The 258,375-nt window shown below is 47.6% G+C and overlaps 1 protein-coding gene, 1 long non-coding RNA gene and 1 other non-coding gene across 8 annotated transcripts; 1 reads left to right on the plus strand and 2 right to left on the minus strand.

Moving 5' to 3' along the window:
• Nucleotides 1-3,631: 3,631 nt before the first annotated feature.
• LOC116154747 (uncharacterized) lies at nucleotides 3,632-10,512 on the minus strand. The gene is made up of 3 exons (XR_004138679.2): nucleotides 10,493-10,512; nucleotides 10,143-10,234; nucleotides 3,632-4,695 (listed from the first exon to the last, which is right to left on the minus strand). It is a non-coding gene; the product is annotated as an uncharacterized LOC116154747 (long non-coding RNA).
• An 18,994-nt stretch (nucleotides 10,513-29,506) lies between these two features.
• Nucleotides 29,507-211,899, minus strand: TGFBR3 (transforming growth factor beta receptor 3). 6 transcript variants are annotated; one of them, XM_064488706.1, is made up of 17 exons: nucleotides 211,612-211,898; nucleotides 188,615-188,790; nucleotides 138,114-138,298; nucleotides 100,255-100,392; nucleotides 78,018-78,201; nucleotides 73,535-73,703; nucleotides 71,389-71,536; nucleotides 66,304-66,493; nucleotides 64,172-64,506; nucleotides 63,618-63,770; nucleotides 60,915-61,055; nucleotides 60,584-60,742; nucleotides 55,653-55,952; nucleotides 52,947-53,067; nucleotides 45,601-45,636; nucleotides 42,636-42,743; nucleotides 29,507-32,874 (listed from the first exon to the last, which is right to left on the minus strand). In XM_064488706.1, the coding sequence occupies exons 2-17, from the start codon at nucleotides 188,700-188,702 to the stop codon at nucleotides 32,756-32,758; spliced, it is 2,574 nt and encodes an 857-aa protein (XP_064344776.1). In that variant the 5' UTR covers nucleotides 188,703-188,790; nucleotides 211,612-211,898; the 3' UTR covers nucleotides 29,507-32,755. The 6 variants fall into 6 exon arrangements, with proteins under 6 accessions (XP_064344776.1, XP_064344775.1, XP_064344773.1 ...); XM_064488705.1 differs by having other exon boundaries at nucleotides 45,601-45,642; nucleotides 211,612-211,897; XM_064488703.1 differs by lacking the exon at nucleotides 29,507-32,874 and adding an exon at nucleotides 37,622-38,477 and having other exon boundaries at nucleotides 211,612-211,899.
• LOC116155064 (U6 spliceosomal RNA) lies at nucleotides 107,384-107,489 on the plus strand. The gene has a single exon (XR_004139093.1). It is a non-coding gene; the product is annotated as a U6 spliceosomal RNA (small nuclear RNA).
• Nucleotides 211,900-258,375: the final 46,476 nt, after the last annotated feature.

Raw genomic sequence — 258,375 nt, forward strand, 5'->3', positions numbered from 1 at the left:
TCACAAGTCCTCCAAGGAGGTGCCGGAAGGCAGTGCTCTCCCAACATACAGAGAGTCACCCCAGGGCTTCCAGGCCACGAACTTCACAAAACCCTGAGCAGACTATCTGGGATATGGGAAGAAGCTCCCTGACCAAAACTCAGGACTCTCCAGGAAATCTCGGGGCCCTTGGTCAATACATTTGGGAAACCTCCACCCCAAGGCACACGGTTTTCATAGCACCCCAAAGGGAGCCACAGTTACTTTTGTCTGCAGAGGTCACAGAGGCACCCCGCTGCATGAGGTCACCTAGCCTCAGGGGCAGGGCGGGATGGCTCCCCGGACTGTCCAGCACCATCCTTCCCTGGGGATGCCCGCTGCCCTCCCTCTGGGGGTCTCCCCTGGACCACATTCTGGGATGGTGGCCCTGCATGTGACCCGAGGTCCCGTGGAGGCCACAGCAGCTACAGGGACCCATGGGGCTGCAGGCACATGTGTCATCATGAGCTCAGAGCCCCACCCTCAGGCGGCTGGCCGGATGTCACAAAAGTTAAATACATTAAACTGACTGTTGGGGTGTTAACCAAGAACAGGCACTGACATCCATCCCTTGGGCTTCACGAGGCAATGAGAGCTGATCTGAGTCACTGCACAACGGGTCCCCATGGAATCCAAGCGTAAACAGGGAGGCGAGGTCTGGCCCACTCCCCTCTGAGTCAGAGCAGGCCTCCCGCTGGGGGTCCCCCAGGCCCGGCTGCCCCTCCGCCCTTGTGTGGGGCTCACTGCCCGCAGCAGCTCACCCTCTGGCGGGAGAGGGCAGAGCGATGGCTGCTCGGAGCCCCGGGGCTGGAGGGAGGGGAGAGCGGGCCTTCAGCCCTGGGTGGGTTCCTCCCACACCTCCATCTCCAAGTGGATGAATGTTTCTTCCTCTTCTTTCCTCCTCCTTTCTTTCTCTTCGTTTGCTTTCTCTTTTCCCACATCCAACTTGGGAACAGGAGTTGGCAATACTCAATTACCCTACAGGCAGACGAGGACAGAAAGTCTAGAAAGATGGAAACATCCCAAGAGTCGTTTGGAAAATACTTGCTATTCTATGATGTACATATACATTGCTACATGCACTGACGGACACAGAAAGATCGTGCCTTTGTTTAGCTTGTTGGCACTTTCTTTGTGGCTTAGTTATCTTGTGAATAATGAAGGGGGGTCTGTGGGAACAAATACCATCATCTTTTCATCTTTTCGGGTTTACAGGTGCTAAACTCCTGTGGGCGAGGTGAGTTTGGAGGAGCCGTGGCCGGGGTTGTGTGGATGAGGCAAGCCGAGCCTTCAGCCCTAAAGCCGCACCCACGTGCTGCAACAACGTTCGTGATGGCTGGTGGACGTGCGTGGTCTCAGCACTGGGAGGCAGCAGGCGAATGCAGGCTTAAAAGCACAAGCTTCGTGATCACACAGGCTGAGTTCAAAGCTCAGCTCTGACAGTTTCATCCCTGTGATCTCAGGGTTATTCAGCCTCCCCCAGGATCAGTTTTGCATTCACAGGATAGGCGGTCCCGAGGCCGAGGCCGCAGTGAGCTAGCATGAGCAATCGAGTAAGCGTCCAGGGAATGGTAGCTGTTATTTTGCAACATGAATTTTTAAAGCAAACCCGCTGTTCATACTGTTAAGACTTGCAACATGATTTGTATTATGTTTCCTTTAAAATGTTTGCTTGTAAGTAAACTACTGGGTTTAAAAAAAAAACCTAAAAAATTGCTCCTCAGCATAGACAGACCCTACGCTGAGTGCTGTTCAATAAGTCAAACGAGCTCTTAGATTAAGAAGGTAAACCTCAGCACAGGTATAATTTATCACTTTTTTCAGTTGATGGAATTATTACTATCATCATGGAAGACAATTAAGTTAATACAGCAATTTCATCTATAATTTGAAAAAGCAAAACGGATCTAGAAAGAGTAGGAAACATTTTCCTTACCTAGGCTCTGGTCATTCCCAACCTAAGTTGACTTCAGCCCAAAGGAGGACCCAAAGGATGGGAAGGGAGAGGTAGCCGACCCAGAGCTGCAGAGGGTGGGAAGCCGGGGGAGGGGCTTCCCTCTTGGAAAAGGCCCAAACAAGAGCTTCCACGGAAGTAAAGATTCACACAGGAAGGGCCTGGAAACCCCACCGCTAAGTGGAGGGCTCCTACTGTGGTCCTGATCCCCCGATGGTGACTGATAAATCCCATTGTGTCCAGGCCTGTGCTTCCGGGCAGGAAATCCCAGCCCCCACGGCAGGATAAGGCCAGCCTGGGAGCGGGTCCTGGGGGGGCATCTCACTGCCACTCCCCGCTCCTGCCGGGGTCAGGTCCGGCTCCCTTTCCCAGGACCTCGGCGGGCCGAGAGGTCAGGGCCGGCGCGGGCTGCCGTGGAGTTCAGCCTCCCCCGTGTGGGGCTCAGTCACTAAAGCCAGGCCTGGGAGCAGAGTGGGGCTCTGGCCGAGGGGAGGGTGTGAGGAGAATGAAGGATGAGGCGTGAAGTTCACAAGGCGGCTTACGTTTGGGGGTCAGGGTAGACGCTGATTTGAGGGTTAAAATAGGAAGAATTTTTTCAACTCTATTTTCACTTTTTTCCTGGTTGTAACTATATTTTGGCTAATTTGGCTAGTAAGTGAGGACACAATAAATCAGAGTGTTTGCAAAATCCGCTTATTTTCATGGTGACACTGAGCCCTGGGAGGCCCAGCGGGACCTCCTCCTGGGGTCCTCCTGGCACATCCTCCTCACGCGTTTGAACCAGAGGCTCAGATGAGCAGCTCTGCCTGCCGGCCCCAGGCGTGCCCTTGCCTGTGCATTTTAGGGATGGGATGAGGGAATTTGAGAGATTTTTTAATGATAAAATAATAATAAATTCATACGGGCTGTTGTAACTGCTTTAGATAGAGTAATCCATTTAATCCTCATAACAACTCTTTGAGGGAGGAAGTGATTATTCCTCCGTTTTGCATACGTACAACTGAATCACAGGTAAGGCATTTAGCCAAGGTCACGCTTGTAAACGGTGGGGCTGGGACTTGGACACTGGTGGTCTGGCTCCACTGTCCACGTTCTCACCAGCTACACTATGCTGTCTTTCACTAGATTACAAGTTCATATCTTATTTTTAAAACAAGGATCCAAATTTTACTATAACTGCTTTTTTAAAAATCACATTATTGCTTTTTTCAGAATGTAAAGTTAATAGTTATTGTAGAAAATTTGAAAGCAAAATTTTAATCATAAAGAAGAAAATTAAAACTGCCCACCCTCTTGCTGCACAGAAATAACTGCTATTAACACGTTAGGATATTTTTCTCCAGACTTTTCTCTCTGCACGAATACATGTGCATTACTGAGCTAATGCTCTATGTAGCATTTTGCAACCTGTTTTCCCCCTGAATGATGTATTAAGAATGTGCTTTATGCCATGGGGTAGTCCATAACTTGATTTTTAACAGCTGTTAAGTATTCCGTCATTGCGTTCCATGATTTATTTAACCAGTTCCCTGCCATCGGACATTCAGTAATTACCTTTTTTTTCACTTTTAAAAATAACTCTGTGATAACCATGATAATCACCACTTTTAAATATGTATTTTCATTCTGCTACAATAAAGAGGGTGCATTAATGTGACAATTATCCAGGAAGTTCTAAGTTTGAACAGAAAGTTTGGAGAAGTTTGAAAGGCCATCTAAATGCAGCTTCCAGGTCTCCCTGACTGGTGGAGCACACTGACCTTGACCCAGGCCAAGGCAGCATGGAGAATGTACACATTCAGCTGACTAATATGTTGGGGGCACCTCCTATTTGCTAAGCACTCTTTCAGGAGCAGGGAATACAAACTCCAGAGCAATCGTGGAGCTTTTAAAGAGACAGACTAAGAGTGCAAGGTCCTGGAGTCAGAGTGATTGCTCTGCCCCCAAGAAGTCTAGCTGTGTGTCTTCGGGCAATTAACTTGACTACTCTGAACCTCAGTCTCTTCATCTGTGATGTGCCCTCCTCATGGATTCTTATGAGCATGAAATGAGTTAGTACTTGAAAGGTTCCCCACAATGTCTGGTACGTACTAAGTGCTCTGCCTGTTGGTATAGCTCCAACCCTGCCCTCCTGCTTTTACCCCGAAGACCTGCCCACCTGGAGCTCTAATCTCATCACTCAACAATTCTAAACCTCTCTATTATCTACTTAACAGAATCCTACTCTCCTCCTGCCTCACTGAGGCGACTATCTAACCTACTATCACCTAAATGGTGCCCACTGCCAAGGAAGACGGAAACACGAAATTAACAGATAAAAATAGAGTTCAGCAGGGAGCCTTCCAAACTACAGTAGATACTTGATTAGTCTTGAAACTTAGAGTCAACAAAACACAATTGCTTAAAGTTTACTCTGGACCAAGAGACTTCCTCGGCGAGAGAAAACCCTGCCCATTGCCTCATGTTCCTTAGGGTTCAGTTTACATACTGAAACTCTAAACCCTCCAGTTATCCTTCTGCAAATTACATCTGCTGTGACCCACACAACCACTGTATCACTAATGCTAAGTGAGAACTGTGGGAGGAGCCCTGAATGCTCCATTCCAACCAGGGTGTTTTCGATCTCTTTTGTGGTTAAGCTTCATGAGAATCCAGGACTGCGAAGCAGAAGGGCACTGGGGCCAACAGCGCAGTGGTTGCTCTGCCCTTTTCATTCCTTCCGCCTGCAAAAAAAAAAAAAAAAAAAAAAAAAATCAGCATTTCTTTCTCATTCTTTGACAGGGCTACAAGACTAATCTTTTCTATTTATGTATTTATTTTTTTAAATTGTAACTTGCATGATTTAAATGGCAAAACACGGTCCAATACTGGGCTAGCCAGCACGGAGACCTGGAGGTACTGACTGAGGGGAAGGCCTGATCACAGCACGAAATCACAAGAGGCCTCAGGTCAGCTGAGACATCTCCTCATTTATCCCTCGTCTTTTGAAAATGCTGCAGCTGTGGGAAGATAAAGGTGGCTGCCTGCAATCTCTGAATGTGGTGATTGGGCAGGAAACGTGACTTTGGGGGGAACTAGATTTCAGGGTAACTGAGGAGGCTGCACAATCTGACAGGTGGAGGGTGGCCCGGGGTTCTGCTCCTTCGTCCCTCACCCGCAGGGCGCCAGGGCCAGCTGCACTCCCCTTCGCCACGCCTTACTTTTCTTTTTGCGCAGTGAGAGTCACACCTCTAGGCGATTTCCAAAGCCTTGTACAAGGTTCTATGAAATGTTTTTTAAACATGCTTTTGCACCTGTGTTAGAATTGGGAAGCCTGACAAATGTATTTATTAATAAACATGGATGAGCAAAGAGCATGAACAGACAATTCATAAGAAAAGATACAAACAACTAATGAACATTTCCAAAGAAGGTTAAAGTTCCTAATAATCACAATTTTCTACTTATCCAAACAGTAACCCTTAAAAAGAAAGTTTATACCGAAGAGGTTTAGAAGAGTCGCAAGTGCAGTGCAGAGCTGAGACAATCTCGCCGGCCAGGACGAGCATGGAGGTAGCAGTCAGCCCTACGTCAGGCGGGGTCTGAGCAGGGTGGCACCTGCTCTCGCAGGCCTGGCCCTCCCACTGCTCCCTGTGCTGGACTCAGTTTGTTGGCCTGGAGTCCCGGCCCCTTCTGTCCTCGCTCCTCGGGCAACCACTCCGCCCTGACTCTCAGGCATTTGTTTTGGGGATACCGGCCAATTCCTGGTCACTCCAGTGGAACAGTCCTGGGACTTTTGTCAGAATTATCAGGAAAGTGAGCTTTCTTTCTGCTTTCACTAAGAGCTATAAGAAAACAGCAGAAAGTAGAAGGGTGGTTGCCAGGAGGCGGGGGAGGGGGAAGGAAGAGTTGTTTACTGGACATAAAGATTTCATCTTGCAAGATGTACACATTCTGGAGACGTGCTGCCCAACGATGCGGAAATACCCGCCACCGCTGCGCTGTGCTCTTAAACGTGGTTAGGACGGCAAACCTCATGTGTTCTGCAACCACAATTTATATTTTTTTAGACAGAAAGGAAGAAAGAAAGAAAGAAATTAAGAAAAACATGGGCCAGGAGGTCCTGTGCCCCAGGGCCCAACTAAAAATGAAGCCAATACAGAGTGAACAAAGCCAAGAAATCAAGTCCCGATAACTTTGTATGAGTTTCCGAGCTCAGTCGTGCCTGAAGCTTGGCCTGTCTATGGACTTTTTATGTCATTATTATTTATGAAGTTACATATATATGTATATATATGTACGGTTTTAAAAGTCAAAAATATTGCAAGGCTTATAAACAACCACCACGAAGGCCCACTAACCCTTCCCCCTCTCCTTTATCTTCCTCTGAAGTGTTTCCTGCTCCTTTGCATGGTCTCCACTTCTGCCTGACGTTTCTGTGTTGTCTGCGGACTTTCTACACAGAAGACGGCAGTTCAGCACTGTTGCTTCTCATCACCCCTCGCCCTCCTTCATTCTTCCAAAAGACCTGCTTTGCAGTCTTTTTACTACTTAGTGATTGAACCAAAAATGCGATTCCACTTCTTTCTTTCACTGTTTGTTTTTTCTGTAGGGAACCACTTCCTCCGTTTTATCATCTGCTCATTTTTCACCATCATAATTTCTTCCTACCCTCACAAGAACATTATAACGCCCCCATGAAGTCAGCTTTCTTTTTCAGTTAAACATCTGATATTCTTTCAGTTCCATGTTCTCCTGGAGACGTTCGCTCCTGGAGCCTCCCGCTGCCGGCCTCCGTCCGGACTAGCTGACTCCCAGGCCTGCCGTGAGAACTCCCTGACTTTACCTTCCACCCCTCCTTGTGCAGACACCATAGGGTTTTCCCCCAAGCAGATCCTTCTTCCTGAGCACAAAGCTAAGCTGTGTCGGTCTTAGCTGATGGCAGAGGGGGGACGTCACGCTTGCCACCTACAGACCTGATTCACAAAACCCTCAGCGAGATCCTCGTTCCCCTCCCTGGGGTGACAGGTGGTAAAGACGGCACAGTGTCTGGCAGCTGAGCCCTGAATGACACTGTGGAGCAGAGTCCCCCCTCACTCTGCCCTCTTTTTACCGCTGACTGGGCTCACGTGGATGAGCAGTAAGCTTTCTTATGCTGCCGTTGTTCCTTTTTATAGCATCCAGTTCTTGTTTCAGTAACACGACATTGTCTGTTATCTCTTTGAGGACGTTAAAGGGTTTTATTGTTTTGTTTTCAGTTTTATTTAGCTTCCTGCATCGTCTCTGCCTCCTGTGAGTTCTTTTTGCCATCTGTCTGTTTGTGCAACTGTCTTTCATGGTGAGCTCTTCCCTCAGTACATGAGTAGCGTCCCGGACTCCAACCACGTCTGAAACCTGACTAGAAGCCACATGCCTGTGGGTAAGGTTTGCCCCTGATCGTCTTCATCAGGGCGGTGAGGTGACTGGCTGGCTTGTTCATTCAAGAACCCCCAAACCTCAGGATGGCAGGTCTTTTCTCCAGGCTGGCCCGTCTCCCTAGAGGCGAATCTCCTGTCTAGACCCCTGCCTGGCCCCTGCCAGCCTGCCTCCTCACGTTCCCACAATTCAGAAAGCAGAATTCCCCGTTTTCCAAAGACTCCTTTTAAATCTTTCATTTTCAGGTGCTTCCCCTGCGCAGCCCTGCCATGTCCCGTGTCTCGGGGTCTGGGACCCCCCTGGTTAAAGCCCCCCCACAGTAAATATTCAGTCCCCTGCCGGGCGGGCGGGGTCCTCACATAGCCCTTCAGAGGCGTGCCCCCTCGCCCTCGGAGGCGCCCGCACTGCCGGTGCTGGGCCTTTCCAGGGCTTCGCGGCCTGAAGGGCCTGCCTCGCCTTTGAATGTCTTTGTAGTGAGTGTTGGGGTGCACCACCTCGATGCTCCCATTTTGATGGAGACTCTCCTTTCCTAGAGCCTGGACATATTTTCTTCCAGCTTCCAGCTGAGTTTCTTCCCAGGAATCAGCCCTGGATGGAGGAAGCTGCCTCACTCAAAGTTATCTCCTTCTGGGAGAGTCCAGCGACCGGCCCGCGGTGGGGACAAAGGCCCGAGCCCCTCGCACTAGTTCAGGACCACTCCAAACGGCCTCCCGCGAGGCCAGTCGAGGCGGCCGTGACTGCACCCCGGCCCACCCCCTCTGCCGGCCTGCGCCCTTCACTGCCCCGCCGGGGGCCCCCCAAGCTCTGCCCCGCCGGCCTCCTGCAGCGGGTCTCCGCCTCAGGGTCTGCTTCACAGGGAGCTCCGCCCAGCACACCCGTGGCTCCCTGGCTCGTTTATCTGATTGTCACATTCCAAACATCTGCTGGCATTTCTCATTTACTGTTGTCTCCTCTCTCTGGCTTTGTGAGTTTACACCTATTTTTCTCTCCTCTCCTCTCCTTTCAGTGATATTTTAACAAGGTATCTGGGATAAACACCTGTGTTCAATCTATTGTATTTAACAGAAGTGTGAAGACATAGTCATAACACTGTGGACCATATGATGAATCTCCCAGCCTCATACAGGTCAAGGGAAAATTACGAAAATTGACTCTGTTTTTTGAGCACCATTTGAGATAGAATATTAAGAAGTAGGGGAGGGTAGAGCTCAGTGGTGGAGTGCATGCCCAGTGTGCACGAGGTCCTGGATTCAATTCCCAGTGCCTTCATTAAAAATAAATAAATAAACCTAATCATCTCCCCCCCCCAAAAAACAAAAACAAAAAAGCAAGCAAACAAAAACCCCCCAAACAAACAATCAGGAAAGCACGGGGTAAATGGGACAGATCTCAAGCATCAGAGGTGAGGCTGGAGGGGAGCCCCCACCAGTGAATCCACACGCAGCCCCGAGTCCACTCTCCTTCTCCTCCAGGCATTTGCACCTGCTGCTCCCTTGGCCAGGAACATCCTCCCCTTCATTTCACTTGGCCAGATTCTCCTAGTGTCCCAGAACCCGGCACAGAACGCCATCAACCCCCACGCCTGGCGTCAGGTCAGCTACCTCCCTGGTGCACCCAAGGCTCCCCGCACCTCCTTCCTCACAGCACCTCATAGCCCAGGGCTGCAGCTGCACGTGACTTTGAGCTCCTTGAGCACAGGGACTCTTCTTTCATCTTTTTGGACCTAGTATCTCTCACACTGTCTAACAGTTAGTAGGTGCCCAAGAATGTGTGTGAAATAAGAGTAAATAAATGGATTGATGTATGGATGATTCATATGGGCTCTCCCTGGGGTTCAGCCATGGAGAAGGCGAGTGCTCAGGCCTGGGGATGAAAGACTTGCTCAGTCATGAATGGGTTTCTCTCGTCCACCCCTCACCCAAAGCTTGGTGAAGCAGAGCCCAGAGATACTAGAGCGAAGGAAGCCATCCAGCCACGTGCGGCTGACCTGGGCCGACAGAAATGGAAGAAGCAATGCTAGATAGCCATCCTGGGTACTAACCAGGAAAGGCAGGAAGGGGAGGCCACACACAAGATCATCGTTACCAGCCCCTGCAGGTGCAAACAACTGCAGAAAGGAAGCTCCCTAAGGGTCTGTAATGTCAGCAAGAAGTCCACTCCTGATACACACTTCTGGGATTTAAAAAGATCTGCACACATTTTAACTCATTTTGTCTTCATAATAAGCTTATGAGTTGGGGGCTTTTTATATTTTATAGATGAGGAAACTGAAGCACAGAAAGTTTTTCAAAGCCACTCAGCTCAGCAGTGACACTGCCAGGATTGGAAGCCCGGCGGTCTCTTAACCACAAGACAAAGGCTCTCTCCCATCCCATGTCCCCATCTCACCGACTCACCTCCTCCCCCAAGTTGCTAAAAAGGGAATCTGCCCTTTGGGATGAGACAGCAGCATTCCTGCTTTGGCAGAATAACCAGCTGTGTTCAGTCCCGCGGCCCAGATGTAACAGGAGTTAGGTGGGGGGGGGGGGCTGGGGGAGGGAAGACCCCGCGGGATGCTGCTTTCATCCCCAGCCTTGGAGAAATGAAATCTGAGAAAGAATCCATGTGGAGGGGAAAGGGGAAGAAAAGACTCCTTGGAGGGCAGGGTCGACCAGCCGCTCCTCACAGCAGGGCTGTCCCTGCCTGGCCTTGCTGCGGGAACACGGGGGCTCTGGTTATGGACCCGGGAAGAAAGGGCCCGTATGCAGCAGGGGTCAAGTCAGAGCCGGTGACTCACCGCGCACAGGGCCCAGAGGCCCAGGAACACATCACAGGATGCTGAGAAACGTCTCAAACACTTGCCAGCTGAGTCCATCTGGAACATGAGTTCTGAGCAAGAAAGAGCAGGGAGACGAGGGGAGGAGGCCTGAGTGCGCGGGTCAGTGAGAGCTGACTCAGAGCTGGCTTCCAAGGCCGGCAGGGATGATCCCGCCGCGTCTCGGACCAGTCCCAAAGTGCCCTGAGTGGTCCTGAGCGCTGCGAGGCTGGGCCTCCAGACGAGTTTCCCAAGTGGCGGGGGGGGGGGGGGAGCAGCGGCGGTGTCGCCCAGCTTCTGCCCGCGCCCTCCCGTGAGGTCTCCTCACTCACGTCAGCACCGTCTGTGTTCTCAGGGCGGCCCATCCCTGAACAAGGGAGGCAGAAAAGGCCTGCAGTCAAAAATCCCTGGGGCAGTGTCCTCGCTGTCCGCCTGAATCCTTTCAAAGGGCTCAGAAAGGAGCTTGTAAACTGGGCCAGGAAACTGTCCCTGCTTGACTAAGCAGAGTTTTCACACTTGTAATGACTGAGTTTGGGATGTGGAATGATTTATTCCATGTCTGTCTTTCCTCCTGGGCAGTAAATTTCACCACAGTCCATTTAGCCTTGTTCACCAGAGCCTAGGACAGGGCCTGCTACACGGCTGATGCTCGATGCACGTTTGATGATTGACAGAAATATATCATATTAGTAAAAGCAAATGATGATGACGCCGAGTGGAGTGAGTGCACGGACTTCTTCCAGTCCTTAGGGGTTCGTGTGAACGGGGCTCTCCCCACAGCCCCGTGCCGGGGGCCAGCCTTCGGACTTGTCAGATGCCCCCGTTCCCCCCACCCCCCACCCCCGCTGACCACAGCCTCCTTTTGCGTTTGCAGAGTCGGCAGTTAACCGCCCTCCCCCCGCCCCCACCAGGGAGAGACTGGAGCCCAGGCCATGGCCCAGTTACAGCTCAGGTATCAGGCTGGGATGGCCAGGATCTCTGGGAATCGTTTGGGGTCTGAATGACTGGGATGAAGAGTCTGAGAAGTCGGGGGATCAGCTTTCGAAAGGAAATGTCAGTCACTCCGGGGGAGAAGCAAGGAGAAGGGCGGGCTCCTGGCGACGGGGAAGTGTGCTGGCTCCGAGTCAGACGGGCTCCCGTCCAGACTTGTATTGCTGGTGTTTGGTGGTTAAATAAAAAAAAGCTTATAAACTTAACTCCAGTTAGAAAAAAATACAAGTATTTCAAATATTGATCCCAGATAATCCCTGCAAACCTGGCAGGGAGACCGCCCGGGGTGAAGGGAGGGGGTGGGGAGGCCGCGGGGGTGGGAGCCGGCCGGCGGGGGCTGCTCCATGGCAATAGCACATGCCTCATCCTGGCCCTCATTTTGTTGGTCACCTCCCTCCCCCCCACTGGAGTTTAAGGACCAAGGGAACAAAAAGTCAGTTTGCAGGCACGTCGCCTCCAGCAGTGATTCTCAGCCTTTCCAGGCTGCTCACACCCTAACACTGACATATGACATTTGCTGACTCTTTCTTTCTTGGCAGAAGTAATGCAAAAATATTTATTTCTGAAATGGAAATGAATTTAAAATATTTTTTAACGGATCAATAAAAACATGACAAATCCCAAATAGAAAAACTGGCAGGGCATATGAGCTGGCAGTCCACGAAAGGAAAACAAACGCTCAGTAGACACCTGGAAAGATGTTTGCCCCCTGTGTTGCCAAAGAAATGCAGTCAGAACAATGAGGGGCCATGCTGTGTCCTTCAGGTTGGAAAGGATTGGAAGAAGTAATGTTATTTGCAAATTTTAACTGTTGGGAAACCAGAGAAGGTCAACAGGAACTGAGCCTTCAGTCAAGTGACTGGGCACAATATTCTCATTAAAAAGTATAAATACACAGGCGTGCCTCTGAGATACTGTGGGTTCAGTTCCAGACAGGGCAATAGAGCAAACATCACAACAGTGTGAGCCAGGTGAATTTTTTGGTTTCCTACTGCATATAAAAGTTACGTCTATACTATACTATTAGCCTATTAAGTGCACAACAGCATTATGCCTAAAAAACCATGTACACGCCTTAATTAAAAAATACTTTGTTGTTAAAAAATGCTAACCATCATCTGAGCCCTCAGGGAGTCCTGACATTTTGCTGGTGGAGGTCTTGCCTTGATGTCACTGTCTGCTGACTGATCAGGGGATGGTTGCTGAAGGCTGGGGCGACTGCGGAAATTTCCTAAAATGAAACAGTGAAGTTTGCCACGTAGATTGACTCTTCCTTTCATAAACAATGTCTCTGTAGCATGCAATGCAGTTTGACAGCATTTTACTCACAATAAAACTTCCAAAATTGGAATCAATCCTCTCAAACCCTGCCACCGCTTTATCAGCTCAGTTCTGTCACATTCTAAATCTTCTGCTTTCATTCCAACAGTCTTCACAGGGTCTTCCCAGGAGAAGTTTCTATCTCAAGAAGCCACTTTCTTCACTCGTCTGTAAGAGGCAGCTCCTCGTCCACTCGAGTTTGACCGTGAGGTGACAGCTTTTCTGTCGTATATTCAGGCTCCACGTTTAATTCCTGTTTTCTTGCTGTTTCCACCACATCTGCAATTATTTCCTCCACTGGCGTCTTGAACCGCTCCAAGTCATCCATGAGCGTTGGAATCAACTTCTTTCAAACTCCTGTGAATGTTGGTATTTTGACCCCTTCCTATGAATCATGAATGTTCTTAACGTCATCTGCAATGGTGGTTACTTTCTAGGTGGTTTTCAGTTGACTCTGCCCAGATCCATCAGCGGAGCGACTATCTATGGCAGCTGCAGACTTACAAAATGTATTTCTTAAAGAACAAGACTTGAGGGTGGAAGGTACTCCTTGGCCCACAGGCTGCAGTGGGGGTGTTGTGCGGGCAGGCGCGAAGACAACAGATGTGTCGCGGTCCACCTCCAGCAGAGCTCTTGCGTGACCAGGTGCACTGTCACTGAGGGGTCGTGTTTGGAAAGGAGTCTTTGCTGAGCAGTAGGTCTCAGAGGTGGTCTTAAAATAGCCAGTCAGCCACGCTGTGAGGGAGTGTGCTGCCGTCCGGGCTGAGCTGTTCCCCCTCCAGGGCACAGGCAGAGCGGGCTGGGCCCGGTTCTCACGGGCCTAGGCTTTCCGAGCGCTAAGCGAACGGCGGCTCCCGCGTCAAGGCGCCGGTGGCGCGAGCCCCTGACGGGGGTCCGCCCGTCCTGCGAGCTTCGCGGCCAGGCGCTGGCTCCTCCTCTAGCTGTGAAAGTCCTGGTGGCACCTTTCCCAATAGAAGGCTGTTTCGTCCACATTGGAAACCTGTTGTTCAGTGCAGCACCTTCCTTGCCATCTGGGCTGGATCTCCTGGAGAACTGGCTGCAGCTTCTGCGTCGGCACCTGCTGCTTCAGCTGCGCTTCCGTGTTTTGGAAACGGCTGCTTTCCTTAAACCTCATAAGTCGGCCTCTGTCAGCTTCAGACTTTTCTTTGCAGCTTCCTCCCCCTCAGCCTTCACAGAGCTGAGGAGAGTCAGGGCCCTGCTCTGGGTTAGGCTTTGGTTTAAGTGAACCTTGTGGCTGGTGTGATTTTCCATCCAGACCCCTCAAACTTTCCCCCATTATCAGCGGCAAGGCTGTTTCACTTTGTTGCCATCCGTGTGTTCACTGGAGTAGCACTTTAATTTCCTTCAGGAACTTTCCCTTTGCGCTCACAGCCTGGCTAACTGGGGCAGGAGGCCTAGCTTTGGCCGGTCTTCCCGGGACACGCCTTCCTCTCTAAGCTTAACCTTCTCCAACTTTTGGTTTAAAGTGAGAGACGGGCAACTTTCCCCTTGAACACTTAGAGGTCACCGTACAGTTATTAATGGCCTAATCTCAATATTGTATCTCGGCCCCCTTTCTCAGCGCCTCATAGTTCTCTTCAGCTCGGTAAATGTTCCTCTGTTCTTCTGTTGCCTGGCCCCCAAACCCTTTCTCATCTGATTTTCCCACCCCACATTCAACCTGTCCGCAGATCTGGTCCAGACTCCTCCTGCCTCTCCCCGCCTCTGCCGCTCTGCCCCTCGTCCAGCCGCAGCCTCTGGAGCGGACACTCAGTGTCGCTCTCCTTCGTGCATGACATCACGTTAGCAAACACAGTGTCCTCTGGGCCCTCCTGACGGAAAGAGCTGTTGGGTTTCCCAGTCTTATATAGAGTAACCCCTCCTGCCCGCCCTCTGCTCTGAACTTTCTGGTCCCTTCTTGCGCCATCTGCCACAGCAGTGTGACATTTCTACTTCACTTAGTGTGGGCCGTTGCTGTCCCCTAGCAGCACATTAGCACTATTTCGCAGGGCCCTTGCCAGGATGCCTGGCTCTGTATCGCAGGAGAGCGCTCCCACATCAATAAACCCTGTGCCAAGAGACTCCCGGTGACCCCCACGATCTGGCCTCTTCTGTTCAAACACTTGTGCAACCCTTCCCCTCAGGTGTGACCCAGACGTGTGCTGAGATGTGTGTGATTATGTTACACACCTGCCTTGCTGGGAGACTCTCCGCACCACTGGTTTTGAAGAAGCAAGCTGCCGTGTAACGAGCTGTACTAAGGAGAGGGCCCCGGCTGGGAACCAAGGCAGACAGCCAGCCAGAGCCTGAGGCCCTCATGAAGACAGTCTGGAAGGAGCCGAAGCCTGCTAACAACCACATGACCTTGGATGTAGCTCCTTGCAGGTGAAACCTCAGCCCTGGCTGATACCTCGATTGCAGCCTTGCAGGGGAGCCCGCTAAGCTGTACTGGAATTCCTCATCTGTGTCTGTAGACTGTGAGGAAAATACATGTGTGTTGTTCTAAGCCACTACATCTGCGGTGGATTCCCATGCAACAACAGATAACTAATACACTTTCTCTCATCTAGCCTCACATCCTGCCCGGGCCCTCCCCTTGTCCCAGGGCCCGCAGGACCGTCTCGCCCCCCGTCCCCAAGGTGTGCACACGTCCCTCTCCTCTCTCAGCAGCCCAGCAGTCCCCCAGCTGGGGCACGTTACCACCTGACTCTCGGTCCTGGTTTTAACAGTTGGCTGCTCCACGCTGCCAGGGGCTGGGAGGCTCCGCCCACCACGAGGGACGGGGTCCTCACAGCCAGCCTGCCTGGGAACGGCTCAGCTCCAAACCCCACTGTACAGCCGGCTTCCCAAGGCTCCTGCCTGGCCCATCCGTCAAGGCTCAGGTGTGCTGAGGGACAGATGACACACTCTGAGGTTTGCAGGCAGGGGGTTGACTAAGGGCCAGACACCTGCGAGGAGGGGGGGAGGCCAGGGGGAGCAGCGGGAGGAGCTGAGCTGCCATGTGGTTGTGACAAACACTGCAGCTGTCCCGTAGGGAGCCACACCCATGCGCCCATCAAAGGTGTCCTGTCTGGAAGCCAGGGGCCAGGACTCTACACTCCACCTCCTCCAACCTTTGAATGCAGGCTGCAACCAGTGCAGGGCACGGTGTCGGGCAGGTGGCTTTTGGCTGGGGGAGACACCCTCAGGGGGCGTCAGCTGAGAGCACAGTGGCCCGGCAACCGGGGGATGGGCATCTGGCTCTGAAGGCAATGCCAGGACCCCCCTCGTTCTCCCCAGGGGTCCTCCTTAACCTGTTTCCGCCCTGCCTCACGCCTCTTCAGCCATCCTGCACGGGTACCAGCCTCTCAGACCTTTAGGGCAAATCTGCTGTCGGCCGTGTGACCTCGGGCTCTGGGTGGCCCTACGAGCTGGCAACACAGCAGGCTCCCAGGGCCACGACGCATCCTCACCATCTCAGAGCAGCTTGAGCAGTGATTCCGTCCAGATCCGTGATGTTCCGTGCAGCAGACATGGGGAAGAAGCCACTGGGAAAAGGAGAAAAGCCGTCTCCTGTCCCTCTGTGGGCTCGTGCGGCCAGGCCAGGACTTGACCTCACTTAACCGTCACAGTGACCAGAGCTGAGAGGGGTGATCTCTGCTCTGCAGAGGAAGCGCCTGGGGCCCAGAGCCGATCGGTAACACCAGTGTTGGCGCCCCTGCAGTAACGGCTCCACCCCAGTCCGCTCTGTGGCACCCCCGTCCTGGCCCTAACCACCAACAGCTCACCGTGCTGCGGCTTTAAGCACCGTCTTCTGTGCTGACGATTAGATTTGTATCTCCAGGTCAAAATGCTCCCCACAGCTCCAAGCCTGAGTATTTCATTGCCTTTTCAGCACCTTCACCTGGATACCTAGCAGTGAACCTTCAGAACAGAGAATTCTGGACCTTCTTTCCCAATCTCACCCCCCCCCCCTCCACTCAGTCCCACCGAGAAATGGCCCTGCTGCTCCTTCAGCTGCTCGGGTGTCACCCCTGGCTTTGCGTCCTCTCACACCCCACATCCAGCCCCTTAGCACACACTGTCAGCTTTTCCTTTGAAATGTATGCAGAAGATGACCCTTTCTTGCCGGCTTCGCTGCTGCCGTCCTGGCCTGGCCCAGTCCGCCCTCCTCCGGACTACTGCAAGAGCAGCTTCACTGGTCCGCTCCCCGTCTCGCCTCCACAGCCAGACTGATCCTCTAAAAATGTGAGAGAAAAAACAAAAAGTGAGATCGCAGCCTCTCGCAGTTCACTGTCCAGTGGTTTGCTGTCTCATCCAGAATAAAACCCGGAGTCCTTGCCACGGCCTCCAAGACTACCTGACGGGTGAGCTCCGACCTGTCTCCTCGTCCCTCGCCTCCCCTGGCAGCCTCAGCCCTCAGCCCTGCGTCATTCCACTCCGCCCCCCGCGCCGCGGCGCTGCTCCCACCCGGACCTTCGCCTGCTTCGTTCCCTCCTAGGTATTTAATGGCCTCTCCCCTTCTTTCTTTTGGTCTCCGCTCAGGTGTGCTGTTTTTGGTGTCCCCTCCCAATATCAAAAGGGCATTCCTCACCATCTAGCCTATCCCCAACCCTCTTACATTGCTCTGTCTTTCTGTATATTTAACAGCCTCCCCCCTAAAATGTGAGCTCTCCGAAAGCAGGTCTGCTGTTCACTGCTGAGTCTCCCGCACACGGACCAGAACCCGACAGCCGGGAGCGCTCAGGAGGCACCAGCCACACAAGTGTCTAGAGGGGTGGGCGGGCCGCGGTGGGTGGTGGGCGGGCCGCGGTGGGTGGTGGGCGGGGCCGCCGTGGCTGGTGGGCGGGCTGCCGTGGACGAGACAGGACCTGGCAAGCCTCCCGCCGGGTTCTTGGAAAGCGTTCCATGAGAACCCAAGGGGCAGCAGGTAGCTGCAGAAACGGGCCATCGCTGCCTCTTTTGCGCAGGGATTTCCACCCTGGATCTGTTGTGGTCTAATCATCTCACGCAAAATTCAGTTCTAAAACCTCATGGCTTCTACCCAGACCAGCAGGGTTTACGACACGGCACAGACCTCTTCTTTCTTACCCGTTTCCCAAACACACGTCCACATCCGCACCCACACTTGGCCTTAGCAAACAAATGCCTCGCAGCACACATTAGGCCAACCAGATACATAAAATCTGTATTTACAAAAAGATTAGGAGGAGTTTATGCATTTCACAAAAGGATCCTTTCCTTTGGAGAAGGACTCACCACAGGAATCCTTTAAATAACTAGTTCACCAAATGACTTTAAAATAGGACTTGACTTCAAACATCTCCCCTAGAAAAAAAGGAAAAAGACTACATTTATCAAATACTTACTTATGTGTCAATCACTGGGCCTGTACCGTTGGTCATTAATTTATTTAATCCTGATTCCCTGCAATCCAGCGATTTGCACCAGGGGTGTATCTAGTTACTGCGTCAGTTTGTATCTTTTGAGTTTCTTTGAACTTTATAAACCACCATATTTGTGCCCAGGAAAAATACAAGAATACGTAGCACCCTGGGGTCATTTTCTCTGAGGGCAAATGGCTTTTACGCACCTTAAAAGCCCTGGAGAAGGTGCATTCCACCTCTAGCCCTTGTGATACCAGACTAGTCTCCCACTGGAAACAATTCTCAAACTAGCAAAAGCATACAAGATAATTGTTCGCAGACACTAGACAGGACCCTCAAGAGCAGGGGAGCAAAAGCGACAAATCCCTCCGCGGCCCTCGCTTTCTGCCCGCAAGCCCTTTACCCTGGGGGTGCGGGGAGCGGCACCCACGCAGAGCGGCCTCTCGCTGCGCTGGCACGACGGGGTCAGAGCCCAGGGCTGCAGAGGCAGATGGACTTCGTGGGGCAAGGACCGGGGAGGAGGGAGCTCACGGAGGAAGGACTCTGGACATCCGCTTAGGGGGCCGCAGGAATCTGTGGCTGAATGTTAAGCTGCGTTTACGCGGGGAGAGACTCCACGAGGCTGGGCCAAGTACAACCACCAGAGGACGGACTGGGCGCTGTGGACTAAACCGCCTCAGGAACTCAGACAGGACCGGGAGGCGTTAGAGTCCGTGGAGGCCCGGGAAGGTCAGGTCACAGTGAGTCAGACTTCAGAGAAGGCGTGCTCTAGACCCAGCCTGACAAGGCTTCAGCACGAGTCTTGAAAAGACCAAGTTGATCCACGAGTAAATTACTTTCCGGCCAGAACGAAACTCAACCGCCGATTAAAGAAGACAGTGAAATCCGGAGTTCAGCAACACGGCCTTCATCATGTCCAGCGTCCAGCCAACGGTGGCCAGACGTCTGAAGTCGCAGGAGAATGCGAACCGCGATGAGAAGTACCAGCTGACAGGAGCTGACCCTCCCGGCGTTTTCCTTGCGACATGGTACAGTGCTTGCTTTTAGGAGTGAGAACTTTGATTCAATAAGAAGGTAAATGATGTTCTGGTTATTTTGTTTAAAAGCTGAAAAGTATGATACTTTTTAGGATTTGTATCCCAAATGGAAAAAAAATTAGGAAAAAACGTTTATGCTGAAACTTCATCTCCTTGCACATCACGCTTGATTCACATGAATAATTTAAAACGTCACAGATTCATTATACTGCAAGGGGCCACAGGACACCCATTTCCTCACTTGAGAGACGAGAAAACCAAAGCACGGTGACGCGCTGATACAGCAGCTGGGTCATCGCTGAGCCGGCTTAGCTTCCTAGGCCTGTGCTCTTTCCATGCTGTTTCTAGAACCATCCTGTTAGTTTTTAAATTTCATAGAATTTGTTACAGATCTGCTCTTCTAGACACTGGCCATACAGCCATGAACAAACTGCACAAGGCCCGCTTCTCAAGGAGATCCGTTGCGTGAAAGACAGGCAATAAGCAAGAAAACAGCTAATTACGGATTCCAGCTTGAGAGGCGTGCTCAGAAGAAAGTAAAAGCAGTACAGGATAGAGAGTAACAGGGGTGAGAGAGGTGCCTGGTTTGGCATGTGTGGTCAGAGAAGGCTCCTGTGCCCTGAGTCCTGAATGATGACAAAGAGTTGGCCATGTGAGTGTCTGGAAGGAAATAATTGCAGGCAGAGGGCAGAGGAAGTGCTAAGGCCCTGTGGTGGGAAGGAGCTTGGCGGGAGAACAGGGGGCGAGGAGGAGGCGAGTGGTGAAGACTCAGCGGCTGCAGAGCTGCGTCCTGGGCCAGCTGCAAACTATGGCAGCTCTTGGTTATGTCTAGGTGACCATTAAGGCCCTGTCGGGCTCTGCCCTATTAGGACTCTCTGGTTTATTGAGCATGTAAATGTGCCAGTAACAAGTAGGTGCTGTACAGAAATTCAAGAATTATAATCGTATCCTAGATATGTTACAGCAAGAAGAGAGCGGCTTTGAAAGCAGCGGGCTGCGTCTGGGTTCACACGCATAGACCACATGTTCTCCGGCACCTTCTCCTGGGGCTTATTAGAGTCACAGCTTTATTGATAAAAGTGAACATAATGCTGACCGGCCCAGAGTGACCAGAGGAAGGCATGAACTGCGTAGCACAGCCTGGCCGTGTGTGGCACATACTGGTGGCTCAGAAAAAAAAAGTTCCTTTCAGTCTTCTTTCTAGGGAATGCGGCACACTGCCAGGGCACGTGAAGACACCTGGAGAGAGGACGAAAGGCTTCATGAGTCACAGCACCTGTGCGATGTGCCTGCTATGTGCCAGGCCCTGTTTTAAGCTCTGGGGATAGTGTGATGAGCAAGACAGACCTGTTTCCCATTCCGGACAGGAAGAGACCGACAATAACCTAAAGCAAGAAAAAATGTTAGTTAGAAATTAAGTGCTTTACAAAGAATTTAACCCGAATGGTGTAATGGGGCAGAGCAGGGCTCTAGGGTACACAGGGTGAGCCAGAGAGGAGTTTCCCAGGCATGCTTAAGCTGGGGTCTGAATAAGAAGGAGGAGCCAGCTGAGTGACGATCTGGGGAACAACAATCCAGGCAGAGGGATGCAAATTTAAAGGCCCACAGGCAAGAAACAGATCACAGATCATCTTGGTCAGAGCCTAACAGGTGGGCAGGAGGTTTCCATTAGCTAAGGTCAGAAATAAGGAAGGGTCAGATCTTTAAATGCCAAGATAATCGCAGCTACAGGACTAATCTCCCTAACGTAGAAAGAATTCTTAGAAATCGAGAAGGTAAAGGACATCCCAATAGAAAAACAGGAAAACGACAGAACAGATAGTTCACAGAAAGACAGCAATAAATGATCCACATACATGGAAAAAGATGCACAATTTCCTTCATCATAAGAAAAATGCAAATTAAAATTCCATTGAGATACCATTTTTTTATCCATCAGATTGGCAGTTGGATAATGTACTCGACTGGTGCAGCTAGACGAAAACAGGCATTGTTGACAGATGTGTTAAATGGTGCAACTTCAATAGAACACAGTTTGGAAATATTTATTAGAAATATAAACGCATTTAATCTTTGGCCTGGTAATCCTACGTCTGAGACTTTATCCTTGAGATTTGTCTGCACACAAGCCAAAAAAACTTACTTACAAGGCTACTTATTGCAGCTTGTTTGTAACAGTGAGAGAGAGAAAGAACCCAAGCATGCATTGAGAGAGGCACGTTGAATAGATTATGGCATATTCCCATGGTAGAACCCTACACAGCTATTAAAAAAAAGAGGACGAGGAACCGTCTTATATTCTGATACGGAAACAAAACATATCAGGTGAGAAAAGCAACGTTCAGAGCGTGTACAGCGTGCCATCAGCGAGCAAAAACGGAGAAAACAAGAAGTGATTCTTGTCTGCTTGCATTTACTCTAAGGAATAGGGCGCGGCTGTAAAGGTGGTCACCCACGAGGGGAGCAGGGCGGGCAAAGCCAGGAGTGGGGGCAGGACTTGCGAACACGCACTTTCTCCTCTCATTCACATTTTCAAACGGGGTAAATTATATTTTTATTCAAAACTTTTAAAAAAAGTTAAAGACAAAAATGAATAAACAAGAAAACCTACCAGTTGAGTTAAGAAAAGATATAGGAATTTGGAGCTTTTCCTAAGTGTGATAGGAAAACTTTGGAATTTGTTCTAAATGTGATGGGGAGAGCTTTAAACGGGGGATTGACCAGATCTAGCATGTTTGGAAGAGAGCGCTCTGGCTAGCAGCCAAGTGGGGAGCAAAGCGCAGTGAGACAGGAGGGACACAGAAGTCTGATCTGCGCTGGTTGCTGTTAGAGACCAGGACGACTTAGACGAGGCTGAGGTGGTGTGGCCGGGAGCAGCAGAACGTGTTTTGGAAATAAAGTCAGTAGGACTTGCTGCAGACAGATCTGCTGTGAGGGTGGGAGAAGACAAGCTCGCTGCCTTGAGCAAGGGGTAGTGTGACGGGGCCGCCATAGCTCAGAGAGAAAACGACTCGCAGACGGGGCAGGTCCCACAGGGCCATGGAGAAGGCTGTGCACCAGCAGGCCCACGAGGGATGTTAGGATCTGAGGGATGGTGAGAGGCAGTGCGGATGGACAGGCGGGACTGGAGCAGGCACGGGGCACAGGACGGGAGGTGGGGGTCCTCTCTCCTAATACTTGCTTCTGGTTTTTCTCCACTGCAACTCAGCTCAGAGCCACAGGCATGAAGTGACTTGAAACCAAATCCTCCATTTCCACTACATGCTTCTCTTAACTGCTTCCTACACTTCCTGTGACTGTTTCTGTCAGTAACTAAAGAGTTTCTATCATACACGTTGGGATTCTGAGAAATATACCAAAGGGGAAAAATCAGCCAGTCAAAATGGAGGCTGTCTGGCTGGGTTAAAGATTTGTCGCTTTTTCCTTTGCTGGCACAATAACTGAATTACCTTCTGTTGGAATGTACTTGTAAACTGCAAACTGTGCAGACATGGTGAAGAATGGTGGATTTCCCCGGAACCCAGGCCGGACACTCCGACAGGTGCTTCTCATTCTAAGGCTGACTGACAGGCTAGGAAGCTGCTGGTTTTGGCCTCTCCACTGCGCTTCAGGACAGAATTTGATAGCTGGACTCCTCACTGGAGGAGCTCCTCTGCAGACTCAGGACCTGCCTTGAAAGCCTAGGGGCCCCAGAAGCTTGTGTTTCTGATAGAGAAGAGATCTGAAGCTCTGATTTCCACTTTGGGGGTCGATTGTTACTATCTGGGTTGAGGTTTAACACCAACAGTCCTGTTTTTTTCTCTTCCTACCCTTTCCCTCCATCAAACAAAATCCATGTGTTTTTTCCCCTTTTAAAATTCAGTATTATTTCAACACTCTTGTTAAGTGCACTGTGTTCTTTGCAGGAACTATGTCATACGCAGTTTGTGAACTGGGACGAGTAACAGAGCGGCAGGAGCAGCTCCACCCAAGTTACTTGTGAGGACTTTCAGCTCTGAATCTTGGGTTGGTCAAGTGGAGGGAGCCCAGTTGGGTTTTAAAGCTGAGAAATTCTTGTTCTCCTTGTCCATCCTTCTTGTACAGATGATGCTGTGGTCTGTAAAAGGACCCTCACTTCTGGGGCTTCTGAGCTGAAAAAAACTATTGAGAACATGTTTGTTAGGAAAAAAAGAGGAAAATGGTTGGGAGGTAGTGTGTGTGTGTGTGTGTGTGTGTGTGCACTTGCAACCCTCATTTCTCTTTAAGTCAAGGTAGAGTTCACTTCAGTCATGTAGTTCTACTTTGAAAGTTTATTTTATTTTATTTTTTAATGAAATTTCAGAAGCAATAAATGGAGAAGGTCATTAAGAATCAATTCCAGCTGTGACCTTCAAAAGAAGAGGAGGTGATGTCATATGACCTTTATTTTTAGTGGGAAACAAAATCTACATAAAGTGCAGTGTTCATTTCCTCTGAAAAAGTTAAGATTGAAATTTAGACACAGAGACAGAAAATATGCAAAAACTCAACCTGTAGATTATCAGTGACATCTATAAAGCAGCCACGCACCCATTTCCAAACACACTGTGCTAGGGAGCAGCGATGCTGTAGGCTGGCAGCTTTGACACAAAAAAGATCTGTACATTTTCCTTGAAAATGGCATCTGGTAATTTTTCTTCCCTTGGCAGAACTGTAACGCTCACAAGTGGCAGGAGGAAACCAACACTTCATAAATGATGTTTGGCTAGCTATTATTAATTTTTCTAGAAACATGCACGTGGGAGAAGGAAGAGCAGGAGCAGCAGTAAGTCATCATGCAAATCACCGATTCCGATCTTAGTCAGCCGGGCTGCGGCGACAGCCACCGCAGCCGCGGGGCTTAAACACAGGCGTTGATCTCTCACGGCTCTGGAGGCTGGACGTCCGAGATCTAGGCACTGGCAGAGCTGTGTCTGGTGGGAGCTGCTTCCTGGCTGGCAGATGGCTGTCTTCACCCTGTATCCTCACATGGCAGCGAGAGGACGCGAGCTAGCTCCTGTCTCTTCCCACGTGGGCACCAATGCCATCGTGGGGGCTCCATCCTCGTGACCGAAGTATCCCCCAAAGGCCTCTTTTCCAAACGGCGTCACCTGGGGATTAGGGCTTCAACATACACACTGTGAGGGGACCCGAACATTCAGTTCGCAGCATTTCACTCGGCCCTCGCCCCACGGCATGTCCTTCTCACGTGCCAAATATGTTCTGCTCATTCCAGCAGCCCCCAGAGTCTGAACTCATTCCAGGGTCACCTTTAAAGTCCAAAGTCTCATCTAAACATCATCTGATATCAGTGAGAATCGAGGTGGGTACAATTCGTTCTGAGGCAACGTCCTCTCCAGCCCTGAAACCACAAAGCCAAGCAGGACACATGCTTCCAAGTCACAGCAGTGAGGCAGGCGTGGGACAGCCATCCTGAAGGTTAGCAGAGCACGCCGCCCCAAGGGGTGATGGGAGGACCGCAGGAGTCACGCCGCCCCACCCCGTGCAGGCTTGGTGTATTGATTATTTTGAGCTGCACTCCCCCTTAGCTGCCTGAAGGCACATCCTCCAAAAGGAACTCAACTGTCAGGAAGCTTCTCCCAGGAGAAGACTGACTTTGTCACCCAGAGGAGACTGACTCACCACAGGAGACGGGAACAGACATCAGTACCAAACCCGAACATGTCACAACCTCTCACACCTTCTCTCCTTTCACCCTTCCTAAAAATCACTTACGCTCCCCTGAAAGGCCTACATCCCCTCCTCCTCTTTCCCGGAAACGGCATCCAGCCCTGAGCGCCACGCCGCCTCCTGCTGCCCTCATCGGTCCCTGGGTCTCCCTCGTGTGTATGAGGCATACATGCTAATAAGCTGCTGTTTATTTTTCTCTTGTTAATATGTCTTTTATTACAGACGTCTCAGCTAAGAACTCAGAAGGGGAGAGGGAAGAATTTTTTTCCTCCCCCACAATTCTCATTCCAAAAAGGAAAAATAGGAAAGAAGGAAGGCGTGAGAGGACCCAAGCAAGTCCAAAACCTAACAAAACAAACTCCATGACACCTCAAGGATCTGGAACAACCCTCTTTGGCTTGATGCTCTGCCCTCCAGATCTGCTGGGGTGGCAGCACCGGCCCCAAAGAAAGTTGGGGGTGGACCTAACATTAATTGAGTTTTTGTTTTTCAGACACTTTCTCTAAATGTTTTTAAATAACAGGGGGGAAAATCAGATCTGTTTCTTTTTTTTTCCAGTGAAAATGGGACAACCTATCTCCCATATTTTGGGTCATGGATTTATAACCATTCTGGGGTCATGGAATCCTTTAAGAATCAAAAGGAAACTGTGACTAGTTGTTATATGTTAAGGTCTCAATGAATTAGGCTTATTTCTGAATGCTTTTATCTCTTTGAGAAATCTGCTTAACTATTCCTATGTGAATATCACCCTGTTTTTATTATAAGATTTTATGCTAAATCTTAGTATCTGCTGAGGCCAGACCCCCCTCACCATTCTTTTTCAGAACCTTAATTCCGTGGGAAATGGTTGCATTTTAAAATAAGTGCTTCAGGTAAAACCGAATAATCACCTGAAGGAAACAAGCATTGACGCCCGCCTGCAAACCACCCGCAAACCGTCAGGAAATGGGAGCTGAAGATCTAAATTTGAAAGATAAATTAATAAAACTATTAGTGTATTCTAGAGAGACCCCAAGAAAGACAGGAAACCCAGAACCCAAGAGGAAAAGGTAGACATGTTCAACAACATAAAAATTAAACATCTTATCTTGGCGATATCCATTATAACCAAAATGAATGAAATGGATTAGAAAAAAATATTTGTTGTACAGGACATATGACATATAATGTCATAACTATGGAAATTATTAAGAAAAATACAACCCAATAGAAAAGTGGACAAAGGAAATGGAAATGTACAGAAGAACCTGGAAAAGGCCAATGATTTATAGCAACTTAAACCTGCTTGGTTATGAGATAATAAAATTCAAATAAGAAGATACAATTTTTCAACCATCAGATCTGCAACATTTAAAACATGTAATGCTGGTAACAATACTAGCAGATGGTATTTATTAAGTGGACCAGTATATGCTAAACACTTTATGTGGATGATCTCATTCAATATTCGTGATAATGCTAAGAAGTAGATTTGTTTAAATTAAGGAAATGACTCAGCTAGCAAATGGCAGAGCCGAGACTCGAACCTGTGCGGTCTGGGAGCCCAGGCTCTGTTTCAGCATGCCCAGTGCTGGTGGGAAGGCTTGTGGCCATGTGGTTTGTGACAACCTTTAGAAAAAGTAACGTGGTAAATAGGTATTGGTAGTAAAAACACATCCCCTTTGACCTGCCATCCCCAGAATAAAAGACACACCATGACCGTGGCATCATCCATTATCACTTCTTTAGCTACTTGGTAGAACTTACCTATAAAACCATCTGGGTTTAGCAGCTTTTTTTTTTTTTAATTTTATGTTCTGTTTTGTTGTGAGTACATTTTAAACCCCTGATGGTTGAAGATATAGTTTTAATTTTCTGTTGCTTCTTAAATTGGTTTTGGAAAATTCTATTTTTTCCAGGAAATCATCTGTGCCATTTACTAGTAAGCTCTCGTCTCCCAGACCTTAACCTGTCTTCCTCCATCCGCCTGACACCGTGGGTGCTGGGACTCTGCAAACCATGCCTAGTTTTGCCTTCTAACAGTCCTCAGCCCCAGGGATGCAATTTTTCCTTTATTTATTAGCTCTGAGGTACCTCAGTGTCCTCTCTTCACCTTTTTAGCCAACCAACATCTGCTTAATCAATTTCTGATTTAAATTTCTTTCTGTTTAAATACCCAGTGTGGATTCTGTTTACCCAACAGGACCCTAACTTCTACATTTCCCACATTGTCTAAGTTTTCAAATTTATTAGAAGAAAATTATTTATGGTGATCCCTTATTTATTAAAATCTGTCTTATCTATTGATTTGTCCTTTTTTATTCCTAATGCATGCATTTATTTTCACTTAATTTTTGTCTATTTCTAGTAGTCTTTTAAAATAATAATTTAGTTTTTGGCATGTTTCCCAATTTGCTATATTGGATACTCTTCACTTTCAACCTTCCATTGTTTCCCAGTGTAAGCATTTTACTTAAAAATTTCTCATAAATTACTACTTTAGCTGCATATATGAACTTAGTATTTTTATTCTTCAAGTTTATATATTTTCTAATTTCTATTATGAGTACTCCTTTGAATCATGAGTGTTTTTAAAATTCCAAATATATTGATTATTGTTTTCTTATTGATTTGTAAATTACTTGGATTTGGTTAAAGAACTTGCCCAGTATGATTAAGTTTTGTGATATTTGCTGCGAATTCCATTATGGGCTAGTAGTGGTCAATTTGTATAAATATTCAATATAAGACAAAGTTCTCAAATTTGGGGTTACAGATTCTACGTCTACCCAGTAGATCAAGCATAACTGCATTGTTCAAATCTTCCATATGCAGATCTTTTTGATTTACCCACTCCTGAGAGTGATACGTTACAGTCTCCTATTATGATGGTGAATCTGTCAATTTCTCTTTGTGATTCTATCACTTTTTTTTTTTTTTTTTGGCTTTAAAGTACTTGAATGCCAGGACACACCCAAGGATGTAAACTGCAGCAGGAGTATCTTGACAAAACCCTGAAAAGAACACACTTCTAAATGTTCATCAGCAGTGAACTGGCTGAATTCATCGTACGAAATATTCCATAGCCATTAAAAAGCATGAATTTGTTTCATATTTACTAACTAAAGGGAGGTCCATGTTAAGAAAAAAGGCAAGTTTTGGAGTATGTATACAGCATAAAACAAAAGAAACCCTCTTTGTGAGCATGCATCAACATGCGTGAGTTAGAGAACAGGCTGTCAACATCGTCCTCCAGGGAAGTGACTGGAGGAGAGCGGGCAGTAACAAGTACCTCTTTTATTTCACCTCCTACAGTGGCCATGTCTTACTCTGGCAATTTGAAGAAAGTCTAGTGCAAAAATGATGATCAGCACTCATCTTCTGAAGCCTGATGGAGAGATATGCCATGTGGAAAAAGCAAGTCACAAATGTGATAATGCAATCTCATTTATTGTAGTGATGTGTACGTGTCGACGTGAACATAAGGGAACATCTGGGAACACATTCACTAAGTCAATATTATTTTCTTTACTTCAACGGTTACAGGGGCTTTTTCACTGCTACGCTTGTCTGTTGTTTGCATTCATGTTATATGTCTGTATTAACTGCGTGTGCAAACGTATAATGAGGTTCGTACCTACAAAAGGGCTATGGACTCTTCGAATGAAGAAACTCAAAACAACAAAAAAAGTCCAATCACTTCAATGCAGAAATTAAATGCAATTTCAGGCAGTTCACGGACTTTTTGAAGTCTACTTGCAGGTGACCTGGATTTCTACTCCAGTAGACACAAAGGGAATTTAACAGCAGAAAAACTGGTTGGCCTGTCAAATCTCCCTCTGTCCCCTGGGAGAGGAGCTGGCTCCAAGGCACAGTCTTTGGGACTAAAAGCTAGCTGGACTCTCATCTGCAACGAGGACTCCGACGTCACTGGAGCGAGATGCTGCTTGAACGCCTCACGCCGCTCCTGCTGTGCGGACACCTGCCTGTGCGAGGTGCGAGGTGCGGGCCCCCGGCCTTGGTACCTTTTTGTGTCTGTTTCTCATCATCTAAGCCACTAATTTTCCAAAGGGAAAGAGAAGGCTATGAGAGTGCGGTTTGTAAACATATTCAATGTTATAATTTCATCTTTGATAGTAAAAGGAAACTATTGTTTTCATAATATAAACGTGCCTGGGTGGGGGATATGCCCCGTAGAACACGAGCTCCAGAGAGTCTGGAGAAGCCGCTGGGAAGGTGGGCAGATTGCTCTCTTTGAATCATGCTTAGGAGGTTGAACTTTATTCTGAAGGCAAATAGAGGAACTACCTACAGGCCTGAAGTTGGGAAGTGACAGGACTTGCGTCTTTTTCGGACTCCGCCAGCTGCGTGGCGGAGAGGGACTGGGAGGGCAGCAAGCTGGGAAGTCACATTAGTCTCGTGCAGTGATTCAGTTTAAGGGATCACGGGCTTGGATTCTGGGTAACAGCACAAAGAGTAAACGTCAGTCCGTTGTTTGGAGAAAGATATTCCAAAGGTAGAATAGACTTGGATTTATGAGTTTGGGGGTGTGGGAGCCAAAAAGGAGTCCAGAGAGATTTCCAGGTTTCTGGCTTGGGCAGCTGGATGCTGGTGACGCCGCACTGACAGAGGAGGCTGGGGCAGCGCTGAGGCGGTTGGGGAGGATGGAAACAGTAGTTCCGAAAAGCATGCTATGTCCTCTTTCCTCGCCTCTAGGAGACTGACAGACGGCCCCAGATGGATGCCAGGTCTCCTGCCACATTTTCCAAGAGTGGCAGCCGCTGCCCTGTCCCTCCGGGCTGCCCAGCCCTTCTCTCTGCCCTGCAGGCCTAGGGTATTCGCTTAGCCCCCCTTCCCTGTCAACACCGCTGTAGTGGACGGTAAATTCAGGAGAAAGGCACAAACATAGGTTCTATCAGCCTGAGGGTAGAGCTTAATAATGACCAAACAAGACACATAGTAATACTTGATATATATCTTTTTATTATGCACAGATAAAGGACTTAAAACTGTGGTTATCAAAAGTATACATCTAAGCATGTTCACAAAATTGCCGACACACTGAACAGAGAAAAGAGTACAACAGGGGTGTTCAGACTGGCCACAGCGATTCTAAGGGCACTCCTTTTACCCTCGTAGACGATGCAAACAGCAACGCAATCAGGCTCATTCAGGAAAAACCAGAAGAGAGAAGTATTGCATTTGGAAACTGATAATAATCCTTTTTAGAAAAACATCTGTCAGTTTCATGAACAGCCCCCAGCTAGAACAAACAGGGAGAAACCACACACGCGATTCACCCAACAAATGTGCTCTGTTCACACAACAGCAGTGCAGCCACCACTCAAACCATGAGGTAGTTACAGTGCACAAAGGCCGGCGCGCGTGCGCGCGCCCCCACACACGCTCGCAGTCACGCCCACTGCGGAACACACACAGGGAACGGGTTCACCATCTCACTACAGACAAAGAAAAGGCCTTTTTTTTGTGTTTGTTTTGTTTAGAAAATGCTATAGAAACAGCTTAGACAGAAGGAATCTGACTTTTAACACATAAGAGTAACAGCTGGTAAACACCACACGGCAAAGAGCTACAGGAGAACCACACACGATCTGCCTTGGCGTTTAGAGCATCTCAACAGTATCTTTAGCATCAAACAAACAAACAACATGGCCTCTGCAAATTAAGGGTGCAGCCTGCAGAAGTGACAAAGGGCTCTGCAGAGAGAGGATTTAACTGGAATAGAACAATTTTAAAGCAACTTGCAGGATGTGTGATAAAGTAGAGCGTATACTGTGTATTCAAACCGTGAAGTATGAAGCCACTGGAAATGCTATAACAGAAAGCGAGGGGGAAAACACCCTTTTTTTAATGTTCATTTTTTAGAGACATTTCAGGACTATTTAATGACATTCACTCTCCAATTAACATGGAATCAGGTTTCATCAACATGGATTTCTTGATCTGAGTAAATACTTCTGGATAATAAAACCCAAACAAACAAAAATTGATTATCTTCTTCTCTCTCTTTTAAAATCTTTTGGTTTGCATCTATAAATTTGTAAGTTAATTTTAAATTATTTATAAAATCATTGGCAATGTAGCATCTCTCTCAAAAACATATATTTAAATATATTACCAAAGGTCTTAACCCTGTCCATCTAAGAGTTGGATCTTTTAATACCTCTTAATAGCTAATTTTCTTTTTAATAGGATGGAAAGGGTTTTTTATTTTTAACACAAAGAACTGATCAAAAGAGTTCACAGTAACTGTAATTAAACATTTCATATGGAGTAACTTAAATTTATCTAAAACACTTAAATATATCTTTATACACAGATTTTTGTAGTAAAATATAGCTATAAGTGACTTAAAGACTCTAGTCTTCTTTGAAGACATCTTTAAACTTTCTTATACATAGAATATGCTAAAACAATACATTCTGCTGAAGGTTAGGCAAAGCGCATTATTTTCAAACACAGGTAGCGTAATCTAGGTCCTCCACTCTGATACCTTTATGTTGAAAAAAAGTTAACTGAAGGGAAGTTTTTTCCTAATCTTGTATCTTCACTTGTATGTGGAAATCTGCAAAATTATCAATGTAGATAGCCTGGAAATCCTAGCCCTTGATTTGTTCTGGTTAAAATTATCCTGATTGAATATCTGTAACTGTCAAATCAACTACAGCATGACTCTGTGATGAGGCACCAATGATCGTCCACCTCCACCTGCTTGTTGTCTTTAAGTCTTGGGCATCACCAACATTTCCTACTTAAGGCTCCATTCACAGAGAACTAAGTACAGCTTCCTTAGTTTAAGGGCAGTGAGATTTGCTTAGGAATTTTGCCTGTTCTATTTGTAGAGTTGTTTGGAGGGAATTCTGGGAAAAGAATAATATTTATTTGCAATGAAGCTCTCCTCAGTAGTAAATAATCCGACATGGAACTTCCCTCTGTGTTCTTTTTTAACATACAGGTATCAGTTGAGCTTATTTTAGCTGCAAAGTGGCATCATATTATTCGATTTTAATAAAATTCACCTCAAATCCCTCTTTGAGTTTCTGGGATACATTCAAGGCAAGAGACATAAAGCAACCTAAGTGAGCGCCCCTCCCGTCACCGCAGCGCCTTCTTGGCAGAACCGGTGATGCTGTTCAGATAACCAGCCGGAACCCGAAAGGGTCTGCCATACATCCTCATCTTACAGGAGCTTGGTTCTTAGAAAAGGGTCTATTAAAAAGGTTGTCAGGTTTGGCATGGAAACGCTAATTCTCCCAAATAGATTTAAGAGTAAGTTCCAACCTTGAAGGCACAGGACGTTTTTAAAACGGAAACAAATTGTCTCTTCTTCAGAGAATGTGCCAAATGACATTTCATATACTTGTACTGGCACGTACATTGCTGTGCAAATTCCTCCTCAACTTTACAACTGGATTTTGCCCCAACTTATACATTAATTTATCAGAATACAATGTCATAAATGGGCACAAATCTGCAGTCCCAGGTTTTGGTCATTTTCAATTTCTATATGCCTATAGAGAAATACAAAACTTGCATTAAGACATTTTTGCTGTTGGTGGGGAGGAGGAGGAGGCTGATGAGGAAGCCAGCACTGGTTTTGGCCCCAGGGAATAAGAAAGGAATGTTGCCTTGACGTGTGTCAGGATGCAGCCGCTGAGGGCAGGACCTGTCCAGCCCACACGTCACTCCTCACAAGGCGTGGCAGCAAGGCCAGAAGTGTGCATCCAGAAGGTGCAAGGCAGACATGGGGGAGCACACTGAGGAAGTCCTGAAGCATCTCTTTTGTTTTACGTCTTGGTCCAATTGTAAAAGGATCTCTGGCCGCAAGGCCTCATGGGTTCTCCTATCTGGCTACTTGCCTTCACCAGCTCCTAGAGTCCGGGTAACATGCAGGGCCCCAAACAATGGACATTCTTACCTGGACAAAGCAGCATCTTAAAAACTGGCATGTGTTTCACATTGAAAACCCCCAAGCCTGTGAGGGGCGGGTGGAGAAGGCCACCACCTTAGCTTTCTCAGATGAATTCTAGTGTGTTGCAGAAGCCCAGGGCCCACATTTATATTGGCCCTGGGTGGGGGGTGGTGAACACAACAGGTGATCTGTATGTTGAAATTCACTCTCTTTCCAAGGGAACCACAATTAAGCCTTTGGAGCCTGCGGGCTGGACCCAGGGCACAGGCCAGGGCCAGGCTAGGCGGTGCTGCTGCTGGAGCAGGGCGTGCTCTGCGTGCTGCCGATGCTGTGGGCCGCGCTGCTGTTTTCCGAGGCTGGCGGGGAGGTGGGGACCTGCTGCCTGCCTGCCGTCTCTCCTGCAGTGAATGAAGACAGGGGCGAAGAAAGACGCACGTTACCCGCGTGCACTCCTGAAAAGACCATCTCATCTGGTGTTCTCAACCGTGGGCAGAAGCAACTAGACCAGAAGGCCTTCCACCCTAAAACTCCTCTGTTTGTCGGTGTTTTGCTTTTAAAGCTGCTTGCGTGGGGAAAAGAGAACCGTTTTTAAGCTGAGAGGCAGTTACAGGGGACAAGACCCCAGAGAGCTGAGGACAAAGCCCCAGGATCTCAGCGCCTACGGCCTTTGAAGAAGCTGCCGTCGTCTGTGCTGTGCGATTCAGCCGACAAGCACCTGTATTCAGGGAATATCTCCCCCATAAAGGTGTCGTTGGGTTTGGAGGGCGGGACTTCCATGTTGTAGTAAGAGAATCGCAGCAGTCTGGAGGCCTTTTCCTGAATGCATTTTGTCAAAATGGAGGTGGTGGCGCCTGGATTTCCCCGAACCACAGCGGAGTGTCACGTGCGCCAACCACACAGCCCACCTGAGAGACAGGGCTGGGAGGAGGCTGCTCTCAGAGGACCTTTGGGGTCTAGCTGTTAGCACATGGGGGCCTTTAGGTGCCAGGGAACAGCCCCCCCCCATCCTGAGGTTCACTGCAGGCTGCAGCCTGAGTATCTCCCACCACATGAAGCACCCCACTTTCCATGGCACACCCCACTGCACTGCACTCCTCGGGCCAAACGCACAGTGCTGCGGACGGGAGGGAACCTTGGGCCGCACACATGGTCTGCATTTAGCGCTGCAGAAGGCTCTAGCGCTGTCTTGTCTTCAACGAAACTGGCCTCAGAGCAGCCCTCAAAAAATGGCTCCCGGTAGGGAAAAACGATCAAGGCTCTCTGATGACAAACACTGCATTTTCTTTGAAAAGTCAAAGGATAAACTTCATGAACTTCTGGCCAGCAGTCTCCCCGCCCCGGTGTGGGAAGCCCCAGAGGGCCAGGTCTGTTTGTGAATGAGCCTCCTCCTTCCTGTCAGGCTGAGATACACAGCTATCAGCCGGAGATAAGCAGCACTCTGGCCTCTTCGTGAAAACAAAACACACCAGCAGAGGCCCTGCCCTCCCAGGACAGGAACTCAGCCCAGGCCTCCCCCTCCCCTTTGGGGCCCCTCTAAAGCCTCTGCCAGCGCAGCAGGTCTGCACAACATCGGAGCGGCCCAGGCCTCTGGGCCTGGCCACCGCCTTCCCGTCACCCCTCTCCTCCAGCACTGGCTACAGCACACGCTCCTGCCTCAGCCTCGGGGCCTTCCTGCTGCATATCTGGCCCCTGCTGCATTTCGTCTGGTTATCTGTTCATCTGGGGTCAGCGGGAGGAGAGGGGAGAGCAGGTCAACATTCCCCAGAGGCCGAGAAACTGCACTTCGCTCTTCTTTTCTCAGCAACTCATCTTTCGGACCCTTCCCAGCACTGCCCTCCACCCTCCGTGTGTGCAGTAACGAAAGGTGGGGAAGTCTGCCTCAGTGACAGCGACTTTCTGCCAGAAACCCACTTTCCCCAGAGTGAGAACTTGAAGCCCAAAGCAGAAAACCCCCCAAGTCTCCAGACACTAGAACAACTCGTGATACACTTGAAAAACGCAGTCCCCTGGCAGCCCCGTGCTGCTCCACACCCAGCTGGATTCTCATGGTATCAATTAGCAGGGCTAATGCGGCTGCGTGCTGTGTAAAGCACATTTTAAAAATATCATTTCCCCATTTAAATAGAGGCTACGTCAGAAAAGCACGAGGCCAGGCAGCACCCACCCCCCAGCCCGGCTCACCTGGGCGCCGTCTGTTCGGCCTGGGAGCAGCCGGGCAGGATGGCTGTGGCTCACGAATTGACGGTGAGCCAGTCTGTCTCCTCCACAATTTGACATGTGCCGATTATTCACATTCAGGAAGAGTGCCAGCGCTCCTCCCTGCCCAGGAAGTCTGAATATTTGCTTTCCGATGTCTATTTGCCAAATATAATTTGTTGCCATGTCAGTTTATTTTAGTCGCTGCCCATTAAAAAGGTCTTTCAACTTCCAGAGTTTTGAAAACTCTTCTACAGCTAATGCCAAACACTGTCCAAAATGAAACCCCAAGCAAAACAAAACAAAGTTCCCTGTGCTCACGACTGCAGGACACCCTTCAGCACAGTGGACAAGCCAGCTTAGCCTAATGATCTAGCGACTTTGAGCCGACGGATTCTCAAAGATCCTCCTTAGAAGTGCTGAAAATACCTCCCGTAGACAACGCTCTCTCCCGCCCGAGGCTGTTCTCACGCGAGAGACGTGAGCTCCCCCAGGACGAGCAAACGTCAAGAAGTCCCACCTTCTGAGAAGCTGAGGGGAGCTTTCTCCCTGTCAGGTGCAGGTGGCGCTACAGGAGAATTCGCCGTGAGAAAGCAGGCTTCGTGTGCAGGTGCTTCTGCTTGAAGAGCAGTGCTGTCTCTTGGGTTTTCTGAGATGGGCTCCTTGGCTCCTGTTCTCTGTCACAGTGGCCTCCGATTTCTTGGAGCACTGACTTTCTCTAAAATACCCGTGGGGTGACAAACACAACCAGCCTACCTCTGGAGAAGGTGGTCAGGGAGGACCTCACTTAGCGAGTGTGAGGGGTTCAGCGAAGCCTCGCTGCCCATAAACATCAAACTTGGCCGCGAGAAGAAACGTGTTCAGTCCTCGTGCTTCGCTCCTACCATCTCAAACCACTGAGGGGGAGACATCTGGGGAGGAGGGGGTGGATAGTGGAAACGGGCATCTGGTACATGGGGTACCTGGGAGGAGGGGTGCTAGGACAAGGACGCATCCCTCAGCTCACCCGGGAGCCTGTGGCAGGGCCTCGGTGCTGCCAGACACGCTTTCAGGAACAGAAACGTGTGTGTCGTAAGGGACAACCTGCCTCCTTTGCTTAGCTTGGCCTGGAGTGCTCCAGGTCCGGCTCCCTGCCACCTCTGGGGAAGTCTGCCTTACAACCTGACTCGTACCTCTGAGTCCTTCAGCGCCGCAGGGCCTGGGGAAGAAACTTTATCTAAGAAAGATGTGGATAACACGAAGAGGCTCTATGGGGAAAAAACAAGAATTTTAAAGACGGTGAGAGGAATCTCGATCATTGAGCCCAAAGCAGACTGTTTGCAAACAGTGCCCACAGAGGATTATTACACAGAGCAGCAGACAGGTGTTCTTTATCTCCCTTGAGGGCAGAACAAGAGGAAATAAGTTTAGATGGAGATTTCGGTCACAGAGAAAAGAACTTGCTGATTATGGGGACTGGTTAGTTAGAGCGGGAACTTATGGAATTTCTTTCTTGGGAGACATTTAAGCATTGGACTGAAAACCACATGCCTGGGGGTGATTTAGACTTAATATTACTTGATGCTAGAAAGAAAACAGAGGTCTTTTCCTCTAGGCCTATGTGTTGGTTGCAATTTTGTACCAATTATTGTCTCAATTTCTTGATCCCCTAATTGTGACTATTTCACAAGCTCACTCCCATAAGGAGAGTGAACCACACCACCTTTCTTTAGAGAAGCTTTCAATCACTGTTCATCATTTTCAAAAATTGCCCCTCCTCACGTTTCAAGAAAGAAGACTTTCCTTTTGTAGGCAATACTCTGCAGGAGGGGGTGAATCAGATGTTACACGTTTGGCAAAAGGCAGGAATGTCCCAAGGCAGGAATCAAAATCTTTCAAAATATCCTGCCTGCCATGTTCTTTCTATACTGCTGCAATATAGCCAGCCTGTGGACACCTGCACTTTGGCTTTCTGTGGGCATCTTATTTTGACTTAACCCGAGCACCTGGGTGAGAGGAGCAGCTCCCACCTTCTCTGCAGCCGTCCCAGGGTTCCCATCCGCTGTGGCTGCACCTGTCTGATCCCCGGGACGTAGCCGCCTGCCTCCTGCTTTGGTTCTACCTTAGCCTGCTTTCTTGCTGTTTCTGTCTTCGCCTGGACTAGACTTGAGGGCTTGGAGAAACTTCAGATTTCTAAAAACGTTGGAAGCCTCTAGAGATGCTTCTAATTACAAGCTCTTGCCCGACTCAGGTGGACCTGGGAACGGGCCTGACTCCTGCTGTAAGAACATGTGGCGGGATCAGCCGAGGACGGCGGCTGGGACAGGCACCGCTGACGCAGCACTGCGGCGGTTTCTGTCGCTCTGGGAAACATGTTCCTTCTGCTCTTGGATTTTTTTTTTTTTTTCTGTCTACACATCTGAGAAACCTTACATTTTTGTAGGATTCTGGAGTTCAGAAAGCTTTTCATATGCATTTCCTGTTTAAGTACTCACCCCCAATAACCCTGTGAAGTAGAGACCATCTCTTTGTCTACCTAAGGGAAATGTGGTAAATATACCTGGCCCGGGTAACACGATTAGCAGTTGTAGAAACTGGACCTTCGAATGCAATTTCTGATGACAGCCGGTGCCAGAGGGTTGTACAGATGACATGCAGAAGGTGGCCTCCCTCCCACGCTTTCCCTCTTTCTCCTCCTCCTATCGTCAGATTTTGCATCCTGCTGAGGGACCACAAAGGCAAATTAAAGTAAAGTAAAGTAAAGATCAATTATAATGACTTCTAACCCACCCATTCTGCACAGTTTTGCCTGCAAGTAGAAGGTCTTTTGGCTTGGAGAATGGGGAGGAAAGTTTTTGAAATTGATCAAAAGTGATTAAAACCTTCTCAAAAGGTAGTTTAGTTCACTCTTCTCACAGGAGTGAGCTTGTGAAATAATTACAATTAGGATATCAAGATTTGAGACATTAACTGGTACAAAATTACAACCAATTCATAGGCCTAGAAGAAAATCTTACCAAAATGACAATTTACAGATCTGTAAAAGAAGGAGGAAGCAGACTGGAGGCAAGATGACAGCACTACGGTACTGGAAGCTGGTGACGAAATGGGCAGGCAGAAACTGACTCAGCAGATTCAAGAGAACAGGTACCTAAGCCAACTGTAGGAAAAGCTGAGAAAAAGCCAGGTAGTAACACGGAAGCCCTAAGAACTCAGGAAACGGTGGCATCAGGTCCCCCAGGAGAGAGGGTGAATGTGGGGCTGTTGGCCGTGGGATTGGCTGAACTTCCATATAAGCGCTAACATTTTTCAAAATCCCTTCCTTTACCTCACGGTGCAGGGACGAAGACTCTCCAAAGAGGATGAAACTAGGGTTCCAGGAATAACCAACACCTGGCAGGACTGAAGGTGGGGAACCATGGTGGCAGGGAAGGGTCACACTAACGTCTACCTGCTGAAGGATATGACCCCCAGAGTGCGGACAGCCAGACCTACAGCCTCCAGGAAGGACAGAGGAAAACCTGCTTCACAGGAAACTTCATGAGCTCAAGAGGAAAGATCCAAAGACGTGGGATCAGGAGTCCCCCAGTAAAGGCCCAGCCAGGTTGCTGGGGGAGAGCTCACAACCAGCCTGTCCCACCACGAGCTCAGACCTTCTCTGTTCTTAAATAATTCTGTATTAACATTCTCAGAGAGATACTGCACCCATGAGACAAGAGTAGGATGTATGTTTTTAATTCATAGGAAAAACTTCTTGGAATTAAAAAATTTGAAGGCAGTATTAAAAACGCAGTAAGAAACTGAAAGATAAAGACGAATACATCTCCTGGAAAATAAAGAAAGGAAAAAGGTGGAAAACAGAAAAGGAAAATTAGAGGACCATTCAAAATGTCCAGCTTTCAAATAAAATCAGGGGTGAGAAAAAAATAAATAATTCTAAGAAAATTTCAACAATGATGGACACGAGTTTCTAGACTGAGAGGGCTCAATGAACGCCCAGCATGATGCATGGAAACACACCTGACTCAAGCACCATCATTTAAAATTTCTTCCAGAAAGGGGGAAAAAGAACAGGTCAGGAATCTGAATAGCTCTGAACTTCCCAAAAGCAATCTTCTGAGCTAAAAGGCAATGAGAGGTGGTTTCAAAATTCTGAAGAAAAATTATTTATAACCTAAAATTCTATACCTTGCCAAACTATCTACCAAGTGTTTGTATAAAATGAGGACAGTTTCAGACATGCAAGGTGTGGAGAACATGCACCTCTTATGTTCCCTTTAAATCAGGAAGGAGAAAGACAGGGGACACATCTAAAGTCCTGAAGGAAACAGTCAGGAGAACACCTGATGTCTGAACATGTGCAGAGGAGACCGGGACAATGGCAGAGCCAGCAGGTGGGTCAGTGGTAAGTACACAGGAAACCAAGGTAACGCGGGGGCGGGGGGAGAGACAGTTACGGATTCTAGCAAAAACTAAAAGTCACGCGGAGAAATACTACTATTACACCACATGGCTAAAGTGTGGTTGGTATTTAAGGAGTCATAATAGTGTAAACAGTAAATGCTGATCTAACCAAAATTTCAGTATAATTCTGTGCAGAGGATGGTGGGGATAGGGGAGACAAGAGGGCATGAATGTGTAATTGGGGAACAGGGTGAAAGAGAATTAAATTTTCATTGTCCACAGTGAGAGGCTGACAGAAGAGGCTTAAAACTGGTAAGTCAAGAGGTAGCAATATATTCAGGTTATTCAGAGGTTAATGTCCCAGAGAATCAGCCAAGAGTCAAAAATGATGCTCTCGGGGGTAAGAAAAGGGAGTGGGCGGGAGGGCACTCGCGTTTCTCAGAACAAGTACTGCAGAACCACTTCAGCCTTCCAACTATGTGCATGTTGTGATAAAGCTACAAAGTTTTACTGAAAAATAAAAATAAATGCTTTTGCTCCTCTCCTCAAATGAAAACGTACATATGCTACTCACGGCCTATGACTTTCAGGACCTTCACGACCGACCGGAGGTCGGGGGCCCTGAACCAGGCCCCGGGATCGTGGCGCTTCCACGGCTCCACCCGGGCCCACCCCCACCTGGCTGCCCCTCCTCTCTGCACCACCTTCGTGGACAACGTAAGTTTCAGGAGTGGAGTTTTTCCAACGAGGAGAATATGGCCTAAAGGAAGCACCCCTTACTGTGCGCAAAGCTGTCACGCGACAAGGTGGGGCCCCAGCTTTTCTGGACTAACCGACAGTCTAGGTGTGTGAGCAGACACCTGCAATTCAACCTCGTGGCTCGGCTCTGCCCTCGGTGCTGCAGATGGAATGGGAAGCACAAAGGGAAGGCGCCCAAGTTAAGGGCTGTTTTTGACATAGAGGCAGGTGCTGCCTGAACCCCCAGACAGGTCGTACAGGGTCTGCTTCCCACAGCGTCGATCACGTGGAAGCTGGATGGACCGGGTCAGTGTCTGCACAGACGCTCTCCACAGCGCCGCTGCACTGTGCTCTCTTTTTATGGAGACTTGCCAGCTGGCCCAGGTAAGCCACTGAGGGGTTTCTGGATAGGACACTGTCGTTTGGTCCCAATGTGAGCCTTTTTCTTGCTTGCATGACACTGGTATTCCTTATGAGCAATCTTTAAAATGAACCAGAATCTACAGCTTTTAATAAGCCATCTAAAGCTGTATCATATGTGATGCTAACAGGTTTGGAGCCCAAATGACAGTGGTTTTTAGCTTTTAGCTTCTGAATCAGCAAAATTTACCTTGTTGGAACCCATCACAGGAAAGGGTGTGTGTGTTTTTTTTTTTCAATCTACTTAGAAATCTATTTCCGTATTAACAAAACTTTAAAAACTCCTTAAGTCTCTGATTTGGGGGAGAAGGGAGCAGTAACAACACTCCTCGGAATTTAATGAGCAGCAGCAGGTGCCATAAAACCAGGCTTTGCTTTCCCCCAGGCTGTGATCCTGGCTGCGGACAAGAGTCTGGGGTTACCGGAGGGAGTTCCATGGGGCGTGTTCCAGGAGCAAGTGCTGTTTGATTGCCCTCTTCTGCCTCCACCTGGCTTCCGGGCCCTGCTGGCCTGAGGGTAGCCTTCAGGGTTGGAGGGTGCAGCTCTGTGACCAAGGCCGGTCACGGCTCAGCAGGGGCGTGGTAAGTCTGCGGTGACCACCCTGGAGAAATTCCTCAGGGCTACAGAGTCTTCTTGGAGTACTTTCAAGTTCATTCCTATTATTCGGCATAAGCCGTCAACAGCCCTAGAACCTCATGGCCACGCAGGAGGTTGGGAAAAATTGCAAAGAACTGTGAGTCTGAGATTTGAATGTGTCAGAGTTCCTGTGACAAAGTTACTTCCTCTAAGGTGCTCCTCTGCTAAACACTGTCCCTTCTGGTGCTGGTAGAGCTGTCCATGAAAAAGGACAGTCCTAAGCTGATTTGCAGGCGTGCGTATGTCCCCAGAGTCATTACACCTAAGAGACTTAGTTCCTCTTGCACATGAAATATACAGTTAACCCTGAACGATGCGGGGTTAACCTGCATGTAACTGACAGCCAGCCCTCTGCACCCACGGCTCCTCTGCGTCGTGGATTCAGCCGACCACGGACCGTGTGGTGCTGTAGCATTTACTACTGCAAAACATCCATGTGTAAGTGGCCCCACACAGCTCAAACCTGTGCTGTTTAGGGGTCACCGGGCCTCTACTCAAAGGTTGCTGACTGGGAACAACAGCTGAGGACTCAAAGCCTCACTCCTGAGCTCTCCTCAGCTTCTGCTTTGGGTTGAGTGACCTCCTTGTGCTCGGCACCACAGGGTTCATTCCTCTCTCCTGCCATAATCTAAAATAACTCAGTATTTTACTCAGAATGCAGTATTTGGAGTGAAGAGTCTGACAAGGATTAAGATGTGACTTCTCAAAATGCCCTTCAGTGCTTCTCTTCCCTTTAAAGCAGTCAGTGTTTCAGCCTGGCTCCCTGGACAGGCCGAGGCCAGGCCAAACATCGTGGCAGGCGTTGGTTCAATGGAGAACAACACAATTCCAAAATTGCAGACAGTCTGGGCCTGCTCCTAGCCTCTGACTGATCACACCAGCAGTTTACTGAGGGTCACAAGCGTCCAAGAACAGACAATACCAACTAGCTTGCTAGACAGGCCTCAGAATGCATGGATTTCCGTCCAGTAATTGCAAGGAATCTAAGAAAGCAGCAGCAGAAGGCAGACCGCGCGTTTCTTCCCCTGCACCACAGACGCCCCAGCCTGGCCTGCGTTCCGTGCTGGGGTCAGAACAGGCTCTCTGTTCAGGCCAGAATGTTTCAACCTTGGTACCGAGGGGAAGGGGTTAGGGAGAAAGGCAGATGAGAATTTTTAGGTGTAGAAGAGCGTAACTTGAAAACAAAGTGCTTTGTTTCATCATTTTTTAATCTGTTTACAATTCAGGAAGATATATTTTCAAATTTAAATAACTTTCTGGAAAGACATGAGAATTTTATGTTTATAAGAGAGGACATGGTATGGGTTTAAGTAAGGTTGAGAAATTCCGGTTTAAGCCATTGGCTGGGGCCTCTGGTGGACAGTGCTCGGCACCTTGGCAGATGTGGTAATAAAATCTTGGCTTCCTTTTTTACTTCCTGCCCATTTATACGTCTGCTCTGAAGTCTTCAGCTTTGGGGAAACGGTTTATGTTTCCGGTTTGTTTACATTAACTTTCTTCAATCAAACCCTAACCACAAAATAGCTTTATTTGAAGCTAAACTTCAGCAACATCTCAGTTGCAATTAACATAAATAGTTTAAACATCCCTTTTCTAAATCTGCTTAAAGCAAACTGTATTTTTGCAAAACCCATTTATGCCAAATACGTAAACGTGAAAGCAGTGGGAATGAACGTTCCTCTTCTCGCTCGTTAACACGCCCAGCCACCCACGAGCGAAACCCCGGGCGCCCACAGCGTGGCAGGCACGTGGGCTGTGCCAGCCGGCACTCAGCAGTCCCACTGACCTGTGTGAGAATAGATGCACCACAAGGCCCCCGTCAGCAGCGCTCCGATCACAAAGGCCGCGAACGCAATGCCCATCACGGTTAGGGTGTCCAGGCCGTGGAAAATCGCTAAAATGAAGAGAAACCAGTGCATGCTCTGAATTAGTCTGCGTCGTATGCTGCAGTTTTATAACGTTTCACAAGTGTCGTCAGACAGGCTGAGCAATGACGAATGAAACCCGAGGCTAAGATGAGGGGGGCTCCACCCACACACGCTGTGCTTGTAACTTGCAAATATTTTCTCAAAAGAAAAGTGAAATTCTCGGATTTCCAAGATATCCTCTGCTTGCAACTTATTTGAGCAAAAAACTTACTAAAATATCAGATTTGTCAACTCTGTGAGACCCTAAGTCTGTGGCTCATTGTCTCCATCTGAGGACCTACTATGTGAATGATAAAGTGGCTTGAAAATTCAAAGACGAAGGCGCTTGGGAAAACAGGGTGTACTTCCATGATCAAAATCTGACTTATTGCTTCTCATTCACTGGATGCTTCCAACAATGAGACACCACATACAAAACATACTTCAAACACAAACGTGCTTTCATGAACATGTACAAGCAAGAAAGGTAATGAGGAGAAAGGTGGCGAGAAAGAGAAAACAGAGCAAGGATAAAGTGCCCCGTGGGCGCCGTGTCCCTGCCCCCCTCACATCAAGCCCTCCTTCTCAACAATCTGCTGTGCCATTTAACACAACATACTTTTCCACACTTTTCCAACCATGATCTTTCCTACGAGGGGAACAGAAATGCTTCTTAGTGGAGAGTGATGTCAGTTTTATGGTCAGCAAAACATAAATAGAACCAATTGTTCCTCCGTTTGGCAAAGATTTTTATATTTGAAATTAATTCCAGGCCACAGAAATAGAATATTTCCTTTCATTTAAGAGAACTACCCTCTTCCTTTAAGAGAATCATTTATAAAAAGTAAAAATCAGTGTCCAAGGGAGAGACGTTTTCGGTGGAGTAAAATTTCTAAGGCCTCCCTTTGTGGTATAAACTGCAGCTGTGGGGTCTCCCGACTCTGTCCGTGCTGTTCCTGCGCTCCCCTCCTGCCGACAGCGACTCCGGCCAAGCTCGGTGTAAGTTCAGACACTGTCTTTCAACTCGCGTCACTGCAACAGATACACCTGCAGACAAATGTGACCCTTGACAGCCCCACCCCTCGCCAGGGCTCAGGAGAGGTACGGCATGGTGGAGAGGGTTCTGAAGGACCCAAGTTCCCAAGTTCTGGTCCCCACTCCTCCAGTCATGGGCCCTTTGGTGTTCATTTAACTTCTAAAAAATGGGACAGCGCTATGTCACTGGCTGAAGGTGGGGGGCAGTAAACAAAAGGAGCTTGTAAAAGGGGTGGGGACCGCCTAGAAGGAGCAGGCGCCGGGAGGGACTCCACGGGGTTAAGACCGCGCAAGCCACCAGCCTTATTTAATCTGTAGGACACAGATGAGAAGATGGCTCATCCTGTCGCGCCTCCAGATGCAAACGTGGGGCATGATTCAAAGTCTGTAGTGGAAATATTCTAAAATTCTAAAGACGGAGGTGTCACTCGTGAGAATCAGACCAGGTGGGTACGGGAGAGCGTGTCTGTATGGGCCCCTCTCTGGGTTCATGACACTGCTCCAGGACACCGTTAAAGCAACACCCCTACTAGGGCAGTTCACACAGCCCTTGGCACGAAGGACCCTCCGGACCGACTGCTGTGTGTATGCCATGGGCCCAGCCGTGGAGGCTAGTCTGGAAAGTCGAGGAAAGGAAAAAGCACAGACTCCTCACACGGCAACAGTACTGGAAGTGCTCTGGGTGCAGCCTCGGTGCCCGTCGTGGCCCTGGGGAGCCACCTCAGTACTTCTGGGGTGAGCTTTCTTCTGTACCAAGCAATGAAGTGGGCCCAGAGGATTCCCAACGCGTTGCTTTGTAGCAGCCGGTCTCCTTCTCTTTTTCTTACAAACCGTCTCCCAACATCCTGGGCCCAGAGCTTGTCTTAAAGGTACAGCAACTAGCTCCTTCAGCACTAACTCCTCTGAGCAGGCAGATACTGCTGACACATAAGGCAAGCCGCTCTCACAGCTGCATGCTAATGCCTTCAGATCACAAGCAATGTAAGTATGCAACATCTCTCTCTAAAACTAAGAAAGTTACTCCCTTCCCATTAAGATCATATACACACCAATGGGTCACTAAATTCATATTTTAAAATGGCAAAGTTAGGGAAAAAGAAGGGAGAATGGGAAAAAGAAGATGTGGTATATATACAGTGGAATATTACTCAGCCACAAAAACAATGAAATACTGTCATCTGCAACAACATGGATGGACCTAGAGATGATCATATGAAGTGAAGTAAGTCATAGAGAAAGACAAACATCATATGATAAAACTTACATATGGAATCTAAAAAAAATGATACAAATGAACTTATTACAAACCAGAAACAGACTCATAGACATAGAAAGCAAACTTACCAAAGGGGAAATGGGTGGTGGGGAGGGATAAATTGGGAGTTTGGGATTAACATATATACACTGTAAACTACTACATATACAACAGATAAACAACAAGGACCTACTTTATAGCTCAGGGAACTACATTTAATATCTTGTAACAACCTGTAACAGAAAAGATTCTGAAAAAGAATATATGCATATGTGTATAATTGAATCACTTTGCTGTACACCTAAAACTAACACAATGTAAATCAACTATACTTCAATAAAAGAAAGAAAGAACAGAAAAGCAAAGAAAAAAAAAAGGAGAATGAAGGCAGGACAGAGGAAAGGAAAAAGAAAGTATGAGAAAAAAGGGGTGAGGGAGAATGAGAGCAGAAGTCTCCTTATCAAAACTCAAAGTCTGGCAAATGTTCCATAACCAACTCATTCTTATAAAAGCCCAGGAGGCTTTATTTCGAAACAGTTGCAATAAAGACTTACGTGGAGAAATTGGATTCGGTTCCTTAACGCTTGGACCTGTTTCTGAAACAAAAACATAAATCACGATGCATTCTACAGACCGAATTCTAAGCAAAAGGTCGTCAGACCCTCCGCAGAGGCTGACCGTCTCCTGTCTGCTGACACTTACTTTGCGAGAGCTCCGTCAGTTACCCGCTTTAGAGACGCAGATTACTCAGAAACGTTAAGCGCTGTACTCATGTTTATGACCAACTGTCCAGTTTCTTCAATTTGAAGGAAAATTGAAGGCAAACTCCTAAACTTAAGGAATTTGAGTCTGATAATTCATGTGTGTGAGCACCTTTACGTCTATTTACAGAAGGATCCAATAGCTGTGAATACCGTATTTCTCCATTGTATTCAGTATTACTCCACTTTCAAAAAAGTCTTTTAACTTAATGTACGAAAGTGTAAAAGCATCTTCATCCTTCCATCCATCCCACAGTGCAGCTCCTCCCCATCGCGCACCTGCACGAACTGTTCTAACGGGTCTCCTTGTCTCCACTACTGCCCTCCCCAAATATTTCTCTCCCTGTACGGGTCACGGGGGTGAGCGACACTTCCAGAGCCCAGAGCCGATGATGCTTCTGCCCTGATTAAACCACTCAGTGACTTCTCTTCATTTACAGGGAAAAAGTCCAAACTCTCCAGCATGGCACACCGAGTTCTGCCTCCCTGGTCCGCCCAGCTCCGCAGCCTCCTCCTAACGGGCCGCTTCACCCGCGCTGGGCTCCCCGTAGTTCATGAGGGCAGAGACTAGTTCTTACTCATCTGTGTGTCCTCAGGGCTCAGCCGGGCTTGGAACAGCCCTACCAGACTTGCTGGCTGAGGGATGGCTAGAAACGCTGGTGGACATTTTGAAAATGGAGGCAAGAGAGGAAAGTTGGAGTAAGACTGTGTGAAGGCGCGTGTGTGCTTTGACATCTCTGTATAGTTAGTGCTTTCCTGCTCAGAAAGCGCTGCGCAGTCTGATCTCAGCTGAGGTTTCAATCAGCCCCATGAGGGAGCAGGAAAAGAGTTCTTGTCACTCTGTCACAAACGAGCAGCCTGGGACTGGAGTCGTGTGACCAGCCCAAGGCCACGGCTGGAAGGCGTCAGGGCAGGGGCTGAGCCAGGATTCCAGACTCCGCCCAGCAGGCTGAACGGCTAGCTAGCCAGTGTCCTCAGCCGGGGAAGACCTGACCAGGAAGCCACCTGCACGCAGACAGACGTGTCACAGAGCGGGGGGGGGGGGGGGGGCCGTCACGGCCCCCGCTTAATCTTACACAAGTGAACTAAGGATTCGTTTTATATCTTTAAGTCATTACAAAAATCAAAATAATATTTTATGAGATGTGAAAATTATATAAAATTCAAATCTATTCCCTAAATAAGGTTCCACTTGGACATAACCAGGCTCACTCAGGCGCATACTGTCCACGGCTGCTCCCCTGCTGCCGCAGCCAACGCAGGGGCTCCACGAGCCGCGAACTGAGAGCATCCACCACCTGGCCCTTGAGAAGAAGTGCGCTGGGTCCCAGCATGGGCTCTGCCCTGCTCTTCAAAGCTCAACGGTGCGTTTAGTGCCCCTTTCACCTCCACTTCCTTCAGTAAAGAAGGCGCACACGCCTTGTGCCGGGACACGTAACGAAGCAAAGAACCTGTGAAAAGTTGACCAAAACAGGCAGCATTGATAAAAATAAAGATGCTAGCTAGGACTGTAAATTCTCAGGATTGACCATCTCAGCAGGTTGCAGCATGAGGCGTCATGGTCTAGCTCCAGGGGAAGGAATGCTACTGGAGAAATCAAAGCCACCACAGCTGCATGGCGCCCCCTGGAGTTGTGCGACACCATGGCCCTGGGGGTAGGATATATGTGAAAGGCATATGTAAATAATAGTAGTAAGAAAATTAAAACAATTGCGTGTCTTTAAGAAAGCCTATTTCAGTACGCAGAACACACACCAGCTACACAACACACGTAAGAGACCGCTGCCTGGGAGTCTGGCCCCCTCGGCCTTCCTGGCAGCAATACGGCAACAACAGCGATGCCTGACATTTGTACATTTGTGTAGTGTTTTACAGTCGACAACCAGCTTTCACTTACACATTTGCTCATTTTAAACTCCCAGAAGTCCTATCAAGCAGGGGTATCTAACCACAAAATTCTCCTGTTTTCAAGAAGTCATGGTCTGATACGCTGAGCTGAGCCCAAAGGCATGTAAAGGTCTCTGCAGCGTCCGTCACGCGAGAAACACACACACTCCTGGGAAGAGTTGCATCCAGTCAACCACCCGTGGTCACACTCTGTCCCTCAGGACCCCCAGGAGGTCTTAAATAGACTCTCCCCCAAGGAGACCTCACCTGGGAGAATGCAGGTTTCACAGCGAGGCCTGTGTGATGGACGGCATTGTTTTAAAATCCTTACTGGATTTACGTTGTGACCTCACCCTCTTGCCCCGCCCCACACAGGGCCTCCTCACAAAGAGAGCTGAGCAGACACAGCTGCCGCTCACGTCCCCAGAGCGAGGCTCCTCCGGGGCTGCTGTGCATGGATGACGACAAACACAAGCTCAGAACCGAGGTACAGGACTTTCTCCTCTAACGTGCTCCTTCCAGAACCCCCAGCAGCCCGCGTGTAACTGAGACAGTCGGAGCACGCCAGAGCCCCGTCACCGAGCTGGCATGGCGAAGGACGAGGGTGGACCTCACAGTATTTACTTTTGGTTTAAGGGTAAGTTTGCAAGAGAGGGATCCCAGCTACTGCTGCAAAGAGAATTTTAACCGCAAAGACCCCTTTACAGAAAGAACAAGCTACAACCAACGTTGTGCGTCAGGTATTTTCCGCACTCCGAGCAGACCTCGGCCTGCCACGAGAGCCAGGGCTGCCCTCCTCGGGATTGCTAGGCATGGCTTTCATGAGAGGGGCATTTCCGGGGTCGCGCCTGAGCGGCTGCCCGCAGCTTCTGGCCTCCGGCTTTCCGTTCAGCTCTCCTGAACACGACAAAGACCGGGCAGGCCCACAGGGAAACGAGGGGTCTAACTGGCACCCACACCTCTTGGTATCTGGCAAAGAGGGAAGGGTGGGGAGATGAAAAAGCTCAGGCAGGGGATTTAAGATACCGTTTTCAATAACTTTACTGCACTGAACATGAATCTCTTCCCTGGGTTCCTTCAGTCTTGATGGCATTCATTGCAATTGTCTGTTCACTTACCTACATCCTTCTGCTAGACCAGGGGTTCTCACCTTGGGGCAATTTTTGCCCACCCTCCTCCCTCAGAGGATGTTTGGAAATGGCTGGAGACATTTTTGATTGTGACAGCTGGTGGTGGAAGGGTCTGCTACGGGCGTCTAGCGGGTAGAGGAGGGAGTGCTGCTCAACACCCTACCATTCACGGGACAGACCTCCGCGGCAGAGCTACCCGCCCAAGACACTCGTGGTGCCGAGGCTGTGAAGCCGCATTAGATTGTTAATGCCTCAGAGACAGGAAGATTTGTTTCCTGTATGCCAAGCACATAGTAGGCATTCAATGAACACTTTTTTGGAATAAATAACCATAAATATCATGTATATCTTATGACTGCATGCATACCTACAACTCAGCCTCCAGCAGCTTGCAGAGCAGTCTTCCTGAATGACTTGGCTCGGGGTTCCCTACGTGAGATCTTTTGACAGATCTCAATTTTTGGAGGTGCATATGGGAAATAGCCATTGATAAAATGAAATGTCTGGGTTTCCTTCAAAACAGTCCAGGGGCAAGAAGTGATAAAACAAGACTGGCTGTGGGCTGGTGACTGTTGCCACCAGGTGAAGGGTTTGTGGGAGTTGATTCGACTATTCCATCTGGGTTTATATTTGAAATTTTCAAAAGTGAAAACTTTTCAAAACATGAAGCACATCGAATAAAACAATTTCCTATGATACCTCCCCCTCCCCGGGTAGAGGCTGAATGTCTTGGTCAGTTAATTAAGCATTTCCACCATCTTTCTACTCAGCTTCCCCTCATCTCTGCCTCATCCTGAGGACAAAACCTGGCCAGTGCCTTAGAGTATTTTTGTTCTGGAAAAATCAAATGTGTTCCAAAAAGTAACGCCTATCTTGGATTAATTTCCAACTGACGTTCACAACTTTCCCTTCCACTCCCCTCTAATCCTCACAAAAAAACGCAGCTTGGCTGAGACGTTAAGAGGAAGGAAAGGAAATTAACATTTACTGAGTGCCCATGATATGCCAGGTGCTGTCCTGAGCGCACTTACACTTTTAAAAAAGTTATGTGGTGGAAATATGAAGAAAATTCGGTATTTTAAACATGTAACTTGCTAAGAATTACATATTGTGTATAAATCATGGCAAATTTGAAGATGTTCTTTTGTGCCCATTTTTTAAATATATGCCCTAAATTTCAGAGAAATGATTACTTTTCCCTTTTACTATTAAAAAAAAAATCGCTGACGTGGTGTAATGATTTTTATTATGTAAGCCCAAGTATTCTCAAATGCTATAAAAAGTGGTCATGGCATCCAAAGCAAACAGCACTAACACGCCTATACTTCAAAATATTTCACAAAATGTGGCAGGATGGCACCGCCTCAACTATTTTAATCGTTTTGCCATAAACCGTAATGTGTACGAACTATTCCTGTTTCCTGGGCTTTTTCTGTGAGCTACAATTCAACATCTCAGAGCTTCTCCTATACTTTAATGCTCTCTCTAATAGTTTACATGTTTCCCAACATCTTAATCCTTTGGGGAAACAGACACTTTTCCTACAGTTCTTCATCTTCTTTTCAGTTCATAATCATTAGAGTATCTGGGTGCTACCGTGCAAACTAACGTGACAGGGCGTGGACGGGGATGGGGGCAGAAACGGCGTGTGAAGAGGCAGATGCTCACGTTGCTTGCAGTTGTATTATAAGCCAGAAGCACCCTCTGCCAGGATAAGGCACGGGGTCTGGATCGCAGAGCCTGGATTTGAACCCTAGACCCATCACGCATTCACACGTGGTGTGACCTTGGCCAGGTTACTTGCCCTTGCTCCATACTGTACCTGCCTCATAGGAGGCGCTGTGGATTACAAACCATCGTCCACGTAAAGCCTTCAGCACAGTGCCTGGAGCTGGGTACCTCAGTGAACACTGGACCAGCAACGCATCAGCGTTGTCACCTTTCATCAAAAGTCTCAGCAGCAAAACGACCCTAATGCTGCCGGTCCCCAGGGACTGAGGGACCACAGGTGCAAAGGGGGGCTGCAAGGCTCATCAAAGCTCCGTTAAGAACAGTGGCGTGGAGGACGGACTCGGAGCTGTTTACCTGCTCTTGGTGGCCGACTCCCTGTCCACAGAGGGAAGAGACCCCACCTGCGATGTCCCCGCGCTCTCAGCAGTGGCAGCCGCAGAGCAGCGCTCGGGCTGGTGTGAAGCTGAAGCCAGAGCTCTACCTGCTGCCCCAGAAAACCCAAGTGCTGGGAAGTTAGGTGGAGCAAATGGGCTGGGAGAGCCGAACCGCGGCGGGGTCTCCCGGGGCTCCGGGGTGGTAAGAGCGCCGTAAACCATCCCACTGGCCGGGAGATTTCTACCCAAGAAGTTATTCCCAGGGAGAGACCCATCTGCCCTCTGCCAGAGACGGGACGGTGTCTGCGTCTTGCCGCAGTGACATGCAGGGCTGTCCGGCAGGAGGAACATTCACGGCCCCGTTGTTTGCCAAATAAACCAATGCTATCAAACAGCCACATTCCCTTTATACGTGATTATTTCAGTTCACTGTGAGGCAGAGGGAAAGGCAGACTCCAGGGGCCCGCGCTGAGGAGAAAGCTCTTAGAGTCAAAGGAAAACAAGCATCAGAGGTGAGAGGAGACGCTCATGAAGCCAAAACCTGCCGGAAAGCCCAGCCCATTCAGCCTGAAGTTAGGAAGCACATCTGCATACGGCCCCAGGGAAGCCGGCCCACAGCCTAACCTTCTCAATCTGTTCACCAACCCTGAGCAATAAACTTTCCTCACCACGTGCTTCTCCCCTCAAATCTAGTCTCAATTAGCAAATCTCATGCAACTACTTTGATATTTGGTAAAACTTTCCTCTTGCACTTTTATGTGAAGAAAACATTGAACTTTCAGGTTAATTACACACTAAGTTTAAATAAAAGTAATGACCTAATTTACAAGAGGAATTACTTAGAAAAATACCACCAGACTTAAAAGAAGAACGAATGAATTACCGGAAGTCACACTGCCGCAGTATTAGTGCCTACTCATCGTCTGGCGTAGGGAGAAGCAAGCCGCTGCCTCCGACGGCCCGCAGAAGGACTCCTCTCAGAGCAGGCGAGAGGGGCAGATGGAGCCTGGGGTGGCTGCCGCCACTGCTACGCCGCTTTCACAGCACAGAGCAGGCCAGCTGTTGCCCAGTTGTGATACACTTTGCAACATAATTAATTTATTCTTATTTATTTCCCCTGGACCCAATAAACAAGAAACTATTCGGGCAATGCACTTCCAGAAAGACTGCGACTGTTATAACTGTTTCAAATGGTTGAAACCAACTAATAAAGTAAAACAAACAACAACAACAACAACAAGAACTTTGCTGAGGAACCAATAAACATCTACTACGTACATTTCACACCTACTTCAGGGTGGCTGGGAAATGAATGAAAAATTGTTTTGCTTCACGCAGTGTAACTGAGTGTTACAGCTGAAAGGGCCTCTGGGAGTCATCTGGTCCAAGCCTTCTTTTCCAGGTAAAGGAATGAAACCCAAGGTCGTGGGGGGAGAGCCCCAGAGTCCCACAGCGGCCAGCCTGGGAAGCTCAGGGCCATGCGCAGAACCCTGAGCGCTGAATTATGAAAGTACGTTTGGACAGTGGTTCTCACCTTCTCTCTGCTGTGACACCTAAGACAGATGACGTTCACGTGCCAACACCCTCCCCAAAGGCATCTGCGATCTTGACAAGGTATTGTGACAGCCTGCAGCCCGCACAACTGTTAGCGGCAGATCACGGAAAGATGGGCTGTGGACTGTGTGCCACCCCAGAGGCCGGGAGGAACGCTAACCCTCTCTTACCTGCTGGAGGAAGCAGGTCTGCATGCAAGGGAGAGCAACACTGTGACAGGGACACCTTAGATTCTGATCTAACATTTAAAGAGGAAATCATTCGCAAATGTGTCATTGACCGCAGGGTATCGGGAGAACCAACTAAATAAAAGATTCCTTGGGCAAAGAATCCTTTTCTAAAGTGACTAATTGGCCATTAATTTATCTTTTGAATAAAACCAGACTTTGATTTACAGAATCAGAGCTTCTTCACGAGCAGCCCTCACACCCCTCTTCTCTGGCCAAGCCTCCCCCAAACGCACCTTTAAATTGTACTTCATGGTGGATCACAGCCAGGGGCTTGGTGAACGTCTTCTTATTCTGCATCATGGCCCAGATCATCGAGGCGTCCAGCGAGGTGCAGGCTTCATCGGGGAGCACACACTGCAGAGGCAGAGCAAAGCAGTCGGGGTCACTCGGAGGGCCGGCAGCAGCCCGACCCGCACAGCTGTGCTGTGGCCCCAAATCACACAGCTCACAGCTGCTCACCCCGGGAAACAGGAGAGTTGGGCGGTTTTCAGAGAACCACAAATACTCTGGGAGATATGAGAGCAGGCCCAGTGTATTCTCAGCTGCACTGGGAGATGCAAATATCGCTGGATGGCTTCCCACAAAACAACTGGAGGTTTTAGTGTTATTTAGTCTGAAGAATGAAGAAACTATATGACGACTGTTGGCCCTTCACCAAGCTGGCTTCGCATAAATGGTCACGTTTGTGATTTGTGACTGTGGGAAACTCCATGCATTGCATTATGAAGGTGACAGAGTTTTACATTTGTTGTCCAAAAATATAATCGTGTTGTTGACTGTGTTTGATTTTTTAAATCCTGGTGGAGGTGCATGCAGAATGAAGCCTTCCAGGGTCATCTGCTTTTAATGTCCCAAAATGAAGTCCTGAGGGGTCGTGCCCGGGTGCGGAGGTCAGGAGGTCAGCTGTTTAGCTATTTTAAGGCTCCAAATTTAGAACTAGGGTGCCCAAGCCCAGCGTATCTGTTTTTTCAAATATGAATGCCGAGTAACATGAACGCCAGGTACATTTTAAGATGACAACTTTACCTCCGACCTCCCGCCCCCGCCAAAAACCCCCAAACAAACAAACAAGAGAAGTCTTTACAGTAGGCCTTTTGTAAAGGGGACAATGGACTTTCTGTGGAGATGAATCATTATTGAAAAGATCTGCATTTTAGGAAAAGCCTCCCTGCCTTCCTATTAGTTCTTTAGTCAAGTAAGAGTCTATGATCCTACCACAAAATCCCTGCAAGACCCTGGGCAAAACACTGAGCTCTCCGGCCCCAGTTTCAACAGCAGCGTTGTCACAGAAAGCACATAGAAGTCACTAGAAACGTGGAAATGTTAGCCACAAGCAGTAAACAGAGGGGCAGCGGTGACAGCTCTGTGACGGCCGACCGTCATCGCGTCCAGCATCTCACGCGCTCCTCTGCCCAGAGGGGAAGCAGCGCTGTCCCGCCAGCCATGCAGACGAGGCCACGCGGCTTCGGCGAGGCCGGGGCTTGCCACAGGTCCCGTCAGTAAGCTGCAGGCCCTCCTTCTTGGCCCCATGCTCTTTCCACGCTGCCTTGCCTTGGGTATAAATAGTGACTGAGGTTTAGGGTCACATCGCATGTCATCCTCTGGGACTCAGAGCTCTCCTTTGAACGGTCAAAGGGAAGCATGAGGGCTAATTTTCACAGGTGAACACCATCAAGCTGGACTGCCACGGGCCAGGCTCACGGGGCGGGGGGTGACGGCCGCAGCCAGCAGTAAGAGCCCTGGTAACTGCCGGGCCTCCTCCTTTACATCCCGCACTGCTGAACATCACCCTCCGGCCCCACTGCCCAGCGGGACATCCCCCATGGCGCGCTGCCCCTGTGGGCTCCACCCCAAGCTCGGCGGCCCAGAAGGCGGAGGCCCACGCGGCCCAGGCACCGACGTTTCCAAAGGCTAATTCAGAACCCACTCTGCGTCCCTCACACACACGTGCTCCCTAAGGGCTGATCCACTCACTGTGTGTCCGTGTGCACTATAAAAGTTCCTGTGGCCCGACTGAAAAGCGGATGCCCAGAGGAATGTGATGGTGCAAAGGATTCAGATCAACAGTCATCCATTCGATAATACAATTTTTCCTTCCACCTCCACACTCATCCCTTACAACCCATGTATCAGGGAGAGAGTCGCAGCCATACAGTCTTATTAACGACGTGGCTCAATGACCAGACTCTCAGACATGGACTGGCGTGTGCCTACAGGGCGAGCAGTCAGCTCGCACTGCGTGAGATACCTGAACACAAACGCACACACGAAGTTACACATGATCATGGCAGATGCCAGAAACAACTCTGGCAGAAGATGCCCTTTGTGGACGAGGCCAGACTAATGAGGTCATCAGCCCTGCAGGTCCCCCTACCGGAGCCGCGCCAGCAAGGTCAAAGGACTCTGATTTCTGTTGTGGCAACAGAATGTACTGGTTCAACGTGGGGAGTGACATGAGACAAACACGACGAACTGATGTGAAACCAAGAAAAATTAGAATACGTGTTAGTTTCCCTTAGAAGTCCTCATGAGACAAGTCAACCTTACAATTCACCCAGAGAAGGTCAGAAAACAACTGCAAAACAACTCTCAGCGGGACCTGGAGAAATTAATCCTCACCCGCAGCTCACCCCGCAGCTCTCTGCACACTTGGCACTGCTCACCATCGAACAGCAAAGATAAAGCCAGACTCTCCTTCAGTGGAAAACAGTCCTGATTTATCCCTCGTAAGATACTACTGAGTAGCGTGCATGGAAAAAAATTATACTGTCAGGATTTATTCTCTACAACTCCATAAAACTCACAGTCCCTGCTAACACGAACTTTATTACTTCAGTTGAGGCAGTTCCCAAACCAGAAACCTCAACCTGCAACAACTTGTGATTCGCGTTCTCCAGGAGGTCGCTGCCTCGCCTACAAACGGAGGAAGGCCCGCTCACCTTAGGTAACCTCTGCGGGTCCTTTTCCTTCTTGGTGCACAGCGTCAGCTCACACTGCAGGAAGAGCAGCGAGGTGTTGAAGACGGACTTAAACACAAAGCTGAAGCGCTTCTTGTCTATCTCGGCATGCGGGATAGGAAAGTGCACTCTCTTGGGATTGTAGAATTTCACGGATTCATCTTTAGGACAGATGTTCTCAATGATAGTGTAATCAGACATCCTATCGGGGTTCGAATATGGAGAGATAAAGCACGTCTGGATGGCGAATCCCAGTTCTTGGTCAGCCTTAGTCACAGACACCTACAGCAGAACAGAGAGGTCAATTCAGACACAAGTTAGCGTCTCACTGTCACTCCAGGCACTGGGTCACATACCAACACGGCCCTGCTGATGAGAGACATCACTGTATTTTGGTGACACACATATACAGTCTTCTTTCTAATTACAAAAGTAACAACACTCATTGGAGAAAGAGTTGTTTTCCATTTAAACTTGATATGGATGATAACAGTGAGTTATTTAGTTACAGTGCCAGCCTGGAAGATTCTAGCACAAGATGAACAAGTCTCTTCAACGTCCCATAAGTCCTCTGGGAAATTAAACAAAAGTACATCATGTACCTGAAGTAGATTCTCCAAAATAAACAACACACCAGCCGCCAAAGCGCCTAATGTCATATCAGTGTATCACTTATAAGGCAAGTGCTTTTAAAAAATTACTCAAAAAACAAAGAACAGAGGTAGAATCTATTTAAACCAGGCAGGGAAGACCAAACGTCTAAACTGCAGCAAATCAGGGTGAGCCTAAAACATTGCAGTGAAACTGCAGATTCATCTGAAGTCCTGCTTCGCGATGAGCAGGCAGAGCTGGCCTCTGGGGCTGGATGTCAGGGACAATCTGGTGGCGATCACCGGCCTGGCAAAGTGTCCCAGCTTCTCAAAGGTCCAAACCAGACCTTGCCAAGAACTCTCCCTTCACTCTTCAAGCCCAAGGGTATTTTAAGGGAAATCTAATCTGGAAACGTTTCCGACTCATTTACACTTCCCTCTTACAAAACATTTATATGGGCCATGTCCAAACCTTGTTAAGGCTCTTTTCTTTAGAAACAGGAAGTAGTGTTTGGCCCAGTGTAAACAGAATTCAAATCTCAACTGTCCTAACTCAGCTAGAATCCCCGAACAGACTAGACTCTCCATTTGGCGACACATGGATCCCTGTGTGTACTGCCTCTCCCCTCTACCGCCTCGTTCCTTGACTAAACCAAGGATCCAAATAAACACTTTAGAAGTAAGGTTGGTCCTTAACCACAGGCCAATAGCCCAAGAATCCCTTCAAGAGGCATGAAGATACAAACACACTTTCCATTCTGAGATACCCGGGGGAAATCCCCGACATTGCCTGGGGCTTTTAGTCCCCGGCACTGTTTTGAAAGATTTCTATGTGGTTACCTACAAGACACTCAACAGTGAAGATGATTATGATAATGTCATTCTGTTGTGCCTTAAAGCTTAATCTCTCAGAACAATCTTGTAAGATAAATATTTTCATCTTCATTTTATAAAGGGAGGGAAAACGGAACATACAGGATAGATGACTTGTTCAAAATCACATCTAGCAAACGTTGGGTGAAACCAAGGCTTGAGCCAGGTCTTCTGATCCCAAGTCCGTTTCCCCTTCACTGGTTCACTGTGGCCACAGGGTCAGTTCAGCCAGCTCAGGGTGCGGCTGAGAACTCGTAAGAAGTCTTTCCAGGAAGCAGTATTAGGTAGTCTGTAAATAGTCACGCTTCATCATTTTTATAGTGTTTCTGAAAAATTCGACATTTTATCTTGAAAAAATGGCAAATATCTTATTTATTAGACAGCGTCCTTTATAAACAACGAGTTTATGCTGTACGGCACATGGAGCTGTATTCAATACTTTGTAGTAACTTATGATGAAAAAGAGTCTGAAAATGAACATATGTGCTCATGTACGACTGAACTATTATGCTGCGCACCAGAAACTGACCCAACGCTGTAAAGTGACTGCTTCAATTTAAAAAAAGCACCCTTTAATGTGAACTCAGAACCCACAATGCAAAAATGTGTGACAGAAGAAATGAAAACCTTCTCTCTAATGTCAAAGAAAGCACGCAATGACAGAATGCGTAAGGGTCCCAAAAAGGTGTTCAGGAGGAAGAAATACTGCCAGCAAATCTCTCACTGTGCCCTGGACTGGAAGCAAGCAGCGGCTGGACTGCAGGCTGTGGGGGGAGTCCAGCGGGGGGAACTAGGGAGTGGGGGGAACTAGGGACCAGGGGGAACTAGGGATGGGGGGACGGGGGGGGGACTAGGGACGGGGGGTGGGGTAACTAGGGAGTGGGGGGAACTAGTGGGGGAAACTAGGGACTGGGGGGAACTAGGGACCAGGGGGAACTAGGGAAGTGGGGGGAACTAGGGACCGGGGGGAACTAGGGAGTGGGGGGAACTAGGGACCAGGGGGGAACTGGGGAAGGGGGGGAACTAGGGACCGGGGGGGGGGACTAGGGATGGGGGAACCAGGGACGGAGTAGGGGGGGGAACTAGGGACTGCTGCCCACACGCGGTGAACACTGAGCCTCAGTTTCTTCACCCGCAGAATGAGGGCACCAACACTTCCCAGATGCAGTGACTGTGACCATCTGTAAAGTCAGAATCACACGCAGACAACACAGTTCCCTGCTGGTTAATCAGCGCCAGCTAGTAGCAGTACTATTCTAGATTTAAACTGGGGGTGGTTTTTTTTTTAATTCCCCAAGACAAATGAACTAAAAGGAAAGCAGCCCAGTGTGTGACCAGCCGTCCCCCAGAGACGACCAAAGACCAGGGGGCAAAACGGACAGTGTCTTGGATGAAAGGAGGAGCCCGCGCTCTAGAAGGAAGAGAAGATTCTGGGAGGGGAAGCGATGAGAACGGCCAGCAGAAGAAATCTGGAAACAGTTCTTTAGACGAAGCCAATGATTCAGTAAGTTTTACTTACTTTCCCCAAATAAAAAAAATCTCTTAACTGTAGTGGAGGCCAACATGGCTGCTCTCCTATTTAGCAAAATATTTACAGATTCTATCTCATATTTTAGGTGGTTTAAACAAGTTTAAAATAAAACAGTTAAGAACATTTCCCCCCTCCCCAAATTCTCCTCAATGTACTTGATACTCAAAATGGCAGCAAAAAGATTTGGTTCATTTTGTGTGTGTGCATCACTTGACAATGTCTTTGATTAAACTGAATTATGAACAACATAGATGATACATAAATGGGAAAATAAGAGTGAAAAAGAAAATGTATTTCAAGTAAGCCAGCACTGGGGGAATGGGGGAAGAAAGCTAAGCACTCAGGGCAGGATGCATGAGGAAGATTGCCACCGGTCAGCATAAGTCAGCAGAGCCATAAATTGGCAAAGCCAGGCACACATCTGGGAAAGAACAAACTGCAATTAAGCAGCGCCCCTAAAACCCACAGCACAACAGGGAGTCACTGACCAACCGCACACGTGGATTGTGCAGCCAGAAAAGCAAGAAGAAAGAGATGGTCTTGGGTGAGGAGAGGGCCCTGATCAGGGACATCACGTAGAGAACAGTACATCTTCCCCAGCAGAGAAGGACGGTAGGCCCAAAGAAAGAGAAGAGCTCTCAGAATGGGGAGGCAGAAACAGGAGACAATCCAGGAAGACGTCCCGAGCCAGCAGGCTCCGTCCCAGAATCAGTACAAATGTGAGTTATTTGTCTTTCTGAAATAGAATTATGTGCGCTGAAGTCACTTTTAATATATGGAAGTTTCCCATTTTGGCCCCGTAAGCTTCTCCCTCTTCCCACCGTGAAGGAGGACACCAGCGTGCAGCTCAGCACCGAAACCAGCTCAACAGAGGACCATCTCCCTGTCAGGCCAGCAGACACCCTGGGACCTTCTCTGGAGTCCAATCTGTGAACTGGATCTCTGCGCTGCTAAGAGGTTACGTTTTCTCCCCTTTCAAATGGCACTTGGGGGATAGACGGCAGCACGCAGTGGATAACTGCGTGGGCCCAAGTGTGAACTCCCACTCAATTCCACTAGGTCCTAACTGCGTGACCTTAGACAAGTTTGTGCCTCAATTTCCTCATCCATAAAATGGGGATATTAACAGTCCTGTCTCACAGAATTGCTTTGAAAGGTAACTTTCTCTTTTACAATTCTTTTTTGGTGGGGAGGGGCTGAGGTAATTAGGTTTTTAATGGAGGCACCGGGAATTGAACCTGGGACCTCAGGCATGCTAAGCACACGCTCTGCGACTGAGCTGTGCCCTCCCCCACTAGAATTCTTCTCACTCCATAATGAATGTTAGCTGTCCTTATTTCAGTATTACCACCGTGACCTAATATTGTTGTAATCACTCCACAGATTTGTGCTACGTGTGATTACTACTGTCATATGTAGGAGACAGTTTTAGTAAATTTATAGATGACTTTACATAATGATTTAGAAAGAAAATTTTCATGAGATATGGTGGCACACAGTGCTTCACTCAAAAGTGTGCGCAATTTAAAAATAACGTGAGGTGGTCTGAAATGTTCCTTGGTTAACTCTCATGTTGCAACTACTGAACAGCTGTTTGAAAAATGCCGAGGACAAAGCAAGGACAGGGCTTCATCAGCATTCACACTGCTGATTTTTCTTTTTTAAACATTCATCCATTCATCTATAAAATACTCTCTCCATTTAGCATAATGTAGAGAATCCTGAAATTTCCTTCTTTAATCAGAAATCAACCCAGAAGCATCTTCAGAGTCAAGCTCTGGCGCCGAGCTGGTCAAGGCCTCGAGGAAGAGCAGGAAGGGTCTGCTCCAGGGAGCTCCTGCCCACAAGCGACCACACACCAGCGCTAACCTGCCAGCCCAGCGCCGACCTGCCAGCCCATGCCGACGTGTGGCTCTCACCTCAACATAAATGTGCCCATTCTCGGCCACCGAGAAGACCCCCTGGGAGGGCACCAGAAAGAGGTCAGTGTTGTACAGCTCCATGTTGAAGGTGACATTTCTGGTGGGCGGGTCCTGGAAGCTATTGGGATTCCTCACTTGCCGCAGGCTGCAATTAAACTAAGAAAAAAAGAAAAGAAAAAAACAGATGGAGATAAATCACAGTCAAAAGAAGCTTTAGCCTGTAGCTTTATGAGCTTTAGCCTTTAACATCTGATTTTAGTTTCCAACAGTCCCCAGCTAAAGCCAGCTAGAAAGGAAACACTCCCTGCGGACTACGAACAGCACCCACCACCACGACTTCAGGTCGGCTGGAGAAGGAAGTTTCTCCTTCATCCACATCTCCCGGAAACCCATTATCGCCAGACTCCAGATCTTCATAGCCCTCCGGCCAGCCACTGCTGTCCCCAGGGGTTGGGGCCTGCATCACAATCTGAAAGGCAAGGGAAGCACGGACAGTGTTAGCAAAACCCGAGTCCCATGCATTTGTCTCTGCCCCACACAAACAACCAGGTGACTATAGTGCAAAGGCAAACTGGAGACCTGATGCCAAGTTTTTTTTAGGTTTTCATCCTCAAAGAAATGAAAAATAAGAAGCCCAATGCACATTAAAATTAAGATTTAAACTAAAGGGGGAGCACAGCTCAGTGGTCGAGCACGTGCTCAGCATGCACAAGGTCCTGGGTTCAAGCCCCAGCACCTCCACTAAACAAAATAAAATTCTAAAATAACCCTAATTACCTCCCTATCAAAAAAACACAACAAAACAAAGATTTAAACTAAAATATACATTTTTCCCTTGTGAAAAAAGCATAAATTACTTCAAACAGTGGGGAAGCACCAGGCACTGAGGGGAGGTCGGATGTAGTTGTCCACAGGCCCCCCTGTACTGTGGGGGAGGGGGGATTCTCCTTAGGAACCTGAAAACTCTAAGAAATACAGTTTGGCTAATCCAAGGAGCGTTTGTTACTTGTGTCCATCAAGATCTGACAAAGTGTGGTTTGAGTTAGAAGCAAAGGACCTCACGTTTACTACTGAGCCACTCCCTCCTCCTCTCTTCTCCCGCGCTCCTCCACCCGCCACGGCATCTTCCGAGTGGTGCACAGATGCAGGCAAGGACAACCCGTTCTGTGCCCCGACAATCCAGCTTCACACTGCTTGAAATGATTACTCTTAGGCTACTTCCAGAAAAGATGAAGCCCCCCCAGGACCAGTGCTCCATAAATAAAATCCTGATTTCTTTGCATATGTGGGATAGCTGTGGCTTTTGTTTGTTTGTTTGATTTTTCACTCCGTGTCCTTAGGTCGTGAGTATGTTACTAAACAAAATATACTGTAAGTCTGAGAATTATTATAAACAATTGTAAGTGGAAGGAACACTCAAAATAGTCACTGAAGACAGCAGACTGGGAGTGAAAAACAGAAAACGGCCTCTCTGTTCTGCGCCGGGTTCTCAGGACAGAGTATTGATGCAGCTGAAGCGTTAGGTTATTACCGTCGCTACCGTAATTACAAACAAACAAGCAAACAAAAAACAAGGGGAAGGGATAGGCCTTTCTCTCCTGAGGCAGATGCCCCTTTGTTTAATTAACAGACAGATTACCGTGGCCTCTTATTGGCATTAATTTAGATACAAGTTTAAAATTCCAAAATCAAGTATACCAATAATATACAACAGTCATTCCATCTGGAGAAACTGGGTAACTGCAAGAAAATCAGTGCTGGAATTCACAGGAGAGTGTTGCTCATAGAAGTCAAAGGTTAATAAATGATTCCAGTAACAAAGGGGAATTAGCTCCTCCAGCCTAGTGTCGGGGACGGTGAGGGGTGAGGGGTCAGGAAGCCGGGCTCAGTCCTGGCTCTGCTCTTAACTAGCCCCTTAGATCCAAGCAAGTCTCTCAGCTCCCTGGAGTTCAGTCTCCTCACCTGTGAAATGAGGAAGTTGAGTGAGGTCATCTTAGGGTTCTTTCCAGCTCAAACATTCTAAGATCATCTGAGGAACAGCAAACTTGGCTCACAGGAGTCAGCCCCCACACAAGCCACCCTGACCAGAGTGCCAGGCTCGTCTCTGGATGGGGCGAGTGTATCAGTTGACTGGTGGTGGAATGAACGCGCTGTCGCAGCCCCCCTACCCCACGCCAAAGCTGGGGCAGGCGCCGAGCGCAGACACACGGCATGTCAAAGCTGGTCACAGGGATTTTGAGCCCTCTTGCTACCGTCAAAAGTACCACTCAAATTGCAAAATTAGCACTTTAAAGTCCTTTTGAGATTCCATGTTCAGATCCCTTTAACACCCCCTGCTTAGTGTCCATCTCCACAAGAACAGGGTTAATCTTTAGAGGAAAGATTTAGACGAGCTGCCAAGACTGATGCCTGCAAAGTGAAGGGTAGCTCTCGCAATGGCTCACCATGCGGGGCGTCTGTGGGCTCCCCTGCTGGGTAACTTCAAAGTAGAAGTTTTCTTCAATTTAGGGTCCTCCTTGGAGATGGAGGGAGATCGAACAACTCCCGAAAGGCCCTTTTCAGATTTCTCTCCTCTGGCTCTTTTGTTCATGAGGGAGAAGTCTTCCCACTTCTAGCCAAGACCCATGTGAGGCCAGATTAGCTCGGCGTACAGAGGTGCTCCCCACAGCCCACAGGCTCGGATTGTATCCTCACGCGGACCAGGCTGCTGGATCCCGCAGCTCAGCCAGAGACGGTCATCATCACCCCCCAGTGAGCCCTTGGTCACGCGGAGACGGAAGGATGGCGGGAGGGATCTGCACAAATGCTCCAGCCAAGAAAACAGGGCCTCCCTCCTTCCACAGACTCCCCAGTAAAACAAGAGAACTCAGGGTCAAAGTGCATCCCATTTAGTTGAGAACTCACACTTGGCTTTGTCCGGGCCTGGGGTACACGCCCCTCCTCACTTTCATAGAAATTTGAAGACTAATTTTAAGGGAACACCCGGCACGGCTCTGGAAAAGGGCAAAGCGCTGCCCCGGAGGACACTCACAGAGTTAGAGTAAACCACGCCGTCAGGGGCTGACCGCCGGTGCCACGTCCCGCAGCCGTTCAGGGGAGACTCCAAAATGAAGTGGGTGCCATTCACCTTGGCCTTGCAGGTAGGATCCAACAAGGTGAGCTCCATCCCAGAGTGGCCGCTGGCCTGAAACAACACCACCAAAAGATATGCAGGGGCCCGGGCAGCTCTATGGCACACAGCTGACACGCTTCGCCTGCTCTTCCGAGCAAAGGCTGCTGGAGGCTGGGCTCCCCCCCCCCCACCTTCCAGCCTACCACCTCTCAACAGCCCGAGAATTGTGCTTGTTGGCCTTAGAAATTCAATAGCAAAATATTGACACACAAGGATCTGGAACCCCCCTCCCTGAGAACAACAGGAACCGGCTGAGAATTCCAGCCAAGGGGAAGTGAGCCCATCCAACCGAGAAAACAGCGTCGAGGCTCAGGAGCTCGAAAGTGGGAGAGCTAGAGGGAACCAGCACACGCGGACAAGCGCAAGCTGGGGGCGGGGGGGGGGGCTTCTCTCCTTTAAGAAACGTCACTGACCTGAAAAGAGTCTTTTTCTACAGCCACAGTCATCTTTTCATTGTCACATTGGACAGACAGGGCAACATCCATGCTCCCCTGCACTTCCTCGGGCTCTCTGGGACCAGGAAACAGCTGTAAGCTGGGCATGACAGGGTCCTTTGGCTGAGGGACCCTGTCCTCTCCCCCGTCCTGCCGGCCTCTCCTGGCGATATCGGGGAAAGGAAAGGGGAAGCCTCCGTTCCGGCCTCCCCCTCCCCGGAGGGGCGGGCTGTCCGGGGCCGGCAGGGCGCCAGGGTCCAGCAGGATCCGTAGCTCAGGAGGGATGGTGTGGACTTCTTCATCGCTCATCTCCTCTGGCGGTAACAGAAGAAGGCAGAGCACCATCAGCGTTTGCTGCCAGGCCACAGCCATCAGCGTCAGAGGCAGGAGCAGGAGGGACCAGCACAGAACGTCACGTGCAAAGCCACTCCTGACAAACAGTGCGTAAGGGAGACGAGGGGTCTGGAAGCTGGCCTTTGAGACCTCACGTTCTTTCTAACTGGCTGTGCGGCTCTGGGCAGGTGGCTTACTCCTCTGTGCTAAAGGCTCCCAATTTTAAAAATTAAGAGGTTGGATCAGATCAGAGGCTCTCAACTTTGGCTGCACATTCAAATCACTTTGGGAGTTTAAAAAAAAGTCCTTCTGCTCAGGCTACACCCAGGCCAATGAAAAATTGGACTCTCTGGGGTGGTACCAAACAAATCGTTATGTTTTAAAGCTCCCCATGTGATCCCAATGTGCAGCCAAGACTAAGAACCATTGGGTTAGTTGATTTCTAAGGCACTTCAAGCTATAAAAATCTGATTTGAACAAGTTACATGGACGATATCATTCCATTCAAATGCCACTGAAATACTTACCTTGAATCTAGAGATTCTTTAGAATAGTTTCTCTAAAGATTTTTGAAACAACATGTGTTTTAAAATTATTCTGCGACCTCCTTTTTGAACGCTAAATTCTAACAGGTATCTCGGCACCCTGGTCTTTCAGATCCTAGACCCCAAGGAGGAAGGGAAGAGCCGCGTAGGCACCGTCATTCCTTCAACGGGAGAGACACATTTCCATACAATCCATACTCAGTATAACAATTTAAAGGAAAAAAAAAATAACTTTTCCCAGTATCCTCTACACCCACTATCTAAAGCCAAGTGATGTATGCCTGTGGCCAGTCCAACTCGGTGGGAGCTGGGGGTGGAGATGACCGGTAGACACAGCACTGAATACTATCTTTGTGAAAAGGATGGCACGGTTGTATGGGTCCAAAAGAAGTCAGAGCTTTGGAGGCTTGCTTTTTTCAACAGAGGTGCGAAGATTGAACCCAGGACTTCATGCACGCTAAGCACGCACTCTACCACTGAGCTACACCCTTCCCCCTGGAGGTTTTTAATTTGTACTTTGATAGAAACCTTCAAAACAATCCTGCAAAGTGGGTCCTATCGTTGCCCCCATGTTACTGAGGAGAAACGTGAGGCTCAGAGGTTAAGGAACTTCCCAACAGCAGACAAGCGGCAGGGCTGGGGCTTGAGCGGGCACTCCTAACCTTCGCTCTGCGGGCACCGCACTCAGTGGCAGTACCACACGGTGAGGAAGAGGTCTGGGGATCAGAAAACCTGGGGTTTAACTCCCACATCTGTCAGACTCTGGAAAGCCTCAGGACGTGTTAAGTGTCTGCTTTCTCCTCCATCGTGGTGGGGTAATAGCTCCCACATTCCTTCTGGGCAAGAATGAGTCCTCGTGACTGTTCTTCTTGTAGGACTGACTTCTCCCCCGCAGTCCCGGCCCCTCTGTATCTCAGCCACAAGTGGGCTCCAGGGCCCCTGAGAGCAGAGCCCAGGCTAGCCCGCCCTTAAGCTAGTCACAGTGAAAGCGATCCGCCACAAAGCTCTCCAGCACGCGATCAGCTCCACGTTACTGAAAAAGCCTGTCTGGATGGTTTCTCCAAAATCATCTAGTGTAGTTCTAGGCAACTTTAAGCTTCATAGTAAAAAGCAGTCAAATGAATCGTTAAAGTTTGCAACAGACAAGCGGCACCACTTAAGCTGAAATGAGAGCTCCTCGTTGGAAAGCTTCATTTGGAGGATATTTTCATTAAAAAAAAAAAACCTACTTACCGTTGTTTTCCAGACGCAGATGAAACCTGTTAGCCACAGGAGCCACTGTGTATGACGTCACGGGGCTGTAGCCGTTGTCCGAAGCCCACTTGACCAGACTCTGCTGGGTTGAAGGGATGTCGGCTCTCACCGACTTGGTCATTATCATGGATCTTTCGCTTTCTTTCCCAAAGCCAATACTGTTAGGAGCCTGAAGACAGTAATAGTAAAATTTCACCCACGAGTTTACAAAATTAAGCAGTGCCTTAAGTAAGAGCAACTAAGTGTCTGAAACAGGTGAGTTCTATCCTGGGTGTGAGAGAACCGTTCGTCCTTCTGACCCCTACTTTCCTTGGGCTACGAACACTGACGTGAAAATCTTTAACAGCAGACTGAGAACCATCTGTTCACGCCGTTTGATCACACCATTTGGGTCGCTGGTGTTGTTACAGATGACATAATCGGTCTTTGTCCTGGTTGATAATCTAATTACCATAAGCATGCCAGCATGTCACTGCAGAGTTAATGTTTAAATTATTAACACACACATACCAAATATGTGTCCCAAACCCTCCCTTATTTTATTTAAAATTACATATAAAGCATGAAGACGTGCATGTTACGTTGTCCCCAAGCGCCTATGCTTCACTTCCCGTCCCTGAGAATCAAATGAAAAAAGGCACCACCTCATTACTCCACTGTGTAGACATCCCATCTTTGTAACCTGTTGAATTCCATGTGCTGAAACAACAGAAGTCTACACTTCATTTATAATTTATGATCGATTTAGCAATCACTGTGAGCAAAGTGTCATTGTAGACACTTTGCCAATTCTATTAATAGAATATGCTGATTTTATGTTCTAAAATATTAATTAAGTTACTGTCCCTCTAAGTACCAATATCTCTATCCAGCAATACAAGTAAGTCTTAAAGTTAACTTTCACTTGGCAATCAGTTACAAAATTGAAACTGAATGACAGAAATCTTTCCAGAAAAGGACATAAAAGGACTCTGAGTAACAAGGACATGGAATGTAAATTTCCGTGTCACCTTCTGACTCCGACGGCAGTGATCTTCCCAGATGCGAGGGAGCGGAGTGCTGCAGAGGACCCCAAAGGGAGGTCACCACGTTTTCAACAACTGCTCCAACAAGGCTGGAAGCCCCTTCCAGCAAGCAGATTATGCCATTTCATGCCGTATAAAAATCACTTTAATTTCCATGCCCAATTATTTTCTTCTGCATACACGCAGCATTTTCCCTAAATTCCCCATTTGTTTCCCATTCTGTTTGCTCGTAACATGACTAAATATTAATCCTTTCCCACTGTAGAGCCACAGAAGATTCACAGCCTCGAAGTCCTCCTGGCCTCTTTGGTTGTGGGATATTGGCTGAGGACACACATTTTCCAATTCAAAGCTTAAAGGGTCTCACCCAGTATATTCTTCTACTACCCAAAGTGCATGTCTGAGATAAAACTGCCAGACTGGCCAGTCATAAAAATGCACACAAAGGGACCATTGAGAGCTTTAACCGAATTCTGTAGCCATTTGCGAAAACTCAGTTTCACAAGTTTGGGTTCTGCTCTTCTTCCTCGGGTTCAGAGAAAACTCCTTAGGGACAGGAAGATAAGGAAGGGAGAAGGGGGGGAGGGTGGGAGGAAGGAAGGAAGGAAGCTAGAATGAAGGAAAGAAGGACCCGGTTTGTTCTTAGAACTCTGTATTCACTGAGCCCACAGCAGTTTCTCCGGCACAGCTCCTCCAGCTTTTTGGGGCAGCATGTCATTTCGATTGGCTGGAGAGGCAACCCTGGCCTAAACAACACTGCTTGGCCTCGTCTGCCCCAGCCTCTCATGTCGTTGGCCAGCTGAGAAAACACTGCATTTCCAGGACACTATCATCGTGACTGCCACCTGTCCTTCCTGTGCCAAAATGCAAGGCCTTGGTTACACCTTCCCACAGTAACTCTAGGAGCTGTCGGTACAGCCCTCACTGATTATACTTTGGGACCTACAAGGCTAAAAATCCATCAATACATTTGTAAAGCTGTAAGGTTTGGGACAGCGGCAGGCAAGCTGGTTTCCAGCAATCCTCATCCTGTATTTCTGGGAGTCCCGAGGCTTTTCCAAGGCCTCGGTACAGCTACTCCACGTGGTTGTGTTCAAGAGGGTCTCAAATACCACCCATCTTTCCCAGCTAAGTAGAGTCTGGGTGCCCTCCCCGCCGCCCCTCCTCCACCAAACACACCTGCGTCAGAACTGCTGGCGTCTGGGCCGGGGGCTGGGGGAGGAGTTGGGCAGACAGTGCAGTGCAGAGTCCCACTGGGATTAAAAAATGTCTCTTCTAAGAATAAGCTGTTTTTTCCAAACTTGAAGCCCTGAAGCCGTATGAAACAGTCCAGTGGGACATTTCCAACAAGTTTCCTCCATCTAGTCTTTCATGATTTGGAGGTTCCTCCAAAATGCACTTATGCACGGTCCACAGGGCCCTGAAGGCAAAGCTGGACCTGGGCGTGGCGACGTGCACACTTCTGGCTGTCCCATTCCTGCCACAGCGCAGCCCTCTGTGTCCCTCTGGATCATTCTGCCACTGGGAGGGTGCATTCTGCCCACGTCGCACCCCCAACACACGCACGCGCACCCACGCTCAGTGGGTCTCCTCTTTACCTCACCCAGCAAGTCCCTTCCGGTCCCTTTAGTGGACGTTTGTCTCTGTTTTCACTTTGTTTAGAGAAGCTAGTTGTGCCTACAGACAAACATGTACAGAATTGCTTGCAGAAGGAAAATGAACCCCCCTTTTACGGTGCCGCGCTAAGAGCTTTCCACGTGTTCCCTTGTGTAGTTCTCCTCCAGAATATAAGGAGGTAGGCATTGCCAGCCCTTTTCGGAGGAGGGGAGCCCGAGGCTCACGTGAGCTCACCGTGTGCCGGCCGCTTGCTTGAGATAAAATACTCAGGACGCACTTAACAAATGCTGAACGAATAAATGCCCTCTGCTAACCCTCACGAGAACTCTCAGGTGAGCGCCATCAAGGGCACGCACTCAGAGTTCAGTGTTTACTGGGAGTAATGGCAATTGGAAACAGGATCTGAACCCACTTTGTCCGGCCCCACAGCCAGGACTCTTTCCACTCTACCTTTTCATTAGCAGGTAACCTTCCCTCCCAGCACAGTCAGAATTCACATCTGAGGCGGGAGTTAAGGACTCACCAAGCATGAAACTGACTGGGAGAGTGAAAAAGAACACCATGAAACATTACCCAATTGTTTAGTAATGTTGTCGTGCATTGTCCAAAACCGGCCTGGAGCAGGAGTGCAGCCAAGAAGAGTAACACAAACAGACCTTGCACAGGGACGAGCGATCTCATTTCGAGCCTTTCTGATTCCTATGAGAAGTGGGGACGTTCAGAGTGCACTCCAGGGCTGCCAGGGGCCGGGCGCACACGCTCGGGGGGAGGAAGAACCACTGAGGGTCAGGGCCAGAAGAACATTTACACAAGAACCCCAGCAGGGAATTAAAAGGTACCGTATGTTTTTGCCTTTCAAAGCATGATTCCCTTTCCTGTTTTTGTTATTCTGAAATTAAAAACATTTGGTTAGTGTGCCAGGCGGCCAAGGTTGCAGACACCCCAGGTCACCAGCGCCCCTCAGGCCACGCCAGGCAAGGCAGTCAGCACAGCTCCGGCTTCGGCGAGTCACTGCTGGGCCTTGTGCTCGACACCAAAGTGACGGGCCGCCGTCACACACGGCGGCTTGCTGGGATCCTCGCAAAGTTAGGGAAAAAAAGAAAGAGACCCACAGGAGCCAGAAACAATTCCTTCAAGATTAAGGAGTGTGAGCTCGCGGCTTTGCTGCCTCTGGCAAGTGCTCGCTCCCGACGCTGCCTAGGCTCTTTTACTGCTTCATCACGCGAAGGTGCCGTGAATGAGTAACACCCAGGCCGAAGGCGTCCCTCTCCCCACATACTGGAAACATAAAACCCACTCCCGCTGACTCGATGCAGGTCCTGACAGAGGAGCTGGCCACAAGTTTTTAAAAAGACAATGCACAAAAATTTGAGCCCACCAAAGAGATGCACTGAGAAAAAAAAGTGACAATGAATATACGAATGTTCATGCATAACTGAAAAATTGTGCTCTACACTGGAAAATGATACATTGTAAAATGACTATAAATCAATAAAAAAGTTAAAAAATAAAATAAAATAAAAATAAAACCTAAGTATATGTTGCTTATAAGAAACATGTTTTAAATGTAAAAATACAGAAAGTTTGAAGTAAACAAAAACATTTGAGCCCACCGAAGAGATGCTAAAGAGATAATTATCTTCTTAAAAATGGGGGGGGGGGATTTCTTCCTTTACTTCCAATACTCTGTCAAACAGTCATCTCCCTAAACGTGTCTGAAAATGATTTATTTTACCAAATTTCAACATTCAACTTTTCAGGAAAGCAGCTGCTGTTTGCCTCTCACGCCACCCGGAGAAGCCTCTTAAGTGTATTTCCTTCATGAAATACAATGCTTCGGGCACAGGCGGGGGGTACTTTGCCAGCATCACCTCACAACCCTTAGAAGTTAGAAGCAAGCAAAAAGGCAAGGCAATACCAAGTATTTATCTCAAAAAAGAAAAATGAGCTGGAGCCAGCGGAGTTCCCAGGCCTCCGCTAAACACCTAAGCCCCGGGGGAGAGCTGACGCGCAGGACCGCGTCACCCAGGCCCCTGCACAGGGCTCCCGGCCGGGAAGGGCTTCATCGGGCTCGCGGTCTTCTACTTACTGAGATGGGAAGGCACGCCAGTACATTTCAGGAATTTCACAGATGAGGCAAGTGGGGTCTAGACAGGCGAAGGGACTTGCCCAAGGTCTCAGTTTGTAAATGGCAGAGTCTAAGCTTAAATCTGGGTCTGACTGACCTCAGGCCATGTTTTTAACCACCACCCTGACCGCTCTTATAGGGAGAAGCCAAGGAGGAGCTCGTTTTACAAACTGAAAAATAACGGAGAGCGTTAAGAGAGATGCCAGAGAGGCAGAAACTTTACAAAAATAACACACTCACACTCAGGTTAAATTACTGCCCTTCATCAAACAAGGAAATGCTCGACCAACTTACGACAGCTTTCAGGGTTCCCTTAATGTCGAAAGATTTGATCACCCAGTTGACAGACTTTTTGCACTTCAAGATCAGGATGAGATTTTTGACCACCTCAGGTTCCTTTCGGGAAGGTCTTATGTCAATTATTATATCCACCTGGAAAGCACTGTGGATGGAAAACAAAGGCAGAGTGAGCACCCAAATGCCAGAAAGTTGCAACTATGTCCCCTCTTCCAAGTCTTCATGTTTCCAATGTCTGGCCAGTTGATTAAAAAGCTGGCCTGAATCCCAGGCAAATGACATGTGCAAAACAGATTGTTAGTGCACACATAACAAAATGGTTTTACATAACAATACAAAAACGCGCCTGCTGATAATTAGCCACCAACATTTTTCTCTTCCTTGGAAAAAAAAAAAAAAAGGTGGCTTCTCAGTATAGCCACTGTTTGAAATGGACTTGAACAAACCAGAAGAGTTTACTTTTGAAGCAGAATTGTTGCTTTTTCAACCTCTGACACCTTCAATGTGTAACATTCTAGTTTACTATGTGCTCAAAATCCTTCAAAACCAGAAGTGGGTGGCAGTTTGGTGAGTGGAGGGTGGCAGGGTGGCAGGGTGGACGTAAGAGGGAGGCAAGGCAGAAAAAAATTAGTAAACTTCAGAATAAAATAAGAGGCCAAAGGCTCGAGAATTTCCTGACTTATAAAAGGTTTGCTTAAGCCATTAACATTTGCTACAAACTCGTATCTGCATTTACTTTCCCAAACTTCTGGATATACAGTTATTAAAACAAAAAAACAGATGGTCAACCAACTGATTACTGGAAAATTAATAAACACAAACCAAACTTCTAAGAATTCAGTACAAAAGAGAAAATTTTACTAACAACAACATCTCTGTCATTCTGGATTTAGGGCAAAGTCTTCACTTCCATCTTGGTTTGACACACTTGTAAAGCATAGAATGAATGATACGCTCAAATGAAGCCTCAGGCTGAACATCTAAGCACATTTGCCAAATTGTTTCAATTCCCACTGCATTTTAATTTTCCACAAAATTCTTCACATGGGACAGAATGGAATCTGGTAATTTGGTAAAAACTGATCTGTAGTTTATTCACTTTTGAAATCAAAGTTTGATTAGAATTTTAACTGGGAAGTCTCTCTACGATGCAAATTTACAATTTAACTCACTAGTGCACATGAAATGCAGGTCAGAGTAGAAGGGCCTCCTCTCCCCCCTTTCTCTCTGTTTTAAATTCCCCAATCATTCCTGATGGAGAGGGTTAAATCTCCAGTCCTGGGGAAGGACGCTGAGGGCGGGACAGGCACAGGCAGGTGGTGTCTAATGGCTCTCTGGTGTGTCACCGCGAAGGGCCGGTCCTCTGACACACACACTCACACTCACGTGCACTCTCTCTCACACACACACTCACATATAAGTTTAAAGTAAACAGTTATGAGTGCAAAAATGTTCTGAGGACATTATACACAGGATTTTGTTAAAAAACATAATGTTGTTTAAATGATGCTCATGTCAATAAGGCACATTTTGTAATTTCCTTAGCAGGGCTGGACAAGAGAGTAAGACTGCTTGTCCTGTGACGGGCGCGGTCCGCCCTCCGTCCCTGCAGGTCCCACATCTGCAGATTCAACCACGAGTGGAAAATACTGGGCCAGAAAGGTTCCAGGAAGTCCCAAATTGAATTTGCCACTTGCAGGCAACCGTTTACAGAGCATCCACACTGTATTCGGTATTGTAAGTGATCCAGAGGTGATTTAAAGTGTACGGCAGGATGTGTGCAGGTTATATGCAAACACCATGCCATTTCACACAAGGGACTTGAGCCTCTCTGGATTTTGGTAACGGAGGGGGATCTGGAACCAACCTCCCGCAGACACCGATGGACAACTACCAGGTGGTTCAGATGAGGCGTCAGGAACTCACCTGCAGTACGTGGGGTCTAGAGGCAGACGCAGGAGATAAAATACACCCCCGGTGCCTGTACGCTCTTCTTCGCAGTTTCTCACCCAAAGCGCCGGCGCCCTCCCCCTCACACGGGGAGGGCGGCACCCCTTCCCACCTCGTGAGAATCGCATCAAGTCACACCAGGTCTTTGTTTTCCTCGCTTCTCAGTGAGGAAAACACACACACACACACTCACCTGTAGGGGTTAGAGTTGGGGGTGATTAACTCAATGATGTGCACCTCTTTATCCTGGGGCTGGCTGGATATCACACAGCCTTCTGCAGCTTTGGGCTGAAGGTACTCGGCAAGGTAATTGAGGGAGAGAAAATTCTTCCCTATGTTGCACGTGGGAGGGAACACTTGATCTGAAAGTAAAGAAACACATTGAACTACGCGGTAACCAGACTCAAAGGAGAGAAGGTGACAGTGACACAGGGCAAGTGCAGCACACAGGGAACCACAAGCCCACAGTCAGGGCCTCCGAACCCCTCAGCCTCCGTCCTGAAGTGCCTCCCTGCTGGCTGCCAGCGGCCTCCTACTGACGAACCCCAGTGGCCTCTTTTCGTCTAAATCCTCTCCTTTCCTGTTCTGTGTGCTTCTGCTTTGCCCTCGTCCTCACCTGTCTTTCCATCTCTCACTGGTTCCTCCTCTGCTCACCCTCAAGTACCCGCGGTCCTCAGTCTTTGGTGCATACCAGAATCCACCTGCTTGGACCCCAGAGTCAGATTCAGAAGATCTAGATGGGGCCTAGGGAGCTTTCTTTTTGAAAAGCTCCACAGTTAATCTTGATATAAACCAAAGCTAAGGACCTCGGTTCCTTCATCAACCCTCTTTATATTCTGTCTTCTTCCCGGATGATCTCAATCACCCCCATGGCTTCAACTTATACCCAGATCATAACTCCTTTTCTGAGCTGCAAACGTGCACCGCCATCTGTCTACCAAGCACTTCACCTGAAAGCCAATAGATACTTCGGTCAGCACACTCAACGCCGAATCCAGTGACCCGTTCTATCCCCCAGTACACTCCTCTTTGGATATTTGCTATTTCAATTAAAAGAAGAACCAGCAGCCTAACTGGTCCTCTGGCTCACCGTGCAGAATTAATCATCCCTTCATGTTTACTCCTCACAGCAGCTCATACTCTAAAGACTGAATGCAGCAGTTCGGGAGAAACATTCAGACAGACTTCCGCTCTTTCTCACAGTCTTGACATAGACACGAATGTTCACATGGCACTTTACAGTTTACAAGGTGCTTCCACAAACGTTATCTCGCGGGCTGAGGGCTGCTCACCACCCCCGCCAGGGAAAGCGACGCAAGCGCCGAGGGTCTGAAGATACTCCCCCGACGGCCCAGGCCGCTGACACAGCCCCGTGGCTAATGGGGTTTCCATCCAGCGGTTTAAATGTTTAAACAGAACTTGAAACTGCTGGCAGTGTGACAGCCGGGACCAGTGTCAAGGAAGTTCTAGGTGTAGCAGACTTTCTTCAGGAGGGGTAATTCATCAGAGCCCTGGCACTTTAATGGAGCGGACTTCTGCCTTTTGCATTTAATGGACAGGATGCCAGGGTTCAAATTCATATGCAAGTCTCACCGAGGAGCGAAGACTCATGCAGGAGTTCCGAGACTGAGACCGGGCTGGCGCTGCCCTCCCCGCCCTGCACTGACGTCCACCACACACACTGCGGCGACATGGCCCCATGCACGTGCCCCCCCAGTGCTGCCCCTCGAACACAGGGGACCAGAGGAGGTCATGAGGCCCCTGCTTGGAGGCTCACTTCAAGAAAGTGCTGGCTCTGCACTCTGGATTCCTCCCGAAAGACCCCTTCAGAGACAAGAGGCCAGCGCCCCGCTGACCCAGCTGCCGAGCAGCCTCCCCTCCACATCTGCTGCATCTGCTGAGGGTTTGGCCAGTTGGGCAGATGAGAAACGCACACCCTGCAGCTGCGGCCTGCGGGTGCCTCCCCCAGGTCACAGGACGGAAAATGATACTGGGGTGGCAAGGCTGAAAATCAAGAATCAGAGGGTGCAGATATAGGCCAGGGACAGGCGGGCCTGGAATTCAGGAGACTAGGGCCCTCCTGGGCTCTGGCCTGGACATCCAGTCCACAGGTGTGCTGGGTTTGCAGCTGGCATCTATATAGTGGGCACGTGGCGAAGGTTTCCTGAATTAAACAACAGCGGTGTGAGATTTCAGACAAAAAACTCACCCACACTGTGACCCTCTGAAGGCACTAGGAAAGGTTTAATTGTTTAAAAGGTGCTGTTATTAAGGGCTTAATTCCCAGATGCCACTGTCACTAACTTGAGTAAGCCGATCACTTTTTGCTGTGTGTGCATGTGTGTGGTTTTCTTCCCCCTGAAGCGGCCTTCCCCACGTCTGGCATCAAAACTTACACCAACTGCCAAGCAGAAAGGAAACCACGAAGGGGAATCCCCGGGTAGAAGCCTGGCAAGTGTGGGGGAGGAGGGGAGTCACATGCTTATTTGTATTTTAGGAAAAGATTGACAAATGACTTTGAGAACTAGAATAATACTCTAGGAACCTGGGAGGCAACACAAACACCTCCTTTTCCAGCCGTGGAAACTGAGGCTCCAGTTTCCAGGTAAATCAGAGCGTTGCCTGAAGCCTCACAGTGAATGAGACCAGCTGGGGTGAGCACTGAAAGCCCTCAGTCCTTCCACGCCGGTTGGAGTAGTGGTTCTTGGATGTTAGCGAGCGTTAGAATCACGTGGAGTGCTTGCTAGCACACAGATGGCTGGACCCCCGCCCCCAGAGTTTTCAGTTCAGTTGGTCTGGGGTGGGCCTGAGAACCAGCATTTGTAAACCGTTCCCCAGGGATGAGGATGCTGCTGGGCAGGGACCACACTCTGAGAACCATTGGGGATAGACCAGGGGGAGGCTCATGGCCTAGGATCCCCGGCTCGGCTGGGTGGAGACAGGTCAGGTTGTGGGAAAGCAGTGGACGAGGCAGGCTCAGCAGAGTCCAGTCCACGGTGACAGACATCGCCTTGGGGTCCGCCAGCCTAACCACGGACCCTCACTCCCCCAGCTGCTCCTCTCCACGACGTGGGCCAGTGATTTATAACCTACTGGTGACTGGAATCTCCAAAGCTGTTGCCAAGAAGTTAACTGGTTTTCACTGGGCAAAACACCAGGTTCTTAAACTTCTTTCCGACCCAGTGTGCAGCCTTGGGGGAGTCACTCCTGCACACAGAAGCGCATGCACTGCCGAGAAAATGGAGCCCCACATTCTACATGGGGCCATGACACATGTTCTTATCCTAACAGATTCCAAGGGGGTAATCAGAAGTCCTTCAAGTGCTCGAGTTCTGCTTCAGAAACAGAGGCCATAGTCAGAGCTCAGAACCTTTATGAAAAGAGACTTTCTGTTTTGTCCCAACGGGACGACGTCTGTCACTAGCTTCCTGACGACCACGAGAGTTGAGCAAAAAACTTCAATGCTTTGGACCTGACTTGCGTCTGAAGCTCCTCCTCCCTCCCCTTGACTGAACAAGCCTCCCCGCGGGGAGCCTACTTCATGCTTAGGTTGTGCTTATGGGCTAAGACTCAAAACACAGCATCAGACAGTAAGCATTAGACTCAAGGGTCAAGAAGCCCGAGTTCGAGCTCTGGCTTTGCCACTTGCTAGTGATGTGGATTTGAGCAAGTTAGCTTAGCCCTCCACCAGCCCCTCTGCAACACGGTGGAGACAGCGGTTTCCTCCCAGGGTCACCGGCAGGGTTAAGTCGGGTGGACGCAAAGGCGCCTGATAGGGCCTCTGTGCACGGCGCACACTCAGTGTCAGCGTCCACCTTTCTCCGCACCTGTCACACATCCCAGATTCAAAAAAGCGCTGGGAGTGAGCACCCAGTAACTCACCCTTCACGCTACCCGTGAGGGAGGTGACAACCCCTGCAGAAATCTAAAGCAGGCAGACAGACCCTGACGCTCTGAAATGCCATCTTCACACAATCTAACAAGGACCCACTTACCAGAGCTGTTATTTCTAGTAACTTATTTGGGAGCTCCAAATACACTCAACTAAAAATAATGATAAAGAAGTTATTTTAAAAGTAATATGCTTTCAAAATTGAATCACCAGCTATTTATATCCCTCTGCAAGGCAAAGAAATTAAAACGGGCCATTTCTTATCAAGGCCAAACAGTTCCTTTCTCCAATAATTTGTCCTTGTAACAGGCATTAGTATTAAAAATATATTCAAACACTTTTCCTCTATTATTGTCCAAAATTTAACTGATGTCTCGAGACCACAAACTGACCTGGCTTCAGATGTCTGCAGAGTAACGGGCAGGAGGAAGCACTGACTGCTGACCCCCCCTGCCGACTCCTCCTGCACTCCCTCAGCCATCCAGCCCCGCCCGCGCCCTCAGCTTCTGGCCTCTGCTCACTTCTCTGGGCTTCTGCGTCCTAGCCAAAGGCTCCTCCTCTCTCAGCCAGGCTCCCCCCGCTGCTCCCCACGACCAGGCCTGCGTCCTCAGAAGGAGAAAGGGAAGGAGGGGACGTGGTGGGGAGCAGAGCCCAGGGACCCCTCAGGTCCTTCCCTGCCGCTCCAGCCATGGGTAGCACTGTGATTCCTGCCCAGCCACCTGGGCTCAGGGAAGAGAACCGACTGCTGTAAATCAGTCACTGAGTGAAACCGCACAAAATTTACCTTCCCCCACTTTAATGTAAATGTTCCTCGCTATCTTGAGTTCGGTGAACGAAGTGACTGCTCCGTACTCCTTTTGGGCCCAGTTTAGCAGATGCTCATTTCCATGGGGGAAGGGCCTTTCTTCTGTTTCTGCTGACAAGGAGAAGTTTCCTGGTGAAAAGTGGACCACAGAACCCGCAGACACCTAGAAAAACCAGAATTGCATGTTTAATGTGGTACGGTCACCTAGAACTGAACTGTGATTAGAGAAAAGCATTTATCAGGCAGTTAAATGGACATTTGTCAGCCCAACCTCTTCCCTCTGTGGCACAGGCAAATTATCTTTTTTCAGCAACTGATTCAAGAACTAGACCCAAGCCTGCTTCCCCCAGGTAACGGGACCCAAGCCTGCTTCCCCCAGGTAACGGGACCCAAGCCTGCTTCCCCCAGGTAACGGGACCCAAGCCTGCTTCCCCCAGGTAACGGGACCCAAGTCAGCTTCCCCAGGTAACGGGACCCAAGTCAGCTTCCCCAGGTAACAGGACCCAAGTCAGCTTCCCCAGGTAACAGGACCCAAGTCAGCTTCCCCCAGGTAACGGGGCCCAAGCCTGCTTCCCCCAGGTAATGGCAAACTGCAGTCAATGCAGGGTGGCCCTGTTCTTTTTTTTCTAATTGTAGTGCGGTCAGTTCACAATGTTGTGTCAATTCCTGGTGCACAGCACACTGCTTCAGTCATACGTAGACACATTATTCCTTTTCATATTCTTTTTCATCGTAGCCTGCTGCGAGGCATTGAATACAGTCCCTGTGCTGTGCGGTATAAACTCGTTGCCAGACCAACCCGAGCGCACCCAGTCTCTTGCCTGTGCTTTTTTAAAGCACTCTGTGATGAGGGACCGGAGACTGCTTTGTGAGTCACCCGACTTGGCATGGATAGTTCCCAGATACCTAAACTGAAGGCCAACCTCTCAAGTAATGTTTTCAAGTCAAGTGGGAAGCTTCGGTGAGTGTTTTCACGGGCGTGTAATGGGCTTCTGGGACAGTGCAAGGGATCCCACAGTCCTGCCAGCACCTGAACAAGACATCCAGGCCTCCCACAGCCGCAGCCTCTGCCAGCAGAGTCACCACTCGGGACACAGTGAGAGTCCCTCGGGTTTACGGTCTCCCGAGCACTGAGGCAAAAAGAACAGCCAGAGCTCGCCCGTCTCCTGCCTTGCCACGCTCCTTCCTTACAGTGAGACGTGTGTTGCAAGACCCCAAATTCCCAGAGATAATGAAGGCGAAAGGCTGTTACACTGATGCTCATAAAACCTTCGGGATGATTTCTGCAAGCCCCCACTGCTGCTGGATGCACTTAGACCATTGCCGACCCCGCGTATCACGGTGAATATAATCAACACACACAAAGGAGGAAGGCCGTCACCTGGCTGCTGCGCTGTCATTAAACTCACCTGCTGGTGAATGCACGACGTCATCTCTACCGGCTAGCATTTGTAACTGGTTTTATCAATGTCAGGGCGAAGCCTCAAAATGTGAACGATGAAAAGAGGCTAACAAAATTCCCAAGCCATAGAATTACAAATGCCTTGTATTAAATTTCACATTAACCACAGAACTAACACCAGATCCAGCAACTCCACTTCTGAGCACTTATCTGAAGAAAACGAAGACACTAATTTGAAAAGACAGGCGCCCCCCCTCCCCAAGCTCACTGCAGCCAAGATGCCGCAACGAGCGTCCATTGATGAAGGGATGGATAAAGATGTGGTCCATATACCAGGGAGCGTTTTCAGCCATAGAAAAGGAAAGTAAAATCTTGCCATTTGCAGCAACATGAGTGGGCCTTGGGGTATTACGCTAAGTGAAGCAAGTCAGAGGGCGAGAGACAAATGCCACATGGCCTCATATGCGAATCCAAAGAAACAAAACAAAACACCAAACCGGTAGGTCCTGAGAACAGACTGGTGGTTGCCAGAGGCAGGAGGTGGGGGGCGAGTGAAATGGTTGAAAGGGGTCAAAAGGCACCAACTTCAAGTTAAAAAATAAAGTCAGTCATGCGGATGTAATACACAGCATGGGGACTGCAGTTAGTAACACTGCATTGTGTGTTTGAACGTTGCTAGAGACGGCAGATCTTAACAGCTCTAATCAACAGGGGAAAAGGTCTAAATACGGTGACAGGTACTAACTAGGCTTACCGTGGTGATCATTTTACAGTTCCTTCAAATACTGAATCATCGTGCGGAATGCCTGAAGCTGGTATGTCAATTATAAGGCAATAAAGAATTTTTCACAGTCACTGTCATTAACAAAAGCAAGCAGTGCCTGAAGCGGCTACGCCCAGACTAAACGCGGGCCGGTGGCAGGAGTGCTGCCGACCGGTCTACCCCGTACAGCGGCGTGTTCAACTCCACACACGTACCAAGCAGCACCTGCCCTAACTGCTGCACTTGGCATTGCTATTTCCCCGCAACTATGCATACACAGATGTTTTAAATGCTGGCAAAGACGCACTTCACCAGGCTGGTTCCATCACCTACTAATGTGGTGCTACCCCTCTCACCTGAAAACTGGAAGCATCTGAAGAGTTTCTAAACATCCTGAGGCCCAGGCCACACCCCCGACCAGCCAGAATCTCGGGGGAGGGACCCGGGCGTTAGGGTTTTGCAAAGCTCCCTGGTGACTCCAGTGCTCAACCACAGTTGAGCAGCTCTGCCTCAGTGAGAACTGAGTGGTCCACAGTTTGCAGAGCCCAGTGACGGCACCTCACAGCTTTCTCTAGACAGGGGGTTCTTAACCAGGGGTGATTCTGTCCCCAGGGGACATTTGGCAATGCCTGGAGACATTTCTGATTGTCACAACCGGCAGGCAGGAGCTACCGGCATCTGGTGAATAGAGGCCAGGGACGCTGCTGAACATCCTACCGTGCACAGGGCAGCCCCCCTGCAACAAGGAATTATCCTAGATGTCAACCGTGCCAGCGCCACGCCCGAGAAGTTCTGGTCGACGTTTTGGACTGACCAGACATCCACTGGGTCCCCAGACTGACAGCGCTTTCTGTCCTAGAAACTGGGCTGCTGAGTACGTAATAAACAGCACTGGGAACTTTCTGGTGTGTGCTGGCTTGGGAAATTCAGAGCTAACCATTAACAAGCTGGGCGTAAACTGTCGCCACCACCACCAGCTACCATTTACCGCACACCTGCCGCGCATCAGGCACCCTCGAGCGCTACCCAGTGTGGCAGTGACGTGTGCTACATGTCCCAAAGCCAGTTATAAGCGACCCCAGTGGGGACCATTTAGCTTTGACCTTGCTTTGACATTGCCGGCATAAGAAAAAGCTCCTGCACCTTCACCTGCCAAACAATAGCCATGCCAACCTATGTGTAAATCCTCTGAAGCTTAGCTACTCACCAACACTGAACGTCAAACAATGTTTATCTGATTTTCTGACCGAAACATGGTAGTAAAACCTTCTTTTCACTGAAAAGCACTTATGCTAAAAAGTTATTTTTATCAAGCCTGTCACCGAAAAACCCCACAACAGTCCAAAGGTCCCTGTCCCACTGCCAGGCCAGCTCTGAATGTTGAGGCCAGGACGCTCTGCTCCTCTTTCTCATTCACGTTACAGCCATGAAATAAGACACTCGGGCTTTAAACACGTTGCGCACAGAGTACACTGCTTCAGAGTGGAAGGCGGGCTGTGTCGCCCTGGCGCGTTCCAGAGGCAAGAATGTGAACAGTGTAAATAAGAGGAGGAAGGGGGAGCAACGTGGGAACGGACCCTGGAGTGATTAAGAGCGCTGCCCTGAAGCAGCCGGTCCCTGGAGGAGGGCAGCCCCCGGCCGGTCCCTCCACGCACCATCAACCCCGCGCAAGCCCGCCCCTGCAGGGCCAGCAGCCGGGACCGCACACTCGGGCCTGAGGAATCCAGAAAAGGAGGCAACCGCCACGCCTCAGGCGCATTCCAGGGAGAAGAGAGCAAAGCTGCCAGGGCAGGCAGCGTCCCTGCCTGCAGGTCAGTGGAAATTTCCTGCCGAGGCAAGGGGCTAGTCACGCTCCTCCAGAGCCCCCGCCCGCGGCTCTGACAACGCGGGGCACCGACCGAGGCCCGCCCAACCCCCACTGAGTGCTCCAGGTGTCGTTTCCACCTGATCCTCAGCACTACCTGTGAGGGAGGCTACTCCGATTTCCACGGCAGAGAGGGGAAATCTCAGAGAAGCTAAGGGCCTACCCACGGTCAGAGAACCAGCACCAGGGCAGGGCCAGGACAGGGGACTTCTGACTCTTGGGCGCAGCTGGCCTCTGCCTGAACCCCTCCACAAAGCAGAGCTCTCCAGCTCCCAAGACAGAAGATTTCTGTTCTTACTTTCTACCTGTACCTTCCAGCCACCTGTCTGAGCTGTGCCTTCCAGACCAAAGAATCCCTTCCTCTTTCTTCTAGAAGACAAGCCTTCAAGTGTTTGATGATGTCACTCAACCCTGATCAGGGCAACGTTCCAGCCTCCCGAGTCCTCCCCAGACACCACGGTTGTCAGGTCTTCATCAGCACAGACTCTGGAATGTGGTGCCCAGAACAAGACTTGGGGTTTGAGTGTGGTCTGATGAGTGTACCATGAAAGTTAACTTCAGGTGTCAACTTGACCTGGGCTACAGGGTACCACATACTTGGCCAAACAATATTCTGCGTATTTCTGTGAGAGTGTTTTTCGACGAGATTACTATTTAGATCAGCAGCCTAAGTAAAACAGATTGCCCTTCCTCATGTGTGTGGGCCTCACCCAATCAGTTGAAGGTCTAAAGAGAGCAAAAGGCTGACCCTTCCCCGGAGTAACAGAGAGTTCCCCTGCCTGACTGCCTTTAACCTGGATGCTGGCTCTGCAGTTTGGGCTTGCTGGTCTCCATAATCCTGTGAGCCAATTCCTTACAACAAATATCTTTCCATATCTATGTGGCCACTGCAAGAGGCCCGTGATCACATTTGCTTTTAAATCAGCTGATGCCCACTATTATCTCATAGTCATTAATTTATGCTTTAAAACTACATTCAACAAATATTTATTGAGTGTCAGGCACTGTTCCAGGTGCCGGGGATATAGGAGAGAAGGCAACAAAGTTCCCTGTTCTTGTGGGGCTTACAGCCTAGTAACTGTAAGTCAGAGGAATAAGATGAACAAACCATATGTTAATAAGAGCTATGGAACAGTATAAACTGAGAGAAGAGGATAGGGGCACCACACTTTAAAGTCCTGTGACGGGGGATAACTGAGAAAGTCCCTGAGCAGTTACAGACTGGAGGAGATGAAGAGCCGGCCTTGAGGATGGCTGGGGCGGGGCGCTCATGGTGGGGCAGCAGCGAGTGGACAGGTCTGGCTGGGGGTGGCCGGTGTGGCTGGAGCACAGGGGTGAGGGGGAGGCGGGTAGGAGAAAAGGTCCAAGGGATCACAGAGGAGACCAGGAGTCCAACAGGACCTTACAGACCATTGGTAAGGACTGTGGTGTTTAGTTTGGGTGAGATGGGCTACCACTGAGAGTTCATGAAAACTTCCAACAAATGTTTTCACAGGGCCAGTCCAGACTGCAGGGAGACAAGGTGCAGGAGACCAAGCATAGACTTCTGGGACAGTCCAGGGAGGTGGCGGTGGGGAGGATGGCCCCTAAGGCCCCAGGTCCTCACCAGGCGGGAGCTCTTTGCTCCCTTCTCTTACCCAGTGACTCTTTCTATGGATACAAAGTCTCCAGACTCCTGCTTCAAGTCTGTGGAGACCACGTGAGAACCCATCTTCTGTTAGCTGCCAAAATCCCTCAGTTTCACGTGTGTGTGTCCCCTACACAGTCATCTGAATCCTTGGGAAGCTGGAGCAGACGAGGCTGAGGTCTGTGGCTTCCAGGTACACTCCCACGCTGACCAAGCACGTCACACACCACTTGCTGGGGTCGCAGGCCGTTCGGCACCTGCAAGGGACCCCGCGGAGCTGTCCTCATCCAGTCTGCAAGGGCGTCATGCTAGAACCTTCCAGAGCCCTCCTGAAACAGACATGCTCGTCAGTGCCGCCCCCTACCCTAGGGGTCAGCGCTCAGTCCCCACCTGATCATCAGAGTCTGGCTTGGATAAAGTCTGTGGAAGAACAAAGATGTAACGAGAACAACAAAAAACAAGAAACAGAGGGAAAACAACGTTTTCCCGATCTAGGGACGGGCTACAGTCGGTGCCGCAAGGACACTGACTACATAACTGGATACAGAGTTGCTTTTAAAAGCGGTAAGAGTGGCACGTTACCTTCGGATAAAGTGGCAGAAACTTTCCAGGGCTACTCAGTCCACCCCGATCTTCACCTCGCTTGCAGGCTCTTGCCGCCTACCACCCCGTGTCCCGACCATTACAGGGACCCCCTGGCTTCCAAGCTGCCAGTCCCTTCTCCCTCCACCCTTCCTCCACACTGTCACCTGGGAGATCTTTCTAAGAAGCAAACACATGATGACACAGGACAGCAGCTAAGCATCCTGACTGGCACAAGAGCAGAGAGGGCCTCTGCCCGCCCCACTTCCTGCCACTGCCCCCAAGCACCAGCCAGACGGAGTCACTCACAGGGGCAGAGCAGCTCATGCGGCTTCAGGCTCCTGGTCTTTTCACATCCTGTGCCCTGCCTGGACCGCTCGTCTCGCCTTGCTCACCTGGTCACCGCTCCTTGTCCTCCACAAGTGTCACCTGCTCTGGAAGACCTCCCAGGCTCCCTCCCTCTCCTCAGGATGGAGCTGCCCACGTGCCTTGCACACACCTCCAGTCCAGCCCCCTCTCCCAGGAATGGCTACTATTCACCAGCAAACCTGCCACCCCACCCCCCGACAGAGACCACCACCTCGAGAACCAAGACGGGGGCTGGTTCCCGTGGAGTCTCCAGGGCCTGGCACAGAGCTCGGCACAACGCGGGCGCCCACTCACTGCCTGCTGAATGGAAGCTCCAGGCTGCTACTCACAGGGAAGGCTAAGCTGTCACTTCTCCATTCCCGTAACCCTTGCTTCCCTCACTGCCCAGGAAATGGCTCTTCGGCCAGGCCTCAGAGCTCCTGATTGGATTCTCTACCTAAAAACCAGTTATGGGATCATTCAGTAGCCCCACGTCTACCCCCAGAACCCACTGGACTCGCCCCCTGCTTGCTAACGACAGCCCGGTCCGCTGACATCCCTGACATGACAGACGCCTTCCTGTGGGAGCGGCTCGGAGCACCCCACGTCCCAGCAGGCAGCCCCCGAAGGCGCAAACGTGAGGCACCTGGCTGCCCGACAAGCCCCGGGTGTCGGGCTGCACACTGAGCCCTCCTCCCCGGCCGCCCTTCCCCACGGAAACCGCGCACAACACGTGTATTTTAAATTCTGGTTATGCTACCAGACTTTTTTAAAGAGCAGAACATTACTCTCTCTGCCAGCGCTGGGAGTTTTATTGCAAGAACTTACGGCGAGGCAATGAGGGCCAAGTTTATTATTTTTTCTGGATCAGATTCAACAACCTTGTCCAAAAGAGCAAGAAAAAAGCAAAAGAGGCAACCAGCCCTTTTGTTTCCACACCTGCGTTTAAGCTTTAACTCTTAACGTCCTAAGCAGATCCACGGAAGCCTACAGGCTGAGCTCCCAGCCTCAGCGGAGGGCGCGCATCCCGGCTAGTGGGCGCAGACATCATCTTCCTGGAACTGAGGCTCTTCGTCTTAGCACTTACCTCAGCACGTCAGCTGACTCGCAGCCTCCCTCGGGCCTCCCCCACGTCGGTGTGGTTGCCAGTGAGGAGGGGGAGAGAATCTTTGCTGAGGACAGCGCCATATCGCGAGGCCTCGCCTAGTCCTCCCCCTCCTCCCGCCTCACCCATGCCCCGGATGCGCGGTCCTGATGCAAACGCAGGCCGCACTGAAGGGCAGGGGCGGCAGTCAGGTTCCCTCTGAAGACGCCCCTCACCTCCGTCACGTCTGCTCACATGTCACCCTCTCAGCAGGGCCCACTTAAGATTACAGTCCAAATGCCCTGTGGCCCCCACACTGCACTCTGATTCCCTCCCACCGGCTTCACACGTCCCCACTTCTAGGGCAGAGCCGAGTCACCTGCTAAACCCACAGACACTTTGCTCACTCCCTGTGCTTCCAGCCCACCTCCTCCCACTCAACGGCTCCTTCAGAGGCTGGGGTCCTGGCCTGCTTTGTTCATGGGCTTATCTCGAACAGTGCTGGGCATAGAAAAGACATTCAATAAACATTTGTTTAATGAATGAATGAGTCCTGAGGGCCAATTAACTGGCAGTGCCTCCCTAAGGTTCTGTGCTGGGAAGAACTCACTGGCCATATCCAGGAGCGGTGGCGAAAGGGCAGTGGTGTCATGGTCAGTCATGTGCCAGCTGGGGGCTGGGGGCAGGCTCCGCTCACTCCACGGCTGCCCAGCGCAGCCGCCACTGGCCTCTGAGCGCCCGACATGAAGCCTGTTGCGCTGATCCGCGCCGTAACGTAAAACACACACCAGGCCATGGAGACGTAGGAGAACCACTGCTTCCCAGAGTGTGGTCCTCGGAGCAGCGCATCACGGACCAAAGCAGGTTAGAGTGCACATTCCAGGGGGGTGGGAGGGCACTATAATCTTCCTCCTACCACCCCGCGATCCCAACATGCACTTGAGGGTCGCTGCTCGAGGCCATTGATAGAAACATTACGTCAGCTGCCATCTTGCAGAAATCTTTGCGAAGCGTGAATAGGACTGCCTGGAGAACACGCAAGAGTTTTCTCCCCTGCACTGACTACAAAAAGGCCAAGAGGGTGCGAGTAAAGCCAAGTCACGTTTGGAGTCACCCTCTCGCACATCTAAAAAGACAGAGACGGGCCTTGTGAAGTGAGAGGAGTCACAGCTCCCCAGCGATAAAGGAGAGAAAATCCTGCTGAGACCTCGGAGGAAAACCTGTTCCAGGAATCTCTCCCTCTCCCCGTCCCTCTCTCCCTCCCACACACACACGCACACGCACGCACACACGCACGTGCCAAATAGCTGGGCCGCGGTCCATTTGGAGCTCGAGTTATCGCTTGGGTGAGTGCCTGCTATTCAGGCCACAGCTCCGTGCGGCACTCTAGCTCGCACACCCACCCCACACACTGACGTGGCCAGCCCTGGGGAAAGCTCAGCACCTGCACAGTCAGGGCCAGCTCCTCTCCCTCCCTGTGCTGCCCAGCACCCAGCCTGTGTCCTTCCGTTCCCCTTTCCTGACTCCTGCACCAACGTATCTCTTTCTGGAGATGCCTTCTTAGGAGAACAGAAAGAGCAAAACAAGGAAAGCAAACAGAGCAAAGAAGAACACACGGGCATTTCAGAAGCACCTACCATGCCAAAAGCCTGCTAGTTCAGTTCTAGGGGGAGGGAAGGCTTGTGGTGAGCAGAACACACATTTCTCCAGGGTTTCGGTTTATGAGTAGGATCTGTGCAGATTGACACGGTGCCCACACAGAAAGGTATTAAGAAGATGATGCTTTGATGTACTTTGTGTACCGAATCCAGCAAAAACAAACTTACATCAAGTGCTGGAACAGTATTGAAATGTTTACCTCCCAAACGTGGATGGAGCCCCACATTCTGAAAGAGGAAGGTTACACGCCTCCCTACCAGCTCCTGGGAGGGCTCTGCTCGCCTGCTTCCTCTAAAGTCACGTGCCGTGATCTCAAACATGCTTTCTATTAGCCATATGTCATGACTCAATGTTCTTTTTTTAAAGTTCATTTTGAAGAAATAATAACGTCCATGCCCATGAACCTACAGCCATAATTTGCAAAGCTGCATATTCATGAGCCATGTGATTATGGTCTCTGCCAACAGTGCACTCAAGAAACACAAATCCACGCAACCATTTAGCAATTCTGGGATGCTTTAATTTTGTATCCACCACCAGATTACTTTCTTCCAACAAAATGACTTAAAACATATTCAACAGTTTTTCTCAAAACATTTATGATGTCATCCTCTGCTTTTAATTTTTATTTCTGTTGAAGTATAAAGAACCGAAGGATTCAAAGTGCCCGACATGTCTGCACACGTCCTGGAGGAAGTCCTGGGACGCCACCCTCCAGACAGAAGCGCACACAGACCTGAATGTGCGCCAGTGCAAAGCAAGTCTCTCGTCTCCCGTGGAAGCACTAACAAAACCACAGTGTCCATGGATGTGCGCACACGCAGAGAGAAGCAAAACAACTCAGCGCATCTGAAGGACAGACTCAGCCCCCCAGGTGACCACATGAATGACACGTAAGCTGCTTCATAACACAGAGCTTTCCAGAGTGGAGCCCCAGGCCACTCAGGGATCCTCAGTGACCTTACAAAACTGTCTCTGGAGACTCTTAAATTTACCCTCTCTCATCTTTCAATGCAGCATGATGTTAGGAAGCGCCTGACCCCAAAGTTAAACTGTATTTATCATCTAAAGGATGTTTTTGAGGAAAAAACAAAACATTGGCATCATTACCAGTGCTTGCCACGACCCTCAGTCTGCTCTGGCCTTCCAGACGCGCTTCTGCAAGATCCTTCCCTAGGAAGGGTTCTTTCTTCTACTTTTCTTTTAAGTTACATCCAATCTGCCAACCCAGGTTCAAGGGCACAAACTGAATTGTACAAACACTTGCCTCCAAATAGGTACCTTGAATTCTCTTCACAGAGCTCCTCTTTGTCAAGACTGACAGTCTAAGTTCCATTTTACGGACAAGGAAAGTGAGGCTCAAAGAAGTTAAGGAATCTGCCGGAGGCACAGAGTTGGTAGAAAGCAGGGTTGACAGCAGAAACCAAATACTTCGTTTCTCACTTTTAGCTCTTTCTACTCCACCTCCACGGAGCAGTGGCCACTAAACTCAAGACATAAGCAGAGTGGGGTAGACAGGAGCCCGGGGCCCTGGCCTGATGACAGCACACGGGGAGAGAAAGTCACAAAGGCGCTCACTGATCGCCCAGGACACGTTTCAGAGATTCAGACTCCTCATGTCTGACACTGAAGAAACGGGGGCTCTGACAGGTTAGGTAAGACCCCAGATTACGTAATTTTAGCAAGGGAGGAGTGCGCATGCACGCTGCGTCTGCCGGACTCTAAAGACGATGCAGAACAAACCCAGGCCTTCACAAGCGTGACACGGGGAAGCAGGAGGCGGAGCAGGGGGCCTCCTGCACAGTCTCCCCTTCCCCAGCTGGGGGAAGGCAGGAGGGAGGGGATGGAAGGGGCAGACAGGAAACGGGAATGACTTACGGAAGCAAACTGACTGCCTGGCTGGAGGAAGAGAGATCAGTTACTGTAAACAACAACAGCACAACAACAAAACGGCCTCGGGATCTGAAGATGCCTGAACAGAGACCACAGCACGACAAGACATCAGACAAGAACATCAAGACGTAAGTGCTTCTGTGATGTTCAGTTTTACACGCCAGTGGCTTGGCTGTCGCCGCCAGTTATTCAATCACTAACCGAGATGATGCTGGGAAGGTATTTTGCAGATGTAATTACAGTCCATAATCAGGTGGCTCCAAGTAAGGGAGATTATCTCAGGTAGTCTGTGTGGGCCCGACTCAGTCAGCTGAAAGGCCTTCAGAGCAGCGCTGAGGCCTCCAGGAGGAAGGAATCCCCTGTGGACAGAAGCTTCACTCATGCTGGGGGTCCCTGCTGCCCTTCCTGACTGCCCCCCAGATTTCTGACCTGCCTTGCCTCTCCCCACAGTGGTGGAGGCCAAGTTCTTGCAGGAAGTCTCTCCATGTATACCCCTCCTGATTCCCTTTCTCTGGGTGACCCCTGACTGATACAGTGTCTGCAAATGGCTGATGCAAGCCCCGAGGGAAATGGAACCACATATTCTGGCCCAGAAACCACGGACCTAAGAACACTGGGGGAAGAAGGTTCTAAAGGACATTGCCTTGAGGGGGAGGATGGGGGTGGGGCCTCTAACCCAAAACAACTGGTTGGAGCCCTCTTGAACTTCCTAAGCTTAGCTTTTAATCAAAGGCAGGCCATGCACCTGTGCCCACGCCCGTTCTCCAGTCCACATTTCACAGTCTCTGAAGAAGACACAGGGGGTCTCCTAAGCCAAAGCCAAGGAGGTTGAACTGAACACATTTACCGTCAATGAAGAAATGAGTCCCAGAGGGCTAAGGGCAGATGCAGACACTAAGCAGGGCATCCTGGGGACGCTGATCCAGAGACAGGCCAAGCAGAGGAGCCCAGGGGGACAACGTTGCTGGGAAAGGGGTCAAGAAGCACCTTTTAGGTCCTTATCCAAATGACACTGTCCCTCAGGAGGACCACCCAGGCACCTTCCTTGCACTACCTGTGACTGAGGGATACTGGCTGGGGTTCCAAGCAAAGGGGGGAAGTCAGGGGAGAGGAGGCTCAAAACGCCTTGGCGGGTGGTTCATCGCTTTGAGGATGCTTTGCTACTTTTGAGGCGGCAGCCGTGGTGGCTGCCTTCCTGGAAAAGCACCTGCCGGCACTATTTCAGAAGCTTCACAGTGTGTCCAGGAACACTGTTGTTCCATAGAGTCAGGTGCAGTCAGGACCACCTCCTGCATCTACATCTTGGGGGAAATCATTCAGCCTGAGAATTTTCCTCTGCACAAGCAGAACCCTGGGCCAGATGACAGCAGACAATTCAAATCTAACATCCCAGCTACACCTACTGCTCCCGTTCAAGGTGTAAGTGCGTTCACTCTCAGGATCAAAGTCTGTGACACAAAGGGGGAAGCAGGGGGAATCTAGCCCAAACTACTAATCCTCATCATTTAAAAAAGATGTATTCTTCTTATTACTACCAACATTTATTATTATTAAATTGAGCATTTACTTTGTGCCAGGCACCATTCTATGCAATCTGCACAGGCTACAGCAACCGCTTACTGTGTGACCACTCACAGGTTAACCTAATCTCTCACTGTGTCAGTTTCCTCATCTTAAAATGAGGGTGAGAGTGCCTACTTCATAGGCTTGCTATAAAGATTAAATAAGATAATACATGTAAAGTGCTTTTAGGAGAGTGCCCAGCACACGGCACATGCTGTAAGCACACAAACACAGGTCTTCACAAAAGGCCACGAGCCCTTCCTCACTGTGGCAGGACCACAGCCCTCTGTGCAAACTGCTAGCAAAGGGTATGTGATTTTCAGGGCTGGAGCAGCGTTGGCTCCAAACAGCAGCTCTGCACATCACCAAGCAGCCTGGATCCCCCAGAAACTACAGGTTCTCTGTAACAAAGACGGAAGGGCTGGTGATGAAACGGGCAGTGACTACTGCGGGCGTTTGCCAGAGACAGCAGACAAGTAAGGCCCTGACATCCAGGGACGCCCTGCATCTGAGCCTCACCGCCGTGCTGCTCAGTACCCAAACAGGCCCAGGAGGAGGGAAGCAGACCAGTGATTCTGTGGCCCAGGAGTATTAAAAACCTAAGTTTACAACGAAGACTCCACTCCACCTGGGGCTAGGAAGTTAGGATCAAGGGCAGAGCATATTTTTTTAATTTATTTATTTTCCAGGGGGAGGTAATTAGGTTTACTTATTTATTTTTTTGATGGAGGTACTGGGAACTGAACCCAGGACCTCGTGCATGCTGGGCATGCGCTCTGCCGCCGAGCTATATCCTCCCCTGCCAAAAACACACCTTTTTTTTTTTTTAAGTTGAAGTACAGTCAATTACAACGTGTGAATCTCTGGTGTACAGCACAATGACCCAGTCATGCATATACATACACATACTCGTTTTCATTTTTTTTTCCATTAAAGGCAAAAACACATCTTGAGATACAAATTCTACCCTGGACAAAAAAATAAGAAAGATAAAGGGGCTCCTTCCTCCCCTGTAGAAATCCACTCCCAAGCTGGGGAGTTAGGTGATGGAGATGTGAAACACCAGAACTGGGTTGCCTCAAATAAACCCAGCGACTCTGCCTAGAAGGAGGCAGGCCATCCTCCGGTCCCTTTCAGAGACAGGGAGCGTCAGCCACCTGAGGGAGCGCTCACCAAGGACCCGACTGCCTGTGGTTTACAAGAAGACCATAAACTTCCAATGAGCTTTCAGTCAGCCTCACTAGAATTTCCTGGGAGGCAGATTTCCCCCAACCCATGACGTGAAAAAAAAAAAAAGTTCTGCAATCTCCCTTAACAAAACACTTGCTTTGTCTACCAAACAGCTCTCTGGAGGCTGCCCACCACATGAACCAAGGGCACCAGAGATGTAACATTTGATATAACTGCCCAACACTTAGGAAGGGCAGATTTATCAGATTACCAGATCAGCCTTAAACAGTAAAGCCTTAAAGGATGGCATGGGATTCCACACAAAGAAACACCCGCCCGCCCCATCAGCGGAATTGAGTTTACTTAACCTCGGTCTGCTGAGTGAAAGCAAAGCCTTCGTAGAGCTGGGGCCCAGGCCTGCGCACAGACATGACGTGGCAAGCCCAGCAGAGGCAGGGAAGTCTGTGCTTGCATGAAGCTCCAGGACAGGATGTCTTGATCAGGAAGCACACACCCAGGCAAAGCTTGGAAGGCCGAGGGGCCGCCCGCCGGTACCGTCCACCAGCCCTACTGCAGCGAGCTAGGGCAGATCCAAGGGAGTCTTTCAAAACCTCTCTCTGGACCAGGATTGCCAGCTGAAACTGGACTCTTCCCAAAGCTCTAATCACCACGGTGACATTTGGGAAGGGCCCTCTCACCATAGAAGGGCCAGAGCTCTTTCCTAGGAAATACGGTAGTTGACTGACCCTAGTTCATGAGAGGATCAAGCCCCTTATAATTAAGGCTTTTATGGACAAGCCGCAAAACCAAGAGATAAGCAGCCTCTGGAACAAAAATGCCTGGTACACAACCACTTGGAATATCCCACAGGACCCAGTGATTCATTCCACAAGAGACATTTTAAAAAAAGAAAAAGGAAGAACCAATCTTGAAACATTTAGTTGTTTAATCTGCCTTGAAGAGAGAATTTATTTGGGGAGAGACCTCCCTGGAAACTCCAAAATGGCACATCCAGACTCCTGGTATATAGGGGTGATGCTGTGGTTGAGCAGGAAGCTGGGCCGGGGTCCACAGCCTCGCCCCCTCGCTCAGCCTCACGGGGGAGCCGCCTTCGTGGCACTCGGGGTAAGAGGCTTCTCATTTTCTCTTATTTTCAGGATCAAACAATGGTACGAGTCCCACCGAATGGCAATTCCCCACCTCAGCCATCTCTCTCGCATCATGGGAAGCTCCCTGAGGGCAGGCAGTCCCCTCCATTTCTACTGAGCATAGCTCCAACATCCTGCAGGCACTGCAAACCGGGTGTTGGGTGAACGAACTCCTAGAGACGTAACTCATCATACCACATATGCTAATGTCCTGTTTTTCCAAATGTGGTGAGGACTGCCAAACGAGGGAAAGGAGGAAATTCAAAAAGAAAAAAAAAAATCGTCTCCAGGTTTTAAATGCAGCACAGTAGAGAATACAGAACGTTTTAAAAGCAGACCTGAACGTCTGAGTCCCTCAGAGGGCGTTCCGGACGCCCAGCACTCAGGTACACGTCACTTGCACTCAGGGAAGGAACTTCTGGACATGTGCTGTGGGACAGTCTGCGCATGTCCCTTCCTGGAGCAGCGCTGAGCGTACATCTGGGGCCGTTTAACCACTGATTGGAAATTTCGCCTTCTGATTTCCAGTTAAATACTGGGCACAGGAAAACAAACAGCACTTGTTTTTCACTGAGCCTTGTCAGTCATCCAAACTGCAGTGCAGACCAGAGAACTGCCTGTGGTTTGGTGGCAGAGGCCCAAAATATTTGGGCTTTTTTCCCCCCAAGTTTAGGTAAAAGGAATAAACCGATTTTGGCGACCTCAGCCACTTCACCCACCCACCCCCCTCAGAAACACAAAACTAGCTTTTAAATATTAAGCGTGTTCCTGGTATTAATTTACATTTTTCATTAGGATTAAATTTTTATTTGTTTTTAATCCAAAGCCAATAGCATAGTTTGGTTTCTCTCATATATTTCAACTACCCTGCCCTGATCCTTACTTGGACTTGCTGAAGAGGCAATGTTCAGATCACTGTTTTCTGTTTCCAATTAGACTGGGACATAACATGCAGCCGTTGTGCTCTCGGAGAGCCAAAGCTTGAGAGCTGGAGGAGCTCAGAGACCGACTGGTACCACCTCCCTGCTTTAGAGATGGGGACACTGAGGCCCGAGTGGTTAAGTGATTTTGTCCAGCGACTGATGAGCAGCTAGTGAGTGGCAGAACCAAGACTAGAACTTAGGCCTCCTGGCACCCAGGCCAGAGAGTGAACTAGGAACAAAAATCTGAGTTACTTCTGGGGAGAACCACCAGATAAAATACAGGGCACCTAGTTCAGTCTGAATTTCAGATGAGCAATGAATAACTCTTCAGTATGAATATGCCCCAAACACTGGAAACGCCACCTCGGAGACCAGTACTCCCTAGGCTCCCCTCCTCCACTCAAACGCACACACACATGCCTGCATTTCTTTTCCTGATTTTACCGACAAATGGCGGGGAAAAATAAATCACAGCACAATAACCCCAAGAGTAAATGAGGCTGGAGGAAGCTGCCGCTCATTTCTTGAGACTTCCTACTCCTAAGGCATCGTCCTCCCTCACGAGCGCGCAAAGCAACAAGCTGACATGAAAAGGCTTGAGGCTTCTCGTTATGCGAAGCCCGTCGTCAGGGTTTCATCTTGAGACTTTCTGCCTGTCCCATGCCCCTAAGTCTGCAGACCCTGCAGGAGAGAGTGCTTAGGTTTGTGACATAAATAAAGCAAGATTTTTTTAAAAATCATAGAATAAAGTAAAAATGATTTCAAAGTTTAGTTCATTGAATTTATATTATCATTTCTGAAAAGAATGCTGCAGCAACTTTTTTCCTAACAGCTTTATTGAGATTAACTCACCCTTATGCAAGTTATATTATATAAATTACACAATTATAACTATGACATTACAATTCCCCCTTACAATCTACTTTTCTGAGATATCATAACACTCGCCCTTTTGAACTGTACCATTCAGTGTTTCCAGTATGTTCACAATTGTGGTAACCTCACTACTGTCTAACTCCAGAGCATTGTTCTTATCCCCCAAGGACACCCCGCCCTCATCCTCCCAACTACTGATCTACTTTCTGTCTCTCTGGATTTGCCTTTTTCGGAAATTCCAAACGAATGGAATCACACACTACGTGGTCTTTTGTGTCTGGCTTCTTTTATTTACATGTTTTCAAGGTTCATTCACATTGTGGTATGAATCAGTCCTTCATTCCTTTTAATGGCCAAGTAATACTCCATTATGTGGACATACCACTCTTTTTTAGTCCATTCATCAGTTAATGGACATTTGTGCTGTTTGCATTTTTTAATTATTATGAATAATGCTATTATGAACATTTGTGGACAAGTATTTCTGTGGACATATGTTTTGCCCAATTGTCTTCCAAAGCACCATCTTGCCTTCCCACCAGTGATGTACAGGGTTCTAATTCACCTACACCCTCAACACCATTTGTTATTATCTGCCTTTTTCACTATAGCCACTCAAGTGCATGTGAAGTGGCATCTCATTGCAGTTTTAAACTCGCATTTTCCCAATGACTAATGACATTGAGCATCTTTTCATGTGTTTATTGGCCATTTTACTTTTTTCCCTTTGGAGAAATGTCTATTCAAATTGTAGCATGTTTTTAAAGACAATCTAGTGTTGTGGCCCTTCCTAATCTTTTTAAGCAAACCCAGGTTAAAAGTTCAGATATCTATTGCACAGTTTAGCTACCCTACTTTCTCTCTGATGTGAAAATAATTGCATAAATAAAAATAACCTTAGATGGTCCTTCTGAGAGAGTTTTACTTGTAGTTTCAACATGACAGACTGAGAGAGTAGGGTTATTTTTATTCCTTTTGATGGCACTGAAGGACAGCTCGAACATATTCAATACTCTCTAGGCTGTCCCCACTCCCTGCCAAAGAAAACCTATAAGGCTGTGACAACTCCATCGTGTGTGTGTGTTTGAGGGAGAGAGAGACACCTACTCAAAGGCCCACCACTTGGCACTCAGCCTGAAATAATCACTCTTCATCCACTCCCATTTCCTAGGTAGCCGGAACAACCACACACGGGAACCACACTTTTAGAAGAAACTCAATCCCACTTTCTCCCTGCCTGACACGATCCCTCTCATCAGCACTTGTGGGATCATGAGAAAGACTGAAAAGACTTAACAGAAAAAAACCAGATACCTTTTTAAAGTATTGAAATACATGTTTTTAGTCACCCTCGTGGGTGGTTGAGACATTTTGAGTAACATGAGGCCCTGCTAACCAATTATGAAAAGTTTCCTTTTTCAAACTGGGTAGCTATAATAATGCAGACATGACAACTTAGACTTAAAAGTCATTCACTCTGATAGAATAGATGCCATTACCTGAACTTTTCTTACCACCCTTCTAAAAAAAAACCAAAAAACAAAAATCTGTTAGTGTTGTAACTCTACCTAGAAAGTAAAGTCAGCTCTAAGGCAAGAATGCAAATCCTTCAGCAATGTGTGAAGGAGGAAGCAAGCACATACACATCTTAGGCTAAGTCAAGAGACCCAGGCTCTCTCCTTGGCTCCCGTAAGCCTTTGGGGTAAGTTTGGAGGAGACAGTCACGGAAATGGCTAAGCCTCAGTTTGCAAAGGCTCCATCGGCCTTTTGAAGTGTGTGGCTGAAACGCTATGTAAGATAATTTAGTTATGTTATCTCTAACCTCTAATTCTTAACTACAAAAAATGGATAAACAGAGCACTCCACTGGTCTTCCACCCAGATCCCTCTGTGGCCGTGGCGTCAAGGGCACGAGGAGACCCTGAACTCATTTCAGTTAGAGAGAGCAGGGGAAGAGCCCGCCCCTCCGCCCTCACTTCAGCACCGTCTCTGCGCCGGACAGCTGCCCAGCCCGTGAGAGAGCTTACGTCACTCGCTGTTGCCTGAGGGTCTGAGAACCTGGATGAGCACCAGATGTCCCCCCACCTCCTCAGGCCATGAAGAAATTCACAGAAGGCCACGTTCCCTAAAGCAAGCCTGCTGGACAGGTGTCCCAGAGTTTAAATCCTTGACTTCTCCCAGGGCCGCCTCCTTGTGTTGGTAATTTTATGTCCATCACTTGGTCTACAATCTCCTTACACGGGATAAACTCCAAATAGGGTTGATGTTAAATTGTTTACTAAAACTGTCTCCGGTTGTTCGTTGTCAGTACGTCTTAAACTGATGGCCAAGAAGCAGTTCTTACAGACCTTAACTAGAGAAAATAAATAATAACCAGGAGTAAGACACTTTCCCTTAAAAGTCACAGAGTGGCAATTTGAAGAAGGAATCCAGAAAGCGATCAGTACAATGACGATGTAAGTGACCCCCACTTCTCATCTGGACCTATAGCCCAGAGGAACAGGCACTCCTTTCAGTCTGGGGCCGGCCACACTAGACATTTCATAACCAGAAATGTAAATTCAACACCCTCCCCAGGTGTTCTCTGCTGTGACTAATAACAAATGGACACATAAATGGCAGGTAGCGTCTACGAAGGTCCCAGCGCCAGGACCCATACTGGACATTTTACACGTGATCTCATGTAATTAAGAAAACAAGCCCTTGTTGCTGGGACTATTATCATTCCCATATTACAACTGAGGAGAGTCAGGCTTAGAGAAGTTAAATGCTTCGCCCAGGTTACTGCTTGGATTCAACTCAGAGCAGGCAAAGCCTTTGCTCAACGTGGTGGCCTCTGGCCTCGAAGGTACTGAGCCCCTGAAACAGCTAGCTGCTCCAGGAACTGCATCTCTGATTTTAGTGAAGGTGAATTTAAACAGCCACGCACGGCCAGTACCTACGGTATCGGACAGCACCGCTCTGCACCGCGAGGGCTGAGCGAGGACATGCCCTTATGATCACGGCCATTAGTCTTCCATCATGGACGCCATTAATTACAGCAGATGGACAACGCTTATGAGTATGAAGGGAACCAATTTAGCACAAGAGCTTGCAGAGTAAGTCCCCTCTGGGTTTGAATTTCAACTCCACCGGGAATCAGCCATGTGATCTGGGTCACTACTTAACCTCTCTAAATCTTAGGTCCTCATCTGTAAAAGCATCTGTAAAATGGGTAAACACCCGCATCGTCACAAGGTTACTGTGAGAACCAAATAAGACCAAGTACTGGAACACGTACACAACAACAATCGGAGTGTACGAGGTGCTAAATAAAGTGCTGATAACAGTGATAACAAGTAATTCTGACTTCTGGCCTTCTAAGTTTATAATAAGAGTTTCAATTCTCAGAAAAGGTTATAGTTTATTAGTAACTCCTATCTTGTAAATGTACTTTTTGAAAATTTTTCCTTTTAATCAAATACAGTCAGTTTACAATGTTGTGTCAATTTCCGGTGTACAGCACAGTGTCTCAGTCACACACACACATGCACGTGTTCCTTTTCAGATTCTTCTTCATTGCAGGTTACTACAAGATATGGAATACAGTTCCCTGTGCTACGCAAGATAAACTCGTTTAGTAAATGCACTTCTGTGTTTAAAATTTTTTTATTTTGAAATTAAATCACATTCACAAAGTTGCAAGTACGGTGCAAAGAAGCCATGTGTACTCTTTAACTAGATTCCCCCGCTTTCAGCATCTTGCCATATTTGCTTCATTATTCTGTGTGCACATTGTGCCTTTTTTCTGAACTGTTTGGCTCTTTATCTCTTAATGCTTACGCGTATCATGCTCCCTAAGAAGGCTTTTCTCTCATACAAGAAAAGCACAATGATTAAACTCAAGAAATACAACACTGACGCAATCCTTTAATCTACAGGCTCGACTTCAGTTTCGTCTGTGTCCCCATAACAGCCTGTATGGCAACGCCCCGCTCCCTGACCGGGGTCACATGAGACTTTTGGTCTCCTTCAATCTGGGGTGGCTCCCTCCAGCCTCTGTCTTTCACAACTAACGTTCTTGAAGAGCACAGGCCAGTTATACTATAGAAGGTCACTCAGTTTGGTCTTCACCAGTGTTTCCTTGTGATTAGACTCAGGCTGTATGCACTTTTGGCTAGAATAATACGTGATTTAAGGCCATGCAAACTGCTCCTCAGACTTCCTCCACCACCGCTGGATGGCTCCTGCCTCATCACCTTTTACCACGATGGTTACAAACTGCTGATTTTCTAACTGCGTCCCTCCTTCTGCACTTAGCGATCGGCATTCTTCTATGGAGAGGAGCTCCCCCGTCTCCCCTTTCTACTCATTTATTTATCTGCTTATTGGCTGCATTGACTATGGAGTCCTGTTTTATTCGGTGGGTACCTTTGAGTTTTTAAAGGGAATCTTCAAATATAACTGACAAAAAACTACAGATCCGGATTAAGAGTCATGAATTAAGCAAAATGTATTCATTATGTAAGAAGAGGGCAATTAACTGAGGCCTCGTCTTGTTCTGCTGCTTGTGGGCAAGAGCGGCCGCAGCGCCTGGGGCGTGTGGCCACCGCGGAGCGCACTGCAGGGCAGGACACGGACGTGCGGCTGCCGCAGCGGACAGCGTGAGCTGTCACCACGGAGCACGCTGCTGCTCATCTTCAGACATGACATCATCCCCCAAAATTCCATCCAAACAACCATCAGCTTCTCCACAACTAGCAAACTTGAATGTTCTGGCAAACTCAGAGGGACATGATTTACAAATAGTAGGTAATATTTGGATCTTTCCACAAGAGCTGGGTTCCAGCTTTTTTATAAAACACAAATGTTTTCATTTTGGAGCTCAGTGTGTCACTTTCTCAACAAACAGATCCTCTTATCAGAAATCAGGCCTGTGTTATACACAAACAGAAAGGGTTTGCGTGTATTTATTTTGTGCTCAGAGACCACACACCTAGTGGCTGTGTACAATATTTACATTGCTCCTGATGCCACAGCGGGGCCGGTCTCAGAACCGAGACCAAAGCTCAGGCCACACAGAGCACGACTGCAGACCCTGCTCACACGTGCCGACGAGACCTGACTCTCCAACCACAGAAGACGGCGTGAGGCTTTTGTCTTCTGTGAACGCTGGTCCATGCCAACCAAATATCACAAGGAGAAAATCCAGACTTAACACACTGCGGACTCTGCTATTATTTCAGTGAAATAGGCCTTTTAAAAAGCCTCGCAAAGTTTTAGGGTCATTATATCCTTATGCTAAGGATCACTTTGGGAGGGTTTCAAACACTTACCAAGAAAAGTCTGGAGACCCCAGTCGCAAGCCTCTCTGTCTTCAGATGCCACTCCAGGGGCTGTGGGGAGTTGAGCAGGAACACGACAGGCTTGTGGTGGATGTGGACGGAGGAGATGGGATTCAGGTGCAGGGTGACCTAGGGAGAAGCCGAAAGAGGAGAGAAGTCTTGGCACTGGCTTTCCATTAAATCACTTCGCGTAGCAACCGGGGTACTTTTTCACAGCCCACCATCAACAGCAGCAAGCTACAAGCTAGTTCAGATTCTGCGGACAAGACATATTAGTTTGGACTGGGTGATACTGCCAATATCCGACCATTTTTTTACTATGAAAATGGCTATACTGTGTGATTCAACTCACACTGATCTCCACCAAAGCATGAACCAGCTCCCAGGAACAGCAGAACACAAACAAGCGGAACACACTTCTCTCAAAGCTGGAAAAGGCAAGATAAAGTCACCTTCCCTCAGGACCGCCTTCTCTTTCAAGTCAAATGACTAAGCTCAGAACCGAAGCACAGACCCTCCCGGGGGCAGGTCACCCCTCTGGGTCGCCAAAGATAGGACTTTGTTCTCTGCCAGGTAAGCTCCAAACCTCCACAAGGCTAAGAGAGCTCTGCCAAAGAAAAGCGCCCAAGCCAAGGCACAGGGGCTGCCAAGGGAGCTGCCAGGACTTTCGTCACCCCGGCTGTTAGCCTGCAGGGGTTTTCCAAAGAAATGAAGCGCAGAGAACACACGGAATAAAAGCTGATTGTATACAGTCCCAAAAAAGGAAAAAACAGGGAAGAAAACCATGAGCTTGGATAGGAAAAGTGCAGCCAGTTCTGACAGTGGGTCAACGACTACTGCAGGCTTCCACTGTCATCATGAGCGTCATCAGAGAGCACCTGTGAGGGGACCTGGACACAGCGGGTCCAGCACGCCCTCCCGGGGCACCTCCGCCCAGGTCAGCCAACCCCCCGGGGCACCTCCGCCCAGGTCAGCCAACCCCCCGGGGCACCTCCACCCAGGTCAGCCAACCCGACACAGAGGAGCAAAGGGTGCTTTCCTGTAAGCACGTCTCACGCTGGCTTTCTGGACAGACGGGCGAGGCAAGACCCAAGAACCAACATTTGAATGAGATGAACTCAACCGAGAGCCTCACAAAGTGAAAAGGGAGGGAAAGGACAAAAAAGGAGTTAGCCAGAAAGGCACACACGGAGCGACATGCTGGGAATGACAGTACATCTCAGCCGTGATCCTCACGAGGATGTCATGGTCTCGATCCACAGATCTGAATCCACACTGTCATCGCGGGCAGAGCACTCCAAGCTGGATTACATCTTCACAGTGGCTGCTGGCCTGCCCTGATCTCACTGTAACTGTACCTTCGTGGGGATGGCCTGTGACACCAGTGTCACTTACTACAGTGCACTCTCAGGTCACTGATGATGAGGTACAAACTTGGTTTCAGTGCCCACGCCTCAGCACACAGTAGGCACACAGTAAGTGCCACCTGGGCGTTTAACTCTCTACTTTTCAAGACCACGAAAGTATTCTATGAATAATTTACACAATAGTATATAATACCACCTTGTTCATTTACTGTTGAATGTGTGTGTCAATTTTCAAAATAGGCTGCATGTACAGTCTGTGACTCAGTAGGCAAAGACGTGTGTTACATTTAACACTGTGCTTAATGCACAGCAGATTATTTAAATGACTGATTTATCACAGCAAATTCACAAGCTTATGTTACTTAAAAGGTAAAAGGAAGAAAAAAGGCTGAATATAATCATAGGCTCAAAAGGATTTAGTTTGCTAATTTACAGAAAAGTGAAAAAAAAACACATGAGCAAGACTCCAGCCGTCATGACTGTTTCTTCAAGGCTGTGGGGATCGTTTCTCGGCCAGCACAAGCAGCGTCCTAATGCACCTGACAGTGACGCCACGCACAGCTACTGCGACAACACGCTCCTGGGTCGCACAGAATCTGCCTCGGAGCCTCCCGGAGACACTGCCACACCTAGAAATAAACAGGCTGATCGCTACTATAGACAGGGAGGCGGCAGAACCGGAGCAGGGGACAAGGCTCCCACGGGAGCATTACGTGAACAGACAGACGCACGTTGCAGAACGCACACGCTATGGAGAGGGAAGAAAGGAGAGGCGAAACCATTACTTGTCCAGGAACACCCGAAGGCTGCAAAGAAACACTGTCACTAACAGTATGTGAAAAATTTCCAGATTTACTCATTCCAAGCCTGTTTATTGAGCACCAAGCTTAGCAGTGCACATCCACAGAGGGTGCATCAACTCTGCTGATGATTTTCTTTGCAGCCCTCAGGCATATGATTCTTCTTGGAGCTCTCAGATAAAATAGTAATAAATATATATCTCAAATGAACAAGAATTTTAAAAAAACTTAGGAAATGAAAAGAAAAATATGTATGAGACACATACTGGTGCTCAGATCCAAAGTTTTCCAGATGGTCAGAAGTGTCAAGGCCTGGCTCCTACCATCAAGGAAAGATTTCTAGGAGCCATGGCTCTCTGAGCTTTCCTGGAAACTGCTCCCTCTTCAATATGTGGCAGTGTCTGGCCAAGATGAATCCCCGACTCTGGCACATGGGGCCCAGGCAAAGCCCCAAAAACCATTTGGCAAAGAAGAATTGATACTAAGATTGGGAAATTAAAAGAAAAATATTCAATACTTGTTTAAAAAGATCATTTGGCAGGAACAGAGAGCCCCCCAAACGCCCGCGCACCTGATCCCACAGCGACCTTCCCCCACTTGAACAAGCCCTGCGGAGGGGAGGACAGACACAGCCGAAAGCAACCGACAAAAGGACGAAGGCAGGAAAGCTCCTGCAGACGTGGGGAGAAGACGCTCAGAAGGGCTCTTAAAGAATTCCTGGCTAAGGCGCCTGCTTTCTCTCAGGCTGGGGGAAAAAAAAGAAGAAGAAGAAGTCAAGGAGGGAAAAAGAAGAAAATCCTCTCTAGAATTAATTAGAGATGGACAGACCACAGTCACAAAGATAAGAACATTCTGCAGGGTTTTTTCTTGGGCAGACTGAAGACCAGAACTGGGACAGACTGCAGACCACAGAGAAATCCAGTAATTTTCAATTTGGAAACCCAAGCAATAGTTTAAAGAGTGGACTCTCAATCCTATGTCAAATTCACACATAAAAATAAGGGTCATAAGGGGCACCCCTTAGTCCATGGGCTTCACAGGCAATAACAGCCTGAACCTGGGGGCCGCGAGGCTGAAGGTGCCTGGCCAGACGGGTGCATCCCAAACAAGGGAATGACGGTCAGTCTCCAAGTGAGGGGCTTCTTGCTTCCCCTCCGGGGTCACGAAGCACAGGAAAACTCAATGCGGGGTTATGAACCTTCTCTCCACCCACCCCCACCCCCACCAAAAAGCCCACATGCACATAAAACTCTCTGACAATGTCAAGGAAGTACGTCCACTGCAGGCCCATGAGCCCCAGGTTAAGGACTCATTAGCCCAGTGAAGGAATCCACCACAGAGAAGCAAGAAAACGCCAATGACAGAAACGGGTTCGCCCCTCTAATTACACTGGAAATGACACCTTTGGTCTCCAGACATCGTTCCCTCAGGGAGAGAACTTAACAGGTGACAACTCAGAAGTGAAAAATCTCCACACGCAGCTCCGGGGGTCCCCGTGACTTCCTGAAGCCACACTTTAACCACGGTGGTCCATGAAGCCCAGCCCAAGAGGTCGGCTCTAGTCACGTTTGTCTCCGGCAGTGCTGACCGTTCAGCCTTCCGAATGGCGTGAGAAAATGCGAGGAAATGTGCCCTGCCGCGTCCCCGCTGTGGACACGGCTCCTCACACGCTGCTGACCCCTCCCCCAGCGGGGGGCGCTGACTGGCCCGGCCTGTGCCGGGGCATCTACCACGCCAGGCCTTCCGAGGCTGTCGGGGCACTTCAACAAACTGCTGGCTGTGACGAACGGATTTCTCCCGCTTCACAAATAAATTCGAAGTGAATCTTTTCTGAGTACTTTTCTGGGGAATCTGAACACAGTTTTGACCAAAGTGAAGGCCAACTCCAAGGAGCATAAAGCCTCTGAGTAGAAAGACAACCTTCCTGTCTCCCCTTTGGGAAGCATTATTATCAGAAAACACAGGGACAGTCTTCTCTGGACCTTGTCAGGGTGAAGACTCCAGTCCTCCAAAGATCATCTTTGGAGAACAAAACGACACGTTGCAGCAAGCCCCGTGAGCCGCGTAATCTAAACGAGTTACACGCCTGCTCACAGCGAGAAAAACCCTCCCCTCCGGAAGGAGAGACGCCATATGAAAACTGCTTTGAATTTCCCAAGATTCACGGTAGAGACGCAAGGTATTTCTACCACAGTGACTGCAAACTTTTCTCGTTAGTTGGGCCCCTGCTCCGGGGGTTTATTAAAACCAACGAAAGCAGAGCAAGCGAAACAGCTGGCATTACAGTCCAACAGTCGTCCAATTCTGCCAACGTGTCAGCGAGGCTCCATTTCAGCATTTCTGATTCTTGCAAAGTCCCTTTGCACCCGTGGAACAATGAAGTCATCCAAAACGCTACCAGAGGGACTCCTAGTCTCCAAAACCAGACCAAATAATGCTCTGAAATGGATGATCCAAAAATCAGTTTACACGAAGGCAGATAAGAAACGTGCTCCAGCACCAAGACCTGTAAACTCACACCCTGGTCTGCGTACAGCCAGATCCGTGCCCTCCGCAGAGGCACGCGGACATCCGCTTAGCAACAGCGTTGGCAGTAACTGAAAGCATCCCACATCTGCGTCTTGGAGCACTCATAACTCATACACACGCACACTGAGCATGAGCCTACCCAGGGCACTAGGGTCACCACAGCTGAACTCGAACTTCACTTACATCTGGGCAACAGGGCTTTTAGGAGCTCAAGTCTGACCCCAGATGCACCTGAAATGCGCAGCCAGTTGCTGGGGGTGGGGAACAGTGGCTGCTCTGCAGGATTTTACAGGGTCCCCCAGTCTGAGGAAACCCTATGGCCGATGTTCTATTTATCATTGCTTGTCTCTTGCCATTTGGGAATTGGTATAAAAAGATTTCCTTAAAATATTCTTGGAGGGGTGAATCTGGAGCTTTAAAACATTTCCTTATGATTTTATTTTTACATTTCTCTGAATCTCTGGAGGAACATTTCTCTGAATTTTTAGAGGAACATCAATCGGTGATGAATTCAAGGAATCTTGACCCTCCTAACTGACTCTGCCCTACCTAGGGAGTCAACTGACCATTCACCTTGGTCTTAGCAGCGTTAAGGTCAAAGACTTCACTGCTATAGTAAATGACACCAAGTTCCTTCCCACTGGTTTTGTCTTGAAACACCTACCACGATGAGAGGGACACACAGTCGGTCAATCCCAAAGCTAATTCCTCCTTCCCCCAACAAGGACAGGATTCAGGATTCCCTGAGAGCCTCTGAAAATAATCTAATAAAACAACAGGGAAAAAATGGAAGTCTGAAATATAATGCAGAAATAAGTCTGCCCTCCCTGCTCTATATTTTGAATGCTCTGGAAAAATACTCAGGACTAAATTTGGGTTGGGGGTTGAGGGACAAGAGCTCATATAAACAGAAAAATATTTCTGAAACTACAGGCCATGACCTTCTAAAGGAGTCCTGGGAGAGATGCAAGGGGATTCCAGGGACCCTAGCCCTTCCTTCCCAGCGTCGTCCACAGCTCAGTGGCTAAGAAAGGGGAGACCCCAGGTGTGGGTATGTCCTGAGGTAAGGATGCTGCAGATGGCAAGTCTGAGAACACCGACAGGCATGTTTCCACTGTCCTTGAGCATTAAGCATCTGCTATCTGAATATGGGACTGTCCATGTCACTAACACACCACAGCCTCTCAGGATTCTTGCCTGCGTCACTTTCCCGCCAGCCCCTGCAGGGACATGTGTGTCCAGCTCCAAGTGCAACCTCCAGTGGGATCTTCCCTGTCCTGCAGGCAGAGCTGGACCTTGGAGAGGCTCCCTTCCGCAGGGCACCAAAGTGAGCTGTTCAGATATCTGTCCTAGACCCCGTCCTCCCAGTACATTGTGAAATCCTCAGGGCAGTCTTCAAGGGCAGAAACTAAGTCATGCTCATTTCTGCATCCTTGGACCTAGCACAGGGCTCGACATCTAGTAAGCAGTCAACAAGTTTTCTGAAAGATGAATAAAAGTTCTTCACAAAATGTGACTTAAGTAATGGTTACAGGGCCGTGTTGTTGTGCATTTCTGGCCAACAAGTGGCGGTGGTGGTCTAGTAAAGAGAACATGAACTTCACTATCAAGTTCTATTTGAACTTTAAAACACAGTCAAGAAAAACAAACAGATTCCAACTCACACTACCAAAACACATGGCAGGGGCTGCCCGGAGCGCGTGCTGGAGACAATTCCGAGGCCACGGCCGGGCTCTGCGAGAATCAAGGCCGCATCGCCACCCTCTGCTGTGTGTGCGCTGGGCGGAGCAGCCCCTGCGCCCTGTGGGGGAACCACACCAGGCAAACAGAAAGTAGGATGTTTTTATTAGCTTTTACACTTGCGCAAATGCAAATATGTAAAATGTAGGAAAAAAAAAAAAGAAAACTTCGGAGCATGCTCTCCCTCTCAGGGACAGATGATAGAGAGAAAAATCTTGACCAAATATTCTACTATCTTTTAGAGGCACAGAATTTTAAATGATTTTCATTCAGGCAATGAAGTGTGTTAGAACAGTCAGAAATTAAACTAGACAAACTGAAGGAACTCAGTATTTGCACACCGATTAATGTAGAAAAAAGTTTGCTTTTATTTTTTACATTCCTTGCCATATCTAATAAACAGATGGATTCCAAACGCTTTATTATTGTTTCTAACACTAATATATAACCAAAGCCTCACATAAATGTACTGTGTAAATTTATTTTCTCTCAACTTCTGCTTTTTATAATGGGCCTGAAATTGTTTTTGCTACTTAACAGTTCAGTAAGCCAGGACTTGGACACGTGTATGCCTATGGCAGTAGGATGCCAGAGTGCCTGCATGTCAGCACTTCATTAAACAGAACTAAATAATAAAGAAAATCACGGGAAGCCCAGCAGGTGCTGGTTTACAAAGTAGGCACCGTGCTTGCTTCGGCAGCACATACACTAAAACTGGAGCAAGACAGAGGAGAGAGGCGTGGCCCTGTGCAAGGATGGCGTACAAATCCGTGAAGTGTCCCATATAAAAAATAGGCGTAGCAAGAACCCAATTCCCGCGTGATCTGAGCACTGAATTAATCATCGCCATCTGCCAACTGCAGTTAGGCATCGCAATAGAAATGGCTGCTCACGTACCATCCTAAAGTTAGCAAACGTACTGATGTTCAGGTAGTGATTAAATTTAATTTGATGCTCTAAGCATCAAAGGATGGCATGTGGATTCTCCTGAGCTAGTACATTAACCTGAAGCTGGTCAGGAATTCTGAATGGGCGTACAGTGTCACTTTTCTAGCATGAACGAGAAGTCTGGTAAGGAGTAATTGCTAAGACATGGACGCCCAAAAATGCCACGCTTGGGTTACCAGGAACAGTGCTGTCAGCAGTAGTGACTGCCACTGGTGCCGCGTCCCAAGGAAAGACGGTAAGCATGTCCACGCATCCCCGGGTTAAGACTTGCTGCTCTCATCAAGAGATGCTGTGCGTAATTAATCATTCCCATTTTAAAGATGAAGAAATTGGTGCTCAGAGATAAGTAATTTATCCAAAGGCACATGGCTAGAAAGTGGCAGTGCGAAGCACAGGGTGAATGCCTATCTGTCCTTTTCTTTCTCCGCACCTTCCCACCCCGCCCCACCCTTAATCTTAATGTTGGCCCCAGGGCACGGGGCTGGGGCTGGGGAGCTGTTCTACGGGAGTTAAGAGGCAGGAACTATTTTGTTTCCGGAAAAGAGGGAAAGATAAAGAAGAAAGGAAGGGGCTGAGCTGTGAGCAGGATGACGGGAAGCCAGCACAAGCCGAGAGGTTGGTGAGACTCCACAGGACGGTCGGCACATATTTTTATGAACAGTGATGTCTACAGCGCCAGCTACAGTTGTTTGAACTGCTTTGATGTAAAGCCTCCGCTATCTCCTCTGCAAAACCTTTAATAATGCTCACTGTTCTCAGGAACACTACGGAACGCAGATGGTGTTGGTTGCTTTTCAAATCCAAGCGAATCCAGTGTATCTCAGACATGTCACATGCAGGACTGTAAACCCAGGCAGTGGAGAGTCCATGAGGACCCTGAGGCTCTGGCAGTCTGCAGAAACATGCCCTTCTCTGGGTCTCTACAAACTACGGAATTAACGGACGTGTGAGCTAATCATTCCTTGAGCTCCAGGGGCTCCAGCTGAGATGTGGATAAGACCAAATTACTCTCTAAGGAAACTAAATTCTGGTCACGGTAGGAAAACCTGGGGAATTCTGTGACGTCTGGCTTCCTCTGAAAGCGCTCACGGAAACAACCCCTGAAAGTCACCCCACCAGCCCCCTCTGCGTATTCTGGCCCCATCCAGCCAGGTTAGAACCTTAGGCAGGACGTTCTTGGAGGAACTTCAGCCTCGGCATTACACGGCCTGTCTTGAGGGAGCGAGAAGAAACAACGCACAGGTCCCAGGTGGGAGAACATGTCAGTCTGTGTCTGGGGAGCATTTTTCCTGAAAAAGCATTATCGTCTTTGATTAAATGCTCCACTATCTTTTAGAGGCACAGACTTTTAAATGCTTTTAATTCAAGCAACAAACTATGTCAGAACAGCCTAATGCGCAAGAGAGCAAATACAGTCTGCAGGGTTTGCACTCAAGTTCAGTATTTCGTTCATTCTCCTCCTCAAATCAGTGTCCCCTAAACCCTCTAACGAGTTTTCAGGATAAGACCTATGACCACAGAAGGCAGAAGGAACGTTGCTAAATCGCGCATACAGAATTCGCCCTGCTGTAGCTGTAAGTGTCCAAGATGGATAATATTTTCCTGAGGTCAATACTGAAGGGTTTAATTTCCTATTTTCTTCAGGCAGCATTAAAAGTACTTCAGTACAGTTGTCCTAACTGGAAAGGGACAAAGTTGCACTGCAGAGCAGAACACCTGGTAACAAATGTCTTATAGTTACACTCTACCCCTAAAATCCTTTAAGCACTTAACTAATAACCTGAAGAAAAAAGGAAAATAAAAAGTAAAAGAAAGAAAGAAGCAAAGACTAAGTTGTAAGAAGTCTGAACGAGGTTCCTTATTTAGATCAAGAATGATCCTGCTGCGGGGAGGGTACAGCTCAGTGGTAGAGCGTATGCTTAGCATGCACGAGGTTCTGGGTTCAAGCTCCAGTGTCTCCTCTAAAAGTAAACAAATACACCTAATTACCACCCCCCCAAAAAAAAACTAAAAAAAAAAAAAGTCCTGTTGACATTTCTTTACAAGTAAAGCAGAGTTGTGTGCCATGGAGGGATCAGGAATAGACTTGACCTCAGAATGAACCAAGTGCAAATTCTAACACGAAACATTTGATTTTGAAGTCACATAACCGATACTATCCCAGCCGCCTACGTCCCAGTAAGGAAGACACTGTAATGAGGCAACACCACACAAGCCGTCAGCAACTTCAAACCCTGAGACACCGAGCCACGGTGCTGGGAATCGGGGAGCACAAAGAAACAGAAAGGGAAGGAGGCAACAGCCACGCACTTCCAGGGCAGCAATCAACATCGCGTCCCGTTTGCCGCGGGGAATGTGAAGTCCACCCTCAACACGGGGAAATACTAACTGCCTTAGCTTTTTATACAGTCTCACTTTGTAGATGTAAAATGACTTCTTAAGAAAGCTCCTCATCTCTGAATGTCACACGGAAGGCACATCTGAAGCAGCTGTATTTAAAGAGAGTCCGACAGAATCACAGAGGCTTGGCTCCCCCGCCAGTGGGGAGGCACAAGCTGCCTGCCACGTAGCACGTCTCTAAAGGGCTTCCTACTTCTGACCAAAGTCTGGAAGGTCCTGAGCGACATCAAGGTCAGGGGCTTGGGCTCTGTTTCATGGTTCCGTCAAGCCCCAAACACCTGTGAAGTCAACAGCCACTGGTCATCTACTTCTCATTCTCAGTGAAACGGCTGTCGCCCACCATTCTGTCTCTGACTCATCCTTTGAAAATATTATCAGCAGTAAGTAGAGCCAAATGGGGAAAGTTGGGGGGGGGCTGCATTATAAAATATTCAGGTTTTGATTATAAATTTAAATATTCCAAAATTACCAGGAACTTGTAGACATAATTAAGATTCTCTGGCATTCGGGATGTTTGACCAGAAATAAGAAATCTGACTTATAATGACAAATTTCTCTATGAAAATGTGATCTGAAATAAGCAAAATGTGTGGTATATCCATACAATGGAGTATTATTTGACAATAAAAAGAATAAAGTATTGATACATACAACATAGATGAACCTTGAAAATATGTGAAATGAAAAAAGCCAGATACAGAAGCCCACATGTTTCATGATTACCTTTATATGAAATGCCCAAATGTCCCCAAAGCAGGCAGATGCAAAGAGATGGAAAGCAGCTGTCAGGGGCTGGGGGAGGGGGAAAGTGGGACAGATTGCTAATTGGTGTGGAGCTTCTTTCTGGAACAAGACGGTGGTGACGGTGGCACTACACTGTGAATGTACAGACATCACTGAAATGTACACTTCAAAATGGCTAAATGGTAAATGTTGTAGGTTTACTACACACCAAAAAAAAAAAAAGTGACTTGAACTTTCATACAGGATGAACCTGACCAAGTCTTGAGTTTCCAATCTCATCTGGAAAGACCTTCACGTGATTCTACAAGGAACTGGGTGCATTTAAGAAGGCTGAATGGTCGCATGGGTCCTCAGGACTCCAGATCTGAGACAGTCACACCAAAGGCACACACTAGCCAGCCAGCCAGCTTCAGACAGTGGCCTGTGTTTCCTGTGCATGCTTTTCATTTATTCAAACAGCATTAATTAAGTACCTATAAGGTGCCAGGCACCATGCCAAGTACTGGCAACAGAAACATGAGTAAGATACAGCCTGTTTTTCCCCAGTTTGCTCATCACAGTCCAGAGGGAAGACGGACACCCGAAGAGATGATTCTAACACAGCGCCAAGACTGCGCCACCTCCGGAACGAGCGGGGAGAGAAGACGCCCGGGGTCTGGGGGGTGGCAGCGGCTGGGCCGGGCCGGGCTGGGCCGGGCCCTCCACAGGGCAAAGTGGACCTAACTCCTCCACAGAAGCAGGCAACAGCTGTCAGTGGGATTAATTCTCTTGTTTCTCCCACTCCTCAATTTTCTGAACTGCTTAGATTGGCTGGATGACCACTAAGAGATACGTTAGAAGCAAAATTCATAAACAAGTATAAACTGGACTGGATGACCACCAAGATCCCTGCTGACCAGTCTCGGGATTCTGGCTTCATCACTGAACACTTTTCTTAAGACTTTCAGAATCTCCGCACCCACTTCCTATTTCATCTACTTTCTAAAGAAGTTTGCTAAATTCGTTTTTAAAGATCCATGTATTTCTTTAGTAAGCAATCCAGTAAAACACTTGAGAGTGCCTCTCAACAATAATCATTTCAAAAGAAAATGATGCTGAATAAAGCAAATCTATCAGGGAAGTCACGGCAGCCCCTCAGAATTTCATGAAGAGTCCAGAACTCTGTTGTGGAAGGTCCAGGCACGTACGTCCACGTCTTGGTGTATGTAGGTCTTTGGGAGTTTGTTGTCTTGCTCATAAGCCCAGATTCCAAAATCAGAACTAGCTTTGAACAAGCCATTATTCTTCATTACATATTAAATCTCCTCAAACCTTAGAAGAGATCAGAGCAATCCCATAGGATACTTGAAAAGGTTAAATAATTTGTACTTATGCTAAATATAACTCTTTGTAAACTCTAATGTGTGAGGAAATTTTTACTATTCTCTCAAAGAAAGATGACAAAAAGTTAAACTTTTCAGGCCATTATTTGGGGATAATATTCTATAATAACTTTGTTTCTTTCTTAACTAGAGAAACCTGATACAGTCAGAGTCACTATCAGATTCCACATCCTTAAGCAAACACACTTTTCAATCAGAGTTAACAAGTAGCAAAACTATATGGTTTTTGTTTCTTTTTCTATTAATTATCCACTTACCATGGAAGGTCCCCAGTTAGCAGTGAAAAATAAAGCATGATGTACAAAATGGATATGGTCCCTTTTAGGACAGTGAATGACCAGATGTTTCATGGAGATGAGGGGGTCTTAAATTAGCCTCAAGCTAAACTTCTTTATATCTATATACACACACACACAATTTTTAAATGTTACTTTCAATTTACAGTTATTACAAAATATTGGCTATTTTCCCCGTGTTGTATAATACATCCTTGAACCTTCTTACACCCAAAAGTTTGTGCCTCCTGCACCCCAACCCCTACTTTGCCCCTCCCCCCGCCCACTGGTCACCACTAGCTTGTTCTCTATAACTGTGAGTCTGTTTCTTTTTTATTGTATTCACTAGTTTGTTGTATTTTTTAGATTCCACATATAAGTGATATCATACAGTATTTACCTTTCTCTGACTTATTTCACTTAGCATAGTGCCCTCTAAGTCCATTCATGTTGTTGTTGCAAATGGCACAGTTTCATTCTTTTTTATGGCTGAGTAGTATTCCTCTGTGTGTGTGTGTGTGTGTGTGTGTGTGTGTGTGTATACACACCACATTTTCTTTATCCATTCAACTGCTAATGGACACGTAGGGTGCTTCCATATCTTGGCTGTTGTAAATAATGCTGTATGTAAATACAGCTGTCGTAAATAATGCTGCTATGAACATAGCCTCAAGCTAATCTTAAGAATGTCTTAACACCTAAGAGACTGCCTTTTAATTAATACTTTATGGTTTAAAATGGGACCCATAAAGTGAAATATGACTAATTACCATTGCATAATGATTGAGACCATGAACACTTGCACCAAACTCTCTGTGTTCAATTCCAGCTCCATTAATTCCTTAGCTGTGTCACCTTGGACTAACTGCTTGACCTCTCTGTGCTGCTGTTTCTTCATCTAAAAAACAGAATCACCGTGTCTACTTTTTAGCATTATTATGAGTAGTCAATAAGTTAACACTTGTAGAGCATTCGTAACATGCTTGCCCCAGAGTTACAGAAAACCGTGTACTAGTTACAGACAGGTCCTCAGCATGTTTCAGGAACTTTGCACACTCACAACCCGAGGCACAGGGGAATTTTTTCCTACAAAGATGGATCTCCCAGGCCTTCTCAACCCCTTTCCTTCTTCTAAAGTGCTCTCCATTCGTTACCGTGGAACCGACTCCTAGCAGTGCTATTTACAAACTGGACATACTGCTCTACGGCAATCTGGAAAATCTCAAGGGCAAACTGTATGCGACCACATGCAAACTCATCAAATTACACTTCTCAGTTCTGTTTAGAAAGAGGCAGAACTATGGGCTAACACACTTCATTTAACTATAGTTTCATATTTTCACCTGGGGTAAATTTTGTTCACCTCAGAAAAAATACCACACTCTTTTGGAAGACTTGATGTTATCAGTGCCCCGATGAGGAAGAAGGCAGCTCTTCCCAGCGGCGCTCCTGGCCGACGTCCAGCTGACCCTCCTCTCGCAGCATCTAGCACCTGCTGCCTAGTCCTAGGTTAAGTCTGTACACAGAGTATCTGAGAGGAGGGGGGCGGGGTTTGTCACTGCCTTAGCTCCTAGGCTAATACCTGGCACTTAGACAGAACCACGTGATATTTAATGATGAATAAATGAACGAACAAATGAATGAATCAATAAGCAAATTTTAAAACATAATTTAATTTCTTCCAAGATCTATGTTTTCTTCCAGGTTGGCCAGTGTCTCCTGTAACCCAGTCCTTTGGGTCATTCTGCCTTCTTTCCTAGATTACAGGCCGTCTGACCTGGTGGATAAGATCGGTGACTCAGAGCCAGCTGGGATCTCAGCTCCCCGTCTGCTGGCCGTAGGGCCTCGAGCACGCTCAGGCTCTCGGGGCATCAGTGTCACTGACTGTAACGCGGGGGCAATGCCTCCGCCTACTCCACCAGACGTCAAAGGATTAAGCATGTCATAGGCGCAGAACATGGAGGGCGGCGACTGGCACACAGTGAGTGCTCTGTAAGTGTTTTGCTATTATCACTTCCGCCATCTAAAACCATGGTGATTTTTCTCCACTCCCTTGGTCCCTACGGAAGGAAGATTTTATCTATATCGTCCTCCACTGAAGTTTAAAGTCAAAACAGTTCTTCTCACAGTCCCCTAAACATCAAACTGCTGGCCCCTTAGACCCAGCCCACTCCTTCTCCTAAACCGGCTTCTCCTGCCTGGCACACACACACGCCCCACTACGCTTCTCCTTTGCCACCACTCTCTTTCTTCCCTACCTGGCAACTCCACAAACTTCATCAGTTACTCTCCCAAAGCTCTTACTTGCATCGTTATCATGACCAGCAACCCTCCATGGCTCACTAAACTGGCTTCACCCAGACTTGGAGATACTTCAAAGTTCTCATATGATTTGGGAGAAGGGTAGAGAGCTGTTTGTTTTGAAATACGACATGTCCTGAATGAGACGTCCTGTTTCCACGTATTTGTTTACCCTGACACAAATCAGCTACTCTTGGGTTTGCTGCAGGCTTGTGAAGACCTCCACCAGATACAATACCAAAAAGGCGGAGACAGCTGCAAAGGTTGCCGTTTCCCTGGAGACGGGGTTTCATGGAAGGCTGAGAATCGCCACAGCAACCAGACTGCAAAAACAGTCCGTGGGCTTCAGCCATGGCTCTGGTGAAGCGATTTGCGCTCCGTGAAAAGGCTGGGGCACAGAGGTTGAAAAATGATCAAAGTAAACACTGCTCTTTGAGCACCATTTTGTTGTGCTGATCTCAAGGCATCAAGTCACAGCATCGAAGTCCTGTTATGAAAGGCGCACATCGGGGCCAAGGACTCGCGAGGCTGCACTGACTGCTCTGGTGCGAAGGTCTAGAGATAAACTCACCACATATTTTCCAAAACAACCATTTCCAATCTGCTCTAAGAGCAGACCAGGGTAAAGACGTATGCCATTATATCAAGTTACCCTGCCCAGGCTACAGCAGCTGTTGGTCCCAACCCTGGATTTGAAGGAGAGAGAGAGAAAAAAGAGAGAGAGAGAGAAGAGAAAAGGTGATTTTTTAAAATTAAATCTCAGACTTTATTCCATACTGATCTTACCTGCACCAATTCCTAAAAATTTAAGGAAAAAAAATTATCTAAAGCTTAATTAACTCTAAGTGAGAAATAACCTATTTTAGGGTGTCTGATCCACTACCATCAATCTAGGCTGTAATTTAAACAGCTAATGAGAAATTATAGTACATTATAACTGTACTACATAGAAGCAGCAACTGTGAAGGACAGCAACTTAGAAACACATTTAGTCACTTCACACTTAGGTCCACAAGTCCTGGGGCTGAGGAAGACGCTCAGATGTAAATGTGTCTTTGGGAACAGAAAGGGGGCGCTTCTGCTGGGCCCTGGGGGTGAACAGGGCAGAACAGGGGCAGGGAGGTGGGCAGCGAGAGCCTCAAGAGCAATGTCCAGGCAGGGGAGGCCATGTGGGTAGGTCTGGGGAACACTTAATTCAGCTGAGGAAATATGCAAAAGAACACAGAGGAATTAAGCTGGAAAGGTAGACTGGGGCCAGATCTCAATGGGCCGTGAAAGCCAAGCTTAGCTAATCAGTGAAGGCAACTGAAAGAACAGCGTGTAATGTAATTCACTGAGATGTGACCATGGCTTGCCTCCTGATAAACAACGCACATCGACTCCTGGCGTATCAAGTGTGACTTAATCACATTAGTAAGTTAATTTATCAAACCCACTTCAACCACCTCACTTACTTGCCCAACAGAATAGGTAGCAGTAATAAAGATTTTTTTAAAAGCCCCCTTCTGTATGGGATCCCATTCCGAGTCTCACACAGTGTCGTTATGAAGGGATTGCCAAGGAGTATCTCACAAGGGGAGAAAATTCAATCTTAATCCTCAACCCGAGACCTGCAGTTTGTTCCCTGGCTTTGTCCCCAGCTCACAGGCCCTCAATAAACACTTGCTCAGTTTGGGATATATCTTAACCATAAACAATGAATAAATCAGGAAACTATTGTGAGTTACCAGCCTTGAGCATTTTTAAAAGGAATAACTCATGGGGCCCGGTAATTCAGTCCTGGTTATAGTATTCTACACAAAAATCTTCAAATCTCACCCTTAGTTCTCGTGTGTGTAACACACGAACCAGATCCAGCCTTTTCTCTCTCCGTCTACTTTACTCCCCTACAGCGAAGACAGCGCTCCATTCTCCACCCTCGGGATGTCTCCTCCAGCCTAGAGACGCTCTCCTAAATCCTGGCAAGACCTGACAGCAAGTTCCCGCTGTTTCCAGCACTCACCTGGAACAAGCTTTGGTCATGATCTCTCCTACAGTATTCCTTTCAAAAGAGAAAGCAAGCTCACTGTTGGTAAGCACTTTCAGAATGAAAGCAGGATCTTCTCACTTACAGAAAGCAATTTACTGTTTGCCCTCGGGGAGAAGGAGTTAATCACCCTCGCCTGAGAAACAGAGAAATGTCACCTTCACTATAAACCACAGACATGGGTGCCTCCCAAGCTTGTCTTCCCCCTTGTGTTAAGATTCAGGACGTATCATTCATTTAAGAAAAAAAAAGAAAATTCTGTTTAAGTATCTTACACTGGGACTCAATTTCCCCGTAAATAAAGGGGCTAACCACAGCCTGCAGCTCTTTGAGCAACTGATGGAGTCAGTAACAGCCTTCAAGACAGAGCCTAGGAGAAGACATGGTTGATGGAAAAGAATGGGCTGACGTGCCTGAACGCAGGTCACACTGAATGATCTGTGCACTCGATTCAAAGGCAAGATTGACGAAAGTTTAGTTGAACCTGCCACAGTGAATACAAGAGAATAAAACAGAAGAGCTTTCTTGTTTCAAAAACTGGAAATATTCCAAAATGAATTTATCAAACTTCTCAGACCAATGGGAGCAGTTTTAGAGAATGTCATTCTTTTCTTCCCTTTTTCTTCCCACTTTAACTCTGGGTCAGTGTGTGCCCCATAGTCTTTCATGCTTGGCAGAAGCAAAACAAATCATGAAATACTCAAGGCTAATCCTAAAGGTAAATCAAGATTTACAGTGTCTTTTAAAATAGAAGTGTTGACAAGATAATAGTCCTGAGGCAAGTTAACTTATCTGGTTTTGCTAATTTCTTTCAGACATACTTTACAACGACAGAGCGGCATGATTTATACTGAATTACAGGAAGATTGGCTTATTTATTTTTTTCTTTTCTATCAAAATGTAGAGAGTCCAATAAATCAAACTATGATTTAAAAACAAAAGAGTCAATGCAAACATTATAACACTGTAAGGTTCTAAAAACACTATTTTGATAGGATAATCCCCTTTAATGAAGACACTGGTTGCTGCTCTTGGTTGAACCATATATCGTTAGGCTGAGAACAAGTCTCAGTCATTACAACTGGCTCATCTGGTGACTGGGAACCCTCCCAGGCCAATGGGCCACGTGCTAAGTGGGCCCCGTGAAGGCACAAGGCCAGCTTTGGGCCCGAGGTGTGAAGTTACAAAGCTCTCGCATTTACCCCACCTCCACTGTTTACTTCTTCATGCCACCTTTTTTTTTCTCTCAAGTACTCCGCGGGCTGTTCAAAAACAAAGGAGTGGGAGAGGGGCGAAATTAGAGCCAGTGGACTTGGTTACTGCAGGCAGTGCTGATAAAAATCTGAAAGAAGAGGATGAAACACAAAACGAAATTTGTGTACAATGAAATCACTGACCTTTCGTGATACACACGAAAGACTTTACACACAGACTACACCAAGTATTTACTGTAGAGATTGAAACTGAAGTCCAAGGAAGCAACGGCCTGTCCAAGTTCTACACCCGGTTATGCATCCCTGGGGCCAGAACCCAAATACCCGTCCTAGTGGCCAGCCACCTGTCCTGCCGGTGGAGCTACGTCTCTCCTGTTCTCCGTGACTGGAACAGAAGGGCTCCCTGGATCTTCAGCGTCCAGAGCCAGCCTTTTTCACCCCTGGAAAAGGACAAACATGAGGACTGCCTGGAAACGACGGCCCCCCCCGCACAGCACCGCGTGATCCGGCTCCTGACCAGCTAGCCCCGTCTCCCGTGGCGCTCTCCTCACCGCTCCGCTCCAGCCACACCGGCCTCCTCGCGCACCTCCAGCAAGCGCGTCTGAGCTTTCGGCCTTGGCACGAGCAGATCCTCCACCTGGCCTGCTCTTCCCCTGGGTCCGGGCACGATTCACCCCTTTTCATCGTTAATGTCCTGTTCAAGCACACCTCCTCCGCAGGCAAGCCTTCCCTGGCTGCCTGACGGCCTCCCTGACGGCCTTCCCTGCTGTCACCCGAACACCTGGGCGCCTTGTACCCAAAGCCAAGTCCGTGTTGCCCAGGCTGAAACTGCCTTCTTTACCGCCGTATCTCCAGTCCTAGAACAATGCCTGGACATGCCAAACACACATTTTTGGAATGAATAGATGAATGAAAGTATGAAAGACCAAGGAAGGATGAACCAGCCTATTGGGTGACTCCACAGCATGGCGCTGGGGCCTCCTTCCATTCACGTGTTTTTATAAAATTGAAGGGAAGGAAAAGGGCAGCTATAGACACAGAAAGTCACCAGAAAGCCTGCTGGCTCCTGTCTAAAGCACATCTCTGAGGCATTTCTGATAAAAGGTCATGGCCAGGGAAAAAAAAAAAATAGCCAACTTTTAGCCTAGTCGAGAGACACAAGAACTCAAGATCAAGCCATAATATATCTCAAAGTTCACCTGATCCTGCCAGCAGGAGCCCTGCAGTGCTGAATTTTGGGGCATCTGAATGATACATTGTTTTACTGAAATATTTTCCAAGATTCCTTTCCGAATTCAACTCCATGGTCTTTTTTTTTCCCCCTAAAGGGCAAAACACCAACCTGTTTCCAAGCTATTTGGTAATATTTTGGCACAGATAATCCAGAAAAGAAAGTTGTTTGTAGAGAGCAGAGCTATGGATAGTAACAGGACGCCCCGACCTGCCCCTCTTTCTACGAGCTTAACCTATAGATGGCAACCCACCTATTCACACGTAATTCTTACCCGATGGCCACTTTATTGCAGCTCAAAGACTTACTGCCAATATGATCACAGCTAACAAACTATATCAGGAGCAATGCTCAAGCCCACGGTCAAGGGGAGCAAGGAGGCTGAGACCACGTGAACAGGAGCAGGAGAAGGGGGACAAGTCACGATCCACTCTACCTTCGCTGCCTTTGGCGAATCCTCAAGGGGCGTCAGGCCTGCCAGACAGCAGGTGCTTAACAAACACTGACTTAATGACTAAACCAATGTTTAAACCTTGGGAGAGCCCACCTGCCCTCCAGCCCAGCTACAGGAGACGTGTGCTGCCAGGTCAGTCCTCAGCTCCACCAAGCTACTTCCCAGCTCATGACCTTGAGAACGTCTAACTTCTCTTGGCCTCAATGTCTACGTCTGCAAGCCAGCACCAACAGCTCCCTTGCAGGGGTGTTGATAAGACTGACTAGAAGCGGGTTTTCTCAATCCTCTGAGAAGGCGGTTTACCTGTGTTTGACTGGGGCTCCAGTCAGTGTGGTACTGTTACCTCCTGCCTGCAGGTTCTTGGGTTATTTTTCTTTTAAGGATAAAACTATATGCCTTTATTCAACACAAAATGAGTCATTAAGATAAAACAGTTTGTCCGTGTGCAGAAACATTATTATACATTCAGTTCTGAAGGTAGTTTTACACAGCCAATGACAGGGGCACTCTAAACGTGGGAGGAAGGGAGACAAGAGGGAAAGGAGCCGAAAGGCAGAGCTTCATCTGTCAAAGTGCTGAGGACTATGTGCACAACGACTTTAGTGAATAAGACCGACGTAAGGTCATTTCTTCCATTCTGACTTCTCCGGTGCTGGTGAAAGTCTCAAGGTATGATGCAGTGAGTCACAGAATTAAGATGAGTTTAAAAATAAAAAACAGGTCACAGTAGATAGGGCTAAAAGGTTTTACTTTCTACAGTTTCAGCTGTCATGTCCTCTGGATCTTTCACGGGTTCTAGAAATTTTGTGAATTCTCTAAGAACAAACCTGCTCTTCAACCAGTAGTTTATTCTCAGAGAACCAATTATCAGGTCCTTCCCAGCCCAGAACCTATCTCGTTATGCAACAGACAGACAGGTCCCTGGATTCTGAAGCAGGATGACAAACTGATCAAAGCTGCCTGTATGACCCCTAGCTTCCTAGTAAAGAACTGGTGGCTTTTCTGCCATCCCCAGCTTTCTCCTCAGCCTTTGGGATTCGGGTCTCGTCAAAGCCCAGGTCGGGAAGACAGCACAAGCAGCCCAAACGAGCTCGTCTCCCTCCTGTTCCAGCAAGGCCAAGCGGGCAGGCTCAAGCCCTGCTCTCCAGGCGTCATCGTAATTTGTGGGAATTTTGTTCAGAATCCAACAAACAGCCTTGAGAATACCACATTCACTTCACGCCTGACCCCAACACCACATCTGCTTAGGGGACCCCTAATTCCTGAACAGGAACACAGCCACCTGCCCTCCCATCCCGGAGTGCGCCTTCCAGAGAAACAGGAACACCCGAGGTGCTCAGGCCACACACTCCTTCCAGGGCAGCAAAGTCACTGGATGAGGTGAAGGGAGAGCTGGGGAGTCTGGGGACGGACATCTGTCTTTAGAGGTCTACCTAAACTGCCCCTTCCAGCCTCCGGTGTTAAGATTGTGCCAACTCATCCAGCCCTGAGGACCTACGTCCGTGCAGCTGGGCGCCCTTCTGCCACCACAAACACCAAGGCAAGGCCATCAGACACAGGCTTTCGCAGCTGCCAAGGTACTTGCTGTCCTAACACACTTCATACTCCGCCACTCGGCTCTATTTTATTTACCAGCCTCCTCCCCTAGTCTTGGAAAATTTTGCCCCAGCCTTCAGCCAAACCACATCCCTGTTTCAAACCTCTCCAAACTCTCACCTCGGAAAAGCCCTGCCAGCGAGCACACCTGGCTCCAATTACCCCGCGGCGCTCCCCCCACCCCGGCCCCGGGCCCTTCCAGCGAGCGGTGCCTTCGCACTTCCGTGGCCACCTCGGCCCAGCTGCAGCTGATTAAGGCTATTTGGTTAACTTTCCATCATGTGTGTTCAGGGAATAGTATGTGTCCACGTCTCGGTCCTTTCTGTTTACAGGTGTTGCTCCTTGCCGGGGTCCGCACAGCGCCTCGGGCTGCACCTTCCTCGCTGCCAACGACGCTCAGCGAGGGGGGAACGTTCGCGAAGGCTGCTGCCCGGGGCTGTCCAGCGGCCTGCTTCCAATTACGGGGGGGAGGGCTTTGCTCGAGCAAACTGAAATGATTAGTTCCTCTAATCTTCTGTGTTTCAATAAATAAAAGAGAAAGGGAGAAAGATTCTTTCTGTGTGCTCTGTTCTGATAAAACAGTAGAGGTCTTTGGAAAATCGTGAAGCTTCTACCGTGTGAGGCAAGTGAAGATCTAAGCAGTGAAACTCGAAAGCATTTTCCCAAGTGCTTGGAGGCCAGATTTGCCCCCAGATCTGCAAATCCCACTTAATCCAGGTTTAAAAACAACACGTAAGAAGACATCAGACCCCCGTGGCTCACACTGCGGCTGTGGGTGCGTCCTCGCCCACCGCCGCAGAGGGCTTCTTCAGCGGTGTTTCTAGTTTAACGATTCCAGAAACATTCTCAATTCTGCTTTTCAACTGGTATTTTTTTTTACTAAATGCAAGTTATGCTGTTTTTCATTTTGGGGGCCTGGACTAACTATTTAAAAAATATGCCCTTAATTATCAATGTAGACTCAAAAAAACCTTGAAAGAAATACTAAATCTCAATCTTCCCAACCTCTTCATACTGACAAAAGAAAAAACTGAGACTCACGTGGGTCTAGAGATTTGCTCAAGTTCAAATAAAAGGATCTGGTAAATGAAGGACCAATCGTTTATTGACTCACGATCCAACGGCTGTATTTTCTACAGTGTGAAGCCTGGATTAAGAAACATTACTTTATGACTGACCATATATACCAATATCAATAATCAGATTTTCCAGAAAATGTGAGAAATTTTCAAATAAGAAATTTCCAAATCAGTTCATTTAATAAAGCTAAGTAAGCTGTTGCAAATCAACATATTCCTTTGTTCACTCCAGCATTTATTTCACATCTTTTTATTGAATGCTTACGGTGTGCTGGGTCTGTTCTAATTACTGGGGACAGTGCACAAAATAAAACACCTCATGGATAGTGTACCGGAGGGGACGGACAATAAACACATTTAAATATAAATATCGGGTGGTTTACGAATTAATTTTTTAAAAAGCAAAACAGGGTTGGGGGCAAGTCAAGGGGGCTTGGTTATCATAAATGGGGTGGTCAGTGAAGGCCTCTCTGCAGAGGTGATGGCTGGGCAGGGACTGGAAGGAAGGAGGAAACAAGCCCTGTGAATGACCAGGAGAAGTGCTCCGAGCAAAGGCGGGAGGCGGGAACGCGCTTGGCACGTTGGAAGGACATCTGGGCCAACCGTTCAGCATCCAGAAGATGGGGAGGTGGTGGGAGAGGGAGTGAGAGGTCTGCGAGGGGTTGGGGGACTTTATTCTCAATGTAACGGGAAGCCACTGCAGGAAGCTGAGCTGGTGAATTCTGTGACTGGACTTAAGGTTTTTGAGGGATCATTCAGGCTGCTACGCGGAGAACAGATCTTATTAGCTAATAATGAAGCGAACGCTCACTGAGGCTTATTATATTCCCAGCACTGTTCTGAGCACCTGTTGCGTTTTAATTACTTAACTGTCACAGCAACCTACGAAGCAGATGCCATATTGTCCCCATGTGAAGAAAATGAGGCACAGAGGAGTTAAATAACTTGACCAGAGTCGGTTCCTAAACAGGGGAACTAAGCTTCCAACACAGGAACTCTAGTTGCAGATTCTGTCCTCAAACAACAGGGGCTAGGGGTCCACGGTGCCTCAGGTAAAGAGGTGACGGTGGCTCAGACCAAAGACGGTGGTGGGGATGCGGTGCAGGGGGAGGTGCAGGGGTTGGCGGGGGTGGGGGATTGTGCAGTCAAAGGTGGGCGGGTTCAGAATATATTTTTATAGTAGAATAAACAGGATAGGCTGTGACATCTGAGAAAACAGAAAGTCATGGATAATGCCAGGGTTTGGGGCCTTAGCAACTGGGTAGTGTCCTTTACAGAGAGGGAGAACGTGGCACTGAACAAAATGGGGACAGGAAGGCTGCACGGAACTCAAGACACCCTCCCAAGCTAAGGGAGAAGGAAGTCTCAGCTTCCTGGGGCTGCTGTAACTACTAAAAACTTGGTGCCTTAAAACAGCATGTATTCTCCTACAGTTCTGAAGTCCAGATGTCCAAAATCAGTATTGCTGAGCCAAAATCAAGATGTCAGCAGAGACAACAGAGTCTCGAGGAGAGAATCCTCTCCTTGCCTCTTCCAGCTGCCCAGAGCTGTTGGCATTCCGTGACCTGTGGCCCTGTCACTCCGATCTCTGTCTCTATGGTCACATTGCCTTCTCATCTTCGGTCTATCTTAAATCTCTATTTTATGAGAACTCATGTGATTGCATTCAGAGGACACCCAGACACTCCAGGAGGACCTTCTCACCTCAAGTTCTTCCATTAACCACACCTGCAAAGACTTTGTCTACAGAACATTCACATAGTAACAGTCACAGGTTTGGGGATTAGGATGGGGGCATATCTTCGGGAGCCATTATTCAGCCTACCATTGTCAGGAATACATATAATAAAAAAAGTAATAAAATCCACGGCTGTGGGCAAAGAGTTGGCAAAATTTACTCCTCTTTCACATGAGACTTTGATCTTCTGTTAACTCTCTTAACTCTATAACCTGGTAATTAAAACAATATGTCAACCATAACAAAAGGTGATTTCTCTTACCTATAGGAGGAGACATCTGGAGGCTTCCTGAGAGCAAGGACTCCTGTAAACCAGGCACGCCCTTCACGGCACCATGGAAACTATTGCTATAGAGGAAACTATTGCTATAGAGCATAGTTGCCTATTAGCTCCTGGAAGGAATGAGGCTTCTAAACCACGGAGACCTCCTGGCATTGGAGCCACCAGCTGGAAAGCTCTGGATGGCTGCGTGAACTGATGTGCAGACGGTCACAGGCACCCAGAGGACGGTCACAGGCACCCAGAAGGCGGCCACGCCACCCTGCTCCCAGCTCTGGTCCCACACTACACCCTGTGGTGGACTGAAGCCACCGGGGGCCTGTCTTAGTCTCTTGGGTCCGAGTGTTTATCTGAACCCAAGAAGACCCCCTGGGTGTTTGCTGCACATGCAATACAAATATCATTTCAGTTTAATTGTTTCCATTTCTTCCTCCACCAAACCCTTTCACACAATTACCAGCAGGAAAAGGAGGAGAGCAGATGTTCCATCTGGCCACCCTCTGGTGGTCTCACTCATAAGCAGTAAAATGGCTAAAAGGGGCAAAGGGAAAGGAAAACTTGGAAAACACAAATTAATAAATTCACGAAAACGGAGCCGTTTCCTCAGGGGGGAGGAGTGAGCAGCACCTTAGCTGACTACGTCATGCTTCCTGCGCTCTGCCTCCAAGAGGCCTGTCCTGCAGCCGTCCCAACCCACACCTCTGCTGGAAGTGTGCAAGTGGGCTCATTACTCAGAGCCAAGATAAAGGATAAATCTTCATGAGCACCATAAGCATGAGTCATAACAAATAGGAAACACATGTAGGACGTACACACAGTAACAGCACCAAGCCAGGGGGGTGCTTAGGAAACGCGTGTGAGGACACGCGACAGAAAGGACCAGCAACACCCCTTGCACACTGCTCCAAAAACGCCCCCAAAGGGGGAGAAACCTCACCGCAAGCCAGGGTCCCTGTCACCCTGGTCTCTAGCAAGCAGAGGCCGTTCCCTGTTGGCAGTAGGCCTTCAAAAACCTTTCAAAAGGGAGGAGAACCGAATCAAGAAAAGTAAGTCGGAGCAGGCTTCAGAGGATTTTATGATTTGGGAAATTTGAACAGCTTCCAGCTAAAACACTGGGAATTAGATATTAACGGCATTAAAACTGAGCAAAAAAGATCTTTTCAGAGAAATACTTGTGCACAGTGGTAGCATTACCATTTCACTTAGAGTCTCACTATCATAGCAACCAGCGGTTAAAAGGGAAAAAAAGAGTGGACTCCTCAACCCACCCGCACTAAAGCAGGAAGCAAAACTAAACGGCAGCCGTGCCCCGCACACACACAGCACGACCCCAGCCGGCGGCGCGCCCTCCCCCCAAGGCCTCCCGGCTCAGTGCAGGCAGAGCCTTCAGGCAGCTGCGCCAGGCGGCGACCTGGGGGCGTTCAGAGCAGGACGGAGGGAAACTGGCCCCCGCCGTCCTCTGGGGCAGATGACGGGGGCAAAATGCCCAGGCCTCACTGGGAATTGAGCTGTTTGGCTGCCTTTGATTTTGGAAGGCGGCACAGTGACCCTAAATGCCCACGTGTCTCACACCAAAGCGCGTATGTCCGCGTTCTGATGCACCTCGGGCTCCCTTCAACTTCAGCCTTCTCCTTTACCTTCAGAAACCACTGATTCCCAAGGAAAGCCTGGCCTGCGTGTCGACCTCCCTGAGGCTGAGAGGAGCAGGAGAGAAATTGTGAAGCGTTGTGTCCAACTTCACTAAACTTTCCAGTTACCTGAGACTTCCAGAAAAGCCAGGGCGCGTTAGGAGCTCTTCTGAGCTAGAGCTCGCACACGACTGCCGCCTCACAGGAAGTCCAGCTGTGGACCAGCAAACACAGGGCTGGGGACGAGAGCTGTGACCCCCCACTTCCCTCTGTCTTTCACTTCTCAGTCCCCTCAGCAGCTGCCATCTGTCCTTTCTCCTCTGCCCCTCGCTGCGGGCACGTGCGCTCACATCCCTGGCAGGGAGGCCTTGTGGCAGGCTCACCTCTTGAGATACGAACGCAGCTTCCATGTGAATCAGTGCATAGGTCTGAGTGCCTGCCCTGTGGCAAGCCCAGCGCCAGGCACAGGAAACCCACAGCCCCATCAGCCACTTGCTGTAGCCAGTTCAAAAATAATCAGATGAGTGTGCACCTGTATCAACAAACAGAAATTAAACTTTAATGTGCACAATGTCCTATTTGGGCTCCAGGCATGAATTAGGCTGTGACAGTGATCCTGGGTCCTGTAACTGGCTCTCCTTGGCTCACAGACACAGCCACATCTAATCTAGCCTCTCTTCAAGAGAAGCCAGGTCATACCTGCAATCTGCCTCTCTCCCACCAAGGGACGTAAAAATTCTAGAGTCAAGTCTACGGGCGCTGTAGTGCCAGTGGAAAATGCCAAAAATAGAAGGCACTGTTGTGGGGTGTTTGGGACGAGAATCCAGATAACGCCAGATGGTTGCGGGCAAAGCACTGCACACAGGAGCCAGAAGCACAGCCATGCTGCCTCGTGTTGGCATTCCAAGTCAGGAGTGCACTCGGAGTGAAATCCCGGCAGAATGCTAGAAAACAGTGACAAACGTGTAAAAAGAAATTCACTTCTTAAAAATTAATCTCATTCTTTTAGTTTAAAAGGGCCATGGAGTATCTGGGCGCTGACATTTTGGCATTTCAGACGAGGCCAAGGAGCTTCAGGGCAAGGGCTGTTTCGGTGAACCAGCCAGCTCAGAGGTGCCCTGGCCGCCCAGAAAGGAAGGCACGGAGCACACAGCCGCGAGGGAGCCAGAGCAGCAGGTCCTCCAAATGCAGACTCAGACTCCTGTAACTTTAAGACCAGACCCTCATAAATGGATTGCTTCTGCTGGACATCATGCTCTAAGTAAACAGACTCTTCTGGCCGACACACAACTTCCTGTAGGGTTCTGGTGGGTAAAGCTTGAAAAGGCTGCCAGATCCAATGACCAGCAGCTTTTGAGCTGACTTAGAAAACAAGCTACAAAGACTTGAGTCCAGAGTAAACAAAGGAAAAGCCACATTAAACAGGGAACAAATTACTATACAGGCAGGGATATTTTAAGCACTCACTGTGCAAAAAAATAAAAATAAAATAATCAAGTTATTAAGCATTTAATGATACAGGGTAGAGTAAAATGTCCTCCTTCAATTGGAGGAATCAAGGCTAATTAATTCCAGCAGTATTAAGAACTGGCTGAGAATCACCGCCCTACATCATGAGGACAGATCGTGCTCGATGGCACAACTTCAAACCTGGCTCAGATCAAATGAGCTGCCCGAGGGAGTAGCACAGAGTCAGAAAGCATTTCCAGCTTTCACCCAGCGGAGGGAAAGGACTAACCGGTTTACTAGCACAGGCTGAAAATCCGTAAGAGTGAAGAAAACCGTAGCAAAAACTCAGAAAGGGGCTGAGGAAAGACTGAAACAGAGATCTGGAGAAGATACAGTAAACTGCAGAACCATGAGGCTAATTAGGAAAGTAAGGCAAAGCAGGAATAGAGAACGGAGGTGGCCGTGAAGAGGGGCCTGGGGACAAACACCAAGTCCACTGATGTAAGGAATCAAGGAAAGGGGAGTCGCCTGAGGAGCCCCACAGCGCTGCTGTAAGTCACACCCTCAGCACCACGCAAACACTCAGTGTCAGTGCACGAGCGTCCAGCTCGGTCCCTACCCCCAAGAAGTCCACTCACCAGCCAAGTGTGCAAGAGTAACACGCACGATTCAGCAGCAAAAATTACAAGAAATCACACAGCCCCATACTCGGTGGGGGGGAGCGCAGACTGTGGTGGGGGAGAGGGCGTTCAGAGCAACACTTAGAGAAGGAGATGGTGGGTGAAGGAGTCAGGAAAGGGCTTGCAGGAGAGTGAAGACCTACACGGGGGCTTCAGACATGGCCGGGATCGAGAGAGTTAAGAAGGAAGTTCAGGTGGAATCGAGAAAAAGCTGTGGGGCGACGGATCCAGCTGAAGGGTCCGGCTGAGGCTCAGGAACCTGCACTTCAGCGCCTCCAAGGCTTTCGGATGCAGGAGCTTCTCATGCCACACACGCTGGTCCTGAGCACTAGGTCCAGATCCCTGCTGGCGCGGCCCTTCCCGCCTCATCCTCTGCCTCCGGGCCCCAGCCCACCCCGCCGCTGTCCCCGTCACTGCCCCCATCCTCCGTTCCGGGGCTCGGCAAGCTTTATCTGTCTGCAAATGGCCAGACTAAATATTTGGGTCTTTGTTAGTCTCAGTTACCCTTCTCAATCTTCCACTGTAGGGAGGGAGCGGCCACACACAACATGTAAACAAATGGGCAAGGCTAGGTGCCAATAAAACTTACTTACCCCCTCCAGAAAAACCCTTTATTTACAAAAACAGCCATCAGATTGATGAATGGAATGTGGTGCAGCCATGCACTGGAATACTATTCAGGAATGAAAAGGAATGAAGTAACAAGTACGCGCCACTGCACGGAGGAACCTCACCTGCATTACGCTAAGTGAAACAAGCCCGTCATAGAGGCACACAGGCTGTATGAGGCCATTGATTAAAGATGTCCGGAATATTCAACTCTATAGAGAAAAGTAGAGTAGTGGTTGCCTGGGGCAGGGGTGGGAGCCTGGGGAATGCGGAGTGCCTGCAAGTGGACACAAAGTCTCCTTCTGAGGCGCTAAAGATGCTCTAAAATTACAATACAATTTAAAATCAAACGTTCTAAAATTACATTGTGGTGACAGCTGCACATCTCTATAAACGTACTGAAAACCATCGACTTGTATGCTTTAAACAGGTGAACTCTACGGTATGTAAATCATACGCAAACAAAGAAACAGGCAACAGCAGGATTTGGCCCGAAGGCCACCGTCTGCCGCTCCCTGACCGCACACCGGCCACGCCAGCACCGGGACGGACCTTCCTGCACACGCGGTGCCCCCCCGACCCCGGGTGTGCTGAGGCCTCCCTCCTCTCCTGCTCAGCAGCTTCTGCTTGACTTCCAAGCCCTTCATCCAGTGCTCCCTTCTGGGAATCCTTCCCTCGCCTACAGAGGGAATCACCACTCCCTCTGCTGGGCTCCTGCAAACTTCTGTGAATTTTATAACAAATAATGGTCATATTATGTGTCAACACTGCATTAAATTTATTGTCCCTCAACCGCCAATAAATGCTGAAGACATAAGGCTGAGAAGGAATCCAGCAGAGTGTCCACCTCATACGCGGTGGGGTCTCAATGAGTAACTCACTGAATAAGTCTGACATGAATGGACAAATGAACCAATTAGAGGAGCATTATTTAGGGAAAATAAGTTTTATGAAGCGGTGCACAAGCTGGACTCAAAGAGCCGGGGTCCATGCTGCAGGCGCCAGTCCCAGGAGACTGGCTAAGGGGCTGCAGGCTGAGTGGAGAGGCGCATGGAAACTCGGCAAGTTCCAGAGAACGTCAGTGAAACTCAGTGACTGACCCAGCGCAGTCTGAGGGAACGGGTAAATCCATGACGGCTCAGGAGTCCCAAGACAGATGGCAGTGATGCCACCGATGGGACGGGGAAGCTGGCCTGATAAACCGGCATGGGGGAGGGGAAGACGCTTAGGAAGGCTCTCACAGTTGGCTTTAGAGATCATGCAACGAGCGCACAGCTGGTTGTTTTCTGGGTGCCAGGCACACATGCCAGCCCTAAGGGCCACAGAGCCCTCTCTCGATCCTCAGGGGACCCGCTAAAGAACTGCTATCTCCCCCCACTGTCCCGACGAGTAAACTGGGGCTCAGAGAACCGGGCAGCTCACCCAGAGGCACATGCTTGGGAAGTGACGCGGCTGAGAACAGCGGGGAGACCCCAGCCGGCAGCCGCTCCCCTACCGCACCGCTCAGGTGCCTGGGAGCCCAAGGCAGGGCTCAGGGGCCCTTGGGAGACCCTGCCAGAGCTTCCCCCGAGAAGCCTGGACAGAGCTTTGGGAGTTGTTGGCATCGACACAACCATCCAAATCCTAAGATCAGATGAGCCACCTCGGGAAGAGCAGCGGGGAAAGCGAGGCCCAAGGACTACGCTTCACGCGAGGCTCCCCGAGGGGGAGGAGAGGGCCGCGGGGAAAGGAGCAAGAGGACCCGGCCAAGCCACGTCTTGACACCCACAGAGACAGGCCAGAAAGGCAGGCACGGGGGAAAAGCTGCGGACAGGTAAGGGTGCGGAAAGGCGCGGTGCCAGGAAGGCTCTGCGGCAGGGGGGCTCCCTGGGCACCAGGCCAGCGCTGCACCAACGTCCTGCTGATGGTGTTAAGCCGCTGCCTCACTCCCCGGCCCTGCCAGGTGGTCAGGACCAGGTTGTCTCAGGGAACCTTTCGGGTCCCAGCGTCCCATAAGTTGGTCAACAGGGCAACACCAGGGGCTCCTCAGAGACAAGTTCAGGAGAGCAGAAGTCAGGCTGCCGAGAGGAAAGAGGGAGGCAGGACGCACAGACTCGCTCGTTCGAGGAGTGGACAGGCAAGGAGAAGAGAAGCAAGCTGGTGCGGCGAGGCGATCAGCAGGGCCGAGTTCATAAGTGGCCTCCTCACTGTGCGAGAAAGTAAAATAATTAAACATGTGTCCAATTTCCACAGAAATATTTAGAGAACATGGGGTGGGGGTAATGCTTGAGTAATACAATAAACACTTCTGCAGAATTGGAGTATTTAAATCAGAGGTATTAGCAAGTAAATTGACATTCTCACACAAAATGTCAAGACAAACCGTGGAAACAAGAAAATGCAAGACGGGTGTCTGGACGCTCTGCAGCACACACAGACGGGCGCTGGCCCTCGGCACACCTGGGTCTCAGGTCTGCGGACCTGCCCCTTGCTGTGGCCTCCTGCTTTTCTAAACACTCTCCCACAAGTTCAGAGAGCAAGAAAGTCGCACTTTCAAACGTGCAGGGCAGGCGCTCCCACAGAAACGTTTTATGCTAACAAGATTTTTGCAAAATCATGCACTTTTTTAAAAAGTCAAGAGAAGTCACCATGGCAACAATAGCATGCTGTTGGTTGTAACCCTAACCTCCATAAAGACAAACAGGTTGGAAAACGCTGCTTTTGGACAAACTTTAGGAGTCAAGGCAGCCTTCCTCTCCACACTGAAGACGCAGTGACAAAGCGGCTTGCTCAAGCTGTCAGCTCTCGGCCAGCAGAGGACGTCACCCAGCATGACCTCGTGCTAAAATGCAGAGTCCGACCGGGCTAAGCCCTCTGTGGGGCAGCGGCCGTGCTCCCCTCGGGCAGCGTCACAGCGCCCGGACGTTACTGTGGCAGACGGCAGGGCTTAAGCCACGCGCCCTGGCAGTGTGTCGGTAGGAACGTTGTAACTTCTTTGCCGCTTCTCATGTCCTAATTTGTATGCTAAACCCTGGTGTTTACTACTGTCACTGATTTCCGCTTTCACTTTTTCTAAAATTCCAAGGCTGGGTGTTTGGAGGGCTCTTCCTTGAGCGTCAGCTGTAGTTTCAGACCGAACATGTCACCCCAGGGAGCTAGCAACCACCGGCGACCAGTGTGGCCAGCTCCGCCCGGCCTGCACTGTGCTGCTGGCCCCACCCCGGCTCTCTGTCCAGTCCGGGCCTGGCGCCTTCACGCGGCCCAGCGGACTGTCATCATTTAAATACACTGAGTATCTTCAAGCCAAGGGGTAACTTGCTTTAATGATGTGACTGTCGACTTCATTTAGGGCCTCCAGCCCTCCTCGAGGGTCAGATTCAGTTGCCTTTCACGCTAATGAAATGATTTCCACAGCAACACTCAAATGAATGGGTGAAGCGGGGAGGTGGGGAGAGAGGGAAACGGAGAGAGAAGAGGAGGAAGGGAGACGGGGCACAAGGAGAGGGCGAGAGAGGCAGAAGGAGGAAGGATAAAGACGGGAGATGAATGCCTTTTGAGTAAAGTGACCCTTGTCATCACTGATTATCTGCTGTAAGTCTGTGACAAAATGGCCCGTTCAGAGGCAGCCTCACCTGCCAGGCTGGGGTGATTTCCAAAACAACTCCCATTTAAACAAACACCAGGCAGTGTTTCCACGTGGAAGGTGCTTGTTCAGGGAAGGCACGTCACCCGCACAGGGCGTCTGTGTGTGAGGGGTTTCCCCTGACGCTCGCCTAGCCCTCACTACATACAAGATCTCTGGGGCGTAAACAGCCTGGAGTTGGTTTGGGTTTTTTTCCACCACGTACACAGGCCCAGCACTGGGGAATCGTTCAGGAGCAGCAGCAGAGGGGCGAATGCCCCAGACTAGAGAAGGAAGTGTGCCAGTATTCTTCCGATAATTTTGCTCTTGGGTGTGCACTCTCCAAAATGCCAGTCTTGAAATTCTGTATCAGCTCTTCCAGCGGTGATGGGTGAAGGGAAGAGACACACCCCCCGCCCCCCACCCTCGCACTCTTCCTTCTAGACGTAGTAACTGAGGGGGAAAAAGCAAGCAGCTGCCCACCTACTCATACAGTGGAAACAGAGGAAAGACTACACACAGACAGGTGAGGCGGCAGGTAGTGGGGAATCTCCAGAAGGTTTAATCCCTGAACTGCCAGATTCCTCAAAGGAAGCAAAACAGACGGCAATCAGACGGCAAAGTCCACACACTGAAGCGCCTGCGTTTCATTCAGAGCAGGAAGCGTCCCCTTCATGTTCCTGTTCTCCCTCATCACACGGTTCAAGCACGTCTGGTTACAAGTCGTGGATTCCGGGCAGAAGACAGGTGAGTCACTTTTGTGAAGGCAGATGAGAGCTTGGTCGGGGGGCCGGGGGGGAGGGGAAAGGGTGGGGGTGGGAGGGAAGGGAAATGATCAACTGTGAAAAATAGATGGGTGGTGGCATTCAGCATAGGATTAACAGCCACACAGAGTACAAGGGTTCCTGAGCTCAGCCCTGCATTTTATAATTACTGACACATGATGCCAGAAAGGGAAAAAAAAAGAGACAGTGCCACACCCAAAACCATCCTTAATACTGCCCCGAAGCCACAAGGAAGGGAATGAAAAGGAACTCTGCATCGGAAAGAACCATCACAAGCCTATGCGGGGAACCCAGACCTTGGGTGGGAGATCCGCTGGCTCACCGAACAGGTGAGTGAGGCAGGTTGGCAGGTGTCATGGCCAGAAGCAAGGTCAGAGCTAAAGGTGCAAGGCAAGAGGACTGAAGTGTGGGAAAAGCTTGGACGGTAGAGACCAGCAGACGGGGTTCAGAGGTGGGCTCCACGCCCCAGGTCTGCTGCATAACCTCTCTGAGCCTCCCTCCCTTTCAGGATGATAGCGAGGATGGCCAGAGACCACACACGTGCCGGGCAGGTGGCTGGCCCACAGCAGACACTTCACCACCATCACTGTTGTCACTGTTACCTGGGGCACAAGGGAGCTGTTGAGAGGCAAGGGGAACAGTTAGCATTTCTTATGTGTTTACTTCCCTTGTCCTCCCAACTGTGGTCTTTCCTGCCCTCAGAAAGAACCAGGAAAGGGACAGCTTCACACCACAGTCCTCAGAGAAGGTACAAGGTAGAAGTGAGTCAGAGCCACATGTGTGATTAACCACACATCCCATTGAGCTCTGCCTGCCAAGACGCTTGGAGGCGAACTTCAAACTCATACCAACCACATTAGCCCATGTGGCCAACTAAACTACACTTCTCTGACAAACTACACTTCCCTTCTGTCCTCATTTCACATTTCTGCTTACACTGTTGGTCTGTCTATTGTTGTAAGCCCATCCCAAATCCTTTTTTGGAATGAAGCAGAGAATAAGTAAAAACATAAAAGAATGGAGTGTTCTGAGCTCTCGGATGGGTGAGGATGAAGTTGTTAAACCTGGCCCCTCTCCCGTGACGACGGGTCCTCCCAGAGCCTCGCTCCACCCCTAGGGCCAGTCACTGGCACGCCCATTAACTGTCAAAACAAACACATAATTTTAAACACCTGTATCTTCTATACACATATGTACAGCTAGCTAAGGGCTCTTCATGATAAGCAAGCAGTTAGACAGACCAGAAATAGAAAAGCACTGCCACAAAACAGAGCAGGTCCCAGTAAAAATCAGCCGAGAGGAAACGGAATTGCTGCCATTCCAGCAACTAATGAAAACATGTTGCTGCGAGCTCGGCTCTGGTGGTGCTACAGCCCCTCTCAGGAGCCAGGAAACACCCAGAGGGACTCGGGGGGGGGGGTATGGGGGGGTGCGGGACAGCTCACTCCAAGGTAAAGGGCTCAGGGAGCTGGGTTCTACAGGATGAAGACGACGACACCGCCTCACTTACTCTAAAAGACAAAGCGGATCTCTCAGGGCCTCTGCCCTCTTCTGACCTCCCCTGTTGCCGGAGTCTTTTCCCAGTTTCCTGTTCACTTCCAGGACTGTTATTTCCAAAACCATTGATTACAAATGAGAGGTATGGTCTCAGATGAAAAACACAACCAGAGGTCTGTGATGAGAACACAGCGGGGACGCGGAGGGCCAACCACGCCCTGCGGCAGAGGCTCCACACACGCTGTTGCGCCAAGTGTGTTCTTGATGTACGCTCCCTGCTGGCCTACAGGGCCGTTTATCCAACACAAGTGCACCTGTCGACCCGCTGCGGTGACCACTTCCAGGGGTCGTCTGCCACCTCCTCCACACAGGAGAAGCCGCTGGGGAACCTGAAGGCACCTGGGAGGTGGCAGTTTGGTCAAACGTCACAGAAGGGATGACTCACAATAGATCTGAGTGCTGATCCTGCACCAGTAACAAGCGGGGAGGGGGGACAACTGACTTAGTAACTCCCTCACCTTTAAGGAGAACAAGGTGAAAACCACTGCTGGGTCACCGGGGTCAGAGGAATCAGGGCTTGGAGCCAGCAGGGCATTCCTTTCTAATTTATAAGCAACAACATTTATCATTTCATCTTGAAAAATATTTGCCCTTAATGATTGGTAGAGACATGCCCAAAGGCTGCCTCTCGTCCTCCCACAATTACCCTCAGAACAGACTGGCTGTGGTTTTTATATAATAGCATATTCCTAAAAATCAAGGTATCCATTTGGAATAGCAGAAAGAGTTGGGAGAGTCTGAGTTGGAGGAGGAAATAATCTTAGTTAAAAAAAACGTGGATGCTGTTAAGGTAAATTTTACGGGTAATTTGAATATTGGCAGGTTGAATTGTTGTTCTTCAACAACTTCGCTGAGATCGAACTCACACACCATAAAATTCATCCCTTTGAAGTAGAATTCAATGATTTTTAATATATTCACATTTATTGACACATATTAACGGTACTTAGTATATTCATACTTGATCATGGAACCGTCACCACAATTTAACTTTAGAACATTTCTGTTCCCCCAGAAGAAACCACTCAGGAGCAGTCGGCCCCCATTTCTCCCTTCTGCTCCTCAGCCCCAGACAACCAGCAGGTAACTTTCTGTCTCTGTACATGTATCTACTCCGGACAGTTCATATAAATGGAGTCGCACAGTACGTGTGCTTTGTGTCTGTCTTCGTCCGCTCAGCAGAACGTTCTCAAGGTCCATCCACGTCGGGCGCGTATCACTGTTTCATTCCTTTTTAGTGCTGAGTCACAGCCCGCCGTATGGACACACGTACCACATTTCACTCACCCGTTCATCAGGGGGTGGCCCTGAAGCCGTTCCCACGTATTAGCTGTTATGAATAATGCTGCCATTTGTGTGGACCTGTTTCCCTTTCTCTCGGGTATCCACTTAGGAGTGGAATTGCTGGGTCATGTGGTCCGAGTGACTTCTCAAAGCTGTCTGCATGGCTACATTAATGTGTGTCCACAGTCGTCCGTGAAGAAGGTGAGAGGTGCTGGCCATTTCTCCACCCATCTTACCATCCATAAAACAAGCTCTCCTCCACTCTCTCTGACGGGGCCCCCTCCTCCGACAGCATCCCCGACACTCACTGAGCGCATGAGACACCCCGAGCCTGCGGAGCGGCAGGAGCTCGGCGCCCGAGGGGACTCCCGAAGAACACAGGCCCCGGAACCCCGTCCTCCTGCAGGACTGGGCCAGAGCCGTCTGATCCCTCGAAGTCCCCCAAAGAAGGCAAGAGGGCAGTTCCCTCCGCTGCCCAGTCTCAGAAATACCTTCAAATCTCTAACCCCAGCTCATACATACATGCTATGCAAATACTGAAGGAAGGTAAACAACGTTCAGGTTTTAGAGACAGCCCCACCCCAGGCCCGCCTTCTTCACTCCCTCACCGAGCACGCTGCGCTCCACGCCAGCGGACTCCACGCGTCCTGGGCAGCGCCCGTCCCGCCCGCCTGACCGGCGAATGCGGGGGTGGGAGGGCGTCTTCCTTGTGCCTCAACAGTCTGGTGGGAATCTGCTTTCAGAACCAGCAGCGGCACCGCACGACGTAACATGCAGCTCCTGCCGTCTCTGTAACAGCTCGGCGCGCTTTCCTTCTCGGCGCCTCCGAGCGAGCGCGCACGCGGACCGGATGCGCGATCACTGTGCTGTCAGCATGGCTCCCCAGGACCGCACCCCTCCCCTCCTCCCCTCCCACCACAAGTCCTTCCCCGTAAGTTAGGAATTAAAGACGCATCGCTGGGACAGAGAACTCTGACCTGAAACAGGGGCTGCAGCACAATGGCGAGCAACCAAGAGCGTTAGCAACAATTTCCAGTGGGGCTGGAGCGGTTAGATGATTTGTCTCTGAAATGAGCCAACTCTGCACAGTTTCACAAGATGAAAATCGGTTTGTTTTTCCTTCTGGACACCTTGCCTCTCCTACTGCTGCTCCCCCAGAATGAAGAGGGTTGGGGCACAGAAACACATGGCTCTGGAAATTAACTTTATTGACCAGAGGAGAGGCCACAGGTAAACCCCGTTCTGCACCAGAGCTTCTGCACTTCGCGGTGACCAGGGTTTACTGCGGGTCCTCGCTCCCTGGAGAGAGAATACCTGAGGGGTAACACTTCTGACACAGAAGCTTAGAAACAGAAAGAAAACCAACTGAGTTATCTTAAAAGCAGCAGGATGGCCACACCCCTCAACCCAGGTCATTGCTGAGCCACAAGAAAGAGGAAGCCGTTTCTCTCTTAAGGCAATGACCTTGGGCAAGTGAGTTATCTTTTAACCTGTCACCTGTAAAACGAGGATAATAATAGGACCTCATGGAGAAAGAGTGTGAGCACTTCACAGTCTGAGGACAGAGTAGACGCTGAGTCACTGTGCGCTGCGGTCACCACCACCACCACCACCACCAAGACCACCGTCTCTGAGAAGCTGCCTGGGTGGCGTAAGGAGCTGCGCACCCACAGGGCTTTCCTGCAGGCACAAGGTGCTGCCACCCTGACTGCAGAGTGTTTCCATCTCCCCGGACTCATCCTGCAGGAGCAATACATTCACAAGACAAAGCGAAGAAAGAAGAAAGACAGGGACAGGAGGAGACGGGAAAGGCATTTTACAGTAACAGAGAAAAGACACTTTATTTTGTTTTTTCACAGCCATGGTAAAAGATGAAATTCTTAAGAACATTCTTTCCGCTATGGAGGCCCAGGAAAATTGGAGAGCTGAGAAGCCTCTCTGGACAGGGGTCCGAGAGTTGCCGAGTCCAAACCGCAATCCCTCTGGCTTATCTGGAATCCGTCTCTCTCGAGTGTACAGTCATGCCCTCCTCCCCACTTATGTTCATACGTGAGCATCCTCGTTAAACCCAGAAAGAAAAGGACTCCTTATCCAGAAAAGCGTCTTCACAAATTCAGAGGGGCAGTGGGCAGGAAGCTGGCAGCTGTGCTTACCTCTCTCTGCGGCGGGCCGGGCCCCGGGTCGGCGGCCCGGAGGTTCAGGACGTGCACCTCCTGCGGCAGCCCGACCGTGCCCCTGCTGGCGCACCCCGACAAGGCCGTGAAGCTCTCCATCAAGGCCTGGACCGGGTGGGAGGCGTTGACGGGCGACAGCTCACAGTGGGCCCTGGGCTCTGGACCTGCAGAGGGAATCACAAACACACCCCTCAGGAGCAGCAGTTAACGGGGCTACCACTAAACTAATTGTTCCGCATGATGCAGCCACTGCCGGCCCGCCAGAGCTGCCTTTCCAGGTAAGTTGCTTCCGAAACTAAACAGCAAAAACGCTAGTCTATTCTTCTAAAACCCCAACCTCTTAAATTCCTTTTGGATGATTTTGATGTGTATCTGATCATTTAAATTCCCTTTTAGATACACAGTCACAAATGCATTCCTCTGGATGGAGGAAGCCTCCCATTTCACATCTGTGTTCAATTCTTCCTTCCCTTCTTAGAAGAAAACCAGAGATAAATGGAATAAACTGTGTAAAGCCCCAATAATATTATGCATAAATAATATTAAACCCCTAAAGTTGCACCAAAAAAAGTATAAGATGCAGATCCTACTTTTTAAGTGCTTCCCCTTCTTAGGGAAAGCAAAACAAACTTAAGAACATACAAAAGCAAGATGGGATGAGCAGAGGCAACTGGGGCCAGAGTTGTACAGCAAAGTTTGGGAGAGGTCAGAAAGATCCTCCCAAGAGAGGCAGGATGTGTGCAGAGCCTCAGATGGAAGAAGTAGACCCCTGGTCTCACGTGGCTCCTGCTTCCTCGTTCTCCCTCTGATCAATCAGAACTTCAAGCCAAAATCCATCCACTCCTCCCCACCTCTACTTCCTGTAGCCTTCACTGGCTTTGTCCCTAGACAACTGCTGATCTTCCTAAAAGGAGCCTCTGGTCTCTAGAGGTCAAAGCCAGCTTCCATACAAGCACGGTCCACCTAGGCCAGGGTGGTCCTCCACTGAATGGGCGATCCAAAGGCAAAGATCTCTCCTCCCATCTCTGCAGGCTTGTCCTGTCCCTTGAGAGCTACTGGCCTGTGAATAAAGCCTGAGCTCCTTCCTTCCCCTGCACACAAGGCCTCTCGTGATCTGGCCCCTTCCTATCTCTCCAGCCTTACCCTTCCCCTCTCTGGCAACCCCAAGTGGCGTAAAGGTCTCCAGACACACTAGGATGCTTCTCAGCTCCATGTCTATATTCAAGCTTTTTCCTTTATCCACATTCCTCTTCCATTCTATCTCCAACCCCACAACTCACATCCCAAGTTAAGGAAGGTACGCTTCCTCTGTGCTCCCATAATCTCTCTGCCCATGTCCGCTGTTTCATTCTCTGCACTATAACCAGAGTGTGTACGTCTGTCTTTGCCAACCCAGGGTGACCTCCTGACATCTGTGGGTTACTATATTTGTATCCTCAGCACCCATCACAGTGCCTCGCATGTAGGAAGTGCTCAAAAAACATTTATTAAATGAATCATTGTGCTTAAAAAAGATTGCGCCCCTTCTGGGGACTTGGATTTGGCTGTGAGGAACTAAATGGGAAACAAATTGCTACAGTGGTGTGGGGGACGTTAGCTGAGCTGGCAGAGAGGAACACCAAGGAGCAAGAAGGAACCAGTGACACTTGAAGCTCATACCCTCTGTCAGCTCGATGTGGTCCCCATATCATAGCTGTGGAGACAGGGACTCGAACACACAGCATCCTCGACCACAGCCTTTCAAAGGGAACTTGATAAAAGGCCTGAAAGTACTCCAATGAGTTCTTTCTGACTTCAACATAATAAAAATACTCTCCAGGATAACAGCCCAGTCTAAAATGCAAACACAGTTCAAAAATGAGCAATCCTGCATCTCCACGGCTATACTGTAAGCAGACACCCTGCCTGGCGTGCCAAGTCTATTTCAGAACTCACAGAAATTATCTAGGCTGATAAGAGTTATCAGGTCTGAAATGAAGTATGTACCTTCTCAAATAATCACTGCCTCCCTCTGGACTGCTCTCCTGTACCCAGCTGCTTTCTGAGAAAGAGAGGTGGTGAAGGAAGATGTCATGGCAGCGAAGTCAGGAGGTACTGGACGTCAATTCCTTGAAGTCCCCGAGCAGGGCAAACAGTATGAGCAGGTGCCCCAGGCCCTCACCAGCCGCGGTGGGATGTCTGGTATGTTTCACGCCTCAGCGCTCCAGAAAAAGTCTCCTGCTCAACCCTGGGGACTCATGGCGGCTACTGCTACCCACACTGGAAAACCCTTCTGGATTGGTTTCACAGCCTCCTGCCATGAATTTTCCATTGTCACAAATTCAGCACAAATGAAAATACTTTTCAGTTCCATTTTTGTATATGTGTGCAAAGCTCCAACTAGAGTTCCACCCAAAACACACTGCAAAAGGCTTGCAATCTGCTCGACTTGCCCTGCTCATTCCATGCACCATCACCCATCACCCACGTGCCACCATCACCCATCAGGGTCTCCCTCAAGTCAGTACACTGCTCATCTCTACACTGGGCAAGAGCAAAAACCCACAGACAACAAATCAGAGGACAAACTCTTACCCAAAGAGAAGGGAATAAGAGGGGATGCCCCCGGCTCTGAGGACAAGTAATCCTTGCCTTAAGAAAGTCTCTGTTCTCTGTCCTACCAGCGTCCAAGATAGGCAGACCTCCTCTTCATGGGCTGCAGCTCCAGCCATGAGTCATATAAGCCAGTCCAAGGCCAAAGAAAGGAAGCAGTGCACAGAGACCCCCCGGGGTCAGTGTCTAAACACGCTCAGTGTCCCTGACCTTCAGAAACACTAGAGTGTGTTGGCTTTTGAGGTTTCTTAATGAATTATTTTTCCTCCAAGTTTAAAAAAGAAAAAAGTTACAACACATGATTAACATATCCTTAAGCCAAAAAGACCAAAAAGGAAAGAGGGAACGAAAGAAGCAAGGAAGGAAGGGAGGGAGGGAGGGGAAGAAAGAGAGAGAGAGAGAGAGAAAGAAGGAAAAAAGAAGAGAAAAGAAAAGAAGGAAATCAGGAATTATTCACCCCATCCCTCAAGGGTATATAAGAAACGGTGCCTTCAACAGGTCAACACACAATCTGGTCTAGTAAGTAAGCAAATAGCTTCCATTAAGTGCTCAGTGCAGTGCATCCTTCCAACACTACCATACGGAGGTGGTACTATCCCCATTTTAAAGAACAGGAAAGTAAGTTCAGTGGTCTTAAGTAACTCGTCTAAGGTCGCCCCAGTCACCCAAGGCCTCAGACTCAGACCTACCTCCAGGACTACCATCTCTATATGGTGAAATTTTTCACTAAAAAATACTGGGCCCAGGTGGGTTCACTGGTGAATTCTAACAAACATATAAGGAAGAAACTATACCAACTCTCTATAATCTCTTTTAGAAGACAGAAGCCAAGGGAATACTTCCTAACTCATCCTAACTTATTACCCTTAATACCAAAGCCAGACAAAGGCACTGTAAGAAAAGAGAACTACAGACCAGTATCTCTCATGACCATAGATGCAAAAACCCTCGACAGAATAGTAGCAAATTGAATCCAACAAAGAACTCTACACCACAACCAAGTGGGATTTATCCCAGGTATGCAACAGTCAAAAATCAATTAATATCATCCACCTCACCCGCTGATTAAAAAAAAATAAGAAAAATCATATGATCATATCAATAGAAGCAGAAAAAGCACTTTACAAAATCTAACAGCCATTAATGATAAATAAAAACTCTCAGCAAGTTAGGAATAGATGGTAACTTCCTTAACTGGATGAAGAACGTGTACAAAAAACCTGCAGCTTATGTCATACTTAATGGTGAAAAACTAAAGGCTTCCTCACTAAGATCAAGAGCAAAGCAAGGATGTCCCCTCTCACCACTCCTTTTCAACACTGTACTGGAAGTCCTAGGTAATGCTTACAGTTAGGTATGGTCATGTGACCAAATTCTGGTTAGTAAGATATAACCAGAGGTGATATACACAATTTCTAAGAAGTTTTTTAAGAAGAGAAAGAGTTGTGTTCTGCCCTTTCCTCCTTCCTGCTGGCTGGAATACAGATGTGATGGACAGAGCTAAAGCAGCCATCTTGGGCCAAGAGGGAAGCGACATGCTGAGTCAGGCACAGCAGTAAGACAGAAGTTGCCTGGGTCGTCGATGAACATGGAGCTGTCGGATCAGCTCTGGACTGCTTTTTTTTTTTTTTTTAATATGAAACACATATCACTTTTCTCTTATTATCAAGCCAATATTATATGGGGTTTTCTGACATTTACAGCTTAACTTACCTTAATTAATACACTGGCTTTATTTTGCTTCATCAGAGGTGCCAGCCTTCTTCCCACCAGGGCCTGCACACACAAGGGTTCTTGCAGCAGCACTTTCCCCACCATCCCTCTTCCTTTCCTCTGCCTTGGTGTGATGAACTCCTACTCATTCTTCAGATTGCTCAGGGAAGCTTTCTTCCTTTACCACATTAGATACACATTTTTTAGATACTCTCATGGTACTCTGTCTCTTCCTTGCACTTCATGTGGTTACACTTGGATAATTATTTGTGCATTATTTGTTTAATGTCTGCATTCACCCAGAGACTGCAAACACCACCTAAGAATGGAACACAGTCACTCTGTTTACTGCTGCATCTCTTATCCCAGCATAACGTCTGGCACACAGTACGCACGCAAATACTGATGAGGGAAGTGGGTAGGAGAGGAAAAGGGAGAGAACCATGAGGTGATCCACGCTCAAAGGATTTCATACCAGCAGGAGACTCTTAGAGTTCTTCCTTTGACTCTTTACCTAGTAGCCAAAGCCTCGATCTTATACTAAGGGGAAAAAATCAATCATGAGCTGAAGGAAGTGGCATTCTGGTTGCTAATAAGCCCTGCCAGGGCTTCCCCACCCTCAAATGTCACAGAGGCAGGAAACCAAACCTGTTTTTGCCTCTTGTCCCAGATGCTCCCCCCCATAAGCACATAAGCACAGCACACGCCTGCCTCACCCCGCCACCTCCTGGGCCAGCCCCGGGCCTTCCTGCCCCTCCTGCAGACAGCCTGCCCCCCTGAGCTGCCTCCCATCCTTCCCCGCTGGCCTCACAGTGCTTTCTGCAGCAGTCTGCTCACCCAGTGCTGGACCCATCTCCAGGCAGAAGAGCCTCCACCTGGGAAGAGGGTGACCCTCCCAGGCCCTCCCTCCCGCACAAGCTGAGGCAGTAAGGTGGCCACGATTCTCACTCGACCACCACGGGGCCCCAGTGCAGCACTCACAGTCACAAAGGCCTGAAACCAGGAAAACACGTTCCGAACCCCTGTCTGACTCCTGGGCTGACTTCTGTGCGGCGCGGGCTCTCGCCGACAGCCTCGGGAGGCTGGGAGATCCTCCCGTGGCCGCTGCGGAGAATGCACAGCCCTCCCTCCCGGAGCAGTCTCTTCCCCACAGTCAGGAGGCCAGTGAGCCACCTGCTCGGGTGCTGACGCTGACAGCACAGCGACGGCTACGTTGCCACAGTGAGAATCGACAGGGCACAGGTGACACCAGAAAGAGATGCTGGCTGCAGGCAACAGCACTCACACACGACACCCTCCTAACCGTGTGCCATACTTTATAACTAAAGGGCATTTCACAACTGCTCATCTGAAGCTCACAGAAGCCGCGTACCGTGGGTGGAGCAGGTGCTGTTCCCACCGTGAGCAGCCGGCTGCAGCCAGCGAGCCGGGCGCGCGGGGCGGCAGGGCGGCCCTGGCCGTAGCGCACCCGCGGAGACGCTCCTGGCTGCTGCCACCCCGCCTGGACGGCTTTGTGGTTCTGCACATCTAGTGCATGACCTGGCCACAACTCCCCAGAACGTCTAACTGAAGTCAGAAGGCTTTTCCTCCCCAGGACACCCTCCTCGGCCGCCAGGACAGACACAGCCCCTCTTCACCCATGAGAGGCGACTTCGACGGACTAGAAACACTTCCTGGCCTGCAGACAGCACAGATTCAGTAAACCCTGCGGTGAGAAACTCGCCAGGCCGCCCCGGCCAGGCGCCTCCTTCACGAAGCAGGGCCCTCTGCTGAGCAGCCGGGCCACCTGGGCCACAGCGGGAAGCAGGTGGTGGGAACCCCCACCCCAGGACACGCAGGGTTTACGTCTTCACGGCACAGTTACCACGCACCTTCTCTGAGCCGCCTGCTGTTCACATATTGTTTCTAATCCTCATAACACCACTGTAAAGACTGTGTTAAAAGCCCCATTTTAGAGTGGTGGAGACTGCGACTCAGAGAGGTTAAGGAACGTGTCAAAGGTCACACACCACCAGTAAGTGGCAGGGTGGGATTCGAACCTGGGTCTCCCAGACTCCGGACCCAAGTTCTTCCCATGACAAGGCACTGCCTGCTTCTACCCTGCACTTCCCGTCCTTCACCTCAGGACCTGACGAACAGGCTAAGGTATCCGCCAAACACAAACATTAATTCACGCCTGATAAAATCAAGTATGAAATAAACTGCTTGTTTCACACTTGCACTTTTTTTGGTTGACTTGAAAGACCTCATGAACTTAACAAGAAAGCACAAGCTCACTTCTCATTTTACCAAATGTCTTCCTCTTTCTCACCAATGCTCGCTTATCTGCTCGCGTGGGAAATGTTCCGAAGGTCTGGCTATAACATCAATGTCTGAATTTCCAGCTCCACTTGAAGAAAAAAATGCAAATGGACTCACCCTTTCATTATGTCCTCGAGCTGCAACACAGCATTCCAATCTCAGTTACAGAACCCCCACATCCACACTGGCTGCAGGCCAGCCCCAAGACTTGACAAAATGCAGACAAAGCATTTGGGAACAGACGCATTTGCTGCACACACTTTAAATTTAATCTGTCCCCAAAGAAATTAATATCACACCTCATGCACCACAGAGTAAAACATCGGGGTGGGGAGAGGGAGCCTTATTGTTTGGGGGAAGGTATAGTAAGTAATTTTCACATTTAATTAAATGTGATCCTTAAGCATTCTGAATACCAACGCATACCAAGTTGACACAAACATCTGGTACCTATTTCACACAATTTCCAGCACGCTGATTCCCCATATCACCCAGAGCACTAATGAGGAGCGTGTGTTCCGCTGTAATAAAAGTGGTAAAGATGCAGAGGGAATCAACGGGTAACATTATAGCCTGGGACCAAGACACTGCAGCGGGGAGATTTTATTCCAACAACATCATTGGCTAACAAGGGTTTCTGTTACTATCCCACAGAGAATTCCGCAATGCGGTCAGCTGCAAAGAGGGACAAACTCCCACAGACTGTGGGACTGGGCACTGCAGGGTCCACTCTGCCCTGGGCTGAAAATCCGCTCAACCCCCACAGGACGCCAGAGTCTGTAAGGAAGGGTGCCCAGGGTGACCTCTCAGCCAAGAGCACAGCCGGGCTCTAATGGGCTTTGTGAGAGGGGATGCAACGAGCACCAGGATACGACGCAAAAACAAAGCTCCCAGGAAAAGCACCTGGAAGGCCCTGAGCGCACGCAGGGTGCACAACACATGTTCATGTTTACACCGTCTCAAATTACAACTCCTCGGACCCGCAGCCCCCAGGGATGGAGCTGCGGAATGTACTGCCATTAAAATCCAAAGGGGGCCCTTCTGCCGCAGCCCCCACCTGGGGTTTTCAACAACAAAACTTGGCTTATCCTTGGTAAGAGAAAGGCAGAAGCATACTATACAGTGTGCTAAAACCCCCAGTGCAGATTTCTCAGGAAAAGCAGCCAGGTTTTTTTTTTTCACAGAACAACTCCGGAAGCATATCTTACCAGAGTTTCTCTCTTTCTCCAGGTGAACATCTGAATCCAAACCTTTCCCCTGACAAACCAACTCTCTTCCCAGGAGCCAACTGCCAACCTGTCGGGCCAAAAGCCAGTGCATGCTTGTGTTGCTATTTGTGTACTGTTGTGCTGAAATCATGGCGCAGCCACGTCGAAGACCCTCCTGTGTGCCAGCTGTGTTTTCACACATTTGAAGGGAAGCAGCGGGCAGAGCTTCTTAAAGAATCTAAACCCTCACAGTGCTGGGAAGCGCCAAGCCATAAGGTGCACTCACTCCTCCATCGGAGCAGGACACCACCCTGCAAACAAGAAGCATCAGGGGTGTGTGTGCAGCTCTGTGGGGAGGCGGGGTTGTTCCCTTGGCAGTTTCTATAACCTGAAGAGAAAAGGCAGGAGAATGAGCATGTCCCAGAGGGCACCACTGGGCGCAGCAGGAGGCGAGTCCCTGCATCAGAGACCAGGGGCACAGGAGCAGCATCCAAGTCAGGGTCTGCCCCTCCCCACTGTGTGACCTTGTCCGTAAGGCCCATCACCTTCCTCTTACTTCATGACAGGCTCGACTCACAGATCAAATGAGGCATCATGCATGCAAACACTTCACGAATTTCAGTGACTCTTAGAGACATCAAGTCCCCAGGGGGAGGAGAACTAGATGAATGAAAACATTTTCTCCAATTGAAAAAATGTTTTCTTTATGAGCTTTTAGAATGATTAATAAAATAGCTAAGGTAAGATGTTCTAATATCACTCCCTAGTCATTACTCCCAAAAATTATTTTGAAGAATTGCACTGGGAAGATTTAAAATAAAGCTGTGTACAGAGTGAGAGTAAAAAATTCCTGCTCTCTGAGCACAGTCTGGAAGCACAACTCCCCAAGGTGAGAAGGGCCAGGTTTCTGCCTCCAGGGAATTCCCACAATCCAGAATCATCTGGCACCCCCTGGGTGACTCCCTTATTGTTTACTTTCAGTGGATAAGATGGTGCACCTGCTCTTGTTCTTTCAACAAGACCTAAAGGAAACTGGGAACGAAGTGTTCGTTTATGGGGAGATTAGAACTGACGGAACGTTGTTGCAGAGACCAAGAGCAGATCTGATGATTTGGAGGATGGAAGAAAATGTTATGTTTTCTCCAACTGCGTGTTTGTGATCCACAAAATATATTTTTTTAAATAGACTCCTTTATTAAAAGGAAAATAATTGATCTGGATTCAAAATACTAAATTCACTTTAGGCATATAACCAATAAAAATTACAACTTAATTCCTACTAATGCGGTATTGTATGGCAGAGTGAAACTCGCAGGGCTGGAAAGCGGCCCCTCGTTAACCCTGAGGGATGACATCACCGAACAAGTTCATCTCAGACCTTGACGTGCACTTAAGACACTTGCTCAACTAATTTGCTCTTTTTCACCTCTAGCAAACTGGTGCCTGATGAGAAAGAAAAAATTGGGGGGGCGGGGAGAGATAGAGACGTGCACAGAAACACAGGTGCATCGGGCATTCTCTGGGACTGGGAACCCTCGCTTAGGGCTGGGGTGCAGAGTCTGGGTAAGAGGCAAGACAAGAAGCTATAAGTCGGGGGGACGGTTGGGAAGGACGGAAGGGGAGCCACAATGGCTGGGGAGCTGAATCACAGCCTGTAACCATTGGTCCTGGTTATAAATAGAAGGCGAGAGATTAAAAAAGGAAATCCCAACTTTTGTTTTGGCCATGCAAAATATTACTAATTACAGTCATGTGTACAACCTGGGCCATGAACTGAAATACGTTTCCTTTAAGGGTTTTATATATAGTCAGGGCACTCAACAATTGGTTGTTAAAGGAACACAGGAAACGCTTAACATGAATGCCAAATTACCGAGTATCGGTCTACACGTCAAATCCAGTTACAACACTAAGCCATAATGCTTCCTCTTCCAGCTTGTTAGCTTGCTGCTCAGGTGCTCCTGTTAGGAAAGAAACAGCTGATGGTTTGCAGAGAAATCTATGAACAACGAGGGTGCTCTCGCTCCTTTCACCAGAAGCTAAAAGGCTCGGGAGAATCTGTGGAGCTGGAATTTCCACGGTTCGCAGCAGTTATGGGCCAAACAGCACTTTTGCCGGGACTTCTCAGTGTAGACGGAGGAACAACAAGCCTTAGAAAGACAGATGGATTGTGCCCAGCTGAGCAGCCCTGGCCCAGAACCACATTTCTGTACCCGATTACATTCAGAGACTCCATAAGCCTGTCATATCTGCTACCCTTTCCCTGTCTAGCCAATATCAGCTCTCAGTTATGGATCCGTTGCTTCTTTAATTCTGACAGGTGTCTGTGTGTCTCCCATTTAGCTGGGAACCCATGAAGGCAGCGACCGTGTTTCTCCTGCTCATCCTCTACCTACCCAGGTGCTTGGCACAGTGCCTGGCATGTGGCACATGTTCACAAAGACTTGTTGAATGATGAATTCTTTGGCCAAGGAGCCAAAAGAAACCTGTTCTTGGGATTAACTCATTTTTATTATCATACAACTTATTATAATATATTTATTATATTATTATCATTACCATCTCTCCAACTATGAGATGTGTTCTGAAAAATACTTTTCAACCTATCTCACCCTCCTTTTGCATTAGAAATCATAGAATATTAGAGCTTAAAGGAAATTGGATGCCATGTGGTTCAACGTCCTCACTGTCACCCAGAGAGTTTAAAACATCCCTGTAAAGGAGTTGGTATGAAGATCTTCACTTCCAATTCTTCCTAATTTTCAGATGAGTTTTGCCATAGCTTCTGGTCCTAGAGAAGCAAAATTAATGTATCAAGTTAGGTCTGACCAGAGCCCCAGCTTTAGTGGGCTCTGTTCCTAGAAAATTCCTGATCCAACCAAAATGTCATGCCATATATTCCTTTATTATGTATATATTCAACTCCTTCTAGATAGGAAATTGAGGGCTGGTAATAAAAAATAAACCAAAAAAAAAAAACAGGCCCATAAAACCACTTCAGCTGCCAATCAATTAAAAGTGGCTATGGCAAAAAAAAAAAAAAAAAAAAAAAAAAAGAAAGAAAGAAGGAAAAGAAATGTTATTGAAGAACTTAGCTAAAGAAAACAATTTCATCTGAGCATCAAATCAGCTCTGAGCTTCCTAGTAGCCGAGGTAAAAGTAAAAATGTGACATTTACAAGATCTCATAAAAAGGAAACAAATCTGTTCTCTGGATAAGAAATTATTCTTACCAAGTCTGAATTTAAGAGGCCTATTATAATGCAAGGATCAATGATTTTAAGTCATTTTACAAAAAAAAAGCATAGGTGCATAATTTTTATTCTATAGCCTTATTAAAAATAGAGGGAATACATTGGTGAATTTCATTCAGGGTTTCAGGCAATTCTCCCTAGTATGCACAAAAACTCCTTTTTTAGAATTGGACTTTTTTTTCTACTTTTTAAACCAATAATTTACATTAATGTAGGTTTGAAGGCAAAAAAACAAAGTGGCATTGGTTTGCTAAAGGTTTTAAGGGATTCTGTCATCTCGATTTTTAAAAACACACCATTCAATGAATCAAAGGGTTTGGATTTTGCCGTGCTGGGTCAATAAATAACTTCTACAAGGATAAAACCTAAACAAAGTTACCAGTTTAATAAAAGGCTAAAAGAGAGGGGTTTGAGTCAATCAAGTTGTATTTAACCTAAAGATAAGTATAAAATAAATTAATGTACTATTTTTTAATAAACTTGCCCCCAAAATTTAAGACTAGGATAAATGAGATACCTGTTCAGAGAAACATCTAAGCGTGCTCATGTCAAAACCGCACAGTGAGGGCCTGTGGAGCGCACAGCTGTACCTGACAGAGCAACCTTTCAAAACAGATGTGTCAGATGACGTGTCAAAGCTCAAGCTTTTTCCCCTAGTTTGTCACATTCAATCAAAGCCATTTCTGTTTTTCTGAAATCAGTGTGTTCTCTTGGGGAAAGCTTTTCTTCGGTGTTTTTCCACCCTGGATCAGCTAGCTCCTCTCTGCCCCTCTCAAGTGAGCCTTCGGAAACCGCTCTGCCAGAGGGAATTCGCCTTTTCTCACGTGGAGACAAGTTCTAACACTTTCAGATGGTCAATGTGAAAATAAAATCCTTTAGGTGCCAATTCCTAAAACAAAAAGGGCTTTGTTTCAAGATTTGCACAGGAAAAAATGTACCAAACCTACAATAATCCGTTATTTACAGTCATAATTAATCCCTTCTCTCGGGATTTCATATCCTCCTCCCTCCCTTCTTCCCACCGTCCAGCCACCTCGCGGCCGCACAGTCAACGCCTCACTCCCTCAGCACTGGCCAGCAGTGGGACAGGCCACCCAAGCAAACCTCCAAAACACGAAGGCTTTACTCCTTTCAGAAAAGAAAGTGACTGTAGTTACTCCTAAGGGATATCTGCCTAAAACATACTACATGCATAGTCACTTCCTAGCCATGTTAAGTGTCCCAAATATCCCAAATACCACTTATTAATTCTTTTTTTTTTTTTTTGAGGGCAGAGGGTATTCATTATGAACACTAATTACAGTTTATAACACTTGGTATCGTATTTTCGTTTTCATCTCTACACCAGATGGCCCCATATTGCTCTGCTTGACGTTCAGCCCGTCCCGTCTGCGTTCCTGTTCCGCAGCCCCAGCGCGGTCCCGCGGCTCGCCCTGTGCGCTCAGCGCCGAGTCAGGAAGCTCCGGCTGCGGGCCGTCGCGCCGCCCGAGTAACTGATACAGGCTTTTGACAGCTGTCTTCCAAGTAACTCACCAAACCTTTTTGGCTTCCTTCATGTGCCCCAAACACACAAACCTGCTATAAAAATGACACTGCATAATAACATGAGTGACAATATTAGCAACAACATTAGCGCCGCTGTCCACACTGGTCTAACTCGAATGGCAAGCAGCACAGGCCGGGAAGCTCGGCACTAAGGGTGAGCTGCTGGGGATTTCATTCGCACAAAAACTGTGCCCACAGCCCTGCTCTCCCATTGCGCCAGGGCTTCGAGTACTTCTGAAATTTTCACCCTTCAAGAAGGGGAGAGAGCAAATATATGACTAGGTCTCGTGTATATATATGAAGGTCTCGTGGTGTCTCCCCCGCTTTTTTAGTTTCTAGGATGAAGAGCTGTTGAACCAGCACATCCCGGATCAATGGCCATTTCAGCATCATCTGCACATTCCTCCTCTGCAGTTCCTCAGTGGAGCTTGTAATTGCGGTACCCTCTGTCTGCACTCTCCCAGCAATGCTTAGCAGGAGCGTCAGGGCGATCAGACACCCCACCAGTGGCCCCTGCTCCCAGTCAGGACAAATGACCTGCGGTGTAAATACAGAGCAGGGCAGGCTATGTGCTGGACATGCCATTTCACAAAGAAAGCCCCTCTCCAGCACAGTGACGTCACCCTGCAGCTCTCCAGAATCAAGTCATGACATGACTCTTCCCCGCCCAACTGCCTGACTTCCACGTTAGTCTGACTTACAAATCAGACTGAACTCTTCACAAACCACGGCTGTGAAAGGAAGGGCACACACTGAGGACCACTGCGGCTTCACACACTCAGGAAGCTCACTTTTTTAAGCTCTTTTTCTGAAATGAAATAGAGTTTCTTTGCCCCCAGAGATAACTCATAATTTATCCTCATTCTCAACCTTTTTCTACTGTAAAAAGTATAGGAAGTTGCATGGAAACAATGAATGGAAGTGGCCTTTTTATCAAACAAGAACAGGAAGCTTTCAGTAGTTTATGGTAAAACCATGTATTTGAGCCAAAAAGAAAAATTAAACTCTGCTTTTTTAACTCATAACTTTTCACCGCCTCCCACTCAAAAAATACAAGAACATGCAGAGCTGAAACCCATGACATAAATCTCAAGACTAAGCAAAGTTTAATGTTTACAGCCTTCAAAAACATATTTCCCCCAAATTCCTTAATAAGCCTCTTCAAACAGGCCTACACCTACTTCTTCTATTATTGGATGGCCAAAATGAGTCATAATAAAACTTTGGAATATTAAAGACAATAAGTGAGGAAATTCCAGAAAATATAAAACTATTTCCGGGAGCCAAAGCAGAACGATCTTTATTTTTCTGTCCTAATGCATAGGAGTGGATAAACCCCAGGCAAAACAGGCACTCACAACAGCAAACACATACCTGGCGGTGCTTTACAACACGACGTCTTCCGAATTTACCTCCTCCTCCCTGCTGGAGAAATGACTTCCTAGACAGAGTTAGCCTCCAGCACCACCCCACAGCCCTGAAAACCTCTACTAGATCACAATACACTTAGAAACAGGTATTTCTGAATCCACAACATCTAACACGGCAACTGACACCCGACAGAGGGTCTGTGTATGTTACAGAAAGAAAAGCCCACAGGGAATTCTCACTCACTTCAGTCTTAATCCAGCCCTGTCTGGGCTACGGCTCCAATTCAATTCATAACGTATCACTTCCCTGAGACAGTTTCCTCATCTTGAAAATAAATGAAATAATACTTGTCTTAGCTAATCCCCAGGGTGGTGAGGAAAGCAAGTGAAGCCGTGCATTAGAAAGGTTGTTTTTTTTTTTAAATTAAATCAGGAAGCTCTATACAAATATATAGGAATTATCAATAAACATGAGAAACATCAATAGAAATGAACCTCCTTTCTCCTTACCGTCCTACCTTCTTCCTCCAAAAAAAGAAGCTCATACAACATGAACCTTAGAAACATAGAAGAAAGAAGGTTGAACTTGGAGCTAGAAGACCACAGTTCTGGACTCAGCCCTGTCACTAACGAGATGCTTGAGCCGGGCCACATCCCTGAGTTTCCTGTCTTGCCAAAATGAACTACCTAATGGATAGCAAAGAATTCTATAAGCTTATAATTCTGTAAGAGTTCCATAATCATCATTAAGGGAGGCACCTGTATAAGAGGCGAATGAATAGGGTTTGTCTAAAAGAGTTTGGACTTCAACAGCTCTGTTACAAAGTCGAATGAAAAGCAGAGAAGCTGGCGGTGATCAGACCCTTCCTAAACACCTGAGGGCCAAGAGCTCAGCAAAGACAGGAGTGGAGAAGCCTTCAGAGTGGCAACTCGCGTATTATTACATAAAGAAATGGGGATTTAGAAACTAGAGCTTAGAGCAAATAACTGCATTAGAACCCCTTTAAGTCCACTTAAACTTGTGAACTGAAATACTGGATCAGACTTTCTCCATTCCTGGTTAAGACAGAGGCAGGCAGACCCTAATGCTACGTGCAGAAGCCCCGTATTCCCGAACAAACAGCAGCTTCTGCAGAAAACAACAGAAAGAGGGTACGAGGAGGAACAGATCAACAAACGACAGCAGACTGGTAGCTTAGTAATTGAAAAGGAAAAAGAAAACAGCCTATCTCAAAGTTCAACTCAAGGCTGAATCCCGATCAAAAGAACCTACTGGAGGCCAAAGCCCACATGTGCATATAACGCTTTAAACCCGAGCCTGGGCTCTGAGAAAACATTTGACAAAGATTATCAAAACATCCATTTTTCTTCCTCTCTGCTCATTTTTCTCAGCTATTTTTCATACCTAACCACTGAGCTTTGCTTACCACTCCTGCATTCTCAACTGCAGTAAGCAGACGCAAAGGGTAGACTGAGCAGACAGCGTGTAACATGTTCTTTCATATATATAAATTTTTTTTTGATTTTTTCACTTTTGTCATTGAGTGAACAGCAAACATCCATACAATTAACAGCCAGCAACATGGGCTGGTGCACAGCAGTCGGCTAGGAGTCACTTCGGACCGCGGCTAGACAGAGCTGGATTCTTTCTGGACTCCCAAATGTTCACTTGAACTGAGCACAGCACCTGTTTCAGCTGTGGGGTCTCTGCATCTTCACACGATTGTATCTTGAAACCCACTTGAGACTGTGGTTCCCATCTGCTGGCCACAACGGAACCTTTAGACTCCCGCTGTCAGCGGTACCATGCAAGTATAACTCTACCCAGTGGGAGCACATCGAGAGCAAAATGAAGCGTTAAGAAATTTAATTACATGCCTTCTTTTATACCCCTTTGCATAAGCATTAAAAAAGTACTTATCTTACTTTTTTCCCCTAAATTAATACAGGGTTGCAACTATATTAGGATATGATTTTCACTTACTCCCATATAATGGATATTCTTATTAAAGGAAATATCTTCATGTCACCATGTATGAATTCATCTAATCCCTGAGCCTTATCATTTATCATCTTTGCAACCGCACATTAGACAGAATCAAACTGGCCCCAAGGTAGTGAGAATTACTGATCTCACGAAGTACTCAAAATCCTAGCATACAACAGTAACTCTAGTGATGTATTTGCTTTAAAGTAAGAATAACAAGGGAGGGTAGGTGGGAGGAGGGGAAGCTGGATGAAGGCCAAAGGTACAAACTTCCAGTTACAAGATAAATAAGTTCTAGGGATGTGATGCACAACATGATTAATGTAACGAACACTGCTGTATGTTGCACAGGAAAGTGGTTAAGAGAGTAAATCCTAAGAGTTCTCATCACAAGAAAAAATATTTTTTCTTTTCTTTTATTTTGTATGTTTATGAGATGATGGGTGTTCACTAAACTCACTGTGCTAGTCATTTCGTGATGCATGTAAGTCAAACCATTATGCTGTGCTCCTGAAACACACAGGGCTGCATGTCAACTGTATCTCAGGAAGATCGGAAGGGGAAAAAAGCATCATCTGTTAAAGTAAAACAATAAAAAATAAAAATAAAAGGAAGAGTAACTTTTAACTCTACCCTAGGCTTTGGATTTAACTCTGGCCTGATCAAAAAAAGATACCCTGAGGCCTAACGGCAGTCAGCATTACTATGTAATACAAATCCTAACCCTCTGACAGTATTTTTAACAAACAAAGCCTCATAAAGAACATATTGTTCACAGAGCGGGGAAACTGCTCTTCTCAAGGTCCATATTTGACAGTCTTTAGAGGCCTGCAGATATTAGCCCAGCATAATAAATGAAATGCAATCCCCTCTTCATGACAAGGTCATTTGCAAAAGAACACCCTGACCTTGGCAGAGTTCTCAGAAGTTTAGACAAACAGGACCTGCAAGAAGGTTTTTGTTTGTTTGTTTTCCAGTACTGCCTGTTTTAAATCCCGCCCTTGATTTGTGAGCCGGAGAGGATGCAAATATCTGGTTACTATAGTTACCTTCCTCCCACTGCTGTTAACCACCGACAGAGCAGTCCCCGTGGACACCAGCCTTAAACTGCCCTGGCCTTGCCAGGACAAATGTTGGCCCATATATCCAGCAAGGCCGTGAATATTCTGAAGGTCAAACAAAACAGGGATTGGTTCCAAGCAGAAAGGAAGTCGGCGCCTTCTGGAAGGCGGCCCCAGCTCAGCCCTGGCTTGGTACGCTCTGAGGCAGGTCGACCGAGGTCTGGAAATGGCTTTCATTTTTAATCAGTACTTTCTGAAGGATGCTACTGATAACGGGAAAAAATGTGAATATGGACGTTCACATCTTCCTCGATCTTGGCTCTTCTCCTTTTGCAGATGCATATACGGATGTTTGAAATAATACTTCACTAACAAATCTTTCAACTTAAACTACTGTATGTAAATTTGGATTTCTGCACCATTCGTGAAAAAGGCTTGACACATCACTTGGCTTTTTTCCCCTCTTTACCAAATAGGTTTCCACGAGCCCACCCTACAGTAAATAGGATGGCAGCGCTAAAATGAGAAAATACGAAAGGTCTGGGGCTGGGGACAAAGCCTTTTTTGGTGTCTACTTTTTATGAAGGGCTGGAATCCTGAGTGTTTTCGGTCACTAAGGCCCAAGACCTTAAAAGCGGCCATTAGCGCGCCTGCCCACAAGCCTGCCGCCCTCCCGTTAGCGCGCTGAAGCGAGAGGGAATTTCAGCGGTTTTGCTTGCAGGGGTCACCGAGGCCCAGAGGAACGGAGGGGCAGTTCAGCCTGGCGTTGAGCACTTGGCACAACAGAGCCCCCTTTCCTCCGGCCCGATCATCCCGAAGGCCCCGCGCTCCCCGGCTCCGGCACCGGCCGGCGCTCCCCGTGAGGATTCCCGGAGGTGCTGAAACCGCAGCCAGCCCTAAGGCCCCCCTCGGAGGTCCTCCCAGGGCCCCTTCAGCTGCGCGGGGCGGCGCCCCTTCCCGGACCCCTGCTGCGGGCTGCGGCTCCGCGGGGGCGCGCGCCCCCTCCCACCTACCCCCCCCCCCCCCCGCCTCCTCCCGCTGCCCCAGCACCGCGCACTTGGCGGTCCGGAAAGCCTTCCCTGGCTGCCCAGCCCCCCAGCCCCGCACAGCACCTGGACGGGGCCTGGGCCGTAACAAGCACGCAGTACGCATTTATTACATGGCACTATCTGATTAATGAGTAAAAGTGACATTTCCAAGATTCCACAGCAAGTGGGCAGCGGAAGCAAAAATAAAACCAGTGCTTCCCGATGACCAAACCCAGCTTGCCGCTCACCGCCACGGAAATGCACGGCTGCGTCCATCCCGACGTGCGCGGTGCGTGTGTGCGGCGTGCAGTGCGGTGTGCGCGGTGCAGTGCGCGGTGGGGTGTGTGCGGTGCGGTGCGGTGTGTGCGGTGCGGTGCGGTGTGGTGTGTGCCCGCCCTCGAGCCCTCACAGGCAAGCAAAGAACAGCAAGGTATCTCACCATAAATTCACTTTTCTTTTTCTAAGTGTCCCTTATTTGATATTTTCACTCTTCACTATTAAGATTTTTTTTAAACTGGATCATTTCCTCCCCCCCCCCTTTTTTTTAAGGCAAGTGTAGGCCGCAGGAAAACTGCTGAGTTGAGACACAAAGTAGAGCTGACTCTGCACATGCCTCATTGTTTTCTGTTTTCATTCCAACACAGTTGTGGCTGGAAACCAGCGTTTAGGATTCCCCGTGGACCCGCGTCCCTGGGGTTTCAAAACATTACGCTTTACACACTACGTAGACAAGTGTGAGTCAACGACTACATTCCCTCGCGTACATCATGTATCTTGAGGGAAGGAACCAAAATATACGTTTGAGGAAAGGAGGAGAAAGGGGGGACCGGAGAGTATTCAGAGATGTAATTCCACGTTCGCAAGTGGACCCTTTGTGTGCTTGTGTTCTGGAGGTGGGAGGCTGAATGTAAACACTGACTGCCTTTGTCTTTTGACTTTTGTGTACACTCACTGCACCACTGCACGCTCGAGTACACGCGTCTGTTACAAGTGCTGACACACTCATTGTAAGAAGGCCACTTACTCTATCATGGGTTTATGTTGTATTGTGTTATGTTGTTTCCAGGTTTTCTTCGTTTTCTTCCTCAAATACATTTGATGACTTATTTTTAGATTTTTTTATTTTTTCACTAACAGCAGGTTCCATGGACACAGTCATTTGGCCAGAGAGCAGAACGGACTCCCCGAACCCAAACGGCTCATCTTCTGTCCCCAGGAGAAAAAGCTGCCCACGCCTACTTCAGGGGACCCCCAAGCACAGGGTCCAGGAAGAGCTTGGACCAACCCTTAAGTCCTGACCATCAGCCCACTCCGCTGTCCCCGTGAAGGGGCCACTTCTCAAAGAGCCAGGCTGTCCCACAGGCTGAAAAGAACCCTTTGATCTGCACAGAAAGTAACACTCAAAGGAAGCTGAGACAATTCCACTGAGGGCCATTCTGCTGTTGGGAGAGGGCCTCCAGGAGTCGGCTGCATCTAAGCAGACAGCCTTTCCTGGTGGCGATTTATTTTTCTTAGCATGATATCAAATCCAGGGCTTACAATAGCAGGACATGCTGTCAGGGCACCAAGGCCTCCCGGTGTGGCCACAACCACAGCCTCCCAAGGTCATGAATCTCACCTCTGACAATGGGGACAGAGGCTTCAGCACCACCCCCAGTCCCCAGGCTAGGGGATGCCCGCTCTCCCTGTTTCCTCAGGCTGCAAGTCATTATCTCAAAGACATTTCATCTTCTATAATCTGTCTCCCTAGAGCCGTTTAGAAGGGAATGGACCAGCATCAGAGCAATGGGGAAAGAGACACTGAGTTAGTACTCAGAAGACGAGGGTTCAAATTTTGAACTGGCTTCTTAGAAGCCACGTCACTTTATGCAAGTCACAGTCTTTCTGAGTCTCAGTTTCTGATAAATGGTGAGTAGTAGCACTTTTTCACAGGGTCATTACAAGACGTAAATGAGACAATACATTGAGAGTACCTAATACGTATTAAATTTTTACTAACCTCTTACCTACAAAGCAACAATAATGCTCAATCAATACTTTTCGGAGGGTGTGACCACACAATAACCAAGGCCGACAGGAGCACTCTGAGCCTGTTACAACCGTCTCAGACAGGTCTGGGCAGCGACTGAAGTGCCCAGCGTCCCTGCAAAGGAGTTCACCGTAACCGCAATTACACCGTTACCACAGTGTAATTGGTATCACTGTAAATACACCAACTGTGTTACACCTTAACTTTACAGCGTAACTGCAAAGTTATTACAGTGTTACACACAATGGTGTTAACTGCCATAGTATGTACAATAGAGAAATACCAGAAATAACATAAATGTTCATGAGGGCACATCTCTACACCATGAAATACACAAGCTGCTGCTAAAATAGTCTATCAGTACTGACAAAAATATCTTAATCACATATTGCACAAAACTACGTAAAGAATGATACAATTTATTAACTCCCTGAAATAATGTGTGTATGTACGTAAGTGTATGGGAAAAGGACTGAATACATAATTCTAACTGCAAATAGTTCTCACCTGGGGGATGGGGGTGTGGTGCTAGAGTGAGGTCAGCTAAATGAGGGGGAATGGTGACTTTACTCTGGGTCTTGCCACATTATTTGACCTTTTACCACACAAAGGTATCTTAAAGATTTCACGTATAATGAAGACAAACAGTTTTGTCTGTATAATTAAAAACTAAGAACATATAGCATACTTTATCATACAAATAATTCTGATTAAAAACCAATGCTGGTGGAGTACATCTCTGCTCTGGATGTCTCTATTTTGTGACAGCATCATAAGTGGTTCAAAAAGACCTCCACGCAGTGTCCAAGCAGCAGAGAGCCCTGGTGACAGCAGCCTCTCCTCTGCTCGAGGGCTTTGGCCCAGCTTCCTCCTCCTCTGTGGTCGTGACCCCGCCGACCTGCAGTCTCGCCTGTGCTCGGGGGGGAACTGTACTGAAATGACCTGTCTCTGACTGCTGGCTCTACTGCGCGCCACCCGAGACCGGCCTCCATTTTCTCACTCGTACAATGGGGACATACCTGCACTTCACAGGGCGGCCAGAGCGATCACATGGCACATCCTGAGTGCTCGACCAATGGCTTACTGTTGTTAACCACGCACCTCTCTGGGTCTCGAGATGAGTTCTTGTCTATTAAACGAGGGCCTGGTATTTGATTATTTCAAAAACGCTAATATTCTGCGAACATGTGTTAATTAAGAAAAGTGGACAAGCACATGCTGGAAAGTGCAGCCAGGTGGCCGGGACCCGAGAGATCAGACAACCCCCTGGGCAGGACAGCGGTGGGACTCACATGACCGTCAGCACGGGGGTAAGAGGAAAAGAGGGTAAAAGCAGCCCCTTCTTCTCCAGTCTAGAAGGCTTAGAATTCGGAGAGGTGATAGACAGACAGACAGACAGACAGACTCTTATTCTTCTCCTGCCAAATGAAAAACACCCCCCAGTGCCCAGTAGGCTAGGGCTGCAAATCCCTGCAAAACGGAGGCTCTTCGTGTGGCCTTCATCTTCCAGCCTCCTCGGCCTTTCAGGACAGACGGTCAGGCAGATCCCTTTAGACCCAGTGCGTAACAGCACCCCTGGTGGGGAGGGCACAGCTCCAGCACCAGAGCGTGTGCTCGGCATGCGTGAGGCCCTGGGTTCAGTCCCCAGGACCTCCTCTAAAAGTAAATAAGTAAGTAAATAAACCTAGCTCCCCCACCCACCAAACCTTTTTTGATTTAATTAAAATAATAAAACCTCTGTACATCTAAGTCTATCTTTAGAGGCTAGCAGAAACTCCACCCCCCTTATTAAACCCTCCTAAATTCTCCCCATTAAAAGCCATCTCTCCCCCTTTGAATTCCCACAGACTTTGTTCAGCTAGATCAGTTTCTACCGTACATGTGTTCCTTGCTTCTACCTTCCTTTACAGGACCATAAACTCCCTTATCAGCTGAACAATGTGTAATTCAGTCACCCACTCACAAACATTTCTTGAGCACCTCACTGGCCAAGGCCCATGCAAGGTCCCAGAGATACGGAAACAGTAACACATCCTCCGTTTTCATGGAGCTCACGGCCTAACAGCAAAGGTGGACAAGTGAATGGTGTCAGTGACCAAGGTGCCGCAGGCGTGCGGGGAAGGAGCCCCCCCACCTCGAGGAAGGGGACGGCGAAAGGGTCGAGAAAGGCTGCCGGGCAGGTGATGCCTTGGGTGGTCCTCAGGAATGAGGTGAAGTCACCCAAACAAAAAGGCTAGCAGAGGACAAATCGGTATGAACATCAACATGCTACATCTACTTTGAAGAACTGGGCAGCAGTTTCTAGAAAGCTAAGCATATAGTCACCACACGACTGAGCAATTGCACTCAAAGATATTTACCCAAGAAAAATGAGGACATGCGTCCACTAAAAAGAAATGTTCATAACCACTTTTTTCAAAATATTCAAAAGCAACAACCCAAACGTCCATCAACAGATAAGTGAATTAACAAACTGGGGCACATCCATTCAACGGATACACTCAGCATCAAAAAGGAGCAAATTCCTGCTATACACACGGCCTGGGTGTTACCTCGCAGAAACACCTTGCTGAGCAAAAGGAGCCAGGCTTCTGGAGCAGGCAAAAGGAATCCATCGTGACAGAAAGCAGATCAGGAAGAGCCTGGGACTGGAAACAGCGACTCTAAGGGGGCACATGAGGACTGGGGCTGGGGGGGAGTGAGGACAGAAAAATACCTGCATCTCCTGTAACTTGATGGCAGAGGTGGTCATAGAGGTGTGTACATCATCAAAGCTCAGCAAACTGTCCCCTTAGAATGTATACATTTTAATTGATGTAAATTATATTCCAATAATGCTGATTTAAAATATGTATATATAGCACAGTTTAAGAATACAGACTCTGAAAAACTTAGATTAAATTAAAAAAAGAACACAGACATGGCGCCAGGCTGCCAGCTCTACAACTTACTGGCTGTGTGAGAGTTACCAGTGTTAGCGGGAGTGCTTCTGGGCAGACAAAAACGCACAAGCAAAGCTCTGGAGGCAAGATGGAAGAGATAAGACAACACAACTTAGTGTCTTTGGAACGTGAATTAAAAGAAAAGACGAGAAAGTGATGAGGTCAGAAAGGCAGAGAGGGTCAAAGGTCACTCATCTCAATGTCTGTAAGCCTAACAGAGAGCTTCTGACACATCCAATTAAATGGCTTTTTTTAACTGATGGACACACAACAAGATTCAACTTGACATCCACTGGGATGGCTAGAATCAAAAAACAGATAATAACAAGGGTCGGCAAGGATGTGGAGAAACTGGAACCTGAAACGCTGCTGCTGGGGACGTCAAATAGCACAACCACTGTGGAAAACAGTTTGGCAGCCCCTCAAAAGGTAAGCATGGAGTCACCACACGAGCCAGCTCTTCCCAAGTGTGTGTGTGTGTGTGTGTGTGTCCCCCAAAAGAAGTAAAAACATCATGTCCACACAAAAACTCGTACACCGCTGTTCACCACAGCATCCATCATAGTAGCTAAAATCTAGGAACAACGTAAATGTCGTCATCTGTTAGTGGATTGCTAACACGTGGTACGTACAAAGAACGGAATATTATTTCACCGTAAAAAGGAACGGAGCACTGAGACATGCTACAACACAGATAAGCCTTAAAAATATGAGTAAAAGAAGCCAAACACAAGAAGTCATATATTGTATGGCTGCATTTACATGGGGGTGTCCAAAGGAGGCAAATCCACAGACACAGAAAGTAGACGGGTGGCTGCCAGGCCTAGGGGAGGTGAGAGCGGGAGTGACTGTTAACGGCTGTGGAGTTTCTTGGGGGTGTGTGGATTACATCTCAATAAAGCTGTTGTAAGATACATTAATGAACAACAGGATGTCGCTGGTCCACTTATTTCAAGGAATGTTTGATAAAAAGTAAACACAAAGGAATCTGAAGCAACCCTTTCCATTCAACTTGTTCAAACCCCATATTCTGTCCCTACTATGCGCCAGGTATGGCGGCAACAAACACTAAGACAGAGCGCCTCAGCCTTAAAAAGCTACAGTCTGACAGGCAGCAGACGGCACCACCGCATCAGAGAGGACGCCCGGGGGACTGGGGCACACCCGTCAGGGCCAGGACCTCCGCTCTATGCCTGTGCCCTTGAGCTCTAGTCCCGCTGTCACGGTCCCACTGGGTGCTCGCTTCTTCCGTTTGAAGGCACACTCACATGTATTTTGGTAGGAGGCCCTCGTGGCCAGCAGTGTGATGGATTCTCCAGGCGCTCCACCTAAGCCAAGGACAGCAAGTCCGTTCCTCTTCGCCAGTGGCTGGTCCCGGATGGGGGGCTAAGACAATTCAGCCAATGGATGCAAAGAGGCATGCTGGCAGTTTGGGGGTAAAGAAAGCTGAAGGCAGCCTCAGTCTCCCTTGAACAATGAACAGGCCCACAGCCTGGACACCTACTGCCAGTCACTCCACCAGCAGATCCATCTTCAGTTACGGTAACAATTATGGCCACGAAAGTGGAGACAAAACCACCTGAGAACTGGAGGAAATTAGTCAAGTTTCCATTTTCTCCCGTCCACCTGAAGTGCAAAACCCTCCGACAAGGCCACCTGGCGCCCCTCCCTTCCCTCACCGGCCAGGAAGCTCCTCCAGAGCAGAGCGAGAGGTCGCACCTCTGTTCTGTTTCCTCCCTCAGAGTCTAGCACACAGCCAACCCCTGCAAGTCACATGTTCTGAAAGAACAGAAAACACCAAACAGAGTTGTTATTCTGCTCCTGTAATGCTCAACCTAGACATTTTAAACAGCAGAATTTAACAGGGGGAAAAGTTACCTAAATAAAGGCCTTCCCTGTTAAAACAAACACAGCTCCCTTTGTTGATTCGAGCAAGGACGGCGCTTCTCAGAGGGAAGGTTCCTGTCCCCTCCCCTCCACCCGCTCCGGCGGTGCCAACGTGGGAAAGGTCCTGGGCTTCCAGGGAAGGTGGGCTGCTTGGAACAGGGGCCCTGCAGGTGTGACGCAAAGTGGGGGCGAGTGGCTGGCGCCTGACGTGACGCATCATAGCAACGATCACAACAGGAGAAGCAGCGGGGCATGCGCGCACTGGCGATGACGACATGGAACGGTGCTGGTTTCTATTCTCAGCATGTGTCACTGACTTACTGACAAGACAGTTAAACAGAAAAGAGGTCCATTATCAGTGGTAACTGGGACAGAGCTCCTGGGCTGGAAGGAACAGGAAACCTCTAGCAGTGATCCAACCTACTTCTCAGTAGTTTCCATTTTCTCCTCCAAACCTTTTCTAAAACTGTTATTACCTAAGTAAACTAATTTAAGTTGACTTCTGCTTCCTTTTCCTGGTGTGAAGGCACCGAAGGATGGGCAGGAAGAGACACAAAAGACCCCAATTATCCTCCTCTTTGGAAGGCGTCTTTGTATGCCTGCTGCACGAGATCACTCATTAACTAAGAGTGACCACTGGCTGTGAGAACACAGCCCCTGGCCCCCAGCAGGCGCCTGATAAATGTTTACTGAATAACTGCAGGAAACTAGGAGAAAGCATCTGAGCGCTGGACCCAGAGGAACAAAACCTTGACTCTCCCAGCTTCACTTCTTAGCCAACCTGCTCACAACAATAATGGTGCATGTCATCTTTTTGATGAAAAAGCTGAAAAGAGCTGGTTTGAAGCTACGGCTGCTGTTACTCACAGCTCATTGAATGAATACACTCATTCAGTTTCTCTGACCCCTGGCCAGAACACACGTGAGTTACGGCCAGTGCAGCTAGCTTGTTATTAACCTCAGGGGCTAACTGTGAACACACACTGAAGAAACCTGCTCAGCTTCAGATTGTCAAGAACATCACTCTGGTTTATGGCTTCGTCAAGTCCAGGGTACTGGCTTTCAGATCAGCCTGAGGTCTTCTTTTCAAAGCCAGCACCAGCACAGGATGAGCTCTCACAACTCGCTTCCTTACCCCTTCCCCAAGGAACCCAAGTGTCAGGAGAGTTACTAAGCAAACCTGGGAAAGTTTCCTTCCTCCCCCGATCACAGTCACCCAACTGAAGGACGAGATTCACCTGTGCCAATTAATATCCACGCCCGTGACGGAACTCTCAGACATAACCAACCAACCCATCGATATTTTAGCTTCACTGACCAGGCAGAGGAAAAAGCGTTGCCAAGTGGCAAACTCACCTTTCACACAGGTACCTCAGCCAAGACAGCACAGAAACACCAAATTCACAGCCCAGTGTACAAACGTTCAGCCCTGACACGAGTGAACACCAACAGGATCCGTGTGGTTGTACTTTAACGTAAATCCTCAGTTGGAGGAAAGCCACCGCTGACTTCGTTTGGTCTGATCAACAGGAGAGTTCAGAAGGAATCACCATCTGCAAACAGCGGCAGCCACCCGGTAACGAAATCAGGGACTGAAGCAATGAAGCGATGGACTTGGCTTTACTCCCTTCTCCGCGGTCAAGGGTCTCTCCGGACGGGTCACCTTCATGAGGGGCAGCAGCTGTTCAAACCACAGGACGTGCAGCTGAAGTTCGGGGTCAAGGGCTGCTGGGGCACAGGCGGACCTGGATTCTTCTAGGAAGGCGCTCTGGTTCAAGCCCACGTTCTTCTCAGTGAGCCACAACCTGAAGCACCCGACCCCTTCATCCCCAACTCCTTGACATCTGATCGGATCAGGAAGAGCAGGTGGGGGACCTCAAGGCCTCCTCAGTACAGCAAATGGGTGTGTTAAAGTTTAAAGCTGAAGAGACCTCCATGGCTGTGAAGGAGTCCCTCTTTCTCTGAACATATGCCATGTTCCTGCATTTCTGTTCTGTCGGTGAATCAGCAGTGCCGGCCCTCTCAGCCTCCCCGGCTCTCCCTCCTCCCCCAGAGCACAGTGGCCATGGCCCAAGCAGGCTCTCACAGTGACGAGGCATGGCGTGGGGACGGGGCTCTGGAATGGCATCAGAAGACCCACACGCTGGCTCTGGCTCCACCAAGCTAGCCTTGGCTTACCCACCGTTAAAATAAGGGAGTGTGCTTTTATGGTTTCTGTGGGCCCTTCCAGCTCCTAACTTCTGACTCTAGTTTCATCTACCTGTACTTCAGTGAAGTACCCCAGTGAGCATCGAGGTGAAGCCAAAGGACACGTGCCCTGGAAAGGTCCAGCCTTGGAATCAAAAAACCTAAGAACTCTAGAAGCACCCAGAACACAGCAGTCCCCTCAAAAGAAGCTCCGGGTTTCAGAGTGTTCTCAAAGACACCCAGGGTTCACCACTTCCCGTGGAGAGTTATAACTACCGAGGGCACTTTGGATACAAAGGACCATCACTGTGAAAGCAAGGACTCAAAGAGGACAAACTCCAACCTCAGTTGTTCTAGACAAGGGTCCATTCCAAAGGTGCAGACCCAAAAATAGCTTTCCAGTTCACAGGAAGGCAGGACCTAAAATAAGATTTCAAAAAAGTCAAATCCTTGGTACTAAACACTGCTTCTTTCTAGACCCACAGCTGGAGGCCAGGCCTGTGCGATGCAGCAGTGAGCCCAGAAAACTGCCCAGGCCAGGACCAGGGTCTTTGCCGCAGGGCTTCTCCGGCATAACCCTGGCAAGGTTCTGCTTGCTAAGGGAAGATAACTAGGCAATTAAGTTGTGGTGCGTGTCCCTCCAGGGCAGAACCCTTCCCTGGCTACTTTTGTTTGGTTCGTCTTTGTTTTGGTTTAGCCCTGGCAATCTGGCAGGCGATGTGTTTCCAGGGGGAGCTCTGTCCATGGTGTGGATGCCCCGGGCTTGAGGTCCTCATTCATTTCCATAAACAGAGCCCAGTTGCCACAGTGACTGGTGCTAGGAGCAGCTGCTACATGGCAGAGGTCATCCAGAGCTTGCTTTGAGTCCCACAGCCTAGGGCTGTCCGTTCCTAGGCTTCTGTGAACAGCAGGTCAATGGGAGCTACGGTCACACCAGCCAGGACTTCATACAAGAGTCCAGGCCCGACAGCAAACTGCCTGGCCAGCGGCTGAATACCAATGTAAAGTCGGGTGGGGCCCAGACCCACCTGACAGATCTCACTCGGCCTGGGGCACAGGAAGAGCAAAGAGCACAACCAGAGTGGTAGCTTCCTCCCTGTGGCCTCCACAGCCCCCAGAGCCGTGAGGGGGGCAGCAGCACCAGCACCCAGGTCACAGGGGAGGATCTCGGGGAAGTGAATGTGGGGCCGGAGAAGTGATGCTTCTGAATCACATGCGCCAAACAGGTGCCGTCACCCTTCCCCATGGGGGCGGGACACCGCTCTGCCTGTCCCCGCAGCAGGACACACGTCCCACTTCCCACCTGGCACACAGGTGGGAAACCTCCTAAACTGGAGCCCCAGAGGTCTTTTAAGTCAGAAACAGTCAGTATTGTGCTTCCACCTTCCCAGGGCAACCCTGACCGAAGGCCAGAAGATCTGCTCGACCTGGGACACAGCAGAGCAGGTGGGGGCACAACCCATGTCTGGAGACACGTGGACCCCTGCCCACCCCCGGTGCTGCTCCGTTTGCTGAGACCAGTAACAGCTGTCTTCTCCACACAGTAAAGCTCTGCCCTCAAGGCAGATCTTCTCAGACAAAAGCTGCTATAAAAAGAGTTGACTCTTTAAGGAAGGCCTTCCTGGCTCTTATGAAACCAAGTCACCTTGGCTAGGGCCCAAGGAGGCTACAGAATGGAACTGGAAGCCTCACCCAACATCGTTCAGACCCATCCCCACGCTAACACCGTGGGCTAATAAACATCCTTCCGTCCCAGGGCCAGCTCCAGAGCCAAGTGATCGTTTAAAACTTAAACAAACGAAGGCTTCCCTTTCCCAGAAACACACACTTCGGTCTTCATCAACCCTGAGCCAATTAGACTGCTACCAGGAGAGGAAAATGGGATCGAAGTTCCCTAATTCATCAGCGAAACTCATAGGTAAACCTGACGATTTGGATCAAATGTGCTTTATAAACGGGACCCAAATGTTTGACATGCAGGACGTTTCTGTGTGACTCCCCCCACCGCGGTCTGTCCCAGGCCGGAGGAAACCTAAACAGCAAAGAAGTGTGTCCTTAGGCAAACAGGTCAGTAATTTAGGCTTCAAAGGCTCCGCATGAGCCTCTGCTGACACAGAGATGTGTTTCCTTTGACTGCTGAGCATCGAAATACTTCATAATTAATTACCTTCATTTTTTAAAAAATCTAAATCCTGTTAAGTATAATGACCAATATACTCTAAAGGGGGAAAAACAGTATGTTCAAAATCTGCTCCATCCCCTGCTTAGACAAAGTGACAACTAGGACAACAGGAATCTGACTAATGCAGACACTTGTTTTTTAAAACTCTTCCCTTCAAAGCTGTAATTTTTCTCCTTGTATTATCACTTTTTCTCCACTTTGCCTATAAACACTGTGACATGAAGAATGGAATAGAGTTGTTTTTTTCTCCCCTTACTTAGAAATTCTACAAAGTTAAAATCCAAGTAAAAGTAAATCCAAGTTCAAAGTCACTTCACTGCCTAACCAGTCAGCACCTCGCCGTCTTCTCCCCAGCAGCACCCGCTCACGGCTGAGGGGGCGCCCGGGGAACCAGCCCCACCCGCCGCGGGGCAAGGTCAACGGAAGCACGGCACCCTAAGTGCGAAGTACCTTTGCAAACACTAAGGCCACCCTGGAGACAAATAATCGATACCCCTCTGAACTGGCATAATTTTAAATTTCCAAAGTTCTTTTATCTCTTTTCCACACTACTGCGTTCAGAATACCCACACTTGACAACAGCATTGCTACCTGTGGAGCACTGAGGACATCCCAGGCGCTTTTCTAAGCTCTTTACATGTATTTATGAATTTCTTCCTTACAACAACTTTGAGATATACTATTATTGTCTTCATTTTACATTTTCATTTTACGGATGAAAAATCTGAGGTAGAATGTCGTTAAGTAACTCACTCAAAGTCACAGAGCTGTTGACTTCCTAAGTTACTGATTGCATTAAATGACTAAGCCAAGACCGGGGACAGCGTGGAACCTGGGCTAGAACGCAGGGGCCAGCCTTCTGCTTCCACAATCAAAGGGTATTTCTTCCCAGAGAAGATGCTCCCAAGGAATGTATCGCTCAAGATACCCCAAGGAATATGCCAGTGAGCTCTGACCTAAATATATATGTCCCTCCCACTACGGAAAGCTCAGCCACTGGCACATTAAAGAGATACAAACACCAAAGGGAAAAGGAGGCTGAGATTTCCTTAAATTATCTGTTCAAAGCTCTCAGGTAATGTCATTTTAATTTTACATATATTTTCTACAACCTCAGAGTCTTTGCAAATTACCTAAGGAAAAATTTCAAAGCCTTCAGGAAAAAGGAACTATTTGAAGTTACTGGAACATTATATGTTGGAATTTTCACTACATTTTTCTTCTACATTGTAATGTTTTGATGGCTTTTTACAATTCGTGTGTCTGGCAAACTTGTTTCGTTAGCACTCAGAGTAAAGCTAAGTCCATATCACATTGCCCAGGCTACAGCTTGAAGCTGCCATCCAGCTGCGCTGATTTTAAACCCCAATTCTGATAGCATGGCATACTTCTGGCTTTGATAAATTAGAAAGCTCTGGGAGGAGGGTACAGCTCAGTGGTAGAGCACGTGATTAGCACACATGAGGTCCTGGGATCAATCCCCAGTCCCTCTGCTAAAAAAACAAACAATAAATAAACCTAATTACCTCCCCCCAAAAGAAAAAAAAAAAGAAAAGAAAAGGGAAAAAAATTAGAAAGCTCTACTTCCTTTCTAAAAAATCCTCGCATATCAAAACAGAAAAGAGGCTTCTGAACATGTTCGAAAGTGGCAAATAATAATAACAGATACTTATCCTGCGATCTCAAACCCTGTCCTCTGACGGGTTCTCCTTCAGCTCAGGCCCAAGGAATGGGCCACGACGTGAACGTGGCATTTATTTTACTGAGCTAAGTTGAAAATACATTCACATTTGAGTGTTCAGTCTTCCCTTCCATCATCTGAATGCTGAACACCTACTGTACCCCAAGTTCTTGCAGCTGCTGGAGACATAGAAGTGAACAAGACAAGCAGTTCCTCCTCGGCTTTCCTGGAGCTTCCATTCTAAGTAGGAGGAGAAATAGACAAAATTTTAAAAATATGGAACATCACGTTTTTCAAGCAGAAAAAGCTCTGCCTCCAGGAAAGGACATGCACGAGATGCCCCGGGGATGTTTGTACAAGGGGGGCCCAGAGACCCAGGCACTGCCTTCCCCCTCTGGTTCCCAGCCCCACCACGGGCTCAGTGGGACAAACTTCTATGCCAAATGTGTTCCCGACTAGCTCCGGGCAACTCCACCTAGAAATGCAAGCCTTACTTCTTTTACCAACGAGGAGCCAAGTCCTTTGAGACCCTCAGCTCTGACTTACGCCACCTGCTCACTTTTAGACCACCCTGAACTGTCCAGAATCCATTTGCGTCACTGTCACTATTCAGATGGGTTAGCTGTCAGCCAAATTCCACGGAGCTCCACCAGGCAGAACTCGGGGCTGCGAGTGGAGGTTACCGCTAGGTGGATTGCACAACACGAGGAAGAATTTCCCAAGAGTCAGAGATATTTTAAATTCAAGCAAAGGCTGAGGGCTCAGTCAACAGGATATTAAAAAGGTGATTTATGTATCAAGCTGAGTTGGACCAGATAATCTCAAAGGATTCTTAAAATACGAGCAACATACCGCAAGTCTAGAACTCCAGTCTGCCCTCTGAACACAAAATCTTTCCAGATATGACTGATCCTAAAACATTACTTAAGGATAATGTTGCTAATGAGATAAAGATTCAGATGTCATGAAGAAATAAGCAGCCTAAAATACACCGCGTATTAACTAAGCAGTAATTTTAGAAGCACACAAGCACTAACAGCTACGGCTGAGCGGTGCTCAGTCAGCAGGGGTGGCGTTTCCAGCATCTGCAGCATAGTATCTCATTGAATCCCCAAACCCCAGCGAGACAGAGGCTGCTGTCGGCCGCACTTCGCAGAGGAGCCCTGAGACAGACGGGCTGCCCCGCTGCTCGATGGCAGATCTGAAACTTGCACCCCGGCAGGCAGCCGGCCCTCGAGTCTGTGCCGTGAAGCTCCGCGCTCCGCTCCGGGAAACCGCCTCGCTGGGGCTGGGGGCGTCTGCCTCTCAGCCTGCATTACGGGACTACCCTGCATACTTAGCTCCTCAAAGGGGCCTTTGAAATTTGGTGCATGAAACTGTTTTGATGGACGATAATGATAAATTTCTATTCTAGATATAATGCATTCCAAATTTACCTTATTATAATTTACTAAGTTGTAGAGGTGCTCAGAAAGTTAGTTCAGGTTCCAGATCTTATTTCCAGGTAGTAGCTTAAACACTAGAATAATCTGGCTCAAAATCAGTTACAGAATCTTCCAATGACACTGTCACAAAGACCCTGCATTAGATATCTGCATTTCTGCGAAACGCCAGAGATGCCCAAATTGGTGACTACAACAGAGCCAGCCCTCAACTGTGGCACTTTCCATTACAAAATCCACTTTATGGAATGCAAGATCCTGTTTAAAAACGGATTTATACCGATTCTTAATATGACAATTTACGATTGGCTTCTACTTCCCTTTTGTTCCCTCATCCTTAAAAACTAAGCCATCAATCTCCTTCCATTTAAGCTAAAAAAGGAAAGTGTTACTTCCAAAGTTTGGGATTCTTAAAACATTCTCCCTGGCATTTTTCTAAGTCTATATTTGTAAATATTAATGATGTCTAAGGAGTCTTACTAACCATTTTTTTAAAAATCCAAAGTACCAAAGTAACTAACTTCATGAAGACTGTAAGCACACAATGGATTTACAACTTGAGCCTGCTTCAATATAGGCATTAAGAACCCATAGCAAATAAAGATGATTTACGTGAACGTTTATAGTCACACAAAGTAAGTTCACACATACACACACAGAAAAAAAACATGACAGAAAAATTCTAGAAAACCATGCATTTTTTAATTTATGATATACGTAAACTGACAAAAATATTCAGCAATAACTTAAAACCTTTCCTTTACTCATTACATGTAGTAAAATTCAATAATAATTAAATCTATAATCTTTTGAAGGGGACAGTGAAAGAAATAATTCTGTCAGCCCAAAAAGTCAGAACAGAGTCCTCACAAATGTTACTACGCCAAGTCCTCTGGATGAGAGCTTCACTGTTAGCCCTGTAAATATCTGTGTGGTTCCATAATGCTGCCAGCGTGGCTGCTTCTGACAAACAGTGACTGGAGTTATAATTTGGGAGTTGAAAGAAAGTTGGAGATTCTGAGGCCAATCTCCCTCACCTGCCAGGTGAGGAAACAGATTCCACAGATGCTAGGTAACTTCCCTCAAGGCCGTGTCTCCTAGGTGAAGCCCTTCTTTTAAGTCTTCATTTGGGCCAGGAGACAAGATCCACCAGGCACTCCCCTGTCCCCAGTCCAACCAAGACGCCTCCTCTTTAGTGTTCAGTAAATAGCAATTCTGAAACTTTCTGGTCGTAGGACTTCTTTATGCTTCACAATCACTGACTTCAAAGAGATTTTGTTGATATGAGTTCTATCTATCAACAGAAATTAAAACTGAGAAATTTTAAAAATATTTATTAATTCATTTAAGACCAATAATAATAAACCCATTGCATATTAGCATAAATAGTATTTTTCATCATTCATGAAAAATAACAATTTTCTGAAATAAAACATAATATAGCGAGAATAGCAGCATTGTTTTACATTCTGCAAATCACTTTAATGTCTGGCTTAATAAAACACAGCTGGGTTTTCAGAGCTCCTTCTGCATCCAATTTGTTGTGATACATTGTTCTGGCTGAAGGATATGACGAAATCTGGCCTCACACAGATATGTAGTTGGAAGGGAGAGGCAAATCTTATTAGTCTTTTCATATACTTGTGGATACTTCTTCTATACTATACTGAAGTCAATAAATAAATAGTGATTCCTTACAGGTTAGCTGCAAAGGGTAATCTGAATCACACATGAACTGCTCACACCTTGTTACGTTAAAATCCTTGTTACATTGTTTTCCTCAAAATACTGAGTAATTACAAAGGGAAAAACAGTAACTTTACAGGAGAGAATTCTGGCAGACAACGCGTCAGCCAAGTGATCAGCATCTCCAGTAACAACACACATCAGCCTAGCGTGACCCTCATCTCACGCGCTGAGACCGTTACCTCCGTGGCCCCCTCCCCAAGAACACACAACCTCAGCACAACCACAAGAGAACATCAGATAAGCCCAAACTGAAGGACATTTTCCAAAACTGACTAGTACTTTTGAAAAAGTGTCAAGGTCACAGAAAGACAAAAGAACTGTCACACAATGAATATATATACATTCATGTATAACTGAAAAATTGTGCTCTACACTGGAATTTGACACAACATTGTAAAATGATTATAAATCAATAAAAAATGTTAAAAAAAAAAAAAAACCTGTCACATATGTGAGGAGACTAAGGAGACACGACAATTAAATGAAATGTGAGGTTGTGAGTTGGGTTCTGGAACAGGAAAAGAACACTGGTGGGACAATTGGCGAAATCCAAATAAATTCTATACTTCAGTTAATAATATTGTACCAAGATAAATTTCTTAGTTTCAGTAAATGTTCTGTGGGTATATAAGCTGTTGTAAGGGGTAGCTGGGTGAAGGTTTTATGGGCACTCTCTGTAGTATTCACATGACTTTCTGGTAAGTCCAAGATTATCTCAAAATGTACAGTTTTTTTAAAAATCTATTGCTCCAACTTGTACTATCAGGATGTGGGATCTTTTACCCACACATGATTTTATTGGTCATCTGGAAAACAAAAGCTCACTGAGTTAGGCAAGTATGCCAAATGCTGAGCTATTCCTTACACGATATCAGAAGATCACATTTGTTAGTATCTCCATCGATCTCATCAGAAAAGCACTTAGCTGTTGAGAAACCGGCCATGGTGATAAACACAAACTTTCCAACATTTTAATTTTTGCTTGACGAATGAAATTTTATCATTGGCAACAAATACTGCCAGTTGTTTTCCTTAAAATAACGTACTCCCTCTGTTTATTTTTGAACAATGTCTGCCAAATACCAAAGTCCGGATAACCATCATCTGTGTGTCAGTCATTCCTTCACGTAAAATGGTACCCAGTGAGGAGCAGGCTAGTTCAGCCTACAATCCGGGCAACTGCACAAGGGCTTTTCCTCAAGACGGCCACTGCCCCGTGGAGAGTCGGGGCACTACACGCGCACCCCCCATTTCACCACACAGAGCACGACAAAGGCATGTGTCTGAGGGGTCTACTGCTTCCTCCAGGACAGTCTGGGGGGCACAGCTCAGTGGCAGAGCACGTGCTTAGCACTCACAGGTCCTGGGTTCAATCCCCAGCACTGCCTCTAAAAGTACAAATAACTCTAATTACTTGCCCCCTTAAAAATGTAAAAAAACCCAATAGTCTTAGTGCAGCTGCTGTGAGGCAGCGAGGCGCCGCCTCGGTCTCTGAGAAGACTCCAGCCACTCCACCCTCTGCGGCTTGTGCACCGTCGTTGCCACGCCACCCGAGGAAAGATACCGTCTTACAATTATGAGGAAAATAATCCAGACTTCACAGGCACCCTACAAAGGTCCCAGAGCCACAGCTCACACTTCGAGGACCACTGTCTAAAGATAAAGAGGTAACCTTCAGCTCCTGAATGAAACACCACCCCCACTCCGTCAGCCACCACACAGATGACTGAAAAGAGCCCTCTGCTAAGGTTCACAGGAGGTTTACCAGCGACAACAGCTCCTTGTGTCACAGACTCAGGACAGTCCAGGGGCAGGTCCAGCGTCCGCCTCTGAACCAACCACCACACGTCACCCTGACGTCGTTTCACCTGAAAAGACGGTGACCCTCGTGCAGCCTCCACGGAGCAGCCCCCATCACCCCACCCCTCTCCCCAGAACGGCCTATGGACATTAAGACTCGGATTTATTATTGTAGCCAAGTTGTTTCTCTTGACTGTACTCTATGGACGAGAGTCACAGTTACTGACTTATTCAATAAATACCCCGCGCCCACTATGTGCTGGGGCCTGGGGACCTGTCGGTGAACGGACGCCGCTCTCCCCTCAACAGTCACACTCAAGCAGAGTCAGGCAAGGACGCTGGAACTCTTCTACCTGAGACTTTTCATACAGATGGAAAAGCCGCACCAGAGCGAAAGCAAACCAAGCTGCCTCCCACGGAGCTTACATTTTCGTGGAGGAACACAAGTAATAAACGTAAGTAAACGACAAGCACGTTTCAATGTGGTAAGTGCGATGAGGGGGAAACAGAGTGAGACGAGAAGGACTGGGCACACCAGGGGCTGAGAGGGAGGACAGCTTCACGCTAGGTGGCTAGGGTGGGACTGAGCCCGGAAGCTCCACACAGACGAGGGAAGTTACTGACGGGTGGCCCCACTCCACTGCTTCTGAGTTCCCCTGTCCCCAGCCAGCCCCAGTCCTCAGGGCCACCACCAGCTTTCTTGAGGACTCACGCTTACCCTCCACTTCCAGTGAAAGGCCACATCACTTCCTCAGTCATTCCAGAGCCTCCCGCGCCCTGGTCGGCCAACAGCAAACCAGCCATTTCCCAAGAAACACCCCGACCTGCCTTTTCTCTGCTGGGAGCTCACAGCTACACAGCAAACTCATTCTGCCCATCGTCAGTAAGTTTGTTCTAGCTCTCTTTCTACACACACAGAGTCTCTAAACAAGGAATAACTTTTTGAAAGACTTACTTTGTGCCATAAACTGCTGGCTGTTTTCCATGTTATTTCATCCTCCTAACAAGCAACAGAATAAGTGTAATTAGCAGTAGTCTACACGGAAGGCAACGGAAGCTCCAAAAGTCATAAATTTGGGACTCAAAATTCAAATTTTCCAAACAAGAGAAAAAAAAAAGAAGAAAGCTTTTTATTCAAAACTTCCTCCCAACTGCATCAGTCCCACTGTGCTGCTCTGAGCAAGACACATGGGAAATAAAGAAACGGGCGCTGACGGAGTCTGTCTTCTCTGCAACATTGTGTTTCGGGATCAGATTTGACTTTTGCACTAAAAATACACCTAAATAATAGACTTCAACTTAAAGGACTGGGTAAATTTACTCACCATGCTCGTAGTTTTCAAAGAACACTTTTTAACAGTTTCATTTAAAATAAACATGACCCTCTGATTTACACACATTGTCTCATTTATAATCCTCATACGAACACGGTGCAGTGAGTATCATCAGTATCTCTGTTTTACGTACGAGGACACTGAGGCCGTGGTCGTGCAGCCTGCAAACAGCAAAGCCTGGGTCTGAACCTGCGTCTGAATCCAAAACCCAAGTCACAACTACCATAAGATCCAGACTCTCTGACTTTAATCCATCTCTGTCAAGACTGGACACTACATGAAAGTGTAACAGTGTAACAAGAATTCTCAGGCATTCCTCACGTTTGAACGGTAAAATCTCTACAAAATCCTTTAGTTGCAAATCCCAAATAAAGCTTCACTGGTAACTGTGCTCCAGCAAAAATCTTCTGGGAAAACCCAAGGGCCTGAGAAAAGGGCACAACTTTCAATCGTGGGGTTCTGAGACCACCCCTAACTCTGACCCGTAGTCCAAAGGAACAAGGATGCTCACTTCATCCCAGTGAGGGGATGCAATGGCCTCCCCTGCTCAGGAACACCAGTGTGAGCCACAGCTGAAGAACATATTTCTTGAGGTACACACTGAGCTCTGAGTTCCTACAACACAGAGCATAGCCGGCCAGGCTGTAGCAGACGGTCTTAGTTACCCGTGACTGAGCTCACTCTCCAGATGGCCAGGGGGAGCATTCGTTTTTATCACTACTAGTCAAGACTAGTCTAAAGAAGATGGAATTATAGCTCTGAAACAGAGGTTCTCAAATCTAATTCTAATGAAACAGACATGTATAATGAACACAGTTCACATCTGGACACACTACAGTTTTCAAAATAAATTCCTGAAAACTCCAAAGGAGTACTGAAAAAAATTAAAGAAAACTTAACAGGTGGAGGAGCATACCATGTTCATGGATGGCACGGCAGACACGACAGGACACGGACTCTGGATTTTTCACTCTGTCAACGGCAATCCTAATTCCTCTCCCCACACTCAAGTACGTGTAAATACAAATAACCATGGTCAGGGTGAACTTGAATTTTGTCTTTTTAAAGAAAATCACTCTTCAAAGTCACCAATTTAACTATTAGTTGTAACATTATTTGGGATATTTTACAACTTGACTGAGTTAAACCATAAGTCATGACATCATGGAACAAAACTACTTTCTTTATATGTATATATAGAGAGAGAGAAGTGCAGTTTACAATGTTGTGTCAATTTCTAGGTGTACAGCATAATGTTTCAGTCATGCATGAATGTACATATATTTGTTTTCATATTCTTTTTCACCATAAGGTACTGAATATAGTTCCCCAAAATTACTTTCTAAAATAAAAGGGCAATGAGACTGAAGCAAATAAAGCAGCAAAGAAAAATCATAGTCATTTTTTGGTTCAAAGGTTTTATTCCCAACTTTCAAGTTATCTTTCACGACTCCTCTCAGCTCTGAAACCTGCACTCCCATCACCTCCGTCAGGTCGCCTGGGGACCACCTGTGGAAAGGGTTAAAAGCCCACAGCTGCTGCTCGAGGCCTGCTGGCTGAGGAGGAGGCAGGCTGCCCAGAACCTCAGGAGGGCCAACCTCACACAGAGTAAACAGAGGCTGCTGCGCACTCAGGAATAAATTCCTCCACCAGCACATACTCTCCTGAGGTTTTCGTGTGAGCTTTTTTCAATAGATTCCAAGTTGAGTAATAAACAGACATAATAGATTTCCTTGGGTCTTCCCTGAGTTCAGGAAGATCTGACAATATCACGAAATAGCTCAGAACAGTTCCCTGAAATTTTTCATTAGAATTCTTTTCTCCTGAATCATGTTAATAAAGTACAACTTGGCCTTGGATTCGTACGTAACTACTTGCTCACAGGCAGCTCGAGCCCAGAAGACGGGACAGGCCGCTGAGGCCCGTCCGTGGGAGGCAGGGCCAGGGGTGGGAAGATCTCTGGAAGAATGCTTTCCAGCAACGCTATGTGCCGCTTGGAAGAGAGCTCCCTCGCGGAGCTTGCCTGGCTCTGAGGTGAGTCTGAAGCAGTCTTCTCTGTTGCAGCCTCCGCGGCCCATGCTGCTCTCAGGCATTTGGCTCAGTAAGCCTGGACTCGCTCTCATCTTTAAGGGGCAAGGACTTGCACTGTTCCTCTATAATTCAACAGGCCGAGCTAATCCTAGGTGTTACTGCTGTAGGAGGTACGTCAAATGGAGCAAAGTCATGCAAGTCTGTCCCCCCGCATACCTACGGTGTGTCTGAGCTCGCTCTGTGTGCACTAGATTTCAAACTGAGGCTGCTGAACACTATTTTCCAAATGCAGGAGGCGTTTGCTGCCCTGGGCCAGCCGAACACAGGAAATGCAGCATCTGATTTGTTTTATTTTAAGAGGAAGAAAAAAAAAAACTACTTAAGACCTGATCCTGGTGCCTTTGAACATTTAACACTTGGAACCTGAACTGTTTCATAACAAACTGGAGCTCCCTCCCCGCTAAGAAGAGGCCCTTGGGAAGTATTTATTTTGTTAATGAGTGCTAAGTAATTGTGCTCCTCTTGAGCAAAAACCACACAAAACCTCTAGAAGATGGTCTTCAGGCTCCCTGGCTCTGCCAGGTGCACATGCGCTCCCTCAGCCAAGAGCCTGGAGCCGTGAACGGGGAATTCAGGGAACAATGTGGCCACAAGCACTTCTCCAAAGAGAAAAACAACTCCCCTCTTGGCCCGACTCCAAAGGCAACTGAGCCAAGTTAGGTCCAGGCTGGTCCCTGAACAGACTCTCTGCCACCTTCTCCTCCAGCCATCAGGGTTTTCAGCATGGGCTTTGCAAATAATCTCAAACAATTAATTAGTGCTTTTGAACTCACCCCGTTCCATTAATGAAATGTTGCCAGACAGCCTCTGATAACATATTTCCAGAGCTAATTAAATGTGGCAAACCACAGGACACAGACTCCCCAGGCACTCGAGAGGGCCAGGCTGAGACCTGGCTGGTGACAGTGAAGTCGTCCCTGCAAGCAATCCCAGGGTGACAATGGTGGGGAGCTGCTCGGTCGGGCTCTAAGGATCTTCCACAACATGCCAGGCACTGCCCTCAGAGTATACAGTTACCAGGCTCTTAAAGTTCAAATCATTCTTTCACCCTAAAGACTTTTTTTTTCCTTCTAATGAGAGAAAATTCTTAATTTGATACTAAAAAGCTTTGTAGAGCTTCTAGTCCACTCACTCCCAAAAAATGATTGTTTTTTTTTTAAATTGTAAAGGGGAAGCTGAACAGTAGTTTTAAAAACTAAATATTAAAATAAATCTCATCCCCTGATTCCCTTCTTTCAATCAAAGAGGCTGCAGGATCCAAGGTCCCCACTCCCACAGCCGCAGTCAGGGGGACGTCTTTCTATGTTTCTCTCACCATCTAATGCCACACAGAATTCCAGACCGCTCCACACGCATGCCCAGCAAGATAAACACATTTTTCGAAGGCCTAGAAAAAAGTTAGCAGGGGGCAAGAAGTAGAAGTGTTGTTGCATTCCTCCAGACTTTTCTGTCCCAGTTTCGAAAAGAGAACGCCCGGCACCCGGGGTTTGAGGCGGGGCTCCGGCCGCGCTAAGGCTGCTGCCCCCCACCACCCCCGTGACAGTGACGAGGGCCGACACAGCAGGTCGGAAAGCTGCACAGACCACTCAGTGGCTAAAGAAATAAATAACGGTTATTCTTAAGTAACTCCGCCTGCACAGAGGTTACACCTTCTCAGCGCCTCACCCCGACTGCTAACAAACGTGATGTCGAAGGGCTCGCAGGCATCACTAACGGCTCAGGGGGAGCTTCTCTTCTGAAATCTGTTAGTTTTTTGACGTTTCAGCCTAGAATCCAATTACAGGAATACAATAGGAATCAGTGAGGAAGCCAGAGCTAAAAACTAGAACAGCTCCAGCAAAAATGAGCTGAACTTTTTCGAACACCCCTGTTAACCTACCTCAGCTCCTCCTAGCCAGTCAGCTGGGACCATCCCGGTTACCTAGGGTCCCCTTGGCCACAGCCGCCTGTACCAATGTCCCCATGTTCGCTGAATCAGCACAAATCTCCCACCTCGGTCTTCTAAGTCACAGGGGAAGAAAGGGGAAAAGGCAAAAGAGGCGCATTAAGGAAGAACTGGAGAGAAGTTCCTCCTTTATCAGCTCCGATCATTACGTCAAGGTGTGGCCCCAGCCAGTGAAGATGCCCCCGGTGTGCAGGTGCACCACACGTACAGCTGGGGAGCTAAAGGTGCCCGTGGAACTCACCACCTCAAGCCAGTTTCCCCTCTAGCACATGGATCCCTCCGACCCAAATGAGTTCCTGAAAGGTTTTCAAGGTCGCTGTTCAAAGGCCTGCTAAAACCAAGCTCCCTCCATGGCAGTGAGGCTTTTCTAGAAGTATTTGCAGGTTCTGTGTTACAACTTGTGCACTGAGAAAACAGATGATCTATGCTGTCAATGTGGTCCTCCGACCGCAGCAGCAACATTGCATGGGCCTGTTAAAAAAAATGTGCAGTCTGTTACGCATCAAGACCCACTAAAACAGAATCTGCTTATTAACGAGACCCCCAAGTGATTCACATGCAAATTAAAGCTTGGAAAGCTCTGGTCTAATGTTTGTCTGTTTATAACTTCCAACTCCAAAGGCAAGATGGGAACACCACTCTCATGCAAAACCGATGTGAATCCATATTACAAAACATACTTTAAAGTAATTACTTGCTTTACAGAAAAAAGTTGGCTACAAGCATCACTCCTTGCTCACACTTAATATGGGTAATTTAATTTATAAAAATGAGTTTACACACAGCACACTAATTTATAATATAAAGCTGGATGCAACTGTATTTCTCTGAAACATCAGTTTTGTAGCGAGAAGCGATTTTGCAAAAGGTGGTAATACAACTCTCAAGATTCATAATCCTGAAAAACAGACCACCTGGGGAATAAAAAGGATGCGACAGGAATCAGGATAGCAGGTAAGCTGGGAAGAGAGGGTCCAGGCTTTTAAGACAGTGATTTTTCAAACAGTCATTCGCCGTGCAAAGAGATTTTCTTCAGACAGTTGGGGGTTGTGCTATGTTTTAAGGTACTGCTTTTACCGTGACATACAAGCAATTACCTTCACCATTAGGTGATGCATAGGGCTCCACTGGTACGAGGTATGTTTATCCTCTTTCCTCCCCAAAAGAAACAAATTGAAAGAAAAACCACAAAATCATTCTTTTTTTATGTTTACTTTCTCTGTCCTTCTTTTCTTTTTTTCCCCTTTTTTTTGGGGGGGGTGGACAATAATTAGCTTTATTTATTTTTAATGGAGGCACTGGGGATTGAACCCAGGGCCTCATGAGCGCTAAGCACACACTCTACCACTGAGCTATCCCCTCCCCCACAAAGTCATTCTTAATTTCAAAAGCATTTCACTCCCAAGGGTCCTTCCCTCTAAAATCTGATTCTGGTCCCATCATCTCTGGCCTCAACTATTACAATGGCCACCAACCAGTATCCTCAAATGCACCCTCGCCCAAAAGTCTACTCTCAACACTACAGTCAGAGTGATCCTGTTAAAACATCCCTCAGGTCACATCATTCTGCTGCTCAAACCCGCCAACGGCACTAGCTCACGCAGAGTAAACACTTTACAACGGCCCACAAGGCTATATGCAGCCCCACACCTGCCCCCAGGTAACTCTCCGACCGCACCAGCAGCCACCTACCTGTTTACGGAGCTTGCGCACTTCAGACAAGCCGCCACCTCAGGGCCTTTGCACCTGCTTTCCCTTCTGTCTGGATACCCACTTAGCTCACCTCCTTCAAATCTTTGCTCAAATGTCATCCTCCCGGGAGGCCCTCTCTAGTCACCTTACTTTAAATTATACTCCCCCTTAGCAGTCCCCAGCCCCTCTGCTTTTTCTCCACTGAACCTTCAAAAATATGCATAATTTCTTTGTTTCTGGTCTGTCTCTCTTCACTAGAATGTAAGCTTCTGGTGGACAAGGATTTTTGTCTGTTTTCTTCACTGCTGTAGCGACAAAATGCTCAGCATGAAGTAAACTCATTAAAAATAGCATTGCTCTTCAAAACCAAAAGCAGAATGCCCAGTACGTGCTTGCTGAATAACTCAACCGATTAACACTTTAGGAAACTTAACCTCGTTAGAAGATGGAAAAAAATCATCATTTGCATGAACTCCAAAGTTTCCTTTTGCTGTGCCCCAGAAACCAGCAGCGTACCTGTGACCTGGGAAGCATTCAAAGCTGATTCACCAGACTACAAGCTCCTTCTAACACAAGCAGTATTTAAAGTTGAAAGAAAAGGTGAAGAGATAACTGGTTCTTTCCTCTAACTCAAAAGAAAGGGGCGAGTGAGAGCGAGGTGGCATTCTGCTTCGCCGAGCAGCAGTGGAATGCTGGAGCCAGCAGCCGACGTGTCCAGCTGGAAAAACTCGTCTCAGGAAAGCCCTGCAGCAGCTCGGTGGCACCGCCGATGGAAACAACAGAGCAGGGACTGACTCCACAAGCCGTGCCCTGCTCTCCCCGAGGCCTCTGCTACCCGAGCATCCTTGTGGATGGGCCAGAAAGGCAGGCAGGAAGGGAGTGTCCTCCTGTTACTCCTGACGTTACTCCTGACGTTACTCCTGATAGCTCTATCATTTAGACCAGGACTAAGTTACTCAGGCCCGTGAGGACAAAGGGAAGAACATGACAAACTCGGCGCAGTCTTACTGGAACGTTTTCCTTTTGCCATAATTACCGTTTATCACTATACGGTTCCCTCCATTGCCAAAAGAGAGAGTAACTTTTATTTTTAAATCAATATTTTCCTTTGAAGGCAGTAAGATTTTCCACATTCCACTCTAGTTCTTTTTTTTCCCCCAAGATTTCTAAGAGTTGGCAGGGCAGGGCAGGGGAAGAGCTGGGCCTCCATCCCCAGCGCACCTGCCGCCTGGTCCTTGGAAGGAGCATTCTGAGAGCGGGTGAGTTTTCAAGCCTGATTTACAGCGTCCTCTCAGAGAACAAAATATGATTATACTGGACTTCAGGATAAATCTTTTTTAGGCCACTCTGGCAGAGAATGTTTTAAAGGAAAGAAAGTCAGCAATACACAGGGATGCAGCGCAGGCCGGGACCGTCTTCTGCGAAGGGCAGACACCTCCATGCCTTGATGCCCACGTGCAGGGCAGGTGCTGGGGGACGGCCTCACGGTGAGACACGCCCCAGGACACGCTGGGTTCCTATAACACTTCCGGCACCAGCACTTGGGGCCAGGAGTTTCACCAGTGATTCGAGCTGGCCCCAGACCATCAGGGTTTAGTTATCAGAGCAAATAAGCTGAGAAAGCCTGATTTCCTATGTCCCCGGTGTGTGGAAGCATAAGCCTGGAGCAACTGAATACTGCGTGGTCACACATAGGTAGCTCTGTCTTGTGGAAAAGTTGATCAGTGTTTACAAAATGCACCATCATTAGCGTCCAAAAATAACCCAAATAAACCAGGAATCCAGAAAGCTGGGGGGCAACTACAGTCTAGGATAAGGATGCAAAGGGGAGGGAAACTGTGTTCTGCTGGCTCGTCTGACACCAGACCTGTGTATAATCTCACTCATGCTCTTGGTAAACCTTTCCTACGCTGTGTGCACATCTAGTTGTCCCACTACCTAATCTCCTTGCAAATGAAAAAAACCCTTTATTTGATATCACATCATAGCCCTACTCCCATGGGTGGAACATGGAGGGCAGGGTCATCTTTGAGAAATGAACTCATCTTTTAACTGAATCCAGCTAGCTGTCCCAACTGTGTGTGTGTGTGTGTGTGTGTGTGTGTGTGTGTTGTTTCCATGCAAAAACCTAAAGAAAGGGAGGCAGAGACCTCAGCACGCCTGGGTACGCACGGTACCCCCGAGGCACCACCACCTCGCACGCAGGCCACCCTATTCACTCCGGGTCTTTAAATAACTGTTCTTCGCTCTTTAAAATCAGCAGAAAGTTGGCTCCCTGGTGACAGCTGGTGTCACAGCTGACAATCTTGCCTTCTGTATCCAACAGTGGAATTAAACACAAAAGTGGTTATAATAACCACCTAAAAACAGTAATAATCACAGACCAAATCAACTGGCTGTGTCCAAAACCTCAGGGCTTAGCAAGAGAAGGCCGTGTGAACTTGCTTTCCTTCAAGTCTACCCCTTCTCTCGCCTTTCCATCCCCTGGTGGCAGCCCCTGCCAGCAGCCTCCCCGCCCCCCTGCCACTATGAGTTACAGCCTCTGGGCCCTCGGCTGGCAGAGAGGAGGAAACTGCGGTAAAACCACCCCTGTGGCCCTCGGGCCGCTGACCTCAAGTCCGAGAGCAAGGGCGCCAGCTCCCGTCGGGCAGCAGGGGCGGAAGGAGCGCGAACTCCGGGTCTGCGGCCACTCGGCCACTTACTCGCTGCGTGGCTACTACTACATAAAGGACCGCTTCAACTTTTTAAAAACTGTGTCTCTCACTGTATGTTACAGTTTTCTTCTCTAAGCCTCAGTTTCCCCAACTGTAAAACGAGTAGAACAACAGTGGTGGGACTGGTGGCCGCAGAAATCATCACAAACCAGCGGCGACGATGAACACCTCCCTCGCGGGCCTCTGCGAGGACGGAAGGAACTGGTTGGCACCAAGCGCCGGCAGGGCGCCCGGCTGGCGCTCGGTGCAGAGGCGCCGCGCCCGGCGGGGGAGGCCCCAGGGCTGTGCGGGCGGCCGGCCTGCGCAAGTGTGCGGGGTTCGGGTTCAGCCAAGAGGGCCCACCTTCCTAAACTGCCTGCTTTCTCTCAAGCCCCGTCACTCTTCCTCCATAAATGAAGAAAACAGCCCTGGCCGCCCAGGAACCGCTGTGAGAATCAAGCGCAACCCCAGGCACGAAAGTGCTTTGAAAACGATACACACAAAATCGTATTATTCGTTCAGCCTCCCCCGCGAGGCTGCCAGCGTGTCCCATTCCAACCCAAGCATCAACCAGCTGGTGTCTCTGCCTGCTGCCCCCACGGACTCAGAGCTTTCTTAGCAGGAAAATAACGCCAACTAAAAACATCTCCATTTTCCAGCGGACTGTAGCTGGAATTCCAGGTACCCCTGATAAAGATGAGAAGAAATGTGTCTGCTCGATAGAAGCGTGTGTGAGGCTCCAAAAGGATGCATCCACGCACCGAACAGACTGCAGGATGAGGGGGACGGCCGCCCCGTCTGCACCCGCTGGCACAGAGGCGGGGGCAGCCTCTGCAGGTCCCCCCGTGACCCAACCCAACACGAGGGGCCAGGGAGTACAGGCCAGCCAGTCCCGTCTACCAAGCCGCGCTCCCTGAAAGCTCCACACGCGCCTCTTTTTCTCATTCCTGAGGCTCCTGGGGCACAGCCCTGCCTGACGCTGGCAAGCCTCAGAGGCAGCAGTTAATATTTTTTAAAGATGTGTAGCAGGACAGTTTTTAAACTGAAAACAGTGAGCCTTAAGCCCACAGGAGCAAGCACATACTTTTTAAACTTCCCACTTCTCTTAGATCACAGGATCAAAGATAAGGTACCAAAACCCTACAGTAATTTCTAACCAGGAGGCACCACGGTACTGCCACGCTCTGGAGCACCGAGCAGGGCCCTCCCTCCCCACAGCACGTAAGGCAACCACGGAGCGAGGGAGGGAAGGAGAAGTACGAATTCTGTCAAAGCAACCGCTGACCCGGGATGTGGCTTGCTGCCCCCCGCCTCCTTCACCCTCAGCCACGAGCAGACAGAGGAAGGCTCTCACTGAAGGCCCGAGGGCGGGCTCCCACCCTCCCGCCTTGCCCGCATCTGCTGTGCTGTGCTCCTCCTGGCCACGCAAGCAGGCTCTCACCCTGCCTGCCGCCAGGAACCCTGCCACACAGCCTCACAGCCGTGTCTGCGAAATAAGAATGCAAATAAAGACGACCCATGACCTGAGGGCCCTTCCACTCTATGACTTACATGCATTCCTTCTAAGGCCAAAAGGGTTTAATCTGGTTCCAGGATGTCTCATGGCGGCTGCTCACCTGGTGTTGAATCAACCAAGTGAAGGGGCTCATTCATCCCGCACTGAGGGTCTCCTGCACGCAGGCCTGAGTGGAGTGGCTGATGGGCTGGGTTCTAGGGCCACGCTGCCTGGGTTCAAGTCCCGGCTCTGCCACTCATTCGTTGCTGAGCCTCAGTTTCCTCGTGTGGAAAATGCAGATGATGCTAAAACTACTAACCCTACCCCACAGGGTCGTCCTACAAAGACAAGCAGACCCGCTGGCCGAGAGCAAACCCTGGGCGAGGGAGTGTCGGCCCACATGCCAGGCACCGCCGCCGCTGCTGCAGCCACGGAGGGCACTTCTCAGGCTCACTTCCCGAGGCCGCAGTTGATTCTGAGATTGTACAGAGCGCGCCTCTGGCTACAGAAGGATGGAGAAGGGAGACGCGAAATCTCAGGATGCAATCCACGGCGCTGTCCTGACGCTCAGGGTCCTCAGCAGTCCACCCCACGCCTCCCTCCAGACAGACCGCCTCCACACTCCCGACCCGGGTCATCCGCGCTTTAGAACGAGCTCAAGGCCCTGAGTGCCCTGCTCTGCGCCAGACCCTGTTCTTCCAGAAGCTGCCGAGCCCAGTCCTTCCTCTTTCTAGATTCTGCCTGGTCTTCAAATCAGAGCTCGAGACCCAGGCTTCCACAGAGCACCCCCCCCGGCCGCTCTAACCCACCTCTGAGCCTTCTGGGGGCTTCTGTTTTACTCGGCGCTCACCACGCATTGATTATTTTGTTGCACGGCTATATTTTACACGCCTAACTAAAGCACAGGCAACTCCAAAGAAGGACGGATCTCACGTCCCTTTGTAGACCCCTGAGTGACGAGCACTGTGCTTGCACGTGGCAGGGACGCAGCAAACAGGTGACTCACCTGCTGCTCCAACAGGGCGCACAGACGGCACACGGCAAACCCACGGCCATTCTCTGAAAACAAACGTGTTTCTGACCAACACTCCCTCACAGTGTAGAGACTGAAGCTAAACCTGCAGACCCAGACGAGGCAGGCTCATGGCTGAATCTGCCGCTGGGTTGTGGTGTGGCCTCCGGGAAGACACTTACACGGCCGTGCGGCAGTTTCCTCATCTATCAACTGAGGACGAACAAAGAACCTACACTTAAGAAGTGAAATGAGATAATACATACAGAGCACTTTGCACAGGGCCTGGCACACAGTAAGTAATTAGTTATTCTGTAAGTTTTCATTGTTCAACTGTCTTCCTGAAGTTCAATTCATCCAGAATGCCCCAAAAAACCATTGTCCTAAAACTACGCTGAGCCTATACAGAACGCTGCCGGACATCAGTGTACACAGAACACGTCTCCCTCCGTCTTCATTCATTTGGCCCATTCGGTCTTTCAGAAAGGCACCTCTACCTCTGAACCGTCGGTCAGCTGCCTCAGGTTGTTACAAAATCTGTCAGCCTGCTGCACCTTCAGTCTTCCTGTGCGCCCCAGCAGAGCTCTGAGTGCGCGTATAACGCAGGAGAAACATCTGACCAAAGGCCTGAGAGAGGAGGGAGGGTCTTAGGCAAAGCTGATCCACCATCAGGTACATCAAGGGACCACAGAGCCGCCAGACTGCCACGTTCCCGTGAAGTGTCTTCAGCTGTGTCCTCCAGTCTGTCTCAGGCATCGGTGAAAGCAGGATACTTGGCCTCAGAGTCCCAGGCACAGCTACACGTATAGTCACCAAACACCACATTCTCCATCAAGCCGTTTCTCTCTGTTTCTCTCTCCCACTCTCTTTTTTTTTTTTTTTTTCGCTACTATTTTTCAATGAGATTTTAATTAAGATCAGTTTTAAAGCATAGGCTAAAAGGCAAATAACCTTTCAATCGTGAGACAAAATGAAACTGCTGACAGAGAATGGGCAGTTCAATTTCACACAGACATCATGAAAAAAAAAAAAACTAGCAACTTTCTCTCAAGAAATTTGCAACAAGGAGGGCATTCTTTCTGTTTCCAATCTCACAAACTAATTTCTGCAAACTGGCTTTCACCCAGTCCACGCCTGCATGTGACTCCTGGTCTGAGGCAGCCGGCGCCTCCATGGTGGTCCGGCCCCTTCAGGGGACACAGGTGAGGAGCGCGGACGGGAAGCCCGGCTCCCCCACTCCCTCGCTACGTGATGCTGTACGAGGAAGCTACACTCCCCACATCTCGTTTCATCATCTGTGAAATGGAGAAAATACGCATCAAACCCACCTCAGAGTTGTGATTAAGTGAGAAAGAAGAATATCCTTATTCACTGTTACAGTCTAGAGCTGCTCGCCCAGCCCCTGCCCGCGTGCACACTCAATGCACGGGAAGTATTATCACTCTCATGTCACCTGCACGTGCAGTTCAACAGCCAAAACCAAGAGGCTAATCATTTTTTAAGCCCATGTGTTTCTTGTTGCAGCCAGCCAATGTCCAGAACTGAGCCAACAGATTAGTCCTGTATAGCTCACTACAGAAGAGACACAAAGCAAATTGTAACAAAATAGAGCAAAAGAAGCTTCCGAATTCATTAAGTAATCCTGACTGCCAACACTAAATGTTGATGTGGGGGATCTGATACTCTTACTTAAGCAACAATGTTCCAACTAAATCGTCTGCTTCCTCTCATCTCCATCCTCACACTCCCAAGGCCTCTAGGAAGCACAGTGTGGTTCTGTAATCTTTGAAAAGTTACACATTAAAAAATCTAAAATAGGCAAAATTAAATATCTCCTAAGCAGTCTATGCCAGGAGTGTCACCACTATGTAAAAGATCTAATTTTGGGATAAAGAACAAAAAGGCGTTCTTGAAATTAGTACTTAGGACAAGGAAGCAAGTGTAATCCGTGCATGAAACAAAATTCAGTGGGATTAAACATTAGCATATTTGTCCCCTACCCACCTCAACACTGAAGGTCCGTTATTTGTCTGCGTCACTGACACTAGAATGTCTAGCGCCAGTCTAGTAAAATATACCCAGGCAAACATGCTACGCATCTGTACAGTAGTCAAATGTTTCATTTCCTTGAAGAACATAAGTACTCAAGTTTTACACAAACATCACATGTCCTAAATTTCTCTAAACTAAAGCGGCTGAAAAAAAATATATCCAAAAGAATATATGTATAATGAACACTCAATTTATATTATGCAACTTACCTGCAGTTGCCAAACAGGAGCTCATCAGGGCAAACACGGCAATCACACAGGGAGAAGTCATTTTTATTTCTCCAGAAGTGTGTCCCATTCAGTCACCTCCGCCTGCAGCTCTCAGATCCTCAACAATCTTTGCAAATCAGAAGTGAACTTAAAACTCTTTCCAACTTTCAAATTGCCTATAAAAACATAAACATTTTATGAAGAAAAGTTAATGTGGGAATTTCTTTTCATAAGTACACATTAAAGTGAAATGAAGAATTTCTAAAAAGTGTTAAGATAAATTTATCTTAAAAGATGCCAAGACAGCACTCAAGCAAAGGTGGGTGGGAGGGGGATGATAATTACCTAAAAAGATCTTTATAGCAAATACTTCTGCAAAGACATGCTTGTTTTTGACATTTAAAATCTTTGGTTTTATATAAAATTTTCAAGAAAATAGAAGAAAATCAAAGTACATCTATAATATAACATCATGAGTTATACTGGAGCACTAAAATAATCAACGACACTCAACACCATACACAAACTCCCTAGTGTCAGCAGGAAAACACAGACAACTCTGGTTACAAACTCAATCTAATGTTACAGTAACAGGACTGTCACAGGGATCAAACTGAAATACATTTAGAATCAATCTAAAAAAATAAAGATTAAAAGGCAAGATTCTTATTTCAACTATTTGCCAATCTGTTAACAGGTGAAAATGTCTCTCCCCGTCTCTCAACCCCAGCTGAGACTATCTGGTTACTTGACCAGAGGATCCAGAAGGTCCTTTCTAAGCCTTTCCTATCCAGAGCCCTGAATGATGAGTTTTGTGAGGGTTACTTAACTTGAATACCCTTCCTATGACCCTGAAGATCACCCAACATGTATTTTCCAGCCTTGTCTCCCTAAGCCTGGCACAACCCACAGAAGTTGTTCAACTCAACAAACATTTATTTACTGAGCACCGACTATGTTTCAGGCATTGAGTAAAGACATGATTCCTCTTATCAGGAATAAAAGTTACCCAACAACTAGGTAGAAGCATAAAGACCCTGCTGCTCTAAGCCCTGAGCAAGGCGGGACCACGGGTTCTCTAGGACCCACCTCAAACAGCTGGAGACTGCAGCCCTGTTAGAGATAGCACCCCCAGAACCAGCTCGCTACCCTCAGAGGCAAAGCCAGCTTGGGCACCTGCAGGTACAGTGCAGAAACACCAAGTCAGTGGCAAAATGAGTGTCTAATTAAATGGTCTTGGTTCACTGCATCAAGTGTTAAGAGAAAGATATTTTAAATGGTTCCCTGCAGTAGTAACACTAATGGGCTTTGACAGGGGAGAAGCAGGTTGATTCAAGGAAAGTGATGGGAGGGAGAGGGAACCTTTTCACTGAATATCTATTTGGGTTTTACAAGTATTACCCACCCAGAAATAGTAACAATAAAGTGCTAATTTCAATTTTTTCAGATATGCTTTTAAACTGTATTATTACATACGCAGGAGGCACTGTGGTTCAATCTCGGTATGTGATAGAGATGAAAAGCCTAGGATGAGTAAAACACGGATTACGGCGGCAGTTAGAAGCCCCTAAGGGTAAGTCCACTCTGCCACCTGCCCAACGGGTGACGCTGGGGTTACTCCACCCATGACCCTATCCCGTAGCCTGTTGTGAGGAGTAAAGGAGTTAACGTATAGACATTGCTTAGAGCAGTGCCTGGCACATAATAAGCAATGAGTAAATGTTAGCTATTGTCATCACATTATTGTCCATTCCTTTTGAGGTATATTTATATCAATAAAGTGGAGAAATTAGGGTGTGGTTATTTACATAATTCTTAGCTACTGGAAAATCAGCTTAATCTTTTGTTTAATTTTATTTTTTATTGAAGTGTAGTTGATTTACACTGTTAGTTTCAGGTGTGCAGCACAGCAATTCAACTATACATACACATACATTTTTTATTCAGATTCTTTTCCATTATATGTTATTACAAGAAACTGAATATAGTTCCCTGTGCTATAACCAGTTTAATCTTTTGTTTACTGCAAAATAAGCATTACAACAGACGCAATAAGGAGATAAGCTAAAGAGGGGAATCATTAAAGAACAAAATCGCCCGTCAAACTGAGGCACAAGTCATCCGGCACAACGGTCTCAACTTCAAAACTGACTAAATTTTACAGATTATTTTGGACACTGTGAAACTGACTTCAATCATCCCCTGAAGTCCGACGCTCCTGTCACCACAGTTCCACACTGTCTCAGAAGTAACGGACGTCTGCCCTGTTAACCTAAAAAATCAGTGACAGCGAAGAGAATTTGTCCCTGTTTTTTCCCCACAAAAGATTAGGTTTCCTGAATGGACTGATAAGGAAAATTCTCTCTAAAAGAATACGCTATTTCAACCAACGCTACGGGCGATTTTTATAAGCAAAACCCGTGAGGAGATCTCAGAAGAAGATGGCTTCCCAGAGGACTTTTATGGTGCACACAGCCACTCCAGCAGCACAAGGCTCACGGAGATGTTTAATGAGCTTGTATCACCCCCTGCCCACAGCGGCAGAGGGTCTGTGGGCCAGGCTCATTAATCCAGGGCTTAAACCAGGTCTGAATGAACCTGTGGAAAAGAAAGGCCTATGGTTCTATTAAAAATATAGACTGCAAATTGCTGACAAGAATATTGGGCAATTATTAAAATGCAGCAATTACAGATATAACAGAGCCAAGCTCAACAGTCTGACGCCCAAAGGCAAACCACAGCAAGTTTACACCGGATCTCAAAACATCTCTGAGGAAGTCCAAGGCAAGTTGAAACTCACACACTGCTGCGTCTAACAAAGAGGGGGCTTTTCTTCTTTCAGTTTAAAGTCCCTCCATAATGTAACTTGTTCAGAAAGAAAATAAACTGCAGAGAGTTTTTGCCTAATCTTCCCAATGTGGTGACAGGATCCTAAGGCGAAAGAGAATAAAAGGGGAAGCGTGTCGTTCCATTCAGTGGAACTCCAGTTTTGGCCAAGACTTGCACACATCAGCACCTTAACACACGACTTGGGGATCAGCTCCCCAACTAGGAGACCACAGGATGATCAAAGGCTTCAGAAAAGTCGCAGATCTGGAATAAAACTAGGGAAATACAGGCAAAACATGATCTCACATACGTCTCAGCAATGCTTTCCTAGGGCAGTCTACCCAAGAAATAGAAATAAAAGAAAAAATAAGCAAATGGGACCTAATTAAACTTACAAGCTTTTGCACAGCAAAGGAAACCATAAGCAAAACAAAACAACCACCTACAGAATGGGAGAAAATATTTACAAAAAATGAAACCGACAAAGGCCTGATCTCCAGAATATATAAACAGCTCATGTGACTTAATAAGAAAAAAACAAACAACCCAATCCAAAAATGGGCAGAAGACCTAAACAAGCAATTCTCCAGTGAAGACAAACAAATGACCAACAGGCACAGGAAAAAATGCTCAATATCACTAATTATCAGAGAAATGCAAATCAAAACTACAATGAGGTATCACCTCACACCAGTCAGAATGCCCATCATTCAAAAGTCCACAAATGACAAATGCTGGAGAGGCTGTGGAGAAAAGGGAACCCTCCTTCACTGCTGGTGGGAATGCAGTTTGGTGCAGCCACTGTGGAAAACAGTATGGAGATTCCTCAAAAGACTAGGAATAGACTTACCATATGACCCAGGAATCCCACTCCTGGGCATATATCCAGAAGGAACCCTACTTCAAAAAGACACCTGCACCCCAATGTTCATAGCAGCACTATTCACAATAGCCAAGACATGGAAACAGCCTAAATGTCCATCGTCAGGTGATTGGATAAAGAAGTTGTGCTATATTTATACAATGGAATACTATTCAGCTATAAAAATGACAACATAATGCCATCTGCAGCAACATGGATGTCCCTGGAGATTGTCATTCTAAGTGAAGTAAGCTAGAAAGAGAAAGAAAAATACCATATGAGATCGCTCATATGTGGAATCTAAAAAAAAAAAGAAGACAAATGAACTTAAATATAAAACAGAAACAAACTCACAGACACAGAATACAAACTTGTGGCTGCCCGGGAGGAAGGGGTGGGAAAGGACAGACTGGGAATTCGAGATTTGTAGCTACTGACAGGTATATACAGAATAGATGAACAAGTCCATACTGCATAACACAGGGAAACGTATCCAAGACCTTGTGGTAGCTCACGGTGAAAAAGAATATGAAAATGAATGTATGTATATTCACGTATGACTGAAAAATTGTGCTGTACACCAGAAATTGACACCACATTGTAAACTGACTGTACCTCAATAAAAAAATACAGAAAACATGAGTTGATTTTGGTCATACGTGTATATAAACTGTTGTTGCTGCTGTTGTAGACAGCAGAGTTAAACTTCTTCCTGCACAATTGACGCTACCTAAAAATCATCATGTGTCTGTGTACAGTCCTTGTTTGTTCTTGTGCATTAAGAATAAATTGCAACTTTTAAAAACTGAAAGAAAAAAAAAAAACTAGGGAATTACAACCTCTTCTCCTTCTCTGAGGTTATACCACACTCAATCTGCAAGGCCGCAGGGCCCCCTCACCCCGGTTATCTGACCTCACTGTATCTCTTTAGACCTTAGGAGCTTAATGCTTCCTTTAGAAATATAAACAGGGTACTCTGAAATCTTGAAAGAACAATTTCAGTCCAATGTGTAACAGTCATTTTGTGCACATTTCAAAGTAATGTTGTCCATTCAAAGGGTACCAGAACTTTCAGTATCCACAAATAAACAAAATAATTCTGAGTGAGAGTTTAAAGGATTAAAAAAAAAACAAGTGATGCTGATGCTTCTAATCTCCCCTGTGTCTCTTTCTGAGGCCATTAAACTGAGTGTGCCGCCCCAGACGCTCCGGTGATCCAACAGCACGCACGGGGACGCACGGGGAAATGCCAGGATGAGCGGACAACCCCTACCCAAACGAGTCCTGAGAACCATCACGGGTGAAGCTAATGTTCAGAAGGAATTGGTTGGGAACCGTACTCCCGGGGGCTGACCAGGATGTTTTTTAAAGAGGAGATCTTGCTCTATCTTAGAGAGAAAGCGTAGCAAAATGAAGTCTGGCAAGAAAAGCCCACAAGAAAAATTACTAACTTCCTCTTAGAGATGGGTGACATACTGTGATTATTCAAAATCAGAACTTACAATTTACTCGAAATTCTCAATTCAGAGAATTCACATGCTAAAGATAACATGAACAGCTTTCAATGCTGGAAGCGGTCAACACGACTCATGGATGAAGAGGCGCCCCATCTCTAAGCCCAGCACGTGCCCAAAGCAACGCGGCAGAGTCAAGAGTAAAAGCTGGGTCTTTCCATGAGCGACACTCTACCTTGAAGTTCCAGGTCTGTTCCCACAAACTAGAAACCATTTTCTCCCATCAGCAGTCGATCTCTGGAAACAAAACATTTTATCCAAGGCAGGGCGCAGCCTGCCCTTGCTGCCTTCAGACACGGGTACCTCCACGCTGGCGTATGTGCTCTGCACGAGTCATTACTGATCACAAACTGTGACCTGACCTCAGGGCTGTGGGTGGCGGCTGTGACAAGCAAACAGCCCTTGGCAATGCTTTACGACACAAGCTCTTTGAAGATGAACACAAACCTGTGCACCCTCGTATCTTAACATGAAACTGCTCAGCCCCCAGTCAGGAGGATACTCAGCAAACATGAAGATCTTCAAGACAGAGGTATGTTAAGTGGAACAGAAAAATAAATGACCGTTCCCGAAACTCAAATAATAGTAACACCTGACTTCCTGGCACCTTCAACACGAAATGGTTTTTCAGCAGATCGTTAAAATGTTTCTAGTCCGCCCAAAAAATTTAAGTGACTTTTTTGGAGAAAAGTATATTGTTATATAAATCTGCAAATGGTTAAATGAAACCTGGTAGAGGAGTTGTTCTGAGGGACACTCAACATGCGATTCCGGAGATTTAGAGAAGAGGCAGGAGGGGAGGCACCGATACCCGGTGTGGCAGCTTGTGAAGAGGGGTGCATGGGAGGTACAGCCTGTGAAGAGGGGTACATGGGAGACAGAGCAAAGAGGGGTGCACGGGAGGCAGAGCCCGTGAAGAGGGGTGCATGGGAGGCAGAGTGAAGAGGGGTGCATGGGAGGCAAGCCCATGAAGAGGGGTGCATGGGAGGCGAGCCCATGAAGAGGGGTGCACAGGAGGCAGAGCCCGTGAAGAGGGGTGCACGGAGGTAGATCAGAGGCTGCTGTTTGTCTGATGCCATCTGGATACACTTTAAGACCTGTACACAGAGAAAGCTGAACCACCTTCCTGAGTCACAATAGCAACTCCCAGATTTCTCTACGTTGCAGAGAAACTGGCTAATTCCAAATCCCCATCTTCAGACAGATTTGGCACAGAGAGGAGAAAAGTCCTAGATGTGGATAAGAAATCTCCGAATCACAGCCAAGCACAATCAATATTCAACAAACACTCACCACTGTGAGCCAGGCACTGCTGAAGACACGAAGAGCACAGCAATGAAAAAGGGAGTGAAAAATCCTGCCCTCATGGTGCTTAGATTCTTGTAAAAGGAACACCATTTACTACGTTAGGCAAAGTATTTAATTTCTGAGCTTCATTCTTCCCTCCAATAAACCCCTATTTATTGCTTACTCCACGCCAGACAGCGGGAATACAATGGCCAAGCAAAGAGTCGTGTTCTTCTGCCCTCATGGGCTTAACGTGCAGTGGGATAAAGCAACCATCACAAATACGTAACTGTAAGCATCCACAGCCTGAAGGACATGCGGAGATCTGAAAGACCCAGTGAAGGATGACACAGCAGGTCGAGGGACCACGTAGGCCACTGATGCTGGAGGGAGCGTGGCCGCAAAGCCAGAGGGAAAGGAGTGGGCTAGGCTGAAGGAAGAGTTTAAGCAGCAAAGCGGCGCGATCCAGTCAGGCTTTTAAAGCTTCCCCAGGACAGGCACAGTGGAAAACAGCACGGAGGTTCCTCAAAAAATTAAAAATAGAACTACCGTATGATCCAACAATTCTACCTCTGGGATTATAGCTAAAGGAAGTTAAATCACTGTGCTGACGCGGCATCTGCGCCCCCATGTTCACCGTGGCACTGTTTACAACAGCCAAGACATGGAAACCACCTGTGTCCACTGAATGGCGAGTGGATAAGGAAACTGTGGTGTGTATACAATAGAATATTACTCAGCCATGAAAAAGAAGGAACTCCTGCCATTTACAACAACATAGATGGACCTGGTGGGCATTATGCTAAATGAAATAAGTCAGAAAAAGATAAATACTGTATGAGCTCCTTTACACATAGAACCTAAAAAACTGAACTCATAGAAACATAGACTGGATTGGGGGTCGCCAGAGGTAGGAGTGAGGTGAGGGGGCCACGGGTGAACGCAGTCATAAGGTACAAACTTCCAGTTATAAGATAAATAAGTTCCAGGGCTGTAATGTACAGCATGATGATTGTAGTTAATACCGTATTGTATATTTGAAAGCTGCTAAGAGAATAAATCTTAAAAGTTACCACATTTTTTAAAAAGTTAGCTATGTGAGGTAAAGGATGTTACCTAAACTTACTGTGGTGAGCATTCTGCAGCTTATGCACACATCAAATCATTATGCTGTATTTTATGCAATGTCATGTGTGAATTATATCTCAATAAAACTGAAAAAATTAACATTCAAAATAAAGATTTCCCTGGGTACTGTGTGGAGAACAGACTGAAGGGAGCTCAGAGTGCTTGGATGACCAGATAAGACTCTTACAGCAGGTCAGGTGAGAAAGAAGGTTTTTAGCAGAATGGAGCTTCAGTTTCTTCATAAGAAGATAAACTGACCTCACCTGCATCACAGGGTCGCTGCAAGAATCAAATGAAACTGTACACGTAACAGCGTAAAAGCTGTCACTGCTTATCATTAGCAGGCTGTCTCTAGCAAAGAGAATTATCATCCTGAAGCCTACAATTAATTAAAGCCCCGAAACTCTATGGCTGCCGGTGGTAGGGAAGAAAGAACTCGTACTTGTGGTAGGAATTCCATATAAAGACCCAGTAGGGAGGCAGGCAGGAAGCCCGGAGGGTGTGAGGTGTGCAGAGAAGCTGGACCCTGCTCTCCCCTGCCCCTCCAGGGCCTGGGCCACCCTCACTCCTGGCTGCACATCCTTAGCGTCCTCAGGGCTGATGTTCAGGCAGTCCTTACAAGCCCTCTGTCTGTCGCAGGCGCAGCAGACCTCGCCGTCCAAGCAAAACGCAGCAAGAAGAGGAGGGTGGGCATGGATGCCTCTCACACGGCTGTGGACGACCAGGCGGTGTTCAAGTGCACAAATCAGGACGGGTTTTTCACCCACCCTTGCAGGATTCCAAGAACCACCTTGCACATTTAGTATTTCTGCATCCAAAGATTTCTGTTGCTCATAATTTTAAGCTAGAATTAATAGAGAAGTATTCTTAGGGTTCCAAACCAGGCTTACCCAGGTGTCCTGTGCTGGACAAGTCATTCGGCCACATCACCCCCTCATCTATAAAACAGTAATACTTTGATTGTAATATATGAGAGAGAATATGGGTAAGGTACCCAAAACCCACACAGTACATTTAAAAAAACCGGCCATTGGAGGTTTTACAGGTAAAATACATCTAGGCTTTCAGAAAACCGAGCGATCCACTAGTAACAAGACAACATAAATCGCAGTTTACCTCAAAACTCATGTTAACTTTGGGATTAGAGTTTGTCATCTAGAATTTTAAAAATTCCCTTGGTCTCCAAAATACAATGATTCCGAACTAACATAAAAGTCCTAAAGATAATCGTAATATTGCAGTGCTGTTCCCAAAGGGCAGTCAGGCTCTGGTGTAAGTTACGGGGCGGACCTGTCCTGCGTGGCCTGCCCCCCTCTACCTTGTGATTCCCAAATTAGCTCCGGGGGTCTGGCCAGGGGGCTGCGGAGCTCCGCCCGGCACGCCGCCCCCACCCAGCTGCCAGGGGAGGAGTCAGCTGCCAGCAAAGGGCTGGAGAAACCCGGACAGCAGCACAGCTGAACGTTCTCGGGGCCCCAGCCGTCAGCCCAGGCTCCAGCAAGCACCAGCCAGTAAAAACCCTTGGGGGAGCACGGCTCCTAGACCCCCAGCAGACTATTTGTACAATAGATACTAATTTCCTAACATACTGATTTACATCTTTGTTTCTATTCACAGGGATTTTGCAAATATATGAATTCAAAATTGACACCCCACACAATTAAGCACATTTTTTACTGCTCTCACGGACTTCCAGTATAAAATCACTCCTCTTGAGTGGGGGTAACCCCTCAACAAACATAGTCCAATCACTTAACCGCTGCTGTTTGGTAAGGAAAGGGCTCCACCAGCCCCAGCACGTGAAACATGAAGAATTAAAAGCCTCCGACGGTTGCCCGCCGCTTCAGGAGCAAGACCAAAAGCCTTCGCGCGGCTGCTGGATGTCGCCAGCTTAGTCCGACCTCAGCCTCCGTGTGCTCCAGCCTCGCTCGCCTTCACTCAGTTCTACAAAGGGAGCCCTGATTCCAGAAGTGACGTGCACTGTGCCGGAACTCAGGGACCCTCCACGGTCCCCCAAACGTGGCCACTTTCTAACACCCTCCAGGCCTCAGGTCTCTGTGTAAGCATTACTTCTTTAAGGAAGCCGTCTGATTCCCTTAAGGTTAAACTTGGACACCTGGAACATAGCGCAAGTCAACCCTGCAGGTAAATCTTCATGGAATTACTTCCTTCCAGGTCGGGCTTCCCCACTCGTCCGTTCACTCCAGAAAGAGGGACCCCCGTCCGCCGAGCTGGCCCGGCCCGCGGCAGGCGTCCAGCGGGCGCACCACGTGGCTAGCCAGTACGAAATACCACCGCGCACCCCGCAGCCAGGAACAGCACGGGAGGGTGGTGGAGTGTCAGAACCCTGCCAGTCACAAATGATCAGCCAACAAGTACAGATTGTGTGAGAAAGAACTCGTTCCTCAGACAGCCTCAGGATGACAGAAGAGGCACAAGCTCTGACACCAACACGTTTCCCAAGCTCAGACAAGTCGCTCTGCTCTGGGCTTTAATTTCTTCATCTTTAATACGAAGAGATGAAACAAGAAAATCTCCTCTTCTGTACCTTACTTATAACTGTCATTACATGGACTAACAACTGATCCTGAATCCACTCTCTAAAATGACACGTCAAACACGCTTGTGGAAATTTGCAGTGGGTGGCCGTGTAGTGGCTAGCAGGAGATGACAACAGAACTGGAAAGCATTATCCAAGAAAAACCTTCAACTTGACAATATACGTGTAGACAAAATACTACTTCAGCTATTTTTAACACAGACCTTATATAAACAAAAACTATGTAAATGAATCATCTTCCAAGCAACGCAGGCACACACAAAGCCTGAACTGGCAGATCTGCCCGTTTTATCAGAACTGCCATTTTTGTTCTATTCTTCACACTCCACGAGCTCTACTCACTCCCCTCACCTTACTCCAAAAACCACTTCCGATTAATCCCACCCATTTTCTGTATAATTTGTTCCATGTTATCTTCTACTCAGAGCCAACTCAGAGCGTTAGAAGCAGATAACATCTACTCCAACCCTTTAATTTTGCAGATTAGCAAACCAGGAATTAGAAGGGCTGGATGACCCGCCACCGCTACACAGAGAGCCAGGGGCACAGCCAAGGCCTGTCCGCCGGCTGCTTTGCAACCATTCGTGTAATTACGGTCATTTGCGTGTTTCTAGAACATTCCCCTTCCTGTTAGGTGCTAACACCCTGCTTTCTCCTTCTGACCCCACAAAATGCCTCAGTTACCATCCACTGAGCACCTGCTGTGCTTTTCACAGTTTCTCATTTCAGCCTCTCAAGAACCCAAGGAGACAGATGTCTTTTACTTCATAGTGAGAAAAGTGAGGCTTGAGATGATAAACCACCACCACCCGTCATCAGCTATAAATCCTGGCACCGAGATCTGAGCCCAGTCTGCCTGATCCCACAGCCCAGGCCCTCGACCACCACAAGCAGGGGCTCCTCCACCATGGACACCGACCACGCTCTGCGCGGTCAGTCACCTTCTGGTGGCGGCAGTCTGATCAGACCTGACATGAGGGACCAGTTATTTCGTTTTGAAATCACGGAGGCAAGGCTCAATCAGCAGTTGCATTTCACTTCCTTCATTCACTCAGCAAAGACTGCTTCACAGCTATCACGTGCCAGGCACTGTTCAGGGAGCTGGGGACACAGCAGTGACCTAAACATGATGCTGTTTTCATGGAGTTTCCCTTCTAATGGGGGAGACAGACAATATATGATGTGTCAAGTAGTGGTAAATTCTGTGAAAGGAAAATACAGCAGGTTAAGAAGAAAGAATGACAAGAGGGAGAGAAGTTTCAGACAGGGTGGTCAGCAAAGTGCGACATTATGATTTATAAGAAATACATACGTGGTCTTCATCCTGTTTCTGGCACAGAGCTCTTAAAACCTTTGACATTTCCAAAGTGAGGAGAGGGATAAAGCTGTCTGCTGTTCTGTTAGTGAGGCTACTTTTAGCCCCCTAAGGATGGGGACTGGTTGTCAGGAGAACCACCCAAGTGACTAGAGGCCTGGGACTCTCAATCCCACCCCCACCCACCCGCCCTCAGAAGCGGGAGACGAGGGGCTGGAGGCTGAATCAGTCACCAGCGGCCAGCGGTCTGATCGGCAGCGCCCACACAGAGGAGACTCCGTAAAAGCCCAAGAGGACGCGGCTCCAAGAGCTTCCAGCCCGTGAACACACGGAGGCCCTGGGAGAGCGAGGCACCCGGAGAGCTCTGTGCCCGCTTCCCACACACCTCCCCCTGCACCTCTCCCACCTGGCCGTTCCTGGGTTACGTTCTTTTATAATAAGCTGCTGAGCTGCTAAGTACAATGCTTCTCTGAGTTCTGTGAGCTGCTCTATTGAACTAATCATGGGAATCTCTGATTTACAGCCAGTCTGGTCAGAAGTACAGGGAATAATGTGGAGCTGCAACCGGGACCAGTGTCTGAAGTCCGAGGAGGACGTCCCGGGAATCTGCAAACTGCAGCCAGCTGATCAAATTTCCAGGTAATAACCTGGTCTTGTGCCTGGTGTCTGAAGTGGAGGGCGGTCTGTGGGACTGAGCCTCCAACCTGTGGGGTCTGACGCTAACTGCAGGCAGACAGGAGGTAGTGTCGGAGCCAAGCTGAATTCCCAGACACCCTGCCAATGTCAGAGAACTGGCGTGGGGGGAACACAGTCCCCCACAGTGGAATCAGTGACCGGAAGCCTTTCTAGCAGGCCTCTCAGATGAGGTGACATTTGAGCACAGAGGTGAGAGGCAGAGCTGCGACAGTATCTGAAGGACCAGCATCCCAGGTGGGGGGTAGCAGGTGCAAAGGCCCTGCACTGACAGCATGCTTGGTGTGTTCTGCGAGCAATCTACAGTAGAGTCGGGAATGTGGGGGCCCCCAACCCACCTGGGTTCGAACCCCTGCCCTGCCTCTTTCCAGCAGTGTAACTGTGGGCAACTTCTAAGCGCCTCCACAATTAAGTAAACTAATAACATATAAAGCACTTACTACCTAGTATGTTCTTAGGGCTCAGGATATGGTGTCTAAGTAGGTCATTGATAACAACTACATTCAAGACAACTTATTTTCAATTTGATGGTTTTGAATCCCAGGTTTAAATCATGCCGCAGCTTTGTACATGGCCAACAATATCCTCCAAAGCCTGTGACTTCCTTGGCTGGGCTTCCTGTCCTGACGAGGAGGGCTCTGTGGGAACCATACTGATGTTACTGCAAAAAGAGAGGGCGGCAGATGACTCTACCATCACTGTTGCACTGAGATCAGTGAGCTCTTCATGCAACCTAACCTCCACCCCCGAGAGCTGGACGCTTCTTCTACAGAGTAATTTACTGCCCCTCGGATTTAAGTCATTGGCTTCCTAGGACCAGGCCCCTCCAGTCTTGACTCCCCACTAGCACCACTGACAGAAGCAAGTGGTCATTTCAACTACAATCCTCTGTCTTGAGAAGGGTTAAAAATCTCTCTTCAAAATGAAGACGGTAATCTAATTTTTAAAAAATCCCTTCTCCAATGTCCTTTTTTGTCTAAACTAAACATTTCTTTTCAAAGAAATTAGAACATCAAAGCAAAACTCAAGAGTCTGGCCGGGCAGCCTCCAGACTGTTCCTAAGAGCACAGCCCTGAAGCAACTCTAGAAGGTCCAGCGAGCGGCCCTGCAGATGGGCCCAGGGCCAAGGGATGTCAGAGCCGCGGGGAAATCTGCTCCTCTGCCCCATACCCTCTCCCCTAGCTCTGTTCTTGAATGCTGTGTTTACTCTTCATCTTTGTAGCCCAGCGGGTTAAAGGGCAAACCGCAGGCAGAGAGAAACCACAGCAAGCCCAAGCCTGCTGGAGGTAAAAGGGAGTCTTCCCAAAGCACTCGCAAGGCTGAGGGGAGCCCACGGCTGCTGCTTCAAGCCAGACAATTAAGGACGTTCTAGTCTGACAGGCCTTGAACGAGGCTTTTTAAAAATCAGATTCTTCTTCCAGACATACCTGATGGTTTTCCCTTTTTAATGCTGTAAGTGTGCATTTAACTGGATCTGTAAGAAATCCACAAAATCTTGCTTCTTCTCATTCGTTTAGTCATCCAAGCAAGATGGTCCGGTTGGTGCCAGGACCATTCTAGCTGTGTAGCTCCAACAAGGAATAAAACACAGAAAAATCCCTGCCCTTGTGGGGCTTACATTCTAGTCAGGGGAGACAGACTACAAACAAGATACACAATTATGTATGAGGGAGAGAGAAATGCTAAGGAAACATGAAACAGAGAAGAAAGAAAAGAAGGATTTCAGGGTCTTTGGGTGATTTGTTTGTTTGTTTTAAGAAAGGACCTACAGGAAGTAGACCCTGTAGAAACTTAGGAGAAAAACATTCCAAGCAAAGAAAACAGCACGTGCAAAGGCTCTGAGGCAGTGAGTGCGCCCACGATGGGGAGGGGAAGCAGGTCAGGCAGCTGGGGCGGGGCGCAGAGGAGTGAGGCCGAGGAGAGGAGTCGCGGGCGGGGCGTGCAGGGCTTGGCGGGTCGCTGTTAAGAGTTTGGGTTTTACTCTGAGAAAGACAGGAACAGTAGAGCGTTTTAAGCAGAGGAATGGCAGCATCTGACTTGGGTGTTACCAGGGCCATTCCAGCTATGGGGTGGGGAGTGTCAGAGAGGGCCCGCGGGAAGCGCCCTTCCCGGTGTGCGGTCCTAGGCAGGCCACCTAAACCCTCCGCACCTGCGTGTTCTCATCTCTAGAGGGACTCGGAGAGGATTATCTCCAAGCCCCACTCCACCCCTAAACTCTATGATTCTGATTTGATTTCCTTTGTCTTTTCTATAATTTACATCAACTGTAAACTTGATCTTTCCCAAAGCTTTTTGTGTTTTTACTGAGTTATGGTTTCCCAAAGCTTTCATGGAAGTGCAACCACGTCGAAGGATCCAATTTGAAAACATACAGTATATTGCAAGCCCACGCCCCACAGCAAGGGCACAAAGATCAGACTCAGTCCTGCTCCAGGATCAAGGGGGGAAGCAACCAGCCAGACGCCAGGAAGAGCCATGTGAAGCCTCACCCGAGAGGCAGACGACAGAGCCAGCCTGGACGAGCAAGCAGGGGGCCACAGGGCATGGAAAGGGGGGGATGCCAGAGGACAGACCAGGACCAAAGGAGCAGGCGTGAGCGCACAGAGCACGCTCCGGAGACCACAGGAGTCTAGCACGAGCACAGTGAGGTTCACGGCGGGGGAGAAGGGAAAATGGCTGGAAAGGCAGGCTGAGCTACACTGTGAGTAACCAGACAGCCCATGCCAAGGGTAACGGAACAGCAGGCACTTACAGTGCGAGAAGGGAAAGCACAGACCTGTATTTTAGAAGGTGCCAATCATCACGGATTGAACAACTTGAGAGAGAGGCGCTGAAGCCGGGAAAACCAACTGGAAGACGCCCTGCGACAGTCCAGGCGCGACGATGCTTTGCAAATGCAGAGGAAAATGCCACCCGCGGGGTTTGACCTACAAGCCTAGTTTGCCGATCCCTACTCTAGAGCTAAGATTGGTGTTTACATGTTAAAATGATGGGGAAAAGTCAAAGGAATAATAGTATGCCATGATACGTGAGAATTACATGAAATTCTAATTTCCGTGTCCATAAATAAAGTCTCCTGGAACTCAGGGAGAGAAAAAAAAAAGAAGAAAGAAAGAAAATGCCAGCTGAGTTCTGCTAAAGACTGTAAGACACCATGGGATTGGTGTGATTCGGCTAGGGGAAGTAAGCAAACGGAAGCTGAGTGTGCCTGGGGCTCCCAGCTTGGGGACTGGTGCCATTTACTGACATGGGAAATAAAGGAGCTGAGAATGGGGACCACGGAGAAATGGTAATGCTGGGTTTTGTACTTAGTTTGAACAGAAGAAAACTACAGAAGAGCTGCTGGAAAAAAAAATGGTATGAAGTATAAAACTGGGAGTTACTGGCACAGAGGTGGCCACTGAGGCATGGAAGTGGGAGCCGTGGGCATCCAGTCGCCCCGGCTTCCTTTGGGAAGGGAAAGGGCACCTGGAAGGCTGGAGAACACCGCCCCGCAGGGAGCAGGCCCTGAGCAGGACACCTGGAGACAGACCGGGCAGGGAAGGGGGAAACAGGAGGCATGGTTCCTGGAAACCAAGGTAGTAAAATGCGGTGGGGGAAAGAGAACAGAGCAGCCAATGCAGCAGAGAGAGGACAGTGAGGACTGAACACGAGTGTGGCATTTTGCACTCCGCACCTTCCCGGGCGCCCGGCGTGGTGCGGGGCGTGGGCAGCCCGCCTGCCGGCCCAGGGGGCGGGAAGGGGAGGAGGAGAGAGCCAACCGCTGAGCCCCGCCAGCCCAACGCTCTGCCACATCAAGGCTCTGTACCATCAGGGAAGTTTCATTCAACACCCCGGAGGTGTAAGGTGTGAGAAACAGGAAACAAGGTCGGTTGGTGGTGATCTCCTGGCAGTGGAGCGGCGATTTCCTAGTTGACACCTGGGTCTCACGGGACCATTAATCCTGAAAGTAACACAGGCTTTATGAATAGGCTCACCCGCACATCACCCAGCGCCCAGGTAGGCTTCTCACATCAGCATCCCCGGTCCTTCTCCCCCAGCAGAATAACGCTAAGCAGCAGCGACGACATTTCCGCTCAAAGCACGGTAAAAAAGCGTAACAAAAACCATAGCGCCAACCACCTGGTGTGGCGCTGGGAGCCCAGGACCTGGCACCATTCACCCAGAAAAAGGCTTTACCAGAAACACCAGCTGGGTCCCAGGACACCGGGACCCAGCCCCTCAGTGTCAGCAGAAGCTGCCTAACTGCTCTTCTGTTTGCTCTCTGAGAAACGAAAAGGAGCCGGAGGAGGAAGAGGCTTTAGCCTGAAATTATTCTTAATTTCCAACACAGAAGGCTTGAAAAAAATTCTGAAAGCCAACAGACTAACTAGCAGATTTTTTTTCTTAATGTGGTCCTTTCTCCTTTACCCTCTGAACAAAAGCAACCCAACCCCCAAATGATCATTTTTCTTGGCCTAATTTCCCTATTTTTGTGACTTATAATTGGAAACAGACTGCTTTTTCCTGGCTTCAGAGAACAGGCTCTTCAGGGTTATAAGAGTTGCCAACTATGGAACCTCAACCTTAGCAAAACTTCTTTTGCAAATCTCTTACCTATATATCTACTTGAAATATATATTAATTCCCCCCAAAAAAAGCCTTTAAATGCCTTATTATTATACAAAAGTGAATTTTCTCCTAACAAATTAAGACACTCCCCTCCCTCTCCTGGCCTCCCGACTCAGTTCAGCTAAGTGGAATCCTGCTTTGTGCTCAGTTATCTTCCATTTGAACATTACCAAAGCCTTACCTAGCAAGGCATGTATACAGGATACTTTCTGCAAACATTTTAATAAATTTAGTAGAGCTGCTTTACAGGAAACCTCTCTATTAGCCCACACACTGAATGAAATTAAAACCTTGACTATCTCAAAGAACAGCCACTCTAATAATGAAATAAAGATGCCACAAACCGAAAAAGACATAAATATCAAAATAAACGAAACAAAAAAAAACTGTGATCTGTATCAAGCAGAGCATCCTTTCCCCGGCTCCTGTGTCAGAAACACATGGCGCCCAATGGCTGTGCAGCAACTTTAATGATGCGTGTGGTGTGTTGGACTCAAACCCAAAAAAGCAGGCATGTCTTCACAAAATGGGTTGTTAGCCTACGTGTATTTTCATGGTTCGGATGGTGTATTACAAATACACAAGTAACTATCTCTGTAAAGACACAAAAATAAGAAAACTAAGAGAAAGGTCTGCTCAGAAAGGTTTTGACAAAAAGAGACTGGCCAGCAATCGTAAACATGTCCATTTAGAAGGTCAGAACCCTCCCCCCCACACACACAGGGAAGACCTCACACTGCAACGATGCAAAACGAACGCAGTGAGTCGAGGGTGCTTCCCCTCGAGGCTGAATTTCATTTGCCGGCCAATTGCACAAAGTGTAACAGAACAAAATGAGACATTTACTCTTTCTGGCCACTCAGAAGGAGAGTTTTGTGTTTGACTATGTTTTGTTTTAAAGAAGAAACTAGAAAAGAAAGAACTCCACGCACCACAGGGAGCACCGCACGAACGCACTTAAGGCAGAGCACGCGCAGGGTTTGACACCGGAATCTTAGTAGTTCACCTCAAATAACCTTCAAAGTATGAAAAAAACAACATTCTGCTCCAGCAATCATCATGCAGTTAATTATGAAATAAAATTTGCAAATAGCCACCAGTGTATTTTTGCATCCAATGACCAATTTCATATGTCAAAACACATAAATCACTAAAAACGCTAATAGAATTATACTCCCAAAAGGGGATTTCTTCACACACCAAATGGAATTAAATATTCATCAAGTTTCCACTAATAAAATAGTATAATAAGAATTTTTAAAAGAAATCCAAAGTTCTGCTGGACAGTCCACCTAGCTCACCTAGCGCTCTCACCACCGCTGGCTGGGCACCACGCCTGCGAGCTCCAGACCTTCTCCCGCGGCGGTCTGACCGCAGGGAGGCTCCAGGACTGTAAAGACTGTTTTCTAAAGATCATTTTTTTTCAGGGACTAATCAACTTAAATGTGTTTTTACAAATGGTCCATCTCCAATTTCACACAAAATCTGACCTTCAGCATGTACCAGAGAAATGAATTATGTGCTTAGAAGGACAAAGCAGGTGCTTTGCAAACAGCACCCAACTCTGAGGTCTCCTTTCTCCCAAAGCCCAGTGTCTAAGAGGTTGGGAAAGTATATGCTTCTGTTTTACCATCCTGTTTTTTAATGTCAAGATAGGGCTCACATTTCAGACTTAATTCTAAAGTATTGTTGTAGCAACAATTTAACATTAAATCCTAAAAGTGAACTTTGCCAGGCTCTACGTATGACTCAGAGTCCTCCTCCCAGACTTGAAGCTTTCAGCATTAAAGGAATCACCAGCATAGACATCAGACTTTAATCTTTTTTTTTCCGACAATAATCTTCAGCAGGAGGTATCAGGACGGCCTGAGGGCATGCTTCTGGAGGCCAAGTTTCAGACCTCCAGGGATAATCTCAATTTTAAACAGGGTCTCCATCCTTATGCCCCTAGTTGTCAGCCTATTAAGTCTTGTTGTTTGGCCTGGAAAACTGAATAAAAAATGTCAAATAAGGTCCAAAAGAGAGTGGCCTCATGCAGAATTTTATGAATGTTGCTTCAAACATCAAATATTACCTACATCTTGATTGAGAGGTAAAAATAATTTCCAAGAGAAGGAAGAATGCTCAGAAATCTTTGGTAAATCTCAAACCTTTGCAAACAGAGAAAATAAACTGCAAAGTCAGTTAACAAACAAATGTGCTATTTCAAAAGATATAAAACAAGAAATCTAGAAATGGACAGAGTCCAGGAAGTGGACCCAAATCCTTTTTTGTAAGGCACTTCTCCAAGCTGTGTTGATTTATTTCAGCTTGACTAGAAACGGAATAAATTAGCAATAGCTTGTGTTTTATGAAATGGTACAAAAAGACAATGCCATCATTCCAAGTGTTGCTCTGAAGATGTGGAACCAGAGAAATTACTGCTGTGGACCTTGGTCAATTAATTTTCCTCCAAAGCCCCAAATGCCCTAGATTCACTCTTTTATATTCCAAACTGTCCATGTTCCTCGAGGCACCGCAAGATTGCTATCAAGTTAAACACCCCTAAAATCATCTAACTTGAGTCCAACAAAGTTCAAAAAGTAGTCAATATTTTTTAAGTTTCAAAATTTCAAAAGGAGCTTAAAAATTAAGAAAAACGCTCCAGTGGACAGACTGAAACAGCAATAAGATCACTTTTTAAATAACTGTCAAGAGTAAAACAAAACAGAAAAAAAAAAAAATGAAGACTGTCCCCATTAACTAATGAACCTGACGATTATAATTAGTTTTTGTCAATAGCAATGAAAGAAGAAGAAAAGCTACGTTTTCAAAATGGATTATCAAAACCAGAGGCAATTCAAAGTGACCACAGAGCAAATTCACGCAGGGAAAACAGTAGAGCAATGTTAATACTTACCAGTCATCCTGTAGATTTTAACTGTCCTGTCTGTTAAGCTTAAAACGTAAAGTCAGAAATTTCCACAGATTTATGATCCCAGGAAATTGGTCGTCACTTAGGTTCTAGAGAAGTCAGCAGGGATCCACCTGCTTGGTACTCAAAGGACATCTGAGTTCCCTGGGCACTAAGGCCAGATCAGGTGCTCAGAAAAGCAAGTGTCACCTGACTTTTACTAGACACATTCAAATGTGGATCCAAAAAAAGAAAGATTAATTCCTCTGAGTCTTCAAAAGAATGGGACAATACTTTCCTTTAAGCAAACCAATTTTGTCAATGTGTAAAGGCTTTCCTAAGCCCTGGGGAGCCTTAAGGCATCTTGGCCTCCCGCTGTCAGAGGACTGAAAGAGGGCAGCTAATTTGCCAGACTCCAGGACCAGGAACCTTAAGCCTATTAGGGGGTTGGGGGTTGATAAATGTTTGCTGAATAAGTAAACTAGATGAGAGCAAGGAAGACTAAATGAGACCCTAACTAAAATGCTACTCTGAAGTGTAAATGCAATGCTGAGATTTAGAAAGTTATTTTAAAATAAGATCCACTTGACCCTAAGTTAGTAAATGAAATAAAGTCAAGTCCATACAACTGGATACACAAGAAACAAGAAAGGAAACTGGCCTACAAAACTGCAAAGACTGAAAGCCTTTTTTAAAAGTCAGTTTAACTGCTTTTCCAAGCCTGTTAATTCCTAAATACTGTTCATATATTTATCTGTAGATACATCACATCTATACTGAACAGATACGATACTTCTGAACTATTACTATGCTAAAATAACAGCCTCTGAAGAATGCACAGAAATAGAAATGCTGTTGCCTAGTATAACCATCCCTTATTGTCTTGCACTCAGATTTTAATGAAAGATGGTAGTGGCAGGATTGTAAGGACGCCAGCCTCTCTGAGAACAAATTCACTATACGCAGTTTTCCACGAAAGACAAATGACGACCATTACAAAAGGGTTCATGACAGATCTCTCTGGACTCCCAGTTCTCCTAGATAATTTGAAATACTATTCAAAGTATACAAAATTATTTTACACATGCCTCCTAAGGAAAACAAATGGAAATAAACTGTGGGGTACTTAATACCTGTTCAGCCACCAGAGCGTTCTTGACATATATCCAACACATAGGCCCTGTCCTCAAGGTCATTCTGACAGTAATCACTTGAAATTAAACCCAATTCTCCACTGTCAACTTAGAAAGCAACTTGGTTATTTTGCTAGATAAAGCCACAACATTTTCCATTTCTGAAACATATGTTTAACACTCTAAAAACTGGTTTAGGTGTCTAACAGACATCAATTCCTAGTGTGTTATGCTCCCCCTATTGGCTAGTATTCAAAATAACAATAAATTCCCCAGGGGTTGCCTTTGAAGTCCAGGGGTTCAAAAGTAAGTTGGTGATTTTTATGTATAAAAACATGAGCTGAATCAACAGCTGTTAAGCAAAGCTGCCATGTAATGGTCAGATTCCATCAAAACAGGAAAAATTAAAGTTGACAAGTGACAAAGACAAACCGAAGGGCTGAAAATATGCTGAAGCCTTGAAACACTAAACAATGCAGAATTAAAGCCAAAAGCAGAGAACACCAAGAAACAGCAACATCCTTTAACTGACACAATGGCATGAAATCAATTTCATTTTAATAGCCCTTAAGGGGGTAAGAATTATTTCCCTGCCTCCTGTGCCAACCCCAAGCTGTTTCCTAAGGAAGCCAAGTAACACTGACCAACAATGTCTGGAGAATTAATAAAAGAAATGAAGATTAAAGATCCAAATTAATAAATACAGATCAGGGTTCTATTTATAATTACTTGGAGCCAGTTTCAAAGGAACTGTGATTTGGCGCCCCCAAGGGTGGGTATATCACCTAGACTAATACCTGATTTATGTTTCAAGGCGGTAAGTGTTCAACTCAGACGGGAAGCTGAGAGACGGGAGAAGGCGCGGGGACTCGCCGCACACACACCTGCCTGCACGCGCTGCTCTCCGCTGCCCGACCACCCGGCTCTGGGGTCGGACGGCACTGGCAGCTGTGTGGCGGCCTGGGCAAGGAGCTGCCACCGTCCCACCTGTAACACAGGCCGCCAACGGTGCTTCTACCTTAGAGCTGGTGTAACGCTTAAGTGTCCGTAGGCATTTAGGAGAGTGTCTGGCACACAGCTTGGGCCAATAAACGTTAACTATTATTATTACCGGAAAGAAATAGCTGATTTCACACTTAAGTACCTGTTCGCAACCTAAGGACCATTTCAGGAAAATTAAAAGGTCTTGACACGTGCTTTGCTGCCTGCAGACCTCTCCTCCCAAAACGCCCGCTTACTCTTTTTGAAAGGGCGCTGGAGTGCAGGGAGAGTCGGGTCCGCGTCTCGGCGGGCCATCGCCCCACCACCCCGCGGCTCTCCCGCGTCCCCGCGGGGCCAGGGCGCGCAGCGCGGACGGCCGTGCGCCGCTCGCCGGGCGCTGTCCCAGAACTTCGCGCGCATTAAATCACCCAGTCCTCGCGGTAACGTTACGAGGCCGGCTCTATTATTATTCCCATTGCACAGCTAAGGAAAGGGAGCGGTTTTCTTCTCTCAGCTCTTTCTGTGGGCACGAAATCCATTCGGTGCAGCCAGGGTAGACCGCGCTTGACGAGCCGTTCTCCACGCTGTGAATCCGGAAAGTGGGGCGAGTGCCCTCATAGGAGCAAGACTGCACGCAGCTTCTGCGAGCAACAGCCCGGGGATTCCTACCTTGTCTCAACCCAAAACACGCTAAGAGAAGCCTTCAAAATAAACTGGGGAAGGCGGCAACAAGCTCACGCGGGGAGGGGGCTTCCCGGCGGGGCCGCAGCGCAGCGCCGCGGGCGCGGGACCCTCGAGGGCGCGGCCGGGCAGCGCGGCTCACGTCGCGCGCGGGTCCTGCGGCCGCAGCCTCTGCGACGGCGCCCAGTGCAAACCCACGCCAGACCTTCCCCAGCGGCGCCGGCTCGCGCCCAGTGGGAAGCGGCCCGCGCGGCCCGCGGGGGCCGGCAGAGACCGCGGGAAGGCAGCGCGAGGGCGGGCGCGGAGCAGGGGGCTGCCCCGGCGCGGCGCCCGCGCCCCGCGCGCTTCGGAGCGCAAGCGCCGCCCGACCGCAGCCGCCCCCGCGAGCCCGGGGCCGGGGGACAGGCACCGCGCAGCCTGCAGAGCCCGCGGCCGGGACGAGGGCCGCGCTCGCGGGGCGGCCAGGGCCGGCCGGGCGCCGGCTGCAGCGCCGCGGGGCCGGCCCGCACGTACCTCGGAGGCGGCGTGTCAAGCGGAGGTCCACCCGCCACCAGCCGGGGGAGAGCGGAGCGAGGCTTCCCCGCCCAGCGCCCGGCCGCGAGCTCCGGCAGCCGCCGCGGCGCAGCTACGCCATCCGGCCCCGCCGAGGACTTTCTCCTCCTGCAGGGCGCTCCGGGGACCGCGCGGGGAAAGTGGCCGGGCGCCGGGGCTGCCCACTGCGCTCCCTCACTCGCTGAGGAGAGGAAAGCGCCGCTCGGCGTCCCCGAAGCCCTCGGTTCCCCCCATCGGGCCGGCCCAGCGCTGTCGCTCCCCAGCGCGCGCGGGCGGGGACGGGCCGGACGCCACAGCAATCAGCGCGCGGGGGGAAGGGCGCCCCTCCCCCGCGGCCCCCCGCCGCCGCTCCGGCCGCGCGGAGACTCCTCCCCGCGCCGCCCGCCTCCTCTCTCTCCGCCCCCTTTTCCTCCCGGGCTGATGGATGAGCCCCGAGCGCGGCTGAAGCCTCCGTTTCCCCACGGGCCGACGAGGGCGGGCAAGGAGCCGAGCGCCGGGGACAGCTGGGCTGCCGCGCGCCCTGGGCTGGGGCAGCGGGCTGGGGGGCCCGGCGTCGGGGCAGAGCGGGACTGGGGCGGGGTGGTGTGCGAGCTGCAGGGATTCCCTCCCTCCAGCTGGCTCCTTCCAACTTTTCAGGGCTCTCTGGAGGAGTTGGGTTTTTATTTGATTCTTTCCGTCTTGATATAAAAATGCTAAAACCTCCAGTAATCTGATCACACCCTCTTGCTCATTCCCCCGCAGAGCCCCTCCACGCACACATTCACTGTCTCCCTATTTGCGTCTCCCACCTCCAGTCCTGACGGCTGTCTCAAGGTGCACTCTGCTGTCGGTCGGTCTTTGCCTCCTCCTCTCTAACAGCTGAGAGTGCATTGTCCAGCCGTTACCCCGCTCGCTGAGTAAATTAATACAAATAAAGGAGCTAGGCCAGCATTATTGGCATCACCCTAAGGCTGGCACCACATAAGCGAACGTGGCAGCGGCGTGCAGCTCCCTGCGTACACGTTCCAATGAACTGGCTGCAAGAGTTGACAAATGCTGTCATCGGGACACCACTCTGATACTCCTTTTTACACCCCGTTTTCCTACTAAAACATATGCTTATATCGCAGGACACCGCTTTACCATCATGCTGGTGAAATGACTCTGGGCTGACAGGTTTCAGAAACCAGACTTCCAGTCCTGACTCTGCCCTTAGACCAGCTGTAGAAACTCGGACAATGGACATAAACTCTCCAAGTCTGTTTTCTCTGTAAAATGAGGAGCTTGGCCTAGGAGACCTCTTCCAGTTCTAAAATGTTATGGGCCTAGGTCTTTAAAATCCTGGAGAGTGGAATGAGGAGGTTGCTCATATTATTACTTATGCAATATTGTTATTTGGAAAGTTATTGCATTTCCCTACTTTGAGAGAAGAGGAAGTGTTTCTCATCCTTTTTCTCTTGTACCCATACATAGAGAACCCACCCAATTGGAAACACTTCCACAAAAGCCAAATTGTCATTGATCACCTGGACTACAACAGAAACCTCCTCTAGGAGCTTTAACAGGATTTAACATTCTTTAACAGCTTTAACATTCCTTAACAGGATTTCTTGTGCACCTACTGTGTGACAGGCTGGAGCAAGGCCCTGGAGAAGCACACAGGCACACCAGCCTGGGGGAACAGTCCAGGGGGAGCTGGCCGCGGCCTTGACAGTCTCCCAGATTGAAGGCCTTAGATTTCTTGTAGACTCAAATTACATAGTGTTCATGCCTCAGATTGTCAAGTTTTAGCTTCAAGAGCAGACACGAACTCTTGAACCGGGTGTGAATATTTAATCCTACATTTAAATGTATCGATCATGTTAAGGCTTTTAAATCTCCAAATAAGATGGCGTAGAAGAAGAGAGAGAAGAAACAAATCCTAGGTAACAATTTAAGAGTGTCTTATCTTTAAAGAATCGTGAAAAAGCTGTTGCCAATAGTCAGCTTCTCAGTGGTGTAACCATCAACATTACTGGACAATTGCTCTGTGCCCGGCAGAGTCCTGGACAGTCTACACATACGAACACATTTACTTCTCACAGGCTGTTTACAAACTGAGGCCTACGTACAAACCCACATATGCCCCAAAGGACTTGCAGCCTGCTAAGATGATATAGCAAATGAGTGGGAGGGCCAGGATTCAAACCCACATCCATCCAGCTCTGTGCCCAAGCCTCACCCACCAGGACACACTACCTGTCACCAGAAGCGCCACAGCACTGGCAAAAGGAAAGGTTAGGGGTATTCGTTTGGTCTGTTGGGATTTTTTTTTTCAAAACACCTTTAAAATTCAGAGCTGCCTCGGTTTCCGTAGATGATATGGAAAAGCACAAGAAATTGTATTAGTATTTACAAAACTAACAATGTCTACGTAGGTGTTTTCTCTAAATCTTTAATAAGGTGGTATTATTTGCAGAATACAGACTCCTGAAGCATAAAGCAAAGGTTTAAAATAAACTTAAATTTTTGGTTCCCCAGCAAACCTCTAGAAAAAGGATTCCCCTACCTTTCAGTAATGGCAATATTAACTGATTTCTAGGGCGGTGAATCCTCTCCTTTCATTGATTTTTTACAAGTTAGGGCTTTGTTCAAATTATAGCATTTGTTACCGTGCAAGCTTCTTTTGGTTCAAGATGGTGTCTTGGTCATTTGTTCCAAATTTTTTTCAAAAAGAATTGCAGGGGCGGCGGGGGGAGAGGTGTAAAATAAAGAGGTGCAATTTATCTCACTTGCATAAAAACATTTAACAGCAAAGTGTCAGATTTACTGAGTCTGTGTTTCTCACAAGGAACCTCCCTTCCTATAGGTGTGGGCCCACTTGTTTACGACAGTGGCATGTCTCCAGACTGCTGATTTCCAGACAACTGAACAAATTCGTAGTAACCTGTTTATGTTTCCTACAGAAGCAAACACCTCGAATTTCTGAAAGACTGTATCATCAGAAAATCATTTGGTTTTTCTTTTTTAACAAGTCCTCATATGGTACTTAGCACACGCTTCACACTTCACAAATCCTAACTCATTAAACCCTTGCAGCAGCCCTAGCGTCCTCATTCTACAGGTTAGCAAATGTGCACAGAGAGGGTAAGGAACTCGTGCAGAGTCACAGCCAGCAAGTGGCACAGGCAGGCTCTTTGGCTCCAGAGTCGGCTCTGAACCTCTACTTTGTGCCGCTGCAGGGGAAGTGAGCCCTTCCCCTGGGGGAGAGGGCCTGAAACTTTAAAGCCCAGTGCTTGGAAAGTTTCAAAAGAGAAAGAACAAAAGTTGGTTGAGGAGAAATGTTATTTACCCCATGACCACCACGTAAAAATAGATTCCTTTCGCCCAGCAAAGAGGGGAGAAGAGATACTGACTTTAAAGTTTGTCTGAAAACAGCCAGCATCTTGGAGGCAGTTGCATAACTGCTCTTAAGAATGTGTGACAGAACATGAACCAAATGTTCCAAAATTGTTGTCACAGGCACTGGTCTGCAGACTGCAGCATGCACTCCTATTTTCTGCTCAGTTGACCAGTTATTACAGACAGATTTACTACTTTATTTCTAAAACTTGCCCATAAAGATTCCAATTCATACCTCTAGGTGTTTTATATATCGCCATAACCTAAGGCCATAATCTAAAGCCACATTTTCTATTTCTACATCCAAGATTAGAATACGGTTTTCACTGATAAAATTTGCAGCTGGCAAATTTCAAATTAATGAGGAAAAAACACTATCAGATGAACCTGTTTGCAGAGCAGAGCCTGAAGCAGACACCTGATTCAGGCCTGGGAGTCCCCCAGAGAATTTGGAAATAAAAATCCAAAGCAAACTCCCTTGGAGTAAGCCGCGTTCCCGCAAGCTTGCCGTTTCCTGTGCCTGCGCAGAGCGCCCAGCAGAGGCTGCCCCAGCGCGCCTGCCTTCCCCTCAGCGGGGCTTCTGAGAAGGCAGGAAAGCGCACACCGTTTCAGAGCCACAGGGAAACCCGCTGAGATCCCTGCGGCCTCGGCTGCGCCCGGGGTGTGGCGGGGCCCCTGCTCTCCCGGCCTCAGGAGCTCGGGCTCCAGAAGGAGGGCTTCCCCTTGACCCCCGCCTCCACAGTTGCCCCGCAGAGAACTTTTGCTTTGGCCTGGAGAAGAGAAAAAAATCACAAGCATGTTATTTTGTGTTCAGGGGACCCCAAAAGACTAGGTGCACCCAGAACATTCATTACTATCTGTGAATGTTACACACTTGCTGCCTTCATTTTAACAAGTATGAGAACTGCTGAAACCCCACCTGTGAAAACACCCCAGATTAAACATTCTCACCGCACTGTCCCTGCTATCGCCCTTTACTGAGCACTTATCTGTGCGAGCCCTTGTTACAGGTTTGGCCTGTTAAAATTTATTTCCTGACATATTTTGAAAATGGATAGTTCCATGTATTGTTTAAAAAAAACCTGCTATAGCATTTCTTTAGGTCACCCACCCACTGTTTTTCTAATATGTAATCTCAGGAGGAGTTTCTCAGCTGGGCCCTGCAGACTTTTTTTTAAGAATTCAGTAATGAATTCAATATAAAAGTTATTTTCAATCTGTATTTTTGTTTTAATGATAATCTTAAAAAGCAATCTCACTGTCTTCTTGACAGTATGGGGGCAGGGATATTTAAAAACCAACAGGCTTTCCCATAATAAAAGACTTCAGTTTCTTAAATCAGTGCTTTTCAAACTGGGAAACTCATTTCCAGAGGTGCCTAAGGTTTTGTTTTCCCTTTAGGAAGGCCCTTATACTGTTAACATTTGAAAATTTTGCTACAAAATTTTAAATTAACATTTCCCCAGTTTACCCATATTATTTATGCTGTTTTCTGGAAGATGTTAGCTTCTTTCATGAAAAACCAACCAATACTCACTGACATTTGCCAAGCAATATTAAGAGGTGAAAGATACATAGAGAGGTGACAGGAAATAAAACAAAAAGATAACTGAGGAACAGAAAAGTCTTCTACGTTAAGTGTCAGCTGCGACGTACGTGCTGGGAGAGCTGAAGTGGTCTGAGCAACATCAGAAGGGAGCTGAGGACTCAGCAGATGCGGGGGATGAAAAGAACATCCCAGCCAGTGGCAAAAGGATGCAAAGGCTGTAAAGCAGGAGCACCAGAGTAAGACCAGCCCCGTCGCCTCCCCAGAGCAAGCTATGAGGACCCCACAGTCATGTTTCCTCCGGTCTCCACAAGAAACCCAAGCCTTCTCAGTCGTTGCTCATTGCCTGGACTCTTATCACCATGAGGCTCTGAACATTCCCTAAACTGATTCAATCTTTCTCCCTTTCTCAGCTTTCCAAACCTTCCCAGTTTGCCCTCTGGAACTTACGACAAATTCCCAGTAAGATCCTTTGTACGTTCCACCTCCGGAAAACTCTGGTCTCTCAGCTCCTTGACTTTCTCCCCTCCAGCAACCTGTTCTCCAACCTCTTCAGTCACCCAGAACCGTGATCACGTCCAGGTTGTTTACATCAGAAATAACTGCTCCACTTCCCAAATCTCAACGTCAAGCATTCCTCTCTGACCGTCAATCTCTATTATTCCAACTCATTGCCTCTAGCGTCTTGAGTTCAACTACGCTTTGACCCAACCAGGATCTCTAACCCGTTGTCCCTACTGCTTTACCGCCTGCAGCCATCACTGGTCTCACTTTAAGTTTGTGACCACAGTCCTCAATGGACTTAGCTCAGCACTGCTCAGCACTCCTACTCTGCCTTCCTTGTCTGATCACTCTCTTATCCTCCAAGAGATTATTTTGCTTCTCTTCTTCCCTCAAATCTTCAATACCTCCCACCCTTTACTCGAATTCAGCTGATGACCTTTCTTCTTCTTCCTTATTTTACTAAGAATCTCAAAGCCCTCTGAAAAAAATATCCTCAGCCTCCCACCACCGCATCTGCCGGTTTATCCGTGTCTGTCCTTCTCTGCTCCGGTGTCTGTCTTGTTGGTCCTGCTCCCTCCACCCGTGCACTGGGTTCCATTTCTCCAGCTACTCAGAGACTTCCACACTGTAGTCGCTCCTCTCCCCCAGTATCCTCGGCTTGCTCTCGCTCTCTCGGGTCATGCCCGTCACCTTACAAACACACTGTGGTGTTTCTCATTTTAGAAAATTCCACATGGCCCACACACCTGTCTCACTCCCACGTCTCCACTCCCTTCGCAGTAACACTCTAAAGGGGCACTGGCCGCATTTGTTGCTCGTGTTCCTTCACTCATCGTTTTCTCCTCAGCCAGATCCACTCAGACCACACTTGTCAAGGTCACCTTGTGGCCAAGCCAGTGGCCAATGCTCAGTTTCCATCTGACTTTCCCACTTAATAGCTTGTGACCTGAGAGCTCGCTCTCCCCTCCCTGAGACGATGCATTTGGCCGCTGGGACACGGGGCACTCGAGGTTTCTCCCCCACCTCCTGGCTGGCCCTTCTGGTAGCCTTCTGAGCTACCGAGGCTGGTGCCTCTCCCTGCTCCCAGGATCTACGTGCTGGCTGGCCCCTGGACAGTGTCTTTGGTTCTCTTCTCTGTGAAGACGCTCTCTCAAGGTGTTTGCATCCAGGCCCATCTCTTTAAATGTATCTACACATTGATGATCCTTAAAATGTTATCTCCAGCCCAGACCTCTCCCCTGAACTCCACACTCATGTATTTCACTGACATCTCAACATCTTCACTTGATCTGTTCAGCAGGAAAAGCAAGTGTTTTGTGTCCAAAACTGAGCTCCCGATTCCTGTGAACGCATCTGCCCTCTCCTCACCTCAGTGAGTGGCTCAGCCATTCATTCAGCGGCTTAGGGCAAACCAGCTGGGCCGCCATTGCTTCCTCTGCGTCTCTCACCCCCATAACAAACCCACTGGACAGTCCTGTTTGCTCTGCCTTCACGACTCACTTCTCCACTGCAGTCAGAATACTATCCCCCCTCACCTGTATGATGTTTCCACCTGCACAACTGTGACAGCTCTGGTCTCCCCGCTTCCTATCTTGCTCCCGCCCACTGACATACACACACGTGTGCACACACACTTATTAAGCACTTTCTGTGTACAGTTCCCGTTAGTGAATAGCACCTGGCCCCTCCCTAGAGCAGGCTTTCCGTGTGCCTTCGCATTGGCCTACAAGGGCACGAGGGCAGGGCCATGGCTGTCTTGCTCAGCATTGTATTCCCAGCCCCTCGCAGAATGCTCCTTGCTTCTAACAGGTATCCAGTAAATATTGAATTAATGGATGGCTTCATTCCAGAGATAGACACGCATGGTTAGAGACCGAGAACAGTGATGTTTTGCAACAGCCATTGAGAGAATTGCCTCTCCAGAGGCTCAACGAGGGGCTGCCCCAAGGGCACCGGGCACGGTGCAAGCCGGGCACAGGGGGCGCAGGATGCATCCGGCCTGGAAGAGCCGCACCGCTCGCCCAGGCAGGAAGCAGGCATGCGGTCTAACCGGCAGGAGCGGCCCTTGCCCTGGGAGCCGCACCAAGGGGCTTCCTGTTCTCAGCCAGTCCTGTCAACAAAGAGCAGGTCAACCAAGCCCCCGGGCTGGGGCGAGTGCGAGTGAGGCTGCCGGACCCGAGCAGCTAAAAGGAGAGAAAGAGCCCGGAGCCACGAAGAGCAGAAATAACGTGTAACAATGCCTTTGCACAGCACTTCCGTTTTATACTATGTTGACAGAGGTGAAAGTCACACCTACACTCCTATTGTCACGGCTGGAAAATGCTGGCCATCCCGAAATGCTAAAGGCACAGGTGCTACAGAAGAGACAGGCCTTCGTCTTTGGCTGCTCCTGAACGAGAGAGGAAGGAAGCATTCCGGAACTTAGTCTCCTCCCTTCCCACTCACCCGTCCCTCTGAGAAAGGACAGCACCCTTCTTTGCCTCTGGCCCCTGACACGACACAGTCCCACCAGGGCCCCCTGAAGCTTTCTCTACAGAATGCTAAAAACAACTTCAAGTCTGTTTTACAAACCAAGCAAAGCAACTGCTCAGGCCCTGTTTAAAAATCAAAAGCGTCTTAGGGTTTTACGCGTTCTGTGTGGCTTTTTGTTCCTCTTCTTTCTTCTCCTTTCTCTTTACCAAATTTTATCCTGCTTTTCCTTAAATGTAATTTTACTGAATTTAAATGCATAAGCAGAACATACACGTTTGTCGAGTCTGTCCACATTTGAAAAACATTTAAATTAGTAAATTTTATAGACCTTTTTTTCTCATATAAATTATTTTCCAGCCTTTCATTGTACCAAGTATCTTCAAAACTTCACTGGGTGTTCTTTCAACTTTTCTCAAGGCCTAAAGTTTTCAGAACACAAGGTCTGGAGGAAAGAAAACTTTACTGGGAATGCTGAGCTATAACTTTGCTCTTGACCTGAGATCTCTGTCTCAGATTTCATTCTGTTGGATAGAAACCCCTTTCAACTTTTCTTTTTTTTCAGAGAGCTAAGTGGTATGTACCTTCAGAAAAAAAAAAAAAAAAGACATGCTGAGGCCCCCAAACTGGTTCTTCAGATATTTGACTTTTCTTAAGTAACTCCAAGTTCAGCTTCACTGGAATTCTGAGTGTCGCTGAGCGCACATGCACCCTTGCCTGGTTACTTCTCTCTTTCTTGCATTTTTGGCTAACTGGTATTTCAGCTTATGAGATTCTTTTGGAGGAGGATAAAATGGTCTTTTCAGTGGAATTCTGCAGCCCCACTGCATTTACAGGCATGGTATTGTCAAACTGTAGCCTGCTAGGATACAGTGTGACATTTGGGTGAAGAGGTATATTCTTTGAAAGAGGGATGTGCCTAACAAGCCTGTTTTTAAGGGCTTTGTTATCTTTAGGAAAACCTCATGCATAAACACTAGAAAAGCATCGTGTCCCAAGGGTTTGGGCATGGCACAGTTCTGGTTACAGCGGGTTTTCCTTGTGTGTGTTGGTTCTTTAAGCTCAAACCAACCTCAGGATCACATGATTGTGACAGATCAGCTGGATGGGCAACTCAGAAGTCCTGAAGGCCAACTGCGGCTCTCTGTCCGATCATTCTCTTCCTCTTCAGTTATTTTTAGGTTCGTTGGTGAGAAGGTGCTGAGCAGCTACGAAGAGGATTACACGTTTTGTTCCAAGACCCATTTTATTACTCTTGTGTGGGCTGAAATGTGCACAGCATACCTAACCTAGGCACAAAGTGGAAGATTGATTTCCAGAAAGAAAAAGGAAGGAAGGAAGGAAGGAAGAAAGAAAGGAAGAAAGAAAGAAAAGATCTTGTTTTTAAGAAATTTTCAAAATACAGAAAAACACAATGAATTTCATGAATACCCATGAGTCAACACCCAGAACTGATCGTTAACATTAAACATTGTTAACATTTTAATTTTTGCCCTTCTGTACAAGAAACAAAACAGTACAGATAAAATTCAAGTCCCCTTTTCCACCCCCTCAACTCCAGTCCAAACTAACTACCCTCTGACTTTCATGAATTTAGTGTGTATCCGCCCAGGGTGCTTTGCTGTACTTTTACATACATGTGTGTGTGTGTGTGTGTGTGTGTGTGTGTGTGTGTGTGTGTGTGTACATATACACATACACATAGAAAGAGAGCAGCTCTTCATAATATGAAGGAATGTATTTGTCCATTTTAAAATGTCACATAAGTAGCACATAGCCTACAGCTTGCTGTTTGATTCAACGTTATAATTCTTAAATCCATCTTTGTGGTGTACATAGACTTAGATCATTCCTCTTGGTTGATAGATAATATTCCGCAGTATTACTATACCATCTTAAATTTATATTTCAAGCTTCCTTGAAGATGGTAATTGGAACTGTTTCTACTTTCTATCATTACAAAGAATGTTTCAGTGAACAAGAGATTTTGTAACTGTCTCCCAGTTCACACGTGGGACAATTTCTCTGGTCTATGATGTATAACTGGAGTGTAACTGTTGCGTTGAAGGGTATAAAGAATTAAAATGTTATAGGTATAAAAATTTTTCTAGGTATTGTCAATGTGCATTGTCATAGGGAGTACATTCATTTGCACTCCTGCTGTTGGAAGGAGCCATTCTATGTGCCCACTTCTTCACCAACAGTTGACGCTGTCAGGCTTTCCAATTTTTTTTAACCTACAGAGTGATTTGCTTTGCCCTGATATAATAAAACTGAACATGGTTTCATATGTTTAAGTGCTCCATTTTCCTCCTCTGTGATACATGTTCAATTCCTAGACAAAACAAATCTTAAAAGAAGTTTAAAAATCAGTTTATCAAGAAGCGATCATGCTAAAAATTTGACATACAGGTTGTTAATGTTTAAACTGGTGCCTTAGAATATTTGTTCTCATTTTTGTGCATTATGGGGAACAAGCCATTTCAATTTTTCTTAATGCAAATAAAAATATGCTTCTTAGAGATGACAGCCAGACATCGTCAGTGCTCAGCCCAAGGCTTGGTGGGTAGCAGGTGCTCAGTAAATATCTGCTAAACTAGGAAATAAAAGGAGAAAAGTAAGAATTAATTTCAGAAGGAGCATTTCAGAACTATTGCTCTGGTAAAGAGAAAACTATACACTGTAAAAAAAAAAGGGTTAAAAAATACACAGGCAAGACTTCTTTCTACTAATCACAGTGTCTCTTAAAATGACTTAGACACATGGTTCCATTTTTCAGGTTCAAAATAAAATGCTTCTAATGCTACTGTCTTAACCAAGGTAACTTTTATCAGGGGACGTTCTACACCAAAGGCCTCCCTGCCCTCCCTCTGATGCTGCGTCCTGGCTGTGACTGCAAATAAAACAAAAAAACATTAATTGAGTGTAGTTGTAGCAACCCTGAGTTTTCAGCTGAAAAAGTAACATCTATGAAGATTCTCAAAATATCAGACACTTGTGTGCAGACACTTGCAGTAGTTGGGTTTTGTTTCAGGTTTTTGGGTTTTTTTTAAGATTCTGAAATACACTCCCTCTCGAGATTACTCTATTCATACCAAGTTAATTGTAACTAATCTGTGAGCTGTTAAATGGGCCATTTCCAAGCTAAGTATCATCATTTTAGTAACAGTAACATTTAAAATCTCTGGAATGAGAATTCAAAATATGCCAGCTACAATCTCCTAATGCAGCAGCTAGCTTTTTTTTTTTAATAATACAAAACAAAAAAGTATCCTATTTAAGAAAGTACACACCTTGACCATTTTTACTTGGCGATGTGTATTTTCTCGACTCCTTTCTGTTGACATCCTTGCAAAATTGACAGTGTTGCCCAATATTAATGCTATTTGGAAAACAGCTGGAATTACAAAAATGCTGAGCCATCACACAGCTTCACAGTGCCTCCGAGTGACCAGCGCCCACACTCCTGCTGCCCTCCTTTCTGGATATGCCCCAGTGGTGCCCGTGGGGAAGGAGGTGGGCTTCACAGCAAGCGCAGGAGAAACGAGAGAAAGTTACTGTCTTAGGAGAGCAGCTGACAAAAATACCACACTTTAAAAAAAAAAAAATTGGTGGTTTTTTTTTAACTAAATTATTTTTCTTTAAGTGGAGGTACTGGGGACTGAAGCTCGTGCATGCCAGGCACGCGCTTTACCACTGAGCTCTGCCCTCCCCCCAGAGCTCCACGCTTTTTGTGATGTAGGGCAGCGTTCTCGCACTGGTGTGCTGAGCGCTGCTTCCCTGGTCAAATGGGATTAGGAAAAACATGTTAATATATTAAATTGGATATTGATGAATACATTAACAGTAATGTCAATATATTAGCCATTAAATATTAACATCTAATTTTTAATATTGGTATAGTCACATTAATATTAACAGAGTAAATCCTTTTAGAAGTTCTGGAGTTTGTTTTTTTCTTAATCTCACTTTTAGCTCTCTTTAACCCTACATTTTCCAAACTCTTTGACCTCAGAGCCTTTTTTTAAAATGTAATACCCACAGAACTAATGTTCTACAGAACACAGTTTAGGAAACTCTGCTATACAATAACAAACAAGGTTTATTATCTGCCTTCAATAACCCATTTTATCAGTGTATTTCATCAATAAATATTTCCTTTTCTGATGACTGACATCTACTAAATGAGGTTCCAGAATGCTTTCGCTGGTTCACAAGCTTCAGAGAAAGAGTTCTGGACCAAAATTCAGGCCCTTTTCTCCCACTCTGTGTCCACATCCCCCCTGCAAATGGCCTGGGATTTAGCCCTTAACAACCTGATGAGAAACTCTCTGACCTGAGCGCCCACCCGACCCCACCCACCTTGAGTCAAACACTGGGTTTGAGGACCCCTGTAGCTTGTCCCTCGGGACGTGAGGCAAGTATCTGAGCTGCTTCTCCTGAGCCCCAGCACGAAGGTGAGCGACCACCAGGCCTGCAAAGGCAGCAAAGGAGTGTTCGGACTCATCCCCCAAATTAAACTGTGTTCGTGTACAGTTTGTTTTAATTGTGGTAAAAAAAAAAACTCTGTGCAAGGTTACACTTCGGTGGTGCTGAGTGCACTCACATCGCAGTGCAACAGCTCCCCAGACATTTCCGGCTTGCAAACCGGAGTTCTCTCCCCACGGAAAACAGCTCCCCGTTTCCCCCTGCCCCCGGCCTCTGACAGCCGCCGGCCTGCTCCCTGTGCCTGTGGATGCGACTGCTCTCCGGTTCTCCTACACGTGGAATCGTGCAGCGTTTGTCCTTTGTGACTGACTGACTCCACTTCGCGGCAACGTCCTGGGGTCCCTACGAGTCGTGTCGTGCGACAGGGGTTCCTTCTTTGTTGAGGCTGAAGGGCATTCTGCCGCGCGCACCACAGGCTGCTCGTCTACTCATTCCCTGATCTACGTCTGAGTTTCTCCCGCCTCTCGGCTGTTGTCACAATGAACATGAGTGTGCAAATAGCACTTTGAGATAATGCTTTCAATTCTTTGGGATATATGCCCACAAACGGGAACAACGGATCATACGGTAATTGTCTTTTTTATAAAGTTTTTTGAGAAACCTCCATACTGTTTTCCACAGCAGCTGCACCATTTTACATTCCCACCAACAGTGCACAGGGTTCCGATTTCTCCACGTGCTCACAACGCCTATTTTCTGCTTGGTTTTTTTTTTTTTTTTTGATAGTCATATGTAGTTTTTATTAGGTGTATTTGCATTGGTTTTAATTCTATGAAAATATGTAACAGCATTTCATCGATCTATATATTCAATGCCCTGGAACACATACACGTGGTCTCCAAAGAAAAATAAGCCATTTCTTCAGCACAAAAGGAAAGCACAGTAAGAACCAATATCTACAAATATGCAATTTAAAAAATCACAATGAAACAAGTTAATCTTTTTTTTTTTGCAATTGCTTGATCTTTTATATGATTAAGATGACAAGGATTTAAATCCGTTTTTACTCAGCTATTGGTTTAGATAATAATATTGTACATTTGATCATTGCAAACACTGTAATATGTTTAAAGACATTAAACTTTAAACTGATTTTTTCAACTGTTCATGAAATTTTATGGAAATAAGCATGTGAAAAGGAATGATGTGTGTTCCTTGGTGCTCATGGGATTTCTAGGAAGGTTTCCCATCAATACTAGAAGAGTCAATTTATAATAACATTAGTGCTTTAAAACTTACAAAATTCTAGCACACGCAGCGCCTAACTTCATCTTCCCAACACCCTCACGGGCTAGCTGTTACCTCTGAAGAGCTGAGAGGCACCGGTCTGCCCGAGGACATACGTAGCGGTGAACTGAAACCCAAAGCGAGCTGTTCTCTCCCAAATCCCTACTTCTTTTCACTTCTCCATTAGAAAACATAATTCTCTTTGAATTAGTTTAGTTTCAAAAAAATTTTTTTACATCTTTTTGGGGTCTCTAAATACACAAAACGCAGCTTTTTTTCAAATACGGGCTCGATTAATTACATTTTGGACTTGGTCTCTGTGCGGGCAGTTAAAGCAAACATGCAGGGCCAATACAGCTCCCAGCTGTGAAGAGTCAAGACGAACACAAGGCGTTGTCACCATCCAGACGATGCGGGCCGGGAGCGCACATGCGCACACAGGACTCGGCTGGTGAGAGCAGGCTGTGGGTGGGGCCGGTGCCAGGCGGTCCGCTCCCTCCTTCCTGCCTGCGGTGCTGGGGTCTCATTAGGTGGGCAGAGATGATGCCTTCCAAGTCTTCCAAAGCCACCGAAGGTTTGTGCATTTTTGGAAAAAGCATCCACCTCAGGCTCGGCTGGCAGTCTGCAGGATCGGTTGCCTCACCTTTTTTTTTTAAGTACCTGCCTAAGCATCCTTCTCTCATAAGATAGAAAGACTCTGAAATTCAGATATTGGATTGCTGATGGCAAATTATGGTTTATCCATAAGAGTTTTGAGAAAGGATTGCCGTGTGAATTAGAAATTCTTATACCTGGCTCATGATAGATGTATATATTTTATATATCTATATATAAAGTCATAAGAATTTATAGATAGCTACTATATATATAAGCATATCTACGATAAGCCATGTGTATCTCCAAGATGTGTTGAAAAAATCAATAATTGAGCAAATTCTTGTAAACTTTGGGCACTTAGAGAGAGAACAGTAGTTCAAAGCCTGGGCTTTGCTGTTGGACAGACTGGGGCTCGAGCACGTTGCTGAACTTCTTTGAGATTTCTCACCTGTTAGAAGAGCACACTGACACCCCCCTTTCAGGGTTTCTGTGAGAATGAAACGTGAAATAACGACAGGCTTTGCACCCTCTCCGGCACAGAGTGTGCCCGTGCTTTGTAGCTATTATTAGCGCAGAGCCTTGGGATCATTTCTCTTGGCATCAATTTCTGCAGAATAATCCTATTAACACTGAGAATGTAGGTAATTAAGCTGACTCTATAATGACACTCTGACACAGCCTGGGATTACTTCTTTGAATAATCCTTGGGAGCACTTAGTTTACTTAACACTTGTCTCTAGGGTACAGGAAAATGTTAGTTATTTGAGCTTTCTAAATTTAGGATCCCAAACCAACAAACACTTACTACTTATCCAAAAGAGATTTCGATAGGCTTTTCTGTTACTCAGTTAGAACTGCTGATGAGTTGCTTTTGCTTGCACCAAGTCGATCACTTTCACCTCCAGATGGAAAGCAACATCCAAAGCTCTTTTGGTTGAAGGCGGTAGAAATACAACTCAAGTTTGCTTAAGCAGGAAGGGCTGTATTGGCTCCAGTGAGTGGGAGCTGTAAGGGCTGGTCTAGCTTCAGATGGTGCTAAATGCTGCCAGAGCTCCAGTTCCCTCCGTGCGTTGGCATCACTCTGCAGAGAGCTGCTTCCACGAAACCTGGGGTTAGGGCCACGAGCTCTAGGTGTATGTGGTTCTTTCAGCTTGCAAGCCCAGAGAAAACGAGCTCTTCTCTCTCCTAGAAGCTGCAAATCTTAGAGAAGATTGTTCTCATTTCAGAGTAGGTGGGACACTGCCTTCATTTCACTAGGACCACATGGTCTGGGAGAGGTGATCGCCAAAAGACAGATGAAAACAGTAGAGTGAGCAGGTAAAAACAATAGATGCCCACAGCAGAGAGTATGAGTTGGATTGTCTGAGAACAAAGATGTTAGCATGACCATCATGGCATCTATTAAAGTATGCGCTATTTCATGGAACTACATAAAACTGTTTCAAAGGGGCACTGGAGTGGGGCATTCTTGACTCAGGTTTATCTTTCATGCTAAGCTCCACATGTGGTAAACATCTGCAAAAAAAAAGTTATCCTCATATGTTCCACATCCTAAGCAGTATAGTATGTGTAATTACATAAAAAAAGAGGAAAAATTATCTTTCCATATTGAAAAAGCAAATAAGAACATTAATAAATAATAATCATGTGCAATTACATGAAAAAGAAACAAAGGAAAAACTCCATATTAAAAAAGCAAATCAGTCAATTAATAAATAATAGTCTAAAATTTGGCCAATTTCAAAATTAAACAGGAGTTAACATTCTATAAGCAATTTACATAACACTAAGAATAAAATAAAAGGAAGACATTTAGCATTCTTTGCATTAGCAAATGACTATTGAGTCCATTTTTCTAAGTGAAACAGAATTATATTTGCAAGGGAAAATAAGTTATTTTGAACGTTAAAAAATACAAAAAAGGAACACTCTGTCTCCTTTGTTTAGTCCCAATGCTGAAAACAACTTAAACTCCTATTTCATTCTTCAGCGTTTCAGCACACGAGTACGTAGAATACTGATGCCTCTCAAATTGGAAGATTCTTGTGAGACCTCACTGTGCTCTGCAAACATGATCTCATCTTTCAACTTGGTCATGTTCCAAATCCAGGAGTGAGGGCAAGTTTATGATCAGGGAGGGAAAAAAGGGAAATATTTACACAAGCTCCATAATACAACTTTTTTTTTAAAACCAAAAAGAAATCCATGTTATATACATAAACTCTCTGAACTCCGTACTTGTGGGGGTGCACAACCCAAGTAGGGAATAGTTACAGAATATGGGGAAAGAGTTAGGAACAAGCAATCACCCTTTGCAATGGAAACACAAAAAAGAATGAGATTAGCCCCCTAAAGATATCTTCCCAAGAGCGACACACCCAAAATTTGAAACCTTGTTACTGACCACGTTAGAGTGTCTTCCTAAATCACCAGGATATTGCATGAAAGAAATCTCCTCTGGAAGGCATCAGATTCAAACGTTAATAAATTAATATGTAATGAACTGGCATCCAAGAAATGGCATATTGCAGTGATCGAAGTTTCACGACTAGTGAGCTGGCCACCGGAACTTCTCAGTTTCCATCCAGAGCCCTTCTGAAGGGGAGCTGACATCGGATGCCCCATCACACATGGTAATTAACTAGAATCACTTTATTAAAATCTAATTTTTCCTCTAATATTCTCAAAATACTGACTAAGCTGTGTCCTGAGAGCTTCAGCTCCTTACCTGTGCTGTCCCAGTTCACCTAGAAAGGGCGCAAGTGTAATGTCCTTCAGCGACGATGTCTCCAGAACCACACGTGAGAGCAGACTGGGTAAGTTATTCAGTCAGTATAATTAAGACAGATGTTTATTCTATTCTGGATAATTCAATGTTAGATCTGTGTTTGAATTATCAGGTTTCTTCTCTAAGCATACTAATTTCATTATAAACTCCCTCTTTCGTTTTTGATTTAGATTTTTAAATTCATTTAGATTTGGATTAAGATTCAATCTGTTGCTGCCTTCTTTTTTCACTTCCAGTTTCCTGCAAAGAATGCCTCCGTGTTCCTCACTTTGCCTAGCACAGAGCCACTTACACATGAGGTATTCAGAAAGTATTCCTTAAATGAAGGACTTGAAGCCCTGAAAATTTACAAAAGAAGACTACACACTGTCCCCAACTTGTGTTTTTAGCCAGCATTTACTCTGCAGCCAACTCCCATTTTGCTGTGTGAACGTGAGGAAACCATTCTTTGTTCTTTCACTGGAGTATTTAGGGAATGCTCACGCCTTGGGCGGAGAACTCCTCTTTTCTGTTACCTTCCAGGTAAGCCCATCACAGATCCTCAGGTGGCCCACCCCACTTTACAACAGCCAGTCTCCTGTTGGTGTTTCCTTTATTTAAGTCCCCTTGAGTCAGATCTGTGAATCCAAGGGCTGGAAAGCAAGCGACAGCCCCTCTCTTTGTGCTTCCTACTGGGCACCTTCCTACCAGGGAAGACGTCGTCCCGGCACGTGGGACGTCCCGGAGGTAGCAGGGCTCCTGCAATTGGCCCCTCTTACCATTTACTTTGGGTGACATTTATTCAAGAAATGGGTTGAAATCTGGGCTCTGGCAGGCAACAACCTCAAGTTTGAATCCTGACTCTACTAACTGTGTGACCAAAGGCCACTTCCCTAGACTCAGTTTCCTCATCCATAAAAGGGGCATCATCATTGTCACCGTGAAGATTACAGGCTACGTTCCGTACGAAGCACCCAGCACAGCACTTACTAAATGTTACATATCATCAGAATGTGCTGTTAGACATAAATGTAAATGTTGGTTATCATTCTTATTTTGGATTCAAAAGGCCATCTGAATTTAAACAGGTGCACTGTTTCCATTAGCTGCAGCTTGGCAGTAGAAGGCTGAAGACCAGGGTTCAGGCTTCGGGCTTGTTACCTGCCATCTACTTGCCCTCAGAAGGGTCTCCTCTGTTGCAGATTACATCTGCGCACCCCGGCCTCTCCGCAGGTGTCAGGTACCTGGCCCACAGCAGATAGTAAATGTCAGGTTCCATTCTTCAATTCAGAACAGATCGTTCTAACAAGAGTCTAAATTTAAAGTAATTAGTAAGATCAATGTGAAGCAGATAAAACATCAAAACCTATTGCCAGCTCTGCCACTAACTAGTTGGGGAACCTTAAGCTTTTTGGCTTTCCTTCATAAAATACAGAGGAAAGCATAATTTTCCAAGGAGAGGTATGCAAATTCAGTCACAGAGAAAGTGATCGCTCACAAGGTAAACTTTAAGTGAGCTAATAGGAAGAATTTCATACTTTTTAAAATCAATTAAAAAAAATAATACATTGTGGTAAAGTACTCATCCCACAGGTGTTCTTGAACTCAATCCATGATGAAACTTAGAGAGTTTCTAATAGCATGCAATTGATTCTTAGATTTTAAAAGGATGTGGTTAGATGTTAAGCATATCACTTCCACCTACAGAGCAGAAGCTCCTGCAGGCTGGATTTTGATCTCTTTAGTTTGTTTCTGTGTCCTCAACACCTTGAACAGTGGCTGGTATGTGGGAAACACTTAAATACTTGCTCAATTAGTGAATAAATGAGTGATGAAAGTGATCAGTACACATACAAGTTTATTAAACTATCGAAACCTGTACTTGAACCGATCTCACCTGTGCTACGAGGCTTTCCAGAGACGTAGCCTCCCTACCTCACAGCCCGCCTAAGGATGGAGGGGAACGCCTGGAAGTGGAAAGGCGACTTCTAAACACCAGGAGACCTGAAACAGGAGTCCTGACACGTCATAAAGAGCCACTTCCACCACTGGTTTTAAAATAGCAACAATAAAAAACAAAGATCTGAGGCTTTGACTTTACAAAGTCAAAATAACTAAATAAAAAATAAACTTTTAGTTTTAGAAAAATGGCATTATCTGATTTCAGTCAAAGGTTTTGACTTTTATTTTTACTAAATACCGTCTTGTTTGGACATTGTATTACCTTAGTTATATCTATTTTGAGACGGTTAACCCAAGAATTCTGTTTTGTTCAAGATAAACTCTTCTTACAAATTCACCCAGAAGACAAGACGTCTTGTTTGTCTGTTCAGGCAACTACTGATAAGTAGCCAGTTATTTATCCTCCAAACACTTTAAATAGGCCTGAAACAATTCCACCTATGAAACTGGAATGAGCCTTTAAAGACTGTGAATAACAAAGACAATTATGATACTAGATTTACTCTAGTAAGCAGTGAATATTTTCTCATGCACACTTTTATTTTATTTTTTTAAAACAGACTTTATTCTTTTAGAGCAGTTTCAGGTTCACAGCAGAATTGAGCAGAAAATACAGAGTTCGCACACAGCCCTCCCCACCCGCACATGTATACGCTCCAACCCTCAACATCCCTCATCAGTGTGCCTTATTTGGTACAATCAATGAATCAATTTGGACACATTATTATCAACCAAAGTCCATCCTTTACATTAGGGTTCACTCTTGATGTTGTACATTCTATGGGCTTTGACAAATGCATGATGACACGTAGCCACCACTATAGTATCACACAGAATAACTTTATTGCCCTAAAAATCCCTTGGGCTCCATCCATTCCTCCCTCTCTCCCTCTCCCCAAACCCCTGGAAACCATGATCTTTTTATTGTTTCTGTAGTTTTGCCTTTTCCAGAATGTCATTTGGTTGGAATCGTACAGTTTGTAACATTTTCAGACTGGCTTCTTTAATTTAGTGATATGTCTTTTAAGTTTCTTCCATGTCTTTGATGACTTGATAGATCTTTTTTTTTTTTTACTGCACGTATGTTTTTTAATTTACATATATGTACTATTCATTGTTTCTGAGAATGTTTAGAGCTTTAGCTTTTTAAACTTACATAGTTATCAAAGGAATAAAGCCAACCACAAAATAAGAATTAACTCAAACAGATACACACACCCTGCTATTAACAGTAACATTATTTATAATTGCCAAGATGTGGAAACATCCCAAGTGCACATCACACACTTATTTTTTAAAGTACTCTTACCAAAAACACTTGCATGAAGTTTCAACTGCTGATTCGAAAATATCAATTGAGTTTAAAAGTAAGCACTTTCATTTATTTATATTTTTACACCTGCAAATACACAGAAAATACAGCATTCATACACAGAATTTTTTAGAGGAAAGAAACATGTTCACAGTAGAATGTCTCTGATGTTCACATTAAAAATGGATACAGATACTAATCTCTGAAAGGGTCTCAAGACTTCCTTTCGGTCCTAGACAAAGAAGAGTCCTCTGAGTTACTATTTAGTTTGTTCGTTAATCATCATAGTCTGCATTTAATTTTTTTTAAAGCCCAATATATTTTACAAGGTAAGAACTGCTTGCTCCTTGTTTCCTGAAAATATGGTAGAAACACGCATGAACGAATCATAGAAAATACATTTTAGTGATCAAAATACAAAAGATTAAAAACATACTCTGGCTACATTAATAAACTTTCAAAGGGATTGCAGCCAAGCCTGTCAAAGCCTCAGATGTTCCTGTTTTGGCAGTTAAAAGAGAAGAACATGAAGCATTCTGTGAATTTTTTTCTTTGTGGATAATTAACACAAGCCACGAGGAAACAAATGTACAGATGTATTCCATATTTCCATCGCTCTGAAGACTAGAGCCACGTATTGGAGACTGACTTTTCAAAAGAAACATTTGAACTACATTTGAGACGTGTGATTGATTTTTCCCTAAATAAATGTTTTTTGGTTTTATCAAGCTTACACGTGTTCTCCTTTTTATTTAAAGTCATTGATTTTGTTTGTTCAGGGAGGCTAAACACACTGTCAAATAACCAGTGCACATTGTTACCGTGTGAGTGGGGATGGGGGAGCCTCCGGAGCCTGGCGGGACACCACCCTGCAGTGGGCTTTTTGCTCATTCATAAATGATCGTCACAGAGAAGCCCATCCGCTGCTTGCTATCACAAAAGCGACTCCACTTCTGGGACCAGCAAGAATTTCTCTCCTTCTATTTGGAGGTGGGAATTGATGCTCGTAAGTGAAAGCTGACAGGTAACATTATTCTTCCTGTGCTCTGCGAATGAACACACTCCAGGAGGGGGGAATCAGACTCAGCACCATTGCCAACAGCTTTTCAAACCCTAAAGAGCCACGTGGAGGGGACCCATCCTGACAATTCTTTGAATTCATCTGGTAACTCAATAATGAGCAGCAATATATGTCCACTCCTTTCTTTTATTCGGCTAACATCCAATGTGCCCTTGTAACAGGCCAAGGGTGGCTGGATGCTAAGGATGCCTCCAAGAACGGGATACCTGCCCGCGGGAAGAGTTAAATCTAGTAAGAAGAGACATTAATCAAATAATCCCACTAACAAAAAATAGATATATTATAAAAATTATTATGTATGTAGTTACAACTATCAAAAGGCCCAGGCAGGAAGGGTGTACAGTCCTGCAAGGGCAGAGGGAGGGTCAGGAAGCTTCCCAAATGGAGGGTGTGCTTCTGTGTCCTGGGGGTGGGAGAGCGCGGGGCGAAGGCGGTGGGGCCCAGGCAGCAGCCAGGAGAGGCTGCAGCTGGGAAAACAGATGAAAGTCCGAGCAGCCGGATCTCAGGAAGCAGAGCAGGTAGGGGTGGGAGGTGGCAGGACGCCGGGAGCGCAGGCGGGCGCTAGATCAGGCTCTGGAGCAGGTTATCCACGCGCAGGGGGAGGACACCGCAGGGTGGAACCCTCCCCCGACCGCAGGGCTGGCAGGGGTTCGGGGGCAGGTGGAGGGGCGCGGGGAGCCCGGCCAGCTGCGGGGACACCGCGGGGCCGGCGCGGGCCGCGTGGCGGGGACGAGGGCAGGTGACGCGGGCAGGCCGGCCGTGCAAGGCGCCCCGGGCGCCGGGCCTCCTGCCCTCGGCCCCGCCTGCAGCACGAGGGCGGCAGGGCGAGCGGAGAGCCGCCGCGGGCGGCCGCGCAGCCCCGCACCCGCTGCTGCGGTTCCATGCGGTCTGCGTGCCGACGAGGGGTTCGCGCCCCCCCCCCCTCCGGGCCCCTCCCGCGGCGCCGCCGCCGCCGCCGTCCCCGCCCGACACTCTCGAGCATGTCGCGTTCAACGCAGCTCCGCGCGGACTGCCGAAGCCCCACACCCCTCCGGCCGCAGGCGCGCCCCCTGCCGTGCGGTGTCCTGCGGCTGCCGCAGCAAATCCCCGCAGACGCGGTGGCTTCAGACAACAGCAACGTGTGTTCCCACCGTCCCGGAGGCCGGAAATCTGAAGGCAGGGAGTCGGCAGTGCTCCCCCGGGGGCTCTCGGGGAGAAGCCCTCGTGCCTGGCCCAGCGTCCGGTGGCTCCGGACGCCCCCTGTGGCCGCCTCGCTCCCGTCCCTGCCACTGTCCTCACAGCGCCTTCTCCACTTCGGTCTGTGTCTCTTGTAAGGTCACTTGTCATTGGATTGAGGGCCCATGTGGATAATCCAGGATGACCTCATTTGGAGAGCCTTAGTTACATCTGCAAAGACCTTCTTTTTCCAAATAAAGTCACACTCTCAGACTCCAGGGTTTAAAACATGGACGTGTCTCTTTTTTTTTATTATTATTAATAGAAAATAAGTTTGCCATTAGAGCCCCCGACAATGGCAAAATATGCTGAGTTTATGTTTGCTCTTTGCCTGGACTTCCTGTTTGAATCTACTTGTATCTTTGTCGTTTTGGATTGATTGGTATCTTTAGTTTTTAATTTTTTTAAGGCTCAAATCCCTTTCTCCTTCCCCCAAATTTTGATACTGTTTTCTCTGTCAAAAATGTCAACACTCTCTTCCTCTCCGCGCAAAGGCTTATTCGTCCCCTCACTTCTGCAACTGATATCATTTAAGAAGAAAATAATTTAGATTCATTCACAGTAAAGAGTAACTGGCTGATAGGCTCACGTACCCCCACAATTACTTTTACTTTAAAGCAGGGAGACTATTGACCTAAATCACACTCATTGGAGAAGCAGCAGGTACACAGGACGCAGCCTCCACCTCAGCCGACCCCCTCGCTCATCCTCACCAGGACGCACTCTTTTCTTTTAGAAGGTAAGTCTGAAAGAGGGAATTTTTAAAGACAGTCAATATCCTGTGATTATTTACATAGGAAAAGTGGATAACTTTGAGTTAGGGGACCTGTATATTATAACTTTGCTGTAACACATGTACAAACGATCTGGCAAACTGGTTCTTTCTCTTTCTGGCTTACTTTACTTAGCATGACAGTCTCCTGACTGTCCATGTTGCTGCAAATGGCATTATTTTATTCTTTTTATGGCTAAGTAGTATTCCGTTGTATAAACATACCACTTCTTCTTTGTCCTGTCATCTGTCAGTGGACATTTAGGTTGCTTCCATATCTGGGCTATTGTATATAGTGCTGCTGTGAACAGTGGGGTGCATGTATTTTTTTGAATTAGAGCTTCCTCTGGATATATGCCCAGGAGTGGGATTCCTGGGTCATATGGTAAGTCTATAAGGAATCTCCATACTGTTTTCCACAGTGGCTGCACCAAACTGCATTCCCACCAGCAGTGTAGGAGGGCTCCCTTTTCTCCACAGCCTCTCCAGCATTTGTCATTTGTGGACTTTTGAATGATGGCCATTCTGACTGGTGTGAGGTGATACCTCACTGTAGCTTTGATTTGCATTTCTCTAATGGTGATATTGAGCTTTGTTTCATGTGCCTGCTGGCCATTTGTATGTCTTCAGGATGTATCTTTTTGAGGACCATCATCCAGCCCACTGCACTCTCCATTACCCCTCACAGCCAGGTCATCAATAAGTTCTGGAGAACCTACCTTCAAATCTTCTGCCAGCCAAGTCCAAATGTCTTCATTGCTATGAAGATGCTCTGCTTCATTGCTTCATTGCTTCATTTGCTATGACCCCAGTTCAGAGCACCTTTGCCTTTCTTGAGAATGTCTGCCGTGGGTCCCCCGCAGCACTGGCCCCCGAGTCCACTCGTGTCTCCTCCCTGTTTCCACAGTTCATTCCTTATAGAGCGGCCGACAGCAGCTTTTAAACTTTTTATCTCAGACCATATCATTTACTTGCTTAAAAACCTCCAGCACACTGGGAACTCCCTTTGCACTTAGAAGAAAATTCGGCATTATCCAACCCCAGCTCCCTTCCCCAGCCCCTCCTGCAGCCCCCACACTCGCAGTGTTCTAGCCACGCGGGCCTCTAACTGCTCAGAGCAGCTGTCCCTGCAGCCCTGGTGAGGATGCGTTCTCTGCTGCTCTCTGACACAGCACCCTGTCCTTGACTTCCATTAGCATTCCTCAGATTGTATTAATTTACCCGTTTATCATCCATCTCTCTGGACTAGATTGAATGCCCCTGAAGGCAGGGACCAAGGCCCCTTCATTCAGCACTGTATGTCCAGCGCCTGCTGAGCACAGCACAGGGCAGATGTCCTGTCAACCTTTGCGAAACAAATGATTGCATTGCTTAACTAATGGTTCTCACTGGTCATAGAATTAAAAGCAAACTTCCCCTGGTGTCCCCACCTACCACCTGTCCTGCGTCAGGTGCCACTTCTCCTTAACAGGGAGCTTTGGAGGCTGCAAATTCCACATCCGTATCTTCCCCCCGCTTTGATCTACCCCATTTTCTCCTGCAACATCTGTTCCCTCCTTTTGTTTACCACATCCTCACTGTTTTTCTACACCCAGTTCAAATCTCTCTTTCCCCAGGAAGCCCTCTGACATCATCGCCGTCCCCTACAGATTCTCCCCAACCCCCTGCTCCCTCCCAGCTGCTGTGTCCCGCAGCCTCATCGCCGCTCTTCCCTCCAGCTGGATTAAAAGGTAGCAGCATAACTCTCCACTTTGCGCGTCTCCGAATTGACATTATAGGAATGGAAACGATGAAATGTCCTGGAAACCGGCCACCGGCTACTTTCTAGTCTCAGTTCCACCCAGAACCAACCATGTGACCTCGAGCACTTCACCTCACCTCGAGTTTTTTTTCTTCAATGGGTAAAGCAAAAGGACTCGACCACATTAGTGAAAGGTTTCTCTAGCTTTAAAATACCAAGATTTTAACAATCAATCAATTTTAACACATCCACCTCAGAAGCAGGTGTAGAGATTAAGTCAGTTATTACACGAGGAGCTTAGACAAGTGCTGGGCGCTCAGAAAGTCCTCAGTAGATGAGCTGCTGATTACTTCATTTTTTTTTTTCCCAGCAAGAAAACTGAGGCTCAGCAGTGTGAATGAAGCCACCCAAGGTCAACAGCTAGTGATGACAAAGCTTGCTTCCCCCCTGCCTTTCTGATAAAAACAATCCACCTTACTTATATATGGGGATTTTAGTTTATAAACCTTTTTCATGATGACTATCTCATTTCATCTTCATACCAACGCAGCAAAGCAGATACTATTATACCCCTTTTACACAGAAGGAAAGTGAGATTCAGAGGGGCTGAGTCACTCGCTGGACATCACACAGCCAGTACGTAGCCAGGTTGGGACCGTTCCCCAGAACTCGGCCTCAAAGCCTGAGTTACTTCTAATGTGCCACGTGGCACTCTAGCAAGGTGCAATTAATAAACCAAACTTTATTACATCACATTTCTGCCAGTAGAAACCTGTGCTGAAAACACACCAACAGGTTGCTTCTGGTAAACCCAGAAAACCTAAGAGCAATACTTACTGAATTTAAGTGACCGTGATAGTTTCCCCATGCAGGTGATCTTTCCGCTGTTCCACAATCGTGTTCTTCCAGATCCACCCAGGGCTCAGCGTGTGTCAGTCCCATTGACACTACCGGGGAGTCGAACACCCCGGCTCTTCACGGAACTCAACCATTTAGGAGGCAGAAACCTCCACGAGTCAGGCGCGTGCCGTCCCACGACTAGGTGCCCCGCTACCCACAGCGACTGTCTGCTGACAAAGTGTGGAAGCTTCATGACAAACTAGTTTCTTCGTGAACATATTTTGAAGTCTGGGGAGATCCGAAAAGAGATGCATTTCAGGGTCTATCCCTCGTCGAGAGGGATGGTTGCAAACTTTCATGGGTGACCTACTTTTTAAAAGCTGAGAAGGATCTGTATTTCCAGGCTCTTTCATCGCGGCAAGTTCAGACCCAGCAGCAAACTGCCAGGAACCTCACTCTCCCCCCTGTGAGCGGAGTTGTGAAAGGAGCTCTGGACTAGGAGGGCGTTCTGATCCTGGCTCTGCAGTGTACCCCCTGGGGCAAATCCCTTGAACCCTGAGCCTCAGTTTTCCTATTTGAAAAAGAAAACAGATTAAAAATAAACAGAAAGAAAATACCTGTCTTCCCTATTTCACAGGGGCTTCATGAGATAGTTTTTGTGGAACTGTTTTATCTACCATAAAATACTCTTCAAATGTAAGGGGTTGGTGTTACTGCTCCCACAAAGCGAACCGGCAACCAAGTGCCATTTGCGAAGTATGTGTGTATATCCTGCCACCTAGTGGCCACATAAAGAGATCACTTTTACTATGCTAATATTAAGAGAAAATTAATGAAATAAACATTGTTAATATTTTCAGAAACTTTGAAACAATCTTCTCAGTTTATCCAATTTTTCTCAACCTCTAGTGACTCAATCAATGTCTTATCACTGATGCAACAGAAAAAAACAGCACTCAGCCGCATAATTAATTAACTGTAATTTACTTGAACTAAAATTTGATTTGATACCACATTTTTTCAAGCCAGAGTAACTGAGAGTGACTTAACATGAGACTAATTATTGGGTGCTATTTTGCGCCAGAGGTAAAGGGTACAGCAGAGAACCAAGCAAAGTGCCTGCTTTCAGTGCAGCGTACATTGCAGTGGAGCAGACAGAAAATTTGGTGGATGAATATGAAATGTATTCATATTTTTGATGATGAATTCTATGAAGAGAAACAAAGCAGAGCCCGGGGAATTGAGAGTGTGTGCTCTGCTTCAGGTAGGGTTGTCAGGGAAGGCGTCTCAGTAAAACACCATGAAGGTGGAACACGGCTGGTGTGATGGAAGAACAGCATGGAGGCCAGGGGAGCAGAGAGCACGAGGTGGTAGGTGTCAAGGCCAGAGGTGGCAAGGATGCCAGCCTGGCAGAGGCCACGGCTAGGAATTCACACTTGGCACTGTGCTCTCTGAGTGAGACGGAAGGCACTGGAGGGTTTTAAGTAGTGGAATGACCCAATAATTCTGAGTAACTCTCTGACAAACAAAACAAAACACCAAATAACCTGACAGACAAGTTTAATGGAATGCCTGGGGAGAAATGTTTCCCATAAGAACATAAATTTCTCAAAATGTTTATCAAAACAGCTCTTTTAAGGGAACTCACGGGGAGGGTTAGAGAGGAAGAATGCACAGCATCTTTACACTGAAACAGGTCAAGTCAGGCAAGCCAAAGCTATGCTATTCTTTTACTCAAGGTTGTTTCAAAAAAAGTTTTCATAACAATGGTAAGTAAATTCTCCATACACTCTTCAATGAAGAAATAAACCTTTACTGAACGTCCACTATAAGCAGGTGATCGGGGAAAATCAGTTTGGGTTACAAGGCAGGGCTCCAGCCTTAAAAGTATTTAAGATGAATCTGAGCAGATAAAATGTACGCACATAAAAAGGTAACACAAGGCAATCTATAAATGCAGGAGAGCTGGAGCCAAGGCCGCAGCATCTGGGAAAAGAGGCTGCACGAACGTCCGGGCCGCAGAGGGACACACGTCAAGCAGGAACCGAGGCAGGGGCGACAGGGCAGGGGCGACAGGGCAGGGGCAGGGTCCGGGAGAGGTGGCCTGGCTCCAGGACAACACCCACGAAAGTCAAGCGGCTTTGCCTGGGATTGCAGAATCACAGGATTTCAGGTCTGAAAGGAATCATCATAAGAAAAAACAAGTTGTAACTATGTACAGTGACGGATGTTAACTAGACTTATTCACAATATATGCAAATACTGAATCATGTTGTACCCCTGAAACTAATACAAGATGTCAATTATGCATAATTTTTTTAAAAAAGAAAAAAGTGGAAGGAAAATTGGAGATGACTGAATCCAGTACTCTTGTTTTACAAAAAAGGAAAATCAGATCAATTAAGATCCCGCTGGTTAGTGCCAGAGCTGGACCTGGGACAAGAGGCCCCTCCATTGCTTTGCACACCACCATCGGGAAAAGTGACAGCATGCGGAATTCCTAAAATTACTAACCAAGGCGGAGTAGAGCCTCACGGGACCACAGGACCATGGAGAACGCGGCCGTGTGGTGGTTAGAAGGATGCGGGCCTGAGAGCCAGGTGGTCAGCGACGCAGAGGAAGGAAGTAGGTGAGATAATGGGAAACATACGCTCGTCCCTGTGCCCGGTTCCTGGCACAGAGCTCCTGAAACCCTTGCAATTTCCTAAGCGGTAAGAGCACTAGGAACATCCTTTGTTCTCATGCTTGGTTTTGACCCCTGTCTGGCACGGGTCTGCTGAAGCCCTGTCATCTCCTGGGTGATAGGAGTGCCTTGTTCTAATGGGGAGCGTCCGAGAGGGCTCCTGGACAGCCCCCTGGATGAGCTGGCACTAGAAGGAACAAGCCATGATTAGAAGCTTGGAGTTCTCAGTCCCGTGCCACCCCACCCCCATGCTCTCGAGAAGGGAAAAGCGCTGAAGGCAGAGGTAATGATCAAGCGTGCTTAAGGGGATGGAGCCTCCATAAAAATCCCAGAAGCATGGGGTTCAGAGAGCTTTCAGGGTGGTGAACACGTGGAGACACTGGGAGAGCGGTGTGCCTGGGGAGGGCGTGGAAACCCCACACCCTTTCCCACAGGCCTCGTGCATCTTCTCCACCAGTGTGTTCATCCACTGCCTTTAGCCTCATCCTTTTTTTAACAACAACAACAACAAAACAGGTAAACGTAAATAAACTGTTTCCCTGAGTTCTGAGTCCCTCTAGCAGATTAATCACACCCACGGAGGGGTCACGGAACCTCTGAGTTACAGTTGGTCTGTCAGAAGCGCAGGTGACAGCCTGGACTTGCCATGGGGACCCGAGGCCAGTGGCGGCAGGAGCGCAGTGTGCAGGACGGAGCCCTCAGCCCATGGAATCTGAGGCTATCTCCGGATAGACAGTGACAAAGCTAAGTTCCGTCTTCAGGACACCTTGTTTCCTGGTGTGGGGACCAGAAAGCCCTGCCCCTCACGGTGGCATCGGCTGCAGAACGCCTTCACTGGGCCTCCCGGGAGAAACTGACCAGTCTTCTGAGGATTCAAAAAAGCGGGTCCGACGACGAGGCTGAGCAGCCCTGACCCTGCCGGCCTGAGCAGGAGGCTCACAGAGGCTGAGGGGGAGAATGCAGAGGCAGGAGTCGTCCGGGAAGAGCTATCCAGTGAGAAATCACGTGGGGGGAGGGGGCTGGGAAGGCCTTCTGGGGGGAAAGGGGGTGCAAATTGATCTGCTCTGGAGTGTATTTTCTCTCTCTCCCTCTCTCTCCCCTTTAAGTCAGCCACAGCTCCCACGTGGATGGTGCTGGCAAATAAAAGACACAAACTGGGGATGGGGAGATGCAACATCCTCTTTATAATGTAACATCTAATACCTTCTGATAAGGTACACCTGTCACTTTTGTTCTAGAAAGAAATTGTTCTTGTTTTTATCTTTTCTAGTTTTCTGGAGATATAACTGATGTGTAACATTGTATAAGTTTAAGGTGTACAGCAGAATGATTTGACACACGCGTATCCTGCAAAATGATCACCACAATAACTTAGTTAACATCTGTCACCTCACATTGTAGCATTTTTTTTTCCTTGTGATGAAACTTTTAAAATCTACTCTCTTGGCAACTTTCAGACAGAAAGAAGTTGTTGATGTGAGTTTCCAGGCGATCCTCAAGTCTTACCAAGTCTTCTAGAGAGCCCAGCTCCAGAGAAAAGGAAATTTCCTCCATTTCCTCTAGACCGAGAGAGAAGCCTGCCTGATCCAGCAAGGAAGCCCCTGGGGGCTGCTCGGGCCCCCATCCTCACCACTGGGGCAGGAGGCCACACCCAAGGGGGGCAGGAGATAAAAGGGGGCAGAGTCAGATCTTTCCTCTCCCAGGGAAGGGAAAGAACCGAGGCCAGTTATGTCCACTTTCCTCTCTCTTTTCTTTTCAGATCTCCACCCTCCCATCAGCTTCATTCAGTGAGCACTTCTGAACTCATACCAAGCAGACTGTGTTAGGTACCAAAGGGAGATGCAAAATGACGTGACATCGGTCCTGCTCTGAGTCTGATGATGGAGGGAGATGTGAATGGCAAGCATCTTAAACACGGAGAAGACAGCAAGGACTTGGATAGACAGAATGTTTAATGCACTAGTCGTCCAATGTAAATTCCATACACGGGGGACAGTTCTGCCTTGTTTATAGGCTGGTCCCTGGTGCTTGGAAACACTAGATTAATGAATGAATGAATGAATGAATAGAAAACAAAACTGGAAAAACAGGTGAAAAACTGAAGAACCTGGGATGGCAAGATAAATTGTTTAAATTTTGTAATTTTTGCTTAGTCAAGAATGTCAGGTGCATAGAATTGAATTGAAAATAATCTTTGTTTCGTGACACATGTTTGTCATTGGACCATCTTTTATTAGTTTTGATAAGACGACAGGCACCTGTGAACCCTGCCCTCATTGCAAAGCCTGCCACCTAACTTAATTTTGCTCTTTCTGTGTCTGTCCCTTACCTCCCGCGCCCAGAGGCAACCATACTCTTCAATCTCATCTCCATAATTCCCTTATTTTTCTTTTTTTACTGTTTTATCACAGATAGATGACAGATATTCCTTTAAAGTACTTTTTAGTTGTTTATTAATTTCTTAAAAGGGCATAATCCTGTGAATTTGGAGGACTTTTTTTCACTTCTCTGTTTGTTGAATAATACTCCATTATGTGAATATACCAATTCATTCACTCATAGCCCTGTCCGTATTTCCAGGCATTTGCCATTGGTAGCTGTGCTGCTACAAACATTCCCACGTGTTTCCTGGTACAGAGGCGCTACCGTTTCTTTCGGGAATAAATCTACGAAGAATTGCTAGGTTGGGGAGTATGCGAATTTTCAATTTCAGAAAATAACTCCAAAACTCTTTTCCAAAGTGTTTGCACCAATTTACATTCTGCCCAGCTGTACAGAAAAGAATTTATAGATCTACGCCTTCTCCGATATTTGGCACCGTGAAACTTAAAAGCCAGTGAAATGGATAGAAGCAGCATGTCACCGCGGCCTAGACGTGCTTGTCCTCCTTCCCTGGGGCTGGCCACCAGCGCGTCCTCTGTCCGTTAGGCACACGCGCTGCTTCTCTCTGAAAAGCTCCTTCTGGTCTTTCGCGCATTTACCCTCGGGCCTGTTCGAATTCTTTTATTGATTTGTAGGAGCATCTGCTTAAAGTACACTCTTCCGTTTGTTTTTGCGGCGTTTTTGTCTTGTTACTCGTGCGGGGTGGTAATTAGGCTCATCTGTTTATTTTTTTTCTAGTGGAGGCACTGGAGTGTGAACCCAGGGCCCCACGTGTGTATGTTTGTGGTTGTGTGAATATTTTCTCCAATTTGTAAATTATCGTTTTATTTCCTTTAAGAAGTATTTTAGTAATTTTTTCAAATAATTTTTTAAAATTTTGGAATAACTTCAGATGTGTTGCAAAGATAGCACAGAGAGTTCCCACACCCTGTACTCAGCTTCCCCTAACGTCAGTGCCTACAGCCACAGCACATTTGTCACAACTAAGAAGTTAAAAGTGATAGACCACCACTAACTCAACTATGGACTTTGTTCAGACTTCACCATTTTTTTCCACTACTGATCTTTTTCTATTCCAAGGTCCAATACAGGGTAATATGTTGCATTTAATAAAGAATCTTTTGACAAAATTCTTAAATTTAATATAGTCTAATTTACCTACATTTTCTTTTTACAGATAGAAGAATTCCCATCTACTTTGAAGTCACCATTCCCGGCTTGACACATGAAACATTTCAACTTTGTCAAGTGAATGTCACGTAAATACCCGTACAGATCAACCAGGGAAGAGGAAAGCTCCCCTTTTATTTATGGACTCGGAACCTGAATTTACTCTTGCTGAGGAGAGTTCCAGCCTCCGGAGAGCGTGTTTCACGAGCTCTGCCTCCCCAGACGCACCTGGGCTTAGTCTTTTATTCCTGAGCTGGTGCTTCATACTCTTCTCCACTTTAAGAAAAGTGTGACGTTACGGACGTTTGTTAGCCAAGGACCAGCCAAGGTAAATCGGCTAGAATTAAAGCACTTCTTCTGATGATGCTGTAAATAAAACACTTGTTCTGCTTTTTAAACAAACTTTGCTTGGATGAAAGTTTCTGAATCAGTGAAACGCAGACAATCAGTCCACGGCAGCTGAAGTTTCACGTTACACAGCCGTTTGTTAACTTTCACACCTAACGAGAAAGATAACATTTAGGGAAGGACCTTTCATTCACAAAACCATGGCACATTTTGTATTTTCTAAATGAAATTATGGTGCAATAAAAATTAAATATTTGGTTTTACTTCTGGTTCCTAGCACGGAGATCTTAAAACCCTTGAATTTCTGGAGCGATGAGTGTCTTCTGTATGCCAATAAGATGATTCAAAGTGGGGGAGCCCTAGATAGCTCCAGGATGGGGCGCTGGTTGACAGAAAAACCAACCAGGTGGTGAGAGAGTTAGAACTTTGAGCCCAACCTCCCTGGCCTCTGGGAAGGTGAGAGGGACCTGGAGTCTAAGTTCGATCAGCAGTAGCCAATGATTTAATCGACCATGCCTGTGTAACGAAGCCTAGAGAAAAACCCCTAATTGATGGGGTCTGGCAGCTTCCAGGCTGGTGGACACACCGGCAGGGCACCACACCCAGGGCGGGCCTGGGCGGTCTATGCGTGCCCCCTGCCCCCAGGCCTTGCCCTGTGCATCTCGCCATTTGGCTGCTTCTGGGCTGTGTCCTTTACAGCAAACACTGGTAAATACAAGTAACGTTTCCTCAGCTCCGTGGGCCATTCTAAGGGATTATCAAATCTGGGGGGGGGGGGGACCCCAGGTGTGCAGTCTGCCGGGCAGAAGTCTGAGGCGGGCTCCCCCTTACAGCTGGCGCCTGGAGTGTGGCAGCCTTGTGGGACCGCGCCCTTGACCTGCCGGGCCTCACTAACTCCTAACGGTGCCGGGACTGAACTGAATCCTTGGACACTGAGTTCCAGAGAGCTGGTGTGGGGAACACGCCACGCATTTGGTGCCAGGAGTGGCACCAGAAAACGGTAACAGAGATGATTCTGTAAATTACTTGTCAATGCTCGTTGGGGTGTTCGAGTCTACCTGAATGTCACCCAGAGAGCAAAAGACGAGATGATACATTCCTGGTATGTCCAACGGTCACTGTGAAAACTTCATATGAGCTCACTGTTAGCAACGGTGAAAATTTCCACTTCTCAGTTATGTTTTAGTAGGAATATAGCCTGTGACCACTAACTGCATTTTGTGCTACCTTCTTATGAAGGTCAGTATAAGAGAATTATATGGAGTAAATAAATGAAGCACAGTGTTAAAGCTCTTGTTGGAAGATAAAGAGATCATCAGCACAGTATAAAAATAAAAATAAATTGAAGGATTGTTTCTGCTCTTTGCGATTAGAAACTCTGCCGGATGCAGCAAGGCCCCTCGGGCGCGAGCAGGAGCTGGCGGCGGCCCTCTCACTGAGTCGTCCGTTCCAAGCCCGGTGCGGTGCGGTTCACACGGGCCTGCTCAAGAGTGTCATGTGGTTTAAGTGTGTGCGTGTGTGCGTGTGTGTGCGTGTGTGTGTGCGTGTGTTTGTGTGTGTGTAGTCTTTTTCCCTCATTCCTAACACTGAGCTCCTAAAACCCTTGGAATTTCTTCAGTGACAGGAGTGCCTCTTTGTTAGTCACAAGGGGCCCCTGGGATCACATCTGAGTTTATGTTAACCAGGTGGCTCAGGGTGAGGCCCCGTAGGTAGGGGCTTGTCACCAGAAAGATGAAACACCCGATGAGAGCCCCATCCCTGACCTCCAGGAAAGGGAGGAGGGGCTGAAGACTGAATTCCATAAAGACTCTTAAACCGGGAGATAAAGACGAGGAGCCGTGAGGGTGGCTGCCAGGAGAAGACATGAAATCTTATGAGAGGGACCAAAAGAGAATCACACATGGAATAATTTTATGACCGTGTGGTTCCCTGTTGTTAATGCTGTTGTCTGTGAAGCATTTCAAGTCACCAGCAAAAGGCTCCCACCATTTAATCCATTGACTTGCAGCATTTCAACACAGACAGCATGTTCAGTGAAAATCAACGTTAGTGAAAAGCCTGGAATTTATACCATCAACCACTTTATTTAAGGGTTTTTTTTTTTTTACTTAGCGAACTGGAGGAAGAAACTAGAGACAGAGAAGACACGGATGGAAGGCAATGAATGAATTTGCCCAGAAGGAGAGCAGCGGAGATGGCCCTTCCGCAGGGCACTCTTGCCTCCCTGGTTCTGAATCTCCTAAGAAGGGATTTGAATTTCCACTGCTTTGTATTCACCCTTCTTCACCAGGTGAAGGAAAATACAGTGTTTGGTGCAAGGCACCCAGTGTGGGGCCAAGCGTGGGGAACGGGCAGCTGTTGCTCAAAAGACCCGAACCCCCCGGTGGCTTCCAGGGAAGGGCTTTGAAGGGCAGCGTGAGGGAGAGGGTCAGGGGCGTGTGGGCAGCTGGCGCACAGTTCTCTGGCTGGCTGATGGTGAGGTAACGGGGAGCTGTTTCGGGAGTTGGAGTCATCACCATCTTCCTGGTTCCGACGAGCTGGTGGCAGCATGCAGTTAATGTCTTCCACCTGGTGGGGGTCTCAGTGTCTGCAGAACAGCTCAAGGACATGGCTCGGCGTGTTACCTACAGCCCTTGCGGAGGAACTGAAGGCCCTTGACTTCGTTTTGTGGCTAAACTCTTATTATTTTTCTTCCTTGACTATTCCCTTTTTTCTGCACTTTCTCACTTCTCTGATTAAACAGGGAAAATCCAGGCTTCTTTAGAAACCAGGGAAAGGCCTAGGAGGCTAAAGCTTTTCTACAGACAAGCAGCAGGGGACGTGGGAGTGGGGGTCTGCCCCCAGGAAGGCCCCCCAGGGTCCTGCTCCATCTCACTTGGACCTGGTCCTCACTTGGAACTGCATGGCCTCTAGGACCTCAGAGGGACATTTGTCCTCTGATCACATCCCCCTCTTTCCCTTGCTCCCTCGAGCTTGTTGAACAGTTATTTCTTCTGTGTGTGTGTGTTATGGGGGGTGGGGGGTAGGTAATTAAGCTTACATATTTACATATTTATTTAATGGCAGTCCTGGGGACTGAACCCAGGACCTTGTGCGTGCTAAGTGTGCTCTCCGCCACTGAGCTGTGCCCTCCACCCGCCTGCTCTTCCCTCTTACAAGCTCTGGTCTCCTGCCCTTCTCTTTTTATCCACTAGCAGCGGAGCCTCATTTCTGGTTTCCTTTTCCCTGGCCCTTGGCATGGAAGGGACCTAATACTAGGAAAGCTCACAGAACCCCGATCCAGCTGCTTCAGTGCCCAGAGCCCTTTGTGACACTGATCTCATTATTCTGTGCTGAGTGCCCTGCGGCGCCTGGGCGGAGGTTTCTAATGGTTCCAGAACAGTTCGGCATCGGCACAGCCCACGGACATGATCCAAAGCCCTAAAGGCTGGACCCTCCCATCTGGAATTCTAAGTTTCTTTAAATTGGTTTTAGTAAGTTGCTCAAATGCCAACCAAAAATTTTCCCAAAGAAGACATACAGATGGCTGACATGGGCACAAAAAGATGCTCGATATCACTAATCATCAGGGAAATGCAAATCAAAACCACAATGAGATATCACCTCACATCTGTCACAATGGCTATCATCAAAAAGACCACAAGAACAAATGCTGGTGAGGATGTGGAGAAAAGGGAGCCCTAGTGCACTGCTGGTGGGGATGTGAATTGTGCAGCCGCTGTGAAGAACAGCATAGAGGTTCCTCAAAAAATTAAACATAGAGTTACCTTATGATCCAGCAATTCCACTCCTGGGCATGTATCAGAAGAAAATGAAAACACTAATTGAAAATGATTCACACACCCCAATGTTCACAGCAGCATTATTTGCAATAGCCAAGATACAGAAGCAACCTAAGTGTCCATCAACAGATGACTGGATAAAGAAGATGTGGCATAAATACACCATGGAATAATACTCAGCCATAAAAAAGAACGAATTTTTGCCATTTTGCAGCAACATAGATTGACGTGGAGAGTATTATGCTTAGTGAAACAGGTCAGACAGGGAAAGACAAGTACTGTATGTTGTCACTTATATGCAGAATCTAAAAAATAAAACAAAGGAATGAGTATAACAAAACAGAAACATATTCACAGATAATAGAAAACAAACTAGTGGTTACCAGCGGGGAGAGGGGTGGCGGGAGGGGCAAGATAGGGGGTTAAGAGTTATAAACTACTACATGTAAAATAAATAAGATACAAGGGTGTATTGTACAGAACAGGGAATATGAGCAACATTTTACAATAATTTTAAATGTAGTATGATCTATAAAAATATTGAATCACCATGTTGTACACCTGAAACTAGTATCATATTATAAGTGAATTATACTTTAATACTAAAAATAAGAGTGGGTCTTTGGGAATAAATCATTTATTCATTATTATATCATTGTTAATTGAACACCTGCTATGTGCCAGATACTCTACTAGGTAAGTGAGCAAAACAGACAAAAGTCCGGTCTCCCAGTTTCTGTTCAAGAAGGAGAGAGATATTGGACAAATAAGCAATTATGTACCATGTCAGATGGACATACGTCTATGCAGAAAATCTGGGAAGTGGACAGGGAGTATGGGGGGGGCAGTAGCGACTGCTCTTTTAAATAGGAAGGTGAGAGAAGCTCTCACTAGTGAGGTGAGTGGCAAAGTGGTGAGTTAATACAGTATGATTGCCCATTAGAGGGTCATGGTAGTAAATTTAAAGGAATACTCGACAGCAGACTTGGGCATTTTCCTGTAATCACACCGAGCTGCAACGCACAGAGCACAGGCCTAATAAGGGCTTTAAAAGGTTGTGACCTTGCCACATGGGGAGTGCGGAGGGAGCACGAGGAGGCGGAGGAGTCGAGGGTGACCACAAGGAGGGGTATCATCCGCACGATGGCATTCCAGCTGGAGAACAAGGGAAGGGAGCACCGTAGGTGAGGGGTAGTGAGAAGGCTAGTGGCGTAGTGATCTGGGTGAAGGCGAAGGATCGTTGGATTCTGTAAATGTCTAATTCTTTTCTCGGATGGGAGTCAGAAGCCCATGGGAGTTGGACCCTCTATTTTTATCTCAGAAGGTGGGGCTCACCAATACCCCTCATCAGCCGTTTAGGAATGCAGGCTTGGGCAAACAGACACTCCTCCTTAAAGGTTCCTTTTCTCAGGAGGTGCCTGAGAATGTAATCGACACCAAACACAGACAACCAGTCGATTCAAAAGGGCTGGGGATCTCTGAGGACATGTAGATTAGGTGATGGTCATTTCATAGAGGCATCTTCTGTAACTCCTACTGTACCTGATTTATACTTTTTATTGCCGATGGAAATTCTTTCTGTCATATAGTTTTACCATTCTAGATGCAAAATTAACTTTCTTTTAGTGTTTCCCAGTGTTATTTTGCTATTTACAAAATTTTGATATACAGGGACAGAATTTTACAAATAAATTATCTTATGCTGATTAACTAAATTAAGCCTTTTGGTAGTACTGTATACAATTTATGGTCTCTCTGTTCACAGATGGAGCTCCTGTTCACTGCCCACCCTCCCAAAATTATTTGTAACCTTTACTTATTTGAAATGATTATATTAAGATAATTATTTACTATACATGTTCATTCACTCACATCCAAATTTGAAACTTCTATGCTTTAAGCTATATATGAGGAGTATATACTTAATTATATTCAATATTATTTCTAAAATAAGTAAATTTGTTAGAGGAAATTGTAAGTTTATATCTACTGATAAAAGTCATACATTTTATTGTCAAAACAATGTTAGAACTCATTTAATTTCACTTTTCAAAAATGAATGGCTATATAAGAGCTGAAAACTGCTAATAAAAATACTGATGTTTAAGGCAAGTAAGAAGTCAAAATTTTAAACTAAGAAATTGAGTAGGCAGGAAGCAAGACTGGGACTATCAGTCATGCCTCCCCTTGAAGCCAGCATGTGTACTATTTGACTCAAAATCTTTTTCCATGCTTCATCAGCTAATTGGCCCTGTTTCTTAAAACAATTTTGGAGCAGCCTACATGTCACTAGCATTATTCATTTTCTTCTCTCAAATCATATTCGTAATTCTTCTAAGCATTTTGCATCCCCCAAATTTACTTATTCTTAATGCATGATTTACCAAGCTCGTCTGTCCGGGTGCACTTGCGTACGACGATGGACATGTAGACACAGTTATTCCAGTTCTTTATTTCGACTATCCTTTTCCCTCTTACATGGTCATAAGTACGTATCTTCTTTCTGGGATGGAGCAGAACAATCCAAATATGTATTAACTAACTCAATTATCAAATAATTGTTAAGTGTCTGCTATATGCCAGGCACTGTTTTTGGTACTTGGGACACACATGAACAAAACTGATAAAAGCCCTTACCCTTACAGTGCTTACAATCTCGGGGCAAGGAGACGCTAGATAAACTAAGGAAGTACAAATATACAGTATGTTAGTGATTAGAATTAAGGAGAAAAGTAAAGCAGAATGGAAGTAAGAAATTCACGTATTATGCAATGTTTTGATTTAGGTAAGCTAGCTGTGGAAGGTCTCACGGAGAAGCTGGCAAGATCTGAAGAAACGGAGGGAGTGAACCATTCAGCTCTCTGGGGAGGAAAGCCTTCCGAGGGACCCCTAGGGCGCAGGCTCTGAGGCGGCGGTGCGGCTGCTGTGTTCTGGGATCCGCAAGTCTGGCTGCAGCGGGGAGAGCGTGGGAGTGAGCGGCGGGCAGTAAGGTCAAAGGGTGCCGGTGGGGGTGGGGAGGGCAAAGAGCGGATGACGCTGAGCTTTGAAGATCGTTGCAGGGACTGTTTTTTACTACGAGGGAAATGGGAAGCCGTTAAAAAGTTTTGAGGAGTGGAGTGACATGAATTGATTACGAATGTCATCCTGTGGCTTTGCTGAGTCTAAACTGAGGAAGGCCAAAGGGACAGGCAGAGGCTTCGGAGGTCGGTTACAAGTCTGCTGCGATAAACTAGATGAAAGATGATATTGACTCGGACTAGTTTGGATTTGGATAGGTTTTGAAAATGCAGCCATAAACATCTGGATTTTTAAATTCTTTTTTAAAAATTTTTATTCATTTTCGGAGGGGTGATTAGGTTTACTTACTAAATTTTTTATTCTTTAGAGGAGTTATGGGACCTCATGCATGCAGAGCATGTGCTCTACCATTTGAGCAGTACCCTCCCCTAGAGACTTGTTGATGCATCAAATCTTTTTGGACTTCATAAGCTGTAAGATGTGAGACAGAGTATGACCAACATTTTTGGCCTGAGTAACTGTAAGATTGCAGTTGCCATTTATTGAGATGGGGAAGACTGGGTGGAGCAGTTCCCAGGGGGACACCAGGAGCTCAGGTCTGCATACACTAAGGTTAAGATGCTCACTGGACCTTCCACACGATACCCAGTGGTCAGTTGGGTACATGAGTCTGGACTGTAGGAAAAGGATTAGGTCAGACATGTGAATTTGGGAGCCAAGAGCAGCCAAGCCTTGAGATTGGATCAAAACCTAAGGGTGTATCAGCAGGTCCAAGGACTGAGAGCATCAGAGCATTTCAGCAGCAAGAGCGAGGATCAAGAGGAAACGAGCAAGACTGACTCTTGGATTTAGTGACACAGAGGTAACAAACATTTTTATTTTTAGTGATGAATCAACTCCTATGTCTGTATGTATTATATTGCCTCCAAATTCCTACACAAAACCATCTGTAAATTTAAATTCTTTAACCCTGAGCTCTGGGGACACATGTAAATTCATAAAAGAGCAGAGATGGGCTTCCTCTTGTTGAATCTGATGCTAGAGTGAAGGATGGAAATTTTTAAATTTTTTTTTCACTATGTTCATGGGATATTAAACTAAAATGCTTATTTCATGTTTGATCCTTTTCTTAAAAAAATGTAATTACAACTATTTCCATATCATAAAATCAGCCTACAATATCCTAGTCTTACTATACTGGTCTTCAGCCACTTTCTTTTCAATAATTTAGAAGCTACTTTTCTCTCTATGTCTTTCTGTCACTAATCCCTGGCAAACCTCAATGTTGTATAAAAGCAACCACCTTACTTTTCCATGAACAGTTACCAATTTCTGGGTCTTAACTATCTCAAATATGTCTTAATAACACCTTTCCCCAGTCAGCTTTTTCTCCTGATTTCCATAATAATTACTCTGAATCTTTTTCACTCTCCTAACCTCCTTCCTGCCCTCCTCTCCCGTCTTCAGTTTAGACTGTTTTTTTTTTTAATTGAAGTATAGTCAGTTTACAATGTTCTGTCAATTTCCGGTGTACAGTATCATGTTTCAGTCATACATATACATACATATATTCATTTTCATAGTCTTTTTCATTATAGGTTACTACAAGATATTGAATATAGCTCCCTGTGTTATACCAAAGAAACTTGTTGTTTATCTATTTTGTATATAGCAGTCAGTATCTGCAAATCTCAAACTCCCAACTTACCCCTTCCCACTCCCTTTCCCCTCTGGTAACCATATGTTTGCTTTCTATGTCTGTGATTCTGTCTCTGTTTCGTAAATAAGTTCATCTCTGTCTTTTTTTTCTTTAGATTCCACATTTGAGTGATATCATATGACATTTTTCCTTTTCTTTCTGGCTTACTTCACTTAGAATGATCTTCTCCAGGTCCATCCATGTTGCTACAAATGACATTCTTTTATTACAGACTTTTTTTGAACTGTATAATAAACTCCCTATTCAAACTCTCTACCCAGACACCTTACAGGCACCCTCAGTTCATAATGTGCAAAACTGAACTGATGCTCTTCCCTCTCTCGAGCTCGCTGCCCTCCCACATTCCCTCCCCAGTGAATGGTGCTTTCCTCCAAGTGCTGAAGCCAGAAACCCCAAATCTTCTTTACATTCAGCCCAACGCCAAATCCTGGGGAGTCTACTCCCAAATAAATCCATTCTCCATTTTCTTTATTTTGCAACCATTTAAAGTTTTTAAAAACCCTCAAATACGGTTTTGCACTTTCCCTCTCCCCACCCACCCACGCCCTTAATTTGAATCTGGCTTGTCACAGCCCTTAAAACCTGGCAGGATCAAAGGATGATGTGCTTGGCGATAATGCACGTTCGAGCCTTCTGATACTTTGCACTCATGATGCTCACTGTCTAGTGGAGAAGATAGGCATTAAATATACCCAGGGGCACGTATTTACAGTCCTAATAGGTGCCGTGTGATCTAATTACAGGAAGATCTAATCTAGAGGAGGCCTCCTTGAGGAAACGACTTCAGGTTGACCCCTGAGGATGGGATGGGAGGAAAAGAGAAGGGGCCAGTATAGAAGCAAAGAGAGAGGAAACAGGGCACTGGGAGGAGCCGAAAGGGGAGTGGCTGGAGCTGGGAGTGGCTGGAGCTGAAGACAGTTGAATTACGTAGGATCCTGTAGCTCCTGTTAAGGGTTTTTATCTTATCTTTAAAATAATGGAAAATGATTGAATGGATTTAAGTTTGTTAACATGATGAGATTTAATTTTGCTTTTTTTTTGTTTTTTTTTTTAAGCTGTAAGTTAAAAAAAAAAAAAAAGGCCATTCAGGCTTCTCTGTGAAGAGTGTCCTCCCTTCCATTGGTTCTTAGGAGAAAGAGAGTCAAGAAGTTGACCAGGAGCTAGATTTGCACTAAGTCACTCCTGGCTTTTATTTCCTTTGAACTCCCCCAAGTCTTCCCTGGTGTGACGGTCACACCCTAAGTCCTATCTTCTCCCTGCGTAATGAGATTTCAAACAACAGAAACAAGAACACAAACATCAAGTCTAAACAAAGCAAACGGCTATAGTATTGACACTTCCATGCAATTCTTGATCACGGGGTTACTCGGAAACAAAGACCTTTAGTCCTTTGACTAAAGTAAGGCATTTTCAGCATTTTCAGTAAGAAGAACCTTTCTAACGTAAAAATGCCTGCAGCTGGTTTTTTTTTTTTTAATTGAAGTATAGTAGGTTTATAATGTGTTAATTTCTGGTGTACAGCAGTGATTCAGTTATACATATATATTCCTTTTCATATTCTTTTTCGTTATAGGTCATTATAAGATATTGAATATAGTTCCCTGCGCTGTACAGTAGGACCTTATTGTTTACCTGCAACTGGTTATTTATATTGACCTCTAGTAGTGTGTGGCTGTCTTGTGAACACTTGGTCCTGAGGACACTTACTCTCACATAAAAGCAACCTAATAAGGTCATGCCAAGCTATTAACGGCCCTGAGGTTTGCGCTTCAGCAAACTGGAGGGTGATTGGTTTTTGACAGGTTTATCGGGCAGTTCGTCAGCTGTTTTTGTCCTGCCCTCTCTCGTCCATCCTGCCGTCCACTCATCCGTTTAGGAGTAGATATTAGGAATTCAGAAACATTGTTTGCAGCTGGATCCAAAAGGCAACTGTCGTGCTAAACGCATTCTTCTAATACGCGGCCACAAATAATGAGGTAGTGGCGAAGACTCTCAAAATCCAAAAACCATTCTCTTCACACAGCTGTTGTGAAACAGGTCTTAAGTGCCATTCAAAACCCAACGGGCTCATTTAAACCCAACCTCAGCTGCTCCCCAACGTTAAGTACTCATTCCGTGCAAGACGATGGAGCTTTGGAGGGGGCAGGAGGAAAGCAGGAAAACACCACCCCGCAAACCCAAATTCACGAGCTCCCAGTCAACGTGGGGCTGATCGAGTTGTTAGGAGGGTCACGGCCTTGGGGGCGGCGCGCCCACCCCAAGCCCTCGGCTCGCTCTCCGCGCGATCAGGAGGCCCGCAGCGCACGTGCACCCGGTGAGGCACCGCCCCCGCCCCGCCGCAGCCCCGGCCCCGCCCCCGGCGCCGGCCACGTGACCCGCCCCAGCCAATGCGCGGCCGCCGCGCCCGGGCCCCGGAGAGCCGCTCGGTGCTGCAGCTAGCGGCCGCCATTGGGGCGAGGGCTGGCGGCGACGGACGCGGGGCGCAGCTGCCGGCTCCCTTCGTCTCGTGCACGCTGAAGGGGACGACCGGGGAAGGCCCCCTTCCACGAGGGGTAAGGGAGCCCAGCGGGGGCACCACCGGGCCCCCGGCCCCCCGCCCGCGGCGGCGCCAGGGCGGGGGTAACCGTCCCCCGCCCCTCCCCCACCGTCGTGTGACAGCGGGGCGGTTGGGGCCCCGTGTGCCCGCCCCCGGGGCGCCGCCCGCGGCTTCCCCGGGCCTTGCCGGCTGCGAGCTCGCTGCCCCGGGGGGCCCTCCAGAATTTTTTTGGCTTTTCTCTTAAACGCTTGGTGGGTGGTTTTTGGTTTTTCTTTTTCTTCTTTTTTCCCCAAGGGAGGGTGGGCGAGGGAATGGGGTCGGGTTGTGCAGCCGCCTCCCCGTTTCGAAGAAGCTGATGCTCTTAGTCGTTCTCTTGGGTCTTGGGTTGGTGGGTCCTGCGTGGGCTGTAGCTTCATGAGTGCAGGAGAGGGCACGGAGCTTTAGCTGTAGCTGGCACTTTGGTTTTATTTATTATGGCTTCACTTGGGACAGGAAATTTCCCCTCCTTGATTCATTTATTCGTTCAGCTAACATTCTTAGGCCCTGAGAACGTGCTATAAACCCTCCGTTGTGTGTTACGGAGTCTGGAGGTGGGCCTGGCTTCAAAAACTGCTGGCTTGTGTTAAGAACACGCATATCTTAAGGTGATACATGTATGGGGTGCTTGGGACGTGCGGGAAGGGCCCAGGTGGATTGAAGGGAGCAAGGGAGTCTTCTGGGTAGGTGACAGCTGAGTTGGATCTTGAGGCAATAGAAATTGGTCTAGAGTGAGGGGCGCTCTGGTGAGGAGTAGAGAATTTCCAAAAGGCATGGACGTACGTGAGCACAGAGTAGGGTGGGACAAGGGAGAATGGCAGATTTTTGAATGTGGCTGGCATAGTGTTGGGAGAGTAGCAAGAGGGGTCTAGTGAGATAGGCAGCCGTCAGAAAAGAGTTGGGGAGTTCGTTGATTTGTATATCGTGAAGGGCCGTAGGTTGAACCCTGTGATACTAAGTTGCTGAACAAAAATCAAAGCATCACCACTGCATTAATTCAGGTGTGAAGTGACAAGTGATTGAACAAAAGGAGTGGTTTGGAAGATGGAAAATAGGAACACCGTAAGTATTCAGAATATGCAAATTTATATCCACAAGTCATTTATTTAGAGGTATTTGATACCTTGGAGTGGCTGAGATCTGAAAAAAGGGGAGTTTAAAAAGAGGGCAAAGGCAGAAGCTTTGGGGGATATTAATGGGTCAGCAGAAGGTGAGATTTGAAATCCTCGGGAAGTCCAGTCTGACCACCTTTGTTCCCTTAGCGCCCTGTTCTTACCTCTGTCACAGCAATGATTATATGTATCCTGTTGTAATTGCTTATTTATAAGTCTCTGTAAAGGGATTATTGTATTTCCAAATGCTAGCACCACCACCGTAGGTGCTTCATTAATATTTAAGAAATGAACAAATAGAGTCTGGGGGAGAAGTGGTATCCTGGAAACCAGAAAAGAGTTTCAAGAGAGTCACAATAGTCTAGTGACAGACGGAGCTGAGAGGTCAAGTAAGGTGTGAGATTCAAAAAGAATCCATTGGATTTAACGACTAAGTATGGTAAGTGTTAACCTTTGTGTGAGGGGAGTTTTAGAGGAATGGCAGGAAAAAATCAAGTGTGAGGTGGGAGTAAAGACAATGTCATTTTTTAGGATGCTCTGGTATGAGGTACAGAAGAGAGAAGACTAAGGCTACAAGGATGCAATAGGATCAAGAGGAATTGTTAAGGAGACTTGAGAAAGTTTACGTGGAGGGTAAGCTAGTGTAGATGTACCAGAGATACAGGCAGGAGAGCAAGGATCCTCAGGAGGGGAGTTGTTATCTGGAGTATCTGAGAAAAGAGTTCTAGGCGATCTTTATTCAAAGCCTTAAACAATTTCAGCTCTAAATGTTAACTTACATTTTTTGTTTTTTAATCAGCTCAATTCCTTGAGACTTCAGCATGCATACAGGGCAACACAATTTAATACCTGCACCAATGAGGGAGTAATTGAAGGATTGAACTTTTGGGGGGGGGGGACCCGAGAAATTGATCAGGTTGATTTTTTTTGAAAGGGAAAAACCTTTACCAGAATCAGACTCTTCCTGATATGCCTGTGCATGCGTTGTATTAGAGGGGAACTTTTATGTTTCTTGTAACATTTTGGAAACATTTTTTAGCTGCTTGTATGCATTTGGAAATGTTTGGTCTTTATGTATTTGACAGGGATGACTAAAATATTCACAACCACCTCAAAGGCTCTCTTAGAAGTTTAAAGTTTCACTCTTGTACATTGTTGTTAGAAATATAGATTGGAATAACCTCTGGAGAACCATTAAGCATCTAGCAAAATTTAAAGGCATTGGCCCAGAAATTGTCAACAGAAACAAATCCAATAGGCTAGCCACCCCCTTCACCCACCAAAAAAGTATATATCCAATAAGCACTGGCGTATGTATGAATGGTTAATTTACTTATTAACAAGGATTGCAATGTTATATATAATGCCCACATCAATAAAATTACGTACGATGCAGCCATTAAAAAGGGAGGGGTTGCCCTGGGACATATTTTTAAATGAATTAAGTGTTAAAAAAAGAAAACAGGCCATTTCTAAAAGGATTGTTAAGGCTAAGGGGGGATCTGGTTGGCTAGGGGACAAGAGTGGGAAAGGAAAGTTGTATATCATTCAAACCATGTGGGTGTTAAAATTCAAATGAATTTTTTATTTTATAATTCTGTGTAGAGGTTATTTTATAGTCAACTATTGTGTAGACAGAAGGGATCTGATTTTCAGGCGACTTGCTCATGGAACTGTAGGATGACTGACAAGAAGCTGCTGCTACTACACTGTTACATGATTGTCTTTATCAGAGTAAACCGGAACTTTTCATACCTTGAACATTTGATACATTGTCTTTGAGCAATTGTGACTGGTAGATGTTACATAACATTAGATTTCATCTGCCCGTGCTATCTTTCTTTTTAGAAATATATCCATGGGTAAAAAAATCTTTTGGAAGCAGAAATAACAATAAAATGACAAGTCATCATAAGCATTGGAAACAACCGTGGATTTGGACATAGGCAGTGCGGGCTGCAGGCTCTGGGCTCTGCATGGTGGCTGGTGCACTGTAGCCGCAGCTCAGCATGCTGGAGTGTGAGTGATTTTAGAGAAAGCCCTGAAGTACCCAGTCT

Source organism: Camelus dromedarius, chromosome 9 (genome assembly GCF_036321535.1).
Source record: "Camelus dromedarius isolate mCamDro1 chromosome 9, mCamDro1.pat, whole genome shotgun sequence".
NCBI lineage: Eukaryota > Metazoa > Chordata > Mammalia > Artiodactyla > Camelidae > Camelus > Camelus dromedarius.

Excerpts from the sequence above, each read along its gene's own strand:
- TGFBR3 (XM_064488702.1), bottom strand. The coding sequence starts at position 188,702 with ATGGGACACACTTCTGGAGAAATAAAAATGACTTCTCCCTGTGTGATT. Across the intron at positions 71,537-73,534 it reads CCCAACTCTAACCCCTACAG|TGCTTTCCAGGTGGATATAA; the intron begins GTGAGTGTGTGT and ends TTCCATCCACAG. Across the intron at positions 55,953-60,583 it reads ATGGGCACATTTATGTTGAG|GTGTCTGTGACTAAGGCTGA; the intron begins GTGAGAGCCACA and ends GTTCTGCTGTAG.